The 282,152-nt window shown below is 44.6% G+C and overlaps 11 protein-coding genes, 1 long non-coding RNA gene and 2 pseudogenes across 31 annotated transcripts; 10 read left to right on the forward strand and 4 right to left on the reverse strand.

Moving 5' to 3' along the window:
- The first annotated feature begins 8,638 nt into the window (after positions 1-8,638).
- Positions 8,639-47,690, forward strand: Plcd4 (phospholipase C delta 4). Of its 3 annotated transcripts, XM_046439571.2 has the most exons (17): positions 8,639-9,160; positions 14,733-14,788; positions 14,924-15,082; positions 17,689-17,917; positions 19,010-19,145; positions 19,699-19,930; positions 24,065-24,266; positions 25,639-25,783; positions 26,406-26,558; positions 29,735-29,917; positions 31,572-31,728; positions 32,043-32,159; positions 32,398-32,570; positions 33,320-33,455; positions 33,956-34,105; positions 34,184-34,303; positions 47,571-47,690. In XM_046439571.2, exons 2-16 carry the CDS (start codon positions 14,767-14,769, stop codon positions 34,300-34,302), a joined length of 2,313 nt encoding a protein of 770 aa, XP_046295527.1. In that variant the 5' UTR covers positions 8,639-9,160; positions 14,733-14,766; the 3' UTR covers position 34,303; positions 47,571-47,690. The 3 variants fall into 3 exon arrangements, with proteins under 3 accessions (XP_046295527.1, XP_046295525.1, XP_046295526.1); XM_046439569.2 differs by lacking the exons at positions 8,639-9,160; positions 14,733-14,788; positions 14,924-15,082; positions 17,689-17,917; positions 47,571-47,690 and adding an exon at positions 34,530-34,866 and having other exon boundaries at positions 18,033-19,145; positions 33,956-34,303; XM_046439570.2 differs by lacking the exons at positions 8,639-9,160; positions 14,733-14,788; positions 14,924-15,082; positions 17,689-17,917; positions 47,571-47,690 and adding an exon at positions 34,701-34,866 and having other exon boundaries at positions 18,033-19,145; positions 33,956-34,303.
- Positions 35,021-54,997, reverse strand: Znf142 (zinc finger protein 142). 5 transcript variants are annotated; one of them, XM_046439567.2, is made up of 10 exons: positions 54,841-54,986; positions 54,426-54,568; positions 52,023-52,336; positions 47,606-48,205; positions 46,354-46,518; positions 44,678-45,502; positions 42,068-42,245; positions 38,438-41,336; positions 37,317-37,422; positions 35,021-36,455 (listed from the first exon to the last, which is right to left on the reverse strand). In XM_046439567.2, the coding sequence occupies exons 3-10, from the start codon at positions 52,306-52,308 to the stop codon at positions 35,986-35,988; spliced, it is 5,529 nt and encodes a 1,842-aa protein (XP_046295523.1). In that variant the 5' UTR covers positions 52,309-52,336; positions 54,426-54,568; positions 54,841-54,986; the 3' UTR covers positions 35,021-35,985. The 5 variants fall into 5 exon arrangements, with proteins under 5 accessions (XP_046295523.1, XP_046295521.1, XP_046295522.1 ...); XM_046439565.2 differs by having other exon boundaries at positions 54,406-54,568; XM_046439566.2 differs by lacking the exon at positions 54,426-54,568 and having other exon boundaries at positions 54,841-54,997.
- Positions 54,725-59,102, forward strand: LOC124089507 (mitochondrial chaperone BCS1). 6 transcript variants are annotated; one of them, XM_046439576.2, is made up of 8 exons: positions 54,725-54,991; positions 56,621-56,989; positions 57,088-57,227; positions 57,445-57,639; positions 57,896-57,959; positions 58,188-58,357; positions 58,564-58,681; positions 58,794-59,102. In XM_046439576.2, exons 2-8 carry the CDS (start codon positions 56,670-56,672, stop codon positions 59,041-59,043), a joined length of 1,257 nt encoding a protein of 418 aa, XP_046295532.1. In that variant the 5' UTR covers positions 54,725-54,991; positions 56,621-56,669; the 3' UTR covers positions 59,044-59,102. The 6 variants fall into 6 exon arrangements, with proteins under 6 accessions (XP_046295532.1, XP_046295528.1, XP_046295529.1 ...); XM_046439572.2 differs by lacking the exon at positions 54,725-54,991 and adding an exon at positions 55,083-55,199; XM_046439573.2 differs by lacking the exon at positions 54,725-54,991 and adding an exon at positions 55,286-55,439.
- A 586-nt stretch (positions 59,103-59,688) lies between these two features.
- Positions 59,689-66,097, reverse strand: Rnf25 (ring finger protein 25). The gene is made up of 10 exons (XM_046439743.2): positions 66,038-66,097; positions 63,645-63,719; positions 63,289-63,391; positions 63,131-63,198; positions 62,965-63,034; positions 61,577-61,648; positions 61,344-61,487; positions 60,930-61,022; positions 60,521-60,655; positions 59,689-60,333 (listed from the first exon to the last, which is right to left on the reverse strand). The coding sequence occupies exons 1-10, from the start codon at positions 66,076-66,078 to the stop codon at positions 59,755-59,757; spliced, it is 1,380 nt and encodes a 459-aa protein (XP_046295699.1). The 5' UTR covers positions 66,079-66,097; the 3' UTR covers positions 59,689-59,754.
- A 28-nt stretch (positions 66,098-66,125) lies between these two features.
- On the forward strand, positions 66,126-93,102 carry Stk36 (serine/threonine kinase 36). Of its 3 annotated transcripts, none has more exons than XM_046439744.1 (27): positions 66,126-66,319; positions 66,764-66,936; positions 68,139-68,279; positions 68,384-68,461; positions 69,512-69,642; positions 69,906-70,155; positions 71,498-71,591; positions 71,876-72,045; positions 72,228-72,415; positions 72,859-73,033; positions 76,254-76,397; positions 80,092-80,271; positions 81,468-81,565; positions 82,006-82,111; positions 83,387-83,537; positions 83,708-83,835; positions 84,266-84,370; positions 84,713-84,811; positions 84,894-84,982; positions 85,238-85,301; positions 85,479-85,589; positions 87,745-87,825; positions 88,689-88,863; positions 89,123-89,270; positions 89,525-89,672; positions 90,196-90,942; positions 92,395-93,102. In XM_046439744.1, exons 2-27 carry the CDS (start codon positions 66,853-66,855, stop codon positions 92,536-92,538), a joined length of 4,029 nt encoding a protein of 1,342 aa, XP_046295700.1. In that variant the 5' UTR covers positions 66,126-66,319; positions 66,764-66,852; the 3' UTR covers positions 92,539-93,102. The 3 variants fall into 3 exon arrangements, with proteins under 3 accessions (XP_046295700.1, XP_046295701.1, XP_046295702.1); XM_046439745.1 differs by having other exon boundaries at positions 72,934-73,033; XM_046439746.2 differs by lacking the exons at positions 66,126-66,319; positions 66,764-66,936 and adding an exon at positions 69,219-69,268 and having other exon boundaries at positions 68,226-68,279.
- Positions 93,103-104,142: 11,040 nt separating this feature from the next.
- Positions 104,143-150,189, forward strand: Ttll4 (tubulin tyrosine ligase like 4). Of its 5 annotated transcripts, none has more exons than XM_046439728.2 (21): positions 104,143-104,343; positions 123,427-123,516; positions 125,779-126,004; positions 126,846-128,438; positions 129,995-130,104; positions 130,467-130,530; positions 135,583-135,704; positions 136,140-136,250; positions 136,588-136,664; positions 137,344-137,535; positions 137,635-137,717; positions 137,943-138,071; positions 138,400-138,522; positions 138,817-138,915; positions 139,592-139,726; positions 140,586-140,729; positions 142,023-142,125; positions 142,753-142,963; positions 143,105-143,175; positions 143,928-144,013; positions 144,511-150,189. In XM_046439728.2, exons 4-21 carry the CDS (start codon positions 126,943-126,945, stop codon positions 144,668-144,670), a joined length of 3,516 nt encoding a protein of 1,171 aa, XP_046295684.1. In that variant the 5' UTR covers positions 104,143-104,343; positions 123,427-123,516; positions 125,779-126,004; positions 126,846-126,942; the 3' UTR covers positions 144,671-150,189. The 5 variants fall into 5 exon arrangements, with proteins under 5 accessions (XP_046295684.1, XP_046295681.1, XP_046295680.1 ...); XM_046439725.2 differs by having other exon boundaries at positions 104,144-104,343; positions 123,427-123,734; positions 144,415-150,189; XM_046439724.2 differs by having other exon boundaries at positions 104,144-104,343; positions 144,415-150,189.
- A 700-nt stretch (positions 150,190-150,889) lies between these two features.
- Positions 150,890-154,662, reverse strand: LOC124089744 (multiple coagulation factor deficiency protein 2 homolog; annotated as a pseudogene).
- Positions 154,663-169,443: 14,781 nt separating this feature from the next.
- Positions 169,444-204,698, forward strand: LOC124089500 (sterol 26-hydroxylase, mitochondrial). 2 transcript variants are annotated; one of them, XM_058577572.1, is made up of 10 exons: positions 169,883-170,018; positions 181,499-181,636; positions 199,283-199,473; positions 202,016-202,215; positions 202,343-202,540; positions 202,690-202,862; positions 203,425-203,591; positions 203,790-203,868; positions 203,954-204,166; positions 204,321-204,698. In XM_058577572.1, exons 3-10 carry the CDS (start codon positions 199,286-199,288, stop codon positions 204,438-204,440), a joined length of 1,338 nt encoding a protein of 445 aa, XP_058433555.1. In that variant the 5' UTR covers positions 169,883-170,018; positions 181,499-181,636; positions 199,283-199,285; the 3' UTR covers positions 204,441-204,698. The 2 variants fall into 2 exon arrangements, with proteins under 2 accessions (XP_046295519.1, XP_058433555.1); XM_046439563.2 differs by lacking the exon at positions 181,499-181,636 and having other exon boundaries at positions 169,444-170,018.
- A 5,202-nt stretch (positions 204,699-209,900) lies between these two features.
- On the reverse strand, positions 209,901-221,236 carry Prkag3 (protein kinase AMP-activated non-catalytic subunit gamma 3). 2 transcript variants are annotated; one of them, XR_006850753.2, is made up of 14 exons: positions 221,150-221,236; positions 220,772-220,811; positions 220,207-220,362; positions 219,452-219,858; positions 218,049-218,130; positions 217,866-217,924; positions 217,704-217,749; positions 217,441-217,495; positions 217,135-217,261; positions 216,821-216,986; positions 214,835-214,872; positions 214,524-214,670; positions 213,974-214,205; positions 209,901-213,590 (listed from the first exon to the last, which is right to left on the reverse strand). XR_006850753.2 is itself a non-coding variant. In XM_046439564.2 (13 exons), the coding sequence occupies exons 1-13, from the start codon at positions 221,180-221,182 to the stop codon at positions 214,089-214,091; spliced, it is 1,473 nt and encodes a 490-aa protein (XP_046295520.1). In that variant the 5' UTR covers positions 221,183-221,236; the 3' UTR covers positions 213,822-214,088. The 2 variants fall into 2 exon arrangements, 1 of the variants encoding a protein (XP_046295520.1); XM_046439564.2 differs by lacking the exon at positions 209,901-213,590 and having other exon boundaries at positions 213,822-214,205.
- On the forward strand, positions 217,676-224,735 carry LOC124089503 (uncharacterized). Its single transcript, XR_006850755.2, has 3 exons — positions 217,676-217,914; positions 218,080-218,158; positions 223,052-224,735. It is a non-coding gene; the product is annotated as an uncharacterized LOC124089503 (long non-coding RNA).
- An 8,868-nt stretch (positions 224,736-233,603) lies between these two features.
- Positions 233,604-234,933, forward strand: LOC124089623 (eukaryotic translation initiation factor 4E). The gene has a single exon (XM_046439792.2). The coding sequence runs from the start codon at positions 233,634-233,636 to the stop codon at positions 234,285-234,287; it is 654 nt and encodes a 217-aa protein (XP_046295748.1). The 5' UTR covers positions 233,604-233,633; the 3' UTR covers positions 234,288-234,933.
- Positions 234,934-239,218: 4,285 nt separating this feature from the next.
- On the forward strand, positions 239,219-239,315 carry LOC124089782 (U6 spliceosomal RNA; annotated as a pseudogene).
- Positions 239,316-246,629: 7,314 nt separating this feature from the next.
- Wnt6 (Wnt family member 6) lies at positions 246,630-259,404 on the forward strand. Its single transcript, XM_046439911.1, has 4 exons — positions 246,630-246,944; positions 256,272-256,492; positions 256,702-257,036; positions 258,591-259,404. Exons 1-4 carry the CDS (start codon positions 246,865-246,867, stop codon positions 259,050-259,052), a joined length of 1,098 nt encoding a protein of 365 aa, XP_046295867.1. The 5' UTR covers positions 246,630-246,864; the 3' UTR covers positions 259,053-259,404.
- Positions 259,405-265,609: 6,205 nt separating this feature from the next.
- Wnt10a (Wnt family member 10A) lies at positions 265,610-278,352 on the forward strand. Its single transcript, XM_046439523.2, has 4 exons — positions 265,610-266,453; positions 267,446-267,708; positions 274,745-275,124; positions 277,453-278,352. Exons 1-4 carry the CDS (start codon positions 266,341-266,343, stop codon positions 277,948-277,950), a joined length of 1,254 nt encoding a protein of 417 aa, XP_046295479.1. The 5' UTR covers positions 265,610-266,340; the 3' UTR covers positions 277,951-278,352.
- Positions 278,353-282,152: the final 3,800 nt, after the last annotated feature.

Consider the following 282,152-nt stretch of genomic DNA (forward strand, 5'->3'; position numbering starts at 1 on the left):
TAAGAGTTGTTCTAGCTAGGTACAGTGGCTCATGCCTGTAATCCCAGCAGTTTAGGAAACAGACAGGAGAATCACAAGTTCAAAGACAGCCTCAGCCACTGCAAAGTACTAAGTATCTTGGTGAGACCCTTTCTCCAAATAAAACAAAATAGGGCTGAGTTCAAGCCAAAAAGAAAAAAAAAAGTTGTTCTAATACTTGGCCTATTGGTAGGATGCATTCTGCTCCTGTTTCCAGCTTTTTTTCAAGGGCTTTAGAGGGCTTATGACCGTGGTGGGACAGGGAAAGGAGAGGAGGCATCACTTAAACTTCAGAGCATGCCTTCCTCACTGTCTCCATAGGATTCCCCTGTTCACTATCCCTGCTGCTCACAGGTTAGGAAAAGGGAGACATACAAAATTGTTGCTATCAAAAAGCCCAAGTGGGGACTAGGGTTGTGGCTCCGTGGTAGAGCACTCACCTAGCACGTGCGAGGCCCTTGGTTCAATGCACAGCACCACATAAAAACAAACAACAATAAAGATATTGTGTACAACTAAAAATAAATATTAAAACAAAACAGTGGGCTGAGGATATAACTCAATTGGAAGAGTGCTTGCCTCACATGCATAAGGCCCTGCCTGGGTTCAATCTCTAGAACTCACTCCCAGCCCCCCCCCCAAAAAAAAAAAAAAACATGGATGGCCAGGCAAGGTGTGCATGCCTGTATTTCCAGCTAGTTGGGGGATTGACGTAGGAGGATCACAAGTTAAAGGTTATCCTGGCAACTTGGTGACACCTATCTCAAAATTTTCAAAGAGCTCAAAAGGAAAAGTATTCCTGGTTTCAATCTCCAGTGTGGGGGCAAGGGAAGGAGGGCTGAGGGCATAGCTCATCAGTAGAACACACACTTACTATGCCAAGGCCCTGGGGTTCCATCCTCAGAATCAAAAAAGGAAACATTTGAAGGAATCATAGAGTGAAATGAGATCTTTTTTGCCCTCCTGATACAGTGTGGAATTTAATTTTTTGGAGAAGTATTTTGATACATTTATTTCAAAAGCAGAAATAACAAGCAGAAATTTTTAGTTATACACTTAACCTAGTTTAACTGACATACATCAAACACTGCACTCTTAACCAATAGCATGCATATTCTTTTATTTTTTAAAATATTTTTTAGTTGTAGTTGAACACAATACCTTTATTTCACCTATTTTTTTTTATGTGATGCTGAGGATCAAACCCAAGGTCTCATGTGTGCGAGTCAAGTGCTCTGCCGCTGAGCCACAACCCCAGCCCTGCATTTTTTTTTAATTGAACCTAAAGCATGTACAAGAATTGATCATAACTGGACCATCAAGTAAGCTTTAAAAAATTCAGAACTGAAACCATAGACTGCAGTGGGATCAAGCTAAAAAGAAAGAACTGGAAAGTCCCTCTTTAGAACTTAGACATTATGATTCTAAACGTGTGGGTTAAAGGAAAAAAAAAAAGGTCATAGGAAATGAAAGTATTTTGAATTAAATTGATAATGAAGACATTATCAGAACCTGAAGCATTTAGCATTTAGTAGTGTTTTTTGAAGTATATAACCTCATAGTCACACATTACAGAAAAAGAAAGGCTAAAGCTGACTTCATGTCAAAAAACTGGAAAAGAATAACATTCAAAAAGTAGGAGTCAGGTGCAGTGGTGCATGCCTTAGTCCCAGCAGCTCAAGAGACTGAGTCAGGAGGATCATGAGTTTTAAAGCTAGCCTCAGAAACTTGGTGAGACCCTAAGCAATTTAGCAAGACCCTGTATCAAAAAGGGCTGGGGATGTGGCTCAGTGGTTAAGCATACCTGGGTTCAGTCCTAGAACCAAAAATAATAATGTGAAATAGAAGGTACATAAAAAATTACTAAAGTGAAGTGAGTCCCTGGAAAACATCAATAAAATTGATAAGCCCCAAGTAGGCTGGTGAAAGGAAAATAAATAGCATTAGAAGTGTAAGTAGTGCTGGGGTATAGCTCAGTTAGTAGAGTGCCTGCCTCACGTGCACAAGTCCCTGGGTTCAATCCCCAGCTCCACACACACACACACACAGAGAAAAGTAAAAAGTACATTGCTTTTATCTTACAGTCACCAATCTTTTGTAAGTTCCCAGAAAATAGAAAAAAACAAATAGATTGCAATTCATTTGTGAAGAATCATTATCCTGCCACCTTAAATCTTCTCAGTAACATTACAAAAACCAGGGTCCAATCTCTATTGTGGAGATAGGCAGAATCTACATACACAAGCTATTGGCCAGGTTAAGGCAGAAGGATCAAGAGCTTTAGACAAGCCAAACTCTGGGACTCACGTGTAATTCCAGAAACCTGAAATGTTGAGGCAGGAGGATTGCAAGTTCAAGGCCAGCTTCAGCAATTTAGTAAGACCCTGTTATCAAGGGCTGGAGTTGGAGCTCAGTATAAAGCACTTGCCTGACACGTGTGAGGCACTGGTTCAATCCTTAGTACCACATAAAAATAAATAAAGACATTATGTCCAGATACAACTAAATATGTATACATATATTTGTATATATATACATATGTATATGTATACATATATAAATACATATATTACAAAAAATAAAAAGGACTGGGGATGTCGATCAGTAAGAGTGCGCTTGGGTTCAAGCCCTACTACTGCCAAAAAAAAAAAAAAAACAGTATGAGATCTAATTTGGATTTATTTAAAAATCAAGATCAAGGCTGGTGTTGTGACTCAGTGGTAGATGCTTGCCTAGCATGTGTGAGGCACTGAGTTCAATTCTCAGCACCATATAAAAATGGATAAAATAAAATAATGGCATTGTGTCCATCAACAACTAAAAAAAAATTTTTTTAAATATTTAAGATCATTAGCCAGGCATGGTGGCACATATCTGTAATTCCAGTGGCTCAGAAGGCTGAGGCAGGAGGATTGCGAGTTCAAAGCCAGCCTCAGCAAAAGCAAGGCACTAAGCAACTCAGTGAGACCCTGTATCTAAATAAAATACAAAATAGGGCTTAGGATGTGGCTCAGTGGTCAAGTGCTCCTGAGTTCAATCCCCAGTACCAAAAAAATATATGTAAGATCAATTCAGTACTTAACCAATTAATGCAATTCACATAGTCAACATAAAAGGCAAAAGGTCACACAATACATGAAGAACACTACAAAATTTAACACTCATCCATGATATTTTTAAAAAGAAACTGGATATATAACTCAGTGGTAGAGCATGGGTTTAACAGGCTTGAGGATTTGCACTTGATCCCCAATACTGGAAGGAAAAAAAAATCACTTTGAAAACCAGGAATAGAAAGATAGAAAGTTATATTCTTAATCTAATAAGTATCAACAGCTGAATTCAGTGGCTCACACCTGTAATTTTAGTGTTGAAGCAGGAGGATGGCAAGTCCCAGGCCCCGCTCCACAGTTTAGCTTTTTCTAAAAAGCTAAAAAAGGGCTGGGGGGTATAGCTCAGGGATAGAACACCCCTGGGTTCAATCCCCACTACTGCAAAAAAAAAAAAAAAGTATTATGATCATTTCATGAGATAGCTATGTCATTAATAGACCAAAGTTTGTGTCTTTCCACGATGTCAATTTATTGAATAACAATTCACAGGTTATACTGCTTTCAGTGCTAATTCACTGAATACTCATGGGTCATCTGATAGTCATAAACCAGGCAAACATAAGAAAGTCTTTTATTCCAATTTTAATTTCTAATATCTAGAACTCTAGTCACACATCATACTTCACACAATGAAATTATATACACACATATATACACACACACACATATACACATATATATGCAACAGAAAGACTCAAATTGCCATTCTTTTTTCCAGTTTTTTTTTTTTTTTTTAGTTGTAGATGGACACAATACCTTTATTTATTTATATGTGGTACTGAGGATGGAACTCACACATGCGAGGCAACCCCAGTCCATAGCGCCTTGCTTTTGCTGAGGCTGGGTTTGAACTTTCGATCCTCCTTCCTCAGCCTCCCTAGCCTCTGGGATTACAGATGTGTGCCACTGTGCCCAACTCAGAAAAAGATTTTAATGAGCCAGTCCCACAAAGTTGTCAAAACAGAGGGTCTAGACCGACAGTTTCAGAGTGTCAGCTTGGAGTGGGCCATGCATGGTTATCACAGGCAGGAGAAAAAGTGCTTTGCTGAAACCCAGTGGAAAAGAAAATTCAAGCTTCGTCGCTGTGGTGATTTTCCTGGTAAGTGACCTGGTGACAGAATCAGGGTGCCACCATGTCCAGTCTTGGAGAGGTCTTAGGTGAGGGGGTTGCATATGGTGATGTTGATAAGCTCCAGTGTCAAGTGTTCTTAATGTGATTTGGGATGTCCACAGGTCCAGGCACTCCTTAATTTAGTTTGATAAGTTAGCACATATAAGCTATTATAAAGGAAAAAGACGAACAAACAAACAAAACCTCAGTATGTGCTGACAAATGGTTGTGTACATATATGATCCAAAAGAATCTACAGCTGGGCATGGTGGAGCATGCCTATTATCCTGGGGGCTTGGGAAACTGAGGCTGGAGAATTACAAATTTGAGGGCAGCTTGGGCATCTTAGCAAGACCCTGTCTCAAAATAAAATAAAAAGGGCTGGGGATGTAGTGGTAGAGCAGCCTTGGTTTAATCTCTAGTACTAGGGGCAAAAAAGGAAGAGGAGGAGGAGAGAGGAGGAGAAAGGAGGAGAATCAATATCAATATACTCTCAGAATTAATAACTGAAGCAAAGTTAACAGAATCACAAAATACAAAGTCAATATACCCAAAAATCAATTACATATTCCTGAAATACAATAAATAGAAAATGATATTTCAAAGATATATAGTGTATAGTAACATAAGAAATCAAGTAGTTAGAAATAGGTATGTCAAATGATGTAAGAACCTTTTAATGAAAAACAAACATTCTGGAAAGAAAGTAGAGACCTATAAAAATTGAAGGATAAATCATTTCCATGGATTGTAAAAAAATATTATACAGATGCCCAATTTTTCAAATTGATCTGCTGACTAAACTCAATTCTAAGTAAAATTTCAGCAGGTATATTTTTGTGAAAATTGACATATTCTAAAATCTGCAAGAACAGCCAAGATAATCTTGAATTTAAAAAATTGGAAGCTATGTGTTCTGGTGCATACCTATAATCCCAGTGATTCAGGAGGCTGGGGCAAGAAGATCATAAGTTTGGTGAAACTGCAACTTGGTGAGATCCTGTCTCAAAATATAAGGGCTGGGGATGTAGCTCAGAGGGTTCAATCCCCAGTACCAAAAAAAAAAAAAAAAATGGAGTCTTACTATTCCCAAATATCTTTCTTTAATTTCCTTTAACTTTCAATCTTTTTGTAGAAATAACTTATAAAAAACATATGCTAGCTTGGCTTGGTGGATCATACCTGTAATCTCAGCTACTCTGAAGGCTGAGGCAAGAGAAAAGTTCAAAGCCAGCCTAAGCAATTTAGCAAGACCTTGTTTGAAAATTAAAAGGGCTGACGGGGGGATAGGTGATAGCTCAGGGGTAGAGTACCCCTCGGTCAATCCCCAGTACTGTGAAAATAAGCAAAAAAAAAAAAAAGTATCTACTTATATTTTGTTTTATGCTCTTTTCTAAAAGTTAAATTTCTTGGCATGGAATATTATATCATTTGTACTCAATTTTGCCTTCTATCACCTTATTCTCTGGTATTTTTGGTTTGTTATTGTTGTTTTGTTTGGGGTTTTTTGTTTGTTTGTTTTGTTTTGTACTGGATGTTGAGCTCAAGGGGCACTTTACCACTAAGCTATATACCTAGGTCTTTTATTTTTTATTTTGAGACAGAGCTTTCACTAAGTTGCTGAGACTGGCCTTGAATTTGCAATCCTCCTGCCTCAGTCTCCTCTCCCAAGACACTGGTATTACAGGTGTGCACCATCACACCTGGTTCATATTTATGATTTTAAAATGGAATTTGATATTTTGAGTTACTTTTTTTACCACCATTCATTTCAGTAATTTGAGTAGTTTGGCTGAATAGTCTGGGGAATTTGCCTTAAACTTTCAGCTGGAATGTCTGAGAAGCAAAGGTGTTTATGTATGATGTCATTTGCCCTAAATGTCTAGAGGAGGGTATAGGCAGGTCTGAGTGGTGGAGGAAGAGTGCTGTGTTTAGGTCTACCTCTGCCAGCTGCTTCTTCATTTCAGTTTAGGCCTTCTAGGCCTTTCCTGGGCATTGTTCCCAGAAAGTCCCTCTGCTACTGCTGCCCTGCTCAGGTTTCTGAATCTGTTAATAATAGACATCAGTGGGGGGAAGGGCCAGGATCTTTGCAGAAATAGGAATTATCAAACCAGATGGACAGTTCCTGTGCCTGCGGCCATCTGTTCTCTCTCTGGATTTAATGAGAATCATGCCTACTTTCTAAGGGCATGCCTTCTAAGCAGTCTTGGGAGCCATTTAACTTTGTGAAAGTCCAAAAATCAGATCCATGGACTGTGGAGTACTGGTGTGTTAATGAGGATGTTGAAATTTAATATTTGAAATCTATGCTCTCCCAGAAAATCCAGGATGTGTGATAGCATCCGTCACAGATCACCCAGAAGGAAAGGAGGTTGAGCAGCATTGAGCTGATAATGACTCAGAAAGACACAAATGAATATAATCCTGGGGTTAAAAGAGGAGTGATATAAAAGAGGGGGGATATGAAGGTGAAGCTCAGAAAAAGGAGATAATGATGTCAAGCAAGTAGGAACGAGAAAACGACAAGCATGGAAGACAGGGTCTATGTTAAGTCAAATCTGAATTCGGCACAGCTTACATTTTGACACCCTTATTCCCTAAGAATGGTTTCCCTTTTAATGCCTCCCCTCCCTTCATTCTCTCTTCCCCTATCAGTAAAGAGCATGATCAACTTAACCTAGGTATAAATTATTTAAAACCACAAAGGCTTCAAAAAAAATTGCAAAGTTTGAAAACCTTTATTTGCAAAATATAACACAGATATAGAAAACTACATAAAGACAATGTCTGGCTTAGTAGTTATTATAAAGTCCCCTGTTAGCACTCAAGACTAGAAGTAGAACTTAGCCACTATTTCAAAAGCCAAGTTATGTGCCTCATCCCATCACAACACCTTCTTCCTCTCTATTTTATGGCCATTACTTAGAAGGATTTTATTTATTTATTTTTTAGTTGTAGATGGACAAATACCTTTATTTTGTTTATTTTTATTTGATGCTGAGAATTGAACCCAGGGCTCCACACATACTAGGCAAGCGCTGTACCATTGATCCACAAGCTCAGCCCTGAGGATTTTATTTTAATGGTGCTAAAAGTTTAGCTATAAATAACCACTAGTGGAAGAATATTAGGCAGTTGAAGGATGTTTGAGGGAACCACAAGAGACAGCCTGATCTCAGCACACTTGAATCCCACTGTTTCACACAGCTGATTCCCTCTGTGGCTATGATTAAAATTCACCTCACCGAAAAAGGATCTCATAGACATTCAAGTACAGGGCTCTGCCCTGTTCCCTTAACTGCCTTACGGTCATCCATTGGTCCAGAAAGAACCATATCCCACTGTCTTCCAAAGACAGAGCAAAAGCAGATCTTAGCTCACGGTGTTTGGGATTCATGATGGGGCTGGTCGTCTCCATTGCCGACACAGGAGTCTAGGTCATTGTGTAAACTTCCATGGGCTTCAGTTTCTCATTGTGCAGTATAGGGTCATGATCATAAAGCTCTTTACAATTCCCTGTTCCTGTCCTAATCTGGTCCCCTTTCCTCATTCTTGGTTTTTGTTTCAACTGCTAATTCAGCCACTCTTGTAAGGAGCTTCTTTCCTAGTGAGTATCTTTCTGGTCTGTACTCCTTGCTGCTCTGGGTTCTTACACATCATGAGCCAGCTTCATCTCTACCCACCCCTTTGTAAACATACACATATGTCCTGGCACTGGACAGATGCTTGTAGAAGGAATGAATAAGTGTAAAGAAAGAACAGGTGTGCCAGGCTCAAGAGCTGAGGCAAGAGGATCACAAGTTCAAAGCCAGCCTCAGCAACTTAATGAGGCCCTATGCAACTTAGCGAGACCCTGTTTCTAAATAAAAGAGCTGGGGATGTGGTTCAGTGGTTAAGTGCCCCTGAGTTCAATCTTTGTTGAGAGAGAGAGAGAGAGAGAAGAAGAAGAAGAAGAAGAGGAAGAGGAAGAGGAAGAAGAAGGGGGGAGGGGAGGGGAATTGTTTCATATATTCATATATGCATTTTTTTAAAGAGAGAGAGAGCAAGAGCGAGAATTTTTTTAATATTTATTTTTTAGTTCTCGGCGGACACAACATCTTTGTTGGTGTGTGGTGCTGAGGATGGAACCTGGGACGCACGTACGTGAGGCGAGCGTGCTACCAGTTGAGCCACATCCCTAACCCAATATGTGCATTCTTTTAAAGAAATTCCTTTGAGTACCTTAAATATACATAAACACTATCTGCCCCCCTACACATCATGATCATTCCTCTCCTTCCTTTCTCCTCATCTTCCTCCTTTCCCATCCTGTTTCTTCCTTTTTCTGTGCCACAGAGTTAGAACTAGTGCCCTGCGAGGCAGGGGGCAGAGACATAGGAGCAAGCCGATGGAAAGACACTGTGGAAAGCAGCCAGATGAAATGAGGGCGAAAGCAGCTGTGTTACATGCAGAGACCGGTCAGAATGAAAAGCTGTGATTCACGGAGCACTACAATTCAGACATTCCTTGGGTTTCATTTTGAGAGCTTCTGCCGGATTGGGGCCATGGGGGGAGGTACGGGATCAAGATAAGAGACAGCAGCCAGGCTTTTCCTCTCTGGAGATGGTTGTCAAATCCATCTTAATCCTTTTCTCTCACCCCACCCCCACCTCGAGTAACTGGTGTCCTGGGCCTTTAAGAGTTGAATGGGCTGGACTGAGAAAAGTGCTCCCACCTCTCACCACCCTACTCTTTTCCTTGGACTCTAACGGATTGTAACGCTGCCAGTCAGAACAGCAGACTGCAGTAGAAGAGGGAAGGAAGCAGGCGAGAGCAAAGAAGAAAAGGAGCCAGGCGGGGATTTCTTACCCCACGGTGGAGATCAACACAGAGCTCAGGAGGGCACAGCTCATAGACACAAGACGGCTATCCTGCCCAGGTAAGGGCCAGGAGGCTTGGTCAGCCTCTGCCCATGCTCTGCCCTACGTGACTGCCTTACTTTGCTCTTCTGATGCTTACTTGCCCTGACTTTCCCCACCCCAAAGGCCCACAGTGCTGCCTCCACCTGGTTCTCTCCAGTGCGTCTTCCTCTTTGACTTTTCTAGTTTTTGCCCGGTGTCAACACTCCTTTTAAGAAGAACCTCTTAGGGGCTGGGGATGTAGCTCAAGTGGTAGCGCGCTCGCCTGGCATGCCTGCGGCCTGGGTTCGATCCTCAGCACCACATACAAAGATGTTGTGTCCGCAGAAAACTAACTAAATAAATAAAAAGAAGAACCTCTTAGCTATCCAAGGCCAGGAGTGCTGACCCTAGCCACTTCTCAGCGGTGAGTCCACCCCAATAAGAGAAGAAAGAACTGGAGTAGACAAGTTGTAGCAGAGACTTATTAATAGATCCTTGAGAGTTTCCAAAGGAGAACTGGCCAAGACCCAGGGAGAAGCAGAAAAACTCCTGGGAGCAAGGAGTTATGAGACTTCCTAGGAAAGAGGCAGGTTTGAATTCTGTGCCTTGTTCTTCACCTGCTTAGGTAGCTAGGACAGTTTCTTGGTACACCAGAAGACTGTGCCCTGGGACTTTAGACCATAACTTTTTTGATCTGTATTAGGAGAAAGTTTAGGGCTCCCCAGACTTGGGGATGTAGCTCAGTTGGTAGAGTGCTTGCCTCACATGCACAAAGGGTTCAATCCCCAGCACCACCACCAAAATATATATATAAATTACTGAGCCCCATCCTTGGAAATTTTGATCTGGTAGATTTTGGGGTGGGAGCTAAGGATTCTCTATTTTAAGACACTTTCCCTGGGACATTGAATTATCCGTGAAACCCTGGTTTATATGTGCTATGAAAGAGCCTTCAAGTTCTAACATTCTGAGAGCTGTGACCTGTGACTAGAGCCATTCTATCCTTTTTACATGGCATAATCCTAGACATAATCCATGACATAAGGCTAGACATAATCTTCTCAGAAGCAAAGGAATAGTCAAAATGATTGTCTTTCTTCCTGCCCCTCAGAGAGAATTGAGACATCCTGACTCCTAGTGTAATGTCATTGGCACCAATGGCAACATTGCTAAAGTCCGTCTTTAGGTGACATGAAGACACTTGGTAGTTGAGAACTAAATCTTGTTCTGCAGCCCAAGGTTACTTCCCATCTTATATTACGTGTCTTTTGTCATACCTGTAGTATCCAGGCAACCATCTGTATCCTCTAAGGTCTCCACATACATGTCTAAGAGATAACATTGAAAACTTAATCTTTCTTACTGTCAGTTTTCAGTCTCTGTGCCCTTAAGTGCCCCCACTCACAAACCCTTGGTTCCTTTTTTCCACACTGCATCTGCATCAGCTGTAAAATTCTTTCCTTTCAGACACAGAAGAAACACCAAGACCTAGAACACTAGGTTCTAACTCACATTCTCTGGGCACTTTGTTTAGTCAATCTCCTAGGATACAGGGAAAAGTGATGCTGAGCAGAGGGATATGCTACTGAGTGTCCAAACTCAAGTGTCCTTCCTCCTGGACCATAGTCTCAAAATCCTCAAAGGAAATGATAATCAGAACTATTGGCAATTAGTGGATACAGAGGAGGGAAGTGACAGGAAGAGGTAATGGAGAGAAGAGGCGAGAAGAGGAGAGCAAAAAGAGGCTGACCAGAAGAGAGAAGAGTGAGCTGGGAAGAAAGGGAAAGGATGAGATCAGGCATGGGATGGGGAAAAGAAAGAAAAGAAAAGCTATTTTCTGGGTTACAAGAGAAACAGAGGATGATGAAGAGGAGAGATTAAACATCAGCATCTCTCACTGATCCCTAACCTCATTTTGACCTGCTTTCTGGAATAAGGCAGAGTTTCAGCAAGCTCTCTGATTGGTTATATGGAGACCTCGGTTCTAGTCCCAGTTTTGCAACTCAACTAAATGACCCCAACAGATCCACCAATCTTTCTAGTACTCAATCCTCCTCTGTAAAGAATGAAGTCCAGTTCTGACATTCTGCAGCTCCCTGAATTAAAGCTGGTGCTCTTATAGCCATATGTCACCTGGATACAGGTTTAGAATAATAATTCGGGAATGAATGGGAGCAAAGTTAGCTAGGGTGAGGGAGGACAAGCCCCAGGGTTTGACAAAGGAGGGTTTCCTAAGGCTGGTTTGAGAGGAAATAGTCTATCAAATAAGGGTGTCTAGGCAGAGGACCTGTGTTCTCAGGTTTCTCATGCTGTAGGACATTATTGAGGCTCCTGATCAGAGGTATAAATGAAGGTAGTTCTGTCTTCTCCCAGGCCCTAGCTCCACCCCAGAGTCTCTATGCCCCACAGATGGGAGCTGAAGTTCAAAGAGAGGCAAAGGCAGAATGATACCACTGAAGATTATACTTCAACCTTGACCCCTAAGAACTTTAAGAGAGACCTATCACTTTCTACTTCAATGTTGATTTAACTTCTTTAAGTTTCAGATTATTTCATACTGTGCTTCTCCACCTGGATATGGAGATAAAAATATCTCTCTCTGTCTCTCAGGAAGCCCTGGGAATCCCTTCCTCTTTTCAGAGGTTTCTTCTGATCTTACCCAAGACACACAATAGCCAGCCTTAGCCAGAAAAATATCTTATTCTTGCAACTGTCACAAGACTGTTTTTCTCCCAAGAAACTGCTTCCCAACATTCCCTCTTCAATCTGTTACCTTTTTAGAAAGGCATCTTTAGGTCCTCTAGTCAGGGCATTTTCAGTGATCCCCACCTTCTCCCTGAATACCTAATCACTTTCGAGTGACTTTATAGGTTCTTCTTCTCATCAAAGAGAGACAGAATTCTAATATGCTGTGTGACCTCAGACAAGTCACATCACATTTCTGAACCTCCTACTTTATTCCTCTATAAAATCTGGAGTAGCTTATATGATTTTTTTGTTTCTTTTTTCTTAGTACCAGGGATTGAACTCAGGGGCACTCAACCACTGAGCCACATCCCCAGCCCTATTTTGTATTTTATTTAGAGACAAGGTCTCACTGAGTTGCTTAGCACCTCACCATTGCTGAGGCTGGCTTTGAACTCTCAATCCTCCTGTCTCAGCCTCCTGAGCCACTGGGATTACAGGCATGGACCACCATACCCTGCTTATGTTGTTTGTTTGACAATACTGGGAATTGAACCCAGGGGTGCTCTACCACTGATATGCGTCCCCAGTCCTTTTTAGTTGTAGATGGACACAATGCCTTTATTTTGTTTATTTAGTTTTTTTTAATGTGGTGCTGGGGATCAAACCCAATGCCTCACACATGCTAGGCAAGCACTCTACCACTGAGCCACAACCCCCCACACCCCCCCCTTTTTTTTTTGGTACCAGGAATTGAATCCAGGAGTGCTCAATCACTGAACCAGTCACATCCTTAGCCCTTTTATTTTTTATTTTGAGACAGGGTCTCACCAAATTGCTGACGGCTCCACTAAGTTGCTGAGGTTGGCTTTGAACTTGCAATCCTTCTGCCTCTGCCTCTCAAATCTCTAGAATTACAGGCATGTGCCACCATGGCAGCATAGCAGTATGTGCCCCAGATTTATTTATTTTTTTTTTTTTTGCTGATGCTGGCCTTGAATTTATGGTCCCCTTGCCTCAGCCTCCTGAGTAAGGTTGTTTTAAATGTTCATCACTGTCAAAAGTTATTTTTTTATTTTGATACTGGGGATTGAACCCAGGGTTGCTTTACCTCCTGCCTCAGCTACCTGAGGATAACAGACATGCACTACTATGCCTGGCAAAAATTTTTTTTTAAAGAGAGAGAGAGAATTTTTTTAATATTTATTATTTAGTTTTTGGCGGACACAACGTCTTTGTTTGTATGCGGTGCTGAAGATCGAACCCGGGCTGCACGCATGCCAGGCGAGCGCGCTACTGCTTGAGCCACATCCCCAGCCCTGGCAAAATTTTTAAATGTTTTAATTAAGAAACACAAAGTGCTTCTATTCAAGTGTAGGTCCTTTGTTCATTAGAGAGAGAGAGAGAGAGAGAGAGAGAGAGAGAGAGAGAGCGCTTTATGTTTCATAAGCTTTGTCAAAACAATCTGGTCAAGATTGAATATGTTTATAGGGTAGTACTAGAATCAAAGTGGCCACATATTAAATATTGTAGGTTTTTGGGTGTGTGTGTGCATGTGTGTGGTACTAGGGAGTAAACCTTATGAGTGCTAGGCAAGCACTCCACCAGAGCTATATCCCCAGCCATTTTAAAAAATAGTATTTTGAGGGCTGGGGCTGTGGCTCAAGTGGTAGCACACTTGCCTAGCATGCATGAGGCACTGGGTTCGATTCTCAGCACCACATAAAAACAAAATAAAGATTTTGTGTCCACCTAAAACTAAAAAATAAATTTAAAAAAAATAGTATTTTAAGACAGGGTCTTGCTAAATTGCCCAGGCTGGCCTCAAACTTGCAATCCTCCTGACTCGGCCTCCTAAGTAGCTAGGATTACAAGTGTGCTACTGCTCCCAGTGCTTCTAGTTCTTTTAAAGGGAATTTTGTGTTAGGAACTAGGACAGTTTAGCCAGCATATAAATTGGGTAGCATATATCTTAAAGGATGTGCCCTTTTTTAGTAAGTAGAGAAAACTTGAAAATGTAATTCCAAGACTTGTGTAACTTAATCACTCCATTAAAAACTGTGAGAATAACTGCTATGTAAAAGAATATAAAACATGCTCTACAATGTGAAGGCAGAAAAATACAACTAAGTGTTATAGCAGAGACTCAAGAAGTGCTCTGTCCTAGCTCTTCAGGAGCCAGACAGGGTTTCCAGAAGAGGAGGCTGGGATGATTCTTCCTGAAGAAGAGACAGCTAGGGTGTGGGGAGAGTCCAGGTTCTGAAAGGGGTCACCAGCAAGATGAGGATGTGAGAATAAGTGTGGAGCAAAGCTACCTAGTGGGTTGTAGGTGCCCTTGTTTAGCCTTTCCTAGGAATAGCCATGGGAAAGAGCAGAGGCTCTGGGACAAGATATATCTGATTTTAAATTCTGATCTTTTTTAAAAAAAATATTTTTAGTTGTTTTTTTTTTTTTTTTTTTTTTTTTTTTTTTTTTTAAAGAGAGAGTGAGAGAGGAGAGAGAGAGAGAGAGAATTTTTTTAATATTTATTTTTTAGTTATCGGCGGATACAACATCTTTGTTTTGTATGTGGTGCTGAGGATCGAACCCGGGCCGCACGGATGCCAGGCGAGCGCGCTACCACTTGAGCCACATCCCCAGCCCTATTTTTAGTTGTTGATGCATCTTTATTTATTTATATGCAGTACTGAGAATCGAACCCAGTGCCTCACAAAAGCTAGGCAGGCTCTCTACCACTGAGCTACAATCCCAGCCTTAAATTTCTGATCTTTATGAAATTTGAGGCAAGATTCTTAGGCTACCTAAGCCTCAGAGTCACCAACCTCAAATTAGAAGTAAAATATAGCTGACTATGGAGATGAAGTACCTGACCCATATATTTTGCGCACTAAGGAAACAGCGGTTTCCTTCTCTTGCTTCTTTTAGGTGACTCTGGCGCCAGCTGGCGGACCAATGAGTGATGGCATCCCTGATACAAGACCGTGAGTACCCTTTCAGGAGAAGAGGGCTTAGGAAGAAGCCCAGAAAAGGAAAGGAGACTGGACCCCTGTTCTAGAGCTCCTTCTGGGCCCTCTCCCCTCTCCACTGGCTATCTCTCCCTGCTTTTCTTGTCCCAGGGCTGACCACTGATCAGGACCTGCTGCAAATGCAAGAAGGCACACTGATGCGCAAGGTGAGATCGAAAAGCTGGAAGAAGCCAAGATACTTCAGACTTCAGAATGATGGCATGACAGTCTGGCATGCTCGTCAGGCTAGGGGCAGTGAAAAGCCCACCTGTGAGTGACCTGGATAGCTGCGGGTGGGCACAAGGGTGGAAGGTCCCAGAGGAACCTGGCAGCCTGAGGGTAGGGGAGATACCAGAGTCTTACAATAGTATGCCCTTGTGCTGTCCCACTGTGGCTGTATCTGAGCCTGTGCAAGGAGATCATAGATAATATTTGCTCCTGTAAGGCTGTTATGGAGGATTAAATTAGTTTTTGCAGGGCTAGGATTGTGGCTCAGGAGCAGAGTGCTTGACTCACATGTGTGAGGCACTGGGTTCTATTCTTAGCACCACATAAAAATAAATAAATAAATAAATAAAGGTATTGGGTCCATCTACAACTAAAAAACTATTTTAAAAAAATTAATATTGCATATAAAGGACTTGAGTCTTGGCACACTAAGTAAGACTCAATAAGTCATAGGCTATATCTTTTTTATTATTGTTATTATAAGACCATGACCTTAGGCATCAGCCTGCCTGAATTAAAATCCTAGCTCTTCTACTTTCTAAAGGAGTGGCTTCGGACAACTTACTTAATTAAACTGAGCTTCTGTTTCTCATCTGTAAAATGAGTATTAAGCAATACCTGCCCACAGGTGCAGTGGTATACACTATAATCCCAGTGGTTTAGGAGGCTCAAACAGGAGGATCATTAGTTCAAAGTCAGCCTCAGCAACTTAGCGAGGCCCTAAAAAATCTCTGTGAAATTCTTTCTCTAAATAAAATGTATAAGGGGGCTGGGGGAGCCAGAGTTTTGGGCTCAGTGGTAGAGCGCTTGCCTAGCATGCAGGAGGCACTGGGTTCGATCCCTGGCACCACATAAAAAAAAAAATAAACAAATAAAATAAAGGTATTCTGTCCATCTACAATAAAAAATATAAAAAAGGGGGGGCTGGGGATGTGGCTCAGTGGTTAAGTGACCCTGGTTCGATCTCCCGTACAAAAAAAAAACAGTACCTACCTACTAGGTTACAGAGACTCAATGAGTTGATTTGTAAAGCACATACCTAGCACAGGATCTGAAACCAGGATGCATTTAATAAATGTTAGCCATTATGGTATTTTTTAAAAAATATTTTTATTAGTTGTTCATGGACTTTTATTTTATTTACTTATTTATATGCGTTGCTGAGAATCAAACCCAGTGCCTCACACATGCTAGACAAGTGCTCTACCACTTAGCCACAACCCCAGCTCCATTATGGTACTTTTTAGTTTTTAGTATCTATTTATTTATTTGTTTATCTTTAAATATTTATTTTGTAGTTGTAGTTGAATACAATACCTTTATTTATTTATCTTTATGTAGTGCTGAGGATCGAACCCAGGACCTCATACGTGCCAAGCGAGCACTCTACCACTGAGCCATAATCCCAGCCCCAGTATTTATTTCTTAGTTGTAGTTGGAAATAATACCTTTGTTTCACTTATTCATTTTTATGTGGTGCTGAGGATCGAACCTAGGGTCTCACATGTGTGAGGCAAGCGCTCTACCACTGAGCCACAATGCCCCCATTATGTATTTTTAAAACATAAAAAAACATATCAAAGTTGGATGTGGTGGGGCACACCTATAATCCTACCCACTCAGGGGGCTGAGACAGAAGGATCACAAGTTCAAGGCCAGTCTGAGCAAATTGGTGAGACCCTGTCTCAAAATAAAAAAGAGAAAGCATGGAGGTATAACTCAGTGGTAGAGCACCCCTGGGATCAATCCCCAGTACTGAAGAAAAAAATAACAGTGTTCATCCTATTGGCCAAGCTCTTTGTGATGCCTCTAAAAAAAGAAAAACAATATTTTCTTTTTTTAGAAAATCCCTTTTACCAGGGATTGACCCCAAAGTCACTTAATCACTGATCTACATTCCTAGCCTTTTTTGTTTTATTTTATTTTTTTGTTTTGAGTCAGGGTCTTACTAGATGGCTTACAACCTCACTAAGTTGCTAACGCTGGCTTTGAATCTGTGATCCTCCTGCCTCAGCCTCCTGAGCTGCTGAGATTATAGGCATGCACCACTGCACCTGGCATATCACTATAAATTTGATCATAGGATACATTTAAGAGAGTCTGCTTTAGAGACATAATTAAAGTTCACAGTCCTCACCACCCCTTCCATAAAAGGAGTGGAAGAATTTTTTTTTTTTTACTCCCTCCAGACATCTGGAAAGAAGAAACCCTCAAATCTGAATGTGAGCATGAGCTGCTTTGTTGTAACTGCTTTTCAGCGTGTTCTCGTTTATCATTCCTGCCAGTCCTCCTATGATCACTATTTAGACTGACCATGGAAAGGACTATTCTTATTTAAGATGAGGACACTGAAGAATTAAGTTGTTTTGATCTGTGTCACTCTGCTAACTTTGTGACTGGAAATTACATCTTGCTGTCCATAGCACAGGTCCCTTGCCCAGCTGCCTATAGAAACAAACTGCAGTGATTCACATGGGCTCTGGAACCCTACTATGTCTCTCTGTACTACACCTTTTGGGACTCAGTCTGCAGAGACTGGAGTTCCTCCTTTCTATGTTTTCATGAAGAAGTAGGCACTGGTCCTTGCCCCTTAGCCCCTACAATTTATTGGACCCCTTTCTCAGTGCTCCCACCTGCTTCTTTGGCAGTCTCAATCTCCGATGTGGAGACAGTGCGTAAAGGTCATGATTCTGAGTTGCTGCGCAGCCTGGCAGATGAGTTCCCCCTGGAGCAGGGCTTCACCATTGTCTTCCATGGCCGCCGTCCCAACCTGGATCTGATTGCCAACAGTGTTAAGGAGGCCCAGAACTGGATGTGTGGACTCCAGCTTTTGGTGGACCTTGTTACCAGCATGGACCAAAAGGAGCGGCTGGACCAGTATCAACAAGTTGGAGTCAGGGTGGGGACTGGGAATCACTGAAGAAGCCAGATATTACAGAGCTAGGGAAGATGGGAAGGGGTGAGGGATAGGAAAGCTAAAGGGTCCAGATTGTATGGGCTGAGACATCTTAGGTTAAGTGTAACTGAGGATTCTGAAGGAGAAATGAATGCTAGGGATGGCACAGAGTTTGGCATGAATGAGGACTTGTAGGATTTGGAGGAAGGGACAGTGAGAGACAGAGGTGCAAATAAGGCACTGCTCCTGAAAGCTGAACAGAAGATCCAAAAGCATTTACTACCATAGGGATACCATAGTTATTGGACAGGAAGCCATTTCTTAGAGGGCTCAATGATATAGACAACTTCTAGATTGCTGGATTGTACACCAGTTCACTTATTCATTCATTAATCACTTATTAAACAGAATGTTTCAGGAACTATACAAAGCTTTAGGGTTCCAAATATTAATGAGATACAGATATTGCTTCAGTTAGTGGAGAGGAGGATATAAATAATCTAAGTTCCAAAGAATTGTCGTTCTTAGATGATTTGTATGTATTCAAAGGAAGGATATTTCATTCTACTTAAGAGTGTATTGATAAAGCTTCAGGGAATAAAGAGTTTGTGAGCTGGGTCTGAAAAATGGAAGAATTGGAACATGATGAGTGGAGGAGGGAAAGGCACTTCTGCCTGGGTGAACAGAATGAGTAAAGGTCTGGAGATAGGAAATTGAGGAGCAAGAGAGAAAGTTGAGAGCAGGGAGTTGCTGAGTCTAGCTATAAAGTGCAAGGAAGACAGAGATATATTGAACAGGCTGTGTTGTATAAGATCCAAGGGGTGAAGGGAATCTTAATTTCTATGTTAAGGAATTTGAGTTTCTTTCTTCAGGCAGCAGAGAGGTCCCTGCAGGTACCTGAGCCATTCAGTGACAAGATAGATTGTTGGTCTGGAGAGATTATTCTAAAGCTGTGTGGGGAATGGATTGGCATGGGACTGGCAACAAAGACAGGGGAGGGATGTCAATGGATAAACATGCACATACTTCTGGACACACAAACACATACATACAGTGCTTTTGCCTTGACTCAGACCTGGATGGTTGAGTGATTTGTTCCAGCGTGGAGACAAAAACCAAGATGGTCGGATGACTTTCGAAGAAGTTCGGCGGTTGTTGCGTCTGATGAATGTGGAAATGGACCAAGAATATGCCTTTGGTCTTTTTCAGGTGAGTCTGCAGAGGAAGAATTTGCAGGAGCCAACCATCTACATGCAGGCATCTGACGCCAGTCAGCAACATTCATTTGTTGAATCCCTACTGTGTGCCCTAGCATCATGACAGGCTCAGTGGAAAGTGTAGGGAATGATTCTTACCATTTAGTCTTGTTGGAAAGATGAGTCATAATTCCATGAAAGGTAAATAACAATATGTGATTAAGTTGACCTCAAGGACCTCCCTGTTTGTGGCCAGAATTTCATAGGTGCCTAGAACAAACCCCAACTGGAATATGAGTAATAGAAGGAAGTATATCCTGACCTAGGGAGCTTTGGGAAGAAGAACTCTTTTTGGTTGAAATTTTCTCTACTAGCAAATGATATAGCTGCAAGTTTGCTTTTTTCTTACTGAAGTGACTTCTATGAACACAAGATGTCAGGGGTTCTGTGGAGTTTTATGGAAGCATCTTTGAATATATGTGTCAATGAGATGTCCTTAAGAACAAGTGAAGGTCATAAATTTTCCCACTGAAATGTCTGTCCACTCTCTCCTAAACCTGTTGCAGGAAGCAGACATGTCCAATTCTGGGACTCTAGAAGGAGAAGAATTTGTATATTTCTATCAGGCATTGACAAAGCGCACTGAGGTGCATGAAATGTTTGAACAATTTTCTGATGATGGGCAGAAACTGACCCTGCTGGAATTTGTGGATTTCCTTCGAGAGGAGCAGAAAGAAAGAGAGCGAGCCACTGACCTTGCTCTGGAACTCATTGACCGCTATGAGCCTTCAGAAAGTGGTAAGGGAAACTAGGTGTACAGAGGTACCAGCCATGGTGTGAGGGGGACAGGCCATGATTATAAAGATCCAGAGACAGTCTTTTGATTAATTTATGGGAGACTGAGTCCATCCCTATTCTGGTCCTCTGCCCAATCATCTCATTTAACTGTTCCTCTAGAAGAGGCGAACAGCCATTCCCTGCCTGGATAAGACAGGTATCTTCTCTCAGGAGGAAGATTAAATTCCCCTATGCTCACATTTCATATTCTTTACATTCAGAAAATCCTTCTTGATATCAACTTTGTCCTTAGTGGCAACAGAAAACTCCTAGTGCTCTTGCTTTGGCCTTTTCTTTATGCAAATTATACTTTTTCCTCCAGTTCCCCTTCATGGTTCCTATCTGCTGTCCCATTAAATCCTGGCTTTTTGTCCTTTCCTTGGATTTCTTCAAATTCTCCAAGTGTTCTTGAATCTCTAAGTCCCTCTATGAAAAATCTAGACAGCTCTGGGCAGGGGCATGAAGAAGAAGCAAATAATTTAGCATTTAACAAGTGCAGCTAAAATACACCTTCTTAATCCTTGAACTTTCTTTGACTTTGTCTCTAGACTTGTTTCTATCCTTCCATTCCTTTCAGAGTGAGAAATTTACATTAACAGCAAATTATTTACAAGGCACTTTCTCATTCACTTAATTTAGTTCTCACTACAACTTATAATTCAATGGCTATACTCTTTATTGGGTCTTTGGTAAGTATTCCATAATTTGCTAATATCGCTACATACCTTTTCTCTTCTAATCCTTAATCCTCTGTTAGAATGTATTCTATTATTAAATCAGTTTTATAAAAAGGAAAGTTGAGGTTTAGAAAGATTAAATGACTGGGCTGGGGTTGTAGCTTAGTGGAAAAGCACCATCTAGCCCTTGTGAGGCACTGGGTTTGATCCTCAGCACCATATAAAAATACATTACAAAAAAAAAAAAAAAATATATATATATATATATATATATATATATAGAGAGAGAGAGAGAGAGAGAGAGAGATTAAACAATTTACTTCAAGTCAACAGGTAATGAGAAAAGAATTGGAATTCAACCCAGGTCAATTTTTAATTAGTGCCTCTCTAGAAAATAAGGAAGAGATAAGTTGATTGAGAGCCAAAGTAATCCAGGTTTCCTGAGTCTCAACTCTACCTTGTTTAATCATATATTCACCACTTCAGATAATGCTTATCAAGTACCTGTAAATGTAACAGGACCTACACTGCGTATCAAAGATAATTGGCACTTAGATTAGACAAGAACACTGTCCTCATGGAACTTAAACAATGTTAGAATATCAGTGATCCCAGATTCGTATGGTAGTTTAGAGAAGAACAAGAGTTGTAAAGCAATAATTTCAGAAAATAAAATTGAAGAAGGATGTCATAGGATTAAGAAATAGGATATTCTGTTCTCAGTGCAGGATCTAGTATACTTCAATTACTTAGGGTTTGAATGTGTCCCCCAAAGTACCCGTGATGGGAACTTAAACTCCAACACAACAGTGTTGAGAGGTGGGACTTAAAAATTGATCAAATTGGGCTGGGGCTGTGGCTCAGTGGTAATGCACTTGCCTGGCATGTGTGAGGCACTGGGTTCGATTCTTAGCACCATATGTAAATAAATAAAAATAAAGATCTATCAACAACTAAAAAAAATTGATCAAATCATAGCCAGATATGGTGGCACTGCACCTTGTAATCCCAGTTACTTAAGAGACTGAGGCAGAAGGACAGTAAGCCTTGGCAACTTAGCCAGAACCTGTCTCAAAAAAATAAAAAATAAAAAAGGCTGGGAATGTAACTCAGATAGAGTACCCCTGCGTTCAATCCCTAATACCACACACACACACACAAAAAAAATATTACTAATTCATGCTGGGTGCGTATAATCCTATAATCCCAGCAATTTGGGAGACTGAGACAGGAGGATAGCAAGTTCAAGGCCAGCCTCAGCAACTTAGCAAGATTATTATTATTAACTTAGTGAGAACCTGTTTCAAAATTAAAAATAAAAAGGGCTGGGGATTGGCTCAGTGGTTAAGTGCTCCTGGTTCAATCCCTAGTACCCCCCCCCAAAAAAAATTACTAATTCATGAGATAAGCCCCTTTCCCCTCTCTTGCTCTCCCATGTGTTCTCTTGTCTTTCCACCTTCTGCCATGGGATGACAGCAAGAAGACACTCACCAGATGCAGGCCCCTCAACCTTGGACTTCTCATTTCTTCTAGAATTGTAAGAAATAAATCTTTATAAATTAATTATCTTTATTAATTTATAAATTAATTACCCAGTGTGCTTTATACATTAATTACCCAGTCTGTGGTATTCTGCAATAGCAGTATAAAATAGACTAAGACAATATTTACTCTATTTCCTACCACTCCCAGTAGTCCCTCCCCTTTCACTTGACAATTAGATACTATATTCTGGTTGCTGAGTGTATTATTAGTCAATTGTGCTCAAGTCCCTACTCTGCTTCTAATTGACTGAGTAACCTTGAGCAAGTCACTTAACCTATCTGAGACTCAATTTCCTCATTTATAAAATAAGCGATCAAATAAAAAGATGCACATGCAAAGTATCTAGCAACCATGGACTTACCTGAGCAATTGGATTATCAATGGCAAAAATGAAACTTCCTGCCCAACATCCTACCATTCTCTACTGCCTAAGGCCTTGTCAAACCTGGAGCAAAGAAGCTGAGAATGTCAGTCAGGTTGTTTAACTTTCAAGGGCACCTCTCTGCAGCAGCATTATCCTCAGTAACATTGCATAGCCCAGTGGTACAGGACAAAACTCTGACTCCTGGCTGCGTGGATATAAATTCCAGTCCCTCCACTTACCAGTATGCGACTGCGACTAGTTTTCTAACTTCTCATAGCAGATCATATTGTGTTGTGAGAACATTAAGTGAGATACTGCATGTAATGTCCTTGGCATAGAGCAAATGCTCAATCTTAACAGTTAACAAGTTGCTATTGTATGATGCCCATGCTGAGACGGGTGAGAGTTACAGAAGGAGAAACAGGGCCCTTTCCTCAACAAGAGGGTAGTTTAAGGCAATGTTGACAAATGCTCCCCAAAATACCACTTGGGAGTGTTGACAGTAGAAAGAACCCCTCAGATCATAAGTAACATAGGAAGAAAACACAGGTACCTTGGCCATGTCACTAACAACCTTCTTTGTGATTCTCACTAGACTTTGATTATAAAATTAAATCTTTAATTTTATATTTAAAATCATAAATTTTAAAAACCATCTATAAAATTAAATCTTTGGACTGGACACTGTGCTGTCCATTATGGCAACTGTGAGTTTCTTGTGACGATACATTTAAATTAGCTAATATTAAATAAAATTAAAAATTTAGTGCCTCAGTCAAACAAGTCACATTTTCAAGTGCTCACAGCCACATGTATATAAAGGCTACAATATTCAACACCATAGAATAGAACACTTTTATTACTGTGAAAGTTATATTAGATAGCACTGGACTTAAAATGATCTTTTTCTTCTTCTTGGCCCTGGGGATTGAACCCCCAGGGGCACTTAGCCACTGAGCTACATCACCAGTTCTTTTTTATAAAAGTAATATTCTCACCAGCCAGACCGAAAACCTCTTTTTTTTAAAAAAAAAAAACCTTTGTTTATTTATTGTGTGGTGCTGAGGATCAAACTCAGTGCCTCACATGTGCTAGGCAAGTATTCTACTCCTGAGCTACAACTCCAGCTTCATCCCCAGTCCTTTTTGCTTTTTATTTTAAGACAGGTTCTCACTAAGTTGCTTGGGACCTTGCTAAATTGCTGAGGCTGGCACTGAACTTATGATCCTCTTGTTTCAGCCTCCTGAGTCTCTGGGACTCATAGTGTACCACCATGCCCAGCTAGACTAGAATAATTGTAATGGCTCTCTTTAATAATCTCTGAGGGTGGGTGGGGGTGATTGAAATGACACACACTGGGTGGGGCAAGTTGGGGATCTGGAAGCTGGGATCCGGAACCATCTGAAAGACAAGACCCCATAGGGAGTGGGATGGAGGATGGTCTGTAGGTATGCCGAGGGGCTCCCCTGCAGAGCAGCTCACTCTAGCATTTCCCATTCCACACTGTAGGCAAACTGCGGCATGTGCTGAGCTTGGATGGCTTCCTCAGCTACCTCTGCTCAAAGGATGGAGACATCTTCAACCCGGCCTGCCTTCCCATCTACCAGGATATGACTCAACCTCTGACCCACTACTTCATTAGCTCCTCTCACAATACTTATCTCGTTGGGGACCAACTTTGTGGCCAGAGCAGCGTCGAGGGATATATACGGTGCAGTGGTAGTAGAGAAAGGGTCCAGCTCATTAGAGGGACCATCTGTGGGAAATTGGGCGGTAGTGAGTGAATAACAGGGATTGAAGAGATATTTTTGTAGTGCTTTCAACACTTTGATATTGGGGGGAACTGGGACTGAGGAACCCTGGATACCTGAGACATTTGAAGAAGATATTGAAGACTGATGGGAGAATGGTAAAGAAACCCTATGGGTAAATGAGATTTCTCTCTTTCCTGAGCTATGAAACTCTTGGAACTCAGAGCTAACAAATATTTTGAACAAACAAGCAAAATGTTAAAGAGAAAGTAGTACAGCATAGGAGTTAAAATCATGGGTGCAGCCAGGCATGTGGTGCACTCTTGTAATCCCAGTGACTCGGGAGGCTGAGATACAAAGTTTGCAAGTTCAAGGCTAGTCTTAGCAACTTAGCAAGACCCTAAGCAACTTAGACCCTATCTCAAAACATAAAAAGGGCTGTGGCTATGGTTCAGTGGTAAAGCGCCCTTGGATTCAATCCCTAGTTCCAAAAAAAAAAGGTCGGTTCTGGAGTCAGACGGGTGGATGTCAAAGCCTAGCTTCCTCACTTGGTACTATCTATATCTTGGGATCCCTATCTATGAAATAGGGAGATAACAGTACCTGTTCTTTTCAGGTTGTAGTGGAGATTAAATGAGATAATCCATGTGTCAATAGCTAATAGGTGGTAGCTGCCTTTATTGATTTACCATGGATTAGATTGAATAGTCAAGACGTTTTTAGTGCTAGCAACTCAACTAGTAGCTTCAAGGGATATGAAAATGAGCGGAACTTTTACTCAAAATTAAGTGAAACTTCCAAGTGGTAGAACACATTCTTGGCATGTGTGAGGCCCTGTGTTCAATCCCTATCACCAGAGAGAGACAGAGAGGAAGAAATTAAATGTAAATATGCAGAAAGCTTAACTAACCCAAGTGTTGTATAGGGATATACAACCAGAATACCAGGAGTATCATGAAGTAATGTGTGATAGGTGGCTAAAAAGAATTGTGAGTGGGGTGGGGTGGGTGTAAGAGCTGCAGCCATCCTCAAGCAGACAGAGAAGCATCCAAGAATACTTGGATAGCTTGAGGGGCTGGGGTTGTAGCTCAGTAGTAGAATGCTTGTTTGGCCTGTGTGAGGCACTGGGTTTGATCCTCAGCACCACATAAAAATAAATAAAATAAAGCTGTCCATCTACAACTAAAATAAATAAACACACACACACACACACACAGTGTACATAGTTTGAAGAGGTGTGGATGGGTAAGTGCTGATGAGCATTGATCTCTCCACATTGGGGAGAGGGTCAGAACTTGACCTCTTCTGCTTCTGGGGTTGGGGTTCTTGCAGGGCCCTGAAACGAGGGTGCCGCTGTGTGGAGGTAGATGTATGGGATGGACCTAACGGGGAACCCATTGTTTATCACGGACACACCCTGACTTCCCGAATCCTGTTCAAAGATGTTGTGGCCACAGTTAAACAATATGCCTTCCAGGTAGTAGCCCCAGGCTGGGAAGAGGGCTGAGACAAAAGAGCCTAAGGGAAAAGTGACTGGCTCTGGTTCTGGGGAGGGTGAAGGGGTGCTGGGAAGGTTATTGCAAATGCCATGATATATGTAAGAGAGGTTTTTAACTCTAGAGCACTGGGCAGATATTAAGGGATTATTATGAATAAGTGTTGGATGTGTTACTAATAACCAGTAGTCATAGTGGTACTAACCACTCTCCCATCTGGGAGAGACTAGATAAAGAAACAAACAGTATCAAGTAAGGTTGGGAAACACTAGGAATCTGGAGATGAAGTCTAAGAATATAAAGACCTGGTCCTCCCCTTCTGATCCTAAAAACTCAAAAGGTCTCAGAGGACCTGAGTCAGACTTGGCACAGGTATGAAATTGGGGATCCCAAAAAATGACCTTTAGATGTGGATCTTGTCCCTGTGGGTGGGCCCCAGACCCAGCAAATTCTCACTGAGCTCTATAATGGGGTTGGAGGAATTTAACAATCAGGGTACTAATTTGAGTAAATAGAGGGTGGGCTAGGAACTCAAATGTCTGGAACAGGAGGGTATAGGGTTTTAGAACTCTGATGTAGCATGCCCCCCCCCACACCCAACAGGCATCAGAATATCCACTCATCTTGTCCCTGGAGAACCACTGCACCTGGGAGCAGCAGCTGACCATGGTACGCCATCTGACTGAGATCCTGGACGATCAGCTGCTGAGTTCCACCTTGGATGGGCTGCTACCCACTCAGCTTCCCTCACCTGAGGTAAGGACCTGGTATCCCCTGACAGGCTTTACTGTGGCTTCTGCATTCCTTCACCTTGACTTCTTCCTTCATGTCCCTCTTGTTTACATCTTTCTATCCCAAATGAGCCATCTTGCTCTTTAATATGCAACTTTAATTTTGAAAGATCTAATTGAACACAGAATTCCATTTACAGTTCTCTAAGTTTTAAATCAACTATTTACTTTTTATTTAATTTTCTTTTTTAAAAAAACATTTATTTTTTAGTTATAGTTGGACACAATACCTTTATTTCACTTATTTATTTATATGTGATGCTGAGGATCGAACCCAGGTCTCACACGTGCAAGGCGATCACTCTACTGCTGAGCCACAACCCCAGCCCTTTATTTAATTTTCAATGGAAATGTATTATTTTTCCGGATAGTTGACAGTTGGTGTAGACTATACAGACAATACAGAGAAAGGGAAATCTTTCCATCATAATCCCAACTTTTTCCATAATAACACCTATCAATAATTTGGGGTTTTTTTGGTACTGGGGATTTAACCAAGGTCTCACACATACTAAGCCCCTGCTTTACTGCAGAGCTATACCCTCAGCCCCTAGAATACATTTTTAAATGCTTATATAAAAAATATATATATATATATATATATATATATATATACATATTCACACTTTTTGTCATTTTGGGGGTACCAGGGATTGAACCCAGGGGTGCTTAACCACTGAGCAATATCCCCAGCCCTTTTTGTGTTTCAAGACGGGGCCTTGCTAAATTGCTGAGGCTACCTTTGAACTTGTGATCCTCCTGTTTCAGCCATATGAGCCACCAGGATTATAGGCAAGCACCCCAGAACCTGGCTATGTTCACATAGACACGAAGAAAAAAAAATGAGGTTGTTTTCCATATCCTTTTCCTTTTCTTTTTCGTACCAGGTATTGCACCCAGAGGTGTTGAACCAGCAAACCACATCTCCAGCCCTTTTTAATATTTTATTTAGAGACAGGGTCTCGCTGAGTTGCTGAGGCTTATTTTGAACTCATGAACCTCCTGACTTAGCCTTCCTAGCTGCTGGGATTACAGGCATGTGCCACCAACCCAGCTTCCATAACCTTTTTATATGTGAAATATATATCATGGATGTCTGTTCTTGTAAAAAATTTTTCCTTTTTAATAGTTCTACAGAATTCCATTTTATGTCACGAAGGAGAATTATTCAACCAGTTGCACATTTGGCAGTGATTTTCTACTTGTACCTACAGCTTTTTCCATTGATTCTTTATTATGGATTCCTTGAGGCAAAAAATGTCAAAATAAAAACTCTCTGGGTTAAAGAGTTTTTATTTTGACATTTTTGATTATTATTGCAAGTTGCCCTTGGGAAAAAATACCAAATTATACTCCAACCAACAGGGGAGAGTAACTACAAACAACAGTGAGATGATTGATAATGGCAAATACTGAAAAAAGATCGTTTTTTTAAAAGTCCATATTTTCTTTTCTTGAATTATCTGACAATTTGTTTACCCAATTTTATTAGGGTTTATAATTTTTATTGATATTGTAATGATTCCTATGTGTTAAAGATATTAATGGTTTGAGAAATACTTTGTTGTCTATTTTTGCTTTTGTCTTTTAGCATGTTTTTCCTTACAAAAGTTTTTAAGACTTATGTAGCCATACCTGTCAATATTTTAGATATCCTCTGAGTTTTCTTTTTTTTTTATTATTTTTTACTTATAGGTGGACACATATCTTTATTTTATTTTTTTTTATGTGGTGCTGAGGATTGAACCCAGGGCCTAGCGCATGCTAGGTGAGCGCTCTACCTCTGAGCCACAATTCCAGCCCCATCTTCTGAGTTTTCATATCATGTTTCTAAAGTCTTTTCCATTATGAGATTATTCAAAAAAATTCTCTATTCAAGAAAATTCTGGCCGGGTGCAGTGGTGCATGCCTGTAATCCCAGGGGTTTGGGAGGCGGAGGCAGGAGGATCACAAATTCAAAGCTAGCCTCAGCAATTTAGTGAGGCTCTAAGCAACTCAGTAAGACCCTGTCTCTAAATAAAATACAAACTAGGAGGCTAGGGTTGTGGCTCAGTGGTACAGCGACCCCCTAGTGGGTGAGAGGCCCTGGGTTTGGATCCTCAGCACCACATAAAAAAAATAAATAAATAAAAACAAAGGTATTGTGTACAACTAAAAGAAATAAATATTTTTTAAAAATACAAACTAGGGCTAGGAATGTGTTCAGTAGTCGAGTGCCTCTGAGTTCAATCCCTGGTACCACCATCCCTCTCCCCCCAAAAAAGATTCTTGTGGGCATGATGGTGCATGCCTGTAATCCCAGCAACTCAGGAGGCTGAGGCAGGGAGGACTGAAGTTGAAATCCAACCTCAGCAACTTAGTGAGGCCCTAAGCAACTCAGTGAGACCCTGTCTCTAAATAAAATATAAAAAATAGGGTTGGAGGGCTGGGGATGTGGCTCAAGCGGTAGCGCGCTCACCTGGCATGCGTGCGGCCTGGGTTCGATCCTCAGTACCACATACAAATAAAGATGTTGTGTCCGCTGAAAACTAAAAAATAAATATTAAAAAAAAATAGGGTTGGAGATGTGATTTAATGGTTAAGCACTCCTGGGTTCAATCCCTGATACCAAAAAAAAAAAAAAAAAAGATTGTTTTCCTCTCATACTTTTATGTTCTTTATATTTTTTGTACTTTTTTTTTCTTTTGTACTGGTGATTGATTCCAGGGGTGCTTAAGCACTGAGCCACATCCCTAGCCTCCCCTCCCCCCTTTTTTTTAATTTATAGAAAGGGTCTCACTGAGTTGCTTAGGGGCCTCACTAAACTGCTGAGGCTAGATTCCAACTCACGATCATCCTGCTTCAGCCAATGGGATTACTGGTGTGCACCATAGCCTTTTATATATGTAAATCTTGACTAAGAGGATAAAAACTCTTAGTGTTTCAGATGTGAGGTAGAAGCCTACATTTATTTACCTATCTTTCATATGGCTACAGATGTTACAAATTTGTTTAACGATAAGGGAATCCCTCTGGTATGTATTAAGCAATCAATTTCTTCATGGGGGAACTTCCTACTATTCACTGCCTTTGAGGGCAGCAGGAACTGCAAGATTCCCAGGAACAGACAGGTAGACATCTTTCTTCATTTTTGTTCCCTAGCAGCTTAAAGGGAAGATCTTAGTGAAGGGGAAGAAGTTAGGAACACTTGAGGATGATCTTGAAGATGAGGAAGAAGTGACAGAACCCCAGCTGGAGAGACAGCAGGGGTCAGAACTGCCATTGGGGTCCCCCTCCGAGCCTGTGACACTGGAGCTGAGCCACCTGAATAAGGACAAAAAGAAGGTAGGCCAGGAGTGGTCTTTCTGTGGTGGCATTTGGTTAGCGTGCTTCACAAGCTGAAGGCTAATTTGTGAAGATAAGAGCCTGGCAGGGTGGAGGGCCAAGGAGAAAAATAACCCTTCCTCCCAAGAAAAGAGGTATAATAATGCATAGATGGCATCACTGTGTGGGATACATCACCAAATAAAGATACACTGCAGTGGCTTTCCAACTTTTCTGGGCCATGAAAAATTTTTTTTAATGAAATCTTATATGGAAACTCAGTATACAAAATAGATAAACAGAACCATTCTAACTGAACCCCTCATTTGGCTCTCTCATGGATCCCTTAGATGACTCTAGACCTTTCTCAATCTCCTTAAAGTCCAGTTTGAAAACCACTGTGTGTATGTGTGTGTATTTAGGACTATTAGGTTGGCTAAATAGGGATTAGTGGAATGATTACAATGACTTTAACTCCAGTGGGCTTAGAGAAAGCTTCTTATAATGGGTGGAATTTGAGTTTGAAGTACGGCCAGAAATGGCCAAAGGTTTGGAGAGGGGAAGGTGAAAGCTTTAAGAAAGTTTTGCCAGTGTGGTCCATATCCCTATGGGGAAGGGCAAGGCTAAGGGAGAAGGGGTGCCATTGGTGGGACCTCTGAGATCTGGGTTTGAAGTCTGCATTTCTCTCTTGTGGGCTTGCTTGGCCCGCTCAGCTGACTTCTAGCTTTCCTGTTCTCTCTGGGACTGTGATGTTTAACTTGCCACCATGTCCAGGGATGGAAATGGGAATTCAGGAGACAAGTCCTGTGATGTTACTCTACGACCCTCACATCTGACCAGGAGCAAATTCCACAATCATTTGCATACCTTGACATACCTCTCTGGATTCATGTACATTTTGTTGTTTTTGTTTCTGTGGTACTGGAGATTGAATCCAGGGGAGCTCTACCACTGAGCTACATCCCCAGTCCTCCCCCATCCCCCCGCCCCAGGCAGGGTCTTACTAAGTGGCTAAGGCTGGCCTTGGACTTGTGATCCTCCTGTCTCAGCCTCCCAGGTAGCTGGGATTAAAGGCATGCATCACCATACCCAGCATGAATTCATGTACATATATATTTTAAATTATTTTTTAGTTGTAGTTGTACATAATACCTTTATTTTATTTATTTATTTTTATGTGGTGCTAAGGATCGAACCCAGGGCCTTGCACATGCGAGGCAAGCGCTCTACCACTGAGCCACAACCCCAGCCCGAATTCATGTATTTTTTGATCAAGATTATTGTTCATTTGTTTTCAAACAAGAGAGAGGTAGGGAAGATAACACATCTCTGTTTAAAAATAATGATAAAGACCTGTTATCCTAGATATAACATAGAATGGACTCTCCAAGCCCAGCAGCTGAAATTAATCCCAGCAGTATATGCAGACTGCCTTTATTCCCATCCCCACCCCCAGGTTGTGATGTGCCCGCTGTTTTGTCCGCCTATCTGTTGTCACATTGTGGCCCAGGCTTCTAATATCAATCTTGGGTCCCTTCTCTTGCTTGAGCAGGTGAGGCAGGAGGGAGAATACAGTGGGGAGGCAATGGGCAGAGGTGTAGATTGGATGGAGGGCCATTAGCTTCTTCCCTCTCAAGCTGATGAGGATTCAATTCCTCTCCACTTTTTCCTCCAGAAATCCAGGTCCGTCTTGTGTCCAGCCCTCTCTGCCCTGGTTGTCTACCTGAAGTCTGTCTCATTCCGCAGCTTCACCCATTCAAAGGAGAACTACCACTTCTATGAGATATCGTCCTTCTCTGAAACCAAGGCCAAAAGCCTTGTCAAGGAGGCTGGTTAGGACCAAAATGGAAGGACAGGGAGGGAAGCGCGGGATGGGTAGCTTCAGACTTATGGGCAGGGATATGGTGGTAAGTCCCAAGTAAGAGGACAAGGGAGCTCAAGAGAGATGATGGAGTTAAGAAAATTATCACAGCAGGCAAAGGGAAGGGAGTTAGGAATAGTGAGCACAAGGCTGATGACACTGGGGGAAGGGGACATTGAGCTTTAGATGTTGGGGAAAAGAGTGAAGTGAGTGGGCAGGGTCCTTGGGGCCAGGGAATTGGCAGGAGCTACCCCACTTCCATCTTCCTCCTTCTTTCTTTTACAGGCAATGAGTTTGTGCAGCACAATGCCTGGCAGTTAAGCCGTGTGTATCCCAGTGGTCTGAGGACAGACTCATCCAACTACAACCCCCAGGAACTCTGGAATGTAGGCTGCCAAATGGGTGAGGAGGCAGCAGAGACAGGAGGTGGGACTACAGGAGTGGGTGGAGGGAGATAAGTTCCCTAATGGAAGCAGGGCCAGGGGGAATGACCTTGAATGCTAGGTGAGGAAAAGGCTACCTATCTTTGAAGATGTTCCCGGCAGGCACTCTTATACCCAATACCTGTCTTATTCCCTTGGAAGAGAACCTGGAAGTCTTCTGAGATGAATCTTTCCCTTCTTTTCTCCTGGGACCTCAGTGGCTATGAATATGCAGACTGCAGGGCTTGAAATGGACATCTGTGATGGGCTCTTCCGCCAGAATAGTGGCTGTGGCTATGTGCTAAAGCCAGATTTCCTGCGTGATATCCAGAGTTCCTTCAACCCGGAGAAACCCCTCAGTCCTTTCAAGGCCCAGACTCTTTTGGTCCAGGTATGATGGGAAGAGAAGCTGTTGAAAAGAACCTGGGATAACTGGGATAGAAGTGGGGGAAGATATGGCTAGGCCTGACAAGAGCATAATTGGCTGAAAATTCCTTGTGAGATGCAGAATAACCTGATTGCTAACAAGACATTGGAGCCAACTGCCTAGCTTAAAATCTACTTCCTAGTTGTATAATACTGGGCAAGTTTGTTAGCCCATCTGTACTTCAGTTTACTCACCAGTAAAATAGGAATGATACTACTGCCTACCTCACAGGATTGTGAGGATTGCAGGAGTTATTAAGGTCAAGTGCTTACACCGCCTGGTACACAGGAAGTGCTACAGAAAAGGCTGCTGTCATTAGCATGTCTACTTTCAAACCTCTTAAATTTCAACTTTGTGCATTTAAAATTGCAGAAAGGGCTGTGTATGCCTGTAACCCCAGTGACTTAAGAGGCTGAGATAGGATTACAAGTTTGAAGCCAGGCTCACCAAGTTAGAAAGAAAGACTTATCTCAAAAAATAAGGGCTGGGGATGTATCTGAGTGGTAGGGCATTCCTGGATAATCCCCAGTACAATAAATAAGTGGATAAAATTGCAGATAGACTATAGAGGAAAATATGTTGCTTGCAGAGGATTAGTTTTGCAAACTGAAAAGCTAGTGCAAGGTCCCTTGTCCTCTCCTCTGGGGCGTCAGAGATTGGGGGGTGGGTTGGGCTAGGTAGGCACTCATGAGGTTCCAGTGCCCTGGTTGCAGGTTATCAGTGGTCAGCAACTCCCCAAAGTGAACAACACCAAAGAGAGGTCCATTGTGGACCCACTGGTGAGAGTGGAGATCTATGGCATCCGTCCAGACACAACCTGCCAGGAGACCAACTATGTGGAGAACAATGGTGAGACAGCAGTGCTGGGGAAAGAGGTGGTAGGAGTATAACTGTTGGTTCCCTTCCATACTGTCATGTCACCACCCACCCCTACCTCCACCCCTATAGCAGAAGGGCAGTATGGAATAGTACAAGGAATCCTGGCCTTCCATAGCTTCCAGTTACTTGGGAAAATTGCTTACACATTTTGAACCTGTTTCTTCACCTATATAATGCTGATTGACATCTAGATTAAGTGAGAATACAGGTAAAAAGGTGTGGGCTAAGAGAAGCTGGGCATGGTGGTGCATGCCTGTAATTCCAGCAACTTGGGAGGCTGAGGCAGGAGGATCTCAAGTTTGAGGCCTGCCTTAGCAACTTAGCAAGACCCTATCTCAAGAAAAAAAAAAAAAAGGGTAGAGGGTTAGGGATGTAGCTCAGTGGTAGAATGCCCCTGGGTTCAATCCCTAGTACTACTAAGGAAAAAAAAAAGTAAAACGTGTTTCATTCCTTCTTACCCGCCACCTCAGGTTTTAATCCCTACTGGGGTCAGACACTGTGCTTCCGGGTGCTGGTACCTGAACTTGCTATGCTGCGTTTTGTGGTTCAGGATTATGACTGGAAATCCCGAAATGACTTTATTGGTCAATATACCCTGCCATGGACCTGCATGAAACAAGGTGAGACAGTCCTTGGATCCCTGGCCAACACCCTGGCTCTGGCTGCCTCCCTAATGTTGTTGTCCTGCCCCTTTCCAGGTTACCGCCACATACACCTGCTCTCTAAAGATGGCATCAGCATCCACCCAGCTTCCATTTTTGTGTACATCTGCATCCGGGAAATGGAAGAGCTTCAACCTGGGGAGTCTGAATTCTGAGGTGGGTATTTTATAGTGTGGATGGGTATACTGGCTTTAGAGGGTGAAAGAACAACCTGGATGCTCCAGAAAGCAATTAGAAAAGGTGAAAATCTTTGGATTGTGCATTCCAGGCATATTACCTTGCCCTTCCTAACATGCAAATCTAGAACCTGACTTTTCACCTTTTTTTCTCTCCCTTTGTTTTCATGTCATTGGTATCTTTCCTGCCTTTTCTCCTTGTGTAGTCTATACTGGAGTTCCCTCCTTCCTCTTGCTGTAGGCTCAGTCCCATACTCAGATCTACTACTAATCTCTCCCATCAACTCTGGCACGAAAGCAAATTGCAACTAGAAACTCAGAGAGGGGCTTGGAGCAAAGAAACTTACAGAAGTATTATACCTTTAACTTCCTCAAAGCCCTGAGTCAAGGGAAGGATAAATCAAGGCTCCTCAGGCAAAGGCTGAGGAAGGAGACCTGACCCTAGGACTGTACCATGACTCTCCAGAGAACAGCACACAGCCATGTCCCCACTGGGTTGCACCTCTCCAGTCCCCCTGGTGTAAATAGAGCTTCTCTCTCCAATTTGGCTCTGGTATGGTTATTGGGCAAGGGGAGGCATAAGGGTTGGGGGGACATTTGGGTAGTCGGATGGGTCAGAGAAAAGAAAACCAAGCTTTCCGGGGACATTCCTGCATGTGCTGAATAGGAAGGACACAAAAGAGAGGCTTCTGAGAAGTAGGGCAAAAGGAGACAAAGGTTTATGTGATCTGGCCCTCCTGGAAAGTTTGCCTAAAACAGTCCTGGTTTATAATCTGTTGAGTCCCAGAATAAATATTAATGGCATCTTCTTTGATTTTCCCAGAGTGTCTCAGTTCAGATGATCAAATACATAGTGAAGTAATTACACTGTGAGAATTCTGAATGAGAGATTTACCTTCCCAATCACCTGCCTTTTTACAGTGCCTTTGTGCTTTCCCTCATAAGTGCAGTTGTGGGCCAGTCTAAGGATTTATGTTGAATTAAAGCTGCTTCCAAGAGGAGGCTTAGTGAGTGACAATCCTCCCTCTATACAAGCGGAAAGAGGGGCTTGGAAATAGGGAGAAAGTGAAAACATCAGGACAGGCTTAAGGACAGAGAAGGCAGACTTGGTTCTGTTTCAGAACCTGTTTCCGACTGAATTCAGAAGAGATAAAGGAGGAGCAGAGGTCTAAGAGGGGACAGGGCAGATCAAGATCATAGCCTAGAAATGCCAAATCAGGAGTTTGGATGAGTCTATAAGTTGGCAGTCATTCTGTTTGACATGCTTTATAGAGCATCAGGCATAATAGCACATGCAGTTAGATACAACTGTTTTGAAGGTGCTGAAAGAAAATAGGATTTGATACAGTAAGAAGAGAAGACAGAGTGGATAAAACCAAGATCTTATAGCCAGGGTCTCTAAGAAACTAGAAATTCACAGGTTAAAAACACTGCGCACTTCAAGAAGAAATCACTGTTTTGGTCCATGTCTCTCTCTCATATAGCTGTTCATTTCAAAGTACTATGTCCAGAGTCCTGGGGGTGGGGATAGGGGGTGGTTTCCAGTCGCACTGACACCGCAAAGCCAGTCCTTTCTTAGGCCCTGAGCTCCTCAGGCTAACTCTGGTCCCAGTATGCACACCTCTTACCACACTTTCTTCCTGTCTTAGTGGTAGCAGGCTCTCAGCCCTCAGGTCCAGTGGGAGGAGCAGCAGGAGCTGGAGGGCTGGGATCCTCCAGCTTTACATCATGTAGGTGCACTGTGGGAGTGGTGGGGTCTTTGCCCACACCCTGGTTTGGGTCAGCCTGCTCAGGGTGGTGCCTGCGCACGTGCTTGACCACCTGGAATTTCTGCTTGGCCTTGTAGCTGCAGAGGCGGCAGAAGAAGGGGTGGCGGTCTGTGTGGGTAAGGGCGTGATGGCGCAGGCCAGCAGCCCAGCGGAAAGCACGGTGGCACACATTGCACACGTAGGGTTTGGCCTCACTGTGCTTGCGAAGGTGGGTGCGCAGCAAGAAGCGCGTCTTGAAGGCCTTGCCACACTGCTCACACATGAAAGCCCGTGCTTCTCGATGCCGTGTCTCCCGGTGCACACGCAGTGCGTCAGCCCGGTTGGTGCAGTACTCACACTCGGAACACTGGTATGGCTTCAGTCCTAAAGGCAGGGAATAAATCACCATCGAAGGGGGGACAGACAAGGCTCAATGGGTCATAAGAGTCACTGTTGATACATACTGGGATATAAACGACAGAAGTGGCAAGTTAATGACCATTATCTTTGGAATGTTCCAGTCTTGACATTCTTTCAACACATTCTTTGAATACATGGAAGCCCAATGATACCGATAACTAACTGGACCTCTAACCAACTAGCCATCTGATAGTAATGAGTATCAAATATGGTAGGTTATCAAATGGGAAAGTCCAGCCCTCTTTTGGTCACAGAATTTGAAAACACACTTAAACACAGTTCCTTGTTCAACTCAAAAAGTCAAAGAAAATGTTTAAGAGGGAAGAGGTAAAAATGAAAGAAGCATCATTCATAGAAGCAGAGGGTCTTGAAATGCACCTGATCAATTCCTCCACATATGGGGGAACCATATGCAATAATCAAAGGCAATCATTAACCTTTTTCAGAGAACCACATCAGCACAAAGGAGCCCTCCTCTTTCTCCTTCTTATTTGTGATAGTTCCATCATATCTGTATACAATCAGGTAGACCTGTCCTCAATCACTCAAGTTTGAGTTGGGGTTCTCTATGGGGGGGGTGTGACCTTACACCACAATCCCTGAGAAATCTGCCAAGTACAGATGCCCAGACTCTCAGGTTTACTCTGTCCTATTTCTGACAGGTATTCAGTGTGTACCATTCCGGTACACACACTCCCAGCCTACCTGAACCCTCAGTATAAAAATCAATGATGGCCCTGAATCTGGGCAAGGACATACACCACCTCGGTGAAGTCAAGTTTGATAGTGAATGGGAGAATCCTTTAACCCAAATCACAGACTCACCTGTGTGCTTGGTCATGTGATACTTGAGCTGGTTGACCCACTTGCACTTGTAGCCACATTCAGGACACAGGTACTTCCGTTCCTCCTTGTGTATCCGCATATGGTACTACAAGAGGGAAGAGCAAAAAGCAGAACATGTGCTCCCCTTGGCACTCACTGGATATAGAAGCGGGGACAAGTAGGCAGAGAAACCATTGGTGGATAACCCTGCTCCTTAATCTCATCTCATCTCTACTTCCCTTACCAACTGGGTCCCTCATAATGGTCACTTTGTTATCAACCTTACCTATTCAGTCCCTCTCTAGGCTTTCCCTGACTATCTCAGTTCTGACACTGACAGTCACTGGGTGAGCTAACCCATAATTCTCAGTCTACTAATCTGTAAGATGGGGAATAGAATAAGTATCTATATCTCTTTATTTTTGAAAAGATTAAAATCATGGTACTAGGCATTATAGTAACTGCTCATAAATGTTAGCGTTATTATCCAGATTATCCTCCCCAATTTTTTTTTTTTTTTTTTGTGGGGGGATCCTGGGCAGTTTACCACTGAGCTACATGTCCAGTCCTTTTTATTGAGATAAGGTCTTGCTAAATTCCAGAGGCTGATCTTGAACTTGTGATCCTCCTGCTTCAGACTCCCAGGTTGGTGGGATTACAGGTGTGCACTACCATGCACATATAAATTATTATGTCTTTATCACAAGGCAAGTCCTTGTTCTTCTTAAGCATGTATTAAAGATTATATTTTTTATTTATTTTTTAGTTATAGGTGGACACATATCTTTATTTATTTTTAAATATTTATTTTTAGAAGTAGTTAAATACAATACCTTTATTTTATTTTTTTATTTTTATGTGGTGCTGAGGATCAAACCCAGTGCCTCCTGCGTGCTAGTCGAGTGCTTTCCCTTTGAGCCACAATCCCAGCCCCAAGAATTGTATTATTATATGACCCCATGAAGTTGGTAAATATTATTTCTTTTTTATAGATGGGGAGTCTGAGCCTTAAAGAGGATAAGGAACTTGTCCAATCACAGATCTAATATTTGGAAGGGTCAGGATTAAAGAAACTAGAGCCTGCATTCCTTCCATTCCCTGTCCCATAGCCCAGATCTTACCTTGAGGCGAGAGGGGTCAGCACAGGCATATGGGCAGAGGTGACAGCGGTAAGGCTTTTCCCCAGTGTGGATGCGGCTGTGCCATGTGATCTTCTGCCGGTTCTTGGTGCTATAAGCACAGTCAGTACACTTGTAGAGCCGAGTGCCCCCATGCCCTTTCACATGGTGATCTAGCACGAGCTGATGGCGACATGCAAAGTCACAAAAGGGGCAGCGCAGAGGGGGCTGGCCAGCATCCCCATTCGAGGCTGCTGGTGCAGCTGAAGTCTCTTCATGCTGTTCTAGGTAGTGCTTCACCAGACCTGCTCGCTCCCGGGCAGCAAAGTCACAGAGTTGGCAGCGGTGGCTGAAATGCTGCTGCCTCCGGTGCTCTTCCAGGGCTGGCCGGCTAGGGAAGGCCTCCTGGCAGGCCCCACATTCCAGCCGTGGGTGCTGCTTACGGGTGTGTCCCCGCAGGCTTGCGAGGTTGGGGCACAGCAGGCCACAGCGGGAGCAGTTTAGGGGCCCCTCAGTGGCCTCTGCAGGAGAGCCAGGAGCAGGGTTTAGGGGTTCAGGGTGTCGGCGCAGAGCATGCTGCTTAAGTGCTGTCTCTGAGCTGAATTGGGCCTCACACTGGGAGCAGGCAAAGGCTGGGGTGCCCTGGTGGCAGCTGTTGACATGGCGAGTGATGTCATGGCGAAGATAGCCACTATAGTCACAGAGTGGACAGAAGTGGGTGGGTGTTTTGTCATGTACCCTTAACCGGTGCAGGCGCAGTTTCGAGTTGGTGCCAAATGTCTGAGGGCAGGAGCTGCAGGGGATACGGCCAACACCTGTGTGTCTGGACTGGTGAGCCTCTAATCGGTACCGTCTGGTGGTAGAAAAGTCACAGAAGGGACACTGGTGTGGCTTCACCCCTTCATGCTTGAGTTGCCGATGCTGCTGCAGGCACCGATTCTGTTTACAGGTGAAGCCACAGTCCCCACACTGCAGGGGAGGCCGGGGGCCACGGGTTGAGATTGTAGTAGGGTGTCTCCGTTTCTGGTGGAGTCTCAGGGCAGCAGCAGCAGGAGCAATGAATGGACAGAGGCCACAGTGCAGCTCTCCAGACATCCCAAGGGGGCAGCCCTTAGTCTGATGAGTCCTCAGGGCCCGTTCCTGCTGGCAGCGAAAAGGACATGTGGGGCAGGAGAAGAGTGCCCCCTTCTGCTTCTGAGTCAGAGTTGTGTCCCCATTACTAGGGCTGGACTGTGTATTCCTATTACTCAGGGGAGTAGAATTCTCATTGTTCTGTAGGGAAAGAGAAGGCTGGGTTTGAGGCAAACCTCGCTTTCCTCCCCGGCCACGTCCCCCTCGGCAGCCTTCAGCCACATGAGAGGTAATAGAGGAGAGTCGAGAACAAAGGAACATGCATGAGTTGCAGCGAAATTTGCCCTGCTCAAAGTAGAACTTCTCTGGGGTCTCTGTGGGTGAGGAGTTCCCTATAGGAGGGGCTGGGGAAATAGAGGGTGTGGTGAGAGGCTCCTCTACTTCTGGCTCCCTGGGAACTTCAGAAGGAGCATCTTTTGAAAGCAACAGCTCTACTTCTAATGGTACAGGTGGGGGCTTCCCATCTTTGGCATCCTCTGAGGCTTCGGTGCCTGGGAGCTGAGGATGCAGGGGGATGGGAGTGTCTGCTCTAGGCAAGCCCTTGTTCTTCTTAAGCAAAACAGGGCACTTCTTCAGCAGGTGGGTGCTGAGTCCACGTTGTTGCTTAAAGCTTGTCCCACACTCAGGGCATAGCAGGGGCTCTCGGCGGGCCTGGCACCCTGTTCTGGAGTGCAGGTTCAAAGCCTTCTCCCGGCGAGTGATAAAAGGGCAGTGTGGGCAGCGGAAGGCTTGCCCCTCTCCCTGGATCACTACCATCTGCACGCGCCCCTCCAGTACTAGGGCCTCTGCTTGCTCTTTGTCCTGTTTCCGTAGGGCCTTCAGTAATGACTCTGTCTCGGGCAACTGAGGCAAAGGTGCCGTCTCAGCAGGTGCAGTTACTTTGAAGGTTCCCACCCAGCTATTAGGGGCCTCCTCTGAGGATGAAGGATTTCTGGGGGACTCAGACTCTGGTTTCTCCAGAATGGGCTCTTCCTCAGCACCCAAGCCAGGAGTTCCAACACTTTCAAAGCTGGATAGCACAGGTCCTTCCAGTCCCAGGGGCACTGAGGCATCCAGGGGCCTGAACTCCACAGGGGCTGTTTCAGTGAGTTCCTCGAGAGATGGCTCAGACACAGGTTCCAGCTCTACTCCCAGGGCCTCTAAGTGTAGCGTGCAGCTGCCCTCCTCCACTTCTGCTGGGCTGGAGCTGCCAACCAGGTCATTCCCATGGGAAGCCTCACTGCCATCCTGTCTCTGAGTGATGACCTCCTCACTTGTTTCTGGCAGAGCCTGATCCAAGGTGGGATCCACGTCAGGCTTGTGGCCTGGTCCCTCAGGCTGGGCAGATAGCTGGCTTGAAGGCTCTGAGTCTGGTGGTGGTGTCAGTGACTGCCTTGCTCCAGGCTCTTGGCTGGTATCACGGAGCTGCCAGACCTGGTCTCCAGGCACATAGCCATGGGCCTTGCGCTTGTGGAAGAAAAGTGTGGTATTGCTGAAGGTACGGTAGTCACAGAGGGCACAGTGGAACTCACGGAGACGGGTGTGCTTGCAGTTCTCATGGCTCAGCAGGGCCTGCTTGTGGCGGCTCTGGTAGTTGCAGTAGCGGCAGGGGTAGAGTGGGGCTGGTGTGCCAGGGTGGTGCTGGGAAGCCATATGCTTCTGCAACTCGTACTTTCGCTTGCAGGCAAAGGCACATACCTCACACATCAGGGACTTGCCCTGGTGCCTCAGCTTGTGGCTGCTCAGCTGATCAGCCCGATGGCAGCGATAAGAGCACTGGTTGCACTGGTATCTGACAAGGAGGAAAAGAGGGTGATCACAAGGAGGCAGGAGCTAAAAGTCTCTGAATAAAAACTTTCCATGGCAAGCTTTAAACTCTGTATTGTACATACATCATCTAATTTAACCCACCTTTTTACTACCCCATGAAACAGGCATTTCTGTTTTACAAATGAGGAAGTCAAGGCATGAAAGTTAATAACCTGCTTGAGGTTTGTTCCAAAAGAAGCGAGGCAGAGACAGCTTAGCTTCAGGGCTGGTGTTCTAAGACCTACTCTCTACTGCTTCCTCAAGGAAAGTAATAATGGGTCAGTACCATCCACTGACATGAATACAGCATTTCAAGACAGGTTTCTATGTCTAGGTCCCATTCTCCCATGGAAGCATGAAAGCTCCTACCAGCTTCCTGGATTAGGAAGTAGCTAGGATGGCACCATAAATAGAGATTCTATCCACTTTCTCAGGACCAGTCTATGAGAACTTAAGTACACTTTAGTCTCTAGGCTTTTCCTCTAGGTCTAAACTCTCTCCCCTGGGCTCAGAGAGTGCTCACTATGCAATTGGGCTACAGGCACAGGGGCTAGCCACCTGTAGGTGACAGAGTTGAGATGGGGGGAGCAGAGGGCATTAGGAGGAACTCTCCAGCAAATGGAAAAAGCAGTGGGGCTAGAAGTTGGATCTAAGAGAAGACTAACTTGGCATAAGGTTCTTGGGATAGGGACAAAGGCATGTGTGTATTTGTACCTGAGGTCCCCGGCATGTTTTCGCATGTGCACGCTGAGGTAGTGCTTCCACTTGGTGACATAACCGCATTCAGTGCACATGTAATCCTTGGTGTTGGAGTGGGTGAGCATGTGCTTAGATAGGTAGCTTACATCTCGACAGGTGAAGTCACACAGCTCACACTTGTGAGGTTTCTCACCTTATGTGGGAAGTGGAGATGAGAGGGGAGGACACATGTCAGACACAGATCACATGTGTGGCCAGACCATTTCCTCTAGCAAGTTTGCCCTGATGCCAGGCAGGGGCAAAAACTTCATATGTAACTTGAGATACTAAAAGCCTCACAACAATCAAGAATGCTTCATAGCCCTGTCAGACAACTATTCCCCAAACTCCTAAACAAATGGAAAGGAGAAAGACTGAGCTTTTCAAAACTAGGTCTGAAGTCCATTCTTGATTTGTTACATAGCTTACTGGCATTAATGACCAATTGTTCCATTTAGACCATTCCTTTCAGTTTTCTGGAACAGAGAGAAAAAAAAACAGGCAACAGAACAGTAGTTAAGAACTGACTAGCTGGGTGCAATGGAGTATGCCTATAATCCAAGCAATTGGGAGGCTGAAGCAAAAGGATTACAAGTTCAAAGCCAGTCCTGGCAACTTAGTAAGACCCTGTCTCAAAATAAAATAAAGGGCTGGGGATGCGACTCAAGCGGTAGCGCGCTCGCCTGGCATGCGTGCGGCCCGGGTTCGATCCTCAGCACCACATACAAACAAAGATGTTGTGTCCGCCAAAAACTGAAAAATAAATATTAAAAAAAATTAAAAAATAAAATAAAATAAATAAAAGGGCTAGGAATGAAGCTCAGTGGTAGAGCACCCTGGGTTCATCCCGTTTCAAAAACAAACAAACCAACAAACAACAACAAAAAACCCTGTCTCTGGATTTCAATATTATAATAAGTATTAATGCCCAACTACAGGCATTATATCTGCATAGTACCCACTATGGGCCAAGCACCTTTCTGGGCACTTACAAAAATGTCTCCTCAAGGGGCTAGGGTTGTGGCTCAGCCGTAGAGCACTCGCCTCACATGTGCAAGACCCTGGGTTCAATCCTCAGCACCATATAAAAATAAATAAAGGTATTGTGACCAACTACAAAAAAAAAAAAAAAAAAAGCCTCCTCACTAAATCTTCATAACATGCCTATAAGGCAGGTACTATTATCACTCTCATTTTATAGATGAGGAAATTGAGGCACAGAGAAATCAGAGAGTTATTAAGTGTTGGTTCCTACTATGTGTCTCAGTTTCCTGGTCTCTAAAAAGGGAGCAACAAAAAATACTGACCTCTTATGGCTCATGTGAATATTAAATGAGATATCCCAAAGTTGTCAGTGGTTCTCAGAGTGAATTCAAGGATGGGGTGTCCAAGAGTTGGTCAAGACCAGGCTGGGGGCCTTGTTCTACCCAGCCCCCTTCCCGGTAGCGAAATGCAAGCAACATGGCATGCTAGTTCTGGTTCTGACACTAACTGTGAGACCTTAAAGTAGGTCTAAATTTAACTTCCCATAGTTTGTCTCTTTTCTTGTCTTTACCTGTCTTGCTCACAAGATTGATAAATGGGATAGTACACATGAAAGATCTTTGTAAACCATACAATAGTGTACAGACATAAGTTTTAGGAAAGGCCTCAGAAACAAGAAATTTTATAAAAAATCATGTAAAGAAATGAACTATTCAATGGGAACAACAGTGGCTTTGTGCCCCAAATTGTCTAAAAAACTCTCCTCCCAAACCAGATTTCTTTCCCTAGTGGTGGGAATTAAACTCAGGGACTCACACAAAAGGGCATGGGTCTCCTACCACTGACCTGCATCCCTAGCTCTTTTTATTTTTTGAGACAGGGTCTCATTAAGTTGCTGAGGCTGGTCTCAAACTTGCGATCTCCTGCTTCAACTTCTCCAGTGGCTGGGATTACAGGAGTGTGTTACCATGCCTGACATGGTGAAAAGTTTCTTAATGTCCTCTTGACACTGGTCTCTATATAGATTCCAAAGGGGATGATGCTGTAGCAGGAAGCATGATTCTGTTGTTATTTAGCATCTAAAATGCTAGCAACGGATTAAAGAATCTGAGGTGAAACAAATACAACTTCCAGGTCATTAGGGATGATCTTATTTCAGTGTCATGAATGCCCCAACTTTGGAAGCCCATGTGTATGTATGTTCAGTCATCTTGCCTCCTGTCTCTCACAGCATATCACCAAACTTGAATTGAAAAGGAAGGCATCTGTCCTGGTCTGGGTTTCTTTATTCTAATAGGCTAGGTGGTCATCATCCCATGCCTAAGGATGATGCATAACTGTATTGCGGTTAGAGCACAAGCTGTGGACTCAGACTGCCTAGATTCACATCCTAGCCTGACCACTTTATTTAAATGACACTCAACTTATGGCTCATTTGTAAACTTGGGATACTAAAGCAGTGCTTAGGAATTCTAGGCCAAGTTAAACAATGTATGTAAGGCCCTTCCTGTGATGTCTGGTACACAGTAAAAGCTTATGTTAGACACATCACCACCATCATCATTATTACATTATCTTAAGGATGGATGGAAGCCATCTCACCAGTATGCAGCAGCATATGTCGGATGAGCACCCTCTTGTGGGCAGTGGCAAAGTTGCACTCAGGGCACTGGTGAATTTTCTCATGAGCATGCATCTTGCCTACATGGTCCTGGTAGGCCACTGGGTTAAAGGTGGCAAAGGGGCAGAAGGTACAGCGCAGTTCTTCGCTGCCAGGGTGGCCTTGCTTCTTGTGTTTGCGGAACAAGTGCTTGTTAGAACAGGCAAAGTCACAGTGGGGACAGTGGAAAGCATAGTGGCTCTTGTGATGGGCCTCCATGGCTTCAGCTGTGGCAAAGAGCATGGGACATGAGTGATGGCGGCACTCCACAGCCCGCACCCCATGGGTCTCCTTCAGGTGCTTTACAAAGGCCTTGCGATCAGGGGCTGCATAGCTGCAGCCCTCCTGAAAACAGGGCAGGGGTAAAGGCTCTGCTACGGCTGCTGCTGTGTGGCTCTTGAGGTGCTCCTTGAGTGCCTGGCTGAGGCGGAATTCCTCACGGCAGACAGGACAGACATAGGTGTCTGAGTAGAAGTTAGAAATATCCTCATGCATGCTAGCCATGTGGCGGTTGAGTGCATTTCTCTCCACTGCACTGTACTGACACAGTGGGCAGCGGTGGGCCTTCTCGCCCAGCTCCCGCAGCAGATGGGTCTTGAGTTTGCTTTTACTGGTGAAGAACTTCTGGCAGTTGGGGCACTGGAGGGTGGGGTCTGGGAAGTGGAGATGCAGGTGCTCTACCAGATGGGTCCGCTTCTTAAAGCAGCGTTTGCACTCTGGGCACATGTGTGTCTTGAAGAGGCATTCCGTGCTAGAAGTCACATCCCCTGGGGGGATGGAATACAGAGAGGTAAGAGCAATATTCTTCAACAGCCCAGATGCAAACCTTTTGTGGTGTCTCCAAGAACCCAAACAATAGATTCAAAACACTGTAGCCTCAAAGAAGAGGGAGAAACTAAAAAGTATTAAGAGAAACCAAAACACAGGGACTTCTCAGGCCTGTTTCAAGTGCTTCTCTCAGTCATCCAATGTTCTTGAGCCTCTCTTTAGAGCAGCTCAAAAGAACAACCTGGATGGACCATTCTTGTTCTTGCCTGCTATAGGTGTAGGGAGAGGTGTCAGGGTTGGATAGAAGGAAAAAAGCCCCAAAGGGAATGAGCAAAAGGGAAGACGATAAAATACTCTTACTTCTGAACCCTAGTTCAATGGGCTCTAGATAATAGTGAGCTGATAATAAATACAGTCAGATCTTTCCTATTCACCTGACAGTAAATATGCTCCCTTTGGGATGGGTTTCAGAGAGACTATTGAGCTGAAAACCTGGGAAGCAAAGATTCAGAAAAAAGTCCCTAAGAAGCTCAATACCAGGCAAAAGGGGCTGCTGGTAATCAATAACCTCTGGTATCTTTATATTATGACATCACAATTTCCATTTTGCAAAAGAGCTTTCTACTTGAAGAAAACTAGCCTAGAACAAATTCTATTTACCTCTACCCTGTGTTACTGGAATCTTGGGTCTGTTGAACATTTTCCACTTGACTTTTGAGTCAAGGAAGAATAAAAAGAATGATCTGAACCAAAGGTTAGAAACCCAAACCCTAGAGCCTCCATGTCAGCTTCTCTACTATCTATTCCTCCCTACCATCAAGAGCTTCAAGCTTACTCATGATGTCATTACCTTCAAACTGCTGAGCCCCTTGGCCATTATCCAGAGCTTTCTGAGAGACCTTATGGGTGCCACTTTCTTCTTCCTCTACTTCTTCCTCCTCAGCTGACACCCGCCCAGGAACAGTTGTATCTGCTTCCTCTGAAGGTTCTCCTGCTCCTGGAGGCAGTTTGGGAGCTGGAGACACATAAAATTTAATGAAGTCCATAGGGAGCCAATAACAGCACTAAATGCTGTATTTCTCCATTTACTGCTTAGCAGAATCACCCCCTCCCCTTTAAGCAGAAGGGAATTTTGGGTTGTAAATAGTTAAGTATATGCCCAATCAAGACAGGGATATGAACTAGGAGCTAAGCTACCAGTAGTAATCACTTTAAAGTAAATCAAATCTCAGATAATAGCAGCCTCAGACCCTTTGAAGCCTAGAGTTTTGAGGTCACTGGGGTCATAGGGACTGAGAGGTAGAGAAGGGCAGATTATATTTCTCTGGTTCAGGTTCCCAGGGATAAGGGCTGGGTTGGCTCAGTGCAGGTGAATATACCCTTACAGCTCAACTGTTCTATTAAGAAATTCAACTTAGTGAGTCAAGACCACATCTTGCTCCTCAAATGTATCCCTTTATCCCTCAACAGCTGACTCAGACTAAAGGTATGATTGGTTCCCAGGAAAACAGTCTTCCTTTAGGCCCTAGATCTTGAGTGGATCTCAGCAAGCCAAATTCTCTCATCATAAATCTGTCCTCTTCTGGGCCTCTTTTTTCTCACTTATTTCTCTACTCACCCAACATTGGGGATTTTTGTTGTTGTTGTTGCTATTATTATTGTTTTTTGAGATTAAAGAAATAGGAATTAATAAAGTGCCATTCCTCTTGAAGGTTCCTTTTAAAAATAACCCCAGCTTCTCCTGCCCAATCTCATTTGCTCTACAGGGAGTCTACAGGCATTTGTGGCTACAGCCAGTGGTGGGCACTTTTACTTTTGTCCTTAGAAAGTAAGTTCTAAGGACTTACTTAAGTAACTTCAGGTCACATGTAGACTAAGCTGAATTTCACTCAGTGTCACGGACCAAGACTTCCTCTTTGTTCCGTATATTCTAAATGAGTCAAGGTTTCTAGATGCCTTTCTATCCTTCTCCAGGAATTCTATCCTCCTGACTTTCTGTTTAGAAAGTCATTCATGGCACTGGAAATAAGTGTGTCTTCTATAAGATCAACTGTGGCTATATTTTAGGCAGGGCACTAATGGATCCCTGGCTTCATTCATACCTGGTGGCAGCTCCTGGGATGGAAGGCCCTGAACAGCAGAACGTTCTCCCTGTGTCACAGCTCCATGGCTCCGCTGATGCTGCCGGAAGAGTTTGATGTTGGAGCCTATGAAGCTGCAATGGTTGCAGTGGAAAGGGTAATGGGTCTGCCGGTGCAGTTCCATGCCCTGCTGGCTCCCAAAAAGTAGGGAGCAGCCACGGAAAGAACATGGCACAGGGACTGCTCTGTGGTTCTGCCTCAGGTGGTGCTGCAGACCTTTGCGATCTTCAGCAGAGAACACACAGCCAGACTCTGGGCAGGAGAAGGTGTCAGGAGTGGCCCGGTGAATCTTGAAGTGGTTCTTCAGGGCCTGTGGTTGGGCAAACTCCTGTCTACATACAGGACATGATAGGGGGCTATCTGTCAGGCTTTGGCCCTGCAGAGGGCCATGAAGGGTGAGGTTGTTGGAGGGCAGTTCTACAGAGCCTGGGGGGCTAGACAGGCCCTGCACAGACTGTATGTGGGTCTCACTGCACTGGTGTAGGGACAGCAGAGTGGGCTCTGCAAAGCTCTGTTCACAGCGCTCACAGAAGTACACCTCCACCACCTTTACCAGGACACCTGCAGGCAGAGGACCGACAGAGAAAGGAATAGAATCAGATTGAACAAGACTCATAGGAATTAGTTACTAATAGAAATGTAGGTGAATCTGTTCATATTCACTGAATGCATATGGACTTCAAGACTGGCTCTGCAGACTATAAGCCCATAGATCAGGGTCAGTCTATCTGGTACATGTGTTTGGATTCCTAGTATCTAGCATAATACCTGGCACAAGATGGGTGCTTAATAACTGTGTTCAATGAATGAACAAACATCAATGTAATCTAGGAAGCATTAAGGCAATAATAGATTAAAAACTTCCAAAAGAGAACAATGACAACTAGAGAGATGTATCTACAATATATATGCAATATAAAAATATCTGTAATAAATGACATATATATGCAGTATCAAAATATTTGTAATAAATGATACAGGACTGTCCTACATTTATTCTGTGGGTCCTTTTTTTCTTTTTAATTGTTTTTTTAAAAAGTTCAATGCAGGGCTGGGGAATGTGGCTCAAGTGGTAGCGTGCTCGTCTAGCATGTGTGAGGCACTGGGTTCAATTCTCAGCACCACATAAAAATAAAATAAAGATATTGTGTCCACCTAAAACTAAAAAATAAATATAAAAAAAAAAATTCAATGCAACAATTTAAATGATAAGAAGTCGGGGCTGGGGATGTGGCTCAAGCGGTAGCGCGCTCGCCTGGCATGCGTGCGGCCCGTGTTCGATCCTCAGCACCACATACAAACAAAGATGTTGTGTCCGCCAAAAACTAAAAAATAAATATAAAAAAAAAAAACAAAAATAAATGATAAGAAGTATGCAAAGGAATAATTATCCCCATAGTCTGGTCTCTTTTTGGTATCAGGGATTGGCTGCAGGGGTGCTTAACCACTGAGCAATACCCCCAGCTCTTTTTATTTTGAGATAGGGTCTCACTAAGTTGCTTAGAGCCTGGATAAATTGCTGAAGCTGGCTTTGAACTTGTGATCGATCCTCCTGCTTCAGCCTCCTTGAGTTGCTAGTCTCTACCTTTTCAGGCTTTTTTTTAAAAAAAGATGGGGGTCTTGCTATGTTGCCCAGGCTGGACTGGAACTCATGATCCTCCTGTATCAGCCTCCTGAGAACAGGTGTGTGCCACCAAACCCAGTTTCTTCCAGCCCTTTTGTGGTCATTATCCTACAATTTGCTTTTTTTAAAAATTTTTTTCTTGTCTCACTTGCTATATAACAATGACATTTTATCTATCAATAAATCTGTTTCATATTTTTGTCCAGTTCATGGAATTTCAAAACACTGATAAATCAAACCAGAACAAATAAAGCTTCCCTACGTAACCCCATCCTCATGTGCATGTGTATTTTTCTATAAGACAGAATAGAATTACTGGGTAGAGTATGCACATTGTAAACCTTGCTATGTAGCTAAACTAACCTTCAAAAAATATATTAATTTATATTTGCCATAATTTGTAATTCACAGTCTCACCAACATTATACAAATTGTTTAACTTTTAATTTTTTGTTTAAGGTAATACCTAAATTGTTTAACTTTTGCCAAAGTTGAGAAACAAAATGTCACCAACCTTAGAGCTTGAGAACAGGGTCTTGCTAAGTTGCCGAGGTCTAGCTAAATTGCTGAGAGTAGCCTTGAACTTGTGATTCTCCTGCCTTAGCCTCTTAAATCTCTGAGACTACAGGTGTGCACCACTGTGCCCAGCTCATATAGTTACTAATTAATTTATTTTTTGGATACTAGAGATTGAATTCAGGAGCACTCGACTACTGAGCCACATCCTCAGCCCTATTTTGTATTTTATTTAGAGACAGGTTTTCACTGAGTTGCTTAGTGCCTCTCTCTTGCTTAGGCTGGCTTTAAACTCATGATCCTCCTGCCTCAGTCTCCTGAGCCACTAGGATTATAAGCATGTGCCAATGTGCCCAGCCTCATATAGTTATTTTTAACTATGGAATTTACTTATGTGAGATTAAGCATCCTTCATACATTTATTGACTATATTTACTTCTTATTTAGCAAAGCGAAGAGAAATTTCTTTTTTGCTTTCTTTTTTTTTTTTTTTAATTTTTTATTGTTGGCTGTTCAAAACATTACATAGTTCTTGATATATCATATTTCACAATTTGATTCAAGTGGGTTATGAGCTCCCATTTTTACCCCATATACAGATTGCAGAATCACATCAGTTACACATCCATTGATTTACATATTGCCATACTAGTGTCTGTTGTATTCTGCTGCCTTTCCTATCCTCTACTATCCCCCTCCCCTCCCCTCCCCTCCCCTCTTCTCTCTCTGCCCCCTCTACTGACATTCGTTTGTCCCCCTTATATTATTTTTCCCCTTCCCCTCACTTCCTCTTGTATGTACTTTTGTATAACTCTGAGGGTCTCCTTCCATTTCCATGCATTTTCCCTTCTCTCTCCCTTTCCCTCCCACCTCTCATCCCTGTTTAATGTTAATCTTTTTCTCATGCTCTTCGACCCTACTCTGTTCTTAGTTACTCTCCTTATATCAAAGAAGACATTTGGCATTTGTTTTTTAGGGATTGGCTAGCTTCACTTAGCATAATCTGCTCTAATGCCATCCATTTCCCTGTAAATTCTATGATTTTGTCATTTTTTAATGCAGAGTAATACTCCATTGTGTATAAATGCCACATTTTTTTTATCCATTCATCCATTGAAGGGCATCTAGGTTGGTTCCACAGTCTAGCTATTGTGAATTGTGCTGCTATGAACATCGATGTAGCAGTGTCCCTGTAGCATGCTCTTTTTAGGTCTTTAGGGAATAGACCGAGAAGGGGAATAGCTGGGTCTTTTTTGCTTTCTTGAAAACTATTTTTCTTATTGTGCAGATCTTTGAATTTTAAAGATATTAACTCTTTTTTATATATTACCAATTTTTGGTTTGTTGTTGTTGTTTCACTGCAGAGAAGGTTAGAAACACTATATGGTCAAATTAGCCAATCTTTCCCAGTATTCTTTGTCACTACATTACATTGCCAAGGAAGTGGTGAAAACTACAGCTAGAGGATGACAGTCAAAAAATAGGTAAGTTTCAGAAAAATAGGAAGTTGTAGGAAAAGGGGGAGAATCTTTCTCCTAGGATAAAAATGCTCAACTGTAGTTATATTTGTAGTACTTTTGGAGACTTGAATCTGGGGCCTTGAACATGCCAGGCAAGACCTCTACAACTGAGTTACATCCCCAGCCCCGTTTTTAATTTTATTTTTGAGTCAGGGTCAACAAGTTGCCCACATGGGCCTCAAACTTTCAATCTTCCTGCGTTAGCCATGTGTACCACCATGCCCAGCTCAACCCTTCCTCTTAACATGCTTTGAATGAGTGAAGTACATTATACACAGGAAGTTAGAGCAAGGAAATACCAGTTACCTTTGGAAAGCCCTGCCAACTACAGGGTGGGAGGCAGGCTAGGCTTTTGCCTAATCCCTGGCTGCAGTTTCTGGGTGTAAGGTCAATATGGGTAAAGAATCTGTGAAGATTGTTAAGAGTAAGGACAAGCCAGGATCGGGCAGGTGTCAGAAAGGTCTTCCCTTGTGGATCCTGCCTAGCAGACAAGAATCCCTTAGAGGAGAGACTTTGCCAAAAGCTTGGTTCAAGATTGTGCAGTAATCTGCCAGCCTTCCATCATCGGGCTCCAATTGCAAACCAAAATACAACATCTCAAAGTATAAAAATAGCATACTATTTTATGCTCCAATCACATCCATACAGAAGGATAAAAATAGAACACACAAAACCTCAAGGCTGCCTGTCCCACTAGCCTGCTAGCAACTCTTTGTACCTGGGGTCTCTTCAGGAGCTCCTGTGGATAGGGTTCCAGCTACTGTTTCCACTATGATCTCCATGTTCCCTGGGCCCTCTTCATTAGCTGTGGCCTCTACCAGCAGGCAGTCTGGGTCAGCAGGCAAAGGTGCAGTGTCCCCAGAAGGACAGGTGCTCTGGACAGGTCCCAGAATTCCACGGTCAGAGAGAGGTGGGGGGATCAGCAATAGCTCAGGGCACAGTCCATCCATCTCCACAGTACTGTTGGCTGGCTGTGAGTCCAACACAGGGTCTGTCATCACCATTGATTTGTGTGCTGTGGCCTCTTAAATGCTGACAAACCAACCAAAAGAAAAACAAAATGTGGTTAGAGCTCTCACTTTTTTCCCAGTTTGTGTGTGTACACAGCCCAGTGCCCTCCAACTTAGGCATTTTCTTTATGGCAGCATGTTCAGAACAAAATGTATAAAAATAATAGGGTCAATGGACTGGGGTTGTAGCTCAGTGGTAGAGCACTTGCCTTGCATTCGTGAGGCACTGGGTTCAATCCTTAGCACCACATAAAAATAAATAAATAAAATAGATATTGTGTCCAACTACAACTAAAACAAATTTTAAAAAAATATAATAGGGTCATAGGGTTAGAAATGATGGTGGAATGTGATGGACATTATTATCCAAAGTACATGTATGAACACACGAATTGGTGTGAATATACTTTGTATACAACTAGAGATATGAAAAATTGTGCTTTATATGTGTAATAAGAATTATAATGCATTCTGCTGTTATATATAAACATTAATTTAAAAAAGATTTAGTTTACATAAAAATGTATGTATAATAGAGTCAATATTAGGAGAAAGCCAACAAGTTTTGGCCAACATAAGAAACATATCAGGTTATGTTTCTTGATACGAAGTGAGTCAAATCTTAAACTAAGTTTTAGTTTTCAAAATTGGGTGGGGCCAAAGGATTTCAAATGCCCTTTCCTTTTTTTTTTTTTTTGGTACTGGGGATTGAATCCACAGGTGTTTAACCACTGAACATGTGCACATCCCCAGCCCTTTAAAAAAAAGGGTCTCACTGAGTTGCTTAGTGTCTTGCCAACTTGTTATGGCTGGTTTTGAACTCACAATTCTCCTCCCTCAGCCTCCTGAGCCTCTGGGATTACAGGCATGAGCCACCATGCCCAGTTCCCTTTTGCTTCTTGATGCTCTCATTCCTCAGTGAGGTTATAGGGCCTTTCTATCTCAATCTGGTTCTTGCTGATTTCTCCAGGCATGGTTTCCACCTCTGCCCTTAATAGACCTCTGAACCTGATGATGTGCCATTCTCTGGAGGCACCATACTCTCTTTTATTCGCATACCTTTTTACCTCTCAGCTTGATGCACTTTTTCAATCTCTTCTCTGGCTAGTCAGTGCCTTACTGTCCTTTAAGAAGCTACACAGGGCTGGGGTTGTGGCTCAGTGGTAGAGCACTTGCCTCACATGCGTGAGGTAATGGGTTCGATCCTCAGACCACATAAAAATGAATAAATAAAAGATATTGTGTCCATGTAAACTAAAAAAAAATTTAAAAAAAGAAGCTACACAAATGTCATTTCCATTCTGAAGACTTCCTGACACTCTTATTCTCAGTCTTCAGGGGTCCTGATGGTACATTGTACATATCAGAAACTCTGTCACACTGCACTGTTGTTTACCGATCAGTTTCTCTTCCTGATGTGGAACTTTCTGAGTAGATTTTACTGACATCACTTCAATGAACACAAACCACCAATAAACTATGCAAGTCAGACAAGTAGATACTAGTGAAGAACCACTGAGAGGGACGGACATCAGAGTAAAGTTAAGTATATAGTACCAAGGTATGAAACCAATGGTTCCCCACATAAAGAAACACACCAAGAAATTTCAAACTCATTAAGGTCTCAAACTGGAATACAACCAAGAAACCAATAGCAATTAAACTGTATATCCCGTTACACACGAATTTTAAGCCAAGTAATTTTTGTAATTTATAAGAATGACAATCATTTCATGAAATTGAGTCAGACTCAACTCAAAACAACAGATCACAAAGGTGACAGGGAGGTGCACTTCTGAGGTCCGAAGGAATATCTTTGGAAACCGGCCTCCGCTTGCTTACTGCCCGTTAACTGGGCTCTGGGAGATCTTCTGGCTCGGCAGTACACCGCCTCAGGGGAGAGCCAAGAGGACTTGGCGCTGTCTACACTGAGAACCTTCACCCGCAGGAAGGCGGGGCGGGGGGGGGGGGGAGAGAGAGGCGCGAAGGGAATCTGTCTTCCGGGCAATGGCAGTGAGGAAAAGGAAGGTCAAATTAAGGGAGAGGAAAGGCTTGGGGAAACAAGGAGCCACTAAGTATACGGGTTCCCACCTGCCGCTGGGCGGACTCACTGCGTGGCCCTGGACAGATGCAGTCCCCACGCTTCTCTGGGCCTCAGCTTTCCTCTCTGAAAAGTGGAGGCGATGACAGCATCCACACTGTTGGACGGGAGCTGGCGCACAAGAGCCACAGAACGGGAAAGATGTTTTGTAACCTGCAAGGTTTGGGATGGAGCACCACCATGACTGTGGTCCTGAGGAGCGGTAGCGGGTACCCGGGTGGGGTCCAGAGTGGTGACGCGGCTGAGGCGCAGAGCGGCCGCTGAGATGCGCAGGGGCCCCCCTCGTTGGCGTGTTTCTTTCAGCACCTCCTCCCACGGGTCCCCACTGTCCAGGTCCACTTCCATCCTGGAGCTCGAGAAACTTTTGCCTCCAGCTCTCTCCACCCAAACTCCCCCCAGATCCCGCCTCGCAGCTGCTCACTCACCTCTAGACCCACCGCCAGCAGAAACCGCATCTCTATGGTAGAAAGCGGCTGGAGTGACCTCCCAGGGCTCCTTTTGTACTACCGCCCCCGGCCCAGCCGCCTCTAGGACGTCGGGCATATGGCGGCCACTCTATCTACCTCTTGTTGGCTGGTGGGTACTCTATGGTTTTCTCTCTTCTCTCCACCTTTTCCCTGAAGCCAAAGGAGGACCATCGAGAGTTGTGGGGCAGAGTGGCAAGAAGTTCTTGGTGGGCGTGGCAGGAAGTAGATTAAAAAATTCGGGGGGCGGGACCGAACGGCGCTTCCCCAAATTTCGGCTGGGCGATACCATCGAGACGAAGGGCCAGAGAGTCATGGCGGTAAGGGGGTGGAGTGACTGAGAACTCCAAACCACGTTCCTGGAGGCTCGAGCCTTGGTGTAGAGAGGGGTTCGGTAGGGTTTCTGGGTGTCTGGACCGCGAGAGAGGAGAGCTTTGTTTATGATCTTCCATGGGTGTTTTGGAATTCTGGATCCCATTCTGAGCCTCAACCGAGGTCCCTGCTGTCAATTCGCTGCTCTGCGTGCCAGGGGCAGGGCAAAGTGGCAGGAATGGAGTGAGGTGGGGTGTCGGAAGAGTGCTAAAAACTATTTGGCTTCCCATTCCTCATGATTTTTTCCCGGCGCTGATAATTGAACCCAGGGGCACTTTACCACTGAGCTATATCCCCAGCCCTTTTGATTTTTTGAGACAGGGTTCTCCACCAGTTGCTTAGGATCTCCATAAGTTGCTGAGGCTGGCCTTGAACTTGAGATCCTCCTGCCTTATCTTGCCCAGTCGCTAGAATTACAGGTGTGCGCCACCACTGCCGGCTTCATGATCTTATTATCTACAATTAGACCTAGTCAAATCTTATTAAGTTGAATTTGGGAAAGACTCCATGGGCGAAATAGCAGGTGGGCAGGATTTCATTTGGGGAAAATGCAGGGAGAATTGCTTGAGGAAGGAGGTGGGAGGTGTTTTGCTTATTTGTTGGATAAGGGTATTAGGAGTTAAGCCAAGAAAGGTAGGTGGGTGGCTGTTGTGAAGGCTTTTGAGTACCAGACTGAGGAGTTTGTACCCAATTCAGGGATCTATTGGAAACCAACCACTGAAAGTGCTGGAGTAGGGAGAATTCTGATCCTTATGATGAACGATCTGGATCTTTGCAGCTGTTTGGTGATACAAGAGTTGAAGATCCATTAAAATGCCACTTCCGGAAGTAAAATTTAATTTTAAAGGGAAAGTTTAGGTGGGAAGTAATAAAAGTCTCAACTCTAAACAGGACTTTAGGAATTGGATGTGTGGGGGACAGAGAGGGTATTTGAAGAATGTTATTCATGCATGGTAAGTAAAGCATGTGGTCACTGACAAGTTAGTGGAAGCGCCACTGCTGCTGACTCCAGCTAGTGTCCCCAACCTCTGACTTTAAAAAAAATTCTCAGCTTGTTCCATGGACCACAAAAATTCTACCCACCCATTATCCTGATGTGAATCAGGTAATATTGCTCTCTCGAGCTTAAGGAATTTCCAAACATGGTCCTCTGACAGGAAATGAGATATAAGCAGGCTGATGGGAGGACAAAATGGAGTGAAGGGTCTGCATTCCAACACTACCCCTACCCTGAAAAAGGATATTGAAACATATAGTACTGTTGACCTGTCCTTGCTACTTCTGGAGAAGGGAGTGGGGCAGGTTTGGGGACATTCAATGGAGTCTGATTCTAAACTAATTTTGTGCTTTGTCCCATCTCTACCCCTAGCTTTCAATAGGGCCTGAGAGCCTGTAGACTTCTTTGTTTCCCATTCAAGATGCCACTTTCAGACTTTGTTCTGGCCCTGAAGGACAATCCCTACTTTGGGGCTGGATTTGGCCTGGTTGGTGTGGGCACAGCCCTAGCCCTGGCCCGAAAGGGTGCCCAATTGGGCCTGGTGGCATTCCGGCGCCATTACATGATCACACTGGAAGTCCCTGCTCGAGACAGGAGCTATGCTTGGTTGCTTAGCTGGCTTACCCGCCACAGTACCCGTACTCAGCACCTCAGCGTGGAAACTTCATACCTTCAGCACGAGAGTGGTCGGATCTCCACCAAGTTTGAATTTGTTCCCAGCCCTGGAAACCACTTTATCTGGTAAGACTGGGAACCAGGGAGGGCTCTGATATAAGAATAGAGAGCTGGATTTTATCATTTTCCTTCACTCACCCCGTGTTTTAACCATTCTTATTCAGGTATCAGGGCAAATGGATCCAGGTAAAACGAAGTCGAGAAATGCAGATGATAGACTTGCAGACCGGGACTCCTTGGGAATCTGTCACCTTCACAGCTTTGGGCACTGACCGCAAGATTTTCTTCAACATCCTGGAGGAAGGTGTGGGATGGCACAGGCAGGCTGTAATGGGGGGGGGGGGCGCTATAGGGATGGGGACATTGGATATTGGAGGAAGAGCAGTTTGGGGAGGAAGAATAAGAGGATGTGAGTCCTTGGGAACATGGGGCTAGGAGGCCTTTATTGCATAGTTCTGTCTAACTGAAGAACAGCCATGTTGGAGAGAATTATTGGCATTGTCTTATCTCCCCTTTTACAGCTCGAGAGCTAGCCTTGCAACAGGAGGAAGGAAAGACCGTGATGTACACAGCTGTGGGCTCTGAATGGCGCCCCTTTGGCTATCCACGCCGCCGCCGGCCACTGAATTCTGTGGTTCTACAGCATGGTCTGGCTGACCGAATTGTCAGAGACATCCGGGAATTCATTGATAACCCCAAGTGGTACATTGACAGAGGTGAGAAGTAGCTTAGGTCTGGGATAGGCTATTTCTAACCATATTGTTAAGGCAGACAGGCTGGTCTTTGGCCAGGAAATGATGTAAACCTCTAGCTCAATTCCCAGACAAGAAGGGGCAAGAAAAGTTGCCTATGATTTTTTTTTTCATACCAAGGCCATCAGGCCAATAAGAGGCACAGCTAGGAACAAAGTGGACATGTGAGACAGGGTATATAATTCACTTTAGGTCTTATTTATCTTGGCTGTATCCCTAGGTATTCCCTATAGACGTGGCTACCTGCTTTATGGACCCCCTGGTTGTGGAAAGAGCAGTTTTATGTGAGTAGTCAAAATTTCACTCAAGTCTGCAAAACAGCCTTTGTAGAAAAACTGGGCAGAAGAGGCTGGAGAGTGGAATGAATCTGGGGACCAGGAGCCAGGAAAAGCATGTGATATGTGGAAGGAGTGGGAGAATTGGGCCTCCGAGATACACCTCCCACAACAGGAGGAAAGGGTCTGGACCCAGGAATAGTCCCCAAGTTGCCTACCACCTCCTCATGTTCACAGCACAGCCCTGGCTGGGGAACTGGAACATAGCATCTGCCTGCTGAGTCTCACAGACTCTAGCCTCTCTGATGACCGGCTCAATTACCTGCTGAGTGTGGCTCCACAGCAAAGTCTGGTGCTCCTGGAGGATGTGGATGCTGCTTTTCTCAGTCGAGACTTGGCTGCAGAGAGTAAGTGAGGGTGTTAGGGAAGGGGGATGGTTCTCAATGAGGATAGTGAGGTGTAGGAGTATGAGGAATGGGAGGACATGGAATTCCACAGGGCTGACAGGATGCCTAGGGTTGGCTGTGAGGCACTAGAGTCAGGGACTGTGGTGTGAATGGAGGAGGTGCTAATTTTAAGCAAGGTTATGACCATGCTTTTCTGTCTTTTCAAGACCCTGTGAAGTACCAAGGTCTAGGTCGTCTTACCTTCAGTGGATTGCTCAATGCCTTGGATGGAGTGGCTTCCACTGAGGCACGCATTGTGTTCATGACCACCAACCATGTTGATAGGTAAGGAGTGAGGGAAGAATCCATTCCATGTCTTGGGAGAATTAGGAAATTGAGGAGACCATCATTTTTGGTGTGCTAGTGAGACTGTTGCTTGTGACTCTCCTCCTCCTAGGCTGGACCCTGCCCTGATACGCCCTGGGAGAGTAGATCTGAAGGAGTACGTGGGCTACTGTTCACACTGGCAGCTGATCCAGATGTTCCAGAGGTTCTATCCAGGGCAAGCACCTTCTTTAGCTGAAACCTTTGCAGATCATGTCCTTCAAGCTACAACCCAGATCAGTCCAGCCCAAGTGCAGGGCTACTTCATGTTGTATAAAAATGACCCCACAGGGGCAATTCAGAATACCGAGTCTCTGAGGTAATCAGCCAGGCTGTGCTGGGCTCTCCTCCTAGAGGAAATCAATAAACACTTGCCATACTACTCTGGTCCCTGACTCTTTCTCCCTCTCTCAGATTGGTACTTAATACAAAACAAGGGCTGCAATCACAGGGGACTATATAAGGGTTAATCATTCCAAAACCTATACAGATGATGTGGGGTGTAGCCTAAGAGAGGAGGAAGAGACCCTAAATTGGAAGATACATGCCTCCATCTAAGGGCATCCAAGTGAGGAACATGTATTAACATGGTCGAATACATAGTGGGGGGGCTGGGGTTATGGCTCAGAGGTAGAGTGCTTGCCTAACATGCATGAGGCACTGGGTTCAATTCTCCAGCACCACATAAATATAAGATATTGTGTCCACCTATAATTAAAAAATAAATATTAAAAAAAAATAATACACAGTGGGTTATGTTATAGTGCTTTCTAAAAATTCCGCCCAAATGTCGACCTCCTACTAGTTTCCTCTGAAACTCATTACAGTAGAGGAGCCGAACCCTTTTCACCCTGATTTCTTGGGATAATTAAGAATGAAGGTAGGGGCTACACTGTCATACCCCAATCTTGCTAGGAACTCAGAAAGAGAATCGTACATTACAGGTTAGACACTACTGAGAAAGAAAATGAACAAGGCTTAATTTCTTTATTGCTTCCCATCCACCCCCAATTCCCTGTCCCCCCACAATAGTGCTAGGAACCATCTTCAGATTCCAGGCCCAGGGGCTCCCTCCGAGTACCAGGCCGGTATGCTCCCTGACCCCGAGGCAGGCGAGGGTAGGAAGAACCCGCTGTCCGGCCTTTGGAGCGCTCCCAGCGAGCAAAGTCCCGAGTCCTGCGGGGTGGGGGACCCTGCCAGCTGCCAGGCCCCTTCTCTTGGGGCGGACCTTCAACCCCTTGGTTATGGGATTCCAGCTTTAGGTCCAAAGGCTCTTTGAGGGGCCTCTCAGGAGGTGGTAGTTCCTGGGAATCACTGGTATCTTTGGGAGCACAGCACTCCCCTCCCTTCAGGTGCCTCCGACTAGGCTGTCGCCAGGGGCTTTGACTGGACCCGGGGGTATCTAGAGTAGCTTTCTGGGTCTCACCCAACCTCTGTTGATTTGGCCCAGTCCCTGGGAACTTCTCACACGTATACTGGGTAGCCATAGAAAGAGGAGTTGGCAGGGTTGGCTGGGCAGCTGGTGAGTTGGACTGTTCTGTGGCAAGGGCATTAGGTGGGTGGAATCCTCTGGAAACATCCACGGCTGACTCAGCTTCCACAGGGGCAGGAGGCTAGAAAGAAGAGACGCACTAAGGGAGATGACGCTCCTCCAAACAGGGAACTTCAGGCTCCTCTCCCACTATTAGCCAGCCACCACCAGCCTGGAACAACTGAGCAGAACACCCTAGGGCCATGGTGCAGGGGCATTTGTAGGAGGGTTGGTGATGTTGGGCGACAAATGGGAAACCCTTCCCTTACCTGCTGAAGGCTGATGAAATACCGGTTCCGCTCAGCCTCAAGGTCAATGATGCCACCCCGTTCCTGCTGCCTCTGATAAAGTCGCTTTAGCTCTTCCTGCTGACGCAAGCTCTCTGCGCTAGGTTGGTACAACTCCTGGAGGAAGGAAGCAGAATGGCAGGGAAGAAAGAACAAACAGGAAAAGGCAGCAGACTTGAACCTCTATTCTTTCAGGTTGGCCTCAGGAGAACGACACAAGGTTTTTGATCTTGTCCCTCACAAGCCAGTGTAGGCTTGTGGTTTTGCAGACAGTCCTAAGCAGATCAAAGATCCCATTCCAAAGATCCCATTCATTGGAGACAAGATGCCCTTCCTCCTGCCTTACAGAATGCCATCATTCCTGGCTCAGATTAGAAGGGAATCCCCTTACCATGGGTTGTTGGGGTTCAGGGGCTGCTTTCAGTGATGCAAGATCATACACGAGAGGCTCTCTGCACACAGGACACTGCACACCGACTGCTTTCTAAAACAAGAGGAGAAATCACACCAGCTTCCAGCCAGCCAAACTAATATGCAGAAAATTGGGAATAAAAGGCACAGGCATACCTATTTGGCAATGAGGGGGAACAAAGGAAGGACTTCCCCGAAGAGGTCTGGGGACCCCTAGAAATTGCATGCAACATATAAGTATACATAAAGATATCCTTTTTTCTGGACAGGAGTAAGATTTCACTCATATCAAAAGTATCCATGATTCTAAAAAGATGAAAGCCATTAGAGCAGAGGAGTGGAAATAGGTCAAAGTCTAAGGGTGTCAGGTGAGACAGGCACTGGCCAGACCTACCTGTTTGGTGGCAGCATGCTGCCGTTCCTGTTCCTGCTCCTGTCCTTGAGCCTTCAGCTCTTGCTCCATGTGTTGGATATATCGAGCAAGACAGTGGCAGTGGAAGTAGTGGTAACAGGGCGTTTTGGTAAAGGCTTCCTTGTCCTGGAGGAGGCACAGTTGTATGATACTGCATTAGCACTCACTCAGAATCCTCATCTGCTGTAAGCACATCCCAGGCCCCAGAAACCTACCTGAAAGCCATAGAGACAGATGACACACTGGCCATGGGGGATGTTGTTATCTGTGAGAATTTCTTTCCCTTTCTGAGATGAGAGAAGACAACATGGAGGCAGGGACAAGAACTGTGAACAAGGCCTGCCTGCTACTTCCAAGAGTGAGTGGCAGGACTCCATGTCCACAAACCAGCTTGTTGCCCTGTGTTTCTGCATTCTTGTCCTGTGTTACCTCATGTTTATGAATTCCTGTTCTGGTCCCTTTGCTTACAAACAATCCTCCATATCACCATCCCTCCCTGACAAACTGGATCTTCCTGGCTTCAAATTCCAAGTTAATTGTTTTCCCTCTCATAAAGTCACTTTTAATATATCTTGGAGAAGAAAACAATATACCTTGGAAAGAAAAGGCATTAAATTAAAACTCATCTTCTGTGAGGCCTCTTTTATTTATTTTTTGAGACAGGGTCTGGATAAGTTGTCCAGGCTGGCTTTAAACTTGCACTTCTTCTTCCTCAGCCTCCCATGTACTTAGAATTACAAGCATGCACAACCACAAGGGAGGCCTTTCTTGATTAAAACTCCTCGATTATCACTCCCCCATGGTGCCATGAGTTTGTTCTAGAGTTGGCTTGAAGAAAGTCAAGGCACACACAATCCAGATGGACAAAAAAAATCAAAAGGCATCAGTTGGTCCATAAAATATGCATTTGCATCATTATTTGAATAGCTAATCCTCTGGAATTTCAGAGTTCAAAGCTGCATTGTGGAGGCCTGACCTAGGAGTGCCATAGTGGTCTAACATGCCCACTCCCTGCCTCTGGGCCACCCACCTTCACTCTTTTGTGAATATTTTTCTCAAAAATTCCAAGTAGAGGAAAACAAGCTTGACCTTGATTGTGTTTTTAATCTTAAACAGGGAAAGTTATCTATGTATATTAATTTGGGGCTCTATGTGTTGCAATGTATAGATTGTTTCCTTAACCAGGGTACAAAACTGAGACTGCAATCCCCCTGTCTTAGCTTACCCAATTGTTGGGATTACAGCTATGCACTATGACATCCCACACAAAACTTTGAGCAGAGAAACCATAACTTTTTCTTGTCAAATCCAATGGCGGGCTGGCCTTCAAATGTTCACTAATGGTTACCTGCCCAGGGAAGATCCCCATCTTTTCTACTCACAGTTGCTAGTGCCAAGAAATCAAGAAATGCAGTGAAATGAAGCAAGAATAAAGGCAGCTAAAGAGGAAAGGCACTTTTCTGTTGAGATGCTAGAATAGACAACTTGGGTAAGAGTTATCATCTTTCTAAATTAATTTATGGCTTACCTAAATAAAGTCCCTTGGGAAAAAAATGGCTGTAGTTTAAAGGGAAGAACATTTTCCCAGGCCAGCACACCTTACCTCAATTAGTTCATAGAGCATGGCAGTGCCCAGTCCTGCCTTGGCCACGTGGCCCAGTGCTTGTGAGATCCTGGAAGAGAGAGAAGCTTATATTAGGCCTGTCCTCCTCCTTCACCAGGCAAAGCTGTGTGCTGAGCTTCCCCTGCTAATGACCAGCTCAACTTACTTGTGGATCTGCTCATCTGAGAGTCCTCGGGGGTTACGGATAGATATCTGTGGCACCTCTTGGGGATACTAGTGGGGGAAAGTAACAAGTTACTGCTAAAGCAATCCAATTTTGGGGACTCTTCCCTTCCTTCTTGTTTTGTATAGTAAGAGCCTCACCTGCACTGGGACCTGAAGCACCAGAGTAAAGCAAACATACTGTGAATCTTGGTCCTCTGCAGTGGCAGGGTGCAGAGTGATGAAGATCTCCCATGGTGAAGATCTGCAGGTGGATGAAGTGAAGACCCAGGATGTAACAGAGCAGAGGCTTGAGGAGAGGAGCAGGGTGAGACAGTAAAGCAGGCAGAGGAAGTGAGCATTGGACACTTTCTTTTGAAGAAATTAAGGAACAGCCTTTGTCTACACAAGAGAAACATTATCTCTGAATCAAGGCTCACAGTGTCTTAAGACCTGATTATGCACAGAATCTGGTCATTACTAAGAGGACTCCTATTCACCCCTAGCTGAGTACATACCTGCCATTTCCTTTAATCACCTGTAGTTCATCCAGATAGATAGACTCTAACACTTCGACTTCAGAGGGAAGGACCCTAAAAAGACATGGGGAGACTTACTTACTATTACAGCTCTCCCTGCCAACAAAGCCTGTTAAGCAAATGAAGGCTGGCTTTGTAGAGAAGTGGCTATTTGCTTGATAGCTTTCTCTTGCTAAATTCCTTAAAAATTAGAGAAAAATGTTTCCCTACATTGTCGGTGGCCAGGTAGGAAGCTTGGAATCAGAATCTTAGACATCATTCATGTTAACAGATGGGATGGAGTCCCAGAAAGTGAAATGACTAACCAAGGCTTAACATAGGCAGAACTGGGACCAGAGCCACATTTCCTGACTCCCTGATCAAGTTTCATTCTACAGTTGAATATCCCTTAGTGGCCATCTCTATGACCCAAATATATGGCATCCATCCATTACTAACACAGTTACCAACACTAATCCTGCCTTTTGCTACATCACTGTTCAGCCTGGATCTCAGTGTCCTGGCTACTGTCTAAATATACTGCCAACATCAGTCACTCCAAGCCTTCTCTAAAGAGATACTAACATGAACAGAACAGCTCTTGGTGGTTTAAAGGCTGTGTTGTAGGAGAAGAGTCATCAACCTTAGAGTCAGTAATATATACCAATCACTTACCAGCTATGTGATCTGGGTAGTCACTTATTCCTGTAAGCCTACTCTGTCTACACATATATATAATACCACCTACACCAGAGTTTTTGTGAAGATTAAAGATGATTTGTTTATGTAAAATCTCTTATAGTATCTGGGCCATAGTAACTAGACTAAGTCCTCTTTTCTGTTTGTATATACCCTTTTCACTTAAAAGAAAAGTGGGAATAATATAGTCAGTAGAGATGTTTATAACCTTAGCTGTCTGGTTGACCTAGATCAGCGTAAATTACGATCCATGGTTCTGATGTAAATCAGAGGACACAAACTTAGTCACAGAAACAGCATTAAGTAATGATACTGAAGATGAATAATTTAAGTCCACAGCTCTATCCAGGTGATAGAAGGAAAGACACATGCTTTGTTCTCTTACATATTGTTCCTTCTTCACAAAGAGCAGGGCTGCCCTAGCATAAGCTATATCATAGGTTCTTTATTATTACCTTTTAAGCCTTAGGTAGAAACATCAAAATATAAAATTATAAAGTGTTACATCTCACAGATAACGGTGGAATAGTTCTGATTGACATGGGAGTGGAAGTTTGGGAGTACCACAAGCTGCTGAATTCACTAATGGCCTCTCACAGTCCAAGGTATCCTCTCAGAATCTCAATGTTCTCCTCAAACACTGAAAACCACTAATCTAGATAGTCCTAAAAAAGACCGGCCAGTGAGGTTTAGCCTAAATTAATGTAACACTGGTGCTGCCTCAGTCAAGAGTCAATTTTAACACTTCTCCCACTCTAGCTGTGGCTTGGGTCCTAGATACCAGGCACAATATGGGATGGTGGTAAGGTGGTGTCAAAAAACAGGGCAGAGGGATGGTAGAGTGTCCTAGTACTAAGAATATGAGATCTAAAGCATATAGAACTGAATTCCTAGTAGTAATTGTGTACCTGTGGCAAATCACTTCACTTCTTTGGATTCATCAAGTCTCCTCAGGTCCTACACCTCAGATTTACTAATGAAAAAGGCTTTTGTATCTTACATATCCATAGTGATCCTCTCAACTACTCTATGAAGTAGATGCCACACCCACTTTTTTTTTTTTCTTTTGCAGCTGAGGACACTGACTCACAGAAGCTAGGAGGCCTGGTCAGCATCAGACAGCTAATAAAATGTAGAGTGAACCCACATTTATCCTGTTTCCAAATCCCAAAGCCCTTACAGGTTCTGGTCTCTTGTTGAGAATGCTTGCGAGAAGGTCTAGGGAGGTATTTTTGTAGGTTATAAGGTTTCTCTCTAACAATAGTCCTTATTACTGCTGCCTGGGAGAGAAGACTGAAGAAAGCATAGGTGGAAATACGTTGAGCCAAGGGGCAAAGGGGCCCGGAGCTGAAGGACATCAGTTCTGGAAGGTGGGGAGATTTGATGAGCAGATATCCACAGACCCCTGAGAAAATTCACTTCAGGAGAGAATGGGAGGGGTGGGATCGAAGGAGGAGGGATCAAGTCGACCAGGTGGGGCATCAGCTGGCCAGGCCCGAGCCGACCCAGACTCCCCTCACTTAGATCAGCGCCCCTCACCCTCCCGTTCCCAGTCCAGGAGCTCGCCTAGGCAGAGGTGTCAGCATCTAAGGCATCCCTTATCCCTCGCTCCATCCCAAATGCCCCCCGTACGGACAGTCTAGTTCTTCGAACCAGATCCAGGCAGCCAGCCAAAGCCCATGACCCAAAGTTACCAGTCCTCCTCCCCGGCAGCTGCCGACGCAGACGCCGCCATGTCTTCTCCGGCCGGCAGCCGGAACCGGAAATGCCCTGGGGAAGTCGGAGGCGGAAAACTGAGGCGGGTGTGCTGCTACCGTTTCTAGGCAACCTCAGACTCCCGGTCCTTAATGGAGCCTGATGGCCAAGCGACAGCTTGGAAGTGCTTTAGGAAGTGCCTATGGGCGGTCCACGTCCCTCCCACACCTCTGAGAGCCTTTGTCTTCTGAATTTTGGGCCAGTTCTAGCGAGTAAAATTGGTAAGCATGCCCCCGAAAGAGACTGGCAGTAGGCAACGGAGAAAAACTAGTTAAGTCAAACCAAGTATGGAGACAGGCCGAGGGGACCAGGCTGGAGGCCGCCACAGGCGCCTCCCGGACTTAGCGCTCCTATTTTTTTTTCGGGGGGTTTGGGGGAGTTTGAGAAAGATGTCCGGATCAGTGAAATGCACGGGCAAGTGTCCGGGACGGGCTACCTAGGAGTGAGAGGTAGGAAATTGGGGTAGGCTTGAACCAGCAGAGTCCCCTGGGCTTGCGGGACAGGAGAGTAAAAAACGGGGAGGAACTCCCAAGAAGATGCTTCGTTTGTTCCAAGATCCCATTATTCTATCTACACCACCCGACCGTGTTTTTGAGGCCCGGATTAGTGTGAAAAAGGCAAAGGCAAAGTGGCTAACGTTTACCTTTCCCCCGTGCCCTAATCAGGCCTCCCAGATGTGTGAAAGTGACCCTGGATCTGTAGCTCTTGAGCACCATCGCTACCTTCTTTCCTGAGAGATCCTGAAACCTTTGTTATGGAGAAGTACCACGTGTTGGAGATGATTGGAGAAGGCTCTTTTGGGAGAGTGTACAAGGGTCGGAAAAAATACAGTGCACAGGTGGTGAAGAAAGGGATATATTTTCAGTGGGATTCGGTATCCACAACTCCAATGGAATATGGGGCCAAATGTGTTTAAACCAACCTGTATTCCTAAGGCAATGACTGCCACATTTCTTATGAAGTATGGCCACTAAAGTTGGGTTATGTGGGTTCAGATTCCAGCTCTACCTCTTTCTGGCCTTGAAACGATGGACAAACTACTTAACCTCTGTGTCTCATTTTCCTCATCTATAAAATGGGTATAAGAACTTATTGATGAGGTTTGAGGACTAAATATGTTTTTAGACTAAATCCTTTAGTACAATGTTTGGTACCTAGAAAAAACAAATTATTATTATTTTATTTTTGTGAGCCACATCCCCAGCCAATTTTATTTATTTATTTAATTTTTTATTTGTGGTGCTGGAGATCGAACCCAGGTCCTTGTGCATGCAAGACAAGCACTCTACCAACTGAGCTATATCCCCAGCCCCCCATTTTATTTTTTATTTTGAGACAGAGTCTCACTAAGTTGCATAGGGCCTTGCTAAGTGGCTGAAGCTGGCTTTGAACTTGTTGTCCTCCTGCCTCAGCCTCCCCAAATTGCTGGGATTACACTTTTGGGCCACCACTCCCAGTTTATTATTCTGAATAGTTTGATCTATCATACCATTGCAGGAAGAGACAAAACACCTGAACTCTATTTTTCCATCTTTATTTTGCCTTCACTTTTCCCTAAAATCTCAACAGAAGTCCTTTGGTTAGATCAGAACACCTTTCTCAGAATCCATGAATAGAATCTGTTTAGCAAAGGATGTCTCCACTGGGTGCAGTGGTGAAATGCCTGCAATCTCAGAGGGTGGGGAGGCTGAGGCAGGAGGGTGGTGAGTTCAAAGCCAGCCTCAGCAACTTATCCAGGCTCTAAGCAACTTAGTGAAACCTAAATAGAAATATAAAAAAAATGGTTGGGGATGTGGCTCAATGGTTAAGTGCCCCTGGGTTCAATCTCTGGTACTGAAATTGTTTCCTCTTAGGTTGAGGGGTGGGCAAAGCCTGGGTAAGGCCAGCGTACAATGGGGTAAGAGGTGAGAGACTAGCCAGTCTAATAAGAGTTGCTCAGTCTAAGGTCTTGAGTTCTGGACTTCTGAAGTTAAGGTTGAAATCCTAGCTTTTTTTTCAGTAGTATGGTTAGGCCTTGACTCTTCCCTTTACCACTGATAGGTGGTGGCCCTGAAGTTCATCCCAAAATTGGGACGCTCAGAGAAGGAGCTAAGGAATCTACAACGAGAGATTGAAATCATGAGGGGTCTGAGGCATCCCAACATTGTGCATATGCTTGACAGCTTTGAGACTGACAAAGAGGTGTGCTTTCATGGTTTTGGATCACCTTTCTCCAAGGGTCCCAATAATTTCCTAACCCCAGAATATATGAGCATTCCATTAGTGACGTTGCCTTCTCCCCACAGGTGGTGGTGGTGACAGACTATGCTGAGGGAGAGCTTTTTCAGATCCTAGAAGATGATGGAAAACTCCCTGAAGACCAGGTATGTTTCCTGGATAAAACTTCTCTTCACCCCTGACCACTCTGTCAGTGAAGGGCTGGGAGGGCAATTAGAGGGCAGGGAGAGTCTCCATTTTTGAAAACTCCCCAGAAGAATACAAGAGTCTGTGTGCATATAGAGGCAGTATGACATGAGAATTAAGTATGTGAACAGTGGAACCAAAATATCTGAGTATGAAGCTTGGTTCTGCCTCTCACTAGCTGAATCTCCTTGGACAAGTTAATGGAAGTAATATAATATCTACCTGATAAGACTATTGTGGAGATTAATGAATTAATTCACATTAAGTATTTTAACAACTATTGTTAATGTCGTGAAGATTTTTATTGGATATCTTTGAGAAAAAAGGGGCTGTGTGGTGGTACCAGAGAAGGCAGTGAGAGATAAGGGTTGTGGGTCAGGCAGGATGTGCCACCAGGATGTAGAGGTTAGCAACGGGATTTGGTTGAATGAAATCTTCAGTCAGATTCTGTAGGACCCCCTCAGAATTACTTATCACAGTTCTCTTTTTCCTTTTGAGCATTCATCACTGTTTGAAATGTCTTTTTCATTTCTTCTTATTTTTTATGTGTGACTACTTCTCTTGAGAAAAGATACTGTCTTATTTAGTAATAGCTAATGTGTGTTGAATGTTTACTCAATGCCAGGCACCATTTTGAGCAGTGCTTTACACGCTTTTATTCATTTGGTCCACACAATAATCTAGAAGATAGGTGATATCATTATTCTCACCTTATAGATGATGAATCTGAGAAGCATAAAAAAAATTTGCCCCTGGTCATGCAGCGAGTAAGTGAGGTTCAATACATTTTCCTTGAGTGAATGAATGAATGAATGAATGAATACATGCATGAATTAACTGGGGAAGCAAAAGCTGCCCTTTTTCTTGAACAAGTAAGGTATGGTGTGAAACTCTGGGAGAATGGGAAAGAAGAAAAAATCACATTAGTGGCAGTATTAAAAGTCTTTGGCTTGTCAGCCAACCCTTCCCTCTTACCTTTTATTTTTTCATCCTGCCTATCTGAACCCTAGGTTCAGGCTATTGCTGCCCAGTTGGTGTCAGCCCTGTACTATCTACATTCTCACCGCATCCTACACCGAGACATGAAGCCTCAGAACATCCTCCTTGCCAAGGGTGGTGGCATCAAGCTCTGTGACTTTGGGTAAGGATTCTGAGCTTCCGTCTATGTCTCCAGTTCTGCAGGGGGTCTTAGACTGTATGTGTAACTTACGTGAACTTCCCTTGAGAACCTGAACTGGAGACTGAGCCTCCAGCTGGATCCTTTGGAACTAAATCAAATGTACTCTCTGTTCTAGCTTGAGATAAATCATACAATGACAGGTAGTAGTGAGCAGGTTTAATTTCCTATTAGTGACCGGGTCTAGAATATCTTTTCCTTTTCCCTTTCCATGCCATTTCCTGCAGATTTGCCCGGGCTATGAGCACCAACACTATGGTTCTTACCTCCATCAAAGGCACACCACTCTATATGTCTCCAGAGCTGGTGGAAGAGCGACCATATGACCACACAGCAGACCTCTGGTCTGTGGGCTGCATTCTGTATGAACTGGCTGTAGGCACTCCTCCCTTCTATACCACAAGCATCTTTCAGCTGGTTAGCCTCATCCTCAAGGACCCTGTGCGCTGGCCCTCCACCATCAGTCCCTGCTTTAAGGTAATGAAAATTGAAAGGGAAAATAATTTTATATCAGAAAACTGTCTCTGTCTACCTCTATTCCCTTTTCCAAAATCTTTTTCCAGAGCTAGAGCAGGATTTTTCAGGAGCTGGGCCAATAAGTCTTGCTTTTCTACTGCAAGGGCTTATGCTAGGCTGGAGGTTGTTCTAAAGCCTGCCAAACTTGGGAGCGGTAGACCCTGTTTGGGGCAGGATAAGCTTTATCACAATAAAAAAGTAATTTCAAAACCTAAGAAGTAGATACTGGTTATTTTGCATGACCTCTGTTCTACTTATTTCGTATCATATGCAGAGTCCAGGTGATATTTAGATGTTGCCTATGTTGCTTCCCGTCCTCCTCAGACATCAGAATGGCCAGTGTCGGAGCTGGCTCCATGATTAGGGGCAGATGACAGAGGTGGTGCCTGTTCATGGTAGCTAAGTCTCAATGGGTTTTTGGAGGAGGGGAGGGAAAGGGTTTGTACTCTCTTTATTTTTTATCTAGGGCAAGATTTTGGATCCTCAATGGAATTTAAGTGCAGTTTTATCCTAGAATAAAATCTCATTATAACTTTCCTATGCTCTATCTAAAATGAAAAGGGACTAATTTCTTTACAACCTGTTCAATTGGGGAGACCCAAATAATTAGAGAAAAAATCTAAACAAAGAAACCTCAAATAGAAGAGATGTACACAAAGATAATCATTCTCTCCTATGCACATTCGCAGGTATCTTTAGCAAAAGCCATAGTTATGCAAATCACCTTGTTTTAGAACAGTGGTCATAATCTACTAGTACCTTTTTGTTTCTGGCCCAGTGGAAGATTTTCCACCAATAATTCATAACATATACTTCTTGAATTATAGTCTCTATTCCCCTCATCCATCTAAAGATTTGCTTTGGAGTGTTCCCAAACATCTCTACACCATTCCTGTGTGAGCGTCTTCTTAACTATAGATCCATCTATTTCTATGCAGCCCAAAACAAATCCATAATGAAAGGGAGGCATCAGTCTGGGACTCCCTTGAATGTTTGCTTTCTGAAGATGATTGTGAAGGTGATATCTTCCTCTCAGTTGTTTCTCCATTCTTCACAAAGTTGGTGACATTGAAATTCTGTACTCATGTCTGAGGGTACAAAGTCTCCATGAATAGGGATTGGTGCTTCCTGGGAGGTGAGGCAGTAGTCTGTCTGGAAATGGGGCCCACATTAACAGTTGTCAAGGTTGTGGTCAAGTCTGTTATACCAATAGGAGTTTGGGATTACCAGTTCTGTTGACAGGTTAGAGAGAGTCTAGAAGGAAGGGAAGGAAGAGCTGATGGAGTATTATTTCTCTCCACAGAACTTCTTGCAGGGGCTGCTCACCAAGGACCCCCGGCAGCGTCTTTCCTGGCCAGACCTCTTACATCACCCCTTTATTGCTGGTCGTGTCACCAGTGAGTCATCAGGATTCCCAGGGCTCTGGCACCTCCAAGTATTTTTTCCAACCTACCTCTCTGCCCTCAATATCTGGATCCAACATATTATCATTTCTCCACCAGCTTGAGCTTTATCTTCCTAGCCCTTTGCCTAACTTTGGCCACTCCTGCTCCCTTTTTGTTATTGTCTCAAATGGCTGCCTTCCATAGAAGCCTGGAGACACTGAAGTAGTCTCTGGCCAAGTGACCATGGTGTCTACAGCCCTAGTATAATCATGTTTTCTCCTGCTCCCTCCCTGCAGTAATAACCGAACCAGCAGGCTCAGAGTCGGGTACCCCATTTACCAGTCACCTACCCCCAGAACTTCAGGTTCTAAAAGATGAACAGGCCCATCGGCTGGCCCCAAAGGGCAGTCAGTCTCGCATCTTGCGTCAGGCCTGTAAACGCATGGCTGAAGAGGCCAAGCAGAAGGTATGTGAGATACAGAAAAATATGTAACATGTAAAAATATATAACTAACCAGGCTAGTCATTGGGGGAGTTGGAAAAGGAGGTTGACTTTCTAGGAAATTGGGAAAGGCCATGAGTAAGATCCATACCGTCCTATAGCATCTAGACAGTTCTGGTCCAGTATCTCCTACTCATCTCCCACAGAAACACCACAACACAGAATCTGCCCTTGAGCAAGAGGACAGGAACAACAAGGTGACTCCCAGCACAGTCCCTCTGCCTGGACTACGGGCTACTCCTAAGGAATCAAACCTCCTGGCTGGGATCTTGGCCTCAGAAATGAAGAACAGCTGGGCCGAGTCGGGGGCTGGAGAGGCCCCTCCTACACCTCGGTGAGGGTTGTATAGCTAAGGGTTTGTGTAGTGGGAGGAGGTATCTTGTAGATTTTTGGCTTGAGCTAAAATAAATTTGAAATGATTCCTGTCATTAGCCATTGCCTAAATACAAACCAGTCCTTCAGAATTTGAGTCCTGGGTTGTTGGGTTCTAATTATAGACCCTTTCCTGACTCGTTGGGAAACTTAAGGATTTTCTCTTCTTCATTTCTCACTTGTTCTTTGACTGAAAGGGAAAGGGTTATTTCCAACCAAAAACGCAGATTGTTTGAGTTGAAAGCCATAGGTGAAAACTGTAGACTTGAGTATAAGATCCAAAGTGGGAGCAGTTAAGGATTTGTGTGTAGAGATACATATCCTGTACTGGCCATATCCCATACCTGAGGAAAATTCCTCTATCTCCCTCGATGGCTTATACCTCATTCTTTTTCCTGGGTCTAGAGGGAGGGACAAGTTACTGAACTCTGAGCCTCACAGTCTTGGGACTCATCCTACTTCCATCCTGACCTCTGGCAGGGAAAACCACATCACCCCAGGTTGTGAACAAGCATTCCCAGAGCTGAGGTCAGAGGTAGTCGGCCAGCGGAGCATTGATGCAGTGGACCTAGAAAATGAGGTGAGCCTTAGGGTTTCTTCTTGGCCTCATTCCTGCTATGGCATGTTGGGCCCAGGTGGGTATTTTTCTAGAACAATGATTCTCTTAAGCATGAGCTCCTTTTGTGTTAAAAATTACTTTTATATCAATTTATAGATTTTAATAATAGTATCTGAACATGTAATTCTCAAAGATGAGAATGCATAGGTAAAATCAAAAGTGCCAAGTTGGGCATGGTAGCACATACCTATAGTTCCATCTACTTGGAAGGCTAAGGCAGAAGGATCACTTGGGCCCAGGAGTTGCTACTATATTGCCAGCCTGAGCAGTATACTGAGACCCCATCTAAAAAAACCAAAACCAACCAAACAAAAACCCTTCTTATATCAGTTCCAGATGTGACTACTGTTATTAATTTAATCTGTGTCCTTCTAAACTTTCTAACTTTGTATTCACATATGTTCACAAAGGGAAATAGTTTGGCTGTTTACTGAGTTCATCTTATATGTATTGCTTCATATCATGCCTCTTTTACCCTTTGATTTGTTTTAGGGCTTTTTCTACATCATAGCATATATTTCTACCTCAGTCTTTTGTGTTTTATGATTCTAATTTTTTATTTTGAAATCATTTCAACTTAAATATTACTTGTGAGAATACTATGTAGAATTCCCATACATCCTGATCTTGGCCCATTTTGTGAACCAAAATAGAACACCCAAGACTAGATAATTTATAATGAACAGAAATGTGTTTTTTAAAGTCGTGGAGGCTGGGAAGTCTAAGATGAAAGTAAGCAGGTTAGGGCTCAGTCTTTCTCCTTCTAGCATAGTACTTTGAATGCCACATCCTCTGAAGGTGAGGGATGCTCGAACAGAAGAGATCAAGTGAACCTACTCCCACAAACCTTTTCTATAGCAGCATGAATACATTTATAGGGGTGGAGCCCTTGTGACCTAAAAACCTTCTATTAGGCCCCACCTCCCAACAAATTTTTGGGGGGATAATTTAACACAACCATATATATATATGTGTGTGTATATATAATGTTGTTGTTATTGTTTTTTACTAGGAATTGAACCCATGAGTGCTTAACCACTGATCTACATCCCCAGCCCTTTTTATTTTTATTTATTTATTTATTTTTAATTTTAAAATATTTGTTTTTGGGTTGTAATTGGACACAATTCCTGGACCAGTTCCTTGGTTTTCTTTGTTTTTTATGACAGTTTTTAAGGTATATGTATTACCTTTATTTTATTTATTTATTTTTATGTGGTGCTGAGGATTGAACCCAGGGCCTTGAACGTGCTAGGTGAGCATTCTACCACTGAGCCACAACCCCAGCCCCTTTTTATTTTTTGTTTTAAGACAGGGTCTCACTAAGTTGCTTAGGGCCTTGCTAAGTTGCTGAAGCTGGCTTTGAACTTGTGATCCTCCTGCCTCAGCTTCCCAAGCCACTGGGATTACAGGCATGAACCACCACAGCCAGCAACACAAATATTTTGGAGAGGACAAAGACATTCAAACCATAATCCCCCTTATACCCAGATTCACCAGTCAAAATTTTGTCAAATTTGCTTTACAATTCTCTCTCCATGTATGTTTGGATATAGCATCTTTTGAATCATTTTGAAGTAAGTTGCAGATATAGCCCTTCACCCCTAAACACATTATAAGGTCAATCACTTGACTACCACCATACAAAGAAATTTAATATTGATATGTTATTATAATAATAGTAAATAGATTAATGGACTAATCTACAATCCATATTCTGATTTTGCGAATTGCTCCAGTAATGTATTTTATTAAAAATTTTTCTGATCTGTGATTCAGTCCAGTATCATACGTTGCATTAAATTGTTAATACCTCATTAGTATCCTTTAGTCTGGACCAGTTCCTTGGTTTTCTGTTTTTTTTATGACAGTTTTAAGGTACATGTATTAGTCTGTTTTTCATTACTATAACTAAATACCTGAGCATGCTAACTGTGTAAAGAAAAGTGGTTTATTTAGCTCATAGGTTTGGAGATTCAAGGGCAAGATACTGGCATTGGCTTTGCTCTGGTGATGATCTCATGGCTTATGGCATCACAACAGGGAGGTGGTATGTGTGGGAGGAAGTGTCACACCTCAAAATAGGAAGCCTGAGAGATTGGGTGAGTCCAGGTTCAGGGTTTTATAACAACTCCCTCTCAAGAACTAATTAGAGTCCCTCAAGAAATACTTAATTCCAGGTTGGGAATATACCTTAGTGGGAAAATACTTGATTAGTTTACATGGGATCCTCTATTTGATCACCAGCATGGTTCCCCCTCAAAAAAGAAAAAGAAAAAAAAAAAAAAAAAAAAAAAAATATATATATATATATATATATATATATATATATATATGAGAGAGAGAGAGAGAGAAATACTTAATCCTTTCTGCAGGCATATCCCCTTCCCACTTGACATAAAGACCTTATAAGTAGGCCCCATGTCTTAAAAGTCTCACTACCTACTGGTACCACCATGCTGGGACCCAAGCCTCCATTATATGAACTTTGGGGACAATACACATGTCCAAAGAATAACAGTACATTTATTTTGTAGAATGTTCCTCAAACATTAGATTTGATTAGATTCAGGTTATGCATTTTTGGCATAAGTAATACATGCTCAGTACTACATTCTTTTCAATAACCTCATAGTATTCACTAGTAGGGATGGATCCCTGGTTGTTTATTTACTGACTGAGTTTATGATGTTTTCATTTTTTATCATTACCAACCATGGACATCCTTATAGATATTTTTTTGTTTTTCTGGTTTTGTTTTTGTTTTAGTACTAGGGATTGAATTCAGGGGTACTTAACCACTGGGTCCTTTTCAGTTTTTATTTTGGGACAGGATCTTGCTAAGTTGCTGAGTGAGGGCCTCGTTGAGTTACTAAGGCTGGCCTCAAACTTGATCCTTCCACCTCAGCCTTTTATGTTGCTGGGATTACAGGTGTGTGCCAGCATACCTGGCTTCTTAGTATCTTCTTATGCACACTTGCCAGTGCTCTCAAAGACTTTTCCAGATCCCTCACATACTGCCCACTATACCCTTTTATGACTGGAGATTGAAGGAGGCACTTGCTGCTTGCAATTACTTCATGATTCCCCCAATTTCTGGCCCCAAGTTGAGAGCATGATCCTGAGACTTATACACTCCTCTGACCTCTTTCATCCTCCCACCACTTCCCTTGTTCCCCAGGAGCCAGAAAGTGATGATGAATGGCAACAACTGCTAGAGACCACTGAGCCTGTGCCCATTCAGCTGAAGGCCCCTCTCACCCTGCTGTGTAATCGTGACTTCTGCCAGCGCATCCAGAATCAGCTGCGTGAAATTGGAGGGCAGGTAATGGGCAGAGGGTACTGTAGGCAGGATTTGGGGCTATTTTCAGAGAGGAAGCATTGAAAAACATCAAAAGGAGAAAGTTTGTCCTTCCCCAGTTCTTCCAGTTTATCTGCATAAATAGAAGAGACTCACTAACCTCCTTTAGTAACACAGAAAGAGAAGGCCTTTTCTGAAGGAAAAAAAATAACTATCTAGAGCAGGCATCAACAAACTTTTTTTGATGGTGTATATTTTAGGCATTGTGGGCCAAGAGGCAAAAAATTCATAAGAACTTAATTAAATATTTAAGTATTCATATAATGAAGAAAAACACATTTCCACAAAATATTTATGGACAAGCCTTAAAAACAAAATTGTAACAATTGAATATGCAATATTTTGTACTACAGGTATACTAGTGAGAATGAAGTTCTTTGTTGGGGGTAACATTTTGCTTAATTAACATTTGCTTAATTAAAAGTTAGGATTCACGCTTATAAATCCTTTTTTCCTTATCTGAAACAGTGCTCTCCCTTACTAGGAACTCGCCAAAATATGCTGCTTATATTTATTTCCCTCTTTTTTTTTTTTTTTTTTTGTGGTACCATGGATTGAACCCAGGGCCTCACACATGCTACGCAAATGCTCTACCACTGAACTATATCCCCAATCCTCCCTCTCTTTTCTTTAATTTTTTTTTTACAACAAATTTATTGAGATCTAATTTATGTGCCACAAGACTTCTGATTTTTAGTATACAATTAATAATTCCAGCAGAGGCAAAAGGATTGCAAGTTTGAAGCCAGCCAGCCTCAGCAATTCAGCAAGGCCCTAAGCAACTCAGAGAGACTGTCTCAAGAAATAAAAAAGACTGGAGATATATCTCAGTGGTAAAGCACTCCTGGGTTCACTCCCCAGTAACAAAATAATAACAATTTCAAATTATGAAACTATCATCATATTCCAATTGTAAAACACTTTTATCATCCCATAAGATTTCTTATACCTATTTCCAATTAATCACTTTTCCCAGTCCTAGGCAACCATTAAGCTTTCTATCTTGTAGGTTGCTTATTCTGGACATATCACATGATTGGAATTGTATATGATCATTGTGACTGGCATTTTTCACTTAGCATGATGCTTTCAAGTTTATTCATGATGTAGCATGTATTAGGATTTCATTGCTTTATATTATGTATGAGTATTTCATTGTATTGATAGATTACATTTTATTTATCTACCCACCAGTTAGTTGATGGATTGTTTTTATTTTTTGAAAACATTGGGTTGTTGCTGCTATAAACATTCTAATCCAGCTGTGTGCTGCTGTATGTTTTTGTTTCCCTTGGCTAGATACTTAGCAATGGAATTGTTGTCATGTAGTAAAAATTTGTTATTTAGCATTTTAAAAAACTTCTGAACCATTTTCCAAAGTGGCAGTACCATCTTACATTCCCACCAGCAGCATGTGAGGGTCACAGTTTCTCCATGTTTGCCAACATTTATTATTGTCTGACTTTTTTGATTATACCCAATCTAGTAAGTGTAAAGAACCTCATTGTTGTTTTAATTTGCACTCCACTAATGATAAATGATGAATACCTTTTCATGTGCTTATTAGTCATTTGTATATCTTTGGTGAAATATCTGTTCTAATCCTCCATTAATTTTTTTAAATTGATTTGTTTATCTTATGGAGTTGTAAGAATGTGCTATATATTCTGGATATAGGACTTTTACCAGATAAGTGATTTGCAAATATTTTCCTCCAGTGTATGGTTTGTCTTTTTTTTTTTTTTTTTTTGCCATCTTATAAGAATGTCTTTCAAATCACAAAGATGTTGAATTTTCTCCTTTTGTTTATTATGCTTTTGATTGTTTATAAGAAATCCTTTTCAAACTGAATGTCTTGAAGTTTTTCTCCTAAAAAGATTTCAACTTATTTTTTAAGAGTATAAATTTTACCTCTTACATACATTAAGTTCTCTGACACATTTTGAGTTAATTTTTATTTATGATGTGAGTTAAGAATCTAAGTTTATCTTTTTGCATGTCTATACCCAATCCTAGAAGGATTTTTTGAAAAACAAACAGAAAAACCAAACCAAAACAAAAAAAACTGCCCTCATTGAATTGCCTTGGCATCTTACTCTTGATTTTTGGCAATAACACATTGTTGTCCTGTTATTGAATGGTTGCTGGATTTTTTATTTTTTTAAATCAGCATTGACTTAATAATGTTGATTTTAAAAAAAGAATCTAGGGCTTTGTATAGGTTAGGCAAGCAATTCTACCACTGAGCCACACCTCCATCCCCTGTTGAGCTCTCTGAGTTGGAATTCCAATTCAGCTACTCATTAACTGTGTGATCTTTGACTATGTATTTAATCTATCTAGAAGCTTCAGTTTTCTCATTTAAAAATAGATAGTTTGGGGCTGGGGTTGTGGCTCAGTTGTAGAGCGCTCGCCTAGCACATGTGAGGCCCTGGGTTCGATTTTCAGCACCACATATAAATAAATAAAATAAAAGTATTGTGTCCACCTACAACTAAAAAAATAAATATTTATATAAAAAATAATAAGATAGATAGTTTGGGCTGGAGTTGTAGCTTGATGGAAGAGCACTTGCCTAGCACCTGTGAGACATTGGGTTTGATTTTCAGCACTACGTAAGAAATAATAAATGTGTTCATATAATATAAATAAATTTATAACTAAATCATTTATAACACATATATCATAAATTTAAAAAACAAATGGATAGTTTTAGCCAGGTGTGGAGAACAAGGCAGGAGGATCAAAAGTTCGAGGTCAGCTTCGGCCACTTAGTGAGACCCTATCTCAAAATAAAAAAACTAAAGGCTTGGGATGTATCTTCAGTGGTAGAGCATCCCTGGGTTTAATCCCCAGTGGGGGCCAGGGGAAGGGATATTTCTATTTACTTTACAGGGTTATTGTAAAGATTGCACAGGAAAATTAATGCCAAAATTTAAAAACAGTGAATGGTATGTTCTAAAACATTAGCTGTAAATGTTATTCCTTTATATTTAAAATTATAATACTATCCCAAGTTTATAGGCTGTACAAGTAAGTGTTAGGCAAGATTTGGTAGGTGGGCTATAGTTTATGATTTCTTGACCAGAAGTTGAATGACCTTCAGTCTCTTTAAAGTTTAGTAGCATTGTTTTGTGTTCATTGTTTTTTAATTTTCAGAAGTGCTGGTGTGTGCATGTGTGTGGTGTGTGAAGGGCTGGAGAGTGGAGTGGGAGCAGATAGGATTGTTATGGGGCCTGATAGATCCTGAGGGGAATTGCCCTGCCCCTTAGTCTCGGGTGTTCTGTGTCAAGTGACCTGACTATCTATAGTCCTCTTCCTTGGAACAGTCGCCCTCTTTCCTTGCTCTTCTTCCCTGGATTTTAGATTCCAAAAAAGGAAAGCAAACATTTGGCCTACTTTGCCAACTCCTTGGGGACATTTGGTATCTGTGACTCTCCTTTTTCTTGTGTGTGTGTGTGTGTGTGTGTGTATTTTAGTTGTAGATGGACAAAATACCTTTATTTTATTTATTTTAATGTGATGCTGAGGATTGAACCCAGTGCCTCACACATGCTAGGCAAGCGCTCTACCACTGAGCCACAACCCCAGTCCCTCTTTATTTTTCTTATGATCCATTTGCCTATTAATTGCTATCTCTTTCCATCATGTCACTCAGATCCTGAAAGGCAGCCTGGAGAATGCTTCCCATATCCTCCCTGCACTCCGGGTCCTGAGCAGTCTTCTGTCCAGCTGCAGTGACTCTGTTCCCCTGTATTCCTTCTGCCAGGAAGCAGGGCTGCCTGAGCTGCTGCTCAGTCTCCTCAGGCACAGCCAGGAGAGCAACAGTATACAGCAGGTAAGCACCAGGTCAGGAGCTTCTGAAGACTAACAGAAGGTTCTTTTGCTTGGAATTCTGTCCTTTGGGCTTCCAACTATATTTTCCCTGACTGCCTTTTATTTTGTTTTCTCCTTTTTCTAATTAGCACACCATCAATTGCAAATTCTCTGCCCTTCTGGGGCTAGAGAGGTAGTGTCAGTCAGTGAAGTAGGCTAAGTGTATAACTATGTGAGAGGTGGGGAATCTGACAAATGGGGTTAGACGCCCTCTCTAAATGGACCATCTTCTCCTTGCTCCAGCCTATTGTTGCTATGTGAAAATTTGGGCCAATGTTGCCATATCTTCAAGTTTTCAAGTAGAAATCCAGATTTTTATACATAATTCCTTCATATTTAGAATACCATGGTTTGAAACATTGGATCCTAGGCTTTACTAATGTGATTTTAGAGGGCAGAGTACTGAAGTTCAGAGGTTAACTCATACTTAGTCACTAATCTATAGATGGTCACAGAAATTATAAGTGGAAGAGCTAGGACTGAGACGCACTATATTTGGAGCCAAATCTCTACTTGCCTACACTGTCTGCTGCAGCTGAGCTGTGAAGATAGGAGGACCATCATGTCACCCCGAGAGGACAGAGTCAGAGTTTACAAGGCATAGGCTAAGGCAGCTGGCAAGCTGTACTCTGCTGATGAGTATTTAGGGGGATTTTAAGGAATTTTTATGAATTTTTTTTTTTTAAATAGAATCTCCTACACTTGAAAAAGACACATTTCAGGCTGTTTATAGTCCACTCACTGGCTGACATTTTGTCACCTCTCGATCTTGTCTCTGCCCATACTTCTTCTCCCCCATCCCTTTCTGTTTGGTCACTTTGGCTGGATTTCTGTAGGCCATTTTTATTTATTTATTCATTTATTTTGGTACTGGAGAGTGAATCTAGGGGTTTAACCACTGAGCCACATCCCTAGCCTTTTTTTTTGTATTTTATTTAGAGACAGGGTCTCGTAGAATTACTTAGGGCCTCACTAAGTTGCTGAGGCTGGTTTCAACTCATGGTCCTCCTGCCTCAGCCTCCCGAGCTGCTGGGATTACAAGCATGCGCCACCATCCCCGGCTCTTCTGTATGCTCTTCTTTTTACTATTTTTTTTTCTCTTTGCTGCCATCCCCATGTTGTCCTTACTCTCTCTTTTTTTTCCCTCTTCCCTGGCAGCAACCCTGGTATGGGGCCTTCTTACGGGACCTAATGGCTGTGATTCAGGCCTATTTTGCCTGTGCCTTCAATCTGGAGAGGAGCCAGACAGGCGACAGGTGGGATAAAATGCACTTTTGCTCTGCTGACCAGTTTGGCTTCAGTTTCAACTCCATTTCTTCCCCTGCAAATTAGGAAGATGCCAAGTGAAAAGAAGTTGTGATTTGTGACAGAGCTAAGTGGCCCTCAGAGTTAAGCTGTCCTCTTAAGGACCTTCAAGCATCTCTAGCTTCACCCCAAGACTTTCAGGTTCTAAGAGTCAGCAGTCACCATGGCCACTAAGTGGAAAGATCAAGATGTGAAAATGGCAGAAAAGGGGCTTGGAGGCTGTGTGTGTGTGTGTGTGTGTGTGTGTGTGTGTGTTTATTGGGGGAGACAGGAGAACATTCTGTTGTGTTTCTTTGTAGAGATTCTCCTATCAGCCAGATCTGACCCATTCATCACATTGGGGCTTTTAGTAAAAGGATGAGAAGAAACTATGGGTTCATTTTTTTCCCAGCCTACAGGTGTTTCAGAAGGCTGCCAATATCTTTCTGGACCTGTTGGGGAAACTGCTATCTCAGTCAGATGACTCTGAGCAGACATTGAGGAGGGACAGCCTCATGGTAATCTGATCCCACCTCCATATTTCTGTCTCTCCTGTCTTCCTCTGTGTTTCTCCCATCCCCTTTATTATGACTATAAAGAGGCAGAGCAAGTTAATAAAACAAACATTTGTTAACTCCTACCATATGCCATATGCCTCATGAGTCCCTGCCTTTAAGGGACTAGGAATAGTCAAGAAGGGAAGAGTGAAAAGTACTTTAGAACTTTGTATAAAATACAGATGCTCTGGAAAAGATGCCATTAACATTATTTGGAGGGTTATGGAAGAAATCTTGAAGAAGGAAGTCATCTCTGTTAGGCCTTAAAGAACACATAGCAGTTTGCCAGTGGATGAGGCAGGAAAGTAGAGAGAACATTCTAGACAGAAAGAGCAAATTTCTAAAGGCCCAGAGGCATCAAACAACTGGTGTATTTTAGGGGACCACAAATAGAAACATTTCTTCTTGGAGAGACTTATGGATCTTTTAATATTTCCCAACACTAAGGACTAGATAACTATGTGGATTCTCTCCCTGGACCCTAGCAGTCAGGATAAGAGAATAGAGAATTGAATGGGAAAACAGCTAAGTTCTCACTGATCTCAGAGGAGATAATTTGAGAAGAGCATGTGCAGGGAAGTAAACAATCTCCTGGTCCTTATTTAAACTGATAATTAGGAACATAGATCTGGACTATATTTCTGCCTCCAGAGAGCAATCCATTCAAACTTTTCTAATCTTCTAATTCTAATTTCATATCCCTCACCCTTCCAAGTCAGGAAGTTTTGAATGTCTAACCTAAATTTCAGCCTGCAGTGACACTTTTTATTCACCACTTCTCCTGTCATTGTGCAATGAGTAGCATGGGGAGTTTAAAATAACTATCCCTCCTCCCAAAATTTTGTATCAATAAGATTGGGTTGAGGGGGGAGGTCCCAGGAATCCCTAGGAATTCTACTCATGGTCTGTAGATTACACTTTGATAAATATCATGTAGGGAAGAGATCAGAAAATAGAAGAATTGGCTGAGACTTGGGGATGGCTCAGTGGTAGAGCATGTGCTTATCATGCCAGAGGCCTTGGGCTCCACCTCCAACCAAAGACAGGAAAGAAAGAAGAGGGAGTGGAGGTAGAAGGATAGTTGTACATTTTCTGTATAAGGACACCTTAGCATTAGATACCTGCCCCTGGATCTGTATTCTCTCTCCTCATGTTCTCAGGGTACTCTTGGTTCTTACACTCAGCCCAGTCAGTTTTCTGATGCTCTGATGTTACTTCTGCCCTTATATCCTTTAGTGCTTTACTGTCCTGTGTGAAACCATGGATGGGAACAGCCGGGCCATCTCCAAAGTGTTTTACTCCAGCCTGCTGACCACGCAGCGTGCTGTGTTGGATGGGCTCCTTCATGGCTTGACAGTTCCACAGCTCCCTTTCCACACACCCCCAGGTGACCATAGTTGGGAGGGGAAGTTCTCTTTGTTTGTTACATAGAGCTCTGCTCTTCCGACTGCCATCACCTAGAATAGTGCCAGCCCTTAGTAGGTACTAAAAAATAACTGTGAACTGAAAGAGGGAAGCCACCAGACCTTACTCCACATCCTTTACTTTTCTCCACAGGAGCCCCACAAGTGAGCCAGCCACTGCGAGAGCAAAGTGAGGATCTGCCTGGAGCCATTGCCTCTGCCCTGGCAGCCATATGCACTGCTCCTGTGGGACTGCCTGGCTGCTGGGATGCCAAAGAACAGGTCTGAGCTGCAGCTTCCTGCTCCTCCCTTCCCCGCTGCCAGAGGAGTTGGGAAGACTGGCTCCAGTTTCTTTGAAGGACAGAAAGAGAAGCTTTTATGCTTCTCCTTGCTGAGGACTTCCAGAAACAGACTCCCACCCACCCTGTTTGAGCTCCTTATAGAATACAATACAGCCAGAATCCCAGAAACTGTGGCCAGCTGGTGATGAAGAAAGCTCAATGATCAGCTATCTGGGTGGTAGGACAGTTGATCGGAAACCATTGGTAATGCTTCCACAAGGGCTCAGGATTCAGTTTTTCTGTTGCCCTGCCTATACTGAGGCCAAACTAAGACATGACTTTCATTTCTCCAATTCCCATGAAGACTGATTCCTATATTCCCCTATTCCTATAAGGGGAATAGGATTGAGTCTTAAAGTATGTTTCCACAGGTTTCTTGGCATTTGGCAAATCAGCTGACTGAAGACAGCAGCCAGCTGAGGCCATCCCTCATCTCTGGCCTGCGGCATCCCATCCTGTGCCTACACCTTCTCAAGGTACTTCCCACAACTTCCAGCATCTCAGATTTTTTTTTTTAACTCCCAGGACAGAAAAACAGACACAGGGTCTGAGAGAAAGAGTCTGAGAGATCATGAGTCTCCCTTGGAGGACTCCATTCTACCTTTAAATCTGTTCAACTGAGGTGACCCCATGTTAGCCATTCCTCTCCAGAACTGAGAAGCATCCCTGTTTGACTATCAGAAACAAGGGGTAAAGTCCCCTAACACCCCAAGTGAGGGCTCCAGCTCAGTAGAGGCTCACCTGGTTTTCAGCTTGGCCTTCCAGTCAAGGAGCCTGAGCTGCTCTGCCCACTGATAGATACCTTGCCACTCCTCCAGGTTCTGTACTCCTGCTGCCACATCAGTGAGCGACTGTGCCATATTTTAGGGAAAGAGCCCTTGGCCTTGGAGTCACTGTTGATGTTGGTCCAGGGCAAGGTAAGCTGCCAAAGCAGGTAGGCATATCATAGTGATCCTACCTCACCCAGAAGTGGTTCTGACAGGTCGGGTTTCCTTTTAGGTAAAAGTAGCAGATTGGGAAGAGTCCACTGAAGTGGCACTCTACCTTCTCTCTCTTCTTGTTTTTCGACTCCAAGATCTGCCTTCTGGGTGAGTCACAAAGTTGGGTCTCTCCACTGGTCTTCTGCCCACACAGCCAACCCTGACACAGAATATTGAGAATAGCACACTTTAGCCTATGCTAAAGGGATGAGAATGAAGTTTTCTTCACAAAGAACAGACTTGGATTCCCATCAACTTAGGGCCTTGGAGGTGGACATACAGCCTGTGTGAAGAGCACAGTCCAAGGGAGAGGGAAGGCCACCTTTAACATGCTGTATCTCTCAATGTATCTCCCTGTTCCAGAATGGAGACGCTAGGCAGTGAGGTTGCTACTCTCTTTACCCACTCACACGTCGTCTCTCTTGTGGTGAGTTTTCAGCCTTCCCCAACCTCTCCCTCTACTCCTATCATCATGACCCTTTTGGGAGCGGGGCAGTCCCTCTCCCATTTGCAGCCTTTTCAGGATACATTCTATTAGAGCACGACAGAGACACAAATCCTACACCATTCAGATTCAGACAGTCTTCCTCTACCTTTCCTACAGAGTGCAGCAGCCTGTCTGTTGGGACAGCTTGGTCAGCAAGGGGTGTCCTTTGACCTCCAGCCCAGGGAATGGATCACTGCAGCTGCACATGCTCTGTCTGTCCCTGCAGAGGTGAGGCCTACCAGAGAAGGCCCAGACCTGTTTTCTCTGAGTCAAATCCTAGGACACCATTCTGGGTGAAAGACTGAAATGCCAGCAAGCCTGGAGAAAACAAAGGAATGGGAAAGGAATCATCCTTTTACCCCAGATAGTAGTCCCCTCTCAGCCCAGACTGGTCAGGGCTTCAGATTTCCTATGCAGGGCTTCTAAAGACAGAGGTGGGAACGATACCAATTGACATGTTCTAAGGTTTCCTATCTGCTTTAGCCCCCCCAGGAGTTCATGTTCTAGTTTGAGTCCTCCTCCTTTTTTTTTTTTTTTTAAATATTTTTGTTTTAGTTGTAGTTCGACACAATACTTTTATTTTTATGTGATGCTGAGGATCTAACCCAGCAACCCACACATGCTAGGGGAGCGCTCTACCCTGAGCCCCAGCCCCAGCCCTGGAGTCCTTCTTTATGCTTCTTCTCTTCCCCTTCTACAGCAGAGCCCACTCTACTTTTCTTGCTTTCTTAACTGAGATGGAGAAGGGGCTGACATATTCTTCAGGAATCAGTCCATTTGTAGTCTCCTTTCTGCCCTCTTCCTTTTCCAGCCTTTTGTTCTTCATTTTGAGACCCTTTGGAATCCATATTTCCCTCATTTTGTGAAAAGAAGGGTAGACTTCATATTCACATTACTGTCTTATGTTATATATAGAATTCTTTATAATTTATAAAGCACTTTTCACATGTTACCACAAAACACTTGGCAGATAGACATAGGAAATATAGTAATAATCGTCTGCTTTTCCTTGATAAAGTTGACCTTCAGAGAAATCATATAATTACTGATAGCACTAACATTCATCCAGGAGCCTGAGTCAAGACCCTGGAAACCATCTTCCCCATCATTCTCCTTATAAATGGCTCCCCAGTTCACATGTATTCTACCTTCTGATTGACATACAGATCCCTTCCCTCCGTGGCACCATCACTGCCTTAGTTTGTATTCATACCATCTCTCTTCTGGTCTTTGGCACTTGCCTAAAGGATCTCTCCTCTCAGACTTTACTGCTGCCAGAGCTTGCTTTCTTTCTTTTTTATTTTTATTTTATGTTTTTTAGTTGTAGATGGACACAATACATTTATTTTATTTATTTATTTTTATGTGGTGCTGAGAATCGAACCCAGTGCCTCATATGCTAGGTAAGCACTCTATCAATGAGCTACAACCACAGTCCTGAGTGATCTTTCTTAAAGGAAAATGTGGTCATTCACTCAACCAGTGTTTATTGAACACATAGATATCTATCAAGTGCTCAGCACCATTCCAGACTCTGAGGATATAGTAGTGAATAAAAGAGACAAAAAATGTTACTGGTGCAGAGCTCATGTTCATGATCAGTCACTTCCCACTGCTTCTGGGACAAAGTCCAGACTCTGTTGCCTGCTGCTGGAAGTTCAAGTATCAGCTCTGGGCTCTATTACCCTGCTATACCAAAAGAGTTACAGGAGGTGAAGTTTAAGGCCTACCTACTCTTTTCTTTTGAGGGGGTTGTGGGGTACTAGGGATTGAACTCAGGGGTGCTCTACTACTGCTCTTTTTAATTTTTTTTTAAATTTTGAGACAGGGTCTCACTAAGTTACCCAGGCTGTCCTTGCCCTTGCAGTCCTCCTGCCTCAGCCTCCTGAGGAGCGGGAATTACAGGCAAGCACCATTGCACCTGTCTTTAAAATTTTTAACCCAGGGGCTGAGTTGTGGCTCAGTGGTAGAGCTCTCGCCTAGCATGCATGAGGCACTGGGTTTGATCCTCAGTACCACATAAATGTAAATTAAAGATATTGTGTCTACCTAAAATTAAAAAATAAATAAATAAAAAATTTACTCCATCAGTTTTCTATCCCAAGAGGCAGCATTAGGCACTCTTACCCATGCCCCTAACCTCTTGTTTAGCAAGTATCTTTCTAACTATAGTTGCTTTTTTGTCTGCTTACCCTACCAGACTCTATATTTATGACACACACTTAATAGAATAGGCAGGACCAAGACTCCTAAATCCAGAAGAACTCTTCCCACTCTGCCAGACTCAGGAAGAACTTTCCCACTTACTGGGGGTTGGGTGCACAGGCCTAAGGGCAAACTCATCCCTTTTAGGGATCTGCATTCTTCTTGCTCTCTCCAACAGGTTCGGCTGACTCCACCAGATAGCTGTGGGTTCTATGATGGCCTCCTCATCCTTCTGCTACAGCTCCTCACCCAAGTACAGGTGTATCTTAGGATGGATGAAAAGAAGAGAGAGAAATTGGGCATTCTGGGAGCCATTGGATAGAAAGAAGCAAACATACTTGCCTTTCCTCTCAAACTACCATACCTACTATAGCCTGAGAATTGCCCCACTTGCCATCAGTAGGGCCCTTTAAAGGAAACCATTCAGCTGTATCCCTGGGGATACAATGGGAAAACAACAAATTTTCTTGTTTTGTTTTGGGTTCTGGGAATTGAACCCAGGGGCATTTTACCACTAAACTACATCCCTAATACTTTTTATTTTTTTATCTGGAGACAGGGTCTTGGCACTGTTGCTGAGGCTGGCCTCGAACTTGTAATCCTTCTGCTTCAACTTCCCACATTGCTGGGATTACAAATGTGCACCACTACACCTGGCTGTTGTTTTATTGATATTTAAAACTTTTTATTTTATAGACCTGTGCATCACTTGGCCTTGGTGCAAGCCAGCCCCAATAGGGCAATGCTCTGGTTTTTAGCTGACACACACATGGGTTGATAGGTCAGGAGGTTAAGGTGTGATAAGAAAGGAAAATAAGACAACATAAATGCTAAGCAGGAAGATGAGGAATTATTTCTCTCTCCCTCTTTTTTTTTTTTTTCTTTTTTGTACTGGGTGTTGAACCCAGGGGTTCTTTGCTGCTGGGCTACATCCCCAGACTTTTTTATTATTTTCATTTTTTGAGGCAGGGTCTTGCTAAGTTGCTGAAGCTGACCTTGAATTGAGATCCTCCTGCCTCCTGACTGAGACTCCCTTTCCTTTTAGATCAGGGTCAAGAATGAAAAAAGGTAATGGACTTCTAACTTCTGCCTCCCCCGTCACTCTTTCACTTTTACCTCCAGCAGGGAAAGGCTAGCCTGATCAGGGATGTGGCTAGCTCAGAAATGTGGACCATTTTGTGGCACCGCTTCTCCATGGCCCTGAGGCTACCTGAGGAGGTAGGAACACAGGAAGAGGAACTGTCACTGTCCGATCCATCCATCCCTGAGCCAGACTGGACGCTGATCTCACCCCAAGGTATCTTTCTGTTAGCATAGCCTCCTCTATGAGGCCAGTGTATGGGTCCCTCTTCAAGTGGATTGAGTCTGGAACTGGGTTAACCACAGAGACTGCTGCTGCTGCTGCTGCTGCTGCTATGGGGGAGACAGCAGAGTCTTCAATAGAGCTGTTCAAGGATGGAGAGGGACTGAATAGGTGATGGTCCTGGGAGCTGTGGGGAAAAGGGCAGCAAGGTCTCTTGCTTGCTTCACTAGGTCTTCTTTCTCCATGTTTTCAGGCATAGCAGCCCTGCTGAGCCTGGCCATGGCCACCTTTACTCAGGAGCCCCAGTTATGCCTGAGCCACCTGTCCCAGCGTGGAAGTCTTCTTATGTCCACCCTGAAGCACCTTCTTTCTCCCAGCTTCTTGCATCACCTGAGTCAGACGTGAGTCTGAGGTAGAAGAAGGAGGAGAGAAGATCCAGAATTAGCAATAGGGAGGTGGTGGCTGGGAGTGCAGGAGAGAGGGAGCTGACAGCTTGAGTTACAAGACCAGAAATGGGATAAGGATTAGTCTGGAAACCTAAGGAGCTGCTGAGGTTGGGGACAGGGTGCTGGGGAAGGAAACTTGAGGTGTGGGGTGGAAGTATCATAAAGGATAGGTGAGCAAGACCAAGTATATTGTACACTCTCCTCCTTAGGCCTTACGGGGCTGAGTTTCTGCCTGTTGTGGCGGTCTCTGTCTGCCAGCTCCTCTGCTTTCCCTTTGCCCTGGATGTGGATGCTGACCTCCTCGTAGGTATCCTGGCTGACCTAAGGGACTCAGAAGTTGCAGCCAACCTGCTGCAGGTATTTGGGAAGCTACCAGGTGTGAAGATGGGGCAGGAATATGGCCAGTCTTGTGTTCTCTAATTCACTTCCCAATAGGTCCAGGGTTCTCCAGGCTTGACCTAAGAGTTGGAACTGAGGAGAGACTCAGGCCTGAAGAGAGGCATATGGTTGGAGCTGGGCTAGTATTTTCTTCTCTCTGACATTCTCTCATCTGGTTCAGTGGGGCAATCATCCTAGTCCAGACACTAGGGGCTCAGCTTCTTGACCTGGAACCCATTCCCTGGCAGTTTTTGGCATTACCCCCATAGGTCTTTGGATGCAGAGACCCAGTCCTTAGAGAGCAAGGGGCGTGTTCTTGGAAAGAACCTGCCCTTTGGGCTCCACCTGAGTTCCATGTGGTATGCCATGGGTCAGGACTTAAGCTTCATTCTCTCTTCAGCTTGGCTTTTCTCTCCCCCAGCTTTTGGGTCCCTACTTCCTAGGTGTGGTGTACTTCTCCCTCACGTTGAGCTCCTTTTTCCCACTCTCCCCACTCCCCCAGGTCTGCTGCCACTATCTTCCGTTGTCACAAGTCGAGCTGCCCATCAGCCTCCTTACACGCCTGGCCCTCATGGATCCCACTGCTCTCAACCAGTTTGTGAACACAGTGGCAGCCTCCCCTAGAGCTATCATTCCATTCCTCTCTGTTGTCCTCCTGAGTAACCTGCCACTGCTGACCTCTGACCTTCTCTCCCTACTGGCCCACACAGCCCGGGTACTGTCTCCCAGCCACTTGTCCTTTATCCAAGAGCTCCTGGCTGGCTCTGATGAATCCTATAGGCCCCTGCGAAGTCTCCTGGGCCACCCAGAGAACTCTGTGCGGGCCCGTACTTATGGGCTCCTGGGACACTTGCTCCAACACAGCATGGCCCTGCGTGGAGCACTACAGAGCCAGGCTGGACTGCTTAATCTTCTGCTGCTAGGGCTTGGAGATGAAGACCCTGCTGTGCGGCGCAGTGCCAGCTTTGCTGTGGGCAATGCAGCCTATCAGGCTGGTCCCCTCGGACCTGCCCTGGCAGCTGCCGTGCCCAGTATGACCCAGTTGCTTGGAGATCCTCAGGCTGGGATCCGGCGCAATGCCGTATCAGCTCTGGGCAACTTGGGACCTGAGGGGTTGGGGGAGGAGTTGTTACAGTGCCAAGTACCCCAGCGGCTCCTGGAGATGGCATGTGGAGACCCTCAGCTGAATGTGAAGGAGGCTGCCCTCGTTGCCCTCCGGAGCCTCCGACAGGAGCCCTGCATCCATCAGGTACATCCCAGGGGACTTTTGAGCCATGATGATCAGGGCCTCTATAGTTCACACCAGTTCTCTGAGATAGTCTGTAAGGAACTGGGACATCTAGAAATCTAAGCTATTACTCCAAGGATGCCTGAAACCCAGGGACAAAGCCTTGGAGATGAGTTTTCCATTTACCATCTCACACTCTTGAGAAGGGAAAGGAGCTAGAAGGGGGCTTCACTGGGCTAGGACATGCCTGAGATCTCAAGGTCCACAGCTTATCTCTTCCAGAGGCTTGGGTGGAGGGAGAAGATAAGAAGATGTTGAGGCCATGAAGATACCAACTATCTTTTTAGTAGCATGCTAAGCATGCTAAGCATTTTTCCTTTGTTGACTGGTTTAAGTTATTATTATCCTCATTTTGCAGGGGAGGAAACTGAGGCACAAATAATTTAGTAATTTTTCCAAGTTACAGAGCCAGCAGGTAGGGTTGGGCTTGTGACCTCAGAAGTCTGGGTCCAGAGCCCATACTCTTTTTTTTTTTTTTTTTGCAGGTTGAACCCAGGGGCACTCTGCAACTGAGCTACCATCCTCAGCCCTTTTATATATTTTATTTAGAGACAGGGTCTCTCTGAGTTGCTTAGGGCCTCACTAAGTTACTGAGGCTGGCTTTGAACTTGCGATCCTCCTGCCTCAGCCTCCCGAGCCACTGGGATTATAGGCATGTGTTGCCAGAGCCCATACTCTTTTTTTTTTTTAATATTTATTTTTTAGGTGTAGTTGGACACAGTGCCTTTATTTTATTTACTTATTTTTTATGTGGTACTAAGGCTCTAACCTAGGACCTCGCATGTGCTAGGCGAGCGCTCTATTGCTGAGCTACCACCCCAGCCCCTAGAGCCCAGAATAAAACCACTGTTTTATTCTGCTGTGTCTGCTCCATTTTCAGTATATAAGGAACCCAGTGGAAATTTCACAACTGCCTACCATAACATAAATTATAGTAGCTCAGTGTGATAGCATTGGGTAGTTCATGCAGAACAGAAATTTGACAGGGTGGTGATGATATTATAGGAGTTTCTGGCAATCCATGTGAGGAAATAATAAAAAGGTTTCTTGGCTGGGAATGAGGGATTAGCTTGGGACTAACTGATCTGGATCCAAAGCTGGGAATCAGACTTTGCTGCTCACTGTCAGTCACTGCTACATTCATTATCTCTTCTGGGGGACAAGTGGATGGGTCCCTTGGTCCCTTGGCTTTATGGTCTGCAACCAAAGAGAATGGAAGTAAATCCCTAGTCCTGATGATTCCTGTCTCCAAGGTTTCCCCATTCAGTCTATCCAAGTCCCCAAAAGCCCATCTCCTTTTTCTTCCTTTGGGATGGGCATTGTAGGACTAAATGAGAGTCCTCTGCCTGTGCCCCAAACACAACTGGTTCTAAGCCTCCCATCCTATTCTATCATCTACTCTCTGTCCTACAGGTGCTGGTGTCCCTGGGTGCCAGTGAGAAATTAGCCTTGCTCTCTCTGGGGAATCAGTTACTGCCACATAGCAGTCCCAGACCTGCCTCTGCCAGGCACTGCAGGAAACTCATCCATCTCCTGAGGCCAACCCACAACACATGATCTCAGATTCGTGGGATCCAGCCTCCAGTCTTTGTTGCCCTGCTATTGCCAAGTCTTCCTTATTCTCCTGCATAAGCCGTCAATTCAACTGAGAGCTGAAGAGACTGAAGAAGAGTGATAAGCTGCCAATTCACTTGAGAGTGAGAAATGAGAGATTTATGTATAAAGCTCTTTCCTTCCCCCAGATTCAGAATGATTTCAGCCAGTAAACTTCGTTACTGCTGGTGCCAGAGAAGATTCCTTTCTTCTCTGTGTCCAGGGTCTTTTTCCAATAATGTGCCTTGAACTTCAGGAATGTGCCTCCCAGACTTTAGGGAAATATACCTCACTTGTCCCATCTCCCCCTTTCTGGAGCTACTGTAATCCTCCCATGATTGTGCTTTAGGTGTACTGGCTTCTGTCTCAGCTCTAGGCTATGGGGGATAAATGCCATCAGCCCCTGTTGTTGAGGGGTTCCTAGCCCTTAGGCCACATTCCTTCCATGGGTGGGGGTTGGGCAGTATATCTTTTTTTAATTGTAATTCTGTTTGTAAACTCTTTTAATAAAAAATGTGCCTCACCCTACTTGGAGCTCCCAGGGTAAGGGGTTGGGAGGCTCAGCCCACCCTTTGGCTTCTACGGGGTGCAGAAGCCCTGGGGTCCTGTACTCACAGGATCCTGATTTGGGGGTTTGAATCTTCTCTAGCTTTCCGGCTTTCTCCATTCTAGATGAGACAAATGTGGTTGCCTACTTTTAAACTAAGGCCAGTGGAGCTAAAATAGGAAAGAATAAGATTTAACAAGTAAATTGGATTGCTTTGAGATCTCAGATGTTAGTTTGGATATTTAGCACAGTTTCAGTGTCTAGGGAAGCCTGGTAGCCTTAGGAGTGTAGCTATTTAAAAAGGGGTGTTTGGCAGACCCGTTAGAATTATAATTTAACTGAACATATATTGGGAAGTTTAAACCTGACTTATTGAATGACTTAGGACAAACTTTCAGGGCCCTGATTTCTCCATCCCCAAAATAGGGAGACTCCTTTCTGTCCTTCCTTAAATTACAGGGTTTTTTTGGTTTTGTTTTGTTTTATTTTATTTTTTTAGAAATGAAGGATGAGTAAGATGTGCTCATTTATAAGGAATTTTATGGTGTCCTCATCTTCACTGCCTACTGTGTTTACACTTTAACAAAAATAACAGAGGAGTGATGCTTTCTTAGACTGGGGTGGATGGTAAAAATTGAGATAACCTCAATTGTGTGCTATCCAGATCATTTAAATTCAATCTATATTTATTGATTCCTTTTTTATGTTAGATCCTGTTCAAAACAGTGGAGATAGAGTTTCCATTCCAGTGGGGAAAATAGGGAATTTATTAAAGTAAGTGAATTAAAGCCAGACTTGGTAGCACATGCCTATAGTTCCCCTAATCAGAGGCTAAGGCAGGAGGATTAATTGGATCCAGGAGTTGAGACCAACCTGGGCAACACAGCAAGACCTCATCTCAAAACAGGAGAAAAATGTGGGTGGGGGGGGGGGTGTTATGGCTCAGAGGTAGAGCGCTTGCCTAGCATGAGTGGAGCACTGGGTTCGATCCTCAGCACCAGATAAATAAAAAATAAAGATATTGTGTCCAACTATAACTAAAAAATAAATATTAAAAATGTATATGTATGAATTAGATATACAAATAAAAAATTGATAAAAGCTCTAGAGAGAAAGCAGGGAAAGAAAGGGGTTTGAGGAGTGCTAAGTTGGGTGGTCAGGGTAGATCTCATTGGAAGGTAAATTGTTTTTGTCAGTGCCAGTGATCAAACCTAGGGCCCTGCACATACTAGGCAAGCACTCTACTGCTAATCTACATCCCCAGTCCTAGCTTTGTTTTTGTTTATTGTTGTTGTTTGAGATGATTCTCATTAGGTTGCCCCCAGACTGGTCTCAAACTCATGGGCTCAAGGGCCTCACTTCTTAAGAAACTGAGACTGCAGGCATGCATCACCCAGCTGAACATTAGATGGTGAATTTGAACAGACACTCAAATGAAGTAAAGTGAGCAATGGAGCTAGCTATCTGAGGGAAACACCTAGGTAGAGAGAATGATCACTTCAAAGGCCCAAAGATGGAAGTATGCTTGTCATGCTTAAAGAGCTATGAGGGGGCTGGGGATATGGCTCAAGCAGTAGCGCGCTCACCTGGCATGCATGCGGCCCGGATTCAATCTTCAGTACCACATACAAACAAAGATGTTGTGTCCGCCAAAAACTAAAAAAAAATATTAAAAAATTCTCTCTCTCAAAAAGAGCTATGAGGGAGCCAGTTTGGATAGAGAGAAGGATGGAGAGGAGAAGAAACGGAAGAAAGGAAGATGATGATGGAGCTAGATGTCATAGATTTAACTGAACTTGGTGAAGAGTTGGGGTTTTACTCTGCACTAAGGATCTAATGAGTTTCTTCTCCAGAGGAGTGATGCTTTCTTAGACTGGGGTGGATGGTAAAAATTACCCAAATTTTGAATATATTTTGAACAAGGAGCAAATTGGATTTCTTGGTAGTTGATTGGATGTTGGGCGTGTGACCAAAGGAAAGCAGACATGGATGATTCAAAGTTTGTTTGTTTTTTAATATATTTTTAGATGTTGATAGACCTTTATTTTATTTATTTATATGTGGTGCTGAGAATTGAACCCAGTGCCTCACACATGCCAGGCAAGTGTGTTATCTCTGAGCCATAGCCACAGCCTTCCAAGTTTTTTGGCCTGAGAAATTGGAAGGATGAAATTGCCATGGATTGAAATGGGGAAGACCACCAGTAATGAGTAGGAAGATTCAATTTAAGTTATGAACTTACTATGTTCTTTTAGTAAGAAATTTTCAAACACACAGGAAAGTAGAGAGATTAGATCAATGAACCTAATCACCACTTGAAAAGATACCTATTTATTCTTTCATTACTCAGGTATTTTAAAACAAATCCTGGGCAACCTAATGTTACCCATAAATATATATTTACGTATCTAACAGATCAGGACTTTTGTTTTTAACAAAACCACAGTACTAAACCGTACTTGACAGAAACTAACTTGATTAATATTAAATATCTGACTTTAGTATTCCTTGACTTAAAGTTAGTTTGTTCAAATGCCAGATCTAAACAAGGTCCACTCATTGTGTTTGGTTGACTTGCTTGCAAGACTTAATATATTTTTGAAGAAACCAGATCATTTGACCAGCAGAATTTCCCACATTAGAGTTGGCTAATATATTGGGATGCCACTTTTTCTGTTCCAGTATTGAAACAGACTAAATCTGGGGGGCCTCTCTGAAATTAAAAACTTCCCCATGTAGCTAGTAGAAACTGAGGGGCTGCCTCCAGTGGCCTGACAGGCTCCTACGGAGCTAAAAGTGGAGATTGCCCCCTCCTCAGGCCTGTGTAGCAGCAGGCTAACAAAATTTGCATATGTACATTTCCTGTCTTTGGTCTCACTTCCCTGCCTCTTCTCTTTAAAAGCTTTGCTCACCTTCAGAGATTTCAAAGATGGAACTTTTGAAACAATTTCCTCTATATTCCTTCAAAGCTGGCTTTTTTCCTACCAATCTGACTGAATATTTCTGGAGCAGCAAGAGCTTTTAGCCTAACTTCACCCCAGTCCCTCAGACTGTATTGGCATTACAAAGTAACAGTTTCACTTTCTTTAAATATGTAAATATATCCTGGGGCAATGGCACATTTTTGTAATCCCAGACTTTGGAGGCTGAGGCAGGATGATCACAAGTTTGAGTCCAGCATCAGCAACTTGTGAGACCTTGTTTCAAAATAAAAAATAAAATGGGCTGGAGGTGCAGCTCAGTGGTAGAGCACCCCCCAGGACTGGATCCCCAGTAAAAGGGGGAAAAAAAAAAGAATTCTATTGGTTGTTGAATCTTGAATATGGGTCATTGAATCTAGATAGATGATGACATTAGAAGCACTTTTCCTTTTGAAAATTCCCTTGCTCAGATCTGCAGTATCTATTTCTTGATCAGGATTAAACCATCTCTGATTTGGGCAAATATAGTATTTTAAAACTTGTATGTTGTCCCTAAATGATAAGTTAGGGGAAATAATTATTTTTAAAAAAATAATTCATTAAATACTAGCTTGAAAAATGCTCTCTGGCACATAATCTATTTTATTTTATTTTTGGTACTAGGGATTGAACCCAGGGGCACATTATTACTGAGTTCCATTCCCAGGCCTTTTTATTTTTTGATTTTGAGACAGGTTGCTAAGGGCTTTGCTAAATTGCTGAGGCTGGTATTGAACTTGCAATCTTACTGCCTCAGCTCCCTGAGGCACTGGGATTAAAGGCATGCACCAAAGTGTCAGGCAGGTACATAAAAAAATTGATGTAAAAAAATTAAATTCATATCCAAACTCTTTAGGCTATTGCATGAAGCATTAATTGATAATTTTTTATAAGCATTGTAAGAAAACATGTTCAATATCTTTGGGAGCAAACACATCATATAGAGGATTAGAAAAATATCAACAATTTTACATCTAGTAATTATTGCAAAGTGCTAAGAGGGTTTGGAGTAAATAGTCTGAGTAGCACCTGGAATTTAGAGAATGTCTGGAAGGCTGAGGATTTGTGCCTGTGTTTGGTTTGTGTGTATGAGTTTGTGTGTGTTTTAGCTTTTTAGGGGAGGGAGGAGGCTCAAAGTGCTCAAACATACAACAAAACAGAATGGCATAATGAACCCCTCAGTCCCAATGCCACAGATTCAGCTGTCATCAGCATTTGCCAAATTGGCTTGTCTATGCATTTCTTTTTAAAATTTGTCTTTGGAGTAGTTAAAAAAATTCTGTTTGAGGGTTGGTGATGTAGTTCAGTGGTAAGATGCTTGCCTACCATAGGAAAGGCTCTGGGTTCAATCTATTGTACCACCGAAAATTTTTAAAAATTCTATTTGAAAGAATTTAAAATTTTTTTTAAACAGTACAAAGAATACCCATGTACTCTTTGCCCGGATTCAGTGATTATTAGCATTGTTAACTAATTTACCATTATTAACTAATGTATAGCTCACATTCAAATATTGCCAATTGTTTGAAACTGTCTTTTTTGTGGTGCTAGGGATTGAACCCAGGGCCTTGTGTCACATGCTGGGCAAGTGCTCTACCACCAAGCTACACCCCCAGCACTTACACATTATATTTACTTGCCTACTTAATCTGAAACAGATTCTCAGATTTTCCTTGTTTTTGATGACCTTAACAGTTTTGAGGAGTACTGGTCAGGTATTTGGTAAGATACCATTGAGTTCTAATTTGTCTGATATTTTTCTCATGATTAGACTGTGTTATGGGTGTTAAAAGGAAGATCAACAAGCATTGTCTTTTTTTTTTTTTTTTTTTTTTTTTTTTTTTTTTGAGACAGAGTCTTGCTATGTTTCCCAGGTTCCCAGGTGGGTCTCAAACTTGGGGATTCAAGCAGTCCTCCTGCCTCAGCCTCCTGAATAGCTGGACTATAGATGTGTGTACCACCACTATGCCCATTTTAAAGTGTCACTTTTATCATATCCAGGGTGCATACTGTCAGCATGATTCATAACTTTATGTTGATCCAGATCAGCTGAAAATCATTGGCTCGTTGTTTATTTTCAGGTACAACCAGAAAATAGTGAGATATTGAATTATGGGAGGCTTGGACTGCCTTGGTTGTCAGCTTATTAAGCTGATTTCACTTCTTAAAAAATCATTTACCCTTAAAAAATGGAATGTGGTGGGATTCCCTCCTCTTTTTTTTTTGTTGTTACCAGAGGGGCTTAACCATTGAGCCGCATCCCCAGCCCTCTTTATTTTGAGACACGCTCTCGCTGAGTTGCTTAGGGCCTTGCAGTTGCTGAGGCTGTCTTTGAATCCGGAGCCGCTGGGATTCCAGACCAGGATTCTCTCCTTTTAAAAAATATTTCTAGGGCTACTAAAATTTTGAATTTACAAAATAGTTGAGCCCAGTGCAGTGGCGCACACCTGGAGTCCCAGCGGCTGGGGAAGCTGAGGCAGGAGGATGGCGAATTCAAATCCAATTTAGCGAGGCACTAAGCAACTCAGTGAGACCCTATCGCTAAATAAAATTCAAAAAAGGACTGGTTAAGCACCCCTGGGTTCAATCCCCGGGACCAAAATAAAGCAAAATAAAAAATATTCCTCTGGATTGTACCAGAAGGGAGACGGGACCACTGATAAGGCAAGGTGAATGATTAATCAGGCTTAGCTTCTTTCTTTTCTGCTTCATCAGAGGCTGGACTCTGCCCGTTTTTCGCTTCTCAGTTTTCTGCAGGTAAATGTTCTCTAGTTTCTTGGTTAGCCACTTCAGCCTGTTTTCCCTTTGCTCCCCCTTTCCCTAGTGTGTGTATTTTTTTGTCCGAAGATTTATCCTTGCCGCCTTCCAGGACCTGGCCTTATTCCTTCTGGGCTCCTCCTTCGCCAAGGCGCGGGCCGCCCTGACCTTCCTCTAGGGCAACTGTGGCGGCGCGGGGCGCGTGCGGATGCTGCAGGAGCGCTGGAGCCTTCCCAAGCTGAGCTGCCTGGCCGCTGCCGCTGCTTCAGTCACCCGCGCTGCTGCGACCCGCCAACACTTCCTTTCTAATATGACAAGATGTGCCAGGCTCATCTTGTATTTTTCCTGCCCCAGCCTTTTCTCCAAGGAGCCTTGGTTCTTTTTTTTTGGAGAAATGTTTTAGAAAATACTACCTTGATGTTAGGTGTGCTCCTTGCTGCTAAGGGGTCTGCTGTAGTATTGTAAAGCAAAAATAAAACCTGGCATTATGCCACTTAACCCTTAAAACTTATATGAGGGGCTGGGGATGTGGCTCAAGCTGTAGCGCGCTCGCCTGGCATGTGTGCGGCCCGGGGTTCGATCCTCAGCACCACGTACAAAGATGTTGTGTCCCCCGATAACTAAAAAATAAATATATAAAAAAAAATTCTCTCTCTCTCTCTTAAAAAAAATAAAAAAAAACTTATATGAATCTCTATAAGGATATTTTCTTCAGAAACAAACTGCCAGAATGCTTATTTTAATATTCTGTGGCTGCTATAAGAAATTACCATAAACTGGATGACAGAGATGGAGTGTTTTGTCTGACATGCAACTGCTTACAATAAGGGGGCAAGGGTGCAGGGAAGAATAGAGTTACTTTAGATCAGCTGGAGGGGAATGAAGGGAGGGGAGGGGCTGTGGGAGTAGGAAGGATGGTAGAATAAATCAGATATTATTACCGTATGTACATATATGACTATATGACCAGTGGGATTCTACATATACAATGAGAAAAATAAGAAATTATACTTCATTTATGTATGATGTATCATAGCAGACACAGCATTCTACTGTCATGTATAACTAATTAAAAACAAAAAAACCAACTAAATTATAGCAATGTAGCTAGGTGCGGTAGCACACACTTGTAAACCCAGTAACTCAAAGGACTGAGGCAGGAGGATTGAAGGCAGCCAGTCTCAGCAATTTAGCAAGACCCTATTTCAAAACAAAAAGGGATGCAGCTCAGTGGTAAGTGCCTCTGGGTTCAATCCCCAGTACCAAAACCAAACCAGCCAACCAATATGTATTCCCTCAGGGTCCTGAAGACTAGAAGTCTGAAATTAGACAATGATCAGTACCCAATTCCCTCAGGAAAATCTATACCTTGCCTTTTCCAGCATCTGGTGCTTGAGATTCTTTGGCTTGTGTCCACATCACTATAATCTGCCTTCAGGAATCACATTGCCTCCTCTCTTCTGTGTCTTCTGTCAAATCTCCTGCCTCACTTTTTCTTTTTGTATGGGGATTGAACCCAGGGGGTATTTTACCACTGAGCCACATTATATAAACTGATTTATATTTATGAGACAGAGTCTAAATTGCTTAGGGCCTTGCTAAATTGCTGAGGGTGAACTCAAACTTGTAATCTTTCTGCTTCAGTCTCCTGAGCCCCTGGGATCACAGATGTGCATTATGACACCTGGCCTGCCTCATTCTTTAGGAGTTGATGGACTTTATTTTATTCATTTATTTATATGTGGTGCCAAGGATTGAACCCAGTGCCTCACACATGCTATGCAAGTGCTCTACCACTGAGCCACAACCCCAGCCCCTGCCTCTTATAAGGATACTTGTCATTATTGGATTTGGGGTCCACCCAGATAATCCAGGATAACCTCTTCCTCTCAAAATCCTTAATCTCATCTTCTGCCATATGAGGTAATAGTCACTGTTTTGCCATATAAAGTAACAGGTACAGTTTTCTGGAATTAGGACATGTTGCAAGGGGTGCTAGTAATAATCACTCAGGCAGATTGTCTTTAAATGCAAGTGTATATTTGGTCACACCAATCATCAAATATAAACAATTAATGCAAAAGTTTTGGGTGTGCAGGAGCTTCCCAACTACCATTGAATGCACACTAATTAAACACTATAAGCAAATCACACAATCCTAGGGCAACCACGAGCCCCAAAATACCTACGATGCCACACAACTTCTCTTAGCCAAAGAGCAGACATTGTCCTTGTCTGGTGGTTTTCTCTAGCTGATGGCTGGAGTCAGTCCGCGAACGGACAGCAAGGCTGGCGGCCAGTCTCACTGATGTCCTTGGAACAAAACTCTTCAATGTGTCAGGACCAGCAATTTAAATACAGTTCCAAGTTGGTGATTGGTTACACCAAGTGAAAATCAATGTCCATTGGTTATGTCCAATGAGGTGATATAATTGCAACTGGGTATGTTATTTGTGCATGTCCATGGAGCTGGGCTCCCTATCAATTGTAAATAGTCATTGCTAAGCATGTCTATGGCTAGTGCCCCATACAGCTCTTTATCAATTTTGCAAGCAGACATGACTAAACAGTTCAATGGCTACTGTTCCTTATGGCCAGCAACTTAGTGAATCTCAGCATGACTATGGCAGATGCTCCTTAGAGGACATGTATGTATTTTGGAGGCTGCCATTCAGCTCATAACTAACAAAATTAATAGTGGTCATTTTTATTTATTTTTTGAGAATGGGGACTAGCTACATTGCCCACCCTGGCCCAATTTCTGGGCTGAACAGATCCTACTGCTTCAGCCTTCTGAGTAGCTGTATTTCTTTCTTAAAAATACCATTATTAATGGGCTGGGAAGTATAGCTCAGTTGGTAGAGTGCTTGCCTTGCATGCACAAGGCCCTGGGTTTAATCCCAGTACCCCCACAAAAATATTAATATTTAGAACAGGATAGAATTTGGGTTCAATCTATCACTTGGATATACTACTTATTTCTCTATATTGCAATATATCAAGCCCCAATTTCCCTCCCATTATCTCATTTATACAAATAGTAGTTTCTTTTTTTTTTAAGGGGGGGGAGAGAGAGAGAGAATTTTTTAATATTTTTTAGTTATTGATGGACACAACAAACATCTTTGTTTGTATGTGGTGCTGAGGATCGAACCCGGGCCGCATGCATGCCAGGCGAAATAGTAGTTTCTTAACATCACTTATGTTCTTAATGTCCCCAGACCAAATTCAGATTTCTCTATTGTCTCAAAAATCGTTTTTTAGTTTGAATCAGGATACAAACAATGTGCATGCATTGTATATGCATTGTATTTGATTACCTATCCTTTTTTTTTTTTGGTACTAGAGAGCTAATTCAGGGGCCTTTACTACTAAGCCACCCTATCACTTTTTAAGGAGACAAGGTCCCCCTAAATTGCCCAGGCTGGCCTCTTACTTGCAATCCACCTGACTCAGAGTCTCTTGGATTACAGGTGTGTGCCATCACATTCATTTGGTTGTATCTCTTAATCCCCACCACCACCAGTACCCTTTTAAAATTTTTTATTTGTATATTTTTGGGTACCTGGGATTGAAGCCAGGGGTCCTTAACCACAGAGCCACATCCTCAGCCTTTTTTATTTTTTGGTACCAGGGATTGAACTCAGGGGCACTCAACCACTGAGACATCTCCAGCCTATTTTGTATTTTATTTAGAGACAGGGTCTCACTGAATTGTTTAGTGCTTTGCCATTGCTGAGGCTGGCTTCGGACTCAAGATCCTCCTGTCTCAGCCTCCATTTAAAAAAGTTTCTTTTTATAGTTGTAGGTGGACAGAATGCCTTTATTTGTTTATTTTTGTGTGGTGCTGAGGATTGAACCCAGTGCCTCAACACATGCTAGGCAAGTGCTCTGCCACTGAGCTACAGCCCAGCCCAGAGTTTATTTTATTTTGAGACAGGGTCTAGCTATATTGCCAGGCTTTTTTCAAACTTGAGATCCTCCTGCCTCAGTCTTTCAAGTAGCTGGAATTTCAGGATGTTCAACTGAACTGGATCCATCTCTCTCCTCTTTTTTGAAGAAAGAAGTTGTTCATCCTATACATTGGCCCAAATTCTGTGTATTTGTCTGATCACTTTCTTGTAGTGTTAGTCAACTGTCTCTGTTTCTTGAAAACTGGAAGCTAGAGCCAAAGCTTGATTAGATTAAGTTTTGGCTGTTTTACTTCAAAATATACACTGTGCTTCATAAATATCCTGGGCATGGTGGTGCATGCCTGTAATCCCAGGAGCTCAGAAGGCTGAGGCCAGAGAATCTGAAGTTTGAAGTCAGCCTCAGCAGTTAAGCAAGGTCCTAAGCAGCTTAGCGAGACGCTCTCTCAAAATAAAAAATAAAAAGGACTGAGGATGTGGCTCAGTGGCTAAGGACCGCTGGGTTCAATATGTACATATCCTGCTGTGCAAATCTAATTGCAACACATTAGGTGACACAATGTTTCTGTTTCATGATCTAAGAATGATTAGTATATACAGAAGATGGCAAACATCCTTCTGGTATAAAATTCCTCCACCAATCATCTAGTAATTTAGTAGCCACCCATGACTATTTCCTAAGTTAATTATTTATTGAGCATCCTTGTCCCGGTCCAGATTATTTTCCTCAGGGTAATTTCATCATTGATTGTCCTCTTTGTTTTTATAGCTGATTGTTTAGAAAAGATCCTTTCACTGATAGAGTGCTTGCACAGTATGTGTAAGGCCCTGAGTTCAATCCCTAGCACAGAGGTGGGGGGCCAAGGATCCTGGAGGAATTCTTTTACCCTCCAGATCTCTGTATCCCTTCAAATTCATCAGATCCTGGGACATCAGAGACAGGAGGCATGATCTGTCTTTCCTGGGGAGACAATGAGATAATGAAGGGAGTCAATATTCCTAAAGTTCACACTTGAAGCTCATCTAACAGGTGGTTACAGTTTTGTCTGTTGTGTAGGTTGGGTTTAGGGAAAGTGAATTGGAGGGAAGCAGAGTGAGCTCTTTATGGAACTCAAATTGAAAGGCTTTTAGTGGAAATTCTTTGACAGGGTTTGGGCCCTTTGATTTCAGAAGAGCAAAATGAGGCACGGCCAAAGAGTCCACATGGTTTAAGTGGAATCAGAGTAGAAAGGGAAAGTCCTGGATTCCCACAACGGAGCCTTCAGCTTCTGGACTACCTCTCCCAGAATTCCGCTCGCCGGAAGGGACTGCGCGTGCGCAAGGCCGGTGCCAGCCCTTCCCCACAGACCTCGTAAGGCCCGAGATTCCGCGCGCCTGCTCCTCGTCCGACCCCGCCCGCCCCTTCCAGGCCCTCGATCTGTCCGCTGGGGGCGCGCTCAGTGCGTGGCAGGCGACAGCGGCATCGGCTACTGAGCGCGCGGGTCGCGTGGCGGTGCGTGGTTGCTAGGGGCGCCTGAGGTCGTCTGCTCGCCCAGCAGGCGGAGGGAAGGAAGCAGCACGGAGACGACGCGAAGCCAGGCAAGGGGTTCTCAAGGTGAGTGTGGCTGCGGAGCCGGGGACCGACCCCAGACCCTCCGCCGGCCCGACGCTTCCGCCCCTCCCTCTTCCCGGGTCCTCCAACGTGGTTCCCTAGCCCTCCGGCTGCTCCCGCCCGGTCCCGCTTCCGGCTCACCTCCTTTCCGTCCTTTCATGGGCGAGGGGGCCGCGGCCTCCTCCTCGGCCTCGTTGGAGCCTTTCTCCGCGCGGCCACGCCGGTGAACTTGTATGGCTTCGGCTGTGGGTAGCCGAACCCTACAGCACCCCCCGGGTCCCGGCCCCCGTGCCGCCTTTTTCCCGCCGCGCTGCGGTTTAAATTCCCCTTGTCTAGGTGGGAGCCCAAGCTCTTCCCGGGGTTCAGGGCCGAATTTAACGTAGGTACCTACTTTTAAACTCTACGGGATCTGAGAGCTTGTGGAACTTTTCATTTTTCCATCTAGTTCGTCTTTTAGTCATTGATAACCAACTTTTAAAACATCGACAAATGTTTAGTGAGCCAGGCTACTGTGGAAGGAACTGGGAGAATATAGAGGCGTATAAGACAGCATGTTTCTATGGAACTTAGTAGTGGAGGGGAGATTTTTAATCATGTAAACAAGCATTTTCCATACTATGGTGTGTGCTGTGGTAGAACAGAAGAGAAGCATTCAAACTAGACTTGCTTGGGAAGGTACATTATCCCTGTTCCCCCTGGTCTTCCTATTCCCATTCTGGATCTAGGAAATGCTTAATCTGTCCTTTATGGGGGTCATTTTAGATACTCCAAATCATGTCTTCTTAATTTAAGCACCTGTTGATTTAGCCAATCATCAGGCGTCTGGTGGAGCCTTTGGGAGAATGATCCATCCCATCCTTTCACTTCTTGCAATCAATACCGAGACCCTGTTTTCATAAAAATCACCCCAATTGTGCCCAGAAAGTTACCAGCTCTTACGGATTGGACAAAACCTATCCTTGAAAAGTTATCAAGTGTTTTCTGGGAATAAAAGGATGGGAAGACATTTCAGATAATAAATTGGTTTAGGAAGATTCAGCAAGGCTTGAAAAACGCACAAACCTGAATCAGTTTGACAGACATCCTGTGACAGATAGGAAGAGGAAAGTTAACTGGAGTTAAACCATAAAAGGCCTTGGATATTTTGCTGGATTAGAACTATATCCTCCAGAGCGGAGGTTTTCAAGTTGGGTTATCAGGGACCCAGACTTCCCAGGGATATTCCTGCATGTACAGCTTTAGATGAGTAAATTCCCAGACTTGCAGCTTTCAAATGAAGTCTTTTCTTAAACTGCACTTAAAGAGGGACAAGGGGGCTTGTACTTCACACTTCCAGTATTTTATCCTCCTCAGAAGCCAAGTAGGAATACTTTGGAAATGCTGATTTCAGGAAAGCCTTCTTTAGTGATTAAGTTGCCTTCTAAATGCAGATGGCTTCTTGCCTTTGCCTGTCTAGTACACATTGCTTTTCAAATGAAACTTGTTGCTTGTTGGCATGTTCTACATTCAAAAGAGTACAACAGTAAACAGCTGGACTGTGTTATGGGATCATGGGTTTTTAAAGCTATATTGGATAATTTTAGATTTCTCTTAGTGTGCTATTGAGCAAGATAGTAAAAACCAATTTTATCAAATCAAGTGATGAAATCTCTATTCTTTTATTATTACTTTTATTTATTCTACTTAGTTGTGCATGACAGCAGAATGCATTTCAATTCATCATATATAAATGGAGCGCAACAATGAAATATATTTTGATTATAGTTCTTGAACTGGGGATGCTGCTTAGTTGTAGAGCACTTGCCTAGCGTGCATGAGGCACTGGGCTTGATCCCCAACACTGAAAAAATAATCACAATTCTTAACATTTTTTTAAAAAGTTTTTTTGGTTGTAGATGGACAAAAACTTTATGCCATTTATTCATTTATGTGATGCTGAGGATCAAACTCAGTTTCTCACACGTGCCAGGCAAGTACTCCACCACTGAGCTACAACCACAGTCCCAAACATTTATTTTTATGAAATGTTTAATGTTTGCTATCTCCTCCTAACAAAAAAGTAAATTTTAAATTTGTGATGAAAAATTTTAAGATGTTAGTGGTGGGGATGTAGCTCAGTGGTAGCATGCACAGGCTCTGGGTCTGATGCTTGGCACCAAAAAAAAATTTTTTTTTCTTTCTTTTTAAAATTTTTTGGTATGCGGGATTGAACCCAGGGGCGCTTAACTACTGAGCCACATACCCAGTCCTTTTGTTTTTTATTTTGAGACAGGGTGTCAGTAATTTTCTTAGGACCTCACTAAATTTCTGAGGCTGATTTTGAACTTGTACCTGTCTCAGTCTCCGGAGCCACTGGGAGTACAGGTGAGCTCCACTATGTGCAGCTTTTCTTTCTTTAGTTGTCAACTTGAAGAATACATGGTTTAACAAATTATTTTGGGGATATGTGAGTAAAATCATTTGAAGACTGTTCCAGGAAAAACATGAAAAGATAATAGCAGGGAAATAACAACAGATTTGTGCCTGAGGTTCTGTAGAGCTAGTGTGTATGTTGACTAGGAAGGATTTTAGAATGGAGCCAATGAGAAAATTATTATAGTGATTGAGGCTGGAGAAAATGAATGTTGCTATAGTGGGAATGGAGAGGTTTAAGAGAGATGTTAAATCTGTTAGAATTGACAAACCTGGTAAGAGTACATGTAAGGAGAGTGGGACAAGGAGTGGCATGGAATGCTCTAAGTTTCTGACTTTAGGGACCATGTGGGTGGTGATGCTAAAGGAACTATTGAAGGAGGAGCAGCTTTTTGGGGGAGTGGTACCAGGGATTGAACTCAGAGGCATTCACTCTCTGAGCCACATCCCCAGCCCTCCTCCTTTTTTTTTTAAATATTTTTTAGTTGTAATTGGAGACAATTCCTTTTATTTAGTTTATTTACTTTTATGTGGTGCTGAGGATCGAACCTAGGGCCTCACATGTGCTAGGTGAGCACTCTACCGCTGAGCCATAATCCCAGCCCCCCAGCCTTATTTTGTATTTTATTTAGAGACAGGGTCTCACTGAGTTGCTTAGCGCCTTGCTACTGAGACTGGCTTTGAACTCAAAATCCTCCTGTTTTAACCTGTTAGCCACTAGTATTACAGGCGTGCGACACTGTGCCTGGCTGGAGGAGCAGCTCTGTGGGGAAAGATAAAGGAGTTATATTTTGGATCTGCTGAATTTAAGTCCTGTAACACATCTAGGTAGAAAGGCCCAGGAAGACATTCTGTAAGTCTGGAGCTCGTGACAGAGGTTTGGGTGATGACAGTGAGTTGAGAATGTAGAGCTAGAGTCCTGGGATGGAAGATATTGCTGTGGGAGAATAATTGCCGCTGTTGAGTGTTTCCTGTGTACCAGGCAAAGTGAGAAAACTGAGTTCAGGGGAAAAACCAACATTGAAAGAGTGGGTGAAGGAACAGGAGACAGAAGACATAATTGAACACAGAAATGAATATGAATGGAAGGCTGGAGAACTAGTCATTTGCTGAAAAACTAGATGAAACCTTAACTTCAGAATCTCTTTGATACTCATGATCTGGATTTAGGTTTAGCATTTCATTATATGACCTTGGAATTATCTGATCATAGACTGCCTGGATTTTAATATGGGACGTGTACCTTGGTCTGCCAGTGAAGTGCAGATAAAAGGTCTTTCTTTAATGTCCTGAACTTCTCAACCTCTCTTCTGGAAGAACTGGGAACAAATACTGACAATGCTAATTCTCTTAGGCCCCCAAATACCTAGAAGCTTGTACTTCAGAACCCTCATGGATGTCCTGGACAGGCAGTGTTGCTCTAGACAGGAGTTCCCAGGCCTTTTCAACTCAAGACTATTCAGAAAGCTTTTTGAGATTATGTGTATGTGTGTTTATTTTAGTGTGATATATATATTTCAACTTTGTGTATGGGGGGTTGTACTGGTACTGGGAATTGAACCCAGGAACATTTTAACCGCTGAGCTACATCCCCAGCCCCTTTTATTTGTCAGTTCTTATTTTAAGACAGGGTATTGCTAAGTTGCCCAAATTCAAACTTGCAATCCTCCTGCTTCAGCCTCCCAAGTTGCTGGGATTATAGGGTTGTGCTGCTGAGGCTGGTTTATATTTCAATATTTATCATATTAGAAACTTAAGTATTAATTCATTTGGATATAATAAGCCCATTAATAGTAAGCCCATTATTAACATAAGTAGTATTTTTAACACAAGTTCTGGTTAGCACAAGTGTGTGTGATGGGGTGAACTGGGGGTTAAACCCAGGGGCATTATACCACTGAGTTATGTCCCAGTCTTTTTTATTTTGAGAAAGAGTCTTACTAAGTTGTTAAAGCTAGCCTGGCCTTATACTTGTGATCCTCCTGCCTCTTGAATCTCTGGGATTATAGGCATGTGCTACCACATCTGGCTTATAACTCACATTTTTAAAATGAAAAGTGCTATTGTTTCAAAAATATTAATGAGCAGGGGCTGGGGTTGTGGCTCAATGGTAGAGCATTTGCCTGGCACACATGGGACACTGGTTTCGATCCTCAGCACCATAAATAAATAAATAAAAATAAAGATGTGTCAATCTACAACTTAAAAAAAATAGTGAGCAGAGTAGTATTTTTACAGTGCTCTTTAATGTCAAGCATAATAGAAGACAGCAGGATTTTCATATCTGTTTCTGCATTCACTTTATTGTGACATGTGATTTGGTTGAATTTTGTGGAAAATCCAACCTCACAGAGATAGTAAGCTGGAAAAGGGAGGAGTATTTCAAGAGCCTTATCAAGGAATTGGGATATTCCTTGATACAACACAAAACAAGGGCTGATTTTTTTTTAAAGATCAGTTGTAGCATGTAATCTAAAATGTTACCAATGAATTTTTCATACTTTGTCACATTAAAATCCATCTGTTTCTTTTTCACTTTGGATCTTTATACCCACACATGACTTTGTAACATCATGTGGTTGATAGTTGGATGATACTGGTTGAGTTATGCAGATCTTCCAAATGTTAACACATTTTATTACATAGTATCAAAAAATTGTATTTGCATAATCACCATAGTTGTTTCAGAAAATTAGTTAAGTACTGGGAAACTGTCAAGCTCCTAGTTGCAGATACAGTTTTGCCAAAATTGGCAACAAATACTGTCAGCTGTTTTCCTTGAGGTAACAGGCTTACTTTGTTTCATTTTCCAGACCATGTCTGCCAGATGCCAAAGTCTGAAGAACTATCACTTAGGGCATTCATTCTTTCAAGTAAACATGGTATCTCACAGAAAAATCTTGCAATTCAAATAATCACACAGTGCTTTACTTAGAAAGACCCTTCATCCTCTGTATGCATCATGTCTGTTGTATGTACTTTCTTTTTTTTTTAATTCTTAAATTTGTTTTAATTAGTTACACATGACAGTAGAATGCATTTATGTACTTTGATATATCATACATAAATGGGATATAATTTCTCATTTTTTGAGTGTACATGTTGCAGAATCATTGGTCATGTAGTTACATATCATATATACATACAGTAAATAATGTTTGTTTCATTCTTCTATCTTTCCTATCCCCACATCCCCTCCTTTCCCCTCCCATCACTTCCCTCTACCTAATCTAAGGTAACACTATTATCCCTAGTGTCCCCCACCTTATTTTGAGTTAGCATCTGCATATTAGAGAAAACATTCCGCCTTTGGTTTTGTGTGTTGGCTTATTTTGCTTAGCATGTTCTCCAACTTGAACCATTTACTGGCAAATGCCATAATTTCACTCTTCTTTAAAGCTGAGTAACATTCCATTGAGTATATATACCGGATTTTCTTTATCCATTCATCTATTGAGGGACACCTAGGCTGGTTCCATAGTCTAGCTATTTCGAATTGAGCTGCTATTAACATTGATGTGGCTGCATCACTGTACTATGCTGATTTTAAGTCCTTTGGATATAAACCAAGGAGTGGGATGTCTGGGTCAAATGGTGGTTCCATTCCAATTTTCTAAGGAATTTCCATACTGCTTTCCATAGTGGTTGCACCAATTTGCAGTCCCACCAGCAATGTATGAGTGTACCTTTTTCACCAGCTCCTCGCCAACATTTATTGTTGTCTGTATTCTTTAAAAAAAAAAAAAAAAAGTATTTATTTTTTTAGTTGTAGTTGGACACAATACCTTTATTCCACTCATTTATTTTTATGTGATTCTGAGGATTGAACCCAGGGCCCCACACATGTTAGGCGAGTGCTCTACCATTGAGCCACAATCCCAGCCCCTGTTGTCTGTATCTTGATGATTGCCATTCTGACAGGAGTGAGATGAAATCTTAGAGTAGTTTTGATTTGCATCTCTCTAATTGCTAGAGATGTTGAACACTTTTTCATATATTTGTTGATCATTTGTATTTCTTCTGTGAAATGTCTGTTCACTTCCTTAGTGCATTTATTGATTGGGTTATGTTTTTTGTTGTTAAATTTGAGTTCTTTGTATATCCTAGAGATTAATGCTTTATTGGAGGTGCATGTGGTTAAGATTTTCTCCCAGTCTGTAGGCTCTCTCTCTATGTTATTAATTGTTTCCTTTGCTGAGAAGAAGCTTTTTAATTTGAATCCATCCCATTTATTGATTCTTGATTTTACTTCTTGCACTGTAGGAGTCTTGTTAAGGAAGTCAGTGGTGAAGATTTGGGCCTATTTTTTGTTCTGTTAGCTGCAGGGTCTCTGTTCTAGTGCCTAAGTATTTGATCCACTTTGAGTTGATTTTTGTGCAGGTTTAATTTCATTTTCTACATATGGATTTCCAGTTTTGCCAGCACCATTTGTTGAATATGCTATCTTTTCTCTAGTGAATATTTTTGGCACCCTTGTCTAGTATGAGATAATCGTATTTATGAGGGTTTTCTCTGTGTCCTCTATTCTGTACCCTTGGTCTACAAGTCTATTTTGGTGCCAATACCATGCTATTTTTGTTACTATGGCTCTGTAGTATAGTTTAAGGTCTGGTATTGTGATGCCTCCTGCTTCACTTTTCTTGCTAAAGATTGCTTTAACTATCCTGGGTCTCTTTTCCAAACAAATTTCATGATTGCTTTTTGTATTTCTATGAAGAATGTCATTGGAATTTTAATAAGAATTGCATTAAATCTATATAATGCTTTTGGTAGTATGGCTATTTTGACAATGTTAATTCTGCCTATCCAGGAGCATGGGAAATTTTTTCCATCTTCTGAGGTTTTCTTCAATTTCTTTCTTTAGTGTTGTAGAGGTCTTTCACCCTTTTGTTAGATTGACTCTCAGGTTTTTTGTTTTTGTTTTTGCTTTTTTGAGGCTATTGTGAATAGAGTAGTTTTCCTAATTTTTCTTTCAGTGGATTCATTGCTGATGTATAGAAATGCATTTGATTTATGGGTGTTGATTTTATATCCTGCTACTTTGTTGAACTCATTTATTAGTTCTAGAAATTTTCTGGTGAAATTTTTTGGATCTCCTAGGTATGGAATCATGTCATCAGCAAATAGTGATAGTTTGAGTTGTTCTTTACCTATTTGTATCCCTTTAATTTCTTTCTTTTGTCTAGTAGCTCTGGCTAGAGTTTCAAGGATGATGTGGAATAGAAGTGGTGAAAGAGGACATCCTTGTTTTGTTCCACTTTTTAGTGGGAATGCTTTTAATTTTTCTTCATTTAGAATGATGCCGACCTTGGGTTTGGCATATGTAGCTTTTACAATGTTGAGGTATGCTCCTCCTATCCCTAGTTTTTCTAGTGTTTTGAACATGAAGGTGTGCTGTATTTTGTCAAATGCCTTTTCTGAATCTATTGAGATGATCATATGATTCTTGTTTTTAGGTTTATTGATATGATGAGTTATGTTTATTGATTTCCATATGTTGAACCAACCCTGCAATCCCACTTGATCATGGTGCACTATTTTTTAAATATGTTTTTGTATATGATTTGCCAGAATTTTATTGAGATTTTTGCATCTATGTTCATCAGGGATACTGGTCTGAAGCTTTTTTTTCCTTGATGTGTCTTTGCCAGGTTTTGGTATCAGGATGATATTAGCCTCATAGAATGAGTTTGGAAGGGTTCCCTCCTTTTCTATTTCATGGAATACTTTTAGGAGTATTTGTGTTAATTCTTCTTTGAAAGTCTTGGAACTCGGCTGAGAATCCATCTGGTCCTAGGCTTTTCTTGGCTGGTAGGCTTTTGATGGCATTTTTCTATTTCATTACTTGAAATTGGTCTGTTTAAATCATTATGACCTCCTCATTCAGTTTGGGTAAGTCATATGTCTGTCTTCAATATTTTCCATTTTATTAGAGTATAAATTTTCAAAATAGTTTCTAATTATCTTCTTTACTTCAGATGTGTCCATTGTGATATTTCCTTCTCCATCTTGTATTTTAGTAATTTGAGTTTTTTCTCTTTTTCTCTTCGTTAGCATGGCCAGGGGTTTATCTATTTTATTTACTTTTTTAAAGAACCAACTTTTTGTTTTGTCAATTTTTTCAGTTGTTTCTTTTGTTTTGATTTCATCAGTGTCTGCTCTGATTTTAATTATTTCCTGTCTTCTGCTTTGGGTGTTGATTTGTTTCTGTTTCTAGGGCTTTGAGATGTAGTGTTAGGCCATTTATTTGTTGACTTTTTATTCTTTTAATGAATGCACTCAGTGCAATAAACTTTCCTCTTAGTACTGCCTTCATAGTATCCCAGAGATTTTGATATGTTGTATCAGTGTTCTTGTTTACTTCTAAGAATTTTTTTTATTTCATCCTTGATTTCTTCTACTATCCATTCATCACTCAATTATGTATTATTTAGTCTCCATTTGTTACAGTAGCTTGTATTTTTTATTTTATCATTGATTTCTAATTTCATTCTATTGTGGTCTGATAGAATGCACAGTATTATCTCTGTTTTTTTTGTATTTACTAAGAGTTGCTTTGTGGCATAAGATATGGTCTATTTTAGAGAAGGAGCCATGTGCTGCTGAGAAGAAAGTGTATTTACTCATTGTTGGGTGAAATATTCTATACATCTGAAGTCTAAATTATTGATTGTATTATTTAGTTCTGTAATTTCCTTATTTTTTTTTTATTTTTTTTTTTAAGATCTGTCCAGTAGTGAGAGAGGTGTGTTAAAGTCACCCAGTATATTGTGGTCTATTTGACTCTTGAAATTGAGAAGGGTTTGCTTGATGTACATAGATGCTCCATTGTTTGGGGCATAAATATGTTATGTCCTGCTTATATATATTCTTCCTTTGAGAAGTATGAAATGTCCTTCTTTGTCTCTTTTGATTAACTTTGGTTTGAAGTCTACTTTATCTGAAATGAGAATGGAAACTCTTGCTTGTTTATGTAATCCATGTGAGTGATAAGTTTTTTCCCATCCTTTCACCTTCAGCCCGTGGATTTCTTTGCCCATGAAGTGAGTCTCTTGAAGACAGCGTATCATCTAGTCTTGCTTTTTAATCCAATCTGCCACTCTGTGTCTTTTGATTGATGAATTTAAGCTATTAACATTCAAGGTTATTATTGAGATATGATTTGTATTCCCTGTCATTTTGATTTATTTCTGGGTTTTGCTTTGTTTTAGTTTCTCATTTGGTTGAATGTCCCTTTAGTGTAGATCCTACCTTTGCTGGTTTTCACTTTTTTTTTTTTTCACTTCATCCTTATGGAATATTTTGTTGGGCATGCTCTGTAGTGTAGGTTTTCTAGTTGTGAATTCTTTTAATTTGTTTATCATGGAATGTTTTAATTTCATCTTCAAATCTGAAACTTAATTTTGCTGGATATAAAATTTTTGGTTGGCATCTGTTTTCTTTCAGAGCCTGAAATATATTATTCCAGGACCTCCTAGCTTTGAGGGTCTAGGTTGAGAAATCAGTTGAGATCCGAATTGATTTCCCCCTATACATAATTTGATTTTTTTCCTCTCACAGCCTTTAAAATTTTATCTTTATTCTGTATGTTAGTCATTCCATTATAATGTGTCTTGGTGTGGGTCTGCTGTAATTTTTGTACATTTGGGGTCCTGTAAGCCTCTTGTATTTGATTTTCCATTCCATTCTTTAGGTTTGGGAAATTTTCTGCTATTATATCATTGAAAAGAATGTGCATTCCTTTAGTTTGTATCTCTGCTCCTTCATCTATTCCAATAACTCTTAAATTTGGTCTTTTCATTTTATCCCGTAATTCTTGGATGTTCTGTTCATGGTTTCTTACCATTTTCTCTGTATGTTCAACTCTACTTTCAAAATTAAACATTTTGTCTTCATTGTCTGAGGTTCTGTTTTCCAAGTGGTCTAGTCTGTTGGTGATACTTTCTACTGAATTTATAATTTGTGTACTGATTCCTTCAATTTGAGGATTTCTGCTTGTTTTTTTTTTCCCATGACCTCTAACTTTTTATTGAAGTGGTCTTTCACATCCTATATTTTTTCTTTGATTTCGCTTCTTATACTGTCCTTTACTTCACATATCAATTTAACTATATACAATCTGAATTCCTTCTTGGACATTTCTTCTACTGTGTTATCAATGGCTTCTGTTGTTGAAGCATCTTGGTTTGTTTGGGGTGCTTTATTCCTTTGTTTTCCATGTAGTTATTGAGTTTTCCCATCTAAAAGTATGGATCTGGGGGCTGGGGATATAGCTCAATTGGTAGCGTGCTTGCTTTGCATGCACAAAGCCCTGGGTTCAGTCCCCAGTATCATCAAAAAATTAAATAAATAAATAAATACAAATAAATAAATAAAAGTATGGATCTGAGGCAGGATAAATTCTACCCTGTAGACCTATAGTGTCCCTGAAGGTTTCCAGCGCTTCACCTTTACTGGTGAGACCAATATCAACAGCACCCAGTGTACACAATATACAGCATTAAACTTAATAGCTCCCAGTAAGGTGTCTACTGCTTTCTCACATTAAACCAAAATAATGAGTTCAATAACTATCTATAGTACAAACAGAATATTGTATGTACTTTCTATCTGTCCCTTTTGTAGTACCCAGGTCCTCACACATACTAGACAAGTGGTCTACCACTGAGCTCTCCAATCCCCCTACTTCTCATTTTATCCATACAGAATATTAAGAAGCATCATACTTAAGGGTTTTGAGATTCAGTATGATTTTTGCTGTGTCATCAAGCAGAACTGGCATTCTTTCACTGTGTGGCAAAGAAGTCTATAATAGTAAAGGGTCAAAGTTGGCATTGTCCTGATTGATGGTAAGATGCTGGTTTTTTTTTTTGTTTGTTTGTTTTAAGAGAGAGAGAGAGAGAGAGAATTTTAATATTTATTTTTTAGTTCTCAGCGGACACAACATCTTTGTTTGTATGTGGTGCTGAGGATTGAACCCGGGCCGCACGCATGCCAGGCGAGCGAGCTACCGCTTGAGCCACATCCCCAGCCCAGATGCTGTTGTTTTACTCATCATTTGCTTTAATGAAAGCACTGCTGTAAGATCAGCATAGAAAAAAATGTACATTCCATCTTAATTCTGTTATGAAAATAGTTTTGACACAGAAGAATCTCAGTGTCCCCTGAAAGTCTGTGAACTAGGCTTTGAGTGTTGCCACTCCAGTGCTTACCTGAAGAGGAAGGAGTTTCCTTTCACAGCTGATAAAGGTCAAGGCTTTAGGAAAGCTAGCTGCCTGACTATACACAAAGCCTTTTTTATGGTTTGTAGATTTTCCTCCCTCTACTATAGCTGCTGTAATCTGTATCTTTTCCTCAGCTTTGCTCACTTGTTTTGCACTACTGAACCATGTTCTGCCAAAGCTTCCTGTGACTTCATGTATCTTCACTTGTGATACTGACGCTTCTTATTATATCTTGGATGCTGACCTTCCTCAGTATGGCTTTAAGTTGCTTGTTCAATTTTCTTTAGGGAGACATAGTTTGGGATTTATCTCAAACTATGAGTCATTTATATCTTCTAACAGCTATTGAAGAGTAGGAGTAATATCATCAGAGATCTTGTGGATTGCAGACACTGAGCCATTTCTGATGTCCTGAGTTCTCCTGGTGAAGGGGAGAAGCACCTGATTGAGGAGGAAAAGAAAACTGCAGATCCCAAGTACCACATACCCTGGTGCAATCTAGGAGAGTGATTTAATCAGTGGGTAATGAGTAATTGCTTTTTGTAGAAATAGAAACCTGTCCGAGAAGATCTGGGCCTGTCCCCTAGAGACTTGATGGTTTGAGACAACAGCAATGGATTCTCTGGCATAGGTCACTAATCCTTCATGCTTGAGGTCACTAATCCTGCCTGCTTGAGGAAACTTGAGACAAAATTACCCCACAGAGATTGGACTGAACAGGCAGTTTATAAATGCAATGGATGTTCAGGTTCTTCAAACTGGATGCTTTCAGAAGGAGAGAATCTGGAGCCAGGGACTTAGGTGGGGGTACCACCACAGCAGCCCTGCACTTGATGATGATGTCTTGGCACTGGGCTAAAAAGGGATGTTTGAGGCCATTTTGTTTTACCTGTAGAAAACTCTACAGTTCTTTACCTCCACTCTTATCCCTTTGGCCAGTGTTTTGTTGTTGTTTGTTTTATTTTTAATTTAATTTTATTTTTTGCGGTGCTGGGGATTGAACCCAGGGCCCTGTGCATGCAAGGCAAGCACTCCACCAACTGAGCTATATCTCCAGCCCATTTGTTTTATTTTTAATAGCTTTGTGGATATATAATTGTCATTGGACATATTCATCACCCCAAAGTCAGTTGTTTTTAAACTTTGTTCTGGGAAACCGTAGTGCCCCATGAAATTGTTGGGGGAGGAGACTTGGGCAGTTACTCTTCACCATTTTTGTCAGAATAGTTCTGCATTTGTTTCCTGTAGATACACAAGAATTTCTTTTAAAACCCATCATTTATATGGCATTACCACATGGAAAGTGGATAGTGGTATAAGATAGTTTTGGCAGAGTATCAAATGGGATATACAGTAGGTACTCATGGAGAAGGTGGGGCTTGGGCCAGGTCAAGAAAAGGTAGATAAAATACCATAAGGATTCAGAAGGAAGAGAATTCATGAATAAAGATTTGCAGATGGGCATCTAAAGGTTTATTTAGGAGTTTAGTGTAAGCACAATTTATATGACAGAATTCAAGATGGGAAGAATTGAGAATAAGCCTAAAAATATATGTTATGGATAAACTATGGAGTCTTACAACTCAAACTAAGAAATCTGTTTGTTTGTTTTTTTTTTTTAATTGGCACACACAACAGATTATGTGGAATGTTTGTAAAACACACAGATTTACTAGCTGCACTCCAGAACAACTAAATCATCAGTGAAGGTCAGCATCCCAGATTATTCTGATGCAGGTGGTTGGTGGATCACCATGATGTGGTCATGGGCAGTTTTTTTTTTTTTTGTTTGTTTGTTTTTTAAGATGTTGATGGACCTCATTTTATTCATTTATTTATATGTGGTGCTAAGAATCGAATCCAGTGCCTCACACATGCTAGGGAAGTGCTCTACCACTGAGCCACAATCCCAGCTCATGGGCAGTTTTTGAAAAGGGAATGACCTGATCAAGCAGTATATGAGGAAATTATTGCAGAGATTGTCTGCAAGATGAAATTAGGAGGGGCAGACCCTGGAGGCCTAAACTTCTGTTTGGATGCTGTTATAGTAAGTCCATATTTGGGATGATGGTGGAAATAATAAAAAGAAGAATGTTATGAAGACAGACTCTCATGTTTCATGAGTAGTTTGGCTTTGGCAAAATAAAGGAAAGGGCTGTCCACCACCACTCCCACCCCAGAACTGGGGATACCACCCAGAGGTGCTTTATCACTGAGCTACACCCCCCAGCCCCTTTTTATTTTATTTTGAGACAAGGTCTTGCTAAGTTGCCTAGGCTAGCTTTGAACTTGTGATCCTCCTGCTTCAGCCTCCTGATTAGCTGAAATTACAGGTGTGTGTCGCCATGACCAGGTGGGGAAATAAGGGAAAGGAGGAAGTCAGAAATTAAGTTTTCCTTTTAGGTGACTAGGAGACAGAAGGTTTCACCAAAGGAAGATGGAAGGTCAGGAGTGGAGAGCCAGTTTGATAATGCTGGATTGAAGTGGTTGGATATGAATTTGGACCAGATGGAGCAGGTAGTTGGTGATGTGGACATGAAGCTTGAGAGTGATCTGGCCTATGTGACTATCCTCCTGCAGATAATATTTGAAATTATGAGAACAGGTAGGTTTGATGTGGGAGAAAGGATAAGAGAGGAATTGTAGAAGATTTTGGAGGGTGCCAAAGAAGAAGAATGGACATCAGCTATAGAAGGAGTTGGGCATAGCTGTGACAGAGTTAATGTGCCAAGTAAAGAAGTAGCAACCAGGATATGGAGGTAAGGGGGCACACGTTAAAAATGAAGTGGTTCACCTGTGACTTTGCTGGTGTGCTGCTGTGATATGTTATAATAAAAAATTGATATTTGGCCTCTGTCCTTGTTTTTTGGCACATAGCTCCTAATATCCTTTAATCTCCTAAATGATGAGTGTCTTTTTGTGTGCTAGTTAGATGACCCTGGCTCCTGAGTAGCCTCTGCATAGGAGGCTGGTTGCCAGGGGAACCAATCATGTGATTAGATGGCTGGAACTTTCAGTCCCACACCCAATCTCTGGGGAGGGGTGTGGAGCTGAAGTCCAGTTGATCACCAGTGGTTAGTGATTTAATCAGTCGTGCCTATATAAAGCAACCTTCCTAAAAACCCCAAAGGGCAGGGTTTAGAGAGCTTCCAGATTGCTGAACACTTGCAGGTATGGAAGGGTAGTGTGGAGGGAAAAGTTTCCTTCAGTTCTGTGAGCTACTCTAGCAAATTATTCATAGCCAAGGAGAGGCTTGGATTTTTAGTTGATTTGTCAGAAGCACGGGTCATAGCTTGAGACTTAATAACTACAATCTGGAATGTAAGCAGTCTGTGTAAGCCCTTAACCTATGGGTCTGAGCTATTTTAAGGCAGATAGTATCAGAATTGAATTGAAGGACACCCAGCTGGTGGCCACTAGAGAACACCTTGGTATGTGTCCCCCACATAGCGCTTTTGTTGACCAGAGGTGAAGTCTTCTGTGTTGTGTTGTAAATTAGCACATTAAAGTAGAAAAATTGTTACTTAGCTGGTCAGAAGTGTTGTAGATGCATTTGTTAAATAACAAATATTTAATGTGCCCCGTTTATGTTTCTAGGGCTGAGCATACACTGTATAAATACGGTCCCTGTTCTTAAAGAGCTTTCATTCTGGAAGATAGGCAAATAACAAAGAAATGCATAATTAATTGAAATTTTCATTTTACAATATAATAAATAGATAAGTGATTCATTTATGTTCAGATATTAAAATATTAGAAAAGGTATACACAGGGAAGTCTCTCGTCTTGGTGTTTCCAACCCTATTGGTAATCTTTTGTAAAGAATCATTTCTTTGTTTACCCCTTTATTGTATTTTTAGGCAAGTATAAGGAAGTATTAAAATATCACAGGTTTAGATAGTAGATGAATGAAATGGAATAAACAGGGTAGTACAATAGGGAATGATTGTGGGTGGGGCAGTATTAGAGAGCATTGACAGGGAGGCCTGTTTAGCTCAATACTGAATGAGGGAACTGAACTGGTCATTTGGGGATCTCATTATTTCAGGAGCAACAAATGTGGTGGGAACATGCCTGGTGAGGAGAGTGGCTCTTGACAAGGTCAGAGAGAGTCCAGTCAGATCACTTGCGCCTTAGCGCATCAGAAGGCTTTAAGCTATGTTTAAAGAGCACTGTGGCCATTGCCTAGAAAACAGATTGTAAGGAGGAGAAAGAGTAGAAGCAAAGGAATCAGCAGGTAAGAGGTGATGGTGGCTTGATTGAACTAATGACTGTGGAAATTAGAGACCAGTATTTGAAGCTGGAAAGACCTGTTGATGGACTGAGTGGAAGCGAAGATCTGCTGAGGTTAGGGAGAAGTCCTTATTACCCCAGGCATGTTGGGAATTTCTGTTACTTGGACGCCTGTTCCAGGGCCTGCGGCCCCGCTATTCTACCTGAATTTTTTAAATTATTATTATTAAGTCTTTTTTTGTGCAGTTGTAACTTATTTCCTGCCCCTACCTCTAAAAGATTAATTGAGCAAGGGAGGAATATGATTGATTCATTAGTCCTCCTGCCATTCCCCCTGGCATGGCTTTGCTAAAATCTGATGTTCCTGTCTAATTTAAGGAGATTAAAAGATGATGTGTTCCTTCCTTGAATGACAGTGATTACAGAAACTCTTGAGCTTCCTAGAGTTTCCTTGTTTCCATCTCTTTAGTCCCTTTAGTTCTTATCCCAGCCTCTTGGGTTTCTGTTTCTCTGCTTGTTGCTGAGAGCACCTGTTTTTTTTTTCTGTTGAGGGCAAGATAAGGACTTGGGTTTTACTGGGCAGTGAGGTTTTCATGTAGAATCAGGTTTAAACAGCACTACCCTGTAAGTATTGGAGGCCTCCTCTGCCCCCATTATGCATTGATGGACACCAAAGTGCTTCTGTTAAACTTGATCTGTCAGGCTCCAGTGTTTGCCTTCTCCCTTGAGCTCCCCTTGAGTCAGAGTTCATTGGCAGGTTAGGATGATATGTGGTGGATGAATATGTGGTATGTGGTGAATGAACAGTTCTTCTTTAGGTGGCTACATTTAAAAGATGTCTGTTGTAGTGAGGTTCCTCATATCAGGCATCTGACTTTTGTTCTTGTACCTTAGGAATGACAGGTGTATTCCCCAGTCAAGCTCACTGTAGGTAATGGAGTAAGGAGCAAATCCATTGGTTTGGCTGTTCACTGGCAAAATCCATTTCTGCCAGTACACTTTAAAAGATAAAGTCCAAGTTTATTGTGTACTACCTGCCTTCTGGTCTGAGGAGAACCAACCTTTTCTTTAAGTAGTAATGACTTAAAACTTTATTTGGGAAGGACAAAAAAGTTACCAAAAAAAAAAAAGTACAAAGAACATTACTCTTTACCCAGATTTATTTAATGCCAATATTTTTACCATACTGCGTTATTATTTATTTATGTTATCTTATAGATATATGTATGGACTATATCTGAATACTTCTTTAAAACATCCTGAATGTTTGTTAAAACCAGGATATTCTCTTACCTTGCCACAGTGTAACCATCAAATTCAGGAAATTAACATTCATTCAGTATACTGTTATCTGTAGACCTTATTCAAATACTGTCAGTTGTCCCAACAATAGCCTTTGTGTGGCCCAGGATCATACATTGTATTTATTTGTTATGTCTTTTTTTCCTCTAATCTGGAATAGTTTTTTATTCCCAGTCATAGAGGAGAAACATCTAGTGTTTCATTATTAAGTATGATTGGGGGCTGGGGGTGTAGCTCATGATAGAGCACTTGCCTAGCATGCATGAGTCCCTGTTCCATCCCCAGCACGGGGGTGGGGCAGATATTGGCTGTTCCTTTAATCTTTTGATGTTTCTATCAAATTTTTAGCACTTCCTTACTTTTTGACTGCACAAGATGTTCTGGGCTTATCTCCTGCTTTTCTTCCACAGCCTTGGAATGAGCCATTTCACCTGGAGCTCTGGCTCCTCTTATTAACAGATAGTATTTAGAAACAAGGTCTGGGAAGTTGAGTAACAGTCACTTTTTAACTCTTTCACCTAGTGTTTTCAGAAATGCCAACCAGAATCTAATGATAAAAACCATACCAAAATCCTGAAGCAGGGGTTGGGGATTTAGCTCAGTGGCAGAGCGCTTGCCTAGCACACACAAGGCTCTGGGTTCGGTCCTCAGCCCTGGGGGGGGGAAAAGGATTTAAAAAAAACCAAAAAAAAAAAAAAAAAAAACCAAGTTAACAAAACCCTGAAGCAAAGTATGGAAAGAAGTTTTGCTTCCCTCATACCTTCTCCTGGTTTGTCCCAGAGTACTTTTCAGTTGCCCTTTAGTGCCTAGTCACACCTGCAGCTGAAGAATCTAGTTGCTGGTAGTATAATAAATTTCACAAAAGCTCCCAACTAACAGACAGTTATGTATTTTATAAAAGAACATTGCTTGTCCTAGCTAAAATCTTGTGGTGGGATAATTATTGCCTGCTCCTTGTATTTTCCCCCTTCATGGAAGCTTATAAAAGGGCTGAGGGAAAAGATGAGCTCATTGGGTGCCAGTAAGAAGGAGAGTGGTAACTACCACGCTGCAAATGTTGATTATGGGCCAGGTACTGTGCTTTTATACTTCATGTGAATTTTCTTTCTTTCTTTTTTTTTTTTTTTTTTTTTTGTACTGGGTATTGAACTCAGAGGCACTTACCCCTGAGCCACATCTCCAGCCCTTTTTATTTTTTATTTTGAGACAGGGTCTCACTAAATTGTTTAGGCCCTTGCTAAGTTGCTGAGGTTGGCCTTAAACTTGTGATCCTCCCAAGTTGCTGGTGTTACAGGCATGGCCTAATGTGTTGGCTTCATGTCAGTTTTCTAATTTGGTCTGTCACACTAATTTGGTACTCTCTCCTGTCTTTCCCAGAATATTCCAGCTGTGTAGATTCAGCATTGGAATATAATCCACTGCTGACCAGGGCTGGGCTTGGCAGAAGTCACCAGGAGGTGGTAGCCGTTAGTGCAGCATGGCCGGGGGGAAGAGGATTGCTCTGGAGACTTCCTGGGAAACTTGGCACAAGTAATACATGTTTTTGCTTTAAAAATTAAGAGAGTGCTGGGGTTGTAGCTCAGCAGTAGAGTGCTTGCCTTGCACATCTGAGGCACTGGGTTTGATCCTCAGCACCACATAGAAATATATAAATAAAGTAAAGATATTATGTCCATCTTAAAAAAAAAAAAACTTAAAAAAAAATTAAGCAAGACAGATGCCATGAAGTAACATTCCCTTAACATTCCCCTGCTCAGTCCTCATCTCCCTTTCTGCCCTGACCATCATTAACAGTGGAGTATATATTCTTCTGGACTTTTGGTTTTGCACAGTCTAGTCAAATGTCCTGAGAACTGTCCAGAGAGAATTTTCCTCCAGGTTAGTTCCTCCTAACTTACCTTTATTTGCCTTTCAGCTGGGCGCTTTCCCATTTGGACCAAGATTGAAGAACTTAGCCACAGAAATATACTTGTTTTCTTCTAAACTTGAACTCTGCAGGCTATAGGTCAGTGTTTGTGCCCTTTTTGCTTCTTAAGTCCTCCTGTTCTCCAGGGATCATATGTAGGAACAAGAAAATGTTAGATCATTGGCTCTGTAAAATGTTAGATTATTCAAAGTTATTTTCCAGATGAGGTGAATTTATTGACTCCTAAAGTGAATTCTTTGCAAGCCTCTAGTTGGACTGTCAGCAAATGGAGGATCCTTTGGACTTAGTCAGAGACAGTAAGTATGAATGCTTTTGCCTATCTTTCAGTGGTGTACATATGTGGCTAAAAGTGTATGTAAACTGAATGAAAATAGTAGAGCTTGTGGTAAGTCCTTTTGTAACTTGCATAATCACCATTTGTTCTTTATGAGTTTATATTTGTGTAAGTTGGGTATTTTTGATGTATCTGTGGCTTCTATGTACACAAATATCTTTCCTTCCTGTTCTTTCCCCTTTGATGCCTTGCCCTAAAGTATTGCCTGGGAGATGGGCAGTTTATCTTGGAATTAAAGTCATACATATAGAGTGTGTCATTATGGTGCACTTAGAAATTTAAGGGAGTTTGGGAGAACGGTCTCCCAGATGTTGTCTCGTAAGCCAAGAGTATACCACAGGGATGGGCTTGATGACCTTGCAAAAAACTGCCTCTGAGTTTTGTGGTATTTGGTTGCCAGACATTCTTTGCCTGTCTGGGCTTTGATTTTATGGCAGAACTCACTATTTTTGGTGCACTAGTTTTTGGAACTATTTTTTGTTTTTCAACTTCTTAGATTTTGGATCTTCTACAGCTTTTTTAAGTCTTGCTACTCAACACTCCTATAGCCACTGGACAACACACAGACAAAGGTGACTGTGGCAGAGGTTGGGGGCCTAGGACAAAGTCTGCGTGAATGTTCTAGCTAGGTTTCTGCTTCTCATTATGTGAGGTTTTAATATCACTAGGAATTTTACAAGGAGAAAGAAGGAAGTTACTTTTAGCAATCATCATGTCTTTGTGTAAGCAGATACTAATTCTGAACCAAAAACAGTGAAACCAGTTTGGAACCCTTGTATATGATAACTGTTGTGGAATGTTACTATTTACTTCATGTTCTTGGAGCTACTCACTGCTGAGTGTGACACAACAAATTTGTCTTTTGCTCAGCATTACCTGACAGCCATCTTAGCCAATCCTGGATGTCTCTGACTAGCTGAGGAGCTCTTTCTCAGAAAGAATTTAGCAACATCTTACCCACTTGGTCCTTGCTGCAGATATCTTTCTTTAGGAATACAGGTGCTGCTTCTTCAAGTTGGCATCCTACACATCATAGTCTCCTCTGTGACAGGAGACTAGGAATGGAAATGACTGTTGCATAGACATGAGCTCTGAAATCCCATCAGTTGGAGAGAAAAGAGAAGTCACCGTACTCTGTCTGTCATTGGCCAAGCTGGCCTGCTTCACACTGTGTGGGATCAGGCCACCCAAATCTTCTAGGAGGGTGGGAGTTTGTTCTTAGCCTTCTTCCTCCTCGTTTGGATTAAAAGGCAAGCCAATTGGGTGAAAGACTCCTTGTGTCCAGTGTTCCTGGCACTAGGATTCACATGGTGGAAATCAGGCAAAACTGAGTACTGTGTGGCAACAGAGAGGAATTCTTCACCCAGCCCTGAGATATTATGCAGTGAGTGCTGATGCCTGCAGGGGAGTATGGGATTGTCTGTGGCATCAATGAGACAGCAGTGGTGTGCTCCTGCAGACTTCACCCATAAAGGCCTGGACCAGCGCTTAGAAAGGCCTGAAAGTCTGAAGTAGCATGATGCACATGGGGAATCATGAGTGGGATTGTTTTTCAGGGGATACCAGCATGAATTTTGATTTTCTTAATGCTTTTCTCCCATCACTTTGGTGTATCCATTTATGTCACCTCATTTTGAGGTTAAGCTGGCCTCAATATCTGGTTTTAACATTTATGCTGCTTTTAGCCCACCATCATTTTGAATATTGGTGAGTGATGATGTGACTTTTTGTACTCTCCTCAAGAAAGAGTTCAATGGAGGTCAGCCTTTTCAGGAAAAGAAGGTGACATCACGTGGCTTTTGCAGGCTGTTTGTGTGTGTCGTCCTTTCCTCACTAGCTTCTTTGAAAACACCTGATGAGGATAGCAGGGTTCCATTTAGAATTATCCCAGATGTCTGACTTCTTATAGATAGGCTTGGTTATCCCCCTCCCGTACTGCTGTGAAAGCAAACACACCTTTCTCTGCGTTTGTGAAAACTGGAGAATATTTTGTGAATTTGATTTAGAAAGAGAGTGACCATGCTGAAGAGATTAAGACTCAGAACTACAAGGCTGGTTCAAAGATTCTGCATGAGACGAAACGATGAATGAGAAGACAGACTTTCTATCCTGGAGAGCAACCCAAACTGACGTCTGGGCTCTGAAGTAAAGAAAGCTTTTCTCCTCTTCTTGCCTCTTCATTCCACACCCTGAACACTCCTGTCCATTGTGGCTGCTGGGAATAAAGTCACTGTAAGTAAAAATAATGTTGGTGTTTAGTTCCATTTTCTTTCTTCTTTTTCCTATTAACATGTTGTTAGGGATTTAAGTGTATGGCTGGCAAGATTCGTTTTTTTAAAAAAATATTTTTTACTTATACATAGGCAGAATATCTTTATTTTGTTTATTTATATTTATGTGGTGCTGAGGATTGAACCTAGTGCCTCCCATGTGCAAGGCTGTGTTCTGCCACTGAGCCACAACCCCACCCCAGCTGGCAAGATTCTTGAAGAGATGAAATTTCTGTTTTAGGTCCAGAATAAACTCCAAGGTTATCAGGGGAATTCTCGCTTCTGTCTGAACTTGTCCTGCTTAACTGTAAAAAGCAGGCTGAATTAGGGGTAGCTGAGAGCTAGATTAGGGAGAAATAGAGGTCAAATGCATTCTCAAATAATCTTTTGAGCTTTCAGAACTGGTGGGTGAGAGGAAGATATTGGCTCTTCTCTGCCACTTCCAGACTTGCCTCATTCCTAGCCTTGCTGGTTTTAGGTGAGGGGATGTGGCCCCTCATGGAGAATTATGTATGGTGAGACAAAGATATATACCTTTTTTTGGAGAGGAAGGCACACTTTCTGAGTGAGATAGGTGGACACACTGAGCAGCCTTGGAATTAAAGTCTGGTTGGATGAGGGCATCAGGAAGACCACTGGGAATTCCCTGGAAACATAGGGTTCTTCTCCCATGGCCCCAAATGGTGACCAAGACTGGTTGCCTAAGAAATGCTGAGTGGGACTTGTTGCTTACCTGAGGACCACTCTAGTATACTTTCCATCCTCCCAGGAATACAGCATTCCTAACCCTCTCTCCCCTGCAGTTGACAGACTTCAAAGATGAAGCTGTTGCTATTGGAGATGTGTGGCACCTTACCTGAGCCAGGCCCTGAGGCCATGCGGCCATGATGTGGGCCCCTCATGGCCTCAGCAGGAGCAGAGCACTACAGTATTGGCCTCCGCCCGGGAAGCAACTTCAAGCAGCGAGGTTCCTCAGGCACAGTGCCTGCTCCACCACCTAAGAAACCGTCAGAGTGCAAAGTCTGGTCACAGGCCCATCAGCAGGTGAAGCCAATCTGGAGGCTGGAGAAGAAGCACGTGGGCACATTGTCAACGGGGCTGGGCTCAGGCCTCTTAGGGGTTCCACCCCAGCCAGCCTATTTCTTTTGTCCCAACACTTTATGCAGCTCTGGGACCACAACCGTCATTGCAGGTCACAGCACCTCCTGTTACCTGCACTCTCTCCCAGACTTGTTCAGCAGTACCCTGCTGTACCGCCGTTCCAACAGTAGGCACAAACCATACCAGCAATTGGAGTCTTTCTGCTTGCGCTCAAGCCGATCAGAAAAAAAAACTTTTTCTTTCCCTCAGAAGAGTCTTCCTGTCAGTCTCACTGCCAGTAAAGTCACTTGTTCCACGGTCTTCCCCATGGCTCAGCCCATGGCATCCTCATCCACAGATCCATACCTCTTACTGGCAGCAGCTGGGGAAAGCCCTTCAAGGAGGAGTCTGGCCTCTGCCATCTCAGGGAAGATCCCATCTCCACTGTCCTCTTCCTATAAGCCCATGCTGAATAATAATTCCTTCATGCGCCCAAGTAGCACTAAAGTGCCTTTATCTCAGGCTGTAGAGGGCCTGAAGTCAGTATCCTCACCCAAGATCCAGCCTATCTCCTGGCATCATTCAGGGGGTACAGGAGACTATGCACCCCAGCGTGTTGATCATAAGGTGCCCCAAAGCACTGGCACTGTCCTAGAGGATGCCACTGCCCATATCACCCCTGCTACTCTGTCTACCCCTAGCTCCCTCAACACATCCACCACCAGTGTTGCCTCTTCTCAGTATAGCCAGAATAAATTAGCCTTGAGGACAGAGCCACATCCCTATGTCCTGGATGACAATTCAGATTCCCAGGCTCCAGCTAAAGAGGTTCGTTTCACAGAGGCTGTGAGGAAATTGACTGCAAAAGGTTTTGAGAAGATACCACGGCAAGGCTACCAGTTTGAACAGTCTTGTTTTGTGAATCCCAGCCTCCAGTGGAACCTTCTGAACAGGAGCAGGCAGTGGAAACCTGTAGCTGGCCAGCAGTTTCCTCAGGAGGATGCTGGATCAGACAGTAGGAACCTTCCTGGTGCCTCGGATACCTTGGGGTTGGACAGTACAGTCTTCTGTACCAAAAGGATCAGCATTCACCTCCTTGCCTCACATGCCAGTGGGCTCAGTCCCAGCCCTGCCTGTGAGTCTGTAGTTGATCCCTCACCACCTAGAGAAGATAAAACTCCTGTTCCCTCTCCTCTCCTTCAGCCCCTTGGGGTAGCTGAAGTGGCCACCCATCTGTCTTCCATCCATCTGGGCCAGCCTGGAAAGGAAGAACTTCAGAAAGGCAGGGAGCTGGCCTCACCTGCTAGGGATATTGGGTAAGTAGAAGAATGTTTTTGGTTCATTTAGAGCAGTACAATGGGTATACCATAATGGTGATACTGACCCAGTTACCTCTGAAGGTTGGTTTTATTTTTTAAGTGTCTCAGAATTTTTGACTTTCATTTTAGGGCAGGGATCAGGAAACTAGCTTGCAGACCAAATCCTGCTCATTGCCTACTTTTTGAAATACAGTTGTATTGGAACACAGCCAGGGCCATTTACTTCTATTGTCTGTGGCTGCTTATTATTTTTTAAAAAAATATTTATTTTTTAGTTGTAGTTGGACACAATACCTTTACTTCATTTATTTATTCTTATGTGGTGCTGAGAATCGAACCCAGGGCCTTGCACATGCTAGGCGAATGCTTTACCGCTGAGCCACAACCCCAGCCCCTTTGTTTTGATTTGATTTTTGGTACTGAATGGTGAATCCAGGGGCATTTTAACACTGAGCTACATCCCTATTCATTTTTGTTTTTTATTTTGAAACAAGATCTCACCAAATTTCTCAGGGTCTTGCTAAGTTGCTAAGGCTGATCCCAAACTTAAGATCCTCCTGTCTTGACCTTCTGAGGTGCTGGGATTACAGGCCTTACGGTAGCTGCCTTCTTGTTACAACATTTGGGTTGAATAGTTGTGACAGATTGAATGGCCTGCAAAACTAAAAATATTTACTCTTTTGTCCTTTAGAGAAAGAGTTTGCTAGCCCCTATTTAGGTTATATCCAGGAGAGAAATAAGAATTCCAGACACCAGGTGTTGGGATCTGTGGCTTTTCTACTTGTTCCAAATCAAATCAGGTTCCCAAGCATTGCTGGTATGACAGCCAACCATTCTGTCTGGACATAGACACAGCTGATTCCTTCTCTTGTGTCTTGTTACTTTTCTGGAATTTTGGTTTGCCAAGTCCTTCCGAGTTCCCAGTGAGCAACCTAGGAACATTTGAAGATATTCATTTATATGCAGAGTTTTGCACTTATATATTATGAAGTAAGGGACTTCAAAGAAAATGGAAGAGGTAGTGCTTCTGTATAGGTGGGGGATGTAAAGAACTATGGCTAGATGTGAACTTTGAGGGCAAGAGAAATGAGTTTGAGATCCAGGCAGGACATAGCAGATTGGTGACAAGGAGGAAACAAATACTGGGAGATAAAAGAGGATTGAAGCTGCATGTAGTGGCACATGCCTATAATCCTGGTGATTTGGGAGACTTAGGAAGATTGAAAGTTCAAGGCCAGGGCTGGGGATGTGGCTCAAGCGGTAGCGCGCTCGCCTGGCATGCGTGTGGCCCGGGTTCGATCCTCAGCACCACATACAAACAAAGATGTTGTGTCCACCGAAAACTAAAAAATAAATATTAAAAAATTCTCTCTCTCTCTAAAAAAAAAAAAAAAAAAAAAATTAAAAAAAAAAAAAAAAGAAAGTTCAAGGCCAGCCTTAGCACCTTAGTGAGATCCTGTGAAATTAAAAAATAAAAAGCAATAGGAAATGAGACTCTTAACTGTGACATCTTATGGAGTTGGTTGGGCTGGGGGCATGATTCTTTCTTTTAGTTCAGCAGCTAACCTCCAGCCAGACCAGGTTGAGGCTGAAGATACAGAAGAAGAACTAATAGACAGTTTGGAGGACTGCTGCAGCCATGACGGGAATGAAGAGGAGGAGGGTGAGTAGGGAGCCCTTTTCCTCCATGTGGGATTGGTTGCAGCCTCCTAGGAAGGGGGCTAACAATTATGTGCTGTGCTTGACTCATATTATCACCCTCATTAATCATCTGCTTTGGGGGACTTACTGGAGCTTCTGGAGGACTCTGGTCCCTAGTTGTCCTGTCCCATCAGTCTTCTCTCTGCTGCTCTTGAGCACAAGAAAGGCAAAGCAAGGTAGAGGGTAGTGTCATGGCTTCCAGAGCAGGGCTGAATGTATATGTATATGTATATTCATGGAATATTCTACGAAGAGCTGTATAGGCTTGGTGGGTGTATGTGGCAGTCTCTTCCAGTTGAAACTTCTCTGCTCTTCTTCCCACAGGAGACTCAGAGTGCTCCTCATTAAGTGGTGTCTCCCGCAGCGAGTCGGTGGCAGTGATCTCTCGGTGAGTGTCAGTTGTGTAGATCATTGGTACATACTCATTTTTTTGTCTTTTCAAGATCATGAAGTGTGTAACCCTACTTGCCTGGCCAACCCTAACTCATTTTCCCCCAATTGTTATGTTTGTTACTTTAGTTTTTGAACAGGGAGCTAGTGGGAGACCAGATGTACACTTGTCAGTTGGGTTTAAAAACAGTACCATGTTTCTGGTTTTGAGGCTCCAAGGAATTGTTCAACTAAAAGACAAATATTTCAAGAAGTGTTTAAGAAATGAATAACCAATTAAATTAAATTTAAAATTCTCTTTCATCTACCTTTGGATGGAGTCTGAGGTTCATTCCTAACTAAGGAACCAAAAAAAGTCAATCTCTTAACAAAAATCCTGGGTGGGAGTTGAGGGAAAGGAAGGAATGCAGGACTATAAAGAAATCTTTATAAAGGAGGGCATTCATTCCGTGGAAGATTTTTAGAACTTGGTAAAGGATCATTTAAACTATCTTCAACATTCTCCACCATAATCTCATATTCCCCAAACCATTTCCAGCCTGGCCTCAGAATGAGGCTTTGTCTTCATTAATTGTTTTTATATTTATTTATATATATGTGTGTGTATATATATATATATGTGTATGTGTGTGTGTATATATATATATGTATGTATGTGTATATATATATATATGTATGTGTGTGTATATATATATATATGTATGTGTGTGTATATATATATGTATGTGTGTGTATATATACACACATATATAAAATATTACATGTACTTATTATATATTTATATATAATTATATATTTATATATTATATATATTTATATATTATATATATTTATATATATTTATAATACATATACAATCATATATAATCGATACAAACCCCCCCCACACACACATATGTGTTTTGGTACGAGGGATTAAACCCTGGGGTGTTTTACCACTGAGGTACATACCCAGCCACCCTGCCTCTTTTATTTTTGAGACAGGGTCTTGGTAAGTTGCTTAGGGCCTTGCTTAGTTGCTGAGGCTGGCCTTGAACTTGCAATTCTCCTGCCTCAGCCTCTCAAGGCTTTGGGATTACAGGTGTGTGCCACCATACCTGGCATATTTTTTGTTAAGTATTAAAAAAGAACCCCCAAATGTACTAAACATAATCTTTTTCTTTTAAAAAATTTCTACTGAAAATACAAATATAGAATATTATTGTATTATTTTTAGTTCAAAATGTTTATTCTAATTTCTAATTAAAATCTAGCCATATATGTCAAGGCTTGTCCAACACGTGGAATATCTGCTCTGGTTGCTTTTCTTTGTGTCAGCTTACCTTAGGGAGACTTGAGAGAAAGCTTTCCACACTGTGGTGAATATGGGCAAGGTTAGGTGTGTCTCCATGATGCTATGGCAGCAGCTGTACCGCCTGTAGAGCCCCAAGACAGCCCAGTGAGGCAGAGCTGTCTGGAAAGTGGGAGAGAGCGAATTGGGACTTTCTCTGAAGGTGGACAGAAGTTCTGTCACAGATACTTGAGTCTGATCTGTGAATTGTTTCTTCTGACTTAACACATCCTCCTCTCAGAAAAGCAGAACTCCTAGTTATAAATAAATTAAGTAACTCCATTCTCCATAAGAGAAGAATATATAGCTTGGAATTGGTTTGGTGTCCTTTTTCATACTTAAGAATGATTTGTGTTTATTTGTAGGCCTGCTTCAGGACAGCTACACAACCCTTTATCTAGACGTCTGATATGTAAAATAAAATTCATGGTCTGGTAATATAGTTCAAAGGGAGAGCACATGCAAGTGTGAGGGAGGACCTGGGTTCAGTCCCCAGCACCATGGGAAAAAAAGAAATAAATTCACATAAGATGTGTGTTAATTATTTAGTTCATTCATTAATTTCTACAAATTTTACACATCTTCCTAGCAATATGAGGCTTTAAACAGGGTTTTCAAGAAAATGAAGATTGATGGATTCCAAACCACTGTGGTGCATGTCTGTAACCACGGTGATTTGGTAGGCTGAAGTAGGATCAGAAATTCAAGACCTGCAGCAATTTAGCAAGACCCTGTCTCAAAATAAAAAATAACTATATTAAAAAAACAAAGAACTAGTGATATAGCTTAATAGTAAAGTGCCCTTGCATTCAATCCCAGTACCAAAAAAGAAAATAAAGATAATTAAAATGAGAAATGCTTTTGGATTGCCAAAAAATCTTAACTTTTTCCTCTTTTATCAAACATTTTTACATTTATTATAGCACATTTGACTATTATTGAAAAAGTGGAAAGATCACTGCCTTTATTTTTCTACACAGTGGTTCCCTGTACCCCTCCACATTAGTTGGTTGTTTGACTCTTTTTTTTTAGTTGCCAGTGGATTTTTCACTTTGTTTATTTATTTGTGGTGCTAAGGATCGAATCCAGGCTCACACATGCCAGGCAAGTGCTCTACCACTGAGCCGCAACCCCAGTCCATGGTTGACTTTTTTGAGAAGGGGTCTTGCTGTGTTTCCAGACTGGCCCCAAATTCCTCGTCTTAACTCATCCTCCCACTTCCCACCAATAGCTTTATTACATTTCCTGCTGTTGCCCCCCCTAACCCTAGAATCATGTAATTTTAGAGATGGCAGTCATCAAGTCCAATGAAAAAATTTAGGACCAGAGAAGTTAGTCTTTCAAGATCATAGGTTGTAGCCTTCCTAGACAAAAAGTCAGGTGTCTTGGGGGTAAGCCAGTACTCTTGAGAGGCAGCTAACAAAGGCTTTCTCCTCTTTGGTTTTAATTAAACTTTTAAAGTTAAGGTAATTGTAGACTCATATGCAGTTGTAAGAAATTAACAGAAAGATCCTTTGTTTACCCAGTTTCTCTCATGTTGTAACTTGTTGCAAAACAACAGCAAGACGTAGCATAATATTATTATTGAAGGAAGTTAACATCGACAGGGGCAAGGTACAGAATATTTCTATCACTGCAAGAATCCCTCCTGATTCCCTTAAGTGACACCTATACTCTCATCCCCTTGCCCTTAACTCACTAGTTTCCATTCCTGTAATTTTGTTATTTCAAGAATGTTACACAAATGGAGTGATATCAGTATCTAACCTTTTGGGATTGGCTTTTCTTCACTTAGCAAGTTCTTTAGAGTTGAATCCAGGTCATTGCATGTATTAGTAGTTCATTTTTTGCTGCTGTTGCTGAGTAGTATTCCATGATATAGATAGATATACCACAGATTTTGTTTTGTTTTTAAACATCCACCTGTTGGAAGAAAATTTGGGTTGTTTCCAGCTTTTGGCTATTATTGTGAATAAAGCTGCTGTGAACAATCATGTAGATTTTTTCCTTTTTCTTTTTCTGTAATGTACATATTTTTATGTGAACATAAATAAATACTTGGGAGTTCAGTTTTGGTCATATGATAGTTGCATGTTTAGTTTTTTAGGAAACTGTCAGAACTATTCTAGGGTGACTATCTTTTATATTCCTGTTTTTTTTTCTGTATCTTTACTCATTCCTCTTGATTTTCAACAATCTTAAATTCTGATGCTCAGTCTTTGAAGGAAAATCTTTGGGAAATGAGGAATAGAGTGAATTCATTGGAATTATTTACCTAGGAGTTAGTATTTAATTTGACCCAATAAAATAAAAATCCATTAAAATCTGGAACGTTGAAGTATTTTATGTATAATACTTATTCCTACCATACTGAAAATGATAATAGGTAAAGTGACTTTTTTTTTAATAGTTTTTTCAGTGCTGGGAATCAGAACCAGGAACTTGTGTGATAGGCAAGCACTCTACCACTGAGCTATACTCCCAGCCCAAAAGTGGCTTTTTATAAGATAAAAATCAAATTTTTTAATATTTGTGGATCATATCAGCTCAGTGTAGAGGGGAATGACTGTTCTTTCCATTCTTGTGGTCTGTGCCAGTTGGCTTGTACTGATAGATGGTTGAACTGTTCACTATTTTGACTACCTTTGAGTTAGCTCTGGCTGAGCCATTGCTAGAACAACAGTAAACATCGCCATGGTCTGCTGGCCCCGCATCCTGGCTTATGCGTCTATGAGATCTAGAACTGTATGGCTCTGTCATGTGAAAGTCCAGTTTCATAAGCTATCTGTGCCTTCATATGAACCTAATACAAAAAGTTACAAGTATCATTGTTTCTTTTCTTCCTGTTGCTTTTTCCCCTTTTTCTTTTTAAAAATTTCTATATCTCTTCTTTTGGGGGGAAGGGGATTTACTGGATATTGAACCCAGGTGTACTCTGCCACTGAGCCACATCCCCAGCACTTGTTTTATTTTATTTTGAGACAAGGTCTCACTAAGTGGCTTACAGTCTGCCTAAGTTGCTGAGGCTGGCTTTGAACTTATGATCCTCCTGCCTTGGCCTCCTAAGCCACTGGAATTACAGGTGTGTGCCACCATGCCTGGCTTTATACCTCTTCTTTGATCTTTTATTGTTTTCTTCTTTTGATTATCCATATTGTTCTTTTTTTCTCCTCATCTAGCTCTTTATCTTAGTGTGGCAGTTTTCTATTTGTGTCCCGTCAGACTCATTCCCTCTTTGAGAACTACAAGGATATTCCCAGCCTGTGGCTTGTCACAGGAAGTTTTGGAGATGTATTATCTAATGAAGTGGAAAATCTTGTCTCTAGGTAACTTTTAATGGTGTGGCTGTATGTAGGATAGCTCTAGCATCTTATGGATTCATATTTGCAAAATAATTATTGAACACTTGTCTTTTCAGAATCATTATATCTAGCTAGGTGCAGTGGTACATTCCTATACTCCTAGTGGCTTTGGAGGCTGGGGCAGGAGGATTACAAGTTCAAGGCCAGCCTCAGCAACTTAGCAAGGCCCTAAGTAATTTAGCGAGACCCTTTCTCAAAATAAAATATTAAAAGGGCTGGGGAAGTGGCTGAGTGGTTAAGTACCCCTGGGCTAGATCCCCAGTACAGGTGGGGTAGGGGGAGAATCATTCTATCTTAATACTATGACACCTCAGGGCTGTTGCTTTTCCTTACTTGCCACGTTTGTTTTTTATCTTAGGAACTGTGCGGAGCTTCTTACCAAACCTTCCATTCATGAGAAAGTTGTCCGACCAGCCCTTATCTACAGTCTCTTCCCTAATGTGCCTCCTACCATCTATTTTGGCACTCGAGATGAAAGAGGTAAATATGGCCAAGTGACAAAGTCCAGGAGAGCCCCAGGAGGTGGTGATAAAGGTGGGAAGGGGCTTCCGGAATGGCTGTCACAGTGGTTACCACACTGTGCTCGGATCTCACCTGGTTATAGGTCCAGGGTGGGGATATTTTCTTGCCTGTCCTTTAGCTGTTCCTTTTCAGCCTCATATTCTTAGACTTAGCACCTACCCTCTAACCTTGTTTCTTTCCTCTTTCAGTCTCATCCTTTTTTTTTGCTTCTCATTCCCACCCAGTCCTTCTTTTTCCCCAAAGTGTGCTCTTTTGAACCTGATTTGGAACAATTCATAGGGACTTGCCTACCCAAGAAAGGATGGACACCAGTGTCTTTTTTATCTTCTCACCAAACAATTCTCCTGCTCTTCTTGCTCCTGCCCCACCTCCCACCCTGTGCCTTTCCCCCAGTGGAGAAACTCCCTTGGGAGCAAAGGAAGCTGCTCCGGTGGAAGATGAGCACAGTGACTCCCAACATTGTCAAGCAGACTATTGGACGGTCACACTTTAAAGTCAGCAAGAGTGAGTCACTCGCCTTACTGTGGGCCTGTCCTCTTTGTCCCACTAGTTGGGCTTTGGGTAGGAGGAGAGCTCTGGATTCCCCTTGGGCACAGCTGGAGACCCTGTCTTGAAGCTGCCAACCTCATAGTGGTGGCATAGCTAAGCCCTCTGTTGTTCAGGGTTGGGAGACGGAACATCATTGTTCTGTCCCTAGCCCCAGAGCCTCATGTAGGACAGTTCCATGGCAACTCTTGGAAACCTAGTCAGGGAGCTGTGCCCAGGCTCAGTGGTTTTTCTGGGGCCTCTGTCTCAGGGACAGAGCTGCCAGCAGGATTGACTCCCCAATTGCCCTCTTCAGGAAATGATGACTGGCTGGGCTGCTGGGGTCACCACATGAAGTCTGCTAGTTTCCGATCCATTCGAGAGCATCAGAAGGTAGGAGTGCTTTCTGAGGAGCTGTTTCCCTGGACTTTGGACTAGGCCAAGAGGAGGGTGGTATTGGGAATAGTGAGAGTGGATGTGGAGAGAGGAGGGTAACTGCAGAGATATGAGGAAGGTTTATAGAGAGGAGTTCAGGAGGGGTACAGGGTGAGACCCTAGCAGACCATACACAACTCCAGTTCTGTTGCAGTGTCTTGGCCAGTTGCCACCTCTCAAAAATACTTTTTCCTCTAATGTATCTTGAGATGTATTGTTTGTTTTCAGGTGATAATGTTTCCCCAATAACCATTGTACATCGCCTCCATTGCTCCAAGCTAAGTATGTCTAAAGAGGACTTCTGGTCTCATGTTGGACCAAATGAGTCCCTTATGTCCAGATTTACTAAAGGCCAGGTGTTTTCCTGTCCTTGTTCCATAGGCTGTTGTGGAAAAAGTTTCAACCACTTTTTATTTGCATTCAAGGTGATATCATGCCTATCTTAATCAAAATTGTGTTTCACATGTCTTTTGGTGAGTGCTCAGTGTTGTATATGTAAAAACCATAAAGCAATGACAGTGATATGGAATAGGAGCATGCACTGTTGCTAAGGAAGTTGGAATGGCCTAGTGGGGCTTGTCATCTTTGTGGTCTCACCTTTACCTTTCCTTGCTCTCACTTTTGGTCCCTTCTGTAGCTAAACCACTTCCCAGGTTCTTTCCAGATTGGAAGGAAGGACCGACTGTGGCGGAACCTGTCTCGAATGCAGAGCCGCTTTGGCAAGAAGGAGTTCAGTTTCTTCCCCCAGTCCTTTATCCTGCCCCAGGATTCCAAGCTCCTGCGCAAAGCCTGGGAGAGCAACAGCCGCCAAAAGTGGATTGTGAAGCCAGTGAGTGGGTCACTGTGGGCAACAAATGGTGGTCTGAGAGTGGGAACAACATAGTTTTGTGCCTGGAGCAAATTTTGTCTCCCTTCTGTTTCTCTCTAGCCAGCATCAGCTCGAGGCATTGGCATCCAGGTCATTCACAAGTGGAGTCAACTACCCAAGCGCAGGCCCCTCCTGGTACAGAGGTGAGCCCACCTGTAGCTCACATTCCTCTCCCCATCTTCCTATCTCCTTGACCTCCAGGTTTCTCTCTTACAATGTTCTTCGGCCTCTTGTCCTCCCTTGCAGAAACTTTCCTTAGTCAACTGTTTTAGTGTCTTTATCTTGGGACCTTGAACTGGCTTTTGCCCTAACACAGCTGCCCATCAAGCCCCACTGGCTGAATGTGGAGCTGCCTTTCCTCTACACAGGTATCTACACAAACCCTACCTCATCAGTGGCAGCAAGTTTGATCTGCGGATCTATGTTTATGTCACTTCCTACGATCCTCTACGGATTTACCTCTTTTCAGATGGACTTGTCCGCTTTGCCAGTTGCAAGTATGTTAGAGTGTGAAGTGTTGCCTCACAATTTGGGGGACTTATTTTCCTCAGAGGGAGGAAAACTGGAGGATGCCAAACAGAAAATAACATGATTTAGTGATATTTCTTAGTGGGGGAAGCAGGAGGGAATGGGAAATGAGGTTCTCTACTTCGCTGAATTTGCAGCTGAGGTGGGACAAAGGAGATGATTGCTGACAGTTAAAGTTCTCTGGTCCTTGTTGATCTGAAAAGATCTGTGTACTTGTCCTTCACCTCCTCAGGATTTGGGAATATTTGGTTCACTCTCTGCTCGCTGTCTTACCTCTGCCTTTCTTCTTGTCTCCAGGTATTCCCCTTCCATGAAGAGCCTTGGTAACAAGTTCATGCACCTGACCAACTATAGTGTCAATAAAAAGAATACTGAGTACCAAGCCAATGCAGACGAAACAGCCTGCCAGGGCCACAAATGGTACTGAATGCAGAGTGTCCCAGTCAAATGTAGTCCTAGAGGGTGTGAGGGTCCTGGGGCTTGGTAGGTCCAGGGGCCTGGTGGTAGGGGAGTATTATAGCAACTGAAGATTACATAAGCACTTGTAAATTCAGAGTTGATCTGTTTGTTGTCAGGTTCATCTCTTAATTCTGAATGTCAAAGGAAGAGATGAAGAAAAATACCATTAGGTCTTTTATTCCCTGTTTTTTCTCATTTCATTGTCATTTATTTCTTGAATATAACACTAAATACTCCCTTTTCCTCCCCATGCAGGGCACTGAAGGCTTTGTGGAACTATCTGAGCCAGAAGGGAGTTAATAGCGATGCCATCTGGGAAAAGATAAAGGACGTCGTTGTCAAAACCATCATCTCGTGAGTTATATTGCCACTCTGTGGAGCCTGCTGCTGGGGAGCTCCCCTGATTTCTTTTTGGCCTTATGCTGCTATCCTCTGGGCTTTGACCATGCTGTGGTTCTGTTCTGAGGACAGGGAATGGTAAGGATTAGATAGAGTTAAATTTTGCTCATTTGCTGAACTGTGTACCCCAGGAGCTGACCCCGATCACACAAATCTCTTGAGCCACTTTTCCTGGGTGGCTTCTGTCTGCCTAACTCTGGGCCACTCCATTGGCAGGACAGCTTTGGGTGTGGACCTTTGGGAGGAGCTGGACTGAATACTTGACTTTCTTTTGGGTGGAGGGTGCTTTTTATTCCTTTTTTTAAATTTTAATTTGTTATATATGACAACAGGATGCATTACAATTTATATTACACAATTTTTCATATCTCTGTTTATACACAAAGTAGGGTCACATCCTTCATGTCTTCATACATGTACTTAGGATAATGATGACCATCACATTCCATTGTTTTTCCTACCTTTATGCTCCCTCCCTACCCCTCCCTCCCCTTTTCCCCTTTGCCCTATCTAGAGTTCATTTAATCCCCACCCCGCAGCATATTATGGATCAGCATCCTTAAATCAGAGAAATCATTTGGCATTTGGCATTTGGCTTTTGGACTGAATACTTCTTTATTCCTGTATCCAGATCAGAGCCCTATGTGACCAACCTGCTCAAGCTATATGTGCGACATCCTTACAGCTGCCACGAACTCTTCGGTTTTGACATCATGTTAGATGAGAACCTCAAGCCCTGGGTCCTGGAAGTTAATATTTCCCCAAGGTAGAGTGTATTTTCAATATACCCACAATAGAATTGATCCCGTATCCTAAGAATTCTTTTGTCACTCTAGTCTTGTCAGTTTTGGGAAGATAGTTCATAGTTCCTTCCCTAGAATTTGTGTTTAACCTTCATGGTTTGTGTTTGCTCGTTCACTTACTCTTTGCCATTATCTCAAGGTTCTTCAAGAATGTAGAGGGTTTTTAAAAGTTGTTCTTTTCATCAGAGATATGATAAATTGTGGTATAAAGGTGAATTAAGAATTGTAGGGCTGGGGATGTAGCTCAAGCGGTAGCGCACTCGCCTGGCATGTGTGCCGCCCAGGTTCGATCCTCAGCACCACATACAAACAAAGATGTTGTGTCCGCCGAAAACTAAAAAATAAATATTAAAAAAAAATCTCTGTCTCTCTCTCTCTCTCTCCTCTCTCTCTCCTCTCTCTCTCTCTCAAAAAAAAAAAAAGAAAAAAAAAAGAATTGTAATGCAAAAAAATAATAAGAGCACATGTATAATGGCATAGTTTTGCATGAACATACTTTACATACAGAATTACGAAAAATGGTGTTGTAAATGGATAATTATGATTGTAATGCATTCCACTATTGTCATGTATGTAAGAAATTAAAAAAAAAAAGTTGCTCTTTTCAAGTTAATCCCTACTATTTGTTTTCCTCTTGCAAACTAAGGTCATGGGCAGGTTTAACAGCTGGGCAAATTATTCACTGTCTTGGTATAAGAGACTTTTGTGATGATGCTTGAGCTTTGTCCCAGGAAAGCCAAATGGGGCTAGCCCTGACTTGGACATAGAATCAGAAACTATTTGAAGTGCTGCTTTGACCACAGTGTACATCTTTTCCCAAAGCCTCCACTCCAACTCTCAGCTGGACATCAACATCAAAGGCCAGATGATCCGAGACCTTCTGAATCTGGCTGGTTTTGTTCTGCCCAATGCAGAGGATATTTCCAACTCCAGCAGCCCCAGCAGCTCCAGTGGCTCCAGCACCAGGTCAGCCTCCTTATTTCCCTGAGGCTTAGCTGGCTGCATGAATAGCTCATTGTGATTCTGGGAAGGAATAGATTCTGGATCCTTTCTTTTGCTTTTGCTTTGTATCCCTTGCGGCTCAGTCTGCCCCTCCTATCCATCTGCACATCCCTGCCATTAGTATCCCTAAAAGTAAGTTTGGTTATTTTGCTCTCCTGCTCAGGAATCTCCACACGGCCTGGGAACCAAGTTAACTCCTTATCTGGACATTCGAGGCCCCTGCCTCCTTTTCCTGGGTGCATTTCTCTCTACTCCTCTTCCTGGCTCCTGTGCTCTGACAGACAAGATCACTCACAGAAGCTCAAGGTTGGGAGGATCCCTGAGGACCAGTTAGACCAATCTCGTTCTCTGAAAAGTTCATTGCTTCTTGCTGTTCCCCTTGATGTCTTTCCTCCGCTCATGGGGTATCTTCCTTCTGAAATCTCCTTAGCCAGACCCCCACCCACCAGAGCCTCGCTGCAGACAACATCTTCATGAAGCCAGCTTAGTGTGGGCTTAGTGAGGGTATACCTCAAAGCACTGGGCTACTCTTATGTTTATTAAATGCCTCTGCTGTGTAAGGAAACATCTTTAACGTTCTCACAACCCTAAAGGTTACTATCAGTATCACAGTTTACAGAAGAAGAAACTGAAGATCCCTAGGATTAAGCAACCCATCCAGGGTCATTCAGCTAGACAGTTGTAGCGAATAGAAATAAAATCCTGATTTGCCTGGTTAGAAAATTTGCTTTCTCTACTCTATACCTTGTTGACTTATCCTTGGCTCTGTCCTGTGGTTATTTGTCATTTAACTTGTTCCAGTTGCCATACTGTAAGCTCCTTGGAGGCAGGACTGCTTTTCAGTCATCATCATCTTTCTCAACGGTGATCATAGTAACATGGATGATGAAACAGGGCAGGGGGGTTTAGTTATTTGCCCAGGATCATACAGCCAGTAGGTGTGTGGTAAGTTTTCACTAAATTAAACTAAGCCAAAGTGTACAGCAATCAGGCTTACTCCTTTTTTATTTATTTTCTTAAATTCAGGAGAGGATATCTTGTGCTATTTCAGTTCTTCCATGGTACATGGTTCTGGATGACTTTCAGACAGGCTGCCTGAGTGGATTGCATTTTAGTGTGATCCACTCAAGTGATAAACATCTTTCAACGTCTTTGTCTTCTCCTAGGAAGTGTGTCTTCCTGGGCTGGACCTCTCTGAATTCCTCAGGAGGGATGCTGCTGACTCTTCCTTTGCTTTCTGTCTATCCCCTGTCTTAGCCTGCCCAGCTCTCCCAGGGACAAATGTCGAATGGCACCAGAGCATTTTACAGCACAGAAGATGAAGAAAGCCTATTATTTGACCCAGAAAATTCCTGACCAGGTAGGAGATTGGTTTTCCCCTGTCTCAGCAGAAAGCTCCTTTGACCAAACATTTGGGAAACCAGCTATCCTTCTCTCTAAAGCAAGGGTTCTTAACCGAGGTCTGGGATCCTGTGACGTGTAGAGGTATGTTGGCACATTGCTTATTCTGGGGGAGAGCTGATAGTCTCTGCCACATTTTTAAGAGCCAGTGCTCTTGGCTCACTTGTCAGAGCTGTAGACCTTCACTCACATGGTGTCTTTCCCTGGGGAGTACAGCAAGAGCCTGGGAGGCTTGGTCTTCTCAAAGCAGATATGGGAGCCAGATGACAGAGTAGCAGGCACAATGCTGGTGCCAGGTCCTGGTTATTGGACCCTGACTGCAACTCCATCTAACAAACCAATTAATCTCAGAGCCCCAGCAGCTCCTCCAATCCCAGTCAAGAGCATTTTCCTCCATTAGCTAAGTTGAGTGGTCTTAGAAACCAATGAGGTACAGAGCTGGCTCACCAGGCAAAGCTAGTGGTCCTTTGAGGGTTCTGGAACACCTGGACCCCAGACTGTGTTTCTTGTCTCCAGCTTCTTGATTCTCTGCCTCTGGCTCACACTATCTGCCACACCCTCTTCTTCCCTGTTCCTTGGACCATAGGACTTCTATGCATCCGTGCTGGATGTCCTGACACCAGATGATGTTCGGATTCTAGTTGAGATGGAGGATGAGTTTTCTCGTCGTGGTCAATTTGAACGAATTTTTCCTTCTCGGATCTCTTCTCGCTATCTCCGCTTTTTTGAGCAGCCACGATATTTCAACATTCTCACCACCCAGTGGGAGCAGAAGTACCATGGCAACAAGCTCAAAGGTGATGTGCCCTTCCTGCCCACAGGAGGCTACATTTAGTGAGAGATTAGATCTTATTAACCCAAGAAATGGACTTCTCTGGAAAAAATGGGCCAATTGGTTCCTCCCTACTAAGTTCCAAACCCCATTCATCTTGCCCTAGGAGTAGATCTGCTTCGGAGTTGGTGCTACAAAGGGTTCCACACAGGAGTCATCTCTGATTCTGTTCCACTGGTGAGTTATGCCAGGGCGGGAAAACAGCTCTTTTTCAGGGCCCACCCTCTTCTGCATTAAAAGTACTGCATGGGCTGGGTGTGGTGGCACATGCCTGAAAGCTCAGAAACTTGAGAGGCTGGCAGAAGGAGTTCAACTTTGAGACCAGCCTCAGCAACTTAGTGAGGCCATGTCTTTTTTTTTTTTTAAGAGAGAGTGAGAGAGATAGAGGTAGAGAGAGAGAATTTTTTTTTTTTAGTATTTATTTTTTAGTATTTGGCGGACACAACATCTTTGTTTGTATGTGGTGCTGAGGATCGAACCTGGGCCGCACGCATGCCAGGCGAGCGTGCTACCGCTTGAGCCACATCCCCAGCCCCAGGGCCATGTCTTAAGATAAAAAATAAAAAGGGCTGGGATGTTGCTCAGTGTGTGAGCGCCTGTTTACTTCCTGATACCATCAAAAAAGAAAGTATAGCATAGGTTGGGCTATATGTACCCTACCCCTAGGCCCTGCTTCTGTATCTCATGACCCTTACCTTTGAAAAAAAAATGATTGGCTTTAGGATTGTCTGGACTCCTTTCTTTCAAGGATCAAAAAAGTGCTCTGCAGGCCTCAAACTTTTTTCTCACTAAATAGAGAGCCAAAACTTTTACCCCATGGGCTCAGGGTCAGGGAATGGGAGAGCTGCAGAAAGAGTCTTTGGCCCCCCGACACTCCTGCCTGACCTCTGCCTGACACCCTTTTTGCCTGTTGCTTCCTTTGTTCTTAGTGGTCTCTGCCGACATCACTTGTGACTGCCCCAAAGGGTGATGGAGTGCTCAGTGCCTTCTACAGACCAGAGCCTGGCAAGCTGGGGTGAGTGTGGCTTCAGCAAAGGAAGGGCTAACAGAGTTTGGGGAGCTTTCTTTCTTCCTCTTTTCCTAGACTGAGCATTCTCTATCTGGGGATTGATAGGAATGTCGTATATGTAGCCACAATATCCTGTTCCCGGTGGCTCTTAGGATGCCCAGCAAAAGTGAGCTGGAGCGCAAAATTAAAGTACTTGGCTCTGCTCCACTCACTCACATTCACACTTGCACTGAGCTCTCAAGCCTTCAAGTAAATAAAATATATTTTATGGTTATTAATATATCCATGTAATTAATGATCTATAGTACATAATGTTGTGAGTGCCTGGCCCATATCTGGAAGGCAATTCAAAAGTAAGTCTCTGCTGCACAGTGTCTCAGCCATCTTTCCACACCTGTTTCCTTCAGAAAGAACAGCTCCTCCAAGGGAAACCTATTTTCATCTGATGACGGGACCATACCCAAGCCCAAGAAGACTCAAGTTGGCCTTCCCCCTTTCCCCAGGAAACCCATCTGCTTAAAGGAGAGTGAGATCACCAGCACAGAGCCCGGCCCTTCCCAGAAGTTACCTGTGATCAAGTACTCTGGGCGGACTTCCAGACTTTCTGTTTCCTCCACTTCCCAGTCAATCAGTGACTCCCTCCTGCCTGCTGTGAGCCCATGACTGTCCTTCACAGCCACTGCCCAGGAGCACCCGTGTCAGCTACCTCATGGGAACCATCCTGCTGACCCGCCTGACCCCTGCTACCCTTCCACATTGCCCCTCATCAGAGTATTTTTTTGAAGTGGTTGTATTGCAGAGATGGGTATCTGGAGGGCTGACGGGGTGGTGGTGATGGGGAAAAGGTGAGGAAGGTTCACCCTCTGTCACCTGTCTGCCTGACTGGCACCTCCTATCTCCGTAGAGAAGTGGGTGACAGCCAAGCAGCCTTATAAAACAGGGTTTGGTTTCTGTCTTCAGAGAGCCATGTGTGGTTTGTTTGTGGCCTTGGTCTTCAAGTGGAGAAAAAAAATGCACCTGTAGTCCCAGCTACTTAGGAGGCTGAGGCAGGATAATCTCAAGTTTGAGGACAGCCTGGGCAACTTAGTCACCCTATCTCAAAGGATAGAAAGGGCTGGGAGGTAGCTTTGTGATAAAGCACCTGGGTTCAATCACCAGTACTGCCAAAAAAAGAAAAAGAAAATGTGCTAAACATAATTGGGCCAGAAATCCTTTGTTTTATGATCCAGGGGTTCTTCTGAATGTCCTTATTTTCTCAGGTCTGCCCTCCCCGACTCCCTACCCACTCTTCTGAGGAGCCACTTTCAGAAACCTTCAGACTTCCTCAGTAGACAGTCAGGAGGGCTGTGACATACTGAATCTATTTCCTGACATCCTGGTCTTGAGAGCTTCTCCACCATTGCTCCTTTCACATACCCACCCTGCCAGGAGACCAGGGTGCTGCTGTTCTGACCTCACATGCTCCTTGTCCAAACTTGTAGACTTCTCTCATGGACATTCAGCCCTTGGCATCCTGTGGGAGGTTCTGTGAACTTTGTGGCTTTCCTGTGGCACCAGTGAAGGAGCTTGGGTGACCCCAGTTGCTATTATCTAAGTTCACATGTCAAAGGAAATACCCCCAAGGAGGGGAAGAAAGGCTTGTGTTCCTCTTTATAGCAAGTAGGTTCTGATACCTTGGCAGGTAGGTTTCAGGGCAGTCACTACTATAGGGTGGGCTTCTAGTCAGACCTCTGACTAAGCTCATACTCCACTGAGTCTACCTCCCTCCCCAGGACTTGGTGAACCGTGAGTATTAACATATTGAGCCCGTGAACTACACACACAGTCCTCAATATGCAGGCACCTGAGCCTCTGTAGAATGTGGAGCCTGGGGGAAGCACACGGGGGAGTGGATCAGAAAAGTTGTTAGCATTTGAACTAGGGTCCTCTCTTACCCAGCACTTCCCAGTGGTTGCTCACCTCTTCCCCTGCTCCTGCAATCCCTTTATTTAGTTTTCCTAGCAGCCATAGTACATACATAGAGCCAGTTTTCCCATGTCTCTAATCCATGTAAGGTTTGCCTTTTACACATCAGGCAGAAGCTCAGCAGTTTCTCAACTTCACCCTGTTCTTTAGTTGCCCTCCTCTCTGAGCTTTGAGAGATACCCATGTTTCTTGGCTCCCGGAGTTTGTGGTGAGTTGGGATGGGGCCCAAGAAAAATCACTGAGAGGCCTGATTGGGCTCAAGGCCACAGAGTAGGTGGATGTGCTGGTCAGTCCCAAGGCTGTGTTGAGAGTTGTGAAAAAGTGTGGTGGCAATGTCCTGGGCAGCACTTGCCACTCAACAAATAAGGATTTCAAAGTCAGGCTTCAATGAGAGAGGTCCTTGGCAGTCCTGGTGAATTTGTTTTACAATCAAAGCTAACTCTCTCTGGTCCTCCCTGGGTGCAGTATTCTAGTGCAGATTGACATAGGGCCTAAGCAGCCCTCCTAAGAGAAAACTAGCCCCTGTTTAACAGCTTTGTTCCTGCCAGTTCTCTGGTGCAAGAGCTTAGGTATAGAGGCCTAGGTTGAGCTGGTTGACTCCTTAGAAACCAACTTCAATTCTTTGGCCTATTCTCTGAGAGCCCCTTTATAGCACAACCAACCCATTTCCATCCCCATAACTGGAGAGGGGACCAGCATTGCAGTATGATGGATATTGGGGGAGGAGGAAAGAACTTAGGAAATGAGTGATGAATATAAAATGCTCTTAGTGGTTTAAAACACTTTTATACATTCTGTTTTTAATTTTCATTACATTTAATTATCTGATAGGTATGTTTTGCTGGGTGGGAGAAAGGAATGGGGCTTGCTTTTGAGAGAAAGTTGTCTTGCTTATTATGCAATCAGTACCCCTAGTTTAACCCTGAATATATAGTATTCAACTAAATAAGGAAGTTTTTGAGAAGTAGTTCTCTGTTTGGAAATTTGAATTTGGGAGTATAATAGAATAAATGTTTGTCAGAATATATCAACTGGTTTCCCAAGTTGATAACTTACCCAATCTCTGTGTGGAAGTAGGTGAGTGTGTGCTTTGGAGGCAGGGAATGAAATACAGGGTATTTCTGGAGCACTGGAGTAAGGATTTAGGATTGGGGTGGAGAGCGTGGTCACTATTCCTTTTTGCTTCAAGTCCACTCAGGGTTGATTAGAAACTAGATTCCTTAGATTGAACACTAATAAGGTAAGTAGCATGGACCTCATAAGCTGCCCTAGGCCCTGAGTCCCAGTTCTGCAACTGAGTCCCAGTTCTGACCTTGGGCATACCATCTAATATTTCAAAGTTTTGTTTCTTTATAATATGATTATGATACCTACATTGCATGGTGTGAAAACAAGCCAAACATTAAAGCAGGTAGAGAGATCGCTCCTTCTTTTTGCTTACCAAGCCCTGTTCTTGGCAAGAAATTTAAAACTTTTTCATTGAAGGAAGCAGAGTGGCTACAGATATTTTAGCAGTCCAAAAGCATGCTTCCCTAGCTTGTGTGAGGCCCTGGGTTCAATCCCCAGAACTACAAAAATAGAAGTGCAGAGGCCAGAACAGGGTCTCGATAACTTATCACCCCCCATTTACCTTAGTGCAACAAGAAACACAATCTTTGTTATTGCTTCTACTAATACATTATTGCTGTAATAGAGATTTGTATCTTTGCTTAAATATTTCACAGGGTACACATTTCCTGGGAAAGGGAGCACATTAAGCATTGGAAATACAGATGTGCACTGGGCACAGGCACACACTTATAATCCCAGATGCTTGGGAGGCTAAGGCAGGAGGATCACAAGTTCAAGCCAGCTGCAGCAATTTAGCAACTTGCTAAGTTAAGCAACTTAGCAAGACCCTGTCTCAGAACAAAAAAAACTTATCCCCATAGCTGGGGATGCGACTCAGTGGTTGCACACTCCTGGGTTCAATCCATGGTACAAAAAAAATAGAGATGTAAATTGACTTGATTATCCTAAGAAAAGTGCAAGGGAAAAGAGGGTGCCTGGTGTCTGGAAAGGAGGAACACCAGGCATCCACAGGGAACAGAAGATAGGGAGCTTGACTGGAGCAGGAACCAAAGGACTGATGCACAGACCTAGCAGCTATACCAAGGGACAGTTGTCAATGTAGGTACATTCTCATGATGTCAGGATATTTGGCCTTCCCATTACAGTAATGAGAGGACATGCCTGATGGCCTCTGGGGCACTCCAATAGTGGTGGGGGCTGATGTCTGGGCACAGGGACCTTCCTACCTACCTCCCTCAGTTGAATTAATTATTCAAGAAAGGCCATCCCCAAGTGCAGCAGGGAGTGCCCCTCCTTGCTTCCTCTTGATTTGCCCTTAAAGGTTCCCTTCTGACTACTGTTCTAATTCACCATCTACTTTGGGACTTGGCAACATTGATAGTTTTCATGTGTGGCTAAAAGAGCTCATCTTACCACTTGAAATCCCAAATCCAGACCCTCTGACAACCCCCTGTGGCAAAGTTTGTATACTCACAGGACCCAGGGATCTATACCGGCTTGATTGACTTGCTCCTTCACCAGCTTTGGATCAATGAAAGCTGCAAGGACTCTTGCTTTAGTCTAGCAGATTTCTTACATGAGTGAAAACCCCAGAAGGCTCAGGAACCAGGGTGGTGTTTTTTTAAACCCATGTTTACTTTAAATTTCATAAAGGACTGCCAGCAAAAGCTAAGAAAAACTTGAAAAGCTATTTAGCTTTCCATTAGTAAACTAGAATACTAAAGTCTAACTCATAGGTAGTTATAAGGATTAAATTTGGGGGAAAAAAGATTAAATTGGATGTAAAGCATCTAAAAAGTGCCTCACACATATATAGTGCAGATTTAAATAGGTACTAAAACACACCAAAAATATTTCTTCCAGACTGGCATGGCACATGCCTAGTAATCCAGCAATTCAGGAGACTGAGGAAGGAGGATTGCAAGTTAGAGGCCAGACTAGGCAACTAGGTGACCCTTTCTCAAAAAATAGAAAAGGTCTGGGGATGTAGTTCAGGGTAGAGTATACCTGGGTCCAACCCCCCATACTACAAACAATGAAAAACTTCCCTAAAGTAATATTAACAGCATGCAATAGCAATATAATACTGTTATAATAGGATGTTACTATTACTAAACTGTGGTGAAACACACAGCAGCTCCTCTCTGCCTTGGGTTCTGTGTCCATGGATTCCACCAGCTGTGGATCAAAAATGTACTCAGGCTGTGTTGGTACTGAACATGAACAGTCTGTCCCCTCATCCATACAGTGTATCTACATAATATTTACATTGTAGGTATAAGTTGACATATTTTAAAGTATACAGCAGGATTTGCATAGGTTATACATAGCAAGCACAATGCTGTTTTATGTAAAGGACTTGAGCTTCTGTGGGATTTAGTATCTATGGGAGGTCCTGGAATTAATCCCTCACTGATACCAAGAGACAACTGTACTTTGATTCTATCCAATGGAGATAAAAGTTAGGATTTAGAATAATTAGCTTAGAAAATTCAGAGTGCTTATTAATCAGAGAGGTGCAATTAAGACCAAAAGGTGGGGCCACTGGAGTTGTAGCTCAGTAGTAGAATGCTTGCCTATCATGTGTGAGCCCCTGTGTTCAATCCCCAGTTCCGCTACCAAAAAAAAAGAGAGATGAGATACCACTTGAACACCAAAATGGCAATATATAAATAACCCAAAAATACCAGGTGTCGGGATTGGCATAACTGGAACTTGTATTTATTGCTGGTGCAGGTGTGAAATGAAAAACAGCCTGATAAGTTTCTTACAAAATGAAACAACCTTAATATATGACCTAGTAATTCCCTTCCTGCAAGCAAATGTGCCTAGCAGCTTTATTCACAGTAACAGAACTTGGAAACAAACTAGGTGTGTAGCAATTTGATAAACACACTGTGATACATCTGTTCAATGGAATACTACTTAAATACATTAAAAAAGGAGTATATTTTTTTTGTCCCATCAGTTTTATTGGTCATATATTCAGAATTCATTATATACATCTTTCAGAATAATGGGATATTACAAGAATAGTTTACAAGTCAGCTCTGATTGCACAAATACTTGACACAGGAAATCATTTTTACAAATAAGTTTTCTTAGAAGAATACCTTAATAAAGAAAATAAGCCTGTATACATCTTATAGCACATTTTTATGTGTTTTCTTTCCCCCATTCAACCATCATTTTGGGTTTTCCATCACAGCATGTCTACCACATCCAACAAACCAAATTACAGTCTGCAGCTGCTTCTCACTTTCAAATACTGAGATTTTCCTTTTCTAATATTTCCTGAAATTTAAGAATTCATCCATTCAGGCTAGAAGAGGGAATTTAAACAACATTCCTTTGAAACAGAACTTGGATCGGGTTAATCACTGGGTTTGATGAATGATCTTTTAACTTCCCACCTAGGCGAGGCCAGCCAATAGTTTAAATCTGCTATACCAAGTCCTTACATTCCAAATAGTCCCAAAATTGCAAAAAGGAAACCCTGGAAACGAGTGAAATACAAATATTAAGACGGCTAAAATATTTGCTATTGATTAGAGAGCACCTTTAAATTAAGGTTCCTCTCAAGTTGAAGATGACAGAAAAGAAAGTATAAAGGTGTGGCAGTAGTTGTATAAAATATTGAAAATCTGAAAAGGTTAATTGCTTAGGCCAGTGGTCTGTAATTTCCAGAACATGAGAGGATACAGAATCCTTGCCTCTGTAGCCATCTGAACTCAATATCTGATATTCTTCTTGTTGTGGCTTTGATACGGCCTAACAAATAGCCACTTACCCAGAGCAAGTGATCATGTAGGCCAGAGGAACTTTAGAGAATACTGACCTCGTTTATCTGAAGAGATGGATCCCACCAGGGGAAATGTGGCATTCACTCAATCCCTTCACTGTCCCTGAAAGTGTGTCCACTTGGCAAAGCTTATTGTCTTACTTTTCAGGTAGCATGGATTAAGATCAAGAGCATTATCCTACAGTTAAGTTCCTGAGTGCTCAGCTCCAGTTATTCCATATCCTTAAGAGGATTCTTTCATCAAGCTCTTGTCCATTGAGAGATTTAACAGCACTGAGGGACCACAAAATGTCCCATTTCTCTTCTTTATTTCTCTTTTTCACCCCAGTGTACAAGTTTTTACCAAAATGCTGCAGCAGTAGTTAAAAATGAGTTATTTTGTATTACCAAAAGTATTCAATCACATTATGATAGGTCACATTTGAATATAACTTGGAGATAGCCAAATAATGTTTATTGCAGTGATTTTGCAAATTCAGCATAGTCAATGTATCCATCATTGTTCTTGTCATCTCTCAAGACACCATCTATTATGTAAATCAGTTCTTTTCTCATTAGTGGCACCTGTTCACTCTCTTCCTCCATATGGACATGATGGCTCTAGAGAGTTCTAAGCCATCAAGTAAATTATTTCCATCATAATCGTGTATTTTGAAATAATGGAGCTGCAGTTCTTGTGGGGACATCTCCACCTATGGTTTGTTGATGACACCTTCCAGATGCTCCATGATATGCTCTTGTTCATGTACCATGCTCTTATCGAAGCCCAGGCTGCCGGGATGGGGGACATTGGCCCCAGGCTGCTCAGCCCTGGCATCTGAAGCACAAAAAGCCCAGAGCAGGCCATACAGGAAGGGGCCTCTGAGCAGATGCAGGGATCTCAGGGTCACCGGTAACTTGATCCTAGGTCCCAGGTCCCAGTCCCACCCCGCTGCTGATGCCTGAGCATCTCCCACTGACCCCCCAGAATATTAATTCTTGCGAGAACAATCCTGAGAATTTTGCTGCTGGGTGTGGTGATACAGGCCTATAATCCCAGTGACTCAGGAGGCTGAGGAAAGAGGATCTAGGCTAGTCTGAATAACTTAGTGAGACTGTCTTAAAAATTGGGGGGCGGGGGAGGAAGGGGTTTGGGGCATAGCTTAGAAATAGAGCACCCTGGATTCAATCTTCAGTAGCACCAAAAACAAACAAACAAACAAACAAAACAAAACAAAAAACCATTTTGAAAGAAGAAGCTGGAGAGAAGACTTATACTTTCTTAGGAAAGACTATATACTTTCCGATTCCATAATATTCTAGAAAAAGTGAACTATAGTCACAGAAGGCAGATCAGGTGTTGCCAGGGACTATAGATGAGGAAGAAGATTGACTAAAGGGTCACATTAGAAATAGTATGTATCTTCATTGTGTTTGTGGTTGTATAACTGCATACAGTTGTTGAATCTCATCAGATTATACACTTAATATTTTTGTAAGTAAAAATCTTTTTTTTGTTTGTTTTTTGTTTTTTGTTTGCAGTGCTGGGGACCAAGCCTAGGGCCTTGCTTGTGCCATGAACATCTGCTACTGAGCCACTAGCCCAATGCTGATTTAAGAAAAACTCTACAAGAGCTGGGCATAGTAGTGCACACCAGTAATCCTAGCAACTTGAGACTCTGAGGCAGGAAGATTGCAAGTTCAAGGCCAGCCTCAGCAACTTCTCAAGACTGTCTCTAAGTAAAAATAAAAAGGACTGGGAATATAGCTCAGTGACTATGCACCCCTAGGTTCAATTCCCACTACTAAAAAATAAATTTAAAATAGTTTTTAAAAAGCACAAGGAGATACCATTCCATGAAACATACACAAAGACCACAATGAGATGGCACTAGAATAATTAAAGAGGCTGCAGAGACTAAATAAAATGTACAGCAGTTGAAGCTTGACACATGACTGGTGTGAATTATAAAATGGTTCAGAGCCCTGATCACTAGCCATTTATTACAAGGCTAACGTGTATCCACCTATGACTATAATTTCACTGCTCGGTGCTCTAGTCCCCCTAAATGGGAAAAAATAGCAATCATATGCCCACCAAAATGTTTTCTGTAACTTGATAAAATCAAACTGAACCAATGCCTCTCAACAGGAGATCAGATAAACTGGGACTGAATACCACTCAAATACCACAAACTTCTGACTTATCAACAACATGGATGGATGAATCTTAAAAGCAATGAATGACAGAAGCCAGATACAAAAGAGCACATATTGTTTGCCTGCATCAAGTTCAAAACCAGAAACTAACCTTTGGGTATTGAAGCCAGAACGACAATTCACTTGGGAATTAATAGTCTAATAAGAAAAGAGGAACCTGGGGTGGTGGCAGTGCTCCATTCTTGAGGTGGGTGTTGGTCACATGGGCAATGCACTTGTAAAACACATTGAAATGAATATGTGAGACTTGCACATTTTCAGGATAGCATTTTTTAAAATTGAGGTAAAATTAACATACTTTAAACATCTTAAAGCAAATACATGGTATTCATTTTATTCATAGATTGGTAACTACAACTTCTACCTAATGCTAGAACATTTTCTTCAATCTGAGAGGCAATCCTGTATCCATTAAATAGTCACTCCTCTTCTCTTCTTCCCCTTACCCTAGCAGCCACCAATCTTCTGTTTCTAGATTTACCTGTCCATATAAATGGAGTCATATAATATGGGACCTTTGTGTCTGGCTTATTTTACTTGGCATATTTTCAAGATTCATTTACTTTGTAGCATGTATCAGCACTTCATTCCTTTTGATGGCTGAATAATATTCCACTGTAGTATATACCACAATTTGTTTATTCACTCATTCACTGATAAACACGTAGGCAATTTCCACCTTTTTTTTTAAGGGTTTTGCTATGTTGCCCAAGCCAGACTAGAACTCTAAGCTCAAGGGATCCTCCCTGCCTCATCCTCCCATGTAGCTGGGACTGTAGGCATATACCACCGCACCCTGCTAGTTCCACCTTTTTTTGGTTATTGTGAATAGTGCTGCTATGAACCTGTGTGTACATGTATTTGAGTACCTGTCTTCAATTCTTCTGGGTATTCTGTTAGTTTGCTAGAGTTACCATGAAAATATAGCAAGTTGAGTGGTTTACAATGGTAGAGAAATGTATTGCCTCACAGTTCTGGAAACTAGACACCCAAAATCTAGGTGTTGGCTGGATTGGTTCCTTCTGAGGGCCATGAGGAAGGATCTGTCTTTGGCATTTCTTGTCTTATAGATGAAATATCACACTGATCTCTACCTTCATGTTCACACAGTCATCCTCCTCCCTGTGTGTATGTCTGTACAATTATTTATTTTTGTCATACTGGGGATTGAACCCAGGGTCACTCTACCACTGAACTACATCCATAGCCTTTATTTTATTTTGAGAGTATCTCCCTAAGTTACTGAGGCTGACCTTGAACTTACAATCCTCCTGCATCAGCCTCTTGAGTTACTGGAATTACAGGCATGCTCTGCCATATCCAGCCAGATTTTTCCTCTTATAAGGACATAGTCATAGAGGATTAAGGGCTCATCCTACTCCAGTATTACCTCATCTTAACTAAGTATATTGCAAGGACTTTATTTCCAAAATGTTCACGTTATGCAGTACTGGGGGACCAGCACAGAAATATATTAACTGGGATAGGAGTTGGGGACAAATAACTCAACCCATCACAGGTAGGTATGTGGGAGTGGAGTTCCCAGGTTCATCAGTTCTTACTCTAAGGTGGCACTGGCAGAGTCAGTCTTAGTGTTCAGCTCTCTGGCCATAACCATGATAACCCCTGGAGTGCATGCTCTTTGGCAAAGTAAAACTAAAATTTAAGACACATTTCTCTTTTTTTTTTTTTTTGAGGGGGGGAACAGACTCAAAATCAGGATTCAGCCAGGTGTGATGGTATATATGTTTAATCCAGAGGCTCAGGAGGCTGAGACAGAAGGATCACAAGTTCAAAGCCAGCCTCAGCAATGTCAAGGCACTAAGCAACTCAGTGAGACCCTCTCTCTAAATAAAATACAAAATAGGGCTGGGGATGTGGCTCAGTGGTTGAGTGTCCCTGAGTTCAAATCCCAGTACCAAAAAAAATCAGGATTTATGGGCCCAGTAAGTGTTAAGAATCTTAATCATATCACAGAGATCAACATCACTAATTATTCTTGCCCACTTTCCCCTACTGGAAGGGAAAAGGCCCAAATCCTTGGAGATAAAAGAATGTTTTTTCTAGAATCCATCTCTATCCTAAACAAATGAACTTTCTAATGAGCTGTGACATGGACAAGAACTTTGGCATTGACAATCTCATCATGATATATTTCAGAAGTGAAATAGGAGTCATTGAAAGAAATATTATCAGTAAAAGTACAGTTCTCTCTGTACAGTGGTTGCTTAAGCAAAACAAATAATCGTGCTTAAGCTATCATGTAGGAGTTTCTATTCTAGATTCAGACACTGTTCTCACTATAGATGCATACACTCATTCTTCCATAAAAATTCCTTCAATGTTGGTGTTGTCCAAAGTTACTGAATGGCGGCTATTATGAAGACAAACAGCAATAAGTGTTGGCGAGGACTTGGGGAAAAAGGTACACTTATACACTGCTGGTGGGATTGCAAATTGGTGCAGCCAATATGGAAAACAGTATGGAGATTTCTTGGAAAAATGGGAATGGAACCACCATTTAATCCAGCTATCCCTCTCCTCGGTCTATACTCAAAGAACTTAAAAACAGCATACTACATGGACATAGCCATATTAATGTTGATAGTGAATTTGCTTTTTATACATTTTCTTTCACTGGGAATTATGAAATAGTATGTGTCTGAATAAAAACCTCTGCTAGTTCTCAAGTAGGGTTTCCAACATTATTCTTCAGATATTTCTGTACATCCCCAAATTGTGGACCTGGAGATGGAGGTGGGTCCCTTGGTTTTATTCTTAACCTCTTATTTGCTCTAGTGAGTATACTTTGCCTGGGTCTAGCCAAACCACTCACTTCATTTCTAGCACTAGCTTCACCCATTTGTGGTGCTACAACAGAACACCATGTCCATTTATAAAGAACAGGAGTTTCTTTCTCACTGTTCTGGAGGCTGGAAAGTCCAAGGTCAGGTATAAGGAGGTTTGTCTATCTGGTGAGGGCTGCATTCTTCAGAGGAGAGGAAGGCTGTGTCCTCACATGACAGAAAGTAGAAGATCAAGAAAATGAACTCCCTCTGTCAAACCCCTTTAATCCCATTCAGGAGAGAGAAGCCCTCCTGGCCTGATCACCAAGTAAAGGGCCCGTCTCTTACTGTTTCATTTGCAACACTGAATTTTGGAGGGGACACATTGAAATAATAGCAAGTGCCATACATTACTTTCATATTTTTAGACCTTACTTTTTTTGGGGGGTGCAGGATACTAGGGATTGAACTCCGGGGCACTCAAACACTGAGCCACATCCCCAGCACTATTTTTGTATGTTATTTAGAGACAGGGCCTCACTGGGTTGCTTAGTACCTTGTTATTGCTGAGGCTGGCTTTGCACTCCTGGCTTTGTTCTCCTGCCTCAGCCTCCTGAGCCAATTGGATTACAGGTGTGCACCACTGTACCCAGCTAGCTTTTAGATAAATGGAATTATATGGCATGTAGTGCTTTTGTGTCTGGTTTCTTTCACTCCATATTATGATTAGGAGTTTTGTCTAAGTTGTGTCTAATACTTGCAGTTCATTCATTCCTGTCACTATATATAATATAAAATTCCATTGTGTAGATAAAGCACAATTTGCTTTTTCATTCTACTGTCAAGTATTTGAGTAGCTTTTAGTTAGGGCTATTATAAATAATACTACTTATTGTTTGGTGAGCATAGGTGCACATTTCTGTTTCATTTGTACTTACTTAGGAGTGGAATTTCGAGGTTATAGGATAGGCATATGCCCAGCTTTCATAAGTAGGACTGGATCTCTATAGCACCTGTAGCATTTGACACTCCTAGCAGCCATGCATGAAGGTTCCATCAGAAGTGGAGAAACACTTGCATGTTTTGTAATTGTTATGCTTTTAACTTTACTCATGTGTCTATACTTTTAGAATTAAGTTACATTCTAGTGGAAGTGTAAGGTTTTCTCATTATGGTTTTACATTGCATTTCCATGAAGGCCAGTGGGGGAGATGGGATTTTCCAAAGGTGGCTGCAACTCACATGCAATTCTATAACTGGCCTTGCCATTAGGAATTAGAATCTAATTTTCCTTCCTTTGAATCTGGGAGGGCATGTGACTCTTCTGACCAATAGAATAGAGTGGAATTGATACTGTGTCCCTTTTGGGTCATGGAAGACCAGGTACCTTCTGCCTTATCTATTGCAACATTCAAGCTGGAATCCTAAATTGCCATGTGGTAAGTCCTACCACCCTGAGGCTGCCATGCTTTGAGGAAGCCATGCCACATGCAGAGGCCATGTGAAAACTCCCAGAGAGTGATCTTAGTCTCTGGGTTATCTAGTGCTTCCAGAGTTTTCTAGTCCTTAAGCTGGAAGTTATTTGAATTTTCCTAGCTGAGGTCTCAGAATTAGAGAACAAGTCATTCTCACTGTGTCCACTCTAAAAGTCCTTATTACTTTAAGTCACTAAGTATCTGGATAGTTCATTATGCCACAATAGCAAAAGTCTAATACAAAGGACTGGTTTTAGGACATAATGCTAGAATGTTAGATCACTGCAGCCCCATTTAATTCCTTCTTGACTTTTGCATCATCAACATACATTTTAATTCTAGTTAAATTGCAAGATTAATGAAAGTGCCACTCTGCTCTTTGGAGGCTCTTCTCAGATTTTCAGTCTCTTGCTCTGTGTAACCACAAAATTTGGCAAATGTCCTGAGTAGACACCTGGCTGGATACTTGAGGTCTCCCAGATTTCTGCCAAAATTTCTTCTAGCTTCACTGCCTCCTTGAAATAAAGCCTGCACTTTTCACCTCCTGCTCTCCCCAGAATTGCTAAACATTTTTGGCATGAAAATGCCTATAGTAGTCAGCTAAAAGTTCTTTCTCTTCTGTGCCTTTGACTTTCTAGATCCTTGTTCATCACACTGTGGTCCCTGGGCCATATGTCTTGTCATTAACCAGGAGCTTGTTAGAAATGCAGAATTTCAGGCCGACTCCACTCTTCTTGAATCATTATTTTCCATTTATTGTTAAAAACAATAGAAACAAAGTACTGGTTATAGATTAAACAAGACACCTAGGTGCATTATAATCATGGCCACTTATTAAGTGAGGAAATTTACTTATATTATGTTTCATTCTCACAGCAACTCTATTATTTTTGTAAGAGTTGAGAACTGAGGCTTATTCGATGCCTTTCAAAGCCTCACAGAGAGTAAGCAGAAAAGCCAGGATTAAAACTATGCTATATGACTTCAGGTCCATACAGTCTATGTTCTTTCCTGTTGGGAATACTTTTTTCTTATTCTAAGGAAATTCATTCAAAAAAAAAAAAAAAAAAATAAATAAATAAAATGGGCCAACTGTGGTGGCGCATGCCTATAATCCCAGCAGCTCTGGTGGCTGAAGCAGGAGGATCGTGAGTTCAAAGCTAGCCTCAGCAACTCAGTGAGGCCCTGTCTCTAAAAGAATTACAAAAAGAGCTGGGGATGTGGCTCAGTGGTTGAGTGCCCCAGAGTTCAATCCCTGGTACCAAAACAAACAAACAAACAAACAAAAACAACAACAAAAAGGTTTAAGACAACATCAGGAAAACATTAAAAAAAAAGAAAGAAAGAAAAGAAACATGGTGCCATGGTAATCTCAGGGACTGGAAGGCTGAGGAAGGAGGATCACAAGTTTGAGGTCAGGTGAGGCAGACCTGTCCCAAAATAGAAAAATTAACAAGAGGGCTGGGGATGTATCTCAGTGATAGAGCACCCCTGGGTTCAATCCCCAGTATTGAGAAAGTAAGAGAGAGAGAGAGAGAGAGAGAGAGAGAGAGAGAGAGAGAGAAAGGAAGGAGGAGGGGGGGAGGGGGAGAGACACAAGTCATATAATTTATTACCATATTAATTTTGATACATATCCTTCCAAATGTGGTGGGGAGTGTTGGGGGAGGATCAACAGTTGAAATGGTTTTGTAACTTGCTTTTGTTTCTTTCTTTTTTTTTAAGTTGTTGATGGACTTTATTTTATTTATTTTTATGTGGTGTGCTGAGGATCCGTGGCAGTGCCTCACATGCCAGGAGAGGCTCCAACACTGAGCCACACCCCAGCCCTGCTTTTGTTTTTTCTTAATGAAACATTGTGAGCATTTGGCTAAAGCCCCTGCTCTTTCCACCAGAGGGCACAGCCTCAGGAGGACACATGGTGGGAGTACTTCATTTCATTCCCTTTTGGGAAAAAGATAAAAAATGGACCAGTGTTTTCTTTGTAGAAATTGAAGTCAGACACATGATGAAATATTTAGAAAAAAATATTTGATTACTAACAGCCAGTTTCCCCTGCTTGAAGAGTAGAGGAGTTGCCTCAGGTGGAGGACGGAGAGGCCATGGAGCTGGGATCTACTGAAAGAAAATCAGTGTAGCTCACTCAAAATCATGGAGACTCCTGGGACTTCATTCCTGACTCTGACCTTACTAGCTCTCTGACTGGAGAAAATGAAAAAAAAAAAAAATTAATCTCTGACCCTATGCATTTCATTCTAAGATATTGGGATAATAATATTATTAACTCTTAAAGTTGACACATAAATTAGATGAGTTAATATAAGGAAAGTGCTCAGAACAGTGCCTGGCACATAGCAAGACCTCAAGTGTTAGTTCTTCCTCCACTCCTTATTTATTTATTTATTTATTTTGTGTGTGTGTGTGTGTGTGTGTGTGTATGTGTGTCCTGGAGATTGAACCCAGGGCCTTGCACATGCTAAGCCTGTGCTTGACCATTGAGCACTGAGCTTTGCCCCCAGTCCTCCTTCTTTCTCCTATTCCTCCTATTCTCCTCCTTTTCCTTCTTCTTCTAGGCAGGTGTGTGTTCCTGAGATAGGGGCTGCGTCCTATACTTCTTCCTCTGATAACTCTGAGGATATGAAAACAGCCTGAGACTTCTAGGCAGGTAGGCCTGAGGTGACTTCAAACTTTTCCACCAGATGCTCCTAGGAGCCCAAGAAGGATGTGGAAGTGAAAGGAGGGGTGGAGAGGGGGTGTGGAGAGAGAGAGAGAGAGACAGAGAGAGACAGAGAGAGACAGAGAGAGCGCACTAAGAGCTCTTCGGTCAAAATAGGGGTGCAGGGTGAAGCCAGGCAGAAGCAAGGATGTTTCCATTAATGGCAGCATGAGCTAATAGCAACTGAGGACCAGGTTGTGACCCTCACATCCATTAGACACAATGTAATTCATCAGAATTACACCCGACCACAAGGAAAGGAAAAGGCAGATGCCACAGTGTCATGCTCACACTAACTACCTGGAGTTTGCAGAGACTGCACAGGTTAAGGGCACAGTCCCCATCAAGACCGCCCTTGCTTCATATACTAATCCCAAGCCACTCACACCTTCAACAGATTGGCTACAAATTTGAGGGTACTCATAAACCCATCAAGTTGGATAATAATAGAATGACTTACAATTTCAGAAAAGTTCTGTGATTACTTCTATGATTTAGATGCAGTTTGTCCCCAAGAGATCATATGTTCAAAGTTTGGTCCCCAGTGTAACAATATTGAGAGGAGATAGAAGCTTTTTTTTTTTTTTAAAGAGAGAGAGAGAGAATTTTAATATTTATTTTTTAGTTCTCGGCGGACACAACATCTTTGTTTGTATGTGGTGCTGAGGATCGAACCCAGGCCGCACGCATGCCAGACGAGCGCGCTACCGCTTGAGTCACATCCCCAGCCCCAAGAGGAGGTAGAACCCTTAAGATGTGGGGATTAGTACAAGGTAATTAGGTCATTGTGGGTGTTCACACAACCTTCAGTAGAGGTTGATACTCGCCTCATGGAGTGAGTTCATTGTGAGTTGTTATAAAAGGGAGAGTATGATGGCGGCATTACTTTCTGGCTTCCTATCTCACCATGCAATCTCTCCCTCTCACATGTGTGCCCACCATGTGCATGTGCATGTACAAATGTGTAACAACAAATCCTACTATTATGTATAAGATACCAATAAAATATGGGATAAAAACAAAAACAACTCATAGAACAATTGCATTAAATCAGAACCACTTTCAGATCAGGTCAAAATCAGACCAAATACCCCAAAGGGTGTGGCCTTGCTAGTCAAAGAGACCTCCAGCCATGTGACATAAGATAGAATTTCTGCAGCCCCAGTATCCAATAGGGGCTTTTATTTCATAGATGCCACTCAGGGACACCCTTTTGTTCCCCCTTTCTTTTATCAAAAAGGATGTTAAGATGAAGAGCCCTAGAATCTGAGAAGTGATTGCACAGAGTTTAAGAAAGGAAACAACAGGAGAGAAAGTTCTTAGAAGATCTTCATCAAGGGTGACAGGAAGCCAGTATTTACAATACTTTAATTAATTTATTTATTTGTATGTGGTGCTGAGGATCGAACCCAGTGCCTCATGTGTGCTAGGCAAGGACTCTACCACTGAGCTACAACCCCAGCCCGGGAGCCAGTATTTGAGTCAAAAGTGCACAAGGAAGAGAGACACAAAGAAAGGACATACACAAATTCACTTTACCAGAATACACAATTAAGGTCAGAACCAGTAGACACAGGTGAGACCTGTGGCATCCAAAGGGTGGAACAGTGAAGAGGGCAGGATGACTGCAGTCCAGGAACCAGCTGCAGAGAACAACGGATGGGCAGGAGCAGAAACTCAGGGTGAGAACAGGACACACACCTTACCATACCAGGAAAGTCCTTAGAGAGTAGAGCCAATGGCTCCTAGGTCCCTATCAGGAGCTCTGGTCTCACCACGGAGATAATCTTGCAAAAATGTCAACCTCTCCAAAGAGCCTCCACCACTCCATGGTCTGTCTGTTTGGGCAAGTGTCTCTGCCTTATTTAAAGTGGATCCCAGGAACCAAAAATCAATCCCCCAACATTCGTTGGCTGGTGATCAGTTAATTCTGCCCCCCAACCCCCTTTCCCAGTACTGAACACTGAACTCAGGGGTGTGCTACCACTGAATAGGGTCTTGCTAAATTGCTCAGGCTGCTCTAGAACTTGTGATCTTTCTGCCACAACCTCCTGAGTAGCTGGGAACACTGGTGTGCACCACTGTACCTGGCTCTAGCTGCAATTTTAAAAACAATAAATAGAAACTATGAACAGCATTTGTTTTGAGGGGTTGTAAGTGCAGGGGTCTTTGATTTTGTTGCCTAATTTCAAGTGGTGGAATTAGGGGTGATTTTTGAAATATTGAAAATGTTTTGCTGTGTACTTAAATACTTTAGAAATCAATGAAAATATAAAATCTCTACTCCCAAGAGGCTTGGAAAGTTTTGGTTTAATTTTCAAAATTGCAAAAATGTATGAGTTAGTTGATAATTAAAAAAAAAACAAACAAAAAACAAGGGCTGGGGTGTAGCTCAGCGATAGAGTGCTTGCCTGGCATGTGCAAGGCTCTGGGTTTGATATCCAGCACTGCAAAAATGAGAAAAAGATACTGAGTTAAGTGGTACTCACTTGTCATCCCCGCCCCTCAGGAGCCTGTTGAAGCAGCAAGATCCCTTGACCCCAGGAGTTTGAGGCCAGCCTGGTCACATAGTAGGATCCATATCCAAGAAAAAAAAGAAGGAGAAGAAGAATGAATGAATTTGAAGAGCTTCACGTACTTCTATTACTCAATTTTTATGTACACTGTTTTATATTTATTAGATGTATTTTTTCAATTATATATTTCATGCATTGCCTGATATCACATCCCCTCCAACAGAGAGGAAGAAAGAAGTGTGATGTATATGTAAAGATTTAATTGTTTTAATACATTATTATTGCTTTGGTAAAGTTCTGAGTTCTGTGAGGACCCAAATGACCAAGTTCATGGACAGCTAGGTATCACATTGGGAAACTAGTTTTTAGAAAGTTCAAAAGAAAATGTCCTCATGGCATTCTTTCGAATGAGCCACTTTGATAAAACAAGATATTGTGTGTACATGTTACAAAATTCAGAGTCCATAGGTCATGCTGTGAAGATATGTCTGAGTTCTTTGTCCTAGAGGCAGCTACTATCACAAATTACTTGTATACCTCCAGACATGCTCTGTGTCCATGCAGGCATTGGCCTAACTATATGGTAGTCTACCATACAGTATTATGCATATTGAATTTTTCATTTAAAATACATATCTTGAAAATTGTGGCATATCATCATGTTTGGGCTGAATTGTATAATTCTTTTTTAAATCTCCAAATTATTTCAAGGTATGGATTGACCATAACTCATTCCATTAGTCCCCTATTGCTTCCAGTATTATCTTTGTATGAACAAACAATGATATGTACAAATATCCTTCTATATTTGTGCTTTTGCAAATATGCATGTATACATGTACAATAAATCCTTAGTAGTAGGATTGCTTGTTCAAAAGATGAGTATAGTTAAAAGTTTGAAAACTCTGTAGCAATTTCATTTTGCTTTCCTACTCTGAACTTTAAGATGCTATCAAATTTATTATTTTTTGCCAAACTTATAGGTGATACAATTTTTAATGCAATTTTGATTTGTCTTTGTCTTACAATAAGGAAAGTTGAACATTTTTGTATATGTTTAAGAGCCATAGACAGGGCTGGGTTGGAGCAAGTCCTATGTAATTCCAGTGACTCTGGAGGCTGAGGCAGGAAGATCACAAATTGGAGGCCAGCCTAAGAAACTTAGTGAGACCCTGTCTTACAATTAAAAAAATAAGGGGCTGGGGCTGGAGCTCAGTGACAAAGTGCTTGCCTAGCATGTGTGAGGTCCTGAGTTAATCCTCAGCCCTGCATAAAAATAAATAAATTAATTAAATAAAGGTATTATGTCCATCTACAACTAAATTTAAAAAAAAGAAAATAAAAAAACCTAGACTGATGGAAAGTAGATGATAAATACATATCAAATGCATGAAGGATAAAATAGGAATAAAATATTAAATCAAACTAAATCCAAGACAATTAAGTATTTCACATTTATTTTATTTTTAAAGTTATGTTGTGGGAATTAAACTCAAGGCCTCATGCATGTTAGTCAAATACTTTACCATTGAGCTCCATCTCCAGCCCAGTGTCTCTAATTTATAAATGATGACATCCATCAGGAATATATAGTAGCCATTAAGCTTTATGTACCTAACAACAGATCTTCAAAATATAAAACAAAAGCTGTTGAAAATACAAGAAAATTTGAAAAATCCACAATTCCATAATATTTTTAGAATACTTGTACCTCTCTCAGAAATTAACTAATCATTTAGACAAAAATAAGTAAAGTTATAAAGGATTTTAAAGCAAAATTGATAAATTAATAAAGAGAGACTACATATTTTTTAAAAATACACATGAACCAGGTACCGTGGTGCACAACTATATTCCAAGCTACTGGGAAGGCTCAGCAGAAAGGTTGGAAGTTCAAGGCCAATCTGGCAATTTCGCAAGAACTTGTCCTAAAATAAAACATAAAATACACATGGAACATTTAGAAAAATAAGCAAGTTCTAGGCCATCAAAAACATTTCAATAATTCTAAAGAGTAAAACATATGTATTGTCACCATAATGTAATAATAGTATAAATTAATATCAAGAGTGACCCCTTTCAAAACAAACAAAACCCCCCGACTGTTCACATTTAAGTAAAATCACTTTCTATTTTACTCTTAGAGTAAGATACAAATCACAAACTGAAAATGAATGTACAAGGAAATGATACATTAAATTTTATTGCATGCATCCAAATAGTATTACATGAAAATGTACAGCATTAAATGCATTTGTTAGAAAATAAGAAAACTGGGGCTGGGGATGTGGCTCAAGTGGTAGCGTGCTCGCTTGGCGTGCGTGCGGCCCAGGTTCGATCCTCAGCACCACATACAAAGATGTTGTGCCCACCGATAACTAAAAAATAAATATTAAAATTCTCTCTCTCTCTTAAAAAAAAAAAAGACAAATTCAGTGCAAAAGCCCTGCTCAGTAAAAAAGCAAGTTTCTGGTTTCAGCATCTTTCTAAAAAAAAAGAAAAAGAAAATAAGAAAACTTTGGGCTGGAGTTGTGGCTCAGCGGTAGATCGCTTGCCTAGCATGTGTGAGGCACTGGGTTTGATTCTCAGCACTGCATATAAACAAATAAATGAATAAAGGTCCATCAATGACTAATAAAAATTTTAAAAAAAGAAAATAAGAAAACTTCATTAAGCAGTCAATTCTTTGAAAATATTTTTAAAATGTAAAATACCTGCTGGGTGCAGAGATATACACCTGTAATCCCTGCAGGAGGATTGATTGCAAGTTTGAAGCCAGACTGAGCAAATTAACAAGACTCTATCTCAAAATAAAAAGGCTGGAGATGTAGCTCAGTAGTAGAGCATTTTCCTAGCATGTGCACGGTTGTGGGTTCAATACCCACCCCCACCCAACCCCACCCCCCAAAAAAAGAAAGGAAGAAATGAATCCAGACATGGTGTAGGCTGGGTAGGGTAAAGGGAAGACTAATAAAGATAAAAGTAGAAAATGGATTTCAACTGTTGATACTAGAACTAATTTCTGGGAATAACTTGATAAGCTGAATAAAATACGAAAAACTTTTACTTGAAGACACCAGCATCAGAGAACAAACAAGGTAATGAAGAATTACCAACAATTATCAGAAAAACCCAGAGATAAATCAGGCATCTGGGAGAACTTTTCTATTTGTAGTATTTCCCATTTTCAGAAGAGGAAGCTGAGGGCAAGAACCTCTCAGGTGGGGTGAAGAAAAGCTGGAATCCAGGATCTCTAATATTTGAACTTAGGGTGGGACCCAGAAGGATGAAGGACTGAAGCCTCCCTCAGCTTTAAAGCATCGCAGGCCTGAAACTACACCAAGGGGTCCTGGATTGCAGTACCTTCAGACAACTGTCTGAAGCAGAAGTAAGTCTTCCCCCAAGGAAAACGAAGTTACCTTAAATCTCAGATAATTTCTACTAGAAACTTGAGATGCGGTGCTGAAGATCTAACCCAGTGCCTGGCACATGTGAGGCAAGCACTCTACTACTGAGCTCCAGCCTCAGCCCCTTGAATTATATTTTTCAGATACAATCAAAAGTAACCAGGCCTGGAAGAAATATGGCCATGTGAACAAAAATCCCCAGAAATGACGAACAATACAAATAGTCTTACATGGATTCTGGATATTGGAGTTATTGGTCATAATTCTTAAAACAACTGTGTTTACAAAATTAAAGGAGATATAAAAGAGAAAATTAGGAATCTTGCCCTAAAACTGAGACTATAAAAAAGGACATAGGCTTTAACAAACTAATCTAAATTGAAAACTGAAAAATACAAAAATGGAAATTAAGAATTCAAAGGATATGTATTTTTAAAAGCTGGGAGAAAGGATTTTGAATGTTTTTGCCATAAAGAAATGATAGATATTTGAGGAGATATGCTACCCTGATTTAAACATTACACAACATATACATGTATCAAGACATCACATGGGACATATGTATAATTTTTTAAAAATTTTCTTAGTTGTTAATGGACTTTATTTATTTATATAAGGTGCTGAGAATTGAATCCAGTGCCTCACACAAGTTAGGCAAGTGCTCTACCACTGAGCCACAGCCTCTGCCCTAATTTTTATGTTTATTTCTTTACTTATTTTTATTTTGGGACAGGGTCTTGCTAAGTTACCCAGGCCATCCTTGAACTTGCAATCCTGCTGCATCAGACTCCCAGGTAACAAATATATTCTACAGCGTCCGGCTAACAGGTGCAATTCTTATATTTTTATGCATCAGTTAACAATTAATTAATTTTTAAAAAGAATTAAATGAACATTGTCTCATGCCCCAAATCCCAGCTACCAGGGAATCTGAGGCAGGAAGATCACAAGTTAGAGGCCAGTCTCTGCAACTTATTGAGACCCTGTCTCAAAAATTTTAAAAAGAAAAGAGGGCTGGAATTGTGGCTCAGTGGTAGAGTGCTCACCTAGAATGTATGAGGCCCTGGGTTCAATCCACAGCACCACATAAAAATAAATAAAATAAAAGTATTGTATCCAATTACAACTAAAATAAATAAAATAAATATATATATATATTTTTTTTTAAAGAAAGAAAAAGGTCTGGGAATATAGCTCAATGGTAAAGTGCCCCTGGGTTCAATCCCCAGTACTGCAATCAATCAATCAATCAAAAAATTAATGAACTAGAAGAGACAAAAGAAGAGAAAAGGGGTTGGGGTGTAGCTCGGTGATAGAGTGCATACTTGGCATGTACAAGGCCCTGCATTAGATCTCTAGCACCACACACACATGTACACACACAAATAATAATCATGATAAAGAAAACACAGACACAGTGAAAAAGCTCTAACACAAGTATAGGTTGAGTCATAGAAGAAGAGAAAGAATAGGAAAAAGCAATGTTTATACAGAAAAAACTCCCAAAGCTGATGAAAGACGTTTAGACACAAATTCAAGAAACTTAGCTGCTAGGCAGGCATTTTTAGGTGGAAGCCCAGAAGAAGGCCCTTCAGAGAAGTTTACAAGGAACCAGCCTAAATTCTAGAGTCCTTTAACTCAACACCACCCCCAAACCTCTCACCCGGGCCATAAATAACCTGGGAATGGAACCCAGGGCCTTGCTCATGGCTCTTGTTCTACCACTGGGTCAAATCCTCACCTTTTTATATTCATTCTTTTTAAGTGACCTAATATGTCTTTGCTCATCATAATACTAAATTCTCTGCCCAGAGGTGTGACTGGGGGTGGGGGGGTTGCACTTTTTTTTTTGGCAGTACTGGGGATTAAATCTAAGGATGCTCTATGTCTGAGTTACATCCCCCTCTTTTCTTTTCTTCCCTTCCCCTCCCTCCCTCCCTCTCTCCTTCTCTTTCTTTCTTTCTTTTTTCTTTCTTCTTTCTTTCCTTCTGAAGTGGTCTCACTACATTGGCAAGCTGGCCTCCAATTTGCAATCCTCCTGCCTAAGTCTCCCAAGTTGCCAAATTGCAGAGTTCCTGACTACAGCATGTACCACCGTACTCCCCCCTTTCTTTTTTGTATTAGAGATTGAACCCAGGGGTACTTAACCACTGGGTCAAATCTTAAGCCCTTTTTCTGTTTTTTATTTTGAGATAGGGTCTTGCTAATTTGCCCAGGCTGGCCTTGAACTTGCAATCCTCCTGCCTCAGCCTCCTGAGTCACTGGGATTGCAGGAGGCACCTCCACATCTGGTGGCATGTTTTCTTTTAAATATGTAGTATGATCTCAAATTGAACACGCTAAATAATGTTCCCAACTCTACATGGGATGATGAATCTTTCCTATATGTGAAAATGTATAATTTTCCCTAGTAAAAAATCCCTTGCTTTCTAAAATTGTTTGGGTAGAATACTGCTTTGAGAGTTGTCTCTAACACTGTCATTACTTGCTGCAAAAAGTCTTTGTTTATCCTTTTTTTTTCTCCTGGTTGTGCTTATTGGCTTTGCAACTCACCCTGGGGTGAACTTGGGTTACAAAACTATGCACCCTAGTATAAACAAAAAGTTTACAACCAGTCACATCAACTGTCGGTCTAATTGTTTGAATTTAAGAGGTCCCTTTTTCCTCTGGCTGGCTACAAACAATTCTTTAGATGTCTTTAAAGCCAGTTTTATTATCCTGCTGCATTCTTCATTCGTGGGCTAAATAACCTTTGATTCTGTTCTTATTTAATATTTATATGAGGTGTTTCTTCTTTGCAGTCCTGGGGATTGAACCCAAGAACTTTGCTTAGGCTAGGCAAGTGCTCTACCACTGAGCTACATTCCTAGACCTTTTAATTTTGTATTTTAAGACAGGATCTCCCAAAGTTGTGGAGGCTGACCCGGACCTTGTGATTCTTCTGCCTCAGCCTCCTGTGTAACGTGCTTGGCTGAAAACCATACTTTGAATATGCATGAAACAAAGGATTCATTAAACAAAACTTTTTCTTCTTACAGTTTTTTTTTTTTTCTTTTTGGTACTATTTTATTCTTTTCATTTTATTGAAAGTAATCTTTGTCACAACCCACTAATGCTGGTCTCAATTTGTAGTTTGAAACATCCTGCTTTAGCGGATGGGCTGGGGAGGTGCATTTTAAAACTTCACTAATATTTAATTTCTTTGTTCGTTTTCCCAGCTCCAGGGGTCAGATGACCTTGGCCGCTGGACCTTTTTGGCTTTTTCCTAGCTCAGCGCTCCGATTCCAGGATCTCTGCTGGAGACCAATAGGAAAAGCCAACGGGGCAGCCGAGCCTCGGAGCCGGTTCCAGGTCGGTCCGGGAAGTGCGGACCGCTGGGGCGATGGCGCCCGGCCCGCCGGCGAAGGCGGATCTCACGGGGTGGGGCCTGCAGCTCCTGGAAATGGAGGGCAGGACTCCCGCCCACGGTTCAGAGCCAGTAAAAAGTTTTCCTCGGGCGTCTGCGGCAGCGTGGGCTAGGGAGGAGGTGGGGGAGGCAGGCAGCGCCCGAGCGCGGTGGGTCCCGCCAAGTCACCGTGTCCCCGGGCCCGGAGCTTCCATCCGGAGAAGGTGGCTGCAGTGTGTTCGCTAGGCTGCCCTTTGCAAGGGTGGGGACCGCGACAAAAGTGAACAGGAAGGAGCCTGGCCCGCCTTTCCTTGGCCCGTCCCCCACCCCCGACCCCCACCCCCCGGGTCACCCCTGCCTTTGAATCCGCCCCTCAGTTCAGCCTCCCAGGCTGGCCCGGGTGCCCGGCCTCCCCAGTACCATCCATGGCTGCGCTGGGCTGCGCGAGGCTGAGGTGGGCGCTGCTGACCACGCGAGCGGCCGGCCGTGGCCTCTGCCCACACGGGGCCAGAGCCAAAGCTGCGATCCCTGCCACCCTCCCGGCGGACGAGGCAGCCGAGGGACCAGGAGCCAGTCCTGGCGATCGGCGGCGGCTGCGAAGCTTGGACGAGCTCCCAAAGCAAGGGCAGCTGCGCTTTTTTTTCCAGCTGTTCGTGCAAGGCTATGTACTGCGCTTGCATGAGCTCCAGGTAACCAGGTGGGGACATGAGACCTGAGGGTGGGAGTGGGGCAATGGGACCCAGAAGCTGAAGGTGAGGGAGACGTTGGACAAAAGTAAAGGAGACTTAGTTAAGGAAGTTAACTCTGGGCCAAAAGAGGCACGTCACAAACTGGAAGTTTGTAGGGAAAATGTGCGGATGAGTGGTATGCATAAGAAAGGCATCAGCAAGGAGGAGACTTGGAGGCTAAACTTCAAGTGGATAGGCAAGGTAGCCTGTAATGCCAGCCTGTAATGCCAGCTACTCTGCAGGCTGAAGCAGGAGGATAGCAAGTTCCAGGGCAGCCTCAATCACTTGGTGAGAACCTGTCTCAAAATACAAAATAAAAATGTCTGGGGGTGTAGCTCAGCGGTAGAGCACTTTCATAGTATGTGTGAATGTTAGGTTCAACCCCTAGTACCCTCCAATAAAAGAAGGGGGACAGAGGTTGGGAGAGCTGTCTTGGGAAGAGAATGACAGATGGAAGTGTACAAACTGTCAGAGGATGCAGAATCATCTGCAGTGATGTTGGCTGCCACAGTCTTCCAAAGCAACTAACTTAGGGAGGATCACAGCTGCATCCTCTGCACTTGCCCATGTGGCTGTGTCTCTCTTGAGGTCCCTGTTGGATTCACATTTCTAAGGCTTGGGGGACAGATCAGAAGGTACTGAGAGAGGGTTAAGAAATTACTCCCTGTGGATCTGACTCCTTTAAGCCCAGAAACCAGAGTCCCATGAAGTTCCCCTTCAATTCAATTCTCTAGAAATATGAAAGGCCCAGTGAATGCCCAAGGCTATGGACTGAGAATTTCTCAGAGGGAGATTGGCTCTAGATGAGCAGCTACCAAAGAAATTCTAGATGGCCTTGGGACGAGGAAGAGGAAGCTGGAGAAACCCCAGGATGTGTGGTCTTTTAAAGGAGAGCCCCCAAAGATCTTGGATCACTCGAACCTGAATTGCCCCATGGAAAATAAATTAGCCCTCCCCATTACAAAGGCTGGTGTAAGTAAAGAGCAGAGTGTTGTACATCTGCAAAACCCAATTGCTCTACTGAGGAAGAGGATGTGTTTCAGTGACATACATGATACAAATCAGTTAGAATTGGTTTGGTTACTATTCATACTGGCTTAAAATCTGAAGCACTTTTATATGCTCATAGGATGAAAAACTTCAATAATTGAATGTCTTTCAAGGGTAATTTCTCTAGAAATTTGTCTTTGTCTTGTGTTGTTGTAACAAAGTATCCAAGTCTGGGTACTTTGTAAAGAAAAGAGGTTTACTGAGCTTGCAGTTTGGGAGGATAAAAGTCCAAGGTCTGCAGCCCCATCTGGTCAGCTCTGGTATCTCTGTGTATACCACGGCAGATGGCATCACATGACAGGAAGGGTATGCCAGAGAGAGGTCAAATAGTGAGAGGATGCAAGAGACTAGGAAGGAGCCAGGCTTCCTCTTTCATAAAAACTCACTTTTGTAGGAACTAATTCCCCCTGTGAGAGCATCGTTTTGTAGGAACTAATTCCCTCTGTGAGAGCATCCCCCTGTGATAGTCAGGACCCAAACTTCTTCCACTCAGCCCCTCTTCTTAATCCCACCACCTTTCAGTACTGCTACATTGGGAACCAAGTTTCCAACACACAAACCTTTGAAGGGACAAAGCACACCCACTACTGGCCCGTGAAGTTCATGTCCTTTGCACAATGCATTCATTCAGGCCAATAGTTCTCGGAATCTTAATTTGTTTTGAGTATCAACTCAAAAAAGTCTGAAGTTTCATCTGAGACACAGGCAAACTTCTTCCAGATGTGAACCCGTAAAATAAAAAACAAGTTTTGTCTTTCTCCGATACAATGGCAGGGCAGGGATAGGATAAACATTTCTATTCTCTGGCCCCCAGCAAGACTGAAACTCTGCAGCATAGACATTAAGTCTTAAAAGCTCCAAGTCCTACGTCCTGTGCACACTGGGGTGGGGAATGGGCCTCTTAGGCAGCCCTGCTTCCCCCTCCCCCTTTCCTGCCCCAGACTTCCTGAATTCCAGAGGTTGATGCAGGAGGACAGCTGGGTTTCATGCAGGCATTTGTGACCTTCTCAGGTGAGTGCTGCATGCCACTGGTTGCCCTGGCTGTCTTGGGTCCTGGCTATGGCTTCATCACTTTCGTGGCTCTGTTGAGCATTTTTTTTGAGGTACTGGGGATTAAACCTGGGTTGTTCTACCACTGAACTACATCCCTACCCTTTTCCTTTTTGATTTTGAGACAGGGGCTTACTGTATATATATTTTAAAGTACCCACACAGCTCCTTCTGTATTTTGCTTAGAAATTTCTTTTGCCGGATACCTATTAAGTCATCACCCTAAATTTGGCCTTTCACAAAGCTGTAGGGCATGGATGCAATTCAGCTAAGTTCGTTGCTACTTAATAACAAGGATGGCCTGTTCTCTGATTTCCAATAAGATATATTTTTCCTTTTTATTTGAGACCTTGTCTGCATGTTCTTTACTGTCCTCATTTTTATCATCATTGCAGTCACAACAATTTAGGCAATCTCTAAGAATATCTAGTTCCTGGGCTGGGATTGTGGCTCAGTGGTAGAGTGCTTGCCAAGCATGTGTGAAGCACCGGGTTGGATCCTCAGCACCACATAAAAACAAATAAATAAAATAAAGGTATTGAATTCATCTACAACTAAAAAATATTTTTAAAAAAGAATATCTAGCTCCTTCCAAGTCTCTTTATTTGCATCCTCACCAGAATTGCCCACAGTGCTTTGTTTAAATAAAAGACCCATTGACGACTCCAAGCTCTTCCAACCCCTGCTCATTACCTAGTTCAAAAGCCACTTCCATGTTCTTAGGTATCATCATAGCAACAATGCTACTCAGTAATAATTTTCTGCCTTAGTCCATTTTGTGTTGCTGTAATGAAATACCGGAGGCTGGGTAACTTTAAAGAAAAGAGGTTTATTTGGCTTATAATTCTGAAAAATCCAAAGAGTATGAGGTACCAGTGACTGGTGAGGGTCCTCTTGGCTGTGCCATAACATGGCGGAGAAGTAGGAGAGGAGGCAAGTATGTGTGCGGAGAGAGGTCACATGGCAAGATAAGAAGAAATAGAGCCGGGAGAGGCTAGCTCTGCTCACTGGAACTAAGCTGTTTCCATCATGAGGGTGGTTATGACCCAGTCACCTCCCATGAAGTTTTACTCTTTTTTAAAAAATATTTTTTAGTCGTCAATGAGTCTTTAATTTAATTTATTTACTTATATGCATTGCTGAGGATTGAACCCAGGGCCTCACACATGCCAAGCAAGTGCTCTACCGCTGAGGCATAACTCTAGCCCATGAAGTTCTATCCTTAAAGGTCCCACCACTTTTTAATACTATTAGTTTCAGAACCAGGTTTCCAGCACATGAATCTCTGGGGATCAAGATATAATCAAATCATAGCAAGAGGCATGAAGTCATCAAGCTACAGTTTATTTTTCTGCAGTTCTTTTGGCGCTGCTGTCTTGTAGAAGTTGGTTGACTAGGTTGGCCTGGGTTAATTGCCCATCCTGGAGTCCATCATAATGGCCAGAACAGAGAGAGACACATTTTAATTAGCTTAGCCCTATGCAGCTTCACTCCTAAAGTGAGGGTTGAGGCCCCCCACCCAAACTGGGTGGCTCCCACCCAAAAGGGAGAAGAGGAAGGGGTGTCAGGGTAGCCAACTTATGAAGTCCTCTGCATCCTTATTTTTTTTTTTTTTTTAAAGCAGAGGTGCTGAGGGCATAGCTCACTGGTGGAGTACTTGCCCAGCATGTTCCAGGCCTTGGATTTGGTCCCCAACATGGCTGAAAAAAAATCCCCCCAAAACCTCACAAAACAAACACAGACAAAACTCCCCACATCATCACACATAAAAATAATACAGTCATCTTAGGGAAGCATTGAAACATTTAAGGGAACTGCCAAACAATGATGTTAACAGTGCCAGAGAGACAGGGATATAGCTCAGTGGTAGAGTGTTTGCCAAGCTTGGGAAGGACCTGGGTTCAATCCCCAACACACACACACACACACAAAAAAAAAAAAAAAAGTAGAAAAAAGAAACATTGACATATGTTAAATCTCTACCAAACTTTTGTCTTTCAAAGATGTTGTTCTGAGAATTGTGAGATTTATCTGCTCTATAGCTCTGATTGTGGGATTGTGGACTACCTGGACTGGTCCCTTCTGTGGACCCCGATTGCCTGAGCACATATTTGTCATTTCATGTATCATGTTTCTTGTCATCACCTGTTTAATGGCTTAGAGACTGGGCTGGTAAAGCTCTGGGAGCTGAGCCTACATCTTTTCCACCTGTGTCCCTGCAGCACCAGGCACGGTCTTAGGTTTCAGGAGTGGCAGTGGGCAGTGGACGCTCCTAGTGGTAAACTTCTGTGACACTTGTCTTCCCAGCTCCCTGCTCTGGGTAGTTTGACCTAAGATAGAGTGAAGGAGATACAGTGAAGGAGGAAGGCAGACCGGTTGAGCCTGGCCCTTCAGTTCTTAGTGTTTCTAGTGCAGAAATTAAATTGTCGGGGTGGGGGTTGGGGAGATTGAACCCAGGGGCATTCTACCAGTAAGCTATACTCCAAGCCCTTTTTATTTTTTTTTCTTTTGAGTCAGGGTCTCACTAAGTTGCCAAGGCCAGCCTCAAACTTGGCAATCCTCTTGCCTTGGCCTCCCTAATAACTTGCATTATAGGCACATGCCATCACACCTGGCTCAGAAACTAAACTTTGTCAGCACAATCAGCATGGGCAGATTATTGGGGATTGACTCACATTGACCAAACCCACAGAAACAACTGTGTGGACTGGAGTGCCCCCGTGTTTATTTTGTGAGGTGATCAGTCCCCTCAGGGTCATATTACTCTGTCATGCAAACATGCCCTGTTCTGGTTCTGTATTATTGCATAATGAACTATCCCCAAATATAGTGGCTTAAAATAAAAAACATTTTGCTGGAGTTACAATCTTGTGGGTCAGGAATTTGAGCAGGGTACCATGAAGAGGACTTTTCTCTATTTCATGAGGGAGTCGAGGGGGATTCAGTTCAAATGGCTGAAGAATTGCTCAAGTGGAGCCTTATGTCTGGACTTCAAGTCTGACTTTTGACTGATATGTCACATCTGCTGGGGCTGGAATGACCAGAAAGCCTTCTTCCATGGCATGATTGGTGGCCAGGCTGGTTTGGCCTAGAACAGCTGGGTCTCTGTCTCTTGCAGGGCTGGCTTGGGCTTCCTCACAGCATGGAGGTGTTAAGATAGTCTTCTTACATAGTGCTAGCAGTCCTGAGTAAGTGTTTAAGAGACAGAAAGTAGAATTTATCCATTTCTTAAGGCCTGGGCCTGGAAATGGGCACAACAGCATGTTCACTATATTTCATTCATCAGAGAAGTTGCAGCATCCATAGGCTCTAGAGAAGACGTAGACTTTCTAAGGGAAGAGATGTCCAAGAATCTGTAGCCATGTTTAATTCACTACATTGTCCCAAGGATCCAGGTACCTAGGGAGAAAAGTGAATGACTACATTAGTAGACTGCTTGTATGCAAGGACCCAGAACTAAAGGAGTGGAATTGTATGGAAGGAAATTCCACTTAGACCATGGAGAAACCTGGTTGAATGAGCTTCTCAGATGCCCCTCCCTTGGGTGAAGTGGGGCTCTCCCTTGGAGAGTGAGAGGTGAATGCTGCTACAGCCTTGCTGTTTGGCTCCCCGTCTTCTGCATTTAGTAACGATCACCTCTATTCTGTTAACACATTCTCTTTTTATTGATTGAATAGATCTTCTTCCCCGACACCTTTACGCCTACCAGAGCTTATAGGTGTGTTTTTCAGTGTCATTTGGCAGACATGAACAGGTTCTCTATTAGGCTGTGGGAGAATGGAGTCCACTGCCTTTAAGCCTCAAGAATGGGAAATTTGAGGCTAGGTATGGAGGTAAAAAATGCAGGGCTCATACCAGCTTAACAATTGCACTGCCAGGGTTTTATCTTACAGCACCACTGTGGTCAGTGAGGTACTGAAGAATGTTTAAGGCAGCATTCTATGCGGCTGGGAAAGATTAGAGTGACTTAAATGTTCCACAATAGAAGCCTAATTAAACTATGGCCCATCCACAAGATGGGGTTTTAGGCAACCTCTAAAAAGAATGGGGCAATCCATTGTACTACTATGAATTGTTTGCTAAGACTCGGGAAGAAGGTAAGGTGCCAAAATATGTAATGTGCCATCATTTGTGGATAAAGAAAGAGTATGAGGCAGATATGATTATATGTATGTTTGTGTATGCATGAAATACCTCTGGAGGGCTGGGGGTGTAGCTCAAGGGTAGAATACTTGCCTAGCATGCACTAGACCCTGCCCTAGGTCCTTGGCACCATGAGAACAACTACTAATGATGACAAAGAAAATCTCTAGAAGAACACACAAGAAATGGACAACAAGGGTTGCCTCTGTATAGGGGTTTTGGACTCCGGACATGAAAGTCAGGAGGAAGACATCCTTGCCATCAACACCCTTTTACATTTTTTGGATTTTAACTGTGTCCACATATTTATTACCTTTTGTGATTAAAAACAAAACAAAACAAAAACAATAGCAGCCAGGCAAAAATCCCAGTGACTTGAGAGGCTGAGGCAGGAGGATGGCAAGTTTGAGGACAGCCTGGACAACTTAATGAGACACTATCTCAAAATAAAATTTAAAAAGGGCTGGGGATGTAGCTCAGTGGTACAGCACCCCTGGGTTCAGTACCCACGAGTGTAAAAGAAAACAAAAAAGCAAAGAAATTGAGAGCAGGAGATAAAACCTGGTTGACTATATGTATCTCTGTCCAACATAATATTTTGGGAATCTTTTGACACCCATTCCCATCCTGTATCCCTGTTGGGCTCTGAGTCTTTACTTTTGAATCCTCTTTTGACCTTTGCCTCTTTTTTGGTATTCTCACTGATCAGCCTGGCAGGATTTGCAGACCACGTTGTGTTGTTCTAGCCCCCTGAAGTTTCCCTTGGTTGCTGTGGGAGCTGGCCGCAGGGGTGGACAGTGCTTTTGGTTTTCTGAGGGTCTCCTTGAGGGCATCCCAGGTGCAGCTTCTTCTTGAATCACTTTGGGATGCTCCCCTACCTTCATCCCATTATATCCCATTGTTTTTCTAGGTCACAAAATCAGGGGAAATTATTATTTTTTAAAATATTTTTTTAGTTGTAGTTGGACACAATATCTTTATTTTTATTTGTTTATTTTTATGTGGTGCTGGGGATTGAACCCAGGGTCTCACACATGCAAGGCAAGCGCTCTACCATTGAGCTACAGCCCTAGCCCTCAGAGGGAAATTCTTACTATCCACCTCTCTGGTACACATTTTTATATTCTTTCAGAGAAACAGAAACTTTTCTGAGTGTTGAAGTAATGACATACACAAAAATGTCTTTTTGTAAGCTTTGTTTATAAAATAAAATAAAAAATTATGGCTGGGCTGAGGTAAAGTTCTTGTCTAACATGCAGGAAGCCCTGGGTTCAATCCCCAAACCAAGAAAAAAAAAGATCAGAAGTGTGAAATGTCCATCAACAATATGGAAAACTCAAAGCAAAGTTGAGTACAGAATAATATATACAATAGAAGACCACTTCTATGATTTATTTTTTGTTTGTTTGTATTTTGTAGTACTGGGGAAATTGAACCCAGGGATGTTCTATCACTGAGCTATTCTTCCATCCTTTTATACTTTATTTGAGATAAAGTCTCACTAAACTGATCATTCTGGCCTTGACCTTGTGATCCTTCTGCCTTACTTATATGAATTATAAACCACATAGAAATTCTATAAGTTATCATTAGATAACTACATACATATCCATGTGTACCTACATGTTGATATGTATATGTGCTTTCTGTGTGTGTGTATAATAAAGTTATATAATCATTTACGGGAAGAATGCACTTCAAATTCAGGGTAGTTGTTACTCTGGGGAGGAAGGGCAAAAGGACTAAGGAAGACTAAAAAGGGGACTTTGTATGAAATTTTTCATTAAAAAATATTTGAAGAATATGGGCTGGTGATGTAGCTCAGTGGTAGAGCCCTAACCAAAAAAAAAGAAAGAAGAAAGTTTCCACCAGATATTATTATATATGTATAAACATATATGTATAAAGTCTTTTTAAAATATCTAGTTTCTACTATGTAATACTTAAGTTCAGTAATTCATTTTATAATTTTAAAATAAATACATAAGTATTGAAAAATACTTAAAGCAAATATGATAAATATGAACTTGTCTTAATTTGAGAAAAGTGGGTACATGGGTGTTTTTGACTGAATTTTCAACACTAACATATTCATAATAAAGAATAGTGGGCTGGGGTCCTGGCTCAGTGGTAGAGCACTTGCCTAGCTAGCATGTGTGAGGTACTGGGTTCTGTCTTCAGCACCACATAAAAATAAAATAAAGGTATTGTGTCCATTTACAACTAAAATTGAAAAAATAAAAAAAAGAATGTAAGTAATTCCACTCATCCTGAGTCCAAATTGCGCCACCAGCTTGCTCTGATCTTGGAGAGCTCCTTCACGGCAAGGTGCAGAGCGAGGAGAAGCTGGGAATGCTGTTAATTATTTGGCACCTCCTGTCACTTGGAGCTGTGGATTGCACTTGTGTGAGGGGTTGGGGTTAACTCCTGATGACACTTTGGCAGCACTCAGATGGGCTTTCCCTGCTGTACTCCCCTGCCTGTGACCCAGAATGGGCCTTCTTTCTGTCATCTGTCAGCCATATAGACACTGGTGGCCTGTGCCTGGAGTTAGGTCACTCTTGTTTATCCAACTGCTGGCTGCTAGCTTTGGGGGCCTGATTTGTTGACCCTGGCAGAACAGTGCTGGGCGTTGGTGAGTTCGCTCTAGTTGTCAGGGCTATTTCTTGTGCTTTTCGTGTTTAGCTGAGATGAGAGCTTCCCCAAGGAGCCTCTATTGCTAAACCAAACAAGCCCCCAATTAGTTTAACAACCAAGAGCAGTCATCAGATTTTGGGTGGGAAGTAGATTTCAGGTAACTTAAATGTTCCTTTTTGTGTTTTGTGGTAACAGATTGAGATAATTACATACTATGCAATTCACCCGTTTACAATAATAATAATAATTATTATTATTTTGTATTTTATTTAATTTTTTTTAGTTTTATTGATTTTAGTTTTTAAATACATGACACGTAATGCATTACAATTCTTATTACACATGTAGAGTACAATTTTTCATGTCTTTGTATATAGAGTGTGTTCACGCCAATTCATGCCTTTATACATGTACTTTTTTTTGCATTACAATTCTTATTACACATATATACCATAATTTTTCATATCTTTGTTTGTATATAAAGTAGGTTGACACCCAACTGGAGTCTTCATACCTGTACTTTGGATAATGATGTCCATCACATTCCACCATTCTTGCTAATCCCCTGCCCCCTCCCTTTTCCCTCCCCCTCTGCCCTATCTAGAATTAATCTATTCCTCCCATGCTCCCCCTCCCTACCCCACTATGAGTCAGCCTCCTTATATCAGAGAAAACATTCGGCATTTGTTTTTTTGGGGATTGGCTAACTTCACTTAGTGTTGTCTTTTTCAACACCATCCATTTACCTGCAAATGCCATGATTTTATTCTCTTTTAATGCTGAGTAAAATTCCATTCTGTATATGTACCACATTTTTTTCACCCGTTTATAATTAAATGTTTTTTAGTATATTTACACATTGTACAACCAACACCCTAGAGAAAAACCTGGTACCCCCTTAGCAGTCACCCCTCATTTACTCATCTCTCTCCCAGCTGCTGGTGACCCCTAATCTACTTCCTGTCTATGGATTTGCATGTCATGAACATTGCATGGAAATGCAATCTTGCAGCATGTGGCCTTTTATGAGAAGCTTCTTTTACTTAATGTTTGCAACAAGCTTTATCCATATTGCAGCATCAATACTTCATTTGTTTTTATGGCTGGATAATGTTCCATTGTAGGGATACATCATAATCTGTTTAGCCATTGTCCATTGATAGACATTTGGGTTGTTTCCACTTTTTGGCTCTGTCACTTCTTGAGTTCTAAAAGTACACAGAATTCAGAGCTCAGTTGTCTAAATTTGGGGGTTCCCAACACTTTGAACAGCTGAAAGCTTTTTATTTTTCCTACATCAATAAATAAATAAATAAATAAATGTTAAAAAGAGAGTTTGTGCGTATTACGTAAGATTTCAGTTCTACTCCCTGACTCCCAGCCTCTGCACCTCTCCGGTTACAACCCTTTGCCTTGGAGGCAGATTAGTGCTTTCTGGACACCATCCTTATCATTTAGTTAACAGATTCCAGGGCCCGCTTGGGATTATCTACCCTTAACACGAAGGCTAGCCACCATGTATCTTTGGGGTCCACTAGTATTATAATTCCTTCTTTTAACTGATGAGAAAATATAGGTAAGCTCATACACACAAGACACGTCAAAGCCAAGGCCTGAGAGATTCAGCCAGTAAAGATACAAAGAGCCACTCTTAGATTTAGACAGTTTATTACCTACATAGATAGTGAAAAACGAATAAGCCAAAGGGGTCACCCACCTTGTCCCACACACCCCAAATGACAACACCAAAACACAAGGAGACAGATGACTTCAGCATGGATTGTAGGGTGTCCTTGCTGCCATCAAGCCCCTTCCAGGCTGCAGCTAAGGGACTGTATGCTCTGTAGCTCTTTTCTGAGGCAGGCCGGGTTGGAAGGCTCATGTCTTGTGGGAACTCACAGGGAGGCAATGAGATGCGGTTTCATGACAGTCTCCCAGGTGAGATGAGGGTTGAGTAGAAGAGGTGGCCTCAAGCAGCTCTTTACAGACCTCCCATCTGTCTTGTTGCAGAGGATCACAGTTCCCCACCCACTCACCACTGGGGATTGAACCTAGGGCCTCTTGCATGCTAGGTGAATGTTTTACCACTGAGCTATATCCCAGACTTGAGACAGGGTCTTGCTAAGTTGTCCAGCCTGGACTTGAACTTGCTATCCTGCCTCAGCCTCCTGAGTAGCTGGGACTACAGGCATGCACCACCGCACCCAGCTTATTCTGTTTGTTTTAGGCAACATTAGATGAAAGTGGGCACGGCCATGACTCCATGTAGGTTGGTCAGGCCTATTTGGAGGACAGACAGCAGCTCAGCACCATTTGGAGTGCAACGAAAGCTGTCATCACCTGCACCTAATCAGCCAGCCGGCAGGAACTGGCTGACAACCTTGGAACAACCTGTGACAAGTGTCCAAAAGAGGCCAACAATAACAGGAGGAGACCAAAGAGACCAAATCAGAAAGTTAATAATGTTCTTTTTTTGGGGAGGGAGGCACTGGTAATTGAAAGTAACTCACTTTACTTCTGAACTATAGCTCCAGCCCTTTTTATTTTTTATTTTGAAACAGGATGTTCCTAAGTTACTGTGGCTGGCCTTGAACTTGTGATCCTCCTGCCTCAACCTCCCAAGCTGCTGGGACTATAGAGGTGCCCCACTGCGCCCAGTACTTGTTCTGTCATCTTTTGCGAAGGGGACACTTTCTGTGGTCAGTGTCTGTAGGAAGTTTCTATGTATTCTCAGATTCACATTCTTTGTTTGCCAGCAATCAAGTTGAGAATGGTGGCAGAGTGTGTTAGGTACCCTGTGGACAAGAGCTGACTGAACTCAAGGGTGTTCTATCACTGAGCTACATCTCCATCCTTTTTATTTATTTTTAATTTTGAGACAGGATCTTGCTAAGTTGCTGAGGCTGCCCTGGAGCTTATGATCCTTCTGCCTTAGCCTCCCAAGTAGCTGGATCACAGGAGTGCTCCACTGCACCTGGCTCAGTAGATTCTTCTTGTTTGCCTTCTAGCATCTTAGATGGTCTCCCACCCTCTGATGTGTGGACCACATGAGGATCATCTTAGGAATTATCACCTTCTACACATGATCATTATCATCACTATCCATGATTGCCCAAGACAGCAAGCATAGCTGGTGGAAAAGAAGCACCAAGTTTAAGCCATTCACTTCTTAATTCTGTTTGCTACTTTGCAAATTCCAGTAGCTTAGTTTCCTAAGGAGAAGGAATGGGAAGAAAGATAGCAGAATGAGAGGAGTTAACTATCTGGTTTGTGTCTCTTACAGCCAATCAGGTTCTCTTTCCACTTCCTCAATCTCATACTTAAAAATCATGCTCAATGTGAGTTACTCTTATGATGAATTGCCACATTCATATCCAAATCGGCTTTCTTAAGCATGTGATCCAGTGGCAGTTGAGTCTTGGTGACCTAGTTAATCTTTTTTAGTTTCTCTTTTAACTCATTAAGTCCCAAGTTTTCAATTCTGCAGATATCTCAATGAAATTGACACGGATGCATTAAAATAGGTTGGAAATCATAATCTAGAGCTTATTACGTAATTTATTATCATTAATTATATCAATTATGTCATTAATATTATGTTATATGAATATTATCATAATCATTTGCCTATTTTCTCAAAAGAATAGAACTCTAAATACATAAATATTTATTTCAAAGTTATTATGTGGTATATTTGTTGCTCATTTTTAAGTTTTTTAGGTGTACCATGAATGAGATGATGAAAATAATGAGTTAAGAGTCCATTTGTAACTCTTAGCTCGAGGAGATAGTACACGGCTTAGAGTCCCCTGACTGTCCTCTGAAGATTCGAGGAGCAAAGGATGGGTGTGACAGGCTCAGGATTTCTGCACAAGTCATGTCCTTTCTTTGAGCTCTTCAAAGAAGAGCACTTGATATGATGATCTGCATATGTATTTTGGGTCCCTCTGCACTTGACTCTCAAAAGATGGTAGAGGTACTCACTAGCACCACTTTACGAAGGTCATATATGGGTCAAGTTCAGGGATGTTGCATATGTTGTGGTTTGGGGAAAGCTTATAGGGAGGAGTCAGAAGCTCCTTAACCTGGTCATTGGTGAGAACTTTTTATTTTAAAAAAAATTTCCCTCAGGTGGAAACCTTGGGAGAATCAGAGTCCTACCTGCTCTGTCTTGCTGCTGCCCAAGGATAATATAGGGCATGAAAGGTGCAGTCAGTGTCTCAGATAATTGCCACTTCTGGATTCTTTTTGCTATCAAGGTGGCACCATCATCTGATTGGATGCTTTTGGAGAATCCACATATGTACTGTAGTCCATCTAAGGGTCTGTGAATAATTTGCCACATCTACTGTGTGGATGAAAATAATGGTGCCATATTTATAACAGTCAATACCCAGCAGTAATCTTGAGAAAATGGCAAGGGATCTAATAGTTTATTTACAGTACAGGTTAATGCCAGTGCCCTTCACTATGTGTCACAGGGTTTCCCTTACCACTGGCCTGTGTGGCTTGCAATCTGGTCAGATCTGCCAGGCTTTCTTGAACTCATGTGCCGTAACCATTAGATTTTGTTTTGGCCCCCAATCTTGAATTGTACATGAGTTACCATACCCTGTGATGGTGTATCCATGTGACTATTGTCTAACCAGCTTGTTGATTCCACTGATGTTCATCCCTAGGTGACTTTTTCTGTGGGCTTCTGTTTAGATCACGAAGGTAGGGAGAGGTGTGGTGGTCTTGTGTGATTTGCTGCCATAATGTTTATCTCCAGAGAGGCTGAGACTTGCTCAACCAGTCGATCCTGCTGCTAGGCACCAATCCATACTGCCATGAGTCAGTGAAAATGTGATAAAGTGCTTTTCAGTGTTTTTTCTTAAACCTAGTGCTACAGCTGTGTTCACTGAACAGAATTCTCTTTTCCATGCCAATTTTTTTGGGGGGTGCTGGGGATTAAACCCAGGGGTGTGCTACTCAGCTACATCCCAGCCCTTTATATTTTGTTATTTTTGAGACAGGGTATTACTAGGTTGTTGAGGTGCAATCCTCCTGCCTCAGCCTCCCACATGGCTGGCATGTGCCACTGTTCCTGGTTTCATGCCAGTTTTGAACAGTTTTTGTTGGGACTGTGCAGTAGCAGTAACTCAGTATACCCCACATGCTTTCAACTTAGCTGATCCCTCCCTGAATCAGGCCCAGGAGCCATCAATAATTTCAGTGCAATGAAGTGCCCAAGAAACCCAAGGTGCTGACATAGACCCTGAATCTGGATCAGCTCCTAGAAAATGACTAGCTAATGTTTGGTTTACTTCTTTTTTTCACATAATTTTTATTGGTGCATTATAGTGTACTTAATGATGGGATTTGTTACATGTTTGTATATGCACACAATATAACAATATAATTTGGCCAATATCACTCCCCAGCCTGTCTACCTCCCTTCCCCCACCTCTTGATCTCTTTCCTCTTACTGATCTCTCTTTGATTTTTAGGAGATCCACCCCAACCCGGTTTACTTCTTTCGTAGACATACCACTTCCGCTTAAGAAAGAGGCTTAATAATAGTCCTTCCTTATCTACAGGTATTCATTCCCAGACCCCTAGTGGATGCGTGGAACCACAGATAATGCTGAACCCTATATGTACCATGTTTTTTCCCATATGTAAATATCTATGATAAAGCTTAATTCATGAATTGGCACAGTAAGAGATGAACAACAATAAGTAAGATAAAAATATAACAGCTATAATAATATATTGTAAAAAATTTATATGAATGTTCTTTCCACTTAATGTTTTTGGTCTGTGGGTCCACCATCAACTGAAACCATGGAAAGTATGGCTAAGGGAGAATTCCTGTGTGTGTGTGTGCGTGTGTGTGTGTGTTTTCATCATACATAAACATGCATTGCCTCCTTTGTTGGTATTCTCATTTCTGCCCATCCCAGATAGTGACATCAGGGCATGACAATACTTGAACATCATCAGTCTCTTGGTGTCTAACAGTGTTCTATAACAAGTCAGTTATTTTCTCTCAAATGCAGCATTTTGTGGGGGAAAGGGGTGACATCAGGCAAGATCCACCTCCACAACCTTAGAGAGCCATTAGGCTACTAGCCACATCTTTTTGTCACAGATTCTAGCCTCCAAGGTTGTTAGTCACTGACACATTAGAAGACAAAACTCTCTGGGGCTGAGTGACTCAAGTGGCCTGAGTCTCTTCACTCTGAGGGAGAGTGTCTCTCTTTTTTAAAAAAAATACTTTCTTTTAGTTGTAGATGGACACAATACCTTTATTTTAGTTACTTTTTTTTTATGTGGTGCTGTGGATCGAACCCAGGGCCTTACACGTGGTAGGCAAGCACTCTACCACTGAGCCACAACCCCAGGCCTGCTGGAGAGTTTCTTTAAGCATGATGCCTCTACCAGTTCTCTAACAAGGTGGTGGTCTTCCTTTTACCCTCCTCTCCCCGGCATCCTGTACTACTTTATTGATACTTTATGGCTGCACTCAGGGATCTGAGTGGCCTCCCCATGGTTGACTTGACCCCCTATTACTGTTTTGTGACATTTCTCCATTAGAAACATCCCTTACAATCAAGTTCTGTATTCCATGTACTTAACATATCCATTCCATAGTACATTATATTGGCTCAAAAACACTTATCAGCTGTGTCCATTGATTTTATGTGTTCACTTCCATGGCAACCAATTGTTTGGTCAAATGCCAGTCTAGGTGCAACTGCAAAGTGTCTTTTAGATGTGATTAACCTTTAAATTGCTGGACTTTGAATAAAGCAGTTTATCCTTCATAAGGTGGGTGGGCCTCATCCAGTCAGTTGAAGGCCTTAAATGAAAAGACGGAAGTCCCAGAAATGAAATTCTGCCTCTGGACTGTTTTCAGACTCTGCATGGACTCCTGCTGGAATCCCCAGCCTGCCCTGCAGATTTCAGACCTGCCACCTCCATATCATGTGAGCTCCTTCCTTAAAATAAACCTCTCTGTATGCAGACATCCCATGGGTTCTGTTTCTTTGGAGAAGAAATACCCCCAAATTATACCCGTCCATTGGCCAATTGGAAGAGTTGCTTCCAAATTCAGTTAAAGTAATTTTTTGACGACACCTATGGAAATTTCTCGGCACCCTAGTGACTTGTGCCTCAGTGTCTGAAAAGGCTGAAAAGGTTTTTAACAACCTTGATTGCCCACAATTCCCCAGCATACCTTGATCAGGACATGAGTCCTCTGATCCTTCTTAGGAAAGGAGGGACTTGGGCCTTTGCTCTAGCACCGTTCATTTTGAAGGGAACATGAAGGGTCAGATCAATGCCAGTTCCAATAGCACAGGCCTCAGCAAGGGGATCTGGGTCCTCTGGGTCACCTTTTTTGTCCACAGTAAATTCCCAGCTGACAGGATTCTCACTATTATGACCCAGAGCTTTACATTGTGGGTCCTTCTCTTGGCCTGATAAAGGGAATTTCCCTCATAGGAAACCATCAGTCTCCTCTTCAGGGATCCTTTGGTGTAATGGCCAGGCCCTATAGTCTTGTAGTCAATATTTGTGTCCCCCTAAAATTCATATGTTGAAACTTAACCCCAAGGTGATGATATTTGGAGATGGGTCTTTGTGAGGTAAATAAGGGCAGACCACTCATGAATGGGATTAATGCCCTTTTTTTAATAAAAGGCCCAGAAAGCTAACATACCCCTTCCACCATGTGAAGACACAGCCAAAAGATAGAACCAGGAACCAGGAAGGCGGCCCTCACCAGACACTGAATCTGCTGGCACCTTGAACTTGAACTTCCAGTTTCTGCTGTTGATAAGACACCCAAGCTATGATTTATTTTATAGCAGCTCAAATAGACTGAGACAAGTCTGGATCCTCAGTTGGCCACTTTTCTCTCTGTTAATTTGTTCAGGTGGCCCTAACAGTACCACAAACTAAGCGGCTTAAACAACACAAGTGTGTAGTCTCCCAGTTCTGGAAGCTGGAAGACAAAAATCAAGGTGTTAGCAGGGTTGGTTCCTTGTGAGTGCTGAGAGCAGAGGGTCTGTTTCAAGCCTCTTTCCTGGGTCTGCGGATGTCTGTCCTGTTCCCAAGGCATGCTATCTGCATGCACGTGTGTCTGCCTCCAAATCTCCCCTTTTTGTGAGTGTGTTGGTCATACTGGGTTAAGGCCCACCCCAGGGATCACATTTTTACTGGTTACTTCTATATAAAGTTCCTATCTCCAAGGAAGATCATACTTGGAAGGACGAGGAGTTAGGACATCAACATAGGAATTTGGGGGAGGGACACAATTCAGCCCATAATACTCTTCTTATCCTGAGGGGCACTCATTTTGTCCTGTGTTTTCCAGAGCCTATCTCTGGGATCTAATGTAGATTCAACTGTCCCCAATGTGCCCTTTGAACAGACTTGTCAGTCTAGCTGAGCATTCGAGTCCTTGTGTTTTCTATTACAAATCCAGGTCAGATTACAGTGGCCTTAAAGGGAAGTCATGGTTTCTGTCTTGACATCCGAGGGGACTCCCCAGGTGCTGGACACTCCTCTCAGGTGGACTGCTTCCTTAGGTGTTTTCCCAGCATTTCTTGAAGCCTCACAATTAAGGGAAGAGGCGGGAGCAAGCGCTGCCCAGTCTCCTGTTCCTCCTCCACTCTCGCTTCCTCAGCTAAGGTGTTCCTGGCCAGGTGTAAAGGGGACCTCAGTGCATCTCTGAGGATCTGATTACCTTTGATGGCCAGGGAGGATTCTACCTGTGGTCACAGCCATGGATCCCAGCAAAGCAGTTTTACTTTCCCAGTGACATAGAAGGGTGCAAAACCACAGAATGCCCCTCCTGACTTTATAAGACCCTCTTTCTTGAACTCTAGACACCAACACAACTTATTGGTCATCTCAGGGACAATGGTCAAGGACTGCTAGCCCCTCTGGTCACTAAACGCATCAGCAACTGGATATGTGACTACCTGCTAGGATTCTGTCCCCTACCTTGCTAGTTGGTTTCTTGGGTTATGCTGTCCTTTTTCCAAAAGGACACTTCCCTCAGCCTTGGGGAAAGAGAGGGTCAAAAACTCCACAGACTTAATCTGTAGTTAATCTGTTAGGAGCAGGTGGGCAGCTCCCCCGACAGTGTGCCCCCTTTGGCAGGCACAATTTCTGTCTGAGGATCATACTAGGGGGTTCTTTCTTTCTTTTGTTTTAGTTGATAAAACACAGCAATTTTCTTTGACTGCCAGAGATTCAGTGTCGTGACTCCAGCGTTGTTTAGACAACACTGACTTGGCAAGCAAGCCCTGAATCTTGGCAAGAAGCCTCTGTTTGCTAACAAGATATCATTATGCAGTGTAAACTTGGCACACCAAAGGTGTCTTCCCAGCATTTCTTGAAGCCTCCCAATTAAGGATTTCAATATTGATCATACCTTTTTGCAGAAGCGCACAGGTGGGATTGGCTCACAGGTCTGTCACTCAAAGACTTGCTTTTCCTTTGGGGTTCCCTTTACTGTTTTTACAGAATGAGACCAAAGGGCTTTTGCACAGCCCCTCCAGGAGGTCTGCAGTGGCTGGAAGCTCAGGGAATTCTGGGGACCCAGGCCGGGAAGAGGCAACTCAGAGGGAGCAGGTCTACCAGCAAATGCAGATTGACACAGATTTGAAGTGGCAGTTTGTTCAACAAACTTAAGGTGCCATCATGAAGCTGATTTGATGCTCCTTTTGGCTGTGTTGACAGAGTGCGTAGGAAGTTGGAAATTCCCTACTCCTCTTCCCTCCTGGACCATCAGGGTCCTGTCTCCTAATCTGGCTTGTGCAGTCCCTGAGAAGGAGGACCCTGGCCCATCTCACTGTTCACCCCTCCTATCCACAGCATGTGCTACTAGATCCTGGGAATTTATCTCTTAACTTGGCTCACGTCTTCAAAAAGGACATAATAAGTTTATGGGTCCCACGTTGGGCACCAGATATGTCAAGTTCAGACAAGCCAAAGCCTGAAGCGGTCACAAAAAAGATACCATGAGCACTTTGAGATTTAGACAGTTCATTATTTACACAGATAACAAAAAGAAGCTAGAGACTACAGCTCTGCAAGATCCTTGTCCTATACACCCAGAAGGACAACACCATAACAAAGAGGGGCAGATGATTGCAGTGTAACTCCATTGCCAAGAAGCCCCTTCTAGACCACAGGCAAATGCTTTATATTCCGTAGCTCTTTTCTGAGGCGGGCAGGGCAGAGAGCCTGTATCTCCATCAGAACCCAGGAAGGAGGCAAGGCGTCATGGTGGTCTCCCAGGAGATATAGGGAGGCTAGTGGGGAGCAAGAAGCATCCTTGAAGCTTCTTGCAGGCCCTTCTCTCCTGTCCTAGGAGGATTGCAGGGTTTCAACCATCAAGACTCAGGGAGGCCTGGGTCCAAGTCTCTGTGTATAAGGACAGGTGCACAGTCCCAAGGGTGCCATGGAAAAGTCACGCAGGCTGGTAGTGCTGGGCTGGAACTAGAACAAAAATCTCATGCCAAGCACTTCCTGACCCTTTAACTGATACTGCCAGCTGTGGATGACTGAGCTGAGATAAAAACACATGGTAATGACACAGGCACTTGTTGTTTTCTATAAAAATTACCCTTGGTTGAGGGTGTTGCTCAGTGACAGAGCCCTTGTCTAGCATATGTGAGGGCCTGGGTTCCATCCCCAACACTTTAGGGGAGAATATTATCCTTATTTTAAAAAAATATGTAAATATGAGTACAGACTATTTTGTGCTTTTATACCACATTTAAGAGAAAATGTATTTAGACTTATTTGAAATAACTTGCAGAAGTAATCCATGCCTATTATAGAGAAATCAGAAAATATAAAGAAACTAAAAGAAGAAACTCTAATCTTCCATAATTCCAGCCCCCAGCACAAAGCATAGTGCCTGTGTTTGAAGGTGCTTAATAAGCATTTGTAAAATGAGTACATAAACACATCCATGGTCTAGCTAACAGTAGTCATTGCCCACTTCCCATGTGTTGTTGACATATATGTCTGAAGCTTGATAAATACATCTGTCACTCAATATTAATAATTCTCGATTATTTCCTTAGAATAAACTACTAAATGAAATTGTGGTAAAGGAGTTTCTTTGTGACTTTGATATGTATCACTGCCAAAATGTCCTCCTTAGGAGGAATTTTTTTTTTCTTTTCTGAGATGGATCTCACTATGTCACCCAGGCCAGCTTTGAACCCATGGTCTTGCTTTGGCTTCCCAAGTAGCTGGGATTACAAGCATGCACCACTGCCCCTGGCTATACTTCCTTCAGAAAAGTTACAAAGGGAGTAGTTTAGTGTGTGAGAGAGAGCATGCTCATTAAAAATAAACCTGCAGAACTGCACATGGTGATGCATGCCTGTAATCCCAGTGACATGGGGGAGGCCGAGGCAGGAGGATTGCAAGTTCAAAGACAGCCTCAGTAACTTAGTGAGACCTAAGTAACTCAGTGAGACTATGCCTCTAAATAAAATATATAAAAGGGATGGGGATGTGGCTCAATGGTTGAGTGACCCTGGGCTCCATCCCTGGTACAATAAATAAATAAACCTTCGAATATCATAGTTGAAATGCTCTGTCTTTGTGATACATATTCTACATGTCTTTGTGTGAAATTCACATCACCTACAACTGACTATTTATTGATTGATTGATACTAGGGATTGAACCTAGGGGTACTGTACCACTGAGCTCATATATCTTCTGTTGAAAATTCACTATTCTTACTTTTATATCTACTTTGACAACATGTTTTTCTAATTTTCACATGGATTTCAGCTCTCTCTTTATATAGGAAAGTTATTAATCCTTTCTTATATAAAGTGCAAATATACAGTCCTGAGTCACTAATCACATGGGTACATTCTGAGAATTCATTATGAGGCAGTTTTGTGGTTTTGTGAATATCATAAAGTGTATTTACAGAAACCACAATGGGTACTATCTCACTAGGCAATATAATTTTGTGGGACAGTGTCACCTATGCAGTCTGACATTGACAAAAATAATATGTGGCTCATGAATGTTTTCTTGGGCTGATGTTTTTATAATTTTCTCTCATCAGATCAATCTTTGTACTGTGTTCTTTGAATCTGGGTGTGGTATTACAAAGTCCTTGCCCATTGGAAGATTGTACAAATAGAATGTTCCTTTGCATTTCTTATGTAGTTTCTTTAACCCATCTGGGATTAATTACCAAGTTTGACCTGAGTTCTGCAGGGCGTAAGGCTCCTGACCAAGAGGATAAAGAGCAGAAATGGAGTCTGCCCTGGGCTGTGGCCTGGATTACAATGGCATCCTGGCATCCTCTCAGATCAGGTGCCATCCCCCCCTCCTTTTCTAGTGCTGGGCATTGAACCTAGTAGTGCTAGGTCCTGGGTTCCATCCCAAATACTGCAAAAATATAAAAAAATTAAAAATTACATGTCTGTAATCCCAGCTACTCAAGAGGCAGAGGCAGGAGGAGTTTAAGGCCAGACTGGCCACTTCAGCAAGACTGTGTCAAAAATAAAAACAAATTAACAAACAAACAAAACTCTGAAAAATTCTTCTAGGCTTAAAAAATGTTGGGAGTGAAACTCACATTATATTCAACTATTTACTTATTTATTTATTGGTACTGGGAATTGAACCCAGGAGTGCTTTACCACTGAGTTACATTCCCAGTCCTTTTTATTTTTTATTTTGAGACAGGGTTTTCCTAAGTTGCTTAGGTCTTCCCTGAATTGCTGATGCAATCCTCCTGCCTTAGCCTCCGGAGTTTCTGGGATTACAGGCATGTGCCACATTTAGCAACAGTTGACCCTTTTAAAGTGTACAGTTAAGTAGCATTTAATGTATTTTCAATGTTGTGCAACCACAACTTTTTCAATACTTAGAAAAGCATACCATGTCCATGTTTTTAAAAAATCCAGTTTTTCAAAGAAGAGTGATATTCATCTAGGAAGAGCAGAGTGCTGCAGTAGAAATACTCACGCCACAGTAAACTAGGTATCTTCAAAGAGGTTGGGGCAAGAGGATTTGTGGGGAGGTACTGGGGATTGAACCTAGGGTGCTTTGCCACTGAGCCACATCCCTTTCCCTTTTTATTTTGAGATAGGATCTTGCTAAATCACCCAGGATGGTTTTGAATCTGTTACACTGCCTCAGCTTCCTGAATTGCTGGGATTATAGGCATGTACCACTGCACTTGGTCTTTTTGGCTATTTGTATATCGTTGCTAGAGAAATGTCTATTCAAGTCCTATTTTAATACTGGGTTGTTTGTCTTCTTGTTGTTCAGTTATAATTATTCTTTATATATTCTGGATATTAAACCCTTACCAGAAATATAATTTGCAAATATTTTCTCCCCTCCTATAGGTTGTATTTTTACATTCTCAAAAATGTCCTTTGATGTACCAGTGTTTTAATTTTTTTTTTCAGTCCCCAGGGATATTTAACCATTGAACCACATCCCAAACTTTTTTTTTTTTTAAATATTTTTTAGTTGCTGATAGATCTTTATTTTTTTAATACGTGGTGCTGAGAATTGAACCCAGTGCCTCACACATACTAGGCACGTGCGCTACCACTGAGCCCCAGCCCCAGCCCCAGCCCCCAAATCCTTTTTAATATTTTATTTAGAGATGGAGTCTCGCTGAATTGCTTAAGGTCTCGTTAAGTTGCTGAAGCTGATTTTGAAATTGCAATCCTTCTGTCTCAGCCTCTGGAGTCGCTAGGATTATAGGTGTGCACCACCACGCCCAGCCAGAGTTTTAATGTTTATGAAGTCCTATTTATTTATTTTTTTCTCCTTTTATTGCTCATGCCCTTAGTATCAAGTTTAAGAATCCATTGTCAAATTCAAGGTCATAAAGATTTATTCCTGGGGCTGGAGTTATGGCTCAGTGGTAGAACACTTACCTAGCATGTCTGAGGCACTGGGTTCGATTTTCAGCACCGCATATAAATACATGGTCTATCATATTACCACATATAAAGGTCTATCAACATCTGAAAAAAAATAAAAATAAAAGATTTATTCCTATGTTTTATTCAAAGAATTTTATAATTTCAGATCTTCTATTTAGGTTATGTCTTTTTTTTTTAATGCCTGCTGGATTTATTTATTTATTTTTTCTTTTAGTTGTCAATGGACCTTTTCTATATTTATTTATCTGCCGTGCTGAGAATCAAACCCTGTGCCTCATACATGCTAGTCAAGCACTCTACCACTGAGCCACAACCCCAGCCCCATATTTAGATTGTTGATCAATCCATTTAGAGTTAATTTTTACATGTGGTGTGAGGAAGGTTTCCGACTTCATTCTTTTGTGTTTGGTTAAACTGTTTTCTCAGTGCCACCAGTGAAAGAGACTTTTCTTTCCTCATTGAATTGTGTTGGCTTTCTTGTTGCAAATTAATTGGCTAGAAATGTTTGGGTTTATTTCTGGACTCTGAATTGTATTCCACTGGTCTCTATGTCTATCCTTATGCCAGTACCATGCTGTTTTTTTTTTTTAAATATCTTTTTAGATGTGATGAACCTTTATTTTATTCATTTATTTATATGCAGTGCTGAGAATTGAACCCAGTGCCTCACACATGCTACAATCCAGCCCCTACCATACTGTTCTGGTTACTGTAGTTTTGTAGTAAAATTTGAAATCAGAATGTGTGGGCATTCCAACTTTGCTTTCTTTTTCAATATGACTTTGGCTATTCAGGGATCCTTGCAGTTCCATATGAATTTGAGGACCAGCTTTTTCCATTTCTGCAGAAAGGTCATTGGAATTGTATGGGCTTTACACTGAATCTCTAGATAGCTTTGGAGAGCCCTGTCATCTTAACAGTATTAAGTCTCCCAGTTCTTTCTTTTATAGTTATCAGTGTATAAATGTTTTACTTCACTGGCTAAATTTATTCCTAAGTATTTGCTGTTGTCAAAGTTGTCAGAATCAAAATGGTGTCACTTTTGTCAAACCCTGACCAAAATAAATAAATGCAAAATACATGGAGGGGATCTCATGTATGTTTGCCTGGATAACAAGAGCTAGTCATGAAAGAGTCTCCAGAACTATGCTGCCATTGCAACCGTATACAAAAAGAATACTTCTGTAAGAACATCTGCCCAACAACTGTCTGTTTACTCTTGGGCTGATGACACTTTATTTGTTTTTGTAGTCAGGATAATTATTTGACAATATCTTATGCAGTCCTCCCTATTTCACACCTAAACATTCACTCTTTCCTCAATCTCTTTGAGTACAGAGTAAACTATGTGCAGCCCCATCACAAGGCTGTGCTGTTCCCAAATAGTTATTATTCTTTGGGGATCTCTCTCTGATTATTATTTGGGTTAACACTATGAATTTATCTGCCTGGGCTGTCATAACAAAATACCATGGACAGGATGGTTTAAATAACAGAAATTAATTTTGTCACTGGGGAAGTGACTCAGTGGTAGAGCATTTGTGAGGCATGTGTGAAGCCTGGGTTCAATCCCAGCTCAAAAAAAAAAAAAAAATTCTTTTTCTCCCAGTTCTGAGGGCTAGAAGTAGAGATCAGAGTGCCAACATTGTTGGTTCCTGAGTGAGATGGTTCTTCTAGGCTTGCACACAGCTGCTCCCATGATCTTTCCTCAGTGCTTGTGAATAGAGAGGGTGCAAGCTTTCTGGGCGTTAATCCTATCAGATCAGGGGCCCTGTCTTTATGACCTCACCTAACCACAGTGACTTTTTTAGAGGCCCCATCTCTAACTGGAGGTTAGACTTTCAAAATAAAAATTTTGAGGGGTTACAAATATTTCGTCTCTAAAGAGACTATTATACTCTCTTATTATACTCTACCCCTCTTACTCTCTTGCTCTCACTCTCTCTCTTACTCTCCCCTCTCTCTCTCCCCCCCTCCTCTCTCTTTCTTCCCCCTCTCCTCTCTCTCCCCCTCTTTCTTCTCTCTCTCTCTCTCTCTCTCAACCCCCTTCTCTTCTGCGACTGACCACTACGGTCCTGCTAATAAAATCTCGGACAGGTTAAAAAAAAAAGAGAGACTATTATAAAGGGAATTGTTTTCTTTTTTAAAAAAAATATTTATTTTTTAGTTGTAGCTGGACACAATACCTTTGTTTTATTCATTTATTTTTATGTGGTGCTGAGAATCAAACCCAGGGCATCGAACACGCTAGACAAGCGCTCTACTGCTGAGCCACAACCCCAACCTGGGAATTATTTTCTTAATTTCCCTTCCAGATTATTCTTCCAGGTTTTCAAAACAAATGCCCATCCTGGAAGAGCCATTGTTACCAGGGTCCTGGCATTCATTGTCTTTCCCAACTCAGGGTCTATCTGTCTTGCCTATTCTTTGTATTGTCTGCAACTTGGTCCCTCCCCCACCCTGCCCCCACCCTGGTTTACTGACAACTACTAAATATTTTTGCATCTGTTTTATCTATCTATTGTATCTAAGTATTTATTAAGTATCTATAATATCTAACATTTTGGAGTCAAACAATATGGGAGGAAATAAAGAAATATGACGTGGTTTCTGCCCTCTAGGATTTTCAATCTAGTTGAAGGGACAAGACACCCACAAAAATCATTAGAAAATCATTTGGGAGCATATGTAGTCAAATTCTCACCTATCCAACATGCACCAAGATTGGAAACTCTCTAAAGCTAGGTCTTTTCTGTTATGTGCTGTGTCCTTGTCCCCTCAAATGGAATAGAAGAAACAAATTGGGAGTTTAATAAGTAAATGTTGAATGAATTCAGCACTCACTCCCCGGGTTTCACCAGGTCAGGGCCAGTTCTCTCATTCATCCTAAAAGTGGATCTCCATTCTACGGAGAAGCTTGGGCACAATAGTTTTTTTTATTTTGTTTATTTTTATGTGGTGCTGAGGATCGAACCCAGGGCCTCCAACATGCTAGGCAAGAACTCTTCCGGTGAGCCACAAGCCCAGACCTGAAACTTGGGCTTTTTAACTGGCTCAGGTTACCACCTAATGGCAGGCACAGAACAAATCTCTCATCGAGTATCCCAGTGTCTTTCTAAAATAACCTCTTGCATAAGTTGATCCTTGGTAAGTTCCACCAGTAAACTGAGAAGAGAAATATGAAGGAAGAAGGAAGAAGGCATGGCCTGGACAAAGGGACAAACGTCCTAGAAATCTCCACACTGACAGCCAATAAGTGGTCACAGAGACCATGGATCCCAGGGAAGAAGCTAGTACCCAAGAAAATGAGTCTTTATCCAGTCTTTTTAAATGTGACTTTTTTTTCCCCTGATTCTCAGATCGTGATAGAAAATTTGAAAAACAAACCACAGTATAAAGAAGAAAATAAATTTATCTACTGATTTACAAACTGCTCTTTGCCACTGCTGAGATCACCACTGTTCACATTTTTATAAAAATATTAAATGTCATTTTACTTAAATGTTGAAGGAAAAGAAACCAAAATTTGAGAGAAAGATTTCTTCAAAAAGGCCTATTATTTTCTAAAAAGGGTCCTCTAAAATTAAAAAAAAAATAAGAGACATTTTAAGAGGTTGGGTTTGCTGTAAAGGTTCTCAAATTTAGGTGAATTGGTATTTTGACAATGTCTAGAGACATTTTTGGTTGGTTGTTGCAACTTGGAAGCTACTACTATAAAGAGGCCAGGGATGCTGCAAAACAGCCTACCGGGTACAGGAGCTTCCCAGAACAGACTTATCCAGTCCCAAAGGTGAACAGCGGCCCGAGGGAGGAACATGGATATTGCATGGTCACTGTGGTTTCAAAATTGCAGGTGTCTTTAAAGGGTTTAAGTTTGTTTCCATTCAGTAGGACACAGTCAGTTTTCTCAGGGACCAGTGGAGTAAGTGGTTAAGAGTGTGGCCTCCAGCCAGGTGGTCCGAATTTGAACCCCGACTTCCACTTACTGGTAAGTGAGCTTGAGCAACTTCTTTGGGCCTCAGTTTGCTTATCTGCAGATTGCGGTAATATTAAACCCAACTCATGTAACTGTGGTGAGGATTAATGCGCTAATTTAAGTAAGGTTCTTGGAACAGTGTCTGGTTTATGGTCAGCTTCATAGAAATAGGTGCAATTATTATTATTAATGTCTTAAACCAAACTAGAACACAAATTAAGCCTACTTTTAGCATAAGTCTCCTAAGGAATTTAATAGAAAAAAATAGATATGTATGTAAAACATTTTTAAGTGGAAATTTTATTTTTTAATGTATTCATTAGAGCTTTATAGTTATACATAGTGATTGGGTTCATTCCAATTAACTCATAATACATGGAATTCAATTGCAGTTCATGTTCCCCTCCTTTTTCTGTCCTTTTTCCCTCCTGTCCTCCTTCCCCTCCCAATTCTCCTTCTTCCATTATACTAGACTTCCTTTTGCTCATCTATTTTTTTATTTGTCCTAATTAGTTATACATGACAGTAGAATGCACATCATACATAAATGGAGAATAACTTCTCATTCTTCTGGTTGTACATGATGTAGAGTTACACATATATGCACATATATGCACGTAGCATAATGTCTGATTCATTCTATTCTCCTTCCTCACTCCAAATCCCCTTCCCTCCCTTCACTCCCCTCTGCCTAATCCCAAGTACCTTTATTCTTCCCTAAGTCCCCCATTCTTATTGTGTATTAGCATCCACATATCAGAGAAAACATTCAGCCTTTGGTTCTTTGGGATTGGCTTAGCATGATATTCTCCAGTTCCATCCATTTACTGACAAATGCCATAATTTCATTCTTCTTTAAGGCTGAGTAATATTCTTAAATGGAAATATTAAGACAAATAAAACAAAACTCATTTATTAGAATATAAATATGGCTAGGGTCTACTTATAGATCTAAGAAGTTTATATGTGAGTTCAGAGGTTCAACAAGGTTTTCCTGCTTTCTGAAATTATCAGATCAATGCTGGGTGTATTGCTGTTTCAGAAAACATTGTTTTGTTTTCTTTTAGGTTAAAATAAATTTGACAGGTAATATATTCTCATAGGTAATATAGTCACACTCAAAACAATATAACATGATGTACACTGAGAATATTCTTTGCACTCCACCCCCATCCTCCTGTAGGTAGTCCTTCAGTTGTCACGACTGTCTTCTTGGGAATGGGCAGAATCAGCCTTTATTAGTTCAGGATGGATTCCGAGCAAGTGGGTGATATATCAAGAGTAATTATGGTCCTAGGACCATGCAACATAAACAATATTGGCCAATAGTGAAAGCCAGTAAAGACTGGCATTTTTCTCACTATAATTTGGGTCACGTTTCCTTCTATAATCTGAATGATAGATCTCCACAACTTCAGTGTCTCTTTATAGAAGCCCTTAGGCCTTATTTGTGTACTGCAACAGACTCTGATTCTCTTAAAAACAAACAAACCCACACAAAAAAAAAAAAAACAAAAAGCCAAATCAAAACAAAAAAAGTCTTCAATAACGATTATGAAAGAGGAAGTACTTGGCAAACCCCTGTGTTTCTTTTTCTCTCAGTCTGTGGCTATGACTTAGTAAATTTTTGTTTCAGATTTGTGGATTCTGTTTGTTTCACCACCACTCCAAATACCAAAATGTGCTTCTTTCTGTCTCATTCTCAGCAACTATAAGTACATTGTGGCAATGTCAGTTTCATAGATGTGATCAGTATTAGTTACCAAGTGCTTTAGAAATTCTGGATAGTTTTTTGGTTTTGTTTCGTGCTTGGGATCAAACCCAGGGCTTTGTGTACTCTGGGCAAGTGCTCTACCACTGAGCTACATCCCCAGTCCTTAAGACCTGAAGGTAAAATATTTGGGAGTTATGTAATACAAACAATAAATGTTTTTGTTTAAAAAATACACACTACATAGTTTACTTCATGCCTTTCTCATCCAGTTTCTTGGAATTTCTCATCTTGTAACGTTCCTTTTTTTCTTGTCGATTGCACAAGACATTTTTATTTGTCACAGAGCTACAAGCTGCAGTAGATTTAAATGCTAAGAAGGAACCATAGGCTTTCTACCTCACTCACTAAAGGGGTCAGTTTTCCTAAAATGCTGTGTCCCAAATATCTAAACTTCAACATCCCCCTTTCCCATATATTTTCATTACTTCAAGGACCTTATTCCTCCAGTTCCACCAGATACACCTTGCTCTCAATAGCCTTGCTCCTTGTGTGGTCATTTTCTCCAGAATTACGCTCCCAGAACCACCAGCCCTCCCTCTGCCTGCCTCTTACACACTGCACTCACTAGTGCGCCACGCCCCATCTCCTGCCCCAGAAACCCTGCCTGGTCAGACCTCGGTTATTCAGTCTTGGTTGACTCCCACAGGTGATGAACAAGGCCAAGTATGGTCCGCTGTGGTTATCCAGCCTTGGGTCTCAGACCTTGGTGAACCTGGCCAGCGCGCCACTCATAGAGCAAGTGATGCGGCAGGAGGGCAAGTACCCCGTAAGGGACCACATGGAGCTGTGGAAGGAGCACCGGGACCATCAGGGCCTGACGTATGGGCCCTTCACCACGTGAGCTGGGGCCTGAAGGGACTGGAACAGGGCCTCACAGGACCAGGTCAAAAGAGAGTGGACACAGGGCAGCCAATGGGGTGAAGGGCAGAGCGGCATCTCTGCATCCTCTGAACCTGATATGCAGTATGGAGCAGTTGTTGGGATGGGCTAAAGCCCAGAGCCATTCATTGGCTTTTCCTTTAATACATTGTGTGACTTTAGACAAGTGAATCTGAGAATGATATTGACTCAGATGCCAATCAAAGTAGATAAATGGGGCTCATTGGTGATGAGCCATTCCCGGTGCCACAGGTTATAACTGGGAATATTACAGCCTTCTTTTTGCTATAGTATGTTAACAGAATTTCAAAAACAGTGGATGGTTTTCCCCATTTATAATCAACTTGACAACCATGTTTTAGTTGCTTCTCAAGGGATGAAAGTTGATCCCTGTGTGAGATGATCACACTGCTACAATGGTATATTTGTGACATGGCAGACACCAGGCTGGTCTCTTTACATCCATTGTTTCTTTTTATGTTCACAACAAACCCATGAGTGGGGTGTAATTTTAGATGAAAAAACTGAGGCCCAGAGAGGTTTTACATCACATGCCAGAAGGTGACACTAGTAACCATGGTGGAATAAGATCTTTCTGGTTCTGGAATTCAATAACTGGAATTATTTGGAAAGAAAATAAACCGGGTAGCGGGGTCATCTCACCTATCCCTGATGGTCACACAATCACTGTCCCATTGAGTGTTATTCTTTTTTTTTCCTGGTTCCTTCATAGGCGGACAGTTTCAGAACTAAAACAACCATTCCTGAGCCCTTTATTCCAAGTTCTGGGAACTGAGTAGCAGATGTCTGGTCTTTAAAAAGACCTCTTTAACTTGACATCTGATCCAGAGGCCAGATTTGGATCCCAGGTTTTCATCATTCCAGGCTACCTCTGATTCAGTTGAGCACCAAGTAGACCCCTTTGTGATCTAAGTACATTTTTTTCCTCTGAAACCAATTTGCTAAATATATTTAGCAAAATACATCACCTGTATGTGCTTAAGAGCTGTTTTGCTAACCTAAGATACTTGGGGTTTGTTTTGTTTTGTTTGAGCATATACATTTTTGAAATCTCTTTTTATGAAGCATTTTCTCTCAATAAGTGGCTTAACAATCACAGAAATGCTCTCATTTAAATTCTGAAAATCTGATTTCTGCTATGGGGAGAATTTTACTATTGTAAGAGTACTTACAACCTTAAATTCCAACAAATGGGTTTTTTGGTTTTATTACATTTTTAGCAATATTTCTATTTATATATTAATGTATTGATTAATTAATTATTTTATTTATTTTTGCCATTGGAGATTTAACCCAGGGGTGCTCTACCACTGAGCTATATACCCAGCCCTTTTATTTTGAGAAAGGGTCTTGCTGAGTATCTCATTAATTTGCTCAGTCTGGCCTCGAATTTATAATCCTTCTGTCTCAGCCTCCCAAGTCACTGGGATCACAGGTGTGCACCACCTGGTTTTTCTTTTATCGTTTTCTAGCTTTTTCCCAACACAGTAAAGAAAGCTCCTGGGAAAGAGGGTTAAGGTTCACTTAAATAATTTTTTAAATAAAAAAATGTGTTTTATTCCTTAATACTTACTGTAAAAAATTGTATAACAAAATACTAAGTCTCCTCCTCACTCCCATCCCATCTTCCTAAGCTATCAGTAGTGACAATTTGGAGTGTTTTCTTTACTTGGAAGTATGTAGATATACATATGGATATGTAAGGATCTCCTCTCTTGCTCTTAAAGTTGGACCATATTGCATTTATTGCTCTGTAAACTAGCTTTGGAAAAAAATGGGACTCTCACCCAGCTTGCTTAGGAAAAGTAACAGGTTTGGGCTAGCTGCGGATGAGACAGCCCTGAAAATGAAGCTTCCGTGCAGAAAGCACGTTCCCACCCATCTGAGCATCCCTGCTAACCAGAGTGGGGGCCTGACCGTCTACTGAATAACTGTGGCTCAAGGGCTGTCCTGCTGTCCTCTTGATACTCTGAGCCAAGCAGAGCATACAGGTCCAGAATCTGAGCATCCTAGAAACATTGCTCCAATTTTATTCCTCAGGATGGGACATCTGCAGCTCCCCTTGTTTCAAATATAGTAGATTCAGGAAAAAGACACTCATTGGCAATATTCATTACGCATTCACCACATGCTGGGAACTGACCTAAGCACTTTAATGATCTGCACAACCCCCCTACGATGATAGGCATTATTATTATCCCCAGTTCATAGATGGAAAAGCTGGGGCACACTGGAGTTGAGTCACCTGCCTAAGGTAATCCTCAGATCTGTGATTTGGTTCTAGAAGTTTGGTTATAGATGTCCACCTTACCCACTTAAACTGTGCAGTAGTGATTCTGTCATTGAAAGCTTGGTGATTGTGTAATTCTAAATTCCAGGAGCCAGATTTCCCTCAGTTCTGTGGAGGCCTTGGGTGGGAAGATAGCATTTAACCAAATCCCTGTCAGGATTACATCTGTGCTGACTCTGTGTCCCACAGGCAAGGAGAGCATTGGTACCAGCTGCGCCAGGCTCTGAACCAGCGGATGCTGAAGCCAGCAGAGGCTGCACTCTACACAGATTCTTTAAATGAGGTGATAAATGACTTTATGGCTCGACTGGACCAGGTGAGAGCTGACAGTGCCTCAGGGGATCAGGTGCCCGACATGGCTCACCTCTTCTACCACTTTGCCTTGGAAGGTACCCTTGCTGGGACAGGGGTTCAGAGTGGGAAGGGGGCAACGGAAGGCTGTGCTCCTCCTCTTCATTTCCCCTGGGTTTTGTGTCTCCTGGCTCTGTGTCCTCTAATGGCTTCTGTTCTTCCCAGCTATTTGCTACATCCTGTTTGAGAAACGGGTGGGCTGCCTGGAGCCCTCTATCCCCAAGGACACTGCGACCTTCATCAGCTCTGTGGGGCTCATGTTCCAGAATTCAGTCTATTCAACCTTCCTCCCCAAGTGGACCCGTCCCCTGCTGCCCTTCTGGAGGCGGTACCTGGCTGGCTGGGACACCATCTTCTCCTTTGGTGAGGACTCCCAGACCGGGGCCAGGGAAGAAAGTTGGTTGGCTCTCAGGCCTGTGCATCTCCAAATCTCTCCCAGGACTATCTCCCTCATGTCACCAACCATTGGAATGGTTTGACCCATCCTCTGTTGTTCTCCATTGTCCCTGCAGGGAAGAAGTTGATTGATCAGAAAGTCAAGGAAGTGGAGGCCCAGCTACAGGCTGGGGGGCCAGATGGGGTCCAGGTATCTGGCTACCTGCACTTCCTGCTGACCGGTGGACTGCTCAGTCCTCAGAACGCTCTAGGCAGCCTGCCTGAGCTGCTCCTCGCTGGAGTGGACACGGTGCGTGAGCCGGGCTGACAAGGAGACCCAGGACTCTCAGCTCCCATCTGAACAAATCCCCCACTACCCTCTGTCTGATGCTGACCTTGATCCCTCATGTAGCTGCTGTTTCTATAACATGGATGCGACTGCGAAAGGAAAAAAGTCATCTAGTCCAGCTGAGGCAAAAGGGCCAGTCCTTTTGTAAGAGGGATCCCATCACCTCTGGGGGCTCTTTGCTCTCTGATAGCTTGGGAGGGTCATCACACACCTATTCCAACTCTCTTTTACTGCTTGTCCATGGGCACCTTTGTCTCTAGCAGATTCCTTTTGAGCCCCTTTGTCACATGGGGCTTCTCCTTGCTACAGTCACCTGTAAGGTGCAATTCTTCATTGTATCAGTCCTTATTCCACTCACATTTAGCATCAAGGTGATGAACCCTCATCTGTTTTTCTGCTATGTTTGTAGCAAATTAACTTTCTCTCACATTTTGCATGCTCCCACTGTGTAAACCCTCGCCTCGCCTCGCTGGGTACTTCTCTAGAAATCCCCTTTCACTTTATCTCCCATTCTACCCTCTAGACATCCAACACGCTGACGTGGACTCTGTACCACCTTTCAAGGAACCCAGAGATCCAAGCGGCCTTGCACAAGGAAGTGGTGGGTGTGGTGCCCAGTGGGCAGGTGCCCCAGCACAAGGACTTTGCTCGCATGCCCCTGCTCAAAGCTGTGATTAAGGAGACTCTGCGGTAGGATGTGATTCCCACAAGCTCAAGGTCTTTGTGTGGGGGAAAGCGTGAGAGACAGGAATGGGAAGTGGAGGCTGCTGGTGGGCCAGGGCCAGGAACAGGGGTGACATGGGAAGAGGGGCTAAGGCACCAAAAGGCGAGGAAGGAGTGGCCACTCTGTCCCTCCTTGGCAGACCCCCGGCATTCTGTTCCTTGCAGCCTCTACCCTGTGGTCCCCACAAACTCCCGGATCGTGGATCAGGAAATTGAAGTTGATGGCTTCCTCTTCCCCAAGAATGTGAGTGGGCCCAGAGTGCCCAAGTAGCCAGGAGTGCCCAGAGCCCTTTGCTGAGGGAGTCACGTTGTCCATTCCTCCCTCGTAGACCCAGTTTGTGTTCTGCCACTATGTGGTGTCCCGGGACCCCAGCTCCTTCTCTGAGCCTGAGAGCTTCCAGCCTTACCGCTGGCTGAGGAAGAGGGAGCCTGCCATTCGTGGAAACCAACACCCATTTGGCTCTGTGCCATTTGGCTATGGGGTCCGGGCCTGCCTGGGCCGCAGGATTGCCGAGCTGGAGATGCAGCTGCTGCTGGCGAGGGTGAGCTGGGACAATTGGGAGCTCGTGTGGGCCAGGGAAGGGTGAGGGAGTCTGAGGGGGAGGAGAGCCAGGGAGGTTCAGAGTCAGCGTCTGCAGAGGGGGGCAGTGGATAGAGATCAAGGCTCCAGTCCTACCTGTGCTCTTTCTCTGTCAGCTGATGCAGCACTATGAGGTGGTCCTGGCCCCTGAGACTGGGGAAGTGAAGCCTGTGTCCCGCATTGTCCTGGTTCCCAGTCAGAAGGTGGGCCTGCGTTTCCTGCAGAGACAGTGCTGAGCTGGGCACTCACCTTTCTGGGGCTGGTCCCAGAGGCCTTGTTTCTGGCATAGTAGCCCTCGCACACTGCCAGGTCTTAGATGAGGAGGAAAGGAAGGGCACTGTCCAACTCAACAGGCTGGAAGAACTCAGCACCTTCCCACAGAACCTGGAGCTTTTGACACATCTATATCATTGTGAGCAACCCTCTCTCAGATGAAAGGCCATCTCTTACTGCATTGCTATTCTTGGTACAATATAAACTAAAAGGACTTCTAATTCTTTGGAGTCTGTTTTTCTTTTGGACCACTCAGCATCTGAACCCTTTTCTGTTTGGGGAACACCCTTTCTGTACTTAGGAATCATGATGGGAGGCCTTGCTGCCCACTTCTTGGAGACAGAGACCCTTGTGCGTTTCCCCAGACCTCACAGAGAGGCCTTGGCTTCACATAGTGAGGGCTGCAGCAGGGCGGCAGCAGCGGAATGATTCCAGGTGCCTTAGAGAGCAGCACTTCTATGGTCCTGCTCCCACTGCAGATAATAGAAGCCACCAGCTGGGTGTGGTGGTGCACACCTGTGGTCCCAGCACTCAGGAGGCTGAGGCAGGAGGATGGCTTGAGCCAAGGAGTTTAAGACCAACATGGGCCACAGAGTGAGACCCTGTCTCAAAAGAAGAAGAAGAAGGAGAAGGAGAAGGAGAAAGAAGAAGAAGAAGAAGAAGGAGGAGGAGGAGGAGGAGGAGGAGGAGGAGGAGGAACCCTCCCCTACCCATTTTTAAGGAAAATTCTGAGAGAGAGCCAACAGAATTCCACACGATTTGTTAGAGGAGCTCTAGGCTGGGCTGCAGTGGCCTCTAATAGATATGGAGCTGAAAGTCACAATCAAGAGGATGATAGTCAAGAAACTGTTGCTACAACTGTGCATCGCCTTAGTTAAAATAAAGGGGGCGGCTGTCCCCAAGCACAACCACCTTGTCATAGACCTGACTGTCATGCCTCTCAGTACTCAAAGAACCAATACTGATTGGCTTGCCTCCTGACTGCCCCTGAGAGCAGGAAAAGAACACTATTCGGCCTCATTTTTCACCTTTCAAATCCCTCAATACAACTGCCTAGAACCTCAGCTGCAAGGCAGGCTGGGGATTGTAGTTTTTACATTTGTAGCCTCTTTAGTAAGAACAGGGGTTGGTATTGAGATCAAGAACACCACACCATGGGCCTGGAAACTCATCGAGTCCCAGCCCCAGTGGTACATTCTTCTGAGTCAGAAAACATAAGAAACTTCATTTTCTTACACTTCTGGGGATAAAACTGTTTTATTGTATTTTAATTTTTTTAGTACTGGAGATTGAATCCAGGAATCCTCTACCACTGAGCTATATCCTCAGTCCTTTTTATTTTGAGACAGTCTCACTATGTTGCTGAGGCTGGCCTTGACTTGTGATCCTCCTGTTTCAGTCTCCCAAGTCACTGTGCGTGCCACTGTGCCTGGCTTGAAAAAATTTAAAAAATTCAGTCATTACCTTGATTCAAATCCTTCAGTGGCTCCCCTCAGTCATCAAACCAAATAAAAAATTCTTCTTATGACTTATAAGACGCATCATGCTCAGGCACTGTCCACCCCCACTGAGGACACCCTTGCCCTAGCTGAGCTTGACTTCTTGCATCTTCCAGAGCACATTATGCTCTCTACTGGCTCACAACTTTGTACTTACTGTCCCCTCTCTTGGCAAAACACACTCTTCACCAATTGTCATGTCCTCCTAGGGCATGTACTTAATGTCCCTTCTCTTGGCACAATCGCCTCTTCATCAACTGTCACGTTGCCCTAGGGAATTTGCTCTTCCTTGGATCAAATGTCCTGGCTACTGCAGAGCCCTCCTTGACCCCTCTAGGTGATTCCTGCGCACCAACATGTCCACCTCACTGTAGACCGAACTGTCTTCCTGGACAGCTGTGAACTCCCTGAAGGGCACAAATCACCTCCTTTCAGTTTGGATCCAGTCTAACTGTCCAGAATCTAAGAGGTGTTGAATAAGGTTGGTTGACCCTGGTGCCAGTAATCTTGGCAGCTTGAGAGGCAGAGACAGGAGGCTCACAAGTTCCAGGCCAGCCTCAGCAATTTGGCAAGGCCCTAAGCAATTTCATGTTGCCAAATCCTGTCTCAATATGAAAAATAAAAAGTGCCAGGGATGTGGTTCAGTGGTTTAAGTGCCCCAGTACAAAAATAAATAAATAAATAAATAATATTTGTTAAATGAGAAGAGACTGGAATAGGAGGAAGAAGGAGAGGAGGAGGGAGGAACACAGCACTTTTCACATTGAGTAGAGAAACCTAGAGGAGATTGGGAGGGATTTCTGATCACAAGGACATGGCCCTTGACTTTACTGGGGCAGTGGGATCACCTGTGAGGGCTCTTTATAAATTCAGAGGATGGAGTCTTGGATCAAAGGGTGCTAGGATCTCTGTTACAAAGTCAACCAGAGGAGACTTCTGCCTTCCCCAGTGTGTTGCTCCTTGAAACCAGCAGGGCCCAGCTGCTGAAGCCACGTGAACCTCCAACTGCTGGCGCTTGGTGGGAGACACATGTGTGATGTGAACTGGGATTGGGGTTTTGTAACAACTGTGCAAGAGCATTTCTGTGCTCATGATCTCGAACTTGATTAATGATCTCATGATCTCATAATTGGACTAATCTCACATCAAAATCCATGAAGGTCCCGCCATTACAGAACACAATATGAAGATTCTTCAAAAAATTAAAAAAAAGCTACCATATGATCTAGCAATTTCAGAATATATACTTGATATATAGTCAAAGGAAATGAAGCCAGCATATTGAAGTGACATTTGCACTCCCATGTTGCTGCTTTGTTCACAATAGCAGAGAGACAGCGCTGACCTAAATGTCTACCGGTGGAAGAATGGTTAAGGAAAATGTAGTGTAGATATACAATGGAATACTATTCAGCCTTTAAAAAGAAGTATAACCTGTTATTTGCAACAACATGGATGAACCTGGAGAATATTATGTTTCATGAAATAAGCAAGCCACAGAAAGAAGTACTTATTATATGTGGTATCAGAAAAAAGTCAAACTCATAGGAAACAGGGAATAAAACTGTGGTTATCAGGGATGGGGGCAAGGGCAAGGGATTAGGGAGTTGTATGTCAAAGGACACAAAATCTCAGGAGGAGTAAGTTCAGGAGATCTATTCTACATTATGGAGACTAGAGTTAATAGCAATATAGTGTATACCTGGGAATGAATGAGGAATTAGACTTTGAGTGTTCTTACCACATACAAAGCATGATAAGGGACAGGGTGTGGCTCAGTAGTAGGGTGCTTGCTTAGTATGCCAAAGGCCCTGTTCAATATCCAGCACGACAAAATCATCATTATCATCATCATCATCATCATCATCATCATCATCATCATCCTGTGCAAGAGCACAGGATGTGAAGTGGTGCTTCCACAGAATGAATATCTTGATTTAGCCATTCCACAATATATATAAATATCAAAAAGTATTTTACACTATAAATATATATAATTTTCATTTGCCAGTTAAAAATATTTTATAAAGAAAACAAATCCAACCAGGTACAGTGTGCACATCTGTAATCCCAGCAGTTCAGGAGGCTGAGGCATGGGGATCATGAGTTCAAAGCCAACCTCAGCAAATTAGTGAGGCCCTAAGCAACTTAACTCTAAATAAAAAAAATATAAAAAGGGCTGTGGGTGTGGCTCAGTGATAAATCTCCAGTTCAAACCCTGTATACAGTTCAATAGTATTACTAAAAAAAAAAAAGAAAGAAAAGAAAACAAATCCGTATCTACAAAAACCCATAAAGACTGTATATTCATGAATGAATATTTATATGTGTGTGTATATATATGTATGTGTGTGTGTGTATCCATAAATAGAATATTATTCAGCCACACAAAAGAAATACTGATTCTTGCCAATTTATGATTCAATCTTGAAAACATATTAAGTGGAAGAAGCCAGACACAGAAGACCACATATTGTATGATTGCATGCATTATGGAATATCCAGCAGAGGAAAGAGAGTAGATTAGTAGTTTTCAGGTGCTGGGAGGAGGGGAGGGAAAATGGGGAGTGGCTGTCAATGGATCTAAGGTTTCTTTGTGAAGTGATGAATGTTATGGAATTACATAGTAGGGGTGGTTGCACAACCTTGTGAATATAGTAATACTATTGGAGTGTATACTATGAAAGGGTGAATTCTACAGTATGTGAATTATACCTCAACTTTAAAAAAAATCTGTGAAGATAATCTTGGTCAAGATTATTGCAGAATTAGCTTCCAAAGCCAGGTATGGTGGCACATGTCTGAAATTCCATCTACTCAGGAGGCTAAGGAAGGAGAATTGCAAGTTGGAAGCCAATCTCAGCAACTTGGGGAGATCCTGTCTAAAAATAAAAATAAGCAAATAAATAAAAATAAAAAGGACTGAGAATGTAGCTTAGTGGTAAAGCACTCCTGGGTTCAATCTCTAGTACCCACCCCCCTGCAAAAAAAGCTTCCCATGTAATCAATACTGTTGAGGATCAAGTACCATAGAAATTTCTGAGGCAACTCTGCCTGGTGTGTATCTCCAGGGCTTATAATCCAAACTCAAATCAAAAATAAAAAATACAAAGGAGAAACACTAGCTAAGTAGATTGGTGAGTGAGTCAAGTCCTTGAGAAGATTAATTAAAGGACATGCTACACTTTCTCACTCTTAGATGTGATATGGGCACAGCTTCAGAGGCTCCCTTCAAAAGCTTTTGCTAACAGGGCTAGTTAGTCAGCTTCTCATTACTGCAACAAAATACCTGAAATAATCAACTTATAAGGAGGAAAGTTTGTTTTTGTTTTTGTTTTTTTGCCTCATAGTTTGGGGGATTTCAGTCCATGATCAATTGGCCCCATTGTTTGGGGCCTGTGCCAAGGCAGCATATCATGGCAAGAGTGTGTGGTAGAGCAAAGCTGTTCATTTCATGATGGCAGGAAGCAAAAGAAACCCTTTAACCCCCCCCCCCCAAGGACATGTCCCAATGACCTAAAGACCTCCCACTAGGACCCACCTCTTAAAGGTCCCACCACCTCTCAATAGCACCAAGCTGGGGACTAAGCCTTTGAACAACTGGCTTTGAGGGACATTCCAGAAGCAACCTATAGCAAGTGCAGAACCCAAGACATAAGTGCTGAGGAGTCAATGACACAGACATGACACCTTGGCCACAGGGGCTACTAGCAGAAAGCCCACAAATGCAGCAACAGCGGAGGAGGCGAATCAAAGACTTGCATGCCAAACCAGGAAAAACAAAATACAATGTGGCCAAGAGCCCTGCACTTTATACTTGAAGATTTTTTTTTCCTTTTCTTTTTTTAAAGATTTTTGCTTATAGGTAATAGATCTACAGAAAAATAAACTCCACTGGGCTGGGTATGTGGCTCATAGGTGGATCACTTGTCTAGCATGTGTGAGGCCATGGATTCCATCCCCAATACGAGAAGAGAAAGAAAGAGGGAGCGGGGAGAGAAAGGCAGGCAGGCCGACCCATCAAAAGTGTACATGAAATTTTTTTGCTTATCTTGGAGTTGAGAATGGCCTCTGTCTATGCATACTCTGTTGCCATGCCTCACAGACTGCTCTAATGTAAACGGAGATGCTACTTTATTTGACAGTGGATAGTTCAAGCACGCATAAGTGTGACAGGGTGGATGTAATGTCATAGGTAGGTCCCTTCCCTTGCAGCTTTCTCTGTGCAGGGTGAACAGCAGCAGCCCTGTTGGAGGGTTGGCACAAAGCCCATAAGTGGCCAGTAATGGCACTCCCTTCCAGGGTCTGAGAATCTCAGGGTGCCCAAGAGTCACAGCAAAGGGATGTTACAGTGAGGCTCCCTGATGGCCCACCCTACCTGCCTCTATAAGGAAAAATATTCTGCAGGTGTAGGATAATTGCAGAAAAGTAGACATTAATTCAGCCCAGCAGATACACCTTTAACTGAAAAGAACGCACCTTTTGTTACTCCCAGTCCAGCTCATTGGAATTTGTTGGTCAAAGTGGGATCGATATTTTGAGTAAGGTTTTTAAGAGAACAGCTTGTCTTCTTAAACACCTACGCAACACTCTTGTGAATAAAAATAGACAGGGCGTCGGCATTGCCTGGATGTCTGCTTTATTAAAACACTCATATTCTGTAGACATTTTAGCTCTGAATGCATCTTGGTTTGATAATAGAAATTTTTTTCCAAATTGTTGTGTATGATTCTAGTTTTAATATGTCTGTCAAGTAAAAACTTTGACAGTTGTCATCATGGAATGAACAATAATAACATTATACTGAATACTGTTGTGCTTAAGGATTTTGGGAAGAGGATCTGTGAGGAGGCTAATAAATTATATGTCCTTTATAGCATGCTGTCATTCTTAGCCATTGCTTCTTGTAGACTTTAGTCAAAATTTAATAATAGATAGACCCCATCATGTGACAATAGACAGGGAACCGCATTGCCTTTACTATGCAATGAGACATTCATCCTTCTTTCTCAGCATACTCTCATGCTCATCATGTGATAGTAATTGTAAATTTCTTGTTTTTATAGAAAATAAACATAGATGCCCAGGCTACACTCCAAAATCAGGAAATGGGTATATCTACGAATGAGTCCCTGGGCTCTGGATTTTACAAAGCTTCCTTGGTGATCCTGAAGCACACCCAGGGCTGAGAACCATTGAGAGGGTTGAGAGAAGAGATGGGGAAAGCAAAGGAGGCCTGAGAGTCCAGCCCTGAGGGCACAGAAACGCAGAGAAGCCTTGGGGGACTGAAGAGGAGCTGGGGACAACAATGCTTGACTCCTACTTAGGCTCGAGGGGACAGCAGGGCAGATTGCACTTTAGGGAAGGGTTATTCTGAGCTAGGGTGGAAGTGCTTGCAGCCTCCCTGGAAATTCTACATCTCTTTTTCTGGTAGCCATGATGGCTGCAAGGGTGAGCCAGAAGCTGAGGGTGGAGCTTGATCAAAAGAGACAGTGAGGTGGGATGGTCCCCCACAAAGCGCCCAAGGAGGAGGTCTGCTGGGTCCTCAGAATGGTGACCCCACACAGGTAGAGATGTACATATTCTCAGGAAAGTGTGAGGGGAGCCAAAGGGTACCTGATGACTTCCTCAGCCTTGCTGTTACCCCTGAAGGCCTGTCTCAGGCACAGCAACTCAGAGTCACACCATCAAGGTTATTATTACATCCTCCAGAGCCAGTGCTTGCTGGGGGCAGCCCACCCTGAACTCCCCAAGGACGTTGTCACTTGAGAGATCTTCCTTTGGCCCAGATGCAACTGTTGCCCCTATCTCATCCTCCCACTTGAGCCAATACCTCACACCTTCCTAAGGGACAGAGCAGAGCCAGCAGTGACTCTGGGATCTGGCAAAATGGCTAGTGAGAAAATACCTTCATTTACTGCCTGACAGAACAAGCACAAATGTCTCCACTCTGCAGCTCTGGGAGGTAATGGGGGCAAGATCATATTTCAGAAATATTAACCTTACGCTTCCTGCATGAGACAACTGGAGCTTCAGTGTCCATTGCCTCAGGGGAGGGTGACAGAGGAGAAGCCTAGTCTTGGCTTTGGAGTTTCAAAAGGCTGATCCTCAAAGTGGGTAGCAAAAACTCAGGACACATACTGTGGATTTGGCAGAATATATATATGATGGGTCAGAGAACCAAGGCCTCCTCTCTCCCCATTGGTAAAGGTTCCATAGGTTGGGATGGGCTGGAGAAGACAGTGGACATTTATGGGGTCCCTAAGAAAAGGGGAAAAGTCTGAAGGGGAAGGGATATGTATGATAAATACCTCATACAGGTGAGGAGAGTCTAAGGGTAGAAGAGCCTGGTGCCCCGTGTTCCCAGTAGAGTCTGGAAAAAATGGTAAGATGTAGGGTAGAACAGGATACTAGCTGTACAGCTCAGCACATGGGCCTGGAACAGCCTCATAGAGCTTCCAAAGCCCAGAGGGATGCAGGGAAAGGAGCTAAAATGTCTTGCTTGCCCCAAGCAGTCAGGCCCCAACAGGCTTTGGGAGTAAGGGAGCACATGGCAATGTCTGTGACTGTGCACACCAATGATCCACCAACTGCCAACAGGGATGTTTCAGCAGGTACTGGCATGGTGGGTGCCGCACTGGGGAACAAAGGCTTATGCTACTTAAAGTTTTCCAAACTTAGTCCCAGGAAAAGATGGGAAGAGACTCCAAATTGACTAGATCAATTTCCACCACCTGGTATGGGGTTCATAATAGAAATTGCATTCAGTGTTAGAAAAATAGCTATTTCTTGCAAGCTCAAGTTTTATAGACTGGGTTTTACCTACCATGTAGTAAATTAATAAATATTTTATGATTTTTGTTATAAAGAAAAGATTTTTTTAAAAGTCAGTGGAATAACATTCTATGCACAAAAGAAATGCCACTTGCTGCTTTTGTCAATCGTAGACTTTTCCTCCAAGTCTTACATTCAGCAAGCAGAAGGATCTTCAGAAAGCCGTAAGTTCGGTTAAACAACTAGCGTTTTGAGTGGAATCTATAAAAATCCAAGTCATGGCTTGTTCTTTTTGCATTTGTCTTTTTGATTGCTCATTTTCAGGGATCCAAATACAAGGCCATCTGTCACTGATGAGAGAGAAGGCATTTTCTGGACTACCATGGAGAGAAGACCCCACACCATCAGACAGTTCTACAAGTAACTGCTGTTCCATTGTGACCCTAGCAGCCCTGAAATGACCACGCCAGGAGGGTAGAAGGGCAGCGACAAAGTTATAGGGAACCACTAAAGTGGTCCCCATGGGGAAAGAACAGTTGGGTCTCCCAGGAGCGAGCCAAACACAGTCCAGAAGCCCAGGAATCCAGAGCCCTTGAATAAGCCTGCGGCTACCGGCTCACTACCACATCCCAACCAGCCCCGATCCAGGTAGGGGAAAGGGATATGAGTGCATATGGGGGCACAGGTGGCCCTGGGTTAGTCCCAGTGCCTGTGCTTCAGGGACCTCCAGCCTTGACTCAGTTGTTCTCCTTAATTTCATCATCCCACAGTGCACTGGGCATGCCCAAGAACTTTGGGGAGTATAGACAGGGCAAGGACAACCAGGGAGGCTGGAGAAGCCTGTGAGGAAGAGAGAAGGGAAGACAGTGACCAAATAGGGAGGGGAGTTGTCTTCCCAATAGGAGGGTTGTGCCATCCACTGTCAATAGGTGAAAACTGTCCCCCATCCCTCTGCAAACCTCTAGCAAATGTTACGGGGAAAGAGTCTGTGATCACAACAAATTTACCAAGGTGAGCACTAGGTGTAAGCACCCTACTTTAAGGGAACTTAGTTCTTACTGAGGATAGAAATTCCATTTGACAAAGGTTTATTAGCTTGCTTCCCTCCAGGGGTTCTGCTCAGCTATGAGAGGGGCCATTGCTATCTTCATGGTGCCCCAGTCTGAGATCTAGGAAACTAAAAAGTTATAGGGGCTGATCCAAGGGCCGGGGGCAAAGCCTACCTGGAACAGAGCTGACTTGGCAAACAGATGGGGAAAGATGAAATCTGGGTCCCCTGCTCCTTTCCTTGTCTTCAGGGTATGGAAGGTGAGGGGATAGGAGTGAGGACTCGTATTCTCAGGCACCGAGGGCATCAATGCCAGCAGGGCTCAGCACCAGCGCCTGAAGGATGTCGGAGAGGGAGACCACGCCCAGGAGATGCTGGGTCTCGTCTACTAGCACCAGCCGGTGTACCTGTGGGTCACATTGTTCAGTGACTAACCAGGCCCCACCCCACCCCATCCCAAACAAGCAGGGGAAATAGTTTGACATAGCTGGGGGGACAAGAGGGTGTCTCCTGGGAACCAGCTGGCAATGTCTCTGAGCACTCAGTTGACTGGCCCTTGGCAAGAGAACCTCATAGACAGGACCAGGTGCATACCAAGGTGAATGCCAAGAATTGGTCTCGAAATAGGAGGACAGGCCAGGTGTCCACTGTCCAGGGATGGCTGGAGCCAACATGGAAGAACTGGGCCATCTCTATGGGGGCATTCCTGGAGAGGCACAGGGTACCTGTTCTCGAGCAATCCTGTCAATGACTTCTCCCAGGCTCTCGTGGGGCTGGCAGGAAAGAACCCCCTCCAGACACAGTGTCCTCTGTCGCAGGGCTTCTCCCACACTCATGTCTAGGTGGTTGTAGGTTTTCTGGGCAGCCAAATGCTGGGGCAGGGAGAGAAACAGAGTTGCAAGTCACCGCTTTGCTCAGACTCCCACCTCACTTGACAGCACCCCTTACACACTCGTGAAGTGTGTCCACAGATACTCCCCCATCCATCCTCATACCACAGCCTCCCTAAGGCACCCCAAGCCCCAGAGACACTTACAATCACATCAAAGCGGGAGTAGAGGCCCACGACCTGACCTACAAGGGGAGAGAGGAGAAAGACAGGGAAGAGGGCCGCATCAGGACCAGGTGCTGTGCAGAGGGCCTGGGCCAGGTCTTGGAGTGGACTCCTCCATATCCTCCCAGGTTGCAGCTTTATAATGAGGCATCAGGCTGCTCCCTCTGAGTCATGAGTCAGCCTGGCATCACAGAAAGTGAGACCACCTCATCTCCTGCCCCCTGAAGAGATGCAATACGAGAACAGTGCATCACCTATGAAGTGAGTATTCTAGTCCCCAACATGTAGGGCCAACTCATCAGGTTTCCAGGAAACTAAAGCAGAGAATAAGGTGAAATCCACCTCTAGGAAGCAAATGGACAAATCTGGAGAGGAATATTCTCTGGATAACCCATTCAGGCTCTTCAACTCACCTGCGTCAAACAGTCAGGGGAAAGGGAACAGTTCTAGATGTAAAGAGACTTAAGGGACAAAAGACAGAAATGCAAAATCTGGACCTTTAGTTGGATACTGGTTTGAACAAATCAATTATAAAAGAAAAAAAAAATCTTGGGAGAAATTGCAAAATGAGAATAAGTATTGAGCATTAGATATAACATTAGTAAATCATTCCTGGTTCTGTTAGGGTAGAAAATTATACTCAGAGACATAATATTGTCTGTAATTTAAAATGCTTTAGAAAAAAAGATGAACTGATTATGGCAATACATTAACAATAGTTAATCCAGGCAACATATACATGAGGTTCATTATACAATTTTTTCTTTTTTTAAAAAAACCTTTCTTTTTTTTTGAGAATTTTTTTTAATATTTATTTTTTAATTTATCGGGGGACACAACATCTTTGTTTGTATGTGGTGCTGAGGATCGAACCCGGGCCGCTTGCATGCCAGGGGAGCGCGCTACCGCTTGAGCCACATCCCCAGCCCAATTTTTTCTTTTTTTAATAATTATTTTTTAGTTGTAGTTGGACACAATACCTTTATTTTATCTATTTATTTGTATGTGGTGCTGAGGATCGAACCCAGGGCCTCCAATGCGCTAGGTGAGCACTCTACTGCTGAGCCACAGCCCCAGGCCCTAATTATACAATTTTTAAAAATTTATTTGAAATTTTTCCAAGTCAAAAATAAATTAAAAGTAGTTCTTGAGAGGCACGATGGCATACACCTGTAATCCCAGCAACTGAGGAAGCTGAGGCAGGAGGATAACAAGTTCAAGGCCAGCCTTGGTAACTTAGAGAGACCTTGTCTCAAAACATAATAAAAATGGCTGGCTGGGGATGCAGCTCAGTAGTGGAGCACCTCTGGTTCAAACCCAGTACTGAAGGGGAAACCAAACCAAATCAAACACTTCTGGATATCTAGCTTTATTATGGTGAATTTTTTTTGGGGGGGGCGGTGCTGGGGAATGAATCCAGGGGTACTATATCACTGAACAACATCCCCCGCCCTTTTGATTTTGAGACAGGATCTCACTAAATTGCCCAGGTCAGCTGGGAACTCACAATCCTCCTGCCTCAGCCTCCTGAGTCCCTGGGATTACAGGTCTGCACCACCACACCCAACCAAAGAAGAATTCTTGTTGTCCCTCTGGTCCTTTGTAAAACAGGAAATTGACTCTGGCTGGGGGCCCAAGATCTCATGGCCCATTTTAAGATGAACTGAGACCAAAAAAAAAAAAAAAAAAAAAAAAATTGGTCCTGCTGTTTCAGCTCACTATACTGATTTTATTGCAACTAATCTTGTAAATCCTGTGAAGTCAGATGTATGGATATTGTTAAGATTGCCATTTCACAGATAGGAAACTGAAGCAAAGAAAAGTTAAGTGACTGGTCCAAGGCTCAAAGCAGGTGACTTCTACCCCACTCCACCCTGGGCACCCAAGTTGGTGCCACATGGACTCCTGCCACCCCACACCCCACCTCATGTTGTCCCCCCCACCCTGCTCTTGCTCTAGTGCAGATACCAGATTCATTGATCACAGGCAGGGCAGACACACGCCGGTCCACGAAGATGTCAAGTGCGGTAAGGACAGGCGCCGTTTCCAGTACCACAGCCAAATCTCGGAATGTGCCGATGCCCAAATCTTGGATAGTGCGGTAGAGGAAGGAGGGCCGGGGCAGCAGGGCACCCTGGTGGGGTGGAGACAGAGTGATGATCAGTGGTCAAGCAGCCCAAGAGGGCTCTGGGTTCCTCCGTCTCCCACGTCCAGGCTTGAAGACTTAGCCTCTTGGGTCACCTTCCTGTGGCTCCCCCTGCCTCCCCTGGCCCTGGGCTCACAAAAATGTGCAGGAACTTGAGCAGCCGCTTGTGTGTGAGGATGTAGAGCACCGTGCCAGAGACAGGGTCCAGGACTGGAAGGCGATGGATCCGGTTCTTAATGAGGACATAGACGGCTTCGAACAGGCTGCACAGGTGAGACCAGAGAAGGGGGAGCAGCGTGGGAAGAGACACCTTCTACTCCAGTCCCCCCAGATAGGAAGGAGGATGGGGCACCAAAGTTGTCTCGTCTGTCTGCTTCATAGGATGGGTCAGGGGAAGGGACAGGGCAAGACAGGGGCTCAGGTAGTTGATGGGGATGCTTACCTGTCATTGGGAGAGATGGAGACCAGAGGCTTGAAGCAGCCTTGAAGGTAGATCTCTGTAGAAAAAGCCAGAGTGAGGCTGAGGGAGTGGCTACTGCCTCGCCTGCAGCTGGACTCTTTTCTTTCCCCAGGCACCTGAGGCTCCCTATCGCTTGCACCCTGCAGGAAACCAGACGGAGGAACCCAGAGCCCTCTGAGCTGGCCCTCCCTCTGCCCCAGGTCCTGGGCCCCACCCTCGACCCCACAGCCCCTCTCCCCACTCACCCCTCCAGGTCTCGATTTTATGTTCTTCAATCTCATAGATCTGGACCTAGAGGCATCGACAAGATTCTGGTTTCAGATGTGGACTTGGCAGGCACCAGGCTCCCTGAAGACCCCCTTCCACCCCAATACTACTGGCACCCAGGGCTCCCTGCTGCTCCTTACCAGGGGGGACCTGTAGTATCTGTGAAGCACCAGGATGAAGTCTGTGATGGTGAGCATCCCTACAGGCAGGCGGGACACAGGGGGGACCATAAGCTTTCTGTCCTTGGGTGTGAGGGAGGTTAAAGGTGCCACTCTCACAGCGCCCTTGCCATTCCTCACCCCCCCTCCCCAGCCTCTCCTCACCCACAAAACTTTGCTTCTTGCTGTCCCACAGAGGTGCTGCCCGCACACCATTGGCCACCAGGGCAAAGAAGGCCTTCTTGATCTGAAGGATGGGACAGAACAGTGGATGGGTGAGTCCCAAGAGGCCCACATACTCCCCTCTTGCTGCCCCTCAGTGGCCATTCCCCTGTCCACCTGCTGTCCTCTTTGCTGTTCCCACCAGTGTCCTTCCTTGGGATCTTCTCCCAGGTTCTCCTCCACAGGAGCCTGCCTGTCTTTCCCATGTCATGGCACACACTAGACCAGATCCCACTTGGGCACATTTACAATTATAGACAAGGCTGCTTGTGGCGGGAGGTACAGGAAGACCCTCAGCAGTTACTGCAGGTTAGAAGCCCTAATTCAGAGTCTCCACTTGGAAATCATGCATGTACAGACACAAGCATAATTTTTTACTAATCTAAATAAGTACTAGAGATAGAATTATTTACATAATATTTACATAGTTTTTGTCTCTGAATAAACTATAAATTGACTCATATTAAACAATACACTCTGTACATGCTGGTTGTATTTTTCTAATACACATTAAAATAAATACAAAGCTATTGAAATGAAAGTATTTGTTCATGAACTACTAGAACCGAATCGTGTACTGTAGGTGACATACAAACCATGCTTTAAGCATTTTACATATACTATCTGCTCGATGGTACCAGTAATAAGAACAGAACCACAGCCAGGCGTGGTGGTGCACGCCTGTAATCCCAGTGGCTCGGGAGGCTGAGGCAGAAGGATCATGAGTTCAAAACCAGCCTTAGCAAAAGTGCTAAGGTGCTAAGCAACTCAGTGAGACCCTGTCTCTAAATAAAATACAAAATAGGGCTGGGGATGTGGCTCAGTGGTTGAGTGCCCCTGAGTTCAATCCCCAGTACCAAAAAAACAAAACAAAACAACAACAACAACAACAAAAAAAAAACAGAACCACAGACATTTGGTAGCTTAATCTAATGAAAGAGCAGGTACCAGAGATCTTCTAATTTTTTCTGTTACCAAGAGTCTCCTGCTCTTCTTTCCTAAGCAACTCTGTAATGTCTTAGACATACTTCAAAGTTTGTTTTCACTTTGTACTGGGTTGTCCTGATACTCTGAAACACAGGGGGCAAAGCAGGCATTCTGATCTCCATTTTCAAGATAATGGAGATAAAGTGATCAACGCAAAGTTTTGTAGATAGTGAAATTGAAGAGTTGGGATGATGGGATGCTCCCAAAGAACAGAATCCCTCCCTCTCCCCACTGGGCTCCGTGGTGCTAAAGAGCTCTTGAAGGGGACTTGGCAAGGGCATGCTGGAGGGTATGAATGGTGGTGACAAGATGGCGTTGAGCATGGAGACCGAGCTCTGGTGTGGCAAGCTGGGTCTCACCTCCAGCGTGGTGTCAAAGATGACCAGCTTGGAGCTGGTTGCCATCGCATCATAGCAGGTGTGCTCCTGCATGAAGTGCATGTAGACCTGGGCCCCAGGCTTCTGCAGCTCGTCCTCCCAGCCCAGGCTGAGTAATGGAGCCTGTGGCGATGGGCATGGGGCAGGCCTCTCTTCCCCAGGGCCTTCAAGTTCGAAGCCCCAGGCTTCTGGGGCTGGGAACTCCATGGCCAGCTCCAGATCATCTGTGCTGGAGCTGGCGGCTGAGGCTGCAGAGTGCTGGGGGAAGAGTTCCCACCCTGTGGGCGGGGTGCCCACCCGGGCCAAGGGAGCAGCTTTGGCCAAGGGTGTGGCTTCTGGGAATGTGGCCTCCAGCCCGGTGGACTCAGCAGCTGGCCTGGAAGGGGGACCTGATGGGAAGAGAAGGGGGATAAGATAGTAGCTCCATCTTCAAGCACGTTCTCATCAGCTGTCTCGGTGACCTCGTGGCAGCCTTGGGAAGCTTGGATGCTGTGACTTCATAGTGCAGTGGAGAAGCCGAGTCACCCAGGTGGCTGCGCTGTCTGTGGGTCCTAGCTGGCCACAGGGCCCTTGGCTCTGCCCTGCAGTTGTTCTCTCCCGTGTGGGGAGACAGAGGTCACAAGATGAGGATTGGGCCCAACTCTGTGTTAGGAAGGGATCCATGGAGTCCCGCCACCCAGGCTCTGGGCTTCCCACTGCCCTGGCTCTCACCTCTCCAGAACTGGCCTTGGCCTTACCTTCTTCCAGATCTGGTGGTTCTCCTTCCTCCATAGCCTCCTGCCTTGTCCATCTTGATGCCTTGGCCCCCCGTTTCCCATGGATTATTTCTGAACTGGTGGTCATGGCTGGTGAAGGCCATGAGGAACTGTCTCCTTGCTCTAGGAAGCTCATCTCTGGAAGGGAGAACAGGGCCTGTTTGGTTAAGTGGGTAGTACAACAAAATCAGTTAAAATGTTGTTAATAACACTATTGGCAAACTTCCAGGGGGCTTTTTCTCCATCATATTTCTTATTCTATGCTCATACCAGCTATATAAGGGAGGCATTATTATCATCCCTATTTTACGTGCAAGGGACCAGACATTCAGAGAGGTTAAGCAATTTGCCACAATCACACAGCTAGGAGGTGGTAGAGTCAGGAGTGGGGTTTAGGAGATGAGAGAAACACACTGGGCAGAGGAGGAAGAAGGAACCTCTCCCAACAAAATTCAGGCTAGGGGCTGGGAATTGGCATACCAGAAATGTGGGGGACAAAGGAAGTGGGAGAGGATGCAGACCCACGGAAAGGGGGCAGTCTACCTACCTTGGTGCTCAGGCTCCCCTAGGCTGCTCCAGGACAGGGTCTATGGGGAGAAGAATGTCTGACGGGGTGGGAAAAAAGCCTCGGGTTCCCGAACCCCAGGTCTTCTTCCCTCTCACTGTACACATAGGCACACACACATACACACACACACACACACACACAGAAACATCCAACCACTCCTAGACACACACAGGACTTATACACACTCATACACTATGTATATACACAGGCACCAACATACTCACACAGAGAAAGTGTAGACCAAACAGCACACACGCACACAACCACACATACACACACATTCACACGTGGCGCCCTCTGTGCTCTCGATCCTTGGGCCCTGCTGCCCCGATGCCAGCCCCACTGGGACCCCAGTACCCTGCGCAGTGCGTGCTCCAGCTCGGGCTCCATGCAGCAGGCCCCAACCAACCGTGAGCAAGTGCCGATTCCCCGGCTGGGCAGCACTATTCTGGGCCAGGCCTCTGGCGCCCTGCCTTGCCGGGATCGGTTTCTCTGATTGGGTGTCAGGCAGCCGGGAGGGAGGGGGCCACCCGCAGCTGCTCCAGCCCAGGAGCCTGGGGGCGGGCTGGGGAGGCGAGGGGCGAACCTGTGAGTCTTGGTGCCTGGTCTTTGGTGGCCTCCAGGTCTCCCAGGACAAGCTAGATGGACCCTGCTGCTGAGGAAGCGGCTTGGCATATTGTGGGGGCATGAGCACTAGGAGAAGTTGGGTTCTTGCAGTCCCAGGGCCCCACTCAGCTTTATCAGGCACCAAAGTACTGAAAGTGGAGGCTATTGAGCTTAACTTTCTTCCCAGTACAAATTTTGGTGGGGGTGATGCTGGCTTAGAAAGAACCAGTGGAGGCCACTGTGCAGGCTGGGGATAAGGCAGGGAGCTCATGGGTGATCCCGGCAGAGCAGCCCGTCTATGCCATGATGCCCTCCATTTGAGTCTGGGATCCTCTCCTTCTCTCAGGTGGAGGAGGTGGAGTGGGTGGGTCAGGCAGGTGGGGAGCTCTGCAGGTCACCTCCAAGGCTTGAGGTGGGCTTCAGGGCTTGGGGCCCAGGCTTGTCCACAGAGGGAAACACCTGTTGGTGTCTTCCTGTGATTAGGAGATGTCTGGGTGTTCCAGAGCCCCAGCCCCCACCGCTGTGTATACTGTCCTTATATCTCCTGGTGCCAACGGAATCCCAGCCTGGCTCTGGTGGCTGCCTACCCCCTTCCTTGGCATTCCAGGAGCCTGAGTCAGCGTCCAAATCAGGAAAGCTGACCCAGCTGCTCCTGCTCCCTTCTCACTCCCCCTCCCTTCCTCCTTCCAGCCTCTTCCATCCCAGTCCTTGGCTCAGGAGTGGACATTCAGTAATGGACTACTGGATTTCTTGCTGAATTTATTAAGCATATTTCCCTCCCTCCCTAGGAGTACCTACACTGTCTGCGGGGAGGGTGGAGGAGAACAGAGCAAGAAGGGGACTTTACCTTTTCTTGTGGGTCTCAAATAGCACAGGATCCCTGGAGCCTGTCTCTCTGTGGTTCCTGATGGTGGAAACTTCCAAGGCACAGCTAATGGGGACATCTCATACAATGGACAGACCCCCAGCATATGATCTATCAAGGCATCACAGATGACAGATATTCCCTGCACTTTGCAGACATGCAACAATGGTCCACAGCTCACCAGCAGGCAATATTTATCCTTGTCTGATGTTCAATCTCTAATCCTCTGACACTTATTTTAGGATTTTAAGCAGTACCATTTCCAAATATCAAATTCTGCATTAGTTTGCAGACTGAGAAGCTGATAGAGTGGTTCTTCCAAGCATCTTCCATCTTGGGCACAACATGGCTACTCTAGCTCTTGGTGTTACATGAGCATTCCAAGTAGGAAAGGGGAAACTTTTTCTTTTAATGCCTAACCTGGAAGTTGCTACCATTATTTACACTCACATTGCATTGGCTGAATTTGGTCAGGTGGTCACAACTTCACTTCAAGAGATGTTGAGAATCAAAGTCTTTATTATGGTCAGCTGTGTCAGGCAGTCTTTCATTCCTGTGACAAAATACCTGAGAAAAACAACATAAAGGAGGAAAGATTCATTTTGGCTGATGGTTTCAGAGCATTGTCAGATGATTCTGTTGTTTCTGGGCCTGTGGTGAGGCAGAGCATCATAGTGGTTAGGAAAGAGAAAGAGAGAGAGAGTGGGGTAGGGGGAAGGGGCTGGGAACAAGATGTAATCCCCAACAGCACACTCCAAGGGACCACTCCCTTTGATTATCTCCTACAGTCTCCACCACCTCCCAATAGTCCGTTCAGCTGTGAATCCACCAATGGATTAATCCAGTGATGATGTCAAAGTCCTTCTGATTCAATCACTTCCCAAAGCTCTGCTGCTGAACATTGCTGCATTGGAGATCAAGCCTTCAATGTATGGGCCTTAGTGAAACATTCCAGATGCAGATCCAAACTGTAACAGCAGCCCTTTCAGCTGAAACTCAAGCCATTTTATTACTAAAGAAAAAAAGAAACAGACGTTAGGAGGCAACTGGCAGTCTCTGTTACAGAAGCTATTAGAGAAAACACACGCGGGTGTAAAAGAAACTCCCTTTTCATGATTTTCATCTTCATGCTCATAGGAAAAGACTCAGAGAAATCAAGCAAAATTTCCCAAGGTCATTGGCAAGCAAAGGACTGAGCCTAAGCTGGAATCAGGTCTGTCTGTCCCCAAAACAGACTTTTCATCACATCCAGCCAACATATTTTGGCCATCAAGGGGCCCACAGTTGAACTGGAGATGAATAACATTTGCTTATGAAACAGTTGGGTGAATACCAGCTCAACTCTACTGAGATGGACACGCATTGTAAGGAAATGCAACTTGGATAATAGTCAGGGAAGACTTCCCGGAAGAGGAGGCCCTGCTTCTGACCCTGCAGGAAGTAGCACAGAGAATGGAGCATGGCAGTGGTGTGAGCTGAGTCTGCTCTGTGCCTGTGAAGGTGACTCAGAGCATAAGGGGGCAGTGGGCAGAAGCTGGAGGTGTGGGCTCTCTGGGTCCACTGCATCGTGTGTCCTTGTGGATGGTTCAGAGAACCTGTAACTCATGGAAACTGGTAGGAAACACTGAGACCACTGGTGCATGTTGGCTGTAACTTACTGCTTCTAGCAAAGTTCTACAAGAGCTGGCACTAGGGCTACCTTTGGAAGAAGGTGGTACCTGGGCTCCCAGCCCATTCTCGAGCCCATCCTTTTCAGCAGACAGTGGGAACCAGCTCAGTGGGCAGACATCAGAAGAAGGGAGTTTCCTTTACACCCACGTGTGTTTTCTCCAATAGCTTCAAGATTGCCACCACCTTATGGAGAATAAGAAGAATACAAATCCAGAGTATTCCTGCAATAAATATTTGAACCCAATGGTAGAAGATGCAGGACCTCCCCATCCTACCATGGCCTGCCTACCTATCTCTGTCAGTTTTGTGTCACTATAACAGAATACCACAAACTAGGTAATTTACAAAGAAAAGAAATTTATTTCATACAAGATCAAGGGTCTACATCTGGCAGAGCCCTTTTGCTACATCATCCTGTGGCAGAAGGCAAAAGGCAAAAGAGCCTGCATGGAGAGAGAGAGAGAAAGAGAGGGCAATCTGTTCATAACAGATCCACTCTTGAGAAAATGTTTTCCACTCCATGAAAACACCATTAATCCATTCCTGAGGCCAGAGCCCTCATGACCTAACCACCTCTTAGAGGCAGCATATCTCAACACTGTTATTTTGGAGATAAGTTTCCAACATAGGGTATAAATATGTCACACTAAACTCTACTGTCATCTATAACTAAGAAGAACATTTAAAAATATTTCCGACATATGAACTTTTGGGAGACACATTCAGATCATAATCCTCCCCCACCCCCACCTACTTCTGGACTGTTATGTTAAAAATAAACTTCTGTCTTATGTAAGCCACTGACAAGTGGGACCTTTGCTATAGCATCTTTCTCTAATTAATCCATTTACACTGCAGGATTGGTGTAGCACCAGAATTTACATATGTAGATACTGACCCTTATTTATAGAGAACACTGAACACATCCTAGGCAGTATCCCACGTAATCCCTTGCAACATTGTGAAATGATTTTATTACTGTAGTTTTACAGATGAGAAAACTGAGGCATAAATAGATTGAAGTAACTTGATCAAAGTATCAAAGCTAGTGAGATGCAGCCAAGAATCAAATCCAGGGTTTCTGAACTCCAGTGCCCATAAGTAATCACTGAACTTTAGGGGGAGCACAGGCTTGGCATGTAATATGTGCTCAGTAAGTGGTTACTATTGTTATTACCTTGCCACCTGCTCCCAGTGACCCCAGACCTCCACTTCAGAGGTCCCAAAGGCAGGCAGGCATGGGAGGGCTTCAGCACTTTAGGGGTCATCTCAATCTCACACTGCCATCAGAGTCGGAGGTGTGCTCCGGCTGGAGTCAGACATCAGTGCTGCTTAGCACTGAGACCAGAATGATTTGCTAGTTTAAAGAGAGTGCTCCATCCTGACCTTCCTGCCCCTGCCCTGCCCCTGCCCTTTGCCTCTCCATCTCCCACACCTGCTCACTGCCAGCCCAACTCCCACCTGTCGCCTCTGGCAAGGCAAATCGGCAGAACATACTGGCCTCAGTTGGAAATGTATACTTCTTGGGTGATTGATTTTAACCTCTGGCCATGATATTATGTTTCTTGAAATCCTGCTTCATGACTGCCTCAGAGACTGTGTGGATAATAAAGACCCTGCACCCTGACTCTAGGGTGAGTTTGGCTGCCACCTCTGGAGAGCCGATTTGTCTAGTACATGGAGTTGGGGATCCTGTTTAAGTGTTATTTTTATATCAGAGGGAGAAAAACAGCTTAAGGAGGCCAAGGGAGTAGCCCGGACGAAACCATGTACTGACAAATCACAGATGGGGTCCCCTTCTGCCAGAGCAGTTGAGAGGCTGTGAGAGTAGCCTTTGTTCAGTGGCCCAGACACATCAGCTCATCCTTCCTGGGGGTGCTGGACACAGCAGCATGTGTGGACTGGTCAGAACCAGCACCTCGGTGACAGATTTCCGTTGGTCCACAGGCCCATTGCTGAGCTTTTCCTGTGAGCTGCTGGGGATGGTAGTGCCCAGATGGTACTTTTGCCTCCCCGCCCCCACAGTATCCTTTTGCCCCTTTTTTGGCACACCTCTAAGATTTTCTTCAGAAAACCCCAAGTTCCCTGATCTCAGAGCACTTGATTTTTGGAGGGCTCAGCTATGGGTGGGTTCCAAGAAGTAGACCTCCAATTCAGACTAAGCTCATCCCACACTTAGTACCTCTGGCCACAATAAGTGGGGCATTGGCAGAATCAGTCAAATAAGGGTGAATCCTGGGACTTTTGCTGGAATTAATAGGAACTCTTTTCAACTGGTTTGAAGTAGGAGGGTATAGTGTGGAGAATCTGGGGGCTACTATGGAGAGCGGGGCAGATAATAAAGACCAATCCATGGGCAAGAGTCATGATATGATGGGGAAAGACAGATCCTCCTGGCATTCATTGCATCCTTGGATTAAATTGTACCTGAAGACCTACTGCTGGGCTTTTTCAATTACATAAACCAATAGAAACGTTTGATTATTGGTTGGTTTAAAGAAATTTGAAGTGTGTCATTGGTCATTTGCAGATGAAAGTGTTGTAACCAAGAAATAGTGCCCATTTGAGAAAGCAATTAGAATAAATCAGAAGGTTGTCATGGGGACTTTTACAAGGTGCTTGAAGAAAATAGAATAAAAGGAAGATTGAAATGGAACAAGGTTATTGAAGGAAGACTTCATAAAGATGGTGAGTTTGGGCATAGAAACAATAATAAATATTTACTGAGCTGTAAATAGTATATCTTCATACTTCAAATGAGTTGGAAAGAGTTCCTATTAATTCCAGTATAAGTGCCAGGATTCACTCTTATTTGACTAATTCTGCCAATGCTCTACTCACTGTGGCCAGAAGCTCTAAGTGTGTGCTGGACACCAGGTTAAGCAGTTTACATATGTGATGGAAGAATATTTAAAAATAGGAACAAAATTGGGAAGTGAGTACTTTCTTCTAACTTATTGATTTTTCTCATTCAAACTGGAATGTCTTAGTTTATTGTCTCCAGAAAGAAACAGTACAGTGCAGAGGAGCACCTTCTGGCTTGTGCATTTCTGAGGTCTTCTGGAAGAAATGGAAGACCTTTGATGTAAAAGATTTTGGAGTTGGGGAAGATTAGGTTATTCAGAAAACATGTTCCACTAGGAATAACAAAAAAGACTGGATAAAATATAAAGAGCATTTTCTAAAATAAGATAAGGGCCAACTGAAAGGAACGTTGGTGAGAAGTGACTTTTGCTCTAGGGCATCTGCCAATTCTAGCAAGAGCCGTTAGATGGGGGTCCAGCAACCCATGCAAGTTGAGAAAGCAGTTATCTCAAAAGGATTGCACCCTCAGAGCAAGTGCATCCAGAAGCAAACTAGCTTTTATGTGGCTTGACAGTCAAGGTAAATGTCCAGACAATATTAAACCTTGAACTTGATGTAAGGTGGGACTACATCAGTGATAACCCAAGTGCTCAACAGAAACAAACATAAATATTCTCTGGAGAAACTTACCTTCTCCAAAAATCACAGATTATTCCAAAAATATTTATCACATTGTTGAAGATAATTAGGCACATAAAGAAACAAGGAACCATGAACAAGAACCAGCACAAAGATGGCAGGAGCAACCCTATAAAAACTTCAGAAACTGGAAATATCAGACCTTTTATACATAACATTATACTTACTATGTTTAAAGAAATATAAGGCAAGCCTGAAAAAAGTATGGCACAAATAGCAAACTAAAAAGCAGCTTAGCAAACTGGGCATAGTGGGTCATGCCTGTAATCCCAGTGACTCAGGAGGCTGAGGCAGGAGGACTGTGATTTCAAGGCCAGCCTCAGCAACTTAGTGAGGCCCTATGCCTCTTAGGGAGCCAGTCTCACAATAAAAAATAAAAAGAGGCTTGAAATGTATCTCAGGGGTAAAGCACCCCTGAGTTAAAAAAAAAAAGAGAAGAAAAGGCAGCTTGACAGATTTTCAGTTTGAAAAAAAAAGTGAGTATAGGTTCAAAAAATGAAAAACACATAAGTTAAAATTCAACAGATGAATTTAACAATATTTTAGGTAGCATTAAAAAGAAGATTAAACATTGGGTCGGAAGAGGTTACCTAGAGTGTAATACAGAGGGTTGAAAGTATATCCAAAAGACATATGAAAGAGAGTTGGAGAATAAAAGTTAGAGAGTAGAAAAGACTAAAGCAAATTTCAATAGAGTTCCAGAAGGAGAGTAGTGAGAGAATGGAGCAGAGCATGATGTTGAGGGATTAGCTGAGGTTTTTTGGAACTGATAAAAAAATTACAATGTCTACGAATGCCAGGAGAAATAAAGGAGAAGCCTACCAGAAACATCATGCATCAGAGCACCAAAGACAAAGAGAGAACATTTTAAAGCAGCAGGAGAAAAAGACAGGTTATTTTCAAAGAGCCTCATTTTCTTCATGTATTAAATGAAAATAACGACAATGTAATAGCTGACTTCTCAATACAAGGTGGAGATCAGAAAGCAGTAGAATATCTTCAGTGTGCTGCAAATAATCTCCAACTTAGAATTCTATTTATTTAGAGTACTGGGGATTGAACCCAGGGTACACTGCCACTAAGCTATATCCCCAGTCTTTTTCATTTTATTTTGAGACAAGGCTTGGCTAACTTGCTGAGGCTGGCCTTGAACTTGTGGTCTCCTGCCTCAGCCTCCTGAGTTACTGGGATTACAAGTGTGTACTGCCATGCCTGTCTCCCAATTTATAATTTTATACCAAGAGAAAATTTACTAAGAAGATTAAAAAATGTATTTTATGACAAATAAAAACAAAGAGTTCATTACATCAGTAAAGAAAATTCTGGAGTATATGCTTCAGAGAGGAGAAAAGCCATCTTACATGGTAGATATGAGCTCTAAAAAGGAATAAAGAGGAGGCTGGGGGTAGAGCTTAGTAGCACAGTGCTTGCCTAGCACGCTTAGTGCCTAACACTGAAAAAATAAATATATAATAAAAACAAAAAATAAATACAAATAATAAAATTATAATGTCCTATGAAGTTACAGAATTAAAATATTGGCAACAGTAACATATAAATTAAGAACAGGAGGGCCGAGTTGTGGCTCAGTGGTAGAGCACTAGGTTTGATCCCCAGAACCACATAAAAATAAACAAATAAAATAAAGGTATTGTGTCCATCTACAACTAAAAAAAATTAAAAGAATAGGGGAGAATGGAGTTAAAGTATTTGAAAAATCTAATGTTGTCTGCAAAGAGCAAAAGGTTTTGATTTGCTTTAGATTTTGATATGTTAATCACGCATGCTGTAACACCCAGGAAAAGCATTAAAAGAATAGAACCAGAGTTAGTCAATAAAAGAAGGCAAGAAATTGAAGCAAAGGAAAAGAACAGAACAGGTGGGATTAAGAAGAAACACAAAAGATTTAGCAGAATAAACATGAAACAAGAGGAGATTAAAGGTCCCTTTCTTTGGGGCGTAGTGAGAAAAGTCAGAAGGAAACAGAGGAGCAGCAGATGGGAGGCCCTGAAGGAGAGCCCTCCACCCTCAGCCTCTGGTCCATGTACCCATCACGCCTTACTTCCTGGATGGTGCTCAGAGTAGAAGGCGCTGCAGAGTCTGGGGTGTGGGAATAGCAGAAGCATCCTAGTACCAAGAGCAATACAGGATCATCCCAAGCCTTGGAAACCTTGGGAAGTTTCCTGTGACCTAGCATAGCACCCAGGCAGCAAGAACGTCTGTGTTGTGATCCAGAGTGGGACAGACAGGGGAGGGAGAGAGAAGGAGTTGACCAGAATGGGGACCAACACGACTACCTGTGTGGCTCAGGAACAAGGGCCCCATGGGTGGTGGATGCTGCAGCTGAGACGACATCTCTCAGAAGGCAAGCAATATTACTGAGGATGATTTCAGACACATGTAACAGAAAGTTCCATTCAACTGGGTTTAAATAATTTGGAAATTTATTGGTTCACTGGGTCACTGAGGACGAGGCTGGGCTTCCACCCAATTTAATCCAGGGACTCTGGTGGATTTTCCCTTGATTTTCTTAGCACTGCTTTTCCAGCTCTGCTCGTCTCTGGTGTCAGCTTCAAGAACTGAGGCAATAGCTGCTCTGGGCCCATGACCTGGGCCCTCCAGAATCCAGAAGAAAAGATACCGTCATTTCTTACACTTCCTTCCAAGACAAGGAAACATTTTTATTTGATTTATTTATTTTTGTGCGGTGCTGAGATCAAACCCAGTGCCTCATGCATGCTAGGCAAGGGCTCTACCACTGAGCCACAACCCCAGCAGCAAAAAAAAAAAAAAAAAAAAAAAAGTTGTTACAAGGAGAAAGTCTCATTTGCCCGCTCTGAGCCATGTGCTTATTCTAGAAACAGTCCCCATCCTTGGGAGAATACCATGTTTGACTTATACAAATCAGGGCTCTTTCTTGACTAGAGTCAGTTCTCCCAACTGCATGGCTACTACAAAATAAGAAGAGATGGAATGGTGTTGAAAAGATGATAACAGCTCTTCCACTTTAGCTGTCCAATAGTCACACACATCCTCCATGCCATGTTACATACAACTTTAGAAATGCCTGTGCCTAAGCCAGGCATGGTGGTACACACCTATAATTCCTGGGAGGCTGAAGTAGGAGGATTGTGAGTCTGAGGCCAGCCTCAGCAACTCAGTGAGACCCTGTCTCAAAATTAAAAAAATGAAATATGGGCTGGGATGTAGTTCAGTAGCAGAGCACCCCTGGGTTCAATACCCAGGACTGCCAAAAAAAAAAAAAAAAAAAGTCAATGCCTAATACGATGTACTCATTTCCTTCTAAAAATGTAGTACCTAAACACCCCATTTTATATGCAAGTTCAGGACCTCTGGGAGAGGTACAAGCCTTGACACTAAGTCAATTATTTACTTGCACCTGGGTTTAAAAGAAACCAGGGGTAGGAGAGGTGAGGTGGTTGTTCCCTGCTCTACGAGCTGGGTAAGTTCTAAGCCTCAATTTCTTCTTGAATTTTTTATTAATTAATTAATTTTAATTAGGTATATATGACAGCAGAATGCATTTTGATTCGTTGTACACAATTGCAGCATAACATTTCATTTCTCTGGTTTTACATGATGTAGCATCACACCATATGGGCAGTCATACATGTACCTAGGGTTAATGATGTCCATCTCATTCCACCATCTTTCCTGCCCCCAAGCCCTCTCCTCTTGTATTTAATGAGAACTGTAATGTCTGCTCTGCAGGGTGTGATGCTGATTTAAAATAAAATAATTATTGATGAAAATAAACCGAAGTGAGCTGTTTACTTGTATCTCAACTACTGATAATAAATATGCCACATTTGCAGCTGATATGCCAAATCCTGGAGCTCAAAGTGTTACCCCTTTGATTAAAAGAAAGACCTGTCCCCACAATTTCTTCTTTGAGTCTGAGAATCTTTGACACACAGACCTGGCCACTGGGACACAGTCCTATTGCCCTGTGGCCCTCTGAACTTGCAGCTCTCTTTTCATTGGCTGAAGTCACTCTATTGTCTACACCAGTGCCTCTGCCATTTCCTTACTTCTCTGACCACAGGCCTCTATGGCTTCTGACTTTCTTAGGCCAACAGAAATTTTCTTTTTTTTTTTTCTTTTTAATATTTTTTAGTTGTAAATGGATCTTTTGTTTTATCTATTTATTTATATGTGGTGCTCAGGATTGAACCCAGGGCCTCACACATGCCAGGCAAGTGCTCTACCATTGAGCCACAACTCCAGAACCAACAGAAATTTTCTGTGCACTTCTTCAGATCAGCTCTTTCAAAGAAGTTTCCCAGGGTTGGGGTTGTGGCTCCGTGGTAGAGCACTTGCCAAGCATGTGTGAGACACTGGGTTCGATCCTCAGCACCACATAAATATAAATAAATAAAATAAAGGTCCATTGACAACTAAAAAAAAAAAAAGTTAAAAAAAAAATAAGTTTCCCACAACCCAGCTGCTGGCTCCTAATAATGCCCTTGTGTTACAGAGACTCCTTCCCAGAGTCTCACGGTATATGTGTGTATGTGTGTGGGGGGGTGGTGCTGGGTTACAGTGATGGTCAAGTGCAACCTCATTTCTCACCTGGATTAGCAGCATTCTCCAACATCTCAGTCTGGCTTGGCTGCTAGTACAGCCTCCGCTACCACATTTCTTTCACACACAATGTCTGCCTCAGAGGACAGTCGTATCTATCTCTCCCTCTTCCCCTGCCTCAGTTTGACCTTCAGGAAATCTCAGTCCATTTGCTGCATTTGTTTAAATGCCATTCATAAGCCAGGTTCAAGTTCTTTCCCACAGAGCTCTGGGTAGCCTACAAACTGGAGTGGACACAATGTCCTAAGCAGGCCTAGTTCACCAGGATCCCACAGAGAACTTTGGGAGACATGTTGCCTTGTTCTTTCAGGATCTCAACAGAGATCTACCCAGCTCTACCAGCCAAAAGATGTGGCTGTATTCACTATGTGACTTTCAGCAAATCACATTCATTAAACCTTGGTTTTCTACTTTGCTCAAATAGGAATAGAAATACCTACTTGGCAGGGTTGACATTTCAAATGTAAGACATGCACATTGTTGGAAAAAATTCCAAAGCAATATAGAGAGGTATAATATTAAAAAGAAAAATCTCCCTTTTCCTATAATCTTTAGGCTACCCTTATTAACAGTTTATTGTGTTTTCTTCCAGAAATTTACCCCTTAGAGGATTTTTTTTTTCCATTTAAAGATTTATCCTGAATATGGTGTTCCTGCTTTCTTCAATGAAAATATTGACCCTGTCAGCATATGTAGAGCCTGTATTTTATAGCATTGGCTATAATAAGTGCAATTATTTTCCTACTGATAAACATATAAATTGTTTTGAGGTGATTTTTTGTTTTGTTTTGTTTTCCTAGCACCATCAATGCCCCAGTGATCTATTTTGTTCAAATGTCTTGAAATTACAAATTCACTTTTATTTGTTCTAATTAGTTATACATGACAATAGATTGCACTTTGACACATCATACATAAATGGAGATAACTTTCCATTCTTCTGGCTGTACATGGTGTAGAGTTACACCTGTCATGTAATCATATATGCACACAGGGTAATAATGTCTGATTCATTCTACTATCCTTCCTATCCCATACCTCCTCCCCTCCCTTCACTCCCCTCTGTCTAATCCAAAGTACCTCTATTCTTCCCTAGCCCCTCCCCCATTGTGAATTAGCATCCACATATCTGAAAAAAACATTTGACCTTTGGTTCTTTGGGATTGGTTTATTTCCTTAGCAAGTGATATTCTCCAGCTCCATCCATTTACTGGCAAATACATAATTTCATTCTTTTTTAAGGCTGAGTAATACCATTGTGTATATATACCATATTTTCTTTATCCATTCAGATACTAGATTTCTTTTTTTCCTTTGTTCACTTAAAAACTTTTTGTAAGCCAGATACTCAGGAGGTTGAGGGAGGAGGCTCACAAGTTCCAGGCTGGCCTGGACAATTGAGCAAGAACTTATCTTAAAATAAAAATAAAAAGGGCTGTGAATGTAGCTCAGTGGTAAAGCACCTCTAAATAAATAAATAAATGTGAAGGACTGGGGGTGTATGTAGCTCAGTGACTATCATGTTCAAAGCCCTGCTTTGGTCTCCAGTACTGCAAAAATCAAAAATCCCAACCTTGAGATCGATCTAAGATGGCGACTGTGGAACCGGAAACCACCCCTACTCCTAATCCCCCGCCTACAGAAGAGGAGAAAACAGAATCTAATCAGGAGGTTGCTAACCCAGAACACTATATAAAACATCCTCTACAGAACAGATGGGCACTCTGGTTTTTTAAAAATGATAAAAGTAAAACTTGGCAAGCAAACCTTCGACTGATCTCTAAGTTTGATACTGTTGAAGACTTTTGGGCTCTATACAACCATATCCAGTTGTCTAGTAATTTAATGCCTGGCTGTGACTACTCACTTTTTAAGGATGGTATTGAGCCTATGTGGGAAGATGAGAAAAACAAACGGGGCGGAAGATGGCTCATTACATTGAACAAACAGCAGAGACGAAGTGACCTCGATCGTTTTTGGCTAGAGACACTGCTGTGCCTTATTGGAGAATCTTTTGATGACTACAGTGATGATGTATGTGGAGCTGTTGTTAATGTTAGAGCTAAAGGTGATAAGATAGCAATATGGACTACTGAATGTGAAAACAGAGAGGCTGTTACACATATAGGGAGAGTATACAAGGAAAGGTTAGGACTTCCTCCAAAGATAGTGATTGGTTATCAGTCCCATGCAGACACAGCTACTAAGAGCGGCTCCACCACTAAAAATAGGTTTGTTGTTTAAGAAGACACCTTCTGAGTATTCTCATAGGAGACTGCGTCAAGCAATCGAGATTTGGGAGCTGAACCAAAGCCTCTTCAAAAGCAGAGTGGACTGCATTTAAATTTGATTCCATCTAAATGTTACTCAGATATAAGAGAAGTCTCATTCGCCTTTGTCTTGTACTTCTGTGTTCATTTTTTTTTTAATTTTTATTATAGTGTCCACTATTCCAATCAAAGAATTACAGTCCACATCATCCCCAGAATCCATAAATGTGTTCCTGGCCCACTCTGTATTAGCTTAGTAGAATTACCATTACAAACAAGTTTTACCCATCCACAATATTCAAAAGAACTTGCATTTCTATACCTTAATAGGAAAAAAATTGAGTTTATGTTCCATTGTATGCAGGGGCATATTTTGCTGGTTTGAAAGAGTATGATGCATACAGTTTTCTAGCAATTTTCTTTGTTTCTTTTGACAGCATTATCTTTGCTGTACTCTTGCTGATGGCTGCTAGATTTTAATTTATTTGTTTCCCTACTTGATAACATTAGTGATTCTGATTTCAGTTTTCCATTTGTTTTGCTTTTGTTTTTCCTCATGTAACATTGGTGAAGGATCCAGGAATATGACACAAAGGTGGAATAAACATTAATTTTGTGCATTCTTTGGTAATTTTTTTGTTTTTTGTAACTACAAAACTTTGCTACAAATTTATGCATTTCATTCAAATCAGTGATCTATGTTTGTGTGATTTCCTAAACATAATTGTGGATTATAAAAAAATGTAACATCATAATTACATTCCTAACTAGAAAAAAAAAAAAAAAAAAAATCCCAACCTTTTTGTTAGCAGAAAGAGAAAAGAAGTCTCATCTTAGTGACCTGGAGGTCCTGAAGAGAAGGTGTTGCTGGAACGGAATCTTGCATTTGAATGTTGAGAGTTCTTCTCTAATTGCTATTTGCAGAGCGAGAGAAAATGCCTTGCCTGGAACCAGGCCTCGAGCCTTGGGCTGGTCCTGTCCCTCCTCAGAGCGAATGCTTAGCCACTTTCCCCAGGGCATGGTGGCTCTTCCTACTTTCTCTCCCCTGGGGAGAGCTGAGCAGCGCATCAAATCTGCTCCTTAGGGTCTGGCACCCTCTGCTGGTTTCTAGGACTCACCACAATCCTTAGAAGATTTTAGGACCTACAGAGTTTAGGGCTCAATCCATGTCCACTCCTCCCTGTCACATGGGGAGAGGAAGGCAGCAAGCAGAGAAGAGACTTGCTCAAGAAAAAAGCAAAAACTAAGCTCCTGGGCCCAGAACTTGGGTCTCTGACCTTTCTTTCCACATGCCATCTTGGGAGGAATGAAGAAGACACCAAGGGACTGGGGATGTGGCTCAAGCCGTAGCGCGCTCGCCTGGCATGTGTGCGGCCCGGGTTTGATCCTCAGCACCACATACAAAGATGTTGTGTCTGCCAATAACTAAAAATAATAATAATAATAATAATAATAATAATAATAATAAATATTAAAAATTTCTCTCTCTCTCTCTCTCTCTCTAAAAAAAAGAAGACACCAAATGCCAGACTGGGTGACCAACCTAGGGGAGGAAGGTTTCAACATATGTCTGGGGCCCTCAGGGACTCCAGTCACACAAGGCCCCTGCAATTGGAGGAACAAATGTTCAGCTGGAGCCATCCTTTGATTGCTCAGGGGCAGAGGGCCCTGCTGTCCTCCCTGGTCTGCTGCATTTCTCCCCTCAGAGCGCAGATGAGTTAGAGTTAAAGAACACCCAAGGCATAGGCCATGCTTCTCCAAATGCCAGCTTTGATGGCCCCTTTATGTATTTTTTTCATATCCATGTACTACCCAGATTATTATTTACTTATTTTTCTTTAAAATATCTCATTTTAAGCTTAAAGTTCCAAGGAAATCATCATTCTTCCCCCAGGTGATGATCCATGCATGCATCTGGTTTCCTGGCAACTGTCTCTGAATCTTCATTTAGTGCAAGAAAGTTGATCCTCACCAAGTTCTCCACTTGAAGCTGGTATCTTTCAGTAGCGACCTTGTTCTGTGCCTTCGCAATGCTATTTAAGCCTCATTCCAGCTCATGGGATTCTGGTCCTCATGGGAAATTGAGGCACAGACATGCTAGTTACTTAAATCCCCACAGTTTGCAAGTGGTTGAGCTGAATTTGTCACACCCTAATTATTTCCAATAGCAACCGATCTTGCTTGAGTTCTGAAACTAAAAGTAAAATGATACAAAGCAATAATTAAGAAATAATGTCAGGGGCAGCATCTATGCAATAGAGACTCTCTGTGCAGGGGGGACAGAGAGTGGCCCCATGAGGGCAGCAGGTGGGCCATGCTGTGATAGAGGCAGGGACAAAGTTCAAGGTCCAGACACACAGGAGGTTAGGGATTGTGTTGGTGATAAGTCCTGGTTATGGTGGGGAGGAGTGGGTAAGAAGGAGCATCCTGGGTTCTACCCTTGATGTCATTGACCCTGCTGGATACCCTGTGGCCCCTTTCGTCATCCATCTACAGGCCATCAATAACATTCTCTCCATGGGGGACCTTCTGGATGGGGTGGCTCACCTGGGGCTGGTAAGTGCTGGACCACTGTGGGATAGGCAGGGAAGGGAGGGTTGGGATACAGGCAGAAGCATAAGCTGAGATGATAATACCAAATGATAATGATATTGGCTTCAGTTACTTTATATGCTAAACATCCTACCCATGTAAACACAGATATGTACCACCCAGGTTCCCCTTCAAGGAAGAACTTGCTGGTCAGCTGGAGGAGTGTGGCCAGCAGGAAGTGTCTAGCTGTTGGCTCCTTTGGGATCAGCCTCAGTGGCAGAAAACACCTCTTATCCTTCCCAGGACTGCCCACATAGCTGATGACTGGATGAGGCAGGGGTATAAAGACCTGCCATTTCAACCCAGCAAGGGACACTCTGGGGCCAATCTTCCTCCATGGCTCCAGAACCCTGGATTGGAATTTAGCTCCAATCCTATTTCCTTCCTCTTCTTACAAATGCAGGTGTTGATTCCAAGCAAACCCCAAGCATTACAAACTCAGCCTGTGACATGTCTATTTTATGTGCCCAGGACATAAGAGGCATATAACTAGTTTTGATTAAGCAATTGCATATATGAATTCAAAATGTGAGAATTTCCTTGCTCATTGGAAACCACCTTCTGGCTGGTCTTAGATTTAATTTTGGAGAAACACTGAAAGTAGGCAGCTAGAAAGGTTATTCACAGCTTCCATGTATGATCAGGCCCTCACAGAACCACAGTGAATAACTTGAAACCATAGGCTGAGGACACTTCTGGAGAGCAGAAGGGCAATGAGGAAGATGGCCGTTATGGTGGGCACAGCATCGTGTTCATTCAGGGGCTCCACAGACATCTACCAAGAGCAAATTATGAGCTATGGGTGTGTTAGGAGGGGAAAAATGCTTTGGAGAAACACCTTACAGAAGATCTCTAACACTACTATCCCCTGAGGGACAGTCTTCAGCTCTGTAAACTTTGGGTATTTTCCTCGACAATTCCTTTTTTGTTTGATTTTTTTTACTGAATAGCTGATGTTTTCATAATAAAAATAAGTATCAACCAAAGAGTCTTTAAATAGACAAAAAATTCCAAGGGCTTCTTCATCCTTTAATAACATTGACTATGAGATTTTTTCAATCCTCTCCACTGCTTATTGTTGTGCACATGTCTACTTCACAGTCTTTATTACAAAAATAACATTTGGGGTGCTCTTTTTGTCAATTGGCTTTATTTCAAGAAGTCTGTTTCTTGTTTTAATACAATGAACATATTCGTCATTTTAAGGCCTGCACAGTACTTTATCCTGTGGTCAAATCATGCTTGGTTAACCATGCCCTACTTCCAGCTAGTCATTGCAAATGGTTCTAGCTCTGCCCTAACAGAAAAGTTTTTCATGGTTATATTTCATATATAGATAGATTCCCCAAACTTTTTTTTTTTTAAACTAGGGATTGAATCCAGTGGGTAACTTATCCCTAAGCTACATCCTCAGCCCATTTTAATTTTGAGGTAGGATCTCATTAAGTTACTCAGGGCATCTCTAAGTTGCTGAGGCTGACCTTGAACTTGCCTTTGGAGTCCCTGGGATTACAAGCATGTACTATTGCACCCAGGGAATTTTTTTTTCCCCTCTTGAATAACTTCCTTTGAGTATCAATCCAGAAGAGGACTTCTACAAAGTAGATAATCAGTTTTGTCAGTATGTTCTCCAGAAAATATGGTCAAATTTCCAGCTCATCTTCTTTACTAGCACCATCTTCTAAAATGTTGCTAATATTACAAATTAGAAATCAACCTAGTTCTAATTTTTCATGTGCATTTCTCTGTCTTGGAGACCAGCTTTTTCTCTTGAGGAACAGTGTGCTGTCATGCCAGGAGATGGCGCTGTGGTTCTGCACTTAGACTCCCTGAGCCTGCCTTGGAGCTAGTGATGGTGGTGGTGGGGTGCACCAAGAGAGACCATGCCAAGAACTCCTGTGGGCTCCCCAGTTTTCTATCTGAGTCCAGAAGACCTGGTTCGGGTGAAGAGGTGTTACTCTGCCTTTTGAATTCCTGCCTCACTCAGTGAGAGCCCAAGTTTATGAAGTATCCATGGCAGGCCAGACTCAGTTCATGTCCTCCCAAACCACCCAGAACCAATGGGAGGAAATTTACAGACAAAATTCACTCTGGATGCTGTATTTCCTTAAGGAAAGCTATTAGGAATTGGAGGCGTGTGCTGCCAGCTATAGGTACCTGAGATCTTGGGGGATGTAGGGGCTGTTTGGTAGGGAGGAGAGCCAGTGTGGGCAGGGGTTGGGGTCTGAACAAGATCCCCTATCAGCCTGGAGCTCTCGTGGAGACAAAACGCAAGCTGAGGCTAGGAAGACAAGCAAGAGACAAACTGGTCGGGTCTCACTTTGGCAGACATATACTAAAATTAGAATGATAAAGATTAGCTCCACTGCACAAGGATAACACGCAAATTCGCAAAGTGTTCCATATGGGGGGGGGGGAGAGAGAGAGAGAGGAACAGAAATTCTGGATCTCAAGGCCAAGCTTAGAAGTATGGGCTTTATTTTGCAAGCAGAGATGTGCTGATGGAAGATGGAAGTTTTACAGCGAGAAGTTGGTGGGATGGTGTTTGTGCCTTGACAAAATTGGCCCAAGGTCTAGTTAATCCAGTGGTGTTCCTCCTGTGTTCTAGAACATGTTTCCCTCTCCTGACTGACGTCTCAGAGAGGGCAGCAGGGTTGTCCGCTTTCTTCCTCCTGAGTGCCGTCTTTCCCTGACTTCTGTGGTCTCCCACCACCTCTGCCCCAGCAGCACCCCCTCTGTCTCTTCTGCAGCCTCTTTCCCTTCATCCAGCCATGAAAAACTGCCCTTCATCAAGGCTCCTCTCAGCCTGTCCTCTTCCCTGGGTGATCCAGTTTAATTATACCCTACACAGAGATGACTCAGCCCAGGCCTCCCCTCTGCGCTCAGATCCATAGAGCCAACAGCTTGCTTGACAGCTTCTCTTGAGTGTTTCGGAAGTATCTTGAATTTATGTCCCAAAGTTTGCCCGATGCTGGTCCTCTTCTGGTGTTTACTGCTGGGTGGACGACACCAGCATCCATTCTATTAAATAGGTTAAAACTTTCAGACACCTCCCCTCATTTTCAACCAGTCCCCAGGTCCACTTGACCCTACTTCCCTGACACTAAACTACCACTTCTTTTCATTTCCTCTGCCACTCACCCAGGTCAAGGCTGCACTGTTTTGCCTTGCCCCCACCCCCGCCTGGACAGTCACAGAGCCTTCTAATTGGTCTTCCTGCTTCCACTTTGGCTGCTTTCCAACCCTGTCTTCACTCTGGGTGGCCTGAACCTTCAAAGCATAGAACTGACCAGTCATTCCCATTGCCAAGGTATGTCTTAAAAAAATCCTTTTAGGGTTAAAATAATGAACCCAGAAAAGAGCATAAAACAAATGTACAATTGAACACCTGTGAAATGACCGGCCAAGAAAGGAGATGGAATCTTGCCAGGCTGTCCTTCCCAGTGTGCCCCTCAAAGCAGAACTGTCTCCTTCCCCTCCTCCCAGAGCTATGACCCCAACTTTTGTAGCAGTCAGTAGCTACTTAGGGACTGCCCCTGGCTTACTCCACTCACCAGTTGGACTTCATAATGGTGTAAAAATATATGAATTCAGTAAAACCATAACTTGACTTTTGACTTTTTCCTGAGCTAGTGATAAGTAGTAAGATACTCTTAGGAGATCTCAGCTCCCAGACAGCCCCACCACCATGAGGGGTAACAACCAACGCTTTACAGTATAGTACGTTGCCAGCAATTTTTGGATATTGTGTTTCCAAACCCCTTCATGTCAATGTCTACAGATGTGTTCACTGCATCCATATAAGTTATGGTTTGGATGTGAGGTGCCCCCCAAAAAAACCCTCATGTGTGAAATGATGCAAGAAGCTTTAGAGGACAAATGATTGGGTTATGAGAGTTTTATATCAATGAATTATCCAATCAGCGAATTAATCCTCTGATAGGGATTAACTGAGTGGTAACTGAAGGTGGGTAGGGTGTGGCTGGAGGAGGTGGGTCATTGGGGATACATATTTTGTATATGGCCAGTGGAACCTCTTCTTTCTGATCATCATGTGATCAATTTCTCTCCTCCACACTCTTCCACCATGATGATCTGCATCACCTTGAGCCCTGAGAAATGCAGCTGGCTGTCTATGGACTGAGAGATCTATGAAACTGTGAGCCATCAAATAAACTTCCTCCTCTAAAATTGTTCTTATCGGGTCTTTCAGTCACTACAGCAAAAAAATTTAACATACAACAATGCTGGTTTTCAACTCCCACACTATCTAAATTACTGAAGATATTCAGTATGTTATTATAAAATAGGATTTGTGTTACAGGAAGTAGCTCTGGGCTACTGCAAGTGTTACCAGCATGTTCAGGGCAGGGTGGGCTGAGCCACAGTAGGTAAGGTACATCAAATGCATTTTCAGCTTGAGATATTTTCAATTTATACTGGGCTTATCTGTAGCCTTATCATAAGTTGGGAAGCATCTGTATTTTTCTTTGTCATTCAAACATGCATTCCTAAATACTATAGTTCCAATTTACCTGTTTTGTTCTTTATTTATATGCCCGTTTGGTTTTCTTTAACCTAAAGCTCCCCTTCCTTCTCTTTCTCTTCCCTCTTGAAATTAATACTGTTTTTGTTTCATTGTTTGTTTTGATATTGGGAATTGAACCCAGAGGCACTCAGCCACCGAGTTATATCCCCAACTCTTTTGATGTTTTAGAGACGGGGTCTCCCTAAGTTGCTTAGGGTCCCCGGCTAAATTGCTGAGGCTGACTTTGAACTTGCAATCCTCCTGCTCATCCTCCCAAGTCACTGGGATTACAGGCATGTGCCACCATACCTGGATCCACTGCTCTTAAAATAAAGAAAAAAAATATTACCTTCCATGCCTTTTTTGATTAGGTCATCCCAAATCCCTCCAGCCTATCCACCCCACCAGGCTGTACTTTACACCCTCTTCCAACCTCCTGCAAATCCTGTTTCACCATGTCCCCTGCATGCAATCCTCCCTCCATGCTCAGACAGGACTTTCTCAATGGTTATTTCCTCAGCTGGAAATGGCCTTCCCTCTCTGCATCTACCAGTTAACTCCTTACATCTCAGTTGGAGTACTCCCTTCTCAGAGAAGCCTCCCTACTCCCTGACCTAGTCAGTGCTCACCTCAGCCTCTCAAGGGCCCTCCTTCTTCCTCCCAGCATGTTCTAGGCTGTGGTTTTCCTTCTGTTTGGAAGATGACAGCGTTAATGACTGCCAGCTCCATGAGGATAAGGGTTAAATCTGCCAGCAGCCAGCAATACAACCAGGAGAGAGACTGGCTCTGGACACCTCCTTGCACAGAGGCCAGAAGGGGAGCAGCAGCAGGGAGCAGTCAGAAGATCAGAAGGTGAGGGCTCCTTCCCAGAATGCTGGAAGTCATGCCAGGGCCCTACAGCCCAACAATCAAAACCACAGGAGCTGACCTGAGGGTGTGGCTCAGTGGTAGATAGAGCACTTGCCTAGCACGCACAAGGCCCTGAGTTTGATCCCCGGCACCTGCCAAAAAGAAAGAAGCAGGAGGGGCCAACCACTCCCATTTGGTCCACTGGGGCTGAGCTAATTGAAAGTCAATGTTCCCTGGCTCCCCCCAGCCCAGTTCTGGTGGGCAGCAGTATCCCCTCCCTCTTCACCCCTATTCCCTGAGCCCTGCCCCTTCTTTCAAGCTCACCCAGGGTGTGGAAGATGTGCAGCAGGTTGGCTTTGTGGGGAACTAGGTGGAGGTCCCTTGGACAAAGGCTCAGAGGGAGTCTACAGGGTATGGTAAGATGGGCTAAGGGTGAGACACCAGCTGGAAAGGCACAGCCTTAGGATTTCAGGTGGCTGGGAAAGCTTAAGTAGAACTTCTAGGATGTAGAAGAGAGAGGAAATGAGTCTCTCCTTTCTTTTTCTTTTTAATATTTTTTAGTCAATGGACCTTTATTTTATTTACGTGGTGCTAAGAATCGAACCCAGTGCCTCACACATGATAGGCAAGTACTCTGCCTCTGAGCCACAACTCCAGTCCTTCTCCTTTCTTTTTCTAACTTTCTTCTTCCCTCCATCTCTCTAGGGAGTTGGCCTTTCCTCCCTCTGTTCTCCTGGGACTCTGAGACCTGGAGTTCTTAGAATCCTCAAGCCTGTCATCTCCCTGAGAGTGAGACACCCCATCATTGGTGAGGGAGGGAGAGAGAGAGAGAAGGAGGGAGGAAGAAGAGAAAGAAAGGTTACTGAGAGGGGAAGGGTCATAAGCCCAAATTCCTGAGCTCCTGCTGCTTTGGTCATTCTGAGAAAGAAAAAGGAGAGAGAGAGAGAGAGAGAGAGAGAGAGAGAGAGAGAGAGAGAGAGAGAGAGAAAGAGAAATTTAGAGACAGACACAAATAGAGACCAAATTCTGGCCATGGGAGAAACGTGAAAAGACACAGAAAAGGCAGCTAGAGAGAATCCGACAGAGACAGAGGGCTCTGCTTTCGCCCCGCAGCCATTCCGATGTTATCTGTCTCCAGCTGCTTCTCTCCCCCTCCACAGTCACCACCTCTGCCCCTCCTTCTTCTTCAGCCCCTTAATCAGACACCCAAGTTTCTCCTTCTCTGTCTCTCTTTTGCACAGGGACTAGAAGTGTTTAGAGGTTCCTGGCACTTAAGGCGAGCAATGGGGGAAGAGGTGGAAGAGCTTGGTGCCCAAAGAGGGGTCAGGCTGGCATCTCCCCACTCCTGCTGCCCAGAGTGTCCCTCATGAACATTTCTCTGCATGTGCATTTGTGTAGAAGTGGCATGTGCACGCGCATGCACCTGCATGCAATCTCCAGGGAGGCAGGTGTTCATTTCAGCCTGAGCCAGTGCATCTCTGTCCATCTGTACCTGTGGGTGAAAGTTACCCAGCATTGCCTAAGGGGAGGAGTGTGGTTTCTATGGGGTTATCTGCTCGCCTGTGCCAGCTGTCAGTGTGTGAGCGTGCCTACGGGCACACACATCTTAATTTATCTTGTGTGCCTTGGTCTGTATCTCCCACTTCCCAGTCCTGCTCTCTAGAAAGGCTACTAGGATGACAGCGGGGAGGTGAAGGCTCAGAAACATCTGAACTCGTGTCTCTGAAAATTTGTGGACAGAAGTCATCAATCTGGCTCCACCCAGATGCCAAGCAATCCCAGATAGGAATGCAGAGAGGGCAAAGGGGAGTGGGCAGAAGTAAGGTTGCCGCTGGAACCAAAGCCCTGGAAATTGAGGTTTCCTGCCCATCACGGACTCCAGCCCACACCTCCCTGGCCCAAAGCTTGTACAGGCAATCCCGCACCAAGTGATTCTGGAGTGGGACTCTTTGGGGGAAGGATCAGAGCTTGGGGAGTTCAGGGATGGCTAAAGATTCTGTGCTAGATCTGGCCAGAGCTAGCGCTGCAGGAGGGGTGGGGTGAGCTGTGTGTGTTTGTAGGAAAGGTGGGGGGTGGGGGCAGAAAAGCTGCCTGCGGGGGAGAAGGCTTCTTGGCAAACGCCCCAGTTTCCTGAGCTGATCCCTGCTCCCTGCCACTGCTCCCAATTCTGTTGTTTCAATAACATCATTTTTATCCACCCCACAGAGAGACTGTATCTTCAGAGGGGGAGGCAAGGGGTAGGGCTAGGGTATGGGGGGTGTGGCAACGGAGAGAGGCTGGGGTCTGGAGTCAGCCAGGACTAGATTTGGGGCGCTCCCTCCTCAGGCAGAGGCAGGGCGGTCCCATAGCCCAGGTCCCCTGATGACAAAGACAAATACATTAAAATTCTTGCCTCAGAGAAGAATGCAGGATAGGGAGAGCATTTCATAATCTGCAATAACAGTAGCAGGGTGGGGGCAGGGGGTTTGGAACCCAGGCAGTATTCCCAAGGGGCTGGTCACTGGTCACCTACAGCCTCCAGGGAGCCCTTAGAGTACTCTGGCTGCCTGTTTAGCACCATCTGGCCCAAATGGGTATGTCTCTGAAGGTGCAGTGTCCAGGGTTGGTGTTGCCCTGCAGAAATGACAACTGTGAGTACAAAATCACTAGGCATTGGGAAGTTGTTGAAGGTTAAAATGACCACTGTCTCACTTAGCTACTGCCCCCCTCTGCTCCTTCCCTTTTTCCAGAGTATCCCACCCCCTTCAACTCTCTGCACCAGTACAAGGGACTGGTCAGACCCAGCCTGGACACCAGGTGGGACTCCCAGAAAACCTAGGGGCTTCCTCTGGGCCAACATTTCTCTATTTCTTCTCTTCTCTGCTTATTCCTCTTCCTTTCCCAGATCTTTTTCCTCTTCTGGAGTAGGCATCTGTAGTCTTTTGTTGCTTCCCCTTGGACAACCAGGTTCATCTTGATCCACTCTTCCCTACTATCTGGGATTCTCAGGATAGTGTATTCTCTTACTCACTAGGGGTGTTTGTCTTTCTTGGCAGTGACCTCAGTCTCCACTTCCAGAGTCCACCCAAACAAGGAAGAGCTTTCTTCCTGGTGCCTGAAGTTTCTGCCACATGGGCTTGAGGTGCTCTATCTGTCCTCCCTTCAAGGACACCCTTAAAATGTTGTGGATTCTCTAAATGGTAGTGATAGGGAAACTGGCCCCTGTTGCAGAACGTCAGCACCACCTGTCCCTCTGCACTCCTGGGGTATGTCGGGGGGCCTCTGCCTCGAACTGAGGAGCAGGGGCTGCCGCCCCGCTGCCAGCCGCTTGGCGTGATGAATGGAGCTGTCCCTCCTCCCCACCGGGCCTTTGATCTCCCCCTCGTGGGGAGAGGCCCGGGGGCATCAAAGACATTTTTGTGGCATTAGAGAATCAGATAAACGCCATCTCACCTGCAGCTGGCTCTCCCACCCTCTGCCCGGGCCAAGCTGGGGGAGGAACTCGAGGAAGGGACCGCGGACACGCGAGGCGCTGCTGCAGCGAGTTCTGGCCGCACATCTCTGGGAAGTCCGCAACCTCCTCCCTTGCTCTCTCTTACACGTGCGAGCACTCGAGCTCTGGCCCTAGAGAGGCTCCCCTTGCTGTCTAATCTCCCCCCACTCCCGCCCCTGAACACCGGCCTGAAGAGGCGGGATGGCTGGGGAGCTGGAGCGGAGGCCTAGGGCTTCCTCCTTTCCTCCGGGAAAGGTTGAGGAAGGGGCGTGTGGCGCAGAGACCGCGCGCTCTAAGAGGTGACCCCTCCAAGGTCCGCTGGGCTGCCAGTGTAGTTGACACCCCTCCCGCAGCATCCCGCGCCCCAGGCCGACTTCCTCTCCTGGTCCCCGCCAGCGCAGCATCTCCCTCTGCACAGCTCTCCCCCCCCCCAAACTCCCTCATTCCTGGGAAGTTTTCTCTCTTTACAGTCAACAAACCTGTCAAACGTCTCCCTTCAAGCCAGCCCCCCCCCTTCCTCAGCTCTTCTTCTTTCCTCCCCCTCTTACCCCTCTCTACTCTTCTTCCCCGCCCCTCCTTGCCCCCGACTCCTAACGGCCCGGGGCGGCGGGGGGCAGCCCCGAGAGGCGGGATGAGGGGGTGAGGCGGGCGGGTCCCGCAGCTAGGAGCGCGCTGCGGCCCCGCCCCGGCACCCGGCTCCCGCCCTCTGCTGCGCTCTGCGCTCGCCGCCCCGGGGCTCACGCTCCCTCCCGAGAGTCCCGCCGCCTGACTGTCGCAACTGCCACCCCCACGGCCCCCCTGCCCCCCGCCCCCGCCCACGCCCGGGCCCCGTTCCCCTCCTACCCCCGCCCCCGGCTCTGATTTCTTCTCCCGAGCGAGCTCGGCAGGAGACTCAGGCACTGGCTGCCCGGTCCGCTCTCCGCCTCCGCCGCGCCCTCCTCGCCCGGGATGGGCCCCCCCGCCGCCACCGCCGCCGCCGCCGGCGGAGCCATCGCCTCCAGACCGCCGCCTTAGTCGCTGAGCTCGTCCTGAAGCCCTGGCGGCCCAGCGCACCTACTCGTTCTGCAGCCTCGCCTGCTGCCGGCGCCTGCAGGCGGTAGACAAGTCACGATGCTGCCGTCCGTGTCCCCCCTCCTCGGGCTGCTGTTGCTGTTACTCCTGTGTCCAGCGCACGTCGGCGGACTGTGGTGGTGAGTGCTGCATTGGGGCTGTCCCAGTGCGGCTCCGAACTCAGAAGGGTGGGGATCCGTGGACCAGTCGAAGGGCTCCGCACTGTACTCCTGACTTTACGGACTTTATCTGCTCGCGGAACCCTGCTGCAGGGCAGTGGCCTGGGGACCCTGGGCAAAGGTGCCTGGAGTTCTCCTCACGGTCTCCGCCGGGGGCGCTTTTTAAGTACCACTTTGACGTTCCCAACCCCTGGACACATTCTATTGTGTTTCCTCCTCCCCGGTCCTCCCCTCCCCCCAAGTACTGAGCTCAGTTCAGATCACTAAGAATTGGCGGGTAGGTAGGAAAGAGCTTCTGAGACCGAGATCTGTAATCAGAGATTTGAAGAAAAGAATGAGTGAGGAGGGTCCCGGAATTAGGGGAGGGGGGCTGGATATTGGGCGCTCCCTCCTTAGGCAGAGGAAAAAGGTGGGAAGGCAGAGAGTCAAACAGCTGCCCCTCTCCCCTCTTTGCCTAGCAGCCCACCAGCTTCTCTCTGTGCCTTCTTCAGCGTGGGCAGTAGTATAGAGGAAACGAATGTAAAGGGGGAAACTGAGTCAGGACCCTGACTTTCTCTACTTTCTCCCCCTAACAAGGAAGAGAAAGAAAAGCAAGAAAGGGATCCAGGCCCCTGGCCCTTCCAGATATGAAGGTCATTGATTAAAAAATAAAATAAAAGTGCCAGCCCAGGGGATGCGGGAACGGGGAGGATCCTGGTGGAAGGGAGAGGGACCTGGTTTGCCAAGGGACAGGGGACATCTTCAAAGTCTCGGCATCTAGCCTTGGCCTCGGTAGAGCAGACACTAGCCAGCGAAGGTTGCGGGAGTTTTGAGCCTTGAGGGATGGGCAGCGCGAGGAAGGTGGGTGCCCGCCTGGTCTGCTCAGAGATCGAAATCCTGAAGTCTCCCCCGCCCCCCCCTCCACTACCCCTTTTCTTAAGTCTACGGAGCCTCAAACCCGCCGGGAATAGCTCAGCGTTTAGAGGGGAGGGATTTGGACAATAGTGCTAATGGATCATCCAATCCTAAGAAGGCAGAAGGTTCTCTATTTGCATATTACCAATTCATTGGTTGAACTCCCACACTCCGGTCCTCGCCCACCTCGCTGGTTTGGAAGGAGGGGTTAGGCAGGCAAATCCTCTCTTCTGGCGAGATAAAGTAGGATGCCCACACAGCGAGTTGCCAGCGGTTATCTCTTCCATGATGCGGGAAAGACATCCCTCCTGGGTGTCAATAAGGGGGCAAACTGAGGATGATCATGGTCTCAATTGGGAACATGTGCTCTTTGATCCTGGTTTAGCACAATGCAGTAGCACAGACAGACCTGAGATCTAATCTCAGCCATTAAATCAGTGATCTTGGGCAAGTCACTTTCCCTCCCAGCCCCGGCAAGGTCTTAATTATAAAGTAGGGATAACGATCTTTCTACCTGGAAGGCTCGCTGGGAGGTTTAGTTGGGGAAATGATCTGACACTCAGAAATACTCTTCACAGCCCAGCTTCTCCAGGCCAAGGTCCCCAGGGGGCAAAAAGTGTGATTAATTTAAATTCAAAATCTAGAGTCCCAATTAAAACTTAGTAAAGGGATCTCTCCTTTCTCAAACACACCTATCCTAACTCTGCCTGGGGTCAGGGTTGTTCTCTGGTGGCAGTTGCCTTCCCTCTCCTCCCTTCTCATCTGTCAAATCGTTCTAATCCTTACAGTTAAAATTCCACTTTCCTCCATGAAACTGTCTCTCGGTCCTCCTTCAGTTAGTTGCCTTCTCTGTGCTCCCAGTGCCCCAAGCATTGGGCAATTACTGCATTTTACTAACAACCATCTGCTGTGGGGTCTCTTTATCCTGCTCCTGGAAGTCAGAGTCTTTATATCTTTAGGGTCCCCCAGGCCCAAGACAATGTAGGTGCTGGAGATAGGTTTGTGGAATATTGTCAAACTGGTTGATTAGTCTTTCTAGGGGTTTGTATCTGTGGGGGTTTCTTTGTTCAAGAGGGACTGCTGGGTGGAAGCCAAGAGGAGCCTGGTCCCTCAGAGACTGACCCTGAAGCTGGGATGCAGGGAGTGGGGGAGGAGCTGAGGAGGGCAGGTGTGGGAGAACACAGAGGCCTTCATGGCACAGCTGCAGGGTGAGCCGGGTGAAGAGTGAGGGGCCTGGGTGATAAGGTGGCTGAGAATGCCTCACTCAGAGGTGCCTCAAAGAGAGCCTGACCCTCCCACCTGCCTCAGCCCCCTCCCTCTCCTGGATTTCTGAAGATTCATTCCTTTGGTCTAAGCCCTGACTCCCATTCACATGATCTTTCACTCTGCCTACTCCAGTCCCCACCCCACCTCACCACTGCCCTCCAAGGTCAGGTTTGGTGGGTGGTTAGGCTGGTGGGTGGGATCTGGCTCAGTAGTTGGCCTGAGGCTCTTCCTGTCCCTCCCATCTCACTTTAGCTGGGAGCTTTCAGGTTGTTCTCTGATGTCCAGGATGCGCTCTGCTGTCCTTCTTCTCCTTACTTCTCAGGATGCTGGTCAGAGCTCCAAATCGTAGCCAGGAAAGCAGCAGGACCTACAGCAGCCACTCTGACATACCAGCAGTGGCCAGGCTGGGATCAAAGGGGCCTTGAGGACCTCTGAGTAGAAAGGAGGGTCTAGGTGGAGGTGACTCAGGCCCTGAAATTGGCTCAGGGACCTGGCTTCAGGTTCCAAAGAAGTTTCCCTTCTGCTCTCCTTTCCTTTCTGAATCCCCCCATCTCAATGCATGTATTCTGGACTCTGCTGCCAGCTTCTTTCTCTGTGTCTCTCTATCCATCTTGTAACCATTATCTTTGTGAATCTCAGAATCCCAGATTCCAGGACATTGGCCAGGCTTTCTTGAGGTCATCTTGTCCAGCTCACTGCCTTCAGGCCATCCACCCTATGCTCTAGTACCCCCCTCCCCCGTCCCCAGAGTGGGATAGAGAAGGAGAGGCTCTGGCATCCCGGCTCCCCAGCTCCCCCTTCTTACCCTGCTCCTCTCCTGCTCTCCCCCAGGAAGTTCTTCACAATGTCTGACCCATCTTTATTTATACCTTCAATCAGTGAATGTAGAAAAGAGCTCACTCTTATGGAAGTGCTAAATCAATCTCCCTTCTCTTTTTCCTTTCTTCTGTTTTATTTTTTCTCTGAAAGAGAAAACTAACCCCTCTTGTTCCACTAGGAAAAACACCACCCAGTCCCCTCCCACATCCCATCTTGCCTTCACCACCCCCACTTCACATATGGAAAGGAAACAGGCACCAGAGGCCTAGGATAGCCTCATCTCTGGCTCCACAGGGAAGCAGGGAAAGACCTTGGCCTCTTCCTAACACACAAGTTTTCCAGCTGTCACCTCCACCCCAGGCCGGACCTGGCCACCCTTTCCAATTCTGTCTTAATCTGGGACCCCTGACCCTTCAAGGTCAGTCCTGTTGCTGGCCCCTGCTAAGCTCCAGGGTCTGGTGGGATGGGGGTAGGGTGGCTATCCATTCCCCACTCCAGGCCTCCCGCCTTGGCAGCTTCCCCAAGGGAGACAATGAGGCTGTGAGCAGAAAAGGGCAGGGGCAGAAGGAGGCTGGCTTGATCCAGGCCAGAGCATGCCCTGGGCCCACCAGAGTCCTGGCACTGTGACATTTCCTGGGGGGTGCGGCCCTCCTGCCCCGTTCTCATCAGAAGAGAGGAGTTGGTGGGGGGAGGTCAGTGGGAGGCCTGCTCACCAGGGCCCAGCAAGGGGGATTCCAGAATGAACACTTTGATGGGGAAGTGCAGCTGTGGAAGGGCTGAGGCAGGGCTGGGCAGGGCTGGCAGCCAGGCTGGGGGCCAGTAGAGCCAGAACACTAGGAAAAGACCTATCCTCTGCAACTGGTGAGAGTGGCCCCGGACCTCCATGCCCCAGCTGGAACCACCTGAAGAGTTGAGGGAGAAAATTTTGCCACAAGGTTTTCTGCCTGGTTCCATCAGCTCTGATTCCTCTGTTTAAACTATAAGTAGATCTAAAAGGAACTCGGAGATCATCTGGTCCAATATTCATGGTGGGAGCAGGACGCCCAGGGACAGGAGGTGACTTGCCCAGTGCCCCAGAATACTGGTAGCTGAGAGCTGGGGCTGAGAGTTTGCCTTCTGCTCAGCTCTGTCCTTGCGTGCAGTGGCAGGTGGGCATCAGGAAAGGGCCACAAGGTCTTTCACAGGCCCCTTTGCTCCCCTATCCACCCCCAGATGGGTGCCCCCCACCCTACTGGGGAGAGCAGAAGGTGTGCAACAGACTCCTCATGCATCAACTGAAGAGCCAGTCTGTCCATTGCTTTGCCTCCCAGAGCCATGACCAGTAGGAAACCCTTTTATATGGTGAGGTCTGTCAGGGAAGGCAAAGCCCCGGCCTCTCCAGGAGCCGTGAAGAGAGAGGCATTGAGGACAGACAGAGGGAACCAAATTGGGTCAGAGTGGAGGAGGGAAGGAATGGGGGTCACTGGTGGACAGTGGGGAGGCAGGGGTTAATGGAGCTGGGGCATCACTGGCTTTGATGTGGTAGTTGGGGTGGGGGTAGGGACTGGGGGAGGGGGAACAGTAATTACTGAGTTAGACAGAGCAGGACAGGACAGGCGGGCGGGCACAGGCCCGGCAGCCTCAGCAGCCGTCAGGCAACATTTTTCTGCCCCTTCTCCACCACCCACCTCCTCCACCTCCATACAGCCCCCACCCACAGCCCCAGGGCTCAGGGCTCCCTCTGCTGGCTCCTGGGAGGTGGGGTCAGTCTAGGGACCTTGGGGGGGGGCAGGGAAATACAGGAAGGCCTGCTGTGAGACCCTCCAGAGGAGGCTGGGCACCCACATGGACTGTGGGCCTTTTGGCCTCAATGATCCCATCAGGAGTGCTTGCTGAGGAAGAAAAGGGGCCCTAGAGGGTACTTCATATACCTGGGCAGGGCTGGATGAAGGAGGAGGTGATACAGATCCAGGCTGAGAAGTGAGGCAGGGAGTTGGAGAAAAGGGCGTTCTCAGGAAGCCAAACAGACCACCTGCGCTGTGCAGACCCAAGAGTTAGATGAAGTGAATGGGATGACCAGAAGTCCTTGTCTCAATCCATCCTCTGGACAGGTCTTTGGCACAGGTAACCAGGCAAGGAGGCAGGCATTATTATTTGCGTTTTCCAATTGAGGAAACAGGAGCAGAAGGGTAAGTTTTATCATCCACTCAACAAATACTAAGTACCAGCATCACATGTTGGGGACTCACTCAACTTCATAGAACAAGTAAATGGCAGAGCCCAGATCCAACCCCAAGTCTGATCAATCCCCAAAGCCCTGATGGGCCCTGCTGATGACGCCATGCCCTTTGTGAGATTTTTGTCTTTTATGAGTTTTCTATCTAATTGAGAGATAAAACAAGCAAATTTGCTTGCAAACTAGTAAACACCCCAGGTGAGTGACCGCTAGGACACTTGGGGTGATGAGGAGGGGAGGGCAGGGACTCAAGGGAGGCTCCTCAGGGCCCAGTGGGTTCTGAGTTGAGCTTGGAGAGATGCTGACAAGGATTTTGATGACTTAGGGGTACATAGATATTGGCTCTGAGTCTAGGAATTAAGTGGTATGGTCTGGATGGATTCAGAACCCTGCTAGGAGGAAGAGGCGTGGGGAGGAAGATGTGAGAGGCCACCTGGGGTCTTCCCATACCTCACAAAAGTCATTTCCTCCAACCTTGTTTAGATTTTTATGTCATCTAACTTTTCTTGCAGTGGGGAAACCTCCAATGAGTGGCCAAGGCCTGACACTTATCTGTGTAACAGGGGTGAGGTGGCTAGGGGTGGACTAGTTTCTTTGACCCTTTGAATAAAGGTGAAAAGATAGGTTGGGATCTAGAACCCTGGGGCTTCTGGAGCTTAGGTCTACAGAGGCTACCAGTAGAAACTGGCTGACCTCTGATAGCATCTTCCTGGGCATTGATCCTACCAATTATGGTCCATGGGAGAGAGACCTTAGTGTGATCCAAGTGGCCAAGCTCTTAGGCCTTGATCCTTCTTGTCTGAATACTGAATTATTTTAGGGACAAGCTCTTTTCTATGCCTAGTAATGGTGGTTTGATTAGAACTGCAGATTCTATATATTGTATATTCCTACCACCACTGCCCTCCAGACTCTAAGATATGCAAATTCCCCAAAGAAACATATATTTTCTGGGCTGATCCAGAGGCCCAAAAAACAGAGTTTAATCCAAATCTCCTGATGGGATCATTGAGGAAGCAGAAGGGAAGGAAGGAAGGTAAAGGAAGAAGGGACACTGGGGAGAGAGGCAGTTAGTCCTGGATGTGGAATCAAATGTTAAATTTGGGGGTGGGAGGATGAGGCTGTCCTTCTAATTCATTTTTCTGAAGCCCCAAGAGGGAACTGATCTGTTCAGAGTGGCTCAGCTCACACAGAGCTGGTAGAATCCAGAGTTCAGAAGCTCTGTACAGTGTTTTGCCCGGGGTGCCCCTGCCATGCCTCTTCTGATTCATTTCCTAAGTCTTTGGGATGGAAGCAAGGATGGGAAGGCAGGGAGTAAGTTGGTCCCTTGGGATTCTAGCTGCTATCACTGCCCATCCCGCCTCCTGACCAGCTCGTAAACAAGTCCAGTTCCCAGGAAGCCAGCCAACCCGGGAGCCAGACCCAGACCAGGAATGGCTCTGAGGCGGCCCCTGGACCTTGTGAAGGGCCAGCCCCATCTCCTGGAGGGCCCTGCCCTGAAGACTCCCCACGATTCCTCTCCTATCTCTAGCTCCTGGGAAGCAGACAAGGTCAAGAGGTTTCTGCCTTTCTCCCTTGCTTGTTCCCACTCCTTCCTGCCTTCCTAGGAGGAGGAGGGAGAGGAGAGGGATGGGGCAGAGTGACCTTGGAAGATAAGTCCAGTCAACCTTGGGAATGGGAGTCAGCAAAGGGCAAGAGTGGGGTGGGGTGGGGGCTGAGAAACTTAGCAGCAGGGGCTGTGGAGAGTTTGCAGAGCCTCACCCAGCCAGTAGGAAAAAAAATATGTCAGGAAGTGAATCAGGAGACATGAAATAACACATGGGCAGTGGCCTGGGCTCAGGGGAGGATTTTCTCCTTGGGAAGATGGTCATTCATTTATTCAGAAACATGTATTAAATGGTATTCATTATTGTATTATATACTACATATGTTATTCATATGTAACATGATTCATAATATGCAAATTTTCATAGTTAACATTGGGGGTAAATAGAAATTAGGCATCTGAAAATCTGCTAGAGAAAGGGAAATGAGACTGTCATAATTTTCATAGTCTTAGCTGCTGACCCTGTATTAGCTAGGCTAGAGGCTACTCAGATTCTTTTTATAACGAGGTGAGATAGGTGAATGGAGAGAGGACAGATAAATTGATAGATGGGTAGATACATAGAGACTGATCAAATCTCCAGGGTCACTGGCATTAAGAACCAGCTTGGGATCTCCAGCTTTTGTCTACTCCCTTCTGCTCCATCTGTCCCTTCTCTGGGATTGGGGAAAGAGAGGGGCTGGTGTTGGGCCGGTCCTAAGCTCAATGGAAGAGTTGTCTGGAGTATAAATCTTTCCACTGAAAAGATAGTTCCTGAACTATCCCTTTGTGAGTAGGGATGATGACAGCAACCTAATCCTATCTGAGAGACAGAGATAGATGATAGACAGATAGATAGATGGATAGATAAATAGATCAAGAGATCATAGATAGAGTGTTAGGAAACCTTAAAATACTGAGCTTACATATCTTCCTACAAACACCTCATCCTTAGTGCTGAGTTCTACCTTAAGACCTAAATTCCTCTTGCTGCTATTTAAGATCATTACATCTCAGAACATGCCTGGGCAGCCTGTACTTGTGGAGCAAATGGGGACAGTGGGGCAGATATGTACTCGAGCAAAGCTGAAAAGTAGGTCACCTTGACCTTTCACCCATCTGCCATGATTCTCCTCTACATTTTCTCTGGAGACCCTTCTTCCCAACCAGTCTATCTCTGCCCTTTGCAGAGGGTTTTGGGATGGTCTCAAATTACCCTTCCAAGTGCTGTGTCCACATATTTCTTTAAGACAAGGATCCCAGTTAAGTGTTCAAATAGGAGCCATTTGATTAAATGGGTTCCCCCCAGGTGTGAATTCTTGGCTGACAACCTATGGAAACTAAATGTCAGCTCTCTCCTCAGATGGAATGAAGGCAAAGGCGGAGGGATTTCTGAAAGTGTGTGGAACTTCCCATGAAGTCTTTACCCACCAAGCCAAACACACCCCCATTGCCTAATTGGATATGTCACCCCAGGGCAGAGGCCTTGGCTTGCTGCCATCCTGCTCTGGGAAAGCCACAGATCTTGGAGCTGAAGAAGAGTCAGTGTTACCTACTGTGCAGAAATGCTGCAGAGACTCGGTCCCTAGTTCTTTCCTTCTGCTCTTCATTGCAGGGAACCGGAGGATATGGGGGTAATTCTAGGCTCCCACCTTAGAGATCTAAGCCTACCTCTCCCGTTCTACAAAGGAGATACCTAGGTTAAAGAGGAGGTATGACCTTCCCCAGAGGTTCCTTCCCTAGCCATTCTAACATCTCATGACCCTCTATGGCCCTGGGATGGTGCCTCCCTTTCATTTGGTCTGTCCAACATATCCATCTTGTGGTCCACTAAGACCAGATCCTTCCTTGATGCTGTTTACTTTTCTTTGTGTGCTATCTCTCCCCCTCATCTCCTCTCTCTTCCCCTCTCCCTCTCTGTGCTACAGATGAACCCAGGAGTGCTCTACCTCTGAACTACATACCCAGCTCTTTTTAAAATTGTTTATTTTGAAACAGGGTCTTGCTAAGTTGCCCAGGCTGGGCTTGAACTTGTGATTCTCTTGCCTTAGCCTCCCAAGAAGCTGGGATTACAGGTGTGTATCACCATACTGGCTCTTTGGTGTCTCTTTCTGATGTATGCTTTCTTTGACAGCCTTCTTGATCTTTCTTTTGCTAATTTCTTCCTTGTCTCCCTTTTGGGCTAGGCCTGTTGAATTTTAGCCTTGGCCTACCTTGTGCCAACTGCCTTCATCTTGAGTCACATTCCCATAAGAATTTGTTAATTAAGATGTACACAGAAGGATGAGTGAGACTGCATCTTGCTCTTTAGCAATTTTCAGTCTAGAATGTAGTCAAGAGGGGACACAGACGTGGCATGGTAAGGAACCAGATAGGACAACCTTCATCTCAGCTGATAGGGAGGCACACCATAGCTCCTGGCTATGGGCTGAGTGGGGTTGGTCTCACTCTCTTCCAGGCCTGCTCTTTTCTGAGTTAGACCCCTGACCTGCTGTTCTATGATCCCCAGGGCCGTGGGCAGCCCCTTGGTCATGGACCCCACCAGCATCTGCAGGAAGGCACGGCGACTGGCAGGGCGGCAGGCTGAGTTGTGCCAGGCTGAGCCAGAAGTGGTAGCAGAGTTAGCCCGGGGCGCCCGGCTTGGGGTGCGAGAGTGCCAGTTCCAGTTCCGCTTCCGACGCTGGAACTGCTCCAGCCACAGCAAAGCCTTTGGGCGCATCCTGCAGCAGGGTCAGTGTGGGGAGATGGCCTGGTGGGAGGGGGGCTGCTTCCTCCCTGCTGGAAAGCTGGAGGAGGGGGAGAAGTTTGGGGGAGGATGCCTGAGTCCGACCTCCCCACTGATCTTGGGCTCCCTGGCCCACTTTGCCCCTCCACACCCTGCATAGACCCTGTCTCCCAGGCCTCTCCCTGCCGCTTGACTGTCCCTCCTTCATCCACAGACATCAGGGAGACCGCCTTCGTTTTTGCAATTACGGCTGCCGGTGCCAGCCACGCGGTCACACAGGCCTGTTCGATGGGCGAGCTGCTGCAGTGTGGCTGCCAGGCCCCCCGGGGCCGGGCCCCGCCTCGGCCCTCCAGCCTGCCTGGCACCCCAGGGCCTCCTGCACCCTCAGGCTCCCCAGACGCCAGCGCTGCCTGGGAGTGGGGAGGCTGCGGTGACGACGTGGACTTTGGGGATGAGAAGTCCAGGCTCTTTATGGATGCCCGACACAAGCGGGGACGAGGAGACATCCGAGCATTGGTGCAACTACACAACAATGAGGCAGGCCGGCTGGTACGTATGGGCGGGGGTGTGCATGGGGTCAGTGTGGAAATGGTGTGCTGGCGAGTACAGTGTGGGTGGCAGCATGTTTATGGAAGTGTGGGCGTGAGTGAGGAGTGTTGGTGAAGGAGTGTGTTGGTGAGAGTGAACGGGACAGAGGAGGCACTTGGGAAGGTTGGGAGGGTCATGGATGCCTGTGGAAGGTGAGAGGAGAGGTGTCCAATCCAGAAGTGGACAGGGCTTCGGAGGGCCTGATGCTGGCTGATAACTCAGAGAACAGCAGTCAGGGTCTTTAGGAACCCAAGGTGGGAGAGGACCTCTGACACAAGACAGGTGAGGCAAAGCTGGGGTGGGTAGAGATCTGGATGCCAGGTCAGGAGCAAAAGAAGGAGACAAAGACGGAGGATGGAAGCAAGAATCGAAGCAGGGACAAAGGTAGGGGGTCTGGAGACAGGGAAGTGAAGGAGGCCTAGAAAGGGCCCAGAGCAAGCTGGAAGGGATGATAGGTTTGGAAAGGAGTGAAGGACCAGAGGCCCAACCTGGTGGAGGGAGGAAGGGGTCAGGTGGAGGCCTGGAAAGCTCTGTTTCTGGGCATCCCAACAGGTTGCCCAGTAACCCCAGATCAGGTCTCACATGCTCAGAGCCATGGCAGCCCCACCCTACTATTCCCCCTCTGCTGTGAAGAGGGTCCCAGGACTATTGTTGACGGATAAGAAACCTACCTGGGTCGGATGGTTCTAGAAGTAGGGCAGGTGAGGGTCAGGGAGAGAGAGGTCACACAAATCTGTAGGTCAAGTTAGCCCCTGACCTCTGAGCTTTACAGTTGATTTTCATGGGCCATCTGACTGGTACATGTGGGATTATGGCTCTTAGACCCCAGCCTCAGACCAAACAACAAAGAAGAGGGAAGCCTCCTTGGTTCTGTTCTCAGTAGTGGGGGGCCCTCCTGCGCCCTGTGCCCCAATCCTAGAGTGCTCTAGGGAAACACACACACACACACATTGTGCGTCCCTTAGGGTTCCAGCCTGAGGCATTGGGCAGGGAAGGAGGAGGGGGCCAGGAGAGGAATGTCCGGACAGGCCCGCATACCTGTCGAGAGGGTTGGGAGGTGTGGTGGGGACAGACGCCCAGGCGGGCTCTGTGTCTGCTCAGCCCAGCCTGGGGCCCTGAGAGGCTGGAATGAGAAGGCCAGGTTGGCAGGAAGGCTAAGCTTCCACAGCTGCCCCCTCTCCCCGCCTCTCCCCGTTTCCAGTGAGAATTTCACCCTTGGCGTCCTTCCATTCTGCTTTCTCCCTGGCTTTGGACGCTGGAATCTCTATGGAACTTACTGTCCCCCCAATTTCCACTTCTCTTACTTCTCCGTCCTGTTATTTTTCCTCTCGTTTCTCTCTGAATTGTCGCTTCCTTAATTTTCTCCTCCTCGCTTGGCATTCTCCCTTTTTAAATTGTTTTTTATCCTCCATTCGGTTCACACCTCCTGCCCACAATCTTTTTTCTGTCTTTCCTATGGGCCTTTCCCCGCCCCGTGCCCCTCATTTGTCCCCATCCCTCCCCTGCTCCCCTCAGGCCGTGCGGAGCCACACGCGCACCGAATGCAAGTGCCACGGGCTGTCGGGATCGTGCGCACTGCGCACCTGCTGGCAGAAGCTGCCCCCGTTCCGCGAGGTGGGAGCGCGGCTGCTGGAGCGCTTCCACGGCGCCTCACGCGTCATGGGCACCAACGACGGCAAGGCCCTACTGCCCGCCGTTCGCACGCTCAAGCCGCCAGGCCGCGCCGACCTCCTATACGCCGCGGATTCGCCAGACTTCTGTGCCCCGAACCGGCGCACCGGCTCGCCAGGCACTCGCGGCCGTGCCTGCAACAGCAGTGCCCCGGACCTCAGTGGCTGCGATCTATTGTGCTGCGGCCGTGGGCACCGCCAAGAAAGCGTACAGCTCGAGGAGAACTGCCTGTGCCGCTTCCACTGGTGCTGCGTGGTGCAGTGCCACCGCTGCCGCGTGCGCAAGGAGCTCAGCCTCTGCCTCTGATCCGCTGCCCAGCTCACCATTTACGCAGAGCCGCCTTTCGCCTTTTGGCACCAGCAGGACCTCTGGGCTCCAGGAGGGAGCACTGCCTGAGCCCAGCCTTTCCTTGGGAAATTCCACCTCCCAGGCTTGGGGAAATTGAAGACAGTGGCCTGGGGTATGCATCCGCCCACGAAGGCCAAGTGCGCGGGACCGATTCTGGAGAGGCGCTCTAGGAGTTTCTGGAGGAGACTATACAAACCCTCTAGATGGAAACCAAAAAGGTGGTCTCTAGGCCTCTAGAGAGGGGCTCCTCAGAACCACTGGCCATGGGATGGATGGGTGAGTTTAGCATCAATAAAGATATTTAAACCAATAGGACTAGATGCATGGTTTGGGAGGAGGACTGGTCTCCCTCGGGCTGCCAGAAGGCTGGAGAAGGAGTGTGTAAAGGGAGATGGTTTGATGGAACTAGCATCTTAAAGGTTGTCACCTGGGTACCTGTCTCCTCTGCCACCGTATTGGACTCTCCTGGAAATCCTGTACCTTCACACTTTTACCCTTTTTGTCTCACAATGGGGGCCTGCACGTGAGGAAGAACTAGTGATTCCTTTTTAAAGGGTCGAAAAGGTCCAGGAAAGGGAGACAAGAAGCCTCTGGTGTGCTCTGCTCTGGGGCTAGCCCTGCCCATCATATTTAGGGCATTGTGTTTATTTCTGTGGCCCCTGGGGAATTCAAGGGTAGGCTTTTGGGGCCAGCCAAATCCATGACATTAAAGCAGTTTATCAACTGTAGAAGATGATGAAACTAGGTGATTAGCAACACCAGATTCTTCTAAGGTCAAAACTAACCTCACCCCTATTAGCACTGAAAAGACAGCCCACACATCTCTAGTCCCGCTTGGAGGGGAAAAGAGTTTTTTCTTGGCACCCAACCACACCACCTTCCTTCTGGCTCCTTTGAAAGTTGAGGGTAAAGGGATGTGAGCAGTCTGGAGAAACCTGGGGGAATTGTGGGTATTTTAAGTCCTCACTTTCCCCCAGTCCAAATAATGCAATGTAGGACAAAGGATGAGCTTTGCATTCAAGAGCTCTGAGTTTGAAGCTGCTACTGCTTAGTTTATAACATAGGCTAACCTGGCCTCAGTTTATGTGCCTATAAACAATGGGAATATCACCCCATTTCAATTATCCCTTGCTGCATAGTGAACAATTCCAAAGAAATTACTTCTCAGGATTCTTCAGGTCAGACATTCATTGGAACTCAGGTGGGTGGTTCTGCTCCATATGGCAGGCCCTCAGGTTGGAGGGGGGGCGTGAGCTGGGCTGGACTGCCTAAGAGGCTTCCCTCCCATATCTAGGGCATCAGAGCTTCTTTTAGTGTTCTCTTGATGTGACTGTCTTGGGCTTCCTCCCAGCATGGTGGCCTTAGGGTTACTCAGATTTCTTACACAAAGCTTGCTTTCTAAGAGAGGGTGTCAAACTAGCAGCAGAAATTGTGTCTTCTTAAAGTCCAGAATCACTGGCACTCTGTATTGGTCACAGTAAGTCATAGAACCAGCCAAAATTGAAGGCGGTGTGTGGGGGGGCAAACAGACTCCACCTTTTAATAGGAAACATGGCAAAGAATTTGCAGCCATCACAATACATCCAAAACTGTTGCCTGGAAGGCTTTTATTTATTTTCTTTAGATAGAAAAAAACACTTAGTGCAGCTTTTTTCCTTTTTCTTTTTTTGTGGGGCGGGGGTAGTACCAGGAATTGAACTCAGGGGCACTTGACCACTGAGCCACATCCCCAGCCCTATTTTGTATTTTATTTAGAAACAGGGTCTCACTGAGTTGCTTAGCGTCTTGCTTTTTGCTGAGGCTGGTTTTGAACTTGTCTCAGCCTTCCAAGCTGCTGGGATTACAGGCATGCTCCACTGCACCCAGCTTAATACAGCATTTGATGCATAATAATTTCCTTGAAACTTACATTTAAGAAATGGTAGCTACTGTGAAAATGGGGATAGAGAATTTATGCTTTGCAGATATTAGCCAGGTCCTGGAGCTGGGGGTGTGGCTGAGCCCTTTGCCTAGCCTATCATGCAAGAGACCCTGCGTCCAATGGAGGAGGAGGAGGAGGAGGAGGAGGAGAAAAAGGGAGGAAGAAAAGTCTATCAAGTACAGGCTCTGATTGCAAGTGAGTAAACTAACTTTTAGATTAGGCTAAAGGGAGTTAAAGAATGGAAAATCCATCAAGTCTGAATTTAAGCACAGCTGAGCCCAGGGGCTCAAATGGTGTCATAGGTCTCTCATCTCATCAGTCCCCTTCCTCCAGCATCTGCTGTTTCTGTGTATCTCTGCTTCTCTTTTCTTACTGCCCTCATCCTCCCCTGCACCCTTTCTCTAATACCACAGCTCTCCTAAAGCTGGAGGTCCAAAAAAGAATGGCCTTCCAGGTTATCCCCAGGAGAAATCCCAAGGAAGACCCTGACTCGTTGAGCCTGGTCATTTGCCTGTCTCTGAACCAATAACAGGGTCCATGGAGATGTAGTACCATGACTGGGGTTGACAGCCCCCTACGACCACTGAGAGGACAGCAGAGTTCTTCAAGTGGTACAGAAGGAAGGGGTCCTCATCCTGGATGTGAAGAACCCTTGCCATGGCTTCCAGTACATCCACCATTCCCACAAAATGCCTCTGCATCCACTCTGTGATCTAGCCAGGCTCAGGCTTCCAGTTTTACAGTGACAGGGTGTTGAAGGAGGGTGTGCAGCAGGCTGTGGTGGGAAGGAAGGGGCATCTGGTATTCTTTCCTGCTAGCTTTCTCAGATCAGATGTCTGGGATTTGGGAAAAGGTCGTGGAGAATTTAGACTCATAACCTCTCAACCAAAGTAGGCTCAGTCAACTTTCCCAGGGGAAGAGTGGAACTGGCATTTGGGCCACACCAAAGAGAAATGAGGCTTCCTGAGTGGCAGTGATTATAATTCACAGCTCTGCCTTCCCCAGAGCTCTGCACCGCACTTTTTAATCTCCTGCACTTCTCTCAGAGACCACCAGGGGGCAGGCAGAGCCCAGCTTCCCTATTAACAAGGACCAACCCAAGGAGCAGGACATCTGGGGAACTGAAAGCCCTTGGCAGAACTGGAAGGAAGCAGGAGACCTATGGACAGCTTAGGTCAAGCTACCAGTGTTCCAGACTGTCTGGAACCTATGGGTTGGCCAGACCTAGGGCTGGGATGCCAGTTTCCCAGTCTCTACTGCTGCCTGGACCTGGTGGTGAAATGGGATGGGGTGATGCTGGGTATCTTTCTCCATGATGCCACAGAAGACAATTGGGGACAGTGGCATGAACCAATACTATCACAAGCAGGTTGAAAGTAATTCCAAGGAACTCGTATAACATAGTGAAAAAGGCCTAGTTAGGTTAACTGGTTGGTCAGTTAACCTATCTGAGCCTCAGTCTTTCCATCACAAAATAGGGCTTCTTAGCACATTGTGAGAGTTCACTGCAATCTGTAAGCTGCTAGTCAACTGTCAGTGGCCCATTTTCTGCAACCAAGCTAGCAGGGGTCTGGAAGCTGTTTTCTGTGACTGGTGACAGTGAAGCCTCAGGAAGCACCATTGGGACAATTAGTCTAGTTCTCTTCAAGCCCAGAGATGGCTCTGTGTTCTGCACTGTTGCCTGGGAAGGGGTCAGAAGCAGAACTTGGAAGTGCCCCTGACACCACATTTGCTCACCCAGCTGCTCAGCCCCGGGCACAGTCAAGGTCCCCTGCTGGCTGAGTGGCGGGGGACATGTGGTACTGGGGAGATGGGGGAAGATCAGAGAGGCACCCCAGATGTTTGCGTGACCACACCAGGAAAAGGCAGAATGCAGGCATATGAGTAAAGAAGCCTGGTAGAAGGGCCAGGATCAGCCTGAGGTCAAGGACTCTGAAAACATCTCCCTTTCCCTTCAATGGCCAAACTTTAGGAGTTTGGGAAGATGGGAGCAGCAAACTCCCCCCTGGCCTAGCTGAGTTCTGGGCAACAGGACAAAGAGCCCCCTTATCGATCTGGGGTTCCTTCCCTCTCTTCACCAAGACAAACTTTTACAACTGGTCAAGGGGACTGGATTGGGTCAGGCTGGGGCTGTGAGGGTCCCACCTGTTCTCACCCTCATGCCTCCCCCAGCCCTCCTTTCCTCAACCTCCTCCAGAGCAGCCACAGCTGGAACCATTCTCCAAGCTGCCTTTGATCCTCCGTGCCCCCCCCCACCCCCAGTGGCTCTGTAATTGTGGTCTCAGGCAGCGGCTGCGGGGGCTGGGGCTGGGCTGAGGGCCAGGGCTCAGGGTAGGGCGAGGGTGGGGACTGGGGGCTGCTGATAGGGGCTTGGCCATGGCGTGGATCATACAGGGCTGGGCCTCAGTTACACACTCTCTCTGGGCCTCATCTACATACATGTCAAGGCCTTGTGCTCACATACAACACAACACATCCTTGGACTGAGGAGAGGTGCCCCAGATTTGGGCACTCCTAGACATCAGGCCTGAGCTATGCCAGGAGCAAGATCTTGAGAATCAGTATTTGCCTCCTGGGGTTTTCAAAGAAAAGGTCTTTCTCCTTTGTACCTCCATATTTCATGGAGAGTGGAGGTGGCAGGGCACAAAGAGACCTTCCCTCATCAGAGGCAGGCCAAAGGGGGAAAAATCAGTTGCTCAACCAGGTCAGCAGCATTTCCCAAAAGTGCTCCACCAAAACACTTGGGTTATGGTTAGACATGCAGACCCAGAGGGGGCCTGGAAAGGCTGGTTCCGTCACATGGGGTCTGGAGTCTGTACTTTTTTTTTTTGGTACCAGGGATTGAACTCAGGGGCACTTTTCCACTGAGCCACATCTCCAGCCTTTTTTATATTTTATTTAGAGACATGGTCTCCTCACTAAGTTGCCTCACTAAATTGGTGGGATTGACTTTACTTGCGATCCTGATCCTCCTGTCTCAGCCTCCTGAGTTGCTGGGATTACAGGCGTGCTTCACTGGCCCCAGTGCCCCGCCTCAGAGGAGACAGGATGCATCAAGCATGGGAAACACTAGTGTGAGCACTGGGTAGGGAACAAGGAGGTCTGTAGCCTAAGGGTGGTCTTGTCACCTGCATTGTGTTGGGCCTGTTCTGAAACCTTTCTGGGCCTCAGTTTTCCCAACAGCTAATGGGAGCTTGACCCCCTGCCACCTGCAAATGCCCTCTCCCACCTTGGGCTCCTGTTCCTTCCTGTGTTGAGAGTAGTCTTACCCAGCCCCTACCTCCTTTCCAAACTGTAGTCCCAAGCTGTCCCGGTCCCTGTCCCTGCAGCATGGTGGGGGAGAGTGGGGAGGACAGGGGGTGGCTAGGGTCAAACCAGGCTCTGGCTGACGCAGTCTGCTTCCTGCCCCCGGCTGTTTTCCTGCTGTCCAGCCAGACTGCTCCCCCACTGCCCCACCCCCACCCCCAGCAGCCTCAAGCCCTTAATTCCTGACAGCTGCAGTGGCTGCCGGCAGAGATTGGGGGGCGGGGAGGCCGTCAGCCTGCTGTTGCTCAGGCCACCCCCACCACCTGACAGTGTGGGGACAGGAACACCCCTCCTCTCTCTTCCAATTCCCCAAGGATGGGCAATTCCAGGAATGGGCCCCTTTTGTCTCTGAGCCCAGAGGCTCCAGCAGTTCTGTCCCTAAGCCAGGAGGGGCTCTCTTCAGAAAGAGGGGGCACTGGGTGGAAGGGGTGTGTATATGTAGAGTGGGAAGCTTGTGCCCACTTTACAGAGGAAGATGTGGAGGCCACAGCAGGAGTAGGAAGTATCAGGGCCCAGATCAGAACCAGAAACAGAAACCACAGCCTCTTCCCCCAGCTCTCTGGTTTTCAGGCCCTTGCCTGGGCCAAACACACTTGCCCCATATGAGGAGGGGCCTGGTGTTCAGCCAGAGCCCTGAGGAAAAAAAGTGGTCCCAGAGGACCATGTGTGGACAGGGCCAGGGCACACTCAGAGCATCAGTAGGCACAGGCAAGCAACACTCAGTGTAGGGGCCACAGCTGCTGTGCTGGGAGTCCGGAGAACTGAATTCAGTTCCTGTTGTTCCACTAATATGCTGTGTTACCTTAAGGAAGTCATGACCCTCTCTGAGCCTCAACATTTTTTCATGACACAATAAGATGACCTCAAAACCCACTTCTTGGATTAAGAGATTTTAGAATCCCCTTTCCCAGCAAGTGTCACCCGCAAGGTGCTAGGCTTCCAAACAAGCATTTACTAGAGGCCTGGCATTTCTCCTTTCCTTGGCTCACTGAACACATGAGGTGGACCTCCTTACCCCCAGTTGGTAAAGGAGCAAAGGGTGTCTCCAGGAGCCGGAGGCACCTGTTTAAGCCAGGCAGCAAAGGAGAGAAAGAGCCAAAGGCTGCCAAACCCCTCCGCAGGACCCCAGCCTGCCTGCTAGGGGAAGTCCCTCCAGAAGTAGGGGAGGGTGAACCCGGGAGAGGACAGCCCCTCCCATCTCGTCCCAGCAGGTGTGTGCTGGGGTGGGGTGGGGCGCTCCCCGGCAGCTGCGTCTCTGCGGACACACACACCTCGCGGTAACACACCTACCCCGCACAAACCAGCGCACACTGCGTCCAGGCAACTCCCTGCGCAGGACGCACAGACCCCGACGCCTCTCCTTCCTCCGCCCTCAGCACGCCCTCTCCCACCGCCCAGTCTTGAACCGACGTCGTGGCCTCGGGACTCGTCCACGCCTCCACACCACCCCTGTCGTGACGTCACGTGGGGTAGAGCCCTTAGACACTACACGGGGCGGGGGGGGGGGCGCAGAAAGGGAGGCGGCAGCGCTCCCTGAGCCGGGACAGTCACTTACTCTCCAGGCTGTGGGGCCAGGCACAGCGCCGCCCCCCGCCCCCGCCGCCTGCCTCGCTCACCTCGGAAGCACAGGCTCGCGGCGCGGCGCTGGGGTGCTCCCCGGCACCCCGGCCTCGAGTCCCCACCCGCTGTACCTCCGGGACCCCCCCTTACTCTCGACAGGCACCAGGAGTTGTCGCAAGGGGGCCTTGGGAAATTCCCCGGACCCCTGTGCCAGGAGGTGCCCGGTTCGCCCGCTCCCCCCCCTACCCCCGAGGGCGGTGCCCGGGGGTGCTGCCCCATGGAGCAGGGAGGCGGGCGCCGTCTGCTCTCGGAGCCGTGACCCGAGTCTTGTCGGAGCTGTGTGTCGCGTGTCGCAGACGCCCCGACCCCAGCTGATCATGCGCCGCCGCCCCTGGCTCGCCAGGCCCACCGGGCTGTGAGCCCCCCACTCCCGGCCCTTCACGGCCCGGCCCGCGCGCCATGGGCAGCGCCCACCCTCGCCCCTGGCTGCGGCTCCGACCCTGGCCCCAGCCGCGGCCCGCGCTCTGCGCGCTCCTGTTCTTCCTACTGCTGCTGGCTGCTGCTGTGCCCAGGTGAGCCCTCACCTCACGCTCCGCCCTCCTGGAGAGCTGGGACCCCCGGGGCAGGGGCCTCTGGTGCTCTTGCTGGGGCAGGGACCCTGGAATGAGGGAGGGACAAGGCCACTGGAAAATGCGGGTGCCCCAGCGAAGACAGTGAGCTCTCTCCTAGGAAGGGATTGGACTGGTGATAGAATATGGGCAGTGCAGGGAGACAGGGCAGTGCTCAGAGAGTGATGGCAGCTAGGAGAGGTGGATGTGAGGGGAGCAGTGCCAGCCTGGAGCGTCACTCTGGTGGAGCGCACCCCCACCCCTACCCCAGCAGAAAATTCAAACTTCCTCCTTCCACGTTGCAAACCCCCTCTCCCCGCAAGAGTAGGAGTTGGGGTCTGGGAGGAGGTATCCCAGGTGGGGTCAGTGAGCGACTACAGCTGAAAAGACTGTGTCATAGAGTGATCCTAGCAAGCTGGGCTGGTAAGCAGCAGTAGTGTATGTGTGTGTGAAAGTGTGAGTTCACGGGTATGTTAAGACAAACGTGTGTGAATGTGTGTATGTAATTATGTCTGATGAAGTGTGCATGTGTGTAAGAGTTCCTGGGTCTGTATGTTCACCACAGTGTGTGCAGAAAGTGTGTCTGTGTAATTGTGACCATCTGGAACATGCTCTAAGAGTGGGCTTCTGGGGTGCCCTGTGTATGCAGGCATCTGTGCCTAGGGATGTACTCATAAAATACTGTGTGCACAGGCATAGCCAGGCATAGCGGATGTGTGTAAATTTACACATGTTTGCCTGTGTGGGTGTGCAGCTGGGTGAGTTGCATTGGAAGGGATGATGGTGAGGAGGTCAAGGAAAGGAAAATGTTTAGGAGTGTACTGAGGGGCCCAGCCTTTAGAAGTGGGAGTTAGAGCACAGAGTGATTATGACCTTTGGGAGACAGTGTGTATTATTAAATAGGGTCCTTAAGGTTTCCCCAAAACGCTTACCCACCCCACCCCACATGCCTGCAGATCAGCACCCAACGACATCCTGGGCCTCCACCTTCCCCCGGAGCCTGTGCTCAACGCCAACACAGTTTGCCTGACATTGCCTGGCCTGAGCCGGCGGCAGATGGAGGTGTGTGTGCGTCACCCTGACGTGGCCGCCTCAGCCATCCAGGGCATCCAAATCGCCATCCACGAGTGCCAACACCAGTTCCGGGACCAGCGCTGGAACTGCTCTAGCTTGGAGACTCGAAACAAGATCCCTTATGAGAGTCCCATCTTCAGCAGAGGTAGCTGCCACTCACCCCTGCTCCCCTTCCTGTCCCATCCAGCACCTCCATCCCAGAATCTATCCAAAATCTACACTCTCAAGCTGGTAGTCCCTGACCCCTCACATCTGCCAGCCATGCTACTTTTCTGCCTCTTTCTAGCCTCAGAAAAGTCACGGGGTGGACAAATGGGACAGATGTGTCTCTGGCCAATGGTGGCAGGTTTCATTCATAATAGGGAACTAGACTCCTGGGTTATCTGGCCTTGTCACTAACACAAAAATCCCTCAAGTCTGGGAAATTGCACTGTCACCTGCCTCAATTTACCCTCTACTTTAGTAAACTACACTTAGAATGGAGAGCCTGTGAGAAGGTACTCAGCAGTGGCATGAAGAAGGATGACATTCTGCCAAATAGTTCGGGTCGGGAGCCTGGGCAGGTAAATCAATGGTCTGTACTTATGCAGAAGCTCTGCTGGCCGGGTACACCACCAGCCTCTGTGTCATCCTCACCACCCCCAAAAACCCTCTCTGAATCAGAGCTCTGGGTGTGTGCTTACTTGTGCGCGGTGGCTCCAGACCAGCAAGCCTGACAGCTCTGCCAACTCCTGTTCCCCTCACAGCTCAGGCGAGTGGCAGCCCATTCCCTGTCCTCTCCTGACTTCTGAGTGGCTCAGAGACCACTTCAGCTTGGCTGAAGACAGCAGGTGGTTTTATTACTCGTTTCTGATTCCTCTCACCTCTGGCCTGGCATCTGGGGCCAGAATCAGGTCCTTGGGGCAAGATGGGGGCCCTGGTTCCTGGATTTGCCTAGCTGGGTATGTGTCTCTCCTCTCAGCAGCCTGCATAGGACAGTGTGGGGACCCTGTGACCCTAGTTCCTTGGGCCTTGTCCAATTCTAGCTGATGGTGGATGAGAAGGGGTACCCTTATACCTGGAGCCTGGGGCTTCTGGAGGAGTCAGGCCCCTAGGTACTCCACCTTAGGACCTTTGGTTTTCACCAGGACTCCTGCATGTGTCCCCTGGGCCTCCAAGTCAGAGCCACCCCAACCTCCCCCAGCCCAACCCCGGCTGCCCGCCCCGCCCCCGCGCGCTCCCTCTTCCCTCCCCCGCGCGCCCGGGGCGCTGTTTCTCCCCGGCGGAGCCCAGCCCGGCGCGTGTGGCGGCATGCAGCCGCGAACTAATCCCCGAGGGCCGCGGCAGACGGCTCCCGGCCCCAGCCGCGCCGCTCTCCAAGAGGGCGCCCCCCTGCCCCGCACGCCTTCCCTCCTGTCCCGCGCCCATCCTTTCCCACCGTCCAGGGGCGGCTGCTGGGGACCCCCAGCCCACAGCTGGCCCAGCTCCCACCACGCGCCCCGCCCGGCCCCGCCGCCCGCGCTGGCTGACCCCGAGTGGCGGGCCTCAGTGTCTTCCCGGCCCAGGCCAGGCCCGGCCGGTGCTCACCGCCCGGCGTGCCCGCTCCCGCAGTCCGGTTGCTAGGTCCCCCGCGCTCCCGCAGCCGCGTACTCCCCAACCCTCGGCCCTGGAGGAGAGGGTCCGCACCCCATGCTTGGGTTTCCGCTCACTGGGGGCTTGGCCAGGCGCTGAGGTTCTCACCCCTGACGCTTTGGGCGAGGCGAGGCAGGGCAAGCTCTTCAGCCCTCTCCCCGGCCTCGGGGTCCCCTCTGGTCCTCCCGTGCCCTCTAGACTGAGTGAACCCAGGCGTCCTGGTTGCTTTCCGATCAGGCCTGTGAGGCCTGATGAAGAAACTGGGGTCTCTGAAACTGGGGGCGAGTTCGGAGTGGTGGAACCGCGCTGGGTTGGCGCGGGGCCAGGCGCTCCTGGGTTCACCCACAGTTTAATAAGCAGGAGGTGAGCTGGGGGGACGGGTGGGGGGAGAGGTTAGGAGTGGAGGGGGGAGACTTGCTGGGGCTAGCCGGGCGGGGCGGCGCCCAGCGCGGGGAGGGGGCGGGACGGTGGCTTCTGGGCCCCGCCAGAGGGGCTGGGCTTCTTGCCGGTGACGCCCTACCTCCGTCGCTTCTGCAACACCCCCGCCCCCCACCCCTCACTGTCCCCCCTCCCTGTCCCCCCCCCCCCAGCCCCGCACACAGTCGTTGCTCATTTCTATCTCTCCCTCTCCGGAGGAAATGAATCTGAGCTTCCGGAAAGAAAACTGCCACTCCCCCACCTCACCTCCATTTGGCCTCCACTAGCCCCTGTTCCATTTCACATCTGGATCCACCCTCCTCTAGGGTTATTTCCTGGTCCGTCTTCATCTGTCTCCTCCAGGACAAGCTAAATTCGAATCTTAGGAGGCCGCTTGTGGTGGCAACCAGCCCCTGGTGGTCTCGTTCTTATCTGAGTCTCCTTTTCAGGGTCCATTGAGAGTCAGGTGACTTCGGTTTCCCCCAAGTGGAATATAAGGGAGCTGACCCCTTTTCTGACCCAAGCTGCCAAAGCATTTCTTTTAAAGTGGATTTTTTTTTTTTTGACAAGTTTCAATTTCAGAGACTGCTTGGGGTAGGTGGTTCCTTGGGTCTTCTTAACTGCTGTTACTGTCCTCCTGTGGTTCTGTCATCTTCCCTGAGATGGGTTGTGCTGGTGGGATGGGACTGATGAAGGAGGGAGGGGAAAAGATACATCTGGGTTCAACAAGCCTGGGAACATACCCAGGCTTTACCTAGCCAAAGAAAGGTGCTGCGGCCTGGTGGGAAGATGGGACAGGAATAGAGGCCTCCAGGGGGCTAGAGAGGGTCAGAAAAAAGCTGCACATATGGAGGATGCAAGCCCATGTTGGCAGCTTTGCCCAACCCAAGGGCACCAATGATCTAAGTAATGAGGGCACTGGTACCCCCAGCTTTTTGAACTGAGGACCCAGACAGGCTGGTGCCTGGATGGGGTGCTGAGTATAATACCTGTTACATGAGGCATTTCTCACTCAGGAGGTGGGGAGAGGAAGGAGATGTGAGGTGGGAGCTCCTGAGCTCAGGCACAGGGATGGGCAACGATGGGAGGTCAGGGAGAGGCTAGATGGAAGAGAATGCAGTAGATTCACAGAGAAGATCCTGGGAGCTCCCACACAGTTTGGGCACTGCCCTCCCTAAGGCCCATACCCATTTGGAATGGATGCATAGAGGGGGCATGAGGCCCTGCAGCTAGCCAGGCTCCAGCCCCAGGGAAACCAGAAATGTAAGTGTCCAACCTCTCATCTCCAAGGTCTGACTTTCTTTTCCCACCTACCTTTAATATTCATCCTCTTGGGGAATCATGGTTTTACATCCAGGCCTCCAGGGCTTGGAGCATGTGTGCAATGGCACTCAGATGGGGAAACTGAGGCACAAACAGGATTAACTATTATTCTAATTCTATTATTCTAATGACACCCAGTAAATTAGCCAGCATGTACTAAGTATTTGCCGTGAGATGGGTATTGTTCAAAGCACTTTATCCATGCTGAGGAGTCCTCAAACAGTCCCCAGGAGGTAAATCCTATTAGCTTTATTTTACAAATGTAACTAAGAGAAGTTGGATAACTTGTCATTGGTCACACAGCTTATAAGCGAGCAGTACAGCCAGGACTCCATGTAGCCAGCTGACTTTAGAGTGTGCACCCAGCCTCCTACCATACTGTCTTCCAAGCTCCAAGGTCAGTGTGAATTTCCACTGTGTGGCCAAAGATGAGTTGGTGCAATGAGAGTATATTCTTTTTTAAAAAATATTTTTAAATAGTTTTTTAGTTGTCAATGGATCTTTATTTATTATTTATGTGTGGTGCTGAGAATCAAACCCAGTGCCTCACACATGCTGGGCAAGTACTTTACCACTGAGCCACAACCCCAACCCCAATGAGAGTGTATTCTAAGAAATTAAAATGTCATGTGCACACACATACACACACATACACACCTACCCATGTTGTGCAAATGTATAGCCCCATTGAGTGTCATGCCTAAGTGTTGCCATATGCACTCAATTCATTCTCGCTCTATCGCTGTCTCACTCTGCCCAGGCACAAGAGCAAGCGCAGATTATTTGCATGGAGGGGATGCAAACCAGACCTTTCCCCTCTCCTCCTTCTTTGACTTGGATGGTCAGGGCTCTGGCTTCTCTAACCCCTCCTAGTTCTCACTGCCCCCTGCCCTCTAAGACTCCCTGCATCCAGCCCCTTCCCAGGCCTTGGCTGCAGCCTGTAGCAGCAGCTGACTCTACTTACATGCTGGCAGTCCCTGTCCCAGATCAAAGGCAGGGCGGCTAATTGTGCATCTTAACAAGTCCCCCCCTTCTGCTTCGGGCAGCCCAGCTGGCCACGGCCCCACCCCTTTCCCCCTCCAGCTGGCCAGATGGCACAGTGCCTGTGTCTGCCCCAGACACAGGGGCCAGGACCGAAACTGGGGCCCTGAACAGGAGCTAGGGGCAGACTCAAGTAGGATGGATTTCTTTGAGGCTTGGATGCCTGCAGCAGAGGGTGGCCATACAGGCCCTGCTTGGTCACTTCTACACGTGGCTGTGACAGCTGTTAGAGGCCATGTGGGGGAAGGCATCTTGAACTGCATAGGACAGGGATGTTCTTTTAGGGCTATGGGTTACAGTTCTCCAGATTCCTATGGGTCTGCTCTTGAATGTGGCAGAGCCTGGGGGATGGTGGTTGACCCTGAACATGACCCCAGATCAGCTTTGTGCTCTTTCCTAGTGCCAAGTGTGCACAGGGTCTTAGGAACTGGAAACTGGATTACCTGGGTTTCTTTCTAAGCATCAAGACTTCCTTGGAGCTAATGTCCTTCAGCAGAAAGTTGTCACTACTGGGACTGGATCCAGCTTCATAACCCCTGTGTCCTTGGGCTTTTTCATTTTGCATAGTGCATGTGTATTTGGTGGTGGCTGTGGTGTGTGGAGGGTGATTTCTAAGTTGCTCTGGAGGCCTGAATATTGCCATGTGTCCTAGACTGGGCCAATGACTCCTCGTAATAAGAGAAGTGCTCAAAGTTCCAAAGATAAAAGGCAAGGGATAAATGCAGGGTGTGCTTCCCAGGGACTTTGGTCCATCCTCCTTCCTCAGGTTCCTCCAACCCAAAGCAGTTTCTGCTCCCCTGCCAATTCCCAGCATCCCCTTTGAAGTCTCCAACCCAGTCCTCATCCCTTTCTGTCTGATCATAGCTAGGCTCCTTATGAAAAAACATACTGAGATGCCATGAGCTAGAAATAGATTATAGAGTGGGAGCTTCATGAGCTGCTAGTAGACCAAATGATTTATTTTAGAATGGGTTATGAACTGCTGGGCTCTGTCCTTGAACAGGGGGAAACAAAGAATAGTTACCTGCTGGGTGGGGTGGCACATGCCTAAAATCCCAGTGGCTCAGGAAGCCCAGACAAGAGGATTGCAAGCTTAAGGCAGCCTCAGCAACTTAGTAAGGCTCTGTCTCAAAGCATTACATTTAAAAAAAGAACTGGGGACGTGATTCAGTGGTTAAACACCTCTGGTTTCAATCCCTGGTACCAAAAAAAAAAAAAAAGACCTTAAAATGCAGAAGTGAGTGAAGTCAAACTGTAGGAAGACCTTCTCAATAATAGCTAATGTTTATGTAGTACCTAATATGAATAAGGCACTATTTTAAGCCTTTAAATTTAATAACTCACTTAATTCTTGGATGAGGCAACTCTATTTTACAAGTGAGGAAACGGAGGAGGTTAAATCACTTGGTCAAGGTCACATAGCTTGAACCCAGGCAATCTGACTCCAGAAATCAGTTCTTTACTACTAACCATCTTATCTTATCATCATCATCATCATTTGTCTAGGCAGGAAGAGGAGGAAAGTGCTCTGTGATACAGGGGTAAGAGTTAGAGGAGGAGTGGTCCATCCTGATTGGTTCTTCAGTGTCTTTGAGGCTACACAGAGAGTAGAAGGACCCAAACGGGGTCTTTGTTTCCTCTGAATCTCTGGCCTCTGCTGAGGTCATCAGCCTCCTGCCAGGTTGTGGGCTTCTTAGGGGATCACAGTAGCACTGGTGGATTTTCCTCCCTAGGTGGGGCTATTCTTGTTCTTGGCTTCTCTCACTCCTAACCTCTCTCTGAAGTCCAGAGGCTGGTCCATCTTCTCCTTTCTCAGATGCAGAATAAGCAAGAAGTAGCCTGCAGATATGAGATCTAGTAGGTCTCCCTCTGCCACAGGCACTCCAAGAGGAAGGCTCAGGCTGGAACACTGAGAGGGAAAGCAGTGCAGACAAGTAAATGGCCTGGATCTGAGCCACTGAGAATACATGGGTCAGGAAGGGCCTTGATGTCTCCTGAGCACCTAGCAGAAGGTGCCTTCCCCTATACCATATGCCAGACCCCAGTTAAGACGCTGGACTTGCCTCTATCATCCCTCAAACATCTTTAATCTAAAGGATTTTGTTTTTTATGTTGGTAGTGGGGACAGAACCCAGGGGCTTCATGTACCCTAGGCAAGTGCTCTACCATAGGCAGAGCAGCTGGGGGGTATCCATTCTCGAGTGATTGTGTGTCCTGTGGACAAGGATGGGGACCATCAAGGAGGGTTCTGGGCTGGGTCTACCATGGGTGCACACTGGCAGGCAATCTGGGGGAGGTCACTTTAGGAGCAGACCATCTTCTCTTACTTATCCTGCCCACTGGCATCCCTGGGAACTGGAATTCCATCACTGGTCATGTATTCTTTAGGTTAAACTTTGCAGGGTAGTTTATGCAGATATCACCATGAAAGGTAATAGATGAAATCCCTGATCTTAAAAAGAATGTGTTTACCAGGTATTTTCTGCCCTACAGGAGAGATTTAAGCACAAGAATTCTGAACTTGCTTGGGTGATGTTAATGAAAAGGGAAAGGCAGTGTAACAAGTGTGTTATCAAGGAGAACTATCTCTTTCACCTTGAATCCTACGTGGAGAAGGCCTGGCTTCTGCTATAATTTCTGCTCGCCCTCCCTCCCTTCCTCTGTGTCTTTATATCAGACCCTCCATACTGGGACTCAGTTTCTCTGTTTGATGCTAAGGTTGGGCAGGCTGGGCAGGCTGGGCAGGGGGATCCGATGTCGAGGCCGCATCAGAATCTGTTTTCTCGCAGGTTTCAGAGAGAGCGCTTTTGCCTACGCAATCGCAGCAGCCGGGGTGGTGCACGCGGTATCCAACGCGTGCGCCCTGGGCAAACTGCGGGCATGCGGCTGCGACGCATCCCGGCGCGGAGACGAGGAGGCCTTCCGTCGCAAGCTGCATCGTCTGCAGCTGGACGCGCTGCAGAGGGGTAAGGGGCTGAGCCACGGGGTCCCAGAACACCCCGCCCTGCCCCCTGCCAGCCCTGGCCTGCAGGACTCCTGGGAGTGGGGCGGCTGCAGCCCTGACGTGGGCTTCGGGGAGCGCTTCTCTAAGGACTTTCTGGACTCCCGGGAGCCTCACAGAGACATCCACGCGCGCATGAGGCTCCACAACAACCGAGTTGGGAGGCAGGTGAGAGCCCTGACCCCTAGACCTGCTCCAAATCCCTCTACCTATATCCCACCTCTCCCCCAGGCCAACTTTCTTCCCTGGGACCAGCTCAGCGACCTTTTCTTTGCCCCCTCCTAATTCAGTCAACAAGCATGACTCGAGGACCTACTTTATGCCAGGCACTGGACTTGGCCTGGGAAATACAGGGATGAAAGGACCCTGCCCCCTGTCTGGGATCAGCACACCCCTGCTGAGCAGTCTGTTCCTCCATTTTCTCCAGTATCACCTGACAGGACTGAGCTGGCAGTCAGGACCTCAGGGATCTAGGCCTGGGTTGTCACCTTTCTACTCCCCTGTAGAGTGAAAAGGTTGGACTAGATCATTGTCAGGTCCCCCAGCTCTAATGTGACTCTGACCTCCTCTCCCAGTCCACAATGGGGGATTCCTGGAAAGTGAGGGGGATAAGAGGTTTCTAGGGGCCCCCTTGGACCTGTGTTATGATTGTCTTCATCCCTTCTCCCCTCCAAAATTCATTGAAAATAAATTAAAGAAATACATGAAAAAATAAATAGGAGAAGGAAGGAAAAAAAGGAATAGGAGCCTACATTTATTGAGTGCCTACTGTGTGATAGGCCCTATCCTGAGCACCTTATTACATATTAGCCCATTTAATCTTTACAACCACCTATGATGTGAACACTATTATGAACCTCATGTTCAGATATGGGAACTGAGGCACAGGTAGACAAAGAAGCTTTGCTAGAGCTGATGTAACTAGTGAGAAAGTGGCAGAGGCAGGATCCATGCCCAGGCAGTTGAGCTCTGATCCTGTGCTTGCTTGTTCTATGGAGTGGAGTCTTCTCTCTGGACACATGGTACACTCAGTGTGGACTCTATACTCTGTACATGTTGTACACTCAGTGTGAAGTCTACACTCTGATGCCTCCTTGGCCCTCATGGTGGCCCAGCACACTCCTCTCCTGGCCATTCTATCCCCACTCCGTCTCTGGACTCTGCTTAGTTTGCTCCAACCTTGTTCCTGCCCTCTTCTTAACTCTGTTGGGGAGAATTCTCTACTTTACTCCCCTTTCCCTTTAACTTTTAGTCTGCTCCAGTTCATCTTCTTCCTCCACAAAGACTCCCAGCTGATCCAACAGTTCCCATCTTCACTTAGAGGTGGGGTAAACTGAGGCACGCCCACCCTCAGATCCCGTCCAGCTCCCACCCAACCCTGCCCTGTGCATGAGGCTCTTTCCCCAAGCTTCCATACCATCCCAGCCTGTACCAACAGTGCCTCCTCCTTGTCCTCGTTAAACTGTTTAATTAATGGCTGCTGCCTGTGGGAAGCAGATGTTCTGGAGTTGTTGGCCTGGGGAGGGGAGGCATGGGGCTGGTTCTCATGTGGTGCTGACACCACATGCAAGCTGCACAGCCCTATAAGGCCCGAGGGGCAGGGTCCCTCACTTTTGGCCCTCCTGTCCAGCCGTGGGGCCCCAGATCCTTGCTGTCCCTGCCTGAGAATATGTCTTGGGATGAAGTGGGGGCCACCTTCCTGTGGGGACAATGCCAAGAAGTTCTTTGGGAGGGGATCCTAGACTGGTTAAGAGTTAGGCAGGGGGCAGGTATGTTCCTCTAAGTACCTCCCCTGGAGGCCTGGCAACCTCTCTCCACTTTCACAGGACTGAGAGCCTGGCCCTCTCTGGGGTTCCTTCCATATTCAGGTAGAACTTTGGCCCCTGGTGGCACTCAGCACAAGACTGAATGAGTCCCAGTCAGCATAATGAGAGGGGTGGTCTCCCAGGTTCCTGTCCCCTCGCTTTGGATCCTCCAAAGACCTGGGGATGGTGGCAGTGGAATGGGGCTTTCTCAAACTCACTGCCAGCCCGGCTCACAGTCTGGAGTGAGGCCAGAGGCTTTGGGGCTGGCATTTAGTGGGACTGGCACCCCCCTTCTCCTGGCCCCTACCCCAGGAATGGAAGAAGAGGGAATTTCCCTGAAGATCTGGGATCCCCTCCCTCAGGAAGCAAAAGCCTCCTGCCCCAAGGGCTCCCTGCAGCTGCAGGAAAGGCTGGCAGGAGAGGAGGGGAGCAGTGGGGAGCAGGAAGGACAAAATTTCCCCGTGGCCTAGCCTGTTGGAGGTGGATGGGAGCAGAGCAGAGAAGCCGGCAGAGGAATTCTGATTGCTTGACTCGGGAGTTGTGGGGCCCCTACTTTGGGCCTCAGTCTTTGCTTCTGTACGATGGGAGCTGGTTTCAAAAGCCTCTGAGATTTCGAAGGCCAGTCTCAGCAGTGGGAGGAGGGCAGGGGTCTGGCCGCCAGCGTCACTCCTCACCGTGCCTCCTTCCGCAGGCGGTGATGGAGAACATGCGGCGAAAGTGCAAGTGCCACGGCACGTCAGGCAGCTGCCAACTCAAGACCTGCTGGCAGGTGACGCCCGAGTTCCGAGCAGTGGGGGCGCTGCTGCGCAACCGCTTCCACCGCGCCACGCTCATCCGGCCTCACAACCGCAACGGCGGCCAGCTGGAGCCAAGCCCCGCGGGTGCACCCTCGCCCGCCCCGGGCACTCCTGTGCCGCGCCGGCGAGCCAGCCCCGCCGACCTGGTCTACTTCGAGAAATCGCCCGACTTCTGCGAGCGCGAGCCGCGCCTGGACTCGGCAGGCACCGTGGGCCGCCTGTGCAACAAGAGCAGCGCGGGCCCGGATGGCTGCGGCAGCATGTGCTGCGGCCGCGGCCACAACATCCTGCGCCAGACTCGCAGTGAGCGCTGCCACTGCCGGTTCCACTGGTGCTGTTTTGTGGTGTGCGAAGAGTGCCGCATCACCGAGTGGGTTAGCGTTTGCAAGTGAGCGGCACAGGTTTCCCTGGGCCCCGAGAAAGGCTCCCCTCCTGGAGCCTGGCCTCTGCACTTGCGATTTGGCCCAAAGCACCTTGGCTTCCTGGGAGAGACTGGACCACAGGATCTCAGATGGACTCCCAGTTCTGCAATCAAGGGACAATCCAGGGCTTCCAAATCAACCCCTCTGCTCAATTCTGTGGGCTTTAGGATTGATTGGCCTCCCTCCTTCCTGTCCTAAGCTCACACAACTCAGTTGGGCTGGAGACTGCCCCATACCTTAGGACACAGGCAGGCAGCCCAGCCCCTCAGGCCTGTCTGTGTTCATCCTTTCTCCCCTTCCCCTGGAGTGGGAGGGAATGGATGGAAGCTGATGGGCAGGGGGAGGAAGATTAAAAAGAAGAACTGGACATGACTGAGCTGAAGTAATTCTTTAAAGGCCCCAGTCATCCTTACCCACTGGCCTCTGCCCCTTACCATTTCCTTCATCATTCATTTAACAGATATTTATTTTGCACTCTCTTTGTGGCACTCTCTATGGGGAGGGGGTTCCGGGATACAGGTGTGCATAAGAGAGAGACACAGCACCTGCCCTAAAGGAGTTTACATTCTTCTTGAGGGAGATGAGCAATACACCAGGAAACACACAAACAAGGTCATTTCAGACAATGCTATGTGCTGGGTGTACAGTGATATGGAGAGGGGAACCCCTTCTGATAAAACCAGGGGTCAGGGAAGGCCTCAGAAGTCATGGTACTCATGCTGAGATCTGTGAGGTAGAAAAGAGAGCCTCATGGAGGTTGAGGGGAAAGGCTTTCCAGGCAGAGGCCTGGGGAATGAAAAAGTTCCAAGAGGAAAAGACCTCTGCTTGTTGGAGGAACAGCAAAGAGTCCACTGCAACTAGAGTGAAGAAATCAAGGGACTGATGGGCAAGAGAGGCGCTCAGAGGGCGGGCAAAGGTCACATCATGTGTCTTTCTAGGCCTAGTTAAGGAGTTGGAATCTTATTTAAGAGGAATGGGAACCTGCAGAGAGTCTTAAGCAGGGGGTGTCATGGTCTGGTTCCTACATGGATTGTTCTATGCAGAACTGGGGGACAAGCTGACAGCTGGAAGGCCACTTCCAAACCAGAGATGAGACCTGGACTGGATGGAGGCAGTGGATATGTAGGAAAGGGACTGGATCCAGGCAGGGTCTTTTGTGCCAGAGTTCTAACCGCCCACTTTGTGCCTGAGCCCTCTGCCACAAGCCAGGGCGAGTGGCTGTGCCCAGCAGCAACCGTCGGCAGAGACAGGAGGCACTCTGAGAGGAATAATCCTGGGCAAGACCCAGCTCAACCCAGCCCAGCGCCCGGGGGAGCAGGTGGGGCCAGGAGGTGCGGCTGGGAAGAGGATGGTGGGGGAGGGCTGCAGACTCATTGTCTGGATCTCTGGGCTCTTGAGTGCGCAGGAGGAGAGGCAGGGTATGTCAATAAGGATCTGGGGGACCATCTTTCCTGGGCCTTGGTGCCCTCACAGCCCCAGCTCAGGGTGCCCCTTAGCAGGCCAATAATCCCTCTTAGTAGGTCATGCCCCCATCAGGACACTGCTGAGCTGGCAGTTTGAGTACAGGGTTGTATTTTCCTTGTTGTAGATCCGATGATTTTCTGGAACAGACCCTCAGGATGTCAGGGAAAGAACAATTTAACTATTTTAGCCAGGCTTCCTTATGCTCACAGTTAAGGACCCTGCTGGCTGCCTGTTTTTCGCAAATGGCATCCCTCTTGATAAAACAGACAAGGACAAAATCTTGTTCCCCAATTGTTAGCCTGCAAAAATCCCCCACATTTCCCTACCTCTGTTCCATGGGTGGAGTAAAAAAGAAAAGGAGGTTATCAGGGTGATGCCCATTGTGAACCCTCCAACTGGGAGATTTGCCTTCCCTAGCTGGCTGCAGCTCCCTGTGCTTCCTCTGCTGGCACCCCAGCAGCTCCCAGGCATGCCCAAGGCAGGAGACCCATCCAAGGGCTCAATTCCATTGCCTCTGTGGAAAACAGGGTTTCTCTCCCCATCCCCCCAAAGACAGCCCCACAGGCAGGCATGTGAGAGTCCCCAGGGAGGAGGGGTAGGCAGGAGCAGCCAGACACACCTGCCTCATTCCTTTCCTCTTGTTCACTCAGGAGAGGGCTGTGGGGGCTGGGTTCCCTGCCCCCTTCCTCCCTCCCATCCCAGGAAGGAGAAGAAGCAGGCTGGGGGAATTGCAGTCCCTAGGGCCCGGCGGGGGGGGGGGGGTTACCCCCACCCCTAGTAGTGTCCAGTAGGGCATTGGCCTTGACCTCACCCTCTGCTGCCTCCCAGCCTTATGCAGGACAGACCTGGGTGTGGGGCATGAGGCATGGGGGGAACGGACTGGAAGTGGGAACTCTAGGATCAAGTTGGGGGAATAAGGTAGGAGCCCCAACACTGCGGAACATGCTGCCTTGGAGGCAAGGGTGGGTGGCAAGGTGGGACAGGGGGCTGGATACTGAGCTGTAGGAGAGGGGACCTGTTCTAGGGGGTGAGGTCATGGTGATCTATGTCAGCCTGAGCCATAAAGAAGGGGAGGAAAAGTTGGGAAAGGGACAGTATAGGGTGTTGGTCATCCTCCCATCCTCTCCCTGGGCCAGAAGCTGAGTCCTGGGACCAAGGCTAGAGTCACAATGAAAAGGGGTGTGTGGGACTTTGCAAGGGTCCTAAAGGGAGACATGAAAGTGATGGGGGATGGGGAAATGATGAGAGGCACTGGGCTTATTCATACTGGCTGAAGGGTATTGATGTACATATTGGAAATAGGGGAAATAGGCTGAAATTAAGTGGGAAGGTAGAGTTGAGATGAGGAGAACTTACCAACAGCTTGGGAAGCATCAGGGTGAGCCTTAGAAATAGGAACAGTATGTGGCCAGAGATCATTCAGAGGAGAAAAGAACCTCTTTTACCCCCAATACATTTCACGTGGTGGACACTAGGTCACACCCTTGTGAGCAGAAGTAGAGCCTACTGGATCTAGATTGTTCCCAAAGGAGTGAGGGAGCAAACAGGGAATGAGTGTGCTGGACAGATCAGCAGGCAGTGTTGGGGTTAAGGGTCAGGTGGAGATAGCTAGGCTGAGTAGGATCAGAACCTAGGCTTCTTGCTTTTCAGGCACCCAAGGAACCTGGGGGAGGAGAGGAGAGGCATTCAAAGGTAGACCTGGGGCCATGGGAATGCCCCATGAGAAGCAAGGTCAGGGTCATCCAGGCTTCCCTCCTTCCCCCAATTAATGCACACCCAACTAGGCCCCTGGCAGGGGGCCTTCCACGTTGGAGAGTGCCCAGGCCCTAGTCTCGTGGCCCAAGTCCTCCCCTCTCACCCCCCCTTCTCATGTGGTTGCCGGCAGCTGCCTGCGGTCGCCCCAGCTCCTGCACGGGGACTTTCCAACAGGGGAAAAAATGACTTAATGAGAGTGGGAGCCGGGGGCGGGAGGGACAGGTCCCTGTAATCACCGCTCTGCTGTGGGGCCAGCGCGCCTCCGGGCTCTTCCCTGGCTTCCTGCTGCCAGAGCCCCCCTTGGGTTCTGCTGCGGGAGGGGGACAGAGCTGGCGACAGGGGCTCTCTTTCCAGGTTTCAGGTTCTCTGGGACCCTCAGGCTGCCTGTTTCTCCTGGACTCGCCTCTGGAGTCCTAGAGGCCTGGACACTCCACTATCCCTCTCTGGACCTTTTCCTTGAAATTGGGGAGGGGGTGTCTTTCTCTGGAGCTGGGGTCCCCTGCTGGTGTGGTAGAAGGGTAAGGGGTAATGAAGAGAGCCCCTGTCCATTTTGCGGCTGCGTACTTCCAAACGCCACTGGTTGCTGTGGCAACGAGGGCAGCCGAGGTGTGTCCACCGCTCTGGGAGGCGCCCCCCCCCACACACGTACACTTCGCAGCCCGCTGGGCCAGGCCCCGCCGCTGTGGTACGCGGGGGTGGGGGTGTGCCGTTACCATGGCAAGGGTGCGCTAGAAGGGCACATTCTTCCCTAGGGTGGGAGCGCCCTGGGGATATGAGAAGGGGGGTGACGGGGGCGGCAGAAAGGGGAGCAGCGGTGGTCAGAACAAGGGAGGAGTCTCGGACAAGACGAATGGGGCTTCTGAGGTTGGGGTGGGAAGTCTGCAATCGGTCCCCGTCCTGCAGCTCTTGCCAGGCATTCTCCCTCCCTCATCGCCCCTCACCCTACACCCTTG

This window comes from Marmota monax, unplaced genomic scaffold (genome assembly GCF_021218885.2).
Source record: "Marmota monax isolate L192 unplaced genomic scaffold, Marmota_monax_Labrador192_F-V1.1 WCK01_AAM20220418_F8-fsc00041, whole genome shotgun sequence".
Classification (NCBI taxonomy): domain Eukaryota; kingdom Metazoa; phylum Chordata; class Mammalia; order Rodentia; family Sciuridae; genus Marmota; species Marmota monax.

What these genes read in the sequence shown, in the direction of transcription:
- Plcd4 (XM_046439571.2), top strand. Translation starts at nt 14,767, where the DNA reads ATGGCATCCCTGATACAAGACC. An exon ending in AAGCCTTGTCAAGGAGGCTG is followed by an intron (nt 31,729 to 32,042) that starts GTTAGGACCAAA and finishes TTTCTTTTACAG; the next exon opens with GCAATGAGTTTGTGCAGCAC. An exon ending in CCCAGACTCTTTTGGTCCAG is followed by an intron (nt 32,571 to 33,319) that starts GTATGATGGGAA and finishes CCCTGGTTGCAG; the next exon opens with GTTATCAGTGGTCAGCAACT.
- Znf142 (XM_046439566.2), bottom strand. Translation starts at nt 52,308, where the DNA reads ATGGTGATGACAGACCCTGTGTTGGACTCACAGCCAGCCAACAGTACT. An exon ending in ATCCCAGGAGCTGCCACCAG is followed by an intron (nt 46,519 to 47,605) that starts GTATGAATGAAG and finishes ATGTGTCTCCAG; the next exon opens with CTCCCAAACTGCCTCCAGGA. An exon ending in TCACATGACCAAGCACACAG is followed by an intron (nt 36,456 to 37,316) that starts GTGAGTCTGTGA and finishes CCCTGCCTTTAG; the next exon opens with GACTGAAGCCATACCAGTGT.
- LOC124089507 (XM_046439576.2), top strand. Translation starts at nt 56,670, where the DNA reads ATGCCACTTTCAGACTTTGTTCTGGCCCTGAAGGACAATCCCTACTTT. An exon ending in TGTGGAAAGAGCAGTTTTAT is followed by an intron (nt 57,960 to 58,187) that starts GTGAGTAGTCAA and finishes TCATGTTCACAG; the next exon opens with CACAGCCCTGGCTGGGGAAC. An exon ending in TCGAGACTTGGCTGCAGAGA is followed by an intron (nt 58,358 to 58,563) that starts GTAAGTGAGGGT and finishes TGTCTTTTCAAG; the next exon opens with ACCCTGTGAAGTACCAAGGT.
- Rnf25 (XM_046439743.2), bottom strand. Translation starts at nt 66,078, where the DNA reads ATGGCGGCGTCTGCGTCGGCAGCTGCCGGGGAGGAGGACTG. An exon ending in TCAGATGAGCAGATCCACAA is followed by an intron (nt 63,035 to 63,130) that starts GTAAGTTGAGCT and finishes TCTCTCTTCCAG; the next exon opens with GATCTCACAAGCACTGGGCC. An exon ending in TGCTCTATGAACTAATTGAG is followed by an intron (nt 61,649 to 62,964) that starts GTAAGGTGTGCT and finishes CTCTCATCTCAG; the next exon opens with AAAGGGAAAGAAATTCTCAC.
- Stk36 (XM_046439744.1), top strand. Translation starts at nt 66,853, where the DNA reads ATGGAGAAGTACCACGTGTTGGAGATGATTGGAGAAGGCTCTTTTGGG. An exon ending in GCTTTGAGACTGACAAAGAG is followed by an intron (nt 68,280 to 68,383) that starts GTGTGCTTTCAT and finishes TTCTCCCCACAG; the next exon opens with GTGGTGGTGGTGACAGACTA. An exon ending in GAAAACTCCCTGAAGACCAG is followed by an intron (nt 68,462 to 69,511) that starts GTATGTTTCCTG and finishes TCTGAACCCTAG; the next exon opens with GTTCAGGCTATTGCTGCCCA.
- Ttll4 (XM_046439725.2), top strand. Translation starts at nt 126,943, where the DNA reads ATGGCCTCAGCAGGAGCAGAGCACTACAGTATTGGCCTCCGCCCGGGA. An exon ending in GCCTGCCAGGGCCACAAATG is followed by an intron (nt 138,523 to 138,816) that starts GTACTGAATGCA and finishes CTCCCCATGCAG; the next exon opens with GGCACTGAAGGCTTTGTGGA. An exon ending in GTTGTCAAAACCATCATCTC is followed by an intron (nt 138,916 to 139,591) that starts GTGAGTTATATT and finishes TCCTGTATCCAG; the next exon opens with ATCAGAGCCCTATGTGACCA.
- LOC124089500 (XM_046439563.2), top strand. Translation starts at nt 169,755, where the DNA reads ATGGCTGCGCTGGGCTGCGCGAGGCTGAGGTGGGCGCTGCTGACCACG. An exon ending in TGCGCTTGCATGAGCTCCAG is followed by an intron (nt 170,019 to 199,282) that starts GTAACCAGGTGG and finishes TGACTCCCACAG; the next exon opens with GTGATGAACAAGGCCAAGTA. An exon ending in GGACACCATCTTCTCCTTTG is followed by an intron (nt 202,541 to 202,689) that starts GTGAGGACTCCC and finishes TTGTCCCTGCAG; the next exon opens with GGAAGAAGTTGATTGATCAG.
- Prkag3 (XM_046439564.2), bottom strand. Translation starts at nt 221,182, where the DNA reads ATGGAGCCCGAGCTGGAGCACGCACTGCGCAGG. An exon ending in ACTCCCGCTTTGATGTGATT is followed by an intron (nt 214,671 to 214,834) that starts GTAAGTGTCTCT and finishes TCCCTGCCCCAG; the next exon opens with CATTTGGCTGCCCAGAAAAC. An exon ending in ACAGGATTGCTCGAGAACAG is followed by an intron (nt 214,206 to 214,523) that starts GTACCCTGTGCC and finishes TGTGACCCACAG; the next exon opens with GTACACCGGCTGGTGCTAGT.
- LOC124089623 (XM_046439792.2), top strand. Translation starts at nt 233,634, where the DNA reads ATGGCGACTGTGGAACCGGAAACCACCCCTACTCCTAATCCCCCGCCT.
- Wnt6 (XM_046439911.1), top strand. Translation starts at nt 246,865, where the DNA reads ATGCTGCCGTCCGTGTCCCCCCTCCTCGGGCTGCTGTTGCTGTTACTC. An exon ending in CACGTCGGCGGACTGTGGTG is followed by an intron (nt 246,945 to 256,271) that starts GTGAGTGCTGCA and finishes TATGATCCCCAG; the next exon opens with GGCCGTGGGCAGCCCCTTGG. An exon ending in TGGGCGCATCCTGCAGCAGG is followed by an intron (nt 256,493 to 256,701) that starts GTCAGTGTGGGG and finishes CTTCATCCACAG; the next exon opens with ACATCAGGGAGACCGCCTTC.
- Wnt10a (XM_046439523.2), top strand. Translation starts at nt 266,341, where the DNA reads ATGGGCAGCGCCCACCCTCGCCCCTGGCTGCGGCTCCGACCCTGGCCC. An exon ending in CTGGCTGCTGCTGTGCCCAG is followed by an intron (nt 266,454 to 267,445) that starts GTGAGCCCTCAC and finishes ACATGCCTGCAG; the next exon opens with ATCAGCACCCAACGACATCC. An exon ending in GAGTCCCATCTTCAGCAGAG is followed by an intron (nt 267,709 to 274,744) that starts GTAGCTGCCACT and finishes GTTTTCTCGCAG; the next exon opens with GTTTCAGAGAGAGCGCTTTT.